This window comes from Thamnophis elegans, chromosome 1, assembly GCF_009769535.1.
Source record: "Thamnophis elegans isolate rThaEle1 chromosome 1, rThaEle1.pri, whole genome shotgun sequence".
NCBI classification, from domain to species: domain Eukaryota; kingdom Metazoa; phylum Chordata; class Lepidosauria; order Squamata; family Colubridae; genus Thamnophis; species Thamnophis elegans.
In genome coordinates, this window is record NC_045541.1 from 51,567,357 (window position 1) to 51,843,810 (window position 276,454).

The 276,454-nt window shown below is 39.2% G+C and overlaps 3 protein-coding genes, 1 non-coding gene and 1 pseudogene across 7 annotated transcripts; 4 read left to right on the plus strand and 1 right to left on the minus strand.

Annotated features, from left to right (window-relative positions):
* Positions 1-9,750: 9,750 nt before the first annotated feature.
* On the plus strand, positions 9,751-56,208 carry ZNF148 (zinc finger protein 148). 4 transcript variants are annotated; one of them, XM_032215870.1, is made up of 7 exons: positions 9,751-10,052; positions 33,893-34,238; positions 36,787-36,912; positions 38,815-38,938; positions 39,418-39,501; positions 48,560-48,678; positions 49,572-56,208. In XM_032215870.1, the coding sequence occupies exons 2-7, from the start codon at positions 33,909-33,911 to the stop codon at positions 51,174-51,176; spliced, it is 2,388 nt and encodes a 795-aa protein (XP_032071761.1). In that variant the 5' UTR covers positions 9,751-10,052; positions 33,893-33,908; the 3' UTR covers positions 51,177-56,208. The 4 variants fall into 4 exon arrangements, with proteins under 4 accessions (XP_032071761.1, XP_032071770.1, XP_032071747.1 ...); XM_032215856.1 differs by having other exon boundaries at positions 9,754-10,052; positions 36,784-36,912; XM_032215861.1 differs by lacking the exon at positions 9,751-10,052 and adding an exon at positions 10,150-10,351 and having other exon boundaries at positions 36,784-36,912.
* A 22,870-nt stretch (positions 56,209-79,078) lies between these two features.
* SLC12A8 (solute carrier family 12 member 8) lies at positions 79,079-148,916 on the plus strand. Its single transcript, XM_032230159.1, is given in 18 exon segments — positions 79,079-79,165; positions 84,990-85,285; positions 86,783-86,929; positions 94,590-94,781; positions 100,613-100,844; positions 118,989-119,102; positions 127,171-127,257; positions 129,481-129,593; positions 136,093-136,239; positions 137,465-137,483; positions 137,486-137,617; positions 137,620-137,705; positions 137,707-138,006; positions 138,008-138,146; positions 139,737-139,834; positions 142,551-142,668; positions 143,876-143,936; positions 147,293-148,916. Coding segments are annotated over 17 exon segments (2,304 nt in total). The 5' UTR covers positions 79,079-79,165; positions 84,990-85,132; the 3' UTR covers positions 147,459-148,916.
* Positions 148,917-155,793: 6,877 nt separating this feature from the next.
* Positions 155,794-229,221, plus strand: LOC116517859 (serine-rich adhesin for platelets-like). The gene is made up of 24 exons (XM_032231035.1): positions 155,794-156,354; positions 187,872-188,210; positions 189,350-189,658; positions 192,832-194,163; positions 195,453-195,548; positions 196,890-197,153; positions 198,439-198,741; positions 201,472-201,786; positions 203,788-204,102; positions 206,223-206,549; positions 207,947-208,270; positions 211,133-211,477; positions 211,900-212,223; positions 212,752-214,107; positions 215,570-215,689; positions 216,754-216,848; positions 217,103-217,161; positions 217,897-218,057; positions 219,365-219,499; positions 223,212-223,254; positions 224,144-224,181; positions 226,036-226,123; positions 226,854-227,028; positions 228,267-229,221. The coding sequence occupies exons 1-24, from the start codon at positions 155,970-155,972 to the stop codon at positions 228,414-228,416; spliced, it is 7,398 nt and encodes a 2,465-aa protein (XP_032086926.1). The 5' UTR covers positions 155,794-155,969; the 3' UTR covers positions 228,417-229,221.
* On the minus strand, positions 162,720-162,826 carry LOC116523779. The gene has a single exon (XR_004257139.1). It is a non-coding gene; the product is annotated as a U6 spliceosomal RNA (small nuclear RNA).
* On the plus strand, positions 227,761-227,941 carry LOC116523749 (annotated as a pseudogene).
* Positions 229,222-276,454: the final 47,233 nt, after the last annotated feature.

Here is a 276,454-nt window from a genome sequence, read left to right on the forward strand (position 1 = left end):
GGTCATAAGTTGAGGACTACTTTCACATACTTATGATGCTGTTGGAAATACAGGAGAAAAAATGATCAGAAGTGTCACGTTCTGAGCATACTCAATAAAGTTTTGTTTAGGCGGGAGATAGTCGACAGCTGATTGGCTTACCATCTGACAGCGCCGAGTATAAAAAGGGAGCTGTCAGATGAGAAGCTGCTGTTCCTGTCTCAAGCCGGTTCCAAACTGTTAGCTTGTTACGTTACAGGGAATAAACTTGTTAGCCTTTATTCCTGTCTCCACCTCAGTCATTCTGGCCATAGCCCATGGTCCTAGTATACAATAAGAAGGAAGTGCAGATGCAGACCATCTGTTGGTTATGTCAAAGTTAAGGTCAAACCAGTGAAAAAGCTGAGAATTTTAGTCCTCTGGTGCAGGTAAGTATGAATTGTATTCTTAGCTCTGGCAATATCAATTAGCTATTGCTGCTCATTAAGTAAACCAATTTTATTCTACAAAATTGTGGAAGAGAAGATGGCAGCAGTAGTGTGCTGCTGAACCCTGGGAGAGAAATTGGTGGAAGAATCCAGACATAAAGATTATGGGCCTGCTAACTTTTGCACCAGTGGTTTAACCATAATTTCCCTGCAATCTAACTTAACTATAGGCTTCCAAACAAATTTGAGAAAAGGTCCAGATGATGTAGGCTTGGGAAAAAGAGTGGTCTCTCTTAGGCCAAGAGGTAAACCAGACACAATTCTGTTCAGTTGCTTCCTGATTTTTCCTAGTCTATGCGAATTTCTGATCTTAGCTTAAAAGCAAATTAAGATGTGATGCTCTAACCACCTAACAATGGCTTATTCCCCATTCTCTGCTTAAATACACTGACCAAACTCTACTTTAAAAGAAAGTACACGTAGGACAGTGGTGGGTTTCAAAATTTTTTAGAACCTATTCTGTAGGTGCGGCCTGCTTTGTGGGAGTGGCTCAGCGGTCATGTGACAAAGTGGGCGTGGCCAACTTGGAAATATAGTGAAACTCACTTAATACTCTTGCTTAGCAACCAAACTTTTGGGCTCAATTGTGGTCATAAGTTCTTTTTCTTTCTTTTCTTTCTCTCCTTTCCTTCATCTCTCTCCCTTTTTCTTTCATCTCTCATATTTTTCTTTCTTCCTTTCTTTCTCTTTCTTTCTCTCTCTGTCTCTCTGTCTGTCTCTGTGTGGCTCTTTGTCTCTCCCTCCCTCTGTTTCGCTGTCATTCTCTCTGTGTGTCTGTCTGTCTCTCTCTTTCTCCTCCCTCCGTGTGTATGTGTGTGTCTGTCTCCCCCTTCCCCTCTCTCTGTGCCTGTCTGTCTGTCTCTCTCACTCACTCACACACACACACAATATAGGCACATACTTTGGTCACCTTTATGGACCCTTTGGGGTTCCAAACGGAACTTGGGGTTATTCCTGATACCCTCGCCCGCAGTCCGGCAGAGACTCTGGTTGCTGCTTGGAACTCGGCAGCGACGGAGTCTCTTAACCGGATTGCGCCTCTACGGCCACTCCGAGGCAGTGGATCCAGGAGGGCTCCTTGGTTTACTGAGGAACTCCGGGAGATGAAGCGCCGAAAGAGACGCCTAGAGCACCATTGGAGATCCAGTAAATCCGAATTGAACCGAGCACTTTTAACATCCTGCATCAGAGAGTACATCCGGGCAATCAGGACGTCAAAAGAACTTACATTGCCACTCTGATTGCTTCCGCTGAGTCGCACCCAGCCGCCCTGTTCAGGATAACCCGTTCCCTCCTAAATAGGAGGGATACGGGTGATCCTTTGGAGGGCAGGGCTGAGGACTATGTCCAGTTCCTCGCGGATAAAGTTGCTCGGTTTCGGGCGGACCTGGACTCCAATCTTGCAGAACCAGCCGAGGCACTAAGGGATAATCTGGTAGGTCATCGCTGGATTGATTTTCAAGCTGTTACCCCTGAGGACGTGGACAAGGCTATGAGAGCTGTAGGTGCCTCCACATGCGTGCTGGACCCGTGCCCCTCCTGGCTGGTTGTTAACAGCAGGGAGGTGACACGGGGCTGGATCCAGGCGGTTGTTGCCGCCTCCCTTCGGGAGGGGGTCTTTCCCCCTGCTTTAAAGGCGGCGGTGGTGAGACCCCTCCTGAAGAAATCATCTTTGGATCCAGCCGTCCTAAACAACTATCGTCCAGTCTCCAACCTCCCCTTTGTGGGGAAGGTTGTTGAGAAGGTGGTGGCCTTTCAGCTCCAGCGGTCCTTGGAGGAAGCCAGTTATCTTGATCCATTCCAGTCTGGCTTCAGGCCTGGCTATAGCACAGAAACCGCTTTGGTCGCATTGACCGATGATCTCTGGAGAGCCAGGGATGGAGGCCACGCCTCCATCCTGGTACTCCTTGACCTCTCTGCGGCTTTTGATACCATCGACCATGGTATCCTTCTGCGACGACTGCGGGAGGTGGGGGTGGGAGGTACTGTTTTACGGTGGTTCTCCTCTTACCTCTCGGACAGGTCGCAGTCGGTGTTAGTTGGAGGGCAGAGATCGACCCCTAGGCCCCTAACATATGGGGTGCCGCAGGGTTCGGTCCTGTCCCCCCTTCTTTTCAACATCTACATGAAACCGCTGGGCGAGATCATTCGACGGCACGGGATAAAATACCACCAGTATGCGGACGATACACAGTTGTATCTGTCCGCCCCGTGCCAACTCAATGAAGCGATGGACGTGATGGGCCAGGGCCCTGAGGCTGTTAGAGACTGGATGGGGGTTAACAAGCTTGTACTCAATCCAGATAAGACTGAGTGGCTGTTGTGCTTCCCTCCCACTAATTGGCCAAGTGTTCCATCTCTCAGGCTGGGGGGTCAAATACTACGCCCCTCAGATAGGGTCCGCAACTTGGGAGTCCTCCTGGACCCACAGCTGACTTTTGAACATCATTTGTCAGCTGTGACCAGGGGGGCATTTGCCCAGGTTCGCCTGGTGCACCAGTTGCGTCCCGACCTGAACCGGGAGGCTCTCACAACAGTCACTCGTGCCCTTGTGACCTCTAGCCTGGAGTACTGCAATGTGCTCTACATGGGGCTGCCCTTGAAGAGTATTCGGCGACTTCAGCTGGTCCAGAATGCAGCCGCGTGAGCGATCATGGGTGCACTTCGTTTCACCCATGTAACACCTATCCTCCGCGAGCTGCACTGGCTGCCTGTTGATCTCCGGGTGCGCTTCAAGGTGCTAGTTGTCACCTACAAAGCCCTTCATGGTATTGGATCTGGGTACTTGAGAGACCGCCTACTGCCAATTACCTCCACTAGGCCAATAAGATCCCATAGATTAGGCCTCCTCCGAATTCCATCAGCCGGTCAATGTCGACTGGCAACTACCCGGGGAGAGCCTTCTCGGTGGCTGCTCCGACCCTATGGAACGAACTCCCGTGGAGATTCGTACCCTCACCACCCTCCAGACCTTCCGCGCAGCCCTTAAAACCTGGCTGTCCCGACAGGCCTGGGGCTAAAGACTTCAACCCCACCCGAATAGTATGACTGTTGTGCTTTTAATGATGTATTGTCTTCATGTGTATAACTTGTTTTGTCCTTCCCTCCCCCTGAATTGTGAGCCGCCCTGAGTCCCCTCAGGGAAAAGGGCATACAAATAAAGTTAAATCCAAATCCAAATCCAAACCTTGTTGAGTGTTCCAATCACATTTGAAACACTCAACAACTGGCCTGTATTTATGGTTTTTTGCAGCATTCTGCAATCACAGGACCAAAATATATGGTTATAAGTACCTGGCAGTGGTGTTTTTCCCTGGGGGGCTCCGCAGAACATCCCAAGACCGATGCCACTACATCTGCCCTTTTTGAGGGCAGGTCCTCTTCAGAAGGACAAGGCCCCGCTGGTCCTCCTCGCGTTCCTCGTCTTCCGGCCACGGCCCCACGCTGTGAAAAAGATAGGCGTGTGCATGCCCTGCGCAAATTACAGGTCTGGAGAATGAAGCCTCTACACAAGCCCGGGTGAGTGAGAACAAGTTACGAAGTCTCCGGGATGAGGGACTGAATCTTCACCGTGGAACAGTAAAGCTACATTTGCCAGAGGCAGCAGGACCAAAGCCCTCTCCCAACTGGCCCTTCCTCCCTCTGAGGGCAAGGAACCCGGCTGCCCCGCTGCCTCTGGCTTCCCTCCAAGAGTCTCTGCTCTCCGGGGCAGTAATTGAGCAGGCTGTGCACGCATGTGCCTATGTTTTCCATGGGGAGTCGTGAATGGGCTCCGGAGTCACTCCACGCCTTGGAAAACATAGGCACTTGTGCATAGCCTGCACAATTACAGCCCTGAAGAGCGGAGACTCTCGGAGGGAAGCCAGAGGCAGCGGGGCAGCCTGGACAAGGGAGTGCGACCCATATGGCATGTACAAACAGCAAAAGGTGGAACAGGAGGAGAGTTTGGCTGTTTGAAAATCCCCGCGTGGAACTCCTATCATGTTCCTTCTTTTGCTGTTTGTACATGCTCCCTTGTCACCCTCCCTTGTCTTTCACAGCCACCTCATTTCAAATTGGGGTGGGGAGCCATGGAGAGGGACGAAAAAGATCGATTTCTTCCCACCCCAATTGGAAACAAGGCGGTTGTGAAAGACAAGGGAGAGTGACCCATGCAACTTGTTCAAACAGCAGAAGAAGGAACAGGAGGGGAGGATTCATTGGACAAATCCATGGGCACGCGCTGCTCTCTTCTCTGACAGCCGCCTTGCTTCCAATGAAGGGGGTGGGGAATCCATGCAATTTCCTCCCTCTGTGATTCCCCACCCTCCCTCTGTGTGTCTGCCAGCCAAAACCTCCCGGAAGGCTTCTACTGGCGGCCGAGAGGGGGGGCAGGCCAGGGCACACTAAATTCTTTCTCCAGTACACACGTACCGGACAGAACCGGCTGAAACCTACCTCTGACGTAAGGGATTTTTTTTTCATGGCTAGCTTGACTTTAAGGTGTCTTGTTAAAGGCATGCCACAAGGGAAACAAACTGAAAATGAACAACACAACTTATTAGAAAAGAGCAGTCTTTTAAATTTCAACAAACTATTTACATATTCTTTACTGCTTTGTTTCCCTTATTCTCTCAAGCAATATGAATCTTCTAAAACTATGACACTGAGCCATTGTGTTGTTCAAGGACATATGGAAAGTGTACTGTATGAAATGGCTGGCTTTGTTCCCTTTTTGCAATGGTCTCATATTTAAGATGGCATCACCTCTGAAAACCTTTTTCTGTCCCCCCCACCCCTTTATTCAGACTCATGAGTGAAGTGAAAAGATCTTTACAGAGTACATGGAAAGCAATCCTTTATTATTATTGAAGATATATTTATCTTTTTGCTTGCATAAGCACTCTGAACAATGCATGCTTTTGCAGAAAGCTAAACTGGTGAGGCTAAAGATGAAGGCCATTATTTTTAGAGAAAACCATTCCCATTTTAGTAAGCCATTTAAAACATTCTTATTATTGCTCCCCCCTGGAGGAAGGTCACTTCAAATAATATCTACAGAAGTTTTTTCTTCTTCTGTACTCAATAGGTATTTATCTCCCTTTTTAAACCTAAGACACTCTGGATCTGCACAAAGTCTACAGATTCACACATCATTAGAGCTTAATGTGGTTTATGTTGGTTTATGTGTTGGGTGAATCTAGTTGTGATTAGTGTATTCCATATGCTGGAAAACAGACCTTCATATTGCAACAATTTCAATTCAATTTCAATTTCATTCAATTAAAAATACCTTTTTAAATAGGCAGGAGTCAAACACAAGTAGTCCTCAACAGTTCATTTAGTGACTTTCAAAGTTACAATGGCACTGAGAAAAGTAACATAACCATTTTTCACAATTACAACCTTTGTAGCATCGTTATGATTGTGTGACTAAAATGTATATGCATGGCAACGGATTCATACTTATGACCATTGCTGTGTTCCAAGGTCATGTGAGCCACCTTTTGATAAGCAAAGTCAATGGGTAAACCAGATTCACTTAACAATCAGATTGCTAACTTATCAATTGCAGTGATTCACTTAGTAACTGTAGCAAGAAATGTCATAAAATGGGAGGAAAATTCACTTAACAGAAATTTTGGGCTCAATTGTGGATGTAAGTCGAGGACTATGTGCGTTTGACTCCTGTCTACCTGTACCTGGTGGGATCCAAGATTATAAGATTGTTAATATCTGATGGATCTTAGGAACTGCGAGGAACTCCAAGAACACATCTAAGATTGTACCAAGGCTTTTGATAATTTAAGGCACAACAAAATGTGAATAGCTTCTTTAAAAATTTGGGCACACCAGGCTGCCTCATCACCCTAATGAAGAATTTTGTACACTGACCAGAAAGCAAATAGGTAGGATGAAACTGCAACTAAATACTCTGGGAGTACCTATTTCTTGAGTTTCTGCTGACCCTTGGCTCGGGCTATGGTAGTTTGGCTATGGGGCAAGTTGTAAGCCTTCTCAAATCAGATGGATTTAGTAGTAGTTCTCTCATCTATGTGAGCTATTTAGGACAACCTTTGAAAAATATCCAGAAGTTGCAAATAGTGCAAAACTAAGCTTTTATTTTGCAAGACAAAAAATATATGTGTCTGTACCAAAAGCTTGCACTGAATGTCAAATGCTTACTGCTTATAACATTTTGGTGTTGAGAATACCTAAGATGAATTGTCTATGGTGATTCTCAGTCATCCAGGTCATGGTTGTCCCAAAGGTGCTTTTTTCAAGAGGCACTAGACTTTCTGGTTATCCTTTGAAGACATTTCGCTTCTCATCATCTTCGTCTTCAAAGAAAAACAGAAAGTCCAGTTGCCTCTTGAAAAAGCACCCTTGGGACTAAAGATGAATTGCTATGGCCAAGCTTTTAATTGTTAATCAATTTTTGTTGCTCCTTACATTGGGAGTTTTAAGCTGTGGTTTTTGTTTTGTGGTTTCCCATATTGAATGCTTGTTTAAATACAAAATTAAATTAAATAATCTTCCAGGTTAAGGCAAGAGTTCTTTCCTGGAATGATGTGTAAAATGGTATGATATATGATATGTAAACACAATGCTCCAACACTGGAAGTTTTTAAGAAGAGATTGGGCAACCATTTGTCTGATATGGTATAGGATTTCCTGCCTGAGCAGGGGGTTAGACTAGAAGACCTCCAAGGTCTCTTCTAACTCTGTTATTCTATTCTATTCTATTCTATTCTATTCTATATTCTATTCTATTCTATTCCATTCTATGACTCCATAAAACCAAAAGGGCTTGTTTGTCTAGTGCCTATATTACAGAGATATTTGTACTCCTGTTTCATCTTATCATTATACATAAATAGTCAGGGCGTACAGGAGAACTTGCTCAAAATTCATTGGATGATGATCTATGCTCAACTTCATAAATTAAAGCTAATGGGTGCTAGTTTGGCATATTAGAGTACTTTATAACAATATATTGATATTGTCTTCCACGTGTTAATTTCTAATGCTCCATTACACCCATCTAATGCTCCCACAATTCCTTGCAGATTCTCACTTTTTATACATATTTTAATTTTTAACTTATAATTTATATATCTTCTAGCTTTTTATAATTTCTTTTAGATTTTCATTTTCACTCTTGGTACATTAAATCATTTATGCTTCTTTTTAATGGTTATATTCCACTACAGTTGGCCATCATAATTAAAATTTGACTATACTTGTCATATAAGTATATGGCAGAAGGCAAAAGGTGTGGTGGTAAGGCATCTATAAAGGAAGTAAGGCAAGTAAAGTGAGTATGCAATAAGAACTCTAATTGTTTTAGATTAATTCACATAAAAAGTTCAAGTCTGCCTTTTCTTCCAGCTATGATGGATAGTCACAATACACTGCATTTGATGTGAATGGAATCTTTTTTGTACTGTATCCAGAATTACATTATTGGAGTTGGGCGACTTTGTCTTTTCAGAGTTACACTGTCCCTGAGGATTTCCAGACTAGCAATTTATGATGTCACCTAATCATTGGTGTGATGATAGATCATTAAATACAGACACATTTGATGTTGCCACAGTGGCAATTTAAAGTGACTAGGGCATACTATCTCTTCTGTGGGTATTTTTATTCAAACAAATAAAATTGCATCCATTTCTGGACATGTGAGATTTTTTGACAAAAAGCATGTCCAGAGGATAAAGATGAAGGGCCAGGAAGGAATAATTGATGAGGAATAGTTAGAGTGAAGGCAATCTGGCTGCTACATGCCTTGTATGCCTATTATTAAAGAATACATACCTGTACTTCTGGTTTTTTGAACATATGTCCTGTAAAAATGATTTGGAAATTGCAAGTGGTTAAAAATGTAGCCGCTAAATGATCATATTGTAAGAGCAAAGCAGTCAGTACATGCTATACTGATAGCCAATTAATTGCCAGCAAATTAAAGTGCCAGTTTAAACCGTTAAACTGCACTTAGTATCTGAAAGACTGCTCGCATCCCTAAGAACAAGACTGCTATTTGAGGCCTTGCTGTCTGGCCAGGACACCAAGAAAAAAAATGATGCTATTAAGAACAGAGCATTTTCAGAGAAAACTCTGCAGCTGTGGTGGATTTTTCTCCTCCCCAAATCCCAGCCCCCTCTTATTGCTTTCAAGTCATCTTTGACAATGCTTTCCTTTTGCAAAACATTTATACACATATAGACTCTGCATCTCTTTACTTCAGTATAGAAATTTGCTTTTTCCCTCTTTTATAAACTATTAGAACTTTTTGAAAATGTTGGTACACAAATGGACTAATGCATACTCTGCCTCTCCCATTCACAAACAAAGGGTGATTATCCCCTTACATATCAAAATGCAAGTGAGAGGTGCTTCCAGATAGATGGATTCTAGTGCTATCAAAAATATATAGTAAGGTTGACTTTCTCCTTCCTAATGGATTGGGTGTGCAGAAGTGCTTGTTTTCCACACAAAAATATAGTGAAGGGTCACAGGTGGGAGACTCCCTTAAATTCTGTCAGTAAGGAACTTTGTTTTTTTTCTGAATCCTCCCCTAGGTTGGAGTGCCTGTCCTATATATTCATGCGATCTCAATTATGGGCCACACAACCGAATTTCTTGTTTGTTTCCCAAGCAACCTGCCCGGTATTAAATGCGGTATTGGCTTTGCTAACCGAAACCGTTGTGTCTAACAGGCGCCGCGGATACTTCCCTACTTGCGCCTGTTCTCCCAACTTTTGGTCTCGGGGGTCTTTTACTTTCTTAAAAACGATGAACGACGCCCAAAAGCTTTGATTTGTGTGGGTGATCTCTATTGCTGTTTATTGGATTAAGGATTAAAGGGAGAACTTTGACAATGTTTATTTATTGGATTTATTCGCGGACCACTCTGAAAGGTCTCGGGGGTGCCCAGGTTCCACGTGCAGGACCGTTGCTCCGTGGGGATACCAGGGCGGCTTCCTTTCACCCTTCCCGCAAGGCATCCTGGAGGGACCCACCTGCTCTCCCCGCCTTTCATTTTTTTCCTTCCCGCCCGGGATTTTCAGTCGTGGTCCGGCCACCGAGGCCAGCGCCGGGGCCGAGAAGGGGGGAGAACAGGCTCGGGCCGCGCAGAAACGAGACCTCCCCGAGATTATAGGGACAGTCCGCGGGCGGGCAGGCGCCCCCGCCCTCCCCGCGCCCTTCTCGTCCCCTCAGCGTTATCTTCCCCTTCCAGGAAGGGCGCGCGGCTCCTGTCGAGCTGGCGGCGGGTTCGGATGCTGCGGCTCTTTCCCAAGCTGCACCGCGGCGGCAGCGGCGGCGCTGCTCTCTGGCTCGGCCCGTCGCTGTCACCGCCAGGAGGAGGCTGCGGCGGCTGCGCTTTCCCGACCGCCTGGTGCCCGACAGCCGCCCGCAGCAGCTTGCAGGAAGAAGCCGCCGCTTCTGCAGTTGCCGCCGCAGCCGCCGCCATCATGGTGCCCGGGGCTGCAGCCCTGCCGGCGGCCTGGGGGCTCTGAGCCCCGCTTCACCTCTTCTTCCTCCTGTCGCCGGTCGTGCCGTCGCCGCCACCGCCCTTCACTCCGCCGTTTTGGGCCGCCGGTAAGGACAACCGCCCCCCCTGCCCCCCGTTCGAGCGAGGGAGCAGGAGCGGGAAGCGGGCCCTGGCGGGGGGCGGCCGCCCCTCTGGCCCGCCTGTGGGGCCTCGGTGGCCCCTGGGTGTCGGGCGGGGTCACCCGCGTCGAGCCCGATGTTCGCTAAGGACTCCGGGATCTCCCTGCTTGGCACTCCAGCTTGTCCGGGGCCTGCAGTTGGCAGAAGGTGAAGTGTGTCTCCGGCCCTAGGCAACCCCAAGCAGGCCTCGCCAGAGCTCTCCGCTTCTTCCTCGGCTCTTCGGTGAGGTAGGCAGGCAAAAGCGAGGAAAGACACACAAACAAAGGAAGGGGGCTCCAGGGGTGGCTGGGTGGGTGGGCAGGCAGGTCTCCTCTGGTAAGCTTCCCCCAACCCACTTTCTTGCTTCGGCCGAGTGGCGGGGGGCTTCTTGGAAACGGGCTGGAGGAAGGACCCTAGCAGACAAAGGGACTTGTTGGAGGGCGGTCCACCCCCTAGGTAGGAAGCATTCCTGTCGCGTTGGCCCATGACGGTTCTTCCCCCTGGTTCTCTGGTCCAGTTTGGAAAGTTAGGGCTACAAAAGGTGGCGGGCAGGTTGCCCTTCGAATGGTGGCCGCTGTCATAGGGTCCTGGCTATCAAGAATGACCCCTGTTCATAACCCCCTTGAATGCAAGATTGACAACTGGTCAAGCCCCAACTCTAGCTGCTTCCTGTTTAGCCAAAGAGTTCCTTCGGATCTTTGATACAGGCTGCTCAACATAACAGACAAAGGGATTGACAGACAGATAGATATATCTGTCAAATATATATATGTATGTGTGTGTGTGTATGTGTGTGTGTGTGTATATATTTATTTATCAGCACAAATACAACATACATACATTCAATATATCATATATATATATTCAAGAATAGCAGTATATGACTTCTTTTTGCTTTTAGTGAGGAATTATAATGTCTTGGAGACAATCAGTAAGAACAGATTGAGGCTGCATGTCTATGCAGGTGTGCATGGAATCAAATCTGCTTAATCTCAGTGGCAATTATTTTTTTAATAAATGTTCATGGGATGCAAAAAGAGTGATCCAGAAATAAATTCGTTCCTATAACTGCCATTTTTTGTCTTTTTTTTCTTGTACCATTAAATTACATTCCTTTTATGATTATATTTTGAAGGTAAGAAACAGTGATAATAATTGAGTCCATCTACTTGGCATCTTTACTTTTAGGGTAGTTATATATCCAAATGATACGACTTCTGTAATTTATTTTTAACTTTATAAGTTGAAGATGATAAAATGTTTGGGAACTTACTTCTAGTAGAAATGCCCAATTCTAAAAACAGCTAAGATGTGATACTCTGTTCATAATTGTTTGTATTTATCTATTTACATGTAGAATTGAAATAACTACTCACCACAATTCAAACAAGCATTTACAGATCCCAGACTATTATTATTCAGAGAAAACTTTGCATGAGTTGAAAGACAGTAGGATGATCCTAGGATAAGGTAGAAAACATCCCTGAAAGATCACATACAGTATAGACATATTTTTAAGCTATAAAACATGTTGAAGCAAATCCTACGCTTAAGATCACCTAAAACATAGGAGCATTTCTAATAAGTGTTATTCCCCCTGGAAGTGCATGTAAAAATATTTCATTGGAGGATATTGAATTGCTTAAACATATTTTTCAGGAAATGTTTATTAGCGTGGTTATAGCTACCTGTTAAATCATGTGTAAAAATCTTAGGAGAACATTTTCAGTGGCATCAAGTTTCCTGTTTACCCACATGGGAATAATCTGAAAGATATCTCCAAAATAAATTGTGATAATGACAAAACTCATTAATATCAAATATTTGCTTTCTACTTTTCTTGTACACTAGATAAGTGTATTCAGACCCAACTTAAGTAGAGATATGCCTAAATATTATTAATGACTTCTAAATCTCTTAATAGATCAATAGCATAGTTACCTATGCTATTGAATGATTATTCTATGCCTTTATGTTAACTCTGGCCACATTCTGATATAAATAGTATATTGGAATAAGATGATTTCAGACTGATACTCTAATAATCAACCAAATTTCATCTTATCTTGATTTTGTTTCATTAAGGAAAAAAAAGGAAAGGAATGTTACAGCAAAATATGATGTTATTTCTGAATATCAGAAAATATTCTTTTTATATATAATAATTTTACTAAAATTTACAATTATAAAGATAAAACTAATACAAACAAAAAAATTCAATAATAAAATAAAAAAATAAAAAGTGCAGAAAAGAAAAAATAAGAGAAGAAAGAAAATAAGAAATAAGATCATAGTAAAGAAAAAAATATGTAAAGGAATGATTTTTCCCTTCAGCATAACAAGAATAAATTTTTTTAATAACTTGTCACTTCTTTTAAATTACAACAAAATATCTCTTCTTCCCATCTCCTTTCTTCTTCGTAAGCAGATCCTTAAAGCCTCATCATCCATTCCTGATCAGCAAAAGTGTATTAGTTACCAGAGACAAAACATATATATTTTAACCTTGATCAAATAAACCAACTTTATATTGACTTTTAATCCATTCAAATAAAATCTTAGAACTTGATTTTTCTTTTCATTTTGTCTTTATCTCTTCTCAGAAGATTCTTTAAAGCTTTAACAAGTCAGTTTTATAAATTGGAGATTGAAAGTTATCCAGGAGACTCTTTTGATTGGTGTTTCTACATCCCTTTTAAATATTAAGACATCTTCTGTTTTCAGTTGTATATCTAGTATGGCATCTTTTCCATATCATTCTTATATATAGCCTGTCATTTTTTAAATCTACTTTCAGATCAGTCTCAACCTTGTCCAGTAAAACTTTGTTCCTTTTCCATCACATATTTAAACTCAGTCTATCTATAGAGACCATATACTCTTAAAATTAACTTCTAGAATCATTGTTAAAAAATACCCTTCAATATATTAACATATTGTATTTGCAAGTCAAATTTAAATCTTTTTCTCCTTTAATAATCTTTAGTTTCTTCTGGTTCCCTCTCCTGTCCAGCCTTCAAAGTTCTATCATATCATTAAAAAAAAATGAGAGTATTTTCCTATGGGAATGATTCTTATAATTAACTCTGAAATCTTATTTCAAATCCATGTGTTTGTAACTTTCCAAAATCAAAGTTCTAATCACCCTTTAGCTGCATTTCAAATTTTTTTTTTTGAAGTCCTTAAACTTGTTTTTAAGTTTTTAAGTTTTTTTCACTAAGAATTGAAGGGAACCCATGTGGTGCTATAAAACTTGTTGTTTCAAAAGCATCTAATAGCTGAAAAGCAGTTAATAAGCAATTTGTGAAAGTGATTAGAAAAGGAAGTATGCAAACCCAGTGTCCTTTGAACAAGAGAAGATGGTTTCCCCTTATCTCCCAGAGCTCTAAATCTGGAGATCTTTGTCTTACGGCTCATCTCATGAGGAACAACTGTCTGGTGGAACATCTGTAGGTGATCACAAGTCCTTTCCTTCTCTGGAGAGAAATTACAAAGAGCCGTCTATTTGTGTTTAGTGGACCTGCTTTCACTTTCATTCTACACATGGGGTAATTTTATAATATAAATCTTATGTAAAAGTACCTTGTGCATGCAAATGGTAGGCCATAATGAGAAAAAAAGTTCATATTATAAGCTTAAATAAAGTTTCAAAATAATTTAGAAAATTATGGAAATGTCAACTCTGTATTTAAGTTTGAGGTTTAGGAGCAATATTTTGTGAATTCTGTCATATTTTCTGATTTTGATGTAATATACTATTGACTCCACTTAAATGTGTTTGTAAACAATGGCTGTATAGATTATTTTATTTCTCTACTTTCCAGTTTACTAGAAATTAAAAAATAGTTTCTATTGTGTAACATGTGTCGGTTGTATTAATTGAATGAATGTACTGTGTAAATCTATTAAAATGAATTAATTTATGCTGAGTTTATTTTTATGTATATCTAACATATAAAGTTGGGTGTCTGTTCCTAGACATTAAGAAAAGTTAAATCTGTAGAAGCATATATATTTTTAAGATATTTTCATGATTATCTTTAAGGTTAAAGTTATAACTTTACATTATTTAATTTTTAAGTAATTCAGAAGAGCTACCTAGAGGCTTTGAATAAAAAAATATGATCTTTGGATTTTCTCTTAATTACTAATTACTTTGCAACAAGTAGATACTGAAGCATCAGTAATGGTTCTGGGAAATTTTTCTTTTTTCAGATTGCAATGTTGAAAATGTACCATTGTTTTCTGGGACTCTGAGTTTACTTCTCTGCCTACTTCTGTGGATTTCTTTGAGACTGGCAGATCAGTAACTTTGGTTAAGATAGTGGTGGGTTTCAAAAATTTTAGAACCTCTTCTGTAAGTGGGCCTGCTTTGTGGGAATGGCTGCTGGCCATGTGACCGGGTGGGAGTGGCTTGCAGCCATGTGACGGGTGGGCATGGCCAACTTGTAAAATGTGGTGAAACTCACTTAATAATGCTCTTCTTTAGCAACCAAAATGTTGGCTCAGAAACTCTGGCATTTGAAGCACGCAAGTCTTAAAGCTGTCAAGTTACAAGACCCTTGCACCCCTAACCCTTTAGGAAAAAAAAACCCACGGGTGTTCAAACTTGACAGCTTTAAGGCTTGTGGACTTCAACTCCTAGAATTCCTCCTCCAGTCATGTTGGCTCAGGAACTCTGGCATTGAAGTGTGCAAGTCTTAAAGCTGTCAAGTTACAAGACCTTACACCCCTAACACTTTAGGAAAAAAAAACCAAGGGTGTTCAAACTTGACAGCTTTAAGACTTGTGGGCTTCAATTCCCAGAATTCCTCCTCTCGCTCTTCATCTTGATGTGTGGACGGGTGGGGGAAGGAGCTGGAACCAGTCTAAACGGCACTGTAGATTTGTGGAATCTCTTCTATAGAAGAGGTTAGAACTGGCAGTCTTTACGTTGATGTAGCTTTCAAAAGGATTAAGGTTGTGACTTTTAAAAAAAGTCTATAATGTTTATCTCAAAGTAATAATTGCTTGGTTTCATGGTTTTTTTAAAAATGAATCTTGCTTTCTCTCTTCTGTCTCTTTGATGGAAGATGGAAGACAGATTCTTTCATATCTTTCATTTTTTCAATTTCCTTGAATTCAACTTCTGATAATTTAATGGACACATCTATATATATTTTGTGGGGAATTATGGGAAAGGTTTGTCAATAATGGGAAATACAATAGCAGAATGTTAATTAGTACTTGAATTTCACAAATAAGGATTGCTCTGAGAATGTTTGTCCTTTTAATTGCATTGACCTCACTGGAATAGATTATATAATGGTAAAGTGACATCCTTGCAGTAAAGAACAACTCTTATAATTTTATAATTAATATCCTGTTCATCAGATGAAATTATTGTTATGCTTTTTACAAATTGACATAAATATTGATTACTTCAGGGAAAAAGCAATCTCTATCATCCCAAATGTATATTAAATGAACATTTCATAATTTAATAATAATGCACATAATTTTCTTTAGCTATTTCCTTATTTTAAAACTCCTGGTCACTTTTTATAGTCTTTCTACTTGCATTTTTTATATTTAAAAAGTTACAATAATACTGAAAATTTGACTCCCACCTTCTAATCTGTTTTTTTTATTCAGTTAAACCAGTAAAGACAAAAAGCAATTATTCAGATTATAATTTCATGCATTCTTTGTTTATGTGTGGATAAGGAAGAGACATGATCTTTATACTGAGAAACCATTGATATAATCACATTGATACATCACAGAATGTAAGAGCAATATTCTTCTGGAGTTACCACAAAAATGTCTTAGTAGAATCACATAAATATTTTTGGTGGTGCAAGACAATGCACAGAAACAAATGAATATTACCAATGCTTTCATTAATACTGCCATTTTGAACTCAATTTACATCTCTGAAATCTTGTAAGAGCATTATTGCTCAGTGTTAAGTCAGTACAGTCTGAAATAGGTCAGATTGGTCAGATTGACCAAAGTTTAGGAAAAACTTGGGCTTTTTTTCCCTTGAGGCTATCATCTAATAGCTAAGATGAGCAATTAGAGATGACTTTTAACATTGACACCATGTTCTTGAAAGGAACCTCTTACCCCAACAAAGTCTGAACAGAAAACAGGATTCTGATATTCAGTGTCTGGATTCAAATCCATACACTGAATATCAGATGTGCACAATTTTCCCCTTATTTTAACTCTGTAAATTTCTAGCTGATAGAACAATGATGGCTAACCTTTTTCTCCTTGCATGCCAAAATTGTTTACATGTGTGTGACAGCACCAACACGCGTGCCCACACCCATAATGCAATGTGCCTCTCCCCCTGTGCATGTACGCATGACACCCCCTACACATGTGTGTGATGCCCTGCACCCCATTTTGGGCCTAGCAGGCCTCACTGCAGCCTCTGAGACCAAAAATGTTGTGTGATCTCCACCACCTTTGCACTTGTGCACATATTTACCACATGTGCGGCAAAGACCCAAAAATTAGCTGGCCAGTGGGAGTTGCGTGCACATGCGTGGTGGAGCTGAGCTGGATGATAGCATGTGTGCCTGCAGAGAGGGCTCCATGTCACCTGTGGCACACGTGCCCTAGGTTCACCCATCACAGTCATAGAACAAACAAATGATGATGTGTTATCAATCAGCACAAATCTTTTGTTCACCTTGACCCTTTTCTAGCCTCCACTCTGCAGCCTAACAACTTTATCCCTTAATTCTAACACTGGCCTTGGTCCATGAAACACGGGGAGCTGGAAGACATGCTTCCCTATATCACTGAGCAAATTCTCACCCAGCTGCAGATCCATATAGGTGAGCTTGACCAGATTTAGGACACCACCACCATCCCGCCCCCAATTCACTCTTACCTTTTTCTTGGAATTAGGGAGAACTGCAATAGAATGTCTGACTGAACATTCCTCTCTTAGTTAGTCTCTAAAGAAGGACATTTTGTACCACCATCACAACAGCTAGTAAGATGGGCGTTTTGGACTATTTAAAACTACTCATCTCCCATTCAATGGCTTTTAGTGACCTTGTTTTCCAGCAGATGCTAAAGGCTATGCCTGGTGTGTTGGACTTTGTTCCAATTCCACAGGGATTTTGAGATAGGGACTTTATTTCCAATCCACCATATGTCAAGAAAGTGGCTGCTGTCTTTTTTCCCCAAGTTTGACCTGATTTCAAAAATGGAGCTGTTTGTTCCCTGTCATGACCTTTCCTTGCCCTCAAAACAATCTTATTTGTTTATTCACCAGATTTTTGGTCATGAAGGCATGCTGTAATGTCTGGTTTCTGGCAGGTAGTTGCAATTCACAGTCTACTTCATAGTTGTTAAACAAATGATACTTTAGCCCAATAATGTTTTTGCTTTGTGAATGATCAACAAAACAATTGGAATGATCTTTTTTCATATACTGCAGCTAAGCTTACCTACAAGAACTGAGTTAATTCTTTACTTGTATGTCACTATTCCAAAACATGTATGGCTAGTAGCTACCATCCATGTCTGTTGCCTGACACTTGTGTTTTGATTTTTTTACCAGAAACTCCAAGCAGTACAATAGGTGTTTCTTCAAAGAACACATGCATCTTGTCAGGGCTTCCTAGAATGTATCACTGACTGACATCACCCCTGGATGGGATTTGAGGGGACAGACTTTTTCAGTTTTAACCAAAACATAAATGGAAGCAGTGGAAGACTACAGGCTCATCTATGAAAAGGGAAGAGAAAGAGGAGGAAATGGTAGGAAGGTGATGAGGTCAGGTTCTGACAAGATCAGAAGCAAATAGTCTGAGATCACATGAATACTTTAGAGCAGGGGTGTCAAACTCAAGGCCCATGGTTATATCTGGCCCACAGGGCTGCTCTGGAAATAGTGAAGGACTGATCCGCAGTGCCTCTGCCAGTGAAAACAGCACTCGGGAGCCTGTTTTCGCTGGCAGAGCGCTTAGGCCCCCACAGGTGTCCCCGACATGAGTGAAGTTGGGCTGGCCATGCCCACCCTGGCCATGCCCACCCTCCCCCCGAGGTCAAACACAACCCTGATGCAGCCCTCAATGAAATTGAGATTGACACCCCTGCTTTCGAGTAACAAGACTCAGGGACCCACTGCTTACCCCTCACTGCATGGGCTAGAAGAAATGATACAGAAGTGAAGTCTGCTTCTGAATAAATAGGACTTCCATTTATGGACAATTTTTGTCCGTAACATTGTTGGACTTATTTTTAATGGCTTAGTTCTTAGGGTAAGCATAATAATCAGAGAGATGTATCCTTCAATCACTGTCTGTAAGGCTTGGAAAAATCTGACACTTCAGCAAAATGGCATGGAAATACCCAACCTGCTGAAACATTAAACAGCATACTAAGCAGATCCCTTCATTGTATACTTCAGCAATACATCACCTTATATGCTACTCCATTTATTTAAAGAAGGAATAGTTGCCATCTCATAATATTTACTCTATGCAGCACACAGAGGGTTAAAATAAAATAAAAAGCCATGAGTTACAAACATGTATCCAGAACATTAATATGGATCTAACCCCCCCCCCCCCCTTTTCCAAGCAGTAAAGGTAAGAACTAGATAAATCAACTACAGGTTGTCTTATTCTTCTTGCCAGAATAAAGTAGAACAATGAGGCCCTGATGGTCTAAATTGTACAGTCTCTCACCATCTGTGCCTTTGAGAGTTGTTGACCCTCACTCATATCTTTTTGATCTGAGGAGACAAGAAAGCAGACTCTGGTGAGAGGTGGGAGTAAGAAGGAGATTAGAAGCTCAGGGACCTGTTTGTAGGATAAATCACAGCCCCCTTTCTTTTTCATAATCTCATCTTGAACACTGCCACTGCACTTTATATCCTCCCTTTGAATTCCACTTCTATGGATTAAATTTTTCCCTTTGGTTAGAGACCCATCTTTTTACCCTTTTCCATAAACGAAAATAGTCCATGTTTTTTAAATCTTTACTTTTGGCTTGAAAAGGTTCTCCCCCTCCCCAATAATCCCTGAATGACTTTTGCTATTACCTTATATATTATTAGCCTTTTGTAGTTTTGGTTCCCAGATTTAAAATAAATTAATGGTTATGAGATAACCTCTCCACCCCATTATCCTAAACTCATCCTTGTACATATGAGGAATACATTCCTTGTATCTCATAGGCAGCATGAGGAAGACCAAAACAGCGAGAATTTGTTACCAGTAGGTAATAGAATTTGGGAGAAACTCACAGCTGCATTATCACACATTATAAAGGTAATTGAGAGGTGAGAGATAATTATCTAATCAAAAGTGAAACCATTCATTATCATCCTGAAGATGAACTACTCTAGTTCATAATCAGAAGCCAAGTGCTTTTAGAACTGTTAATGCCAGATGACATGCACAAAACCCCCAATCCAACTAAATGATGATATCCTTTCTTTTAATTGCTTAGGCAACCAGGTTTCCCAATAACTGTTTACTTGTTTTAAAGGTGTTATTCATTACTTTTATATAAGGATAAAGTATACTATTAGCAACTGTGTGGAAGAAATACATTTATTCTTAAAATAGCAAATGAACTTACAGGGACATTAGTATTTTCTAAAACAGCCATAGATAAAAAATATTCTCTGGCATCCACTCCATCTGTAGTCTGTTGGCTCTTATCCAACAAAAAAAAGTTTAATAAAATGTCTACCTTACCATTTTTTAAAAACTTCTGTAACATTTTTCAGTATGTCTTGCCTTGTTTGTTACCAGAATAGAACAAATTATACTCTCATCCAAATAAAGACTCATCCTAAATTTCTGGGAAATAATGTCTGTTCTTTTAGTCCTCTGGAGCCTTCAGGGACCTTCAGGAGTGCCCTGATGAAATGGCTCCGCGTGCCACCTGTGGCACATGTGCCATAGGTTCACCATCCCGGGTATATGCTGTCTCATGAGGATGATTCTAGCTCCACAACAGCATTTGTTCTAGAAAATATCAATAATTTAACCTTTTCTTTATACTTCCACTTATAAGCTTTTATTGTTTTGGTTAATTTGAAGTGAATATATCATATTGAGCATATTGGATTGCTCAGTTAGCCTTAAAAACTGTTAGGTTCTTCTGAATTCCTGCAGTCTTTAAAATAATGCTCTCTCGTATGTTACCTATTTACTATATTGAAGTCAAAAGGTTAGTAGATATCTCTAAAATATGATACTTGCATTACTGATTTGCTTCTTAAGAAGGTTTAACTATATATTTAAATCTGGTTTTTTTTGGCCTGTATAAAAAACAAGAGCAACTACCGTATTTTTCAGAGTATAAGACGCTCCGAGTATAAGACACTCCTTAGTTTTTGGGGACGAAAATAAGAAGAAAAAAAATTCTGCCTCTGTCTACCAGCATCCATGGTATTCAGCTGACACGTGGTAACAAGGTCAGCCAGTAAATAGGCATAGCAACTAAGTCAGCCAATGAGGGTTATTTGGACTGTGTGAGCAACAAGGAGACAGGAAAGGAGCCTGGCTTAGTGGAGAATTGAAAGTGAAACTGTGTGCGTTTTGCTTGTATTTACTGCTACCTTGGAATACCTGCTTTTGGTAATGTATATTATTATTTTGAATCCTACTGAATCAGTTACTGTGCTTTCTGAATGTGATTGCTGCTGCAAACTCTGACCAGCCAGGTCAGCTTCAGCATTTATTGCAGCCTGATTCAGCACAGCTGATTGGCGGGTGGATCAGAGGGCCAGAATACTCCCAATCAGCTGTTCCAGGCGGCAGGGATTGTCACAGACCATCGCTGCCTCCATGCCTCACTTTTTTGTCCTCTGGTGGGGGGGGGGGCTACATTTGGGTGTATACTATGCACCCAAATTTTCACCCTCTTTTTTGGAGGGGAAAGGTGAATCTTATACTCAGAAAAATATGGTATTTCATATAATGCTTAGTTTTTTCTCTTTATTGTTATCTATCCCAAATATTTGAAAGATGGGTTAGAAATAGATATAAATGTATTAATATTACTAAGGTATAGAAGTATATAGTAAAATAATAATTTTGAAGCAAACCATACAACACTTATCCTATATCATTTATGCACTGAACCCAGACACAATCTGAATCCTTCTTCTCAGGGTTTCATCCGATTTTAAGGATACCTTCAGACTCTACATCTGTCTGCCACACATTCCGCTTAGTTTTTGACAGGACAGGACCTCAATTTTGCCTTCTGTCCTTCTCAAGAGCTGCAGAAATCTGACTAACTTCAATCAGACCTAGGCATTGAGTCAAAATATACTGGGATTTGTCACCTGGACAATATCAATATTTCTGCTTCACAAATTTAAATTCTGCTTTTATGAAATTAGATACAACAGTAAAAATTCGTATCTTTTTTCTGGCTTAAATTGCGAGTACAATATTATTTGTGCAGTTTAGAATTATACCAGTAGATTTTCTTTGGCTAATTGATATTCTTAGCATCTGTAATTTTTAGATAATCTCAACAACTCATAATGTTTAGGAGAAGTAGTAAAACATCTACTGTAGCACTAGATTGCTTTCATTTTGTTCTCCAATTTTTTAAAGAAGATTCTTGATACTTTCAAAACAGACAGGATAATGTTAACTTTTCAGAGGAGTTAATAGGGCCTATTCTACTGAAGGAATACTAGATACGCAAATACTTCTATCAATAATTTATAAACACAACTGTCCATGTCAAGTAATACTTAGTTGACTTTGCTTTCTCTTGAAAAAGCAAAACGTTGCTTAGATGGAAGCCCACCAGGAAATCCCCAAGATATAGACTATAGTGGGGGGGAAATTCCAGAGATAAAAGTAGAAAATTGTAAGCCATTTTCACAAAGTTTAATATGATTAAGGATTAATTATTCCCTCCTTGATATTTCAACAGAAAAAAAGATCAGTTGAACCTTTCATAGTAGAGGCCAGTGTTTAAATTTAGGAATCTCAATGAAAATATTAAAAGTTGTGCAACGCTTTCCTGAATCTGTTATTTTCATGTTTTCTTTGTGTAGGTAATAGCTTTTATTAAATAGTGCAAAGCTTCTTGTGCGTATGCAGCACAAGAGAAGAAGCAGGGTTTAGAAGTTTGCAAGCATTTGAGCCAAAATGCAAGCAACTCTTGACTTCTTTACAAGCAAATGAATAAATCAGCTTTTATTATCCATCCTCCATATAAAAATCTGGCAGTCACATTTTTTTAAAAAAATGGGACTGATGTATACAAATCCCTCATTTATTATATGGCTGCATTAAATGATGGGTGTCAGTCCTGGAGGCCATCTTTAACTTTGGATCTTAAGGGCTGCCACATTCGGTGGATGGGCATGCTGTGGGAAACGGGAGGCGGGGTTGGATGGAGACAGGGTGAGATGTATAGCTCTTTTCCCTGAGAGTCAAGGACGTTCAGCCTGCACCTAGAGAGGCATGACTGGGAAACAACTCCAGTTGGGACAGTGACCTGATTGGTCCATGTGATGGACATGTGGGTGCAGGGGAGGGGTATTTAACTTTACTTTGGGTGGGGAAAACCCGGGGCCTTTCAGATTCGGATTTTTCCAGATATGCCAATATGACATCTCTAATAAAATGGAACTTTGGAGAAAATGCCTGCCTCTGTTTGGGGTGTTACTTGGAACCCTGACAAGGGGTTTGTATATTTGTCTCATTATATGTGCTAATTTTAAGAATACCCAAGGAAGCTGAATATAATTTTGAAAATAGGAACTCTATTTTTTAAAGTATATACTACCACACTGGAGTTTATATGCTCTTAATGTATGAATAATGTGTGTGTGTGTGTCTGTGTGTGTGTGTGTGTGTGTATTTGTGCTGATAAATAAATAAAGGGAGACAAATACAATATATGTTATATTTGTGCTGATAAATAAATAAAGGGAGATTAGTATAGATCTATTTCAAGCTATTTAGCTCTCATCAGCTAGCCATACCCTTACTGGGAATCGAACCTGTGCTGTATTGCATCTTAGGCAGATGTGTTAACCACTAAGCTACAGAGTCAATTAACTAACGGCACTCAGGTTGGTGACTCCTCAGGGATCCTCAGCCAGTCTCGCCTCACCTGGTGTTTAAATGCTTCACATCCAGCCAGATACAGGTCCAGCTTCTGTGCTCTGCTCACACAAACGCAGCTAGGTTTTTTCCTCCCCCATTTATCTATTTGCAATATTGCATGCTTTCGAACTGCTGGGTGGGCAGGAGCTAGGGATTGAGCGATGGGAGCTCACTCTATCTCACAGTCCCAGGCTCATACCATCAGGGTTTGCAGACCATTTCTGGCCAGGAGTTCCAGCGTCATTAAGCTATGCACCATTAGTCCCAACATTATTCCTGCTATATTTATTTCTTGTAAGTGGAAAGTATTATAACAGTGGTTCCCAATCCCTGGTTCTTGGCCCTTTGCTGGGCCGCAGCCTGTTTAGAACTAGGCCGTGAAAGTGTTGAGTGAGTGCATGCATGCACATGCGCTCTTGCTAAGCTGCATTTGTGAGAGCTGCATTTGTGAGAGCAGTGCTTGCATGCGCATGAAACCATCTTCTCTTCTCCCCTCCATCACCGCCTCTGCCAGTCCTTTGAGATGGAAAGTTTGGAGATCACAACAAATATAACATTATTTGTTGGAACTTAAGTTGGTGGATATATGGTTACAGTTGCAAGAAAAAGTATGTGAACCCCTTGGGATTATGTGGAGTTTTGCATGAATTGTTCATAAAATGTGCTCTGAACTTCATCTAAGTCACAACAATAGAAAAACACAGTCTGCTGAAAATAATACTACACAAACATTAGATGTTGCCATGGTTTAATTGCACATAACATGTAAACATTCACAGTGCAGGGAGGAAAAAGTATGTGAACCCTTGGACTTAATAACTGGTTAACCCTCCTTTGGCAGCAATAACCTCAACCAAATGTTTCTTGTAGTTGCATATCAGACCTGCACAACGATCTGGAGTAATTGTGGATCACTCCTCTTCACAAAACTGTTTCAGTATAGCAATATTCTTGGGATGTCTGGCGTAAATCGCTCTCTTAAGGTCATGCCACAGCATTTCAATCGGGTTGAGGTCAGGACTCTGACTGGACCACTCCAGAGGGCGTATTCTGTGCTATTGAAGTCATTTTTGTGTTGACTTACTTTTATGCTTTGGGTCATTGTCCTGTTGCATCACCCATCCCCTGCGGAGCTTCAGTTGGCAGACAGATGGCCGTACGCTTTCCTGCAAAATGTCTTGATAAACTCTGGAATCAATGACAACAATCCGTCTAGGCCCTGAGGCAGCAAAGCAGCCCCAAACCATGATGCTCCCTCCGCCATGTTTTACAGTGGGGATGAGATTTTGATGTTGGTGTGCTGTGCCTTTTTTTCTCCACACATAGTATTGTGTGTTTTCCCCAAACAACTCAATTTTGGTTTCATCTATCCACAGTATATTTTGCCAGTAGTGCTGTGGAACATCCAGGTGCTCTTTTGCAAACTTCAAACGTGCTGCAATATTTTTTTTGGGACAGCAATGGCTTCCTCCGTGGTGTCCTCCCATGTACTCCATTCTTGTTAATGTTTTCCTTATTGTAGATGCGTCAACAAAAATGTTAGCATGTGCCAGAGATTTCTATAAGTCTTTAGCTGACACACTAGGATTCTTCTTTACCTCATGAAGCATTCTGCACTGTGCTCTTGCAGTCATTTTTACAGGACGACCACACCTAGGGAGAGTAGCAAGAGTGCTAAACTTTCTCCATTTGTAGACAGTCTGTCTTACCGTGGACACATGAACATCAAGGCTTTTGGAGATACTTTTGTAACCCTTTCCAGCTTCATGGAAGTCAACAATTCTTGATCGTAGGTCTTCTGAGAGCTCTTTTCTGCGAGGCATGGTTCACATCAGACAGTGCTTCTTGAAACCAATAAACCTACAATAGGTGTGTGTTTTTAAAGGGCAGAACAGCTGTCAGCAACACATCCAATATCATCACACTGATTGGAGTCAAGGTTGGCTCACTCCTGGCTCCAATTGGAGACGTCATTAGGCTAGGGGCTCACATACTTTTTCCTCCCTGCACTGTGAATGTTTACATGTTATGTGCAATTAAACCATGGCAACATCTAATGTTTGTGTAGTATTATTTTCAGCAGACTGTGTTTGTCTATTGTTGTGACTTAGATGAAGTTCAGAGCACATTTTATGAACAATTCATGCAAAACTCCACATAATCCCAAGGGGTTCACATACTTTTTCTTGCAACTGTATATACGTTTAAATCCTTCAAAGAAAGAATTTTCTTTTTCTTCAATTCCATATTGTATGTATTCCTGACTTGATTGTTTCTTACTATCCTGGTTCTGTATATACGTAGATCACTAGTGGAACAGCTGGACCCATTGTGTGAAAGTTGGAAGGAGGTCTTAACTCTCCTCCTCCAGAAATTGTCTGAATTTACATACCCTGACCCACCTTGGTGTACAGGTAGTCCTCAATTTACAACAGTTCATGTAGTGACTGTTCAAATTTACAACAGCATTGAAAAAAGTGACTTATGATTGTTTTTCACACTTACAACCGTTTCAACATCTTTATACTCATGTGATTCGAGTCACCATAACATCAGATGCCAGGCTCTTTGGCTGGGCGCACACAGACAATCTCACTTGACTCAGGGTCGGTGGTCACAGGAGGAGTCAGAGATCAGTATCAACTGGCTGGAACTCAGGGAAGCCCATCTGGCCCTCCGGCAGTTCCAGGACAGGATAATAAGTCAGCACATGCTCTTGTTGACAGATAGCGTAGCCGCAAATGTACATGTGAACCATCAAGGAGCTCTCATGCGTGAGGCAGAAAAGTTAGGCCTATGGGTGGAATGCAATCTCCTCTCCATAAGGGTGGAACACATCTCTGGAACAGCCAATGTCCAAGCAGACTGGCTGAGCAGATCGACCATCGATCACGCAAAATGGTCAATCTGTCAGTGTCACGGACCTGGAGAATTCCTTTGGATATGGTCTCTCTCAGCCAGGGGTCACTGATTCATCCAGATCCCCAGTGTCTCCAGTTGACTGTTTGGCACTTGAGAGGGACATCCTGAGAAGGGGCGAGTTCTCTGGAGGGTCATCCGGACTATCCAGGCCTCCAGACGCCAATCAACCAACCGGATTTACAACATGACCTGGGTTGCCTTCTGCAAGTGGAGTGTCAGGGGACACCTTGACCCATTTTCGGTGTCTATACCGCAGCTCCTGGACTTTCTCCAGGATGGACTGTGTAGGGGTTTAGCACCCAACACCCTTAGACGGTAGGCATCCGCTTTGGCCATAATTTTGACTATTGAGGACAGACATCCCATTTCTCATCACCTGAGGATGCACAGTTTCCTGATGGGACCTTACAGTTGTCCTGCAGGCACTCACCTTGGCACCGTTTCAGATGCTGCATTCTGCCAGCCTCTGGCTACTTTCCCTTAAGGTGGACTTCCTCATCGCTGTGACTTCAGCTAGGCAAATTTCGGAACTGGTGGCCCTGTTGGTTTGGGAGGACCTATGCATTTTTCGGCCCAACACCATCACCTGCATCTAGATCCATCTTTCCTCCCGAAGGTGAAGTCATGCTTTCACAGAGCGTAGGAGATAGTTTTGTCAGATTTTGCCCAAGGGCCACCCACCCACTTGAATGGCAGTGGCATACCTTAGATGTTTGGAGGGTGCTCAGTTGTTATATCAAGAGGACGGTGTCAGTTCATCAGATGAAATCGCTCTTCGTTTCTTCCAGCCGGCCTCCATGGGGAAAAAGGTGTCTCCTTCTACCATCAGACACTGGCTGAGGGCTTACATATTGATGGCTTATGAGCACCTAGCTCATCTCATTCCGAGACATATCACAGCTCATTCAACTTACAACGCAGCTACATCGGTTGTGAATAAATCAGCCAAGTTAACTGTAATAATATGTGGGAAAGGCTTTGGGCGAGGGAGCAAAGAGATGCTGTCTGGGGAACTGTCAGATAAGAGAGAGTATAATCCACAATTGCATAGTGGACTGAGCAAGAATTTAAGAAGGGACTCTTCCTAATTTCTTGGGCTGTAAAGATGATGGCAGAAGAATTTTACTTCCACACTTGCAAGATTCTGTTAATACAGCTTTACAATAAAGTAGAATTAGTTTATCTGGTTGTGTTTCCTGTCTAGTCTAGATTCTTTCATTTGACCATTGTCTAGGCAGCATCACTTCATCCTGCCTCCTAAGATTTTTTCTGTATGCCATTAGTAACACTAATAGTATAAAGACTGAGAAAACATATCAGTTATGCAAAGAAGAGGAGGAACACCTGGTATATAGATGTGAGAAGATTGCACTATTTAAAACATGCAGTAAAGTGGTCTTATTTATTGTTGCTTACCAGCAACCCAATTGCAATGTTGAAGAAGAACACAAAGGTTAGGATCTCATAGGACCTACACATACAAACCAATAAGGATTTATTCCATAATAACCAGTTATGACTGTAGTTGCAAAGAAACAAGTGTGGATAATTGACAGCACAGTAGCTGGTGATAGAAGGATCAATGAAAAACAAAAGGAAGAAAAATATAAAGAGATAGCAAGCAAATGTGTAAAAGAAAGCCGTGGTGCCAATAGTGGTTTGTGTGCTAGGTACCAGACTAAAAGATCTGTAAAAATACTTGGACACAATAGGAATGAGCAGGATCCAAGCAGAACTATCTGGCAGACTGTATGCAGACAACAACACTCTGAAACAATCAAAGCACTCCATGAGCATTTTAAAAAATACATTGAAGGGCAGTTGGACAACACCAAATTATGGTAGAGGTTTAGGAATGGTATATTAAAATCCAAAATAGAACCGTGCTTTGTTATTTGGGCACCAGATGCAGTATCACAAAGACTTTGAAATTGGATTATCTAAATTTGGAACAATTTAAAATAGCCCAACTGCAAATAGGGGAGCTGTGGAATTCATAAATAATTAGGTGCTACCTATGCAGTTCCCAAGTTTGTGGGTAGAGCTCAGATGAAGAATGCATCTGACCAACATTGGTCATGACACATGATTAGTGATATTGGAATTATACAACAATAATAAAATCTCTGTAGATCGTAGCCTTATAACTTTTGGAGTGTTATGACCATGTAAATCTGGCCCCTTTTTTGAGAGTTGAATACCCAATCTACAATTTCAAAATCAATTTTATTAAAAATAAGCGAAAGGAAAATATAAACCTTAATGATTAAATTATAAGTCAAGATTATCATTAAAAATTAATGATAAATGATATTATAGTGCTAACATTATATACTGCTTCTCCAAAGTTCTATAATAGATTCACAGGAAAATTATAATATTCTGCACAAATTCCAGGATAACATGGATGTGTAAAAAAGGAAGGGGGAATTATGTGCACCAAAATCCTCAATTAATCAAACAGCATGAAATTGAATAGAGGCAATGGGTATTGGCCAATAAAGCTGACAAAATACACAGAAACTAAAAATAACCTTAGTATAGTACTAACTACACATCTGTGTTTACCTAAGCAACAAAAGAAACAAAAACTTCTGATTCCATTTTACCTTGTTTTGTTTTCTGGAAATTTCCAGAAGGAAATATACTTTTCATATTTTCCTTTTTTTGATCCCAACATATTCTTTATTGTTTTCTTTTATTTATTATTATCACAGAAGTAAAATAAGGTTTTTGATGAATTTTAAAAAAAAGAAAAACACCCTATGAACTTTGTTTGTATTTCAGATTCATTTTATGACATAAACATCTATCCATTGCTTATGCTTCATGGAATTTTTTTTTAAATCTGAGCAAAAGCATTTGGAGAAAGTGATGAAAGTAATGTAGAAACAAATTTTCTATTTGTCAACATAATAACAAAGAAAAAGTTACTGAGGGAGATATCAATCATTTTAACTACTATATTTTTCCAAATATTACATATCACCAAGTTAATTATTTGGCTGCACCTTTATATGTATAAGAATTAACAGCTTCTATTAAGTTATGAAAAAAAAAGAAAATTCCTAGTCCGACTTAGTAATATAACATACACTATATTGCCAAAAATATTCGCTCACCCATACAAATAATCAGAATCAGGTATTCCAAACACTTCCATGGCCACAGGTGTATAAAATCAAGTACCTAGGCATGCAGATTGTTTTTACAAACATTTGTGAAAGAATGGGTCACTCTCAGGAGTTCAGTGAAGTCCTGCGTGGAACTGTGATAGGATGCCACCTGTGCATCAAATCCAGTCGTGAAATTTCCTCGCTCCTAAATATTCCACAGTCAACTGTCAGCTGTATTATAAGAACGTGGAAGTGTTTGGGAACAACAGCAACACAGTCACGAAGTGATAGGCCACATAAACTGGCGGAGCGGGGTCAGCGGATGCTGAGGCGCATAGTGCGAAGAGGTTGCCAACTTTCTGCAGAGTCAATCGCTACAGACCTCCAAACCTCATGTGGCCTTCAGATTAGCTCAAGAACAGTGCGTAGAGAGATTCATGGAATGGGTTTCCATGGCCGAGCAGCTGCATCCAAGCCATACATCACCAAGTGCAATGCAAAGCGTTAGATGCAGTGGTGTAAAGCACGCCGCCACTGGGCTCTAGAGCAGTGGAAACACGTTCTCTGGAGTGACGAACCGTGCTTCTCCATCTGTCAATCTGATGGATGAGTCTGGGTTTGGCGGTTGCCAGGAGAACGGTACCTGTGTGATTGCATTGTGCCAAGTGTAAAGTTTGGTGGAGGGGGGATTATGGAATGGGGTTGTTTTTCAGGAACTGGGCTTGGCCCCTTAGTTCCAGTGAAAGGAACTCTGAATGCTTCAGCATACCAAGACATTTTGGACAATTCCATGCTCCCAACTTTGTGGGAACAGTTTGGAGCTGGCCCCTTCCTCTTCCAACATGACTGTGCACCAGTGCACAAAGCAAGGTCCATAAAGACATGGATGACAGAGTCTGGTCTGGATGAACTTGACTGGCCTGCACAGAGTCCAGACCTAACCCAATAGAACACCTTTGGGATGAATTAGAGTGGAAACTGAGAGCCAGGCTTTCTCATCCAACATCAGTGTGTGACCTCACAAATGTGCTTCTGGAAGAATGGTCACAAATTCCCATAAACACACTCCTAAACCTTGTAGACAGCCTTTCCAGAAGAGTTGAAGCTGTTATAGCTGCAAAGGGTGGACCGACGTCATATTGAACCCTGTGGATTAGGAATGGAATGTCATGTTCATATGCGAGTAAAGGCAGGTGAACGAATACTTTTGGCAATATAGTGTACATAATGAGGGGTGGTGGTGGATTCTTCTTCATTGTTGGAAAGTTATAATGAAACTTGCTTGAATAAAGTTTCTATTAGTTTCCTCTATCAAGATAATATAAAAATGGTGTTGACCACTTAAAATAAAGTAATTATACAAATTACTGTGTGATTCCTTAATAAACATTCATACTAAAATGTTGACAGCAACTCTGTTATATAGACCAAGGGTCCCAAACCCCCAGGCCCTATCCCACTACCAGGCCTTGAGCCTTTCAGAACCGGGCCATGGAAGTGGCAAGCAAGCGTGTGTGTGCATTCCCACCCGTGGGAGCAGTGGGAAAGCGCATGCACATACTCTCTATTTGTAAGAACAGTGCATAGAACCATTCCCTCTCCTTCCAAAGATTGGAGAACTATGATGTAGCATATTTAGATTTAACAGTAACTCTGTCTTCCTAAAAAGTCAGTTAAATTGAAGGTTTGTTGTACTTTTATTTTAATTCCTGCAGTCTAGATTCATAAAAGGCAAACAAACCATTTATCATTAATCGATATTTTAGGCCCGTGATGGCGAAGCTATGGCATGCGTGCCACAGATAGCACACAGAGCCCTCTGTGCAGGCATGCAGGCTGTCACCCCAGCTCAGCTTCACCATGCATGGGCACGTACTTCCCTCCTGCCAGCAGCTGGTTTTCTGGTTTCTGCATGGATGGGGTTGTGTGTCATACGTGCATGCACAAGGTGCGCACACACATGCATGGGGGTCATGCATGGAAGGCAGGGGGAAGTTGCACACGCATTGCATTTTGGGCATGCGAGTGCGAAAGCGCTTTTGGCACACGACAGCAAAAAGGTTAGCCATCACTGTCTTAGGCATATGTTATTTTAAAAAAAAAAAAGAATTGGCAATAATTTTCTCAATAGGTGAAGAAAGGATTTTTAATATGTAGTAGTTGAAATTTTTGAGTCAAGATTTGGCCAACATGGATTTCCTTCTTTTTTATTTGTTGGATTTATACGAAGACCAGGATCATTACAGATGGGACTATTTCTTTACCTGTCAAGATGTTCGCTGGAAGTCATCAAGTGTGACCTCTGTTCTTATATTTAATTTGACCTCTTTTCTCAGTCAGTTAAAGGATATTCTGGCCATAAAAGTGGCTAGAGTTGAACAAATTATTTTTATATGTTGCAGTGGTGAGTTGCAGGCGGTACGCCCTGGGACGGACGTACTGGGGCCTGCCCGGAGCACCGGGTACTGTTCTGGTATGGTGCTCCGGAGGGGCCACCCGCCTGCTCAAGCTCCTTACCTGTATTTAAACTCTTCAGCGCTTACACACACACGCACGGAGTGCACGACGCCTGCGCAATGCTCTGCCAAGCAACGAGCGTCGCAGTGGTGTTGCAAGAGGTAAGGATGCATGCACACGCGCTGCACACGTTCATGTGGTGGACTCCGGGCCCCGTTGCAAACCTACTGGTTGCAATGGGATCAGGAACCCACCACTAATATGTTGATACTATATTGTGTCTTATTGGAAATTAGGAAAATTTATTTCTGTTATGCCACAGTTTGGTAAATTATTAGGTATTTCAATTAATCGGAATAAGTCTTTAAAATTTGCAGTAGGTTGTGATATGTTTGGGAAAACCAGTGAAAATGGGAGTTTGTTCTTTGAATTCTTGAATTGTTTCAATATTTTGGAATAATTATGTAAGAATAGCTTTTTCATTTCTGGACATAAATATCTCAACTGCTTGTCCCAGATTTACTTTTATATAAACAGATAGAGAAAGATGTATCTTTCCTATTTGTTATAAGGAAAGACAAATGTTGTAATAATTAATATTATTCTGAAATTCTTAGAAAAAAATCCTTTCTAATACTTTTAAGGAACTTGAAGCAGGTTTGGTGAGTTTTGAAGAATGCTTTTAATAAGAAAAACTCCCCTAGTATTTTTTATCGAAATTACGGATGGTAGATTATAACAGGGATTTTAACTTTCCTGATTTTCAATTCTTACCATTGACTATTTTAGCTTCTATTTTGCAATAGAATTCAAATAGGTTAAATAAATAATCCTGGGAACAATTTTAAATTATGTGATCCCACCAATACCATAGCTGAAAATTGTTTCTTTGGGTATTTGTTTTAATTGAGATTCTGCTGCATTTTCAGTTATAAAGGCAGCAAGGTATATAATAAAGATTTGAGGACAGAAATACCCCAGTCATTCTGATTCTTATACGGTAACAGATTTACATTTTGGGATAATCCCAGTCTGAATGTGTTTGCATTTATGGGTTAGTAGAGGAATTGGCATGTTAAATCAGCTTACAAACATCCCAGTTTGGCATTGCGTTGCAGTTTCTCATTTGAGACTGGAGTGCAGTTTGGAGGTCAAAGAGCAGGTTGCAGATATGGCTAGGAGGGCCTTTGCACAGATCCATCTGGTCTGCCAGTTGTGCCTGTTCCCAGATTGGGAGGCCCTTCAGGCAGTCACTCCTGCTCTAATCACTTCACAGTTGGACACTGGAATTCTCTTTTCAAAGAGGCTATCCTTGAAGACCCCTTGGAAGCTATTTTGTGATAGAAAATGCACATTAAGTGGGTAAAATTAAGCATTCCTTTGTCCTTAAAGTATTCCATAATTAAATCATATTGGCATAGGTTACATGCTAGCTAGGTTTCCACTTTGCAAATATACATTCCTGTATTTTTTTATAATGCTGATTTCTAATAGAGCAGTCTTTTACTGTTTTTCCCCTTTGCAAGTAATGGGAGGGAAATTAGGTTTGGTATAAATACATATTCCTATGTTGGGAGTGTCGTTGATCAATAGGAGACCCTTGGATTCCACACATCCAAGGTTTTCCTCAATCTAGTGTGGTCTCAATGTTCCTCATTTTCCTCTTTTCTGATGTTGGAATTTCAGTTAAAAATAATCTGCTGAAGCTTTTAGACCATCTGGGGAGAGGGGAATCCAATGCCAAGAGTCCCCCCCCCCTCAAGAAATCTGAGACTCACCCCATTCTTAGAAGAGGAAATCTTTTGAATGTCCCATGACTCCTTATAACACAGAAATGCACTCTGACATTTTGCAAGAAACTCATTGCCGTAGTGTTGAATCTCTGGGGCAAATACATCATGTTCTGTATTTTTCTAGTAATGTGTATGGTTTTGATTCTATATAATTGCCACGTTTGAAGTTAAGGTTTACCAGAAATATTTTATTTGTTGGGTGGGGGGGATGTATTTCATTTTCTGGGAGGGGATTGACAAATCTCTTGTATTTAGATTTTGTCTCATTAGTAAAATATATTGTGTTCCCTATACTGCACTTAGTCAGGAAATATTCTTTTCAGCAGTGCTGTCAGCAAGACTTGAGGATGTATCTCATATATAGTTTTCAACTCAGTTTATTAATTTCATTCTTATAGGTTACTGCACTTAAGAATGAACATTGAAGATAAGCTGGGAGGATTGTTTCTTAAATGTGGTAGCATAGAACAGATGCAGTCATCAAGGAATATGGTTGGAATGGGTGCCACCTCTGACCAGTCAGCAATTTCTGTGGAACGGCAAGAGGCAGTGCTTCAAGACCGGGCTATGGCACGTCAAGAAATTATTTCTGCAGATGAAGTTTTACAAGAAAGTGAACTCCGACCACAAGAAATGATCCCACATGATGAACTTATGGTTCATGAAGAGACGGTGAAAAATGATGATGACATGGAGGGACAAGACCGACTTCCTCAAGGGCTTCATTACGCAGTTAATGTTCCTGTAAGTATTTTCTTTCCCTAATTTTGCCTGCAGCGATTATGTAGAGATTGCTTCAAAGTGTGACAAAGGGTAATCATGAGAAGAAGGCAGTGATTTACGGATATCTTATTTCATTAATCAGTGATTGATTTGGTTTTAAGTTAAGAGTGGAAAGAAATACATTTTTAAAAGGTTGTTCTAAGATAATTTCATCCAGTTTTTCTAGTTGTGTGCATCTTTGGTACTATGTGTTTGTTACTAAAGGCCTTTATAGCCTCTTCTCTGTGGTCTAAAGAGAGTAATGGTTCTTAAAATTGTTGATGGGATTATGACATTGAAAAAGAGTTTTCCTTTATTAATACTCCCTCCTCCAGAATTTCAGGTTTATTTTATTTTTCATTTTGAAATGAAAAGTTTCTTCTTTTCATTTAGAACAGTTTCAACCTTTAAACAGATAAATAGATGAGTGGGATTGGAGGAGAGTGGGCAGGAAGGCACTGATAAGGACTGAAGGAAGGCAGAAAAGCCAAGAAACATGCAATTAAAGTGAGGGATTGACAATCCAGTGGATGGACAAGGGGTAATGAGCTGCACTGAAAAACCTGCTGGGACACTACATTTTGTGTATATACTGTACAAGATGACTTTGATCCTGAATGAAAGACAAAGATAGCTGATATGAGCATTTTACAAGGACAAATTTGCTTTTAAGTCAAACTATTTGACTAATGTTGATTAAATGTTGTTTTATAATTTAAAAAAGGAACATTTACAAAAATTTTACCATGGTACAATTCTTCATGATTGTGAGTTATTTTTATATCTCCTTTTACAAAAAAAAATTACTGAAGAAGGGAAGGGAAGTAATGTTTGTATATTCATTGGGAAAGAAGGGATTACAAGAAAATAATCAGACACACAATGAGAAATACATATTGAAAAATATGCTTGTGCCAGCTGTTTGCCTAGCATGCTGACTGGTCTTATCATGAGCTACTTAGGAGGCAAACAAAACTCACAGTTGTGAAAATGATTAAAGTCTTGCCAGTTGCAGGCAGCAGCTGTTAAGCCTGCTAATTAACCTTTTAGGCAGCAGTTAACACAGTGAAAAAACTTGGTTCAGGAGCAACTAGCTTGCTTAGACAGTCTCTCCAGTCTGCTGTAAGTGGGGGAGAGAATAAAATGGATCAGGCATAGCGCGGCTTATGCTAACCAATTGTAGTGGCAAACACATAACTGAGAAATAGGGAAAGACGCTGCAAAGGTTTTAAATGTGGCCATGGTTCCAAAATTACTTTTTTAAAATCACAGTTGTAATATCAAACGATCGCTACCCAAAGCAGTTGCTAAGCAAGGTCTGCTTGTATGTTTTAATTCATTATATTATGTTGTCAGATTTTGCCTTGTGATCTTACAATTGAAGGTTCTGCTAAAAATCTTGGGAATGGAAATGAGATATAGAACATAAAACACGAGAATTTTATTATAAACACTTAGGTAGAACAAAGCCATGTGTCTAAATCTTAATGCCAAACCGAACACATTTGCATCTTACTTCTCTGTGGGAAATAACCTGTTTTGACTTTAACACCTACTTCAAATGTAAGTTGTCTTTTCAAGAAAACATTAAAGAATTACAGTAATTGCTATTCTGTAGGAAACATAGCACTAATTTCAGTCAAAGAAATCCTGGAACCTCACATTCTTTTGAGAATTATATAGCAACTCTGAGAAATAGCAATCAAAAATTTAGATTAGAAATACTATGACCTAGGTACCAATTTAATGACTACCTTTTTGAGCAATGAGCCAAGTTTCCACTGCAAAATTGGCATTCCTGCATATTGTGACTAAGACAGTAAATGTCAGATCCTAGTTGACACAATCTGAATTTGAAAAGCTAAACATGGAGTTGGTTAATAGTTGAGAAGTAGACAGACTATCTGGGAGTCCCAAGGCTTCGTAAGACTGAGAAGTAATAAACATGTAGGATAAGGTCTGTAGTAATGACCTCAATATTGTTGCCAAGAAAACAGGATGGATGCGCCCATGTAATCATGTCCATCTGGAAGTTGAGCTTAATTTGAGGGAGAATTTATTTTTGGATTGTCATGAAACAGAAATTTAAAATGGATTATCTGTTTTAAATGTTTAAGTAAACATGTTTTCAGTAAATCTCCAGTTTAACAGACTTTAACGTAATGAATCTCAGATCCAGTGGACAAAAATTTTCATTGTATTTGTGTCATCATAATAATAATATCATTACTGAAATCTGCATAATTTGTGTAGTTATATCACAACTGAGGGCAACTGATTTAATGCAGTTGGCAATAATAGACATGGCCTCTCTCTATTTGTTCCAATAAATCGAAGTTTTATTTGTATGTATTGCACATAATTCAAATAGAACTGCATTTGAAAGTATAACAAGAGGGCAATATCAGTAGAGCATTCAATAAACAATTAAAATTGTGTGTAACCCCCCCCCCCAATACAGCATAATAAAAAAGCACTTGGGTGAATTTGCCATTATTTCTTAGTATATGTGAAATTGCTATTTTAGCAGATCAGTGTGAAACAAGAAATTACATTTACTGATGTGGCTGAGCAACAGAAACGGGACAAAAAGTTAATGCGAGAAGGCATAGATATGCAAAAGAAGAAGAAAAGAAAGCAGCGTTCTCCAGCAAAAGTAAGACAATTAATTAAAGACCTGGTAATTAAAAGGCACGGTGATTTACCATGGAATTCATCTATTTCATTGGAAATACTATCTGCCAATGATAAATTTACCTAGCAACAGTTCTAAAGCAAAGATACTCATGGCATGTTTCTTTGAACTACTTTTCACAGCATAAACCTTTAGTGTACTTTCACATCTCAGGAAAGCTGTTCTCTAAATATTTTTCTATAATTATGCTGTACAAAGACCATTTAGAAATGAATACTTAGATGAATAACACAGCTTTAACAAGGACTTAGTATTGAGGCGAATTAAATAACACTGAATTTTATGAACTTTATTTTTACCCATAAAATGCATTAGTGCTGAAAGTAATCATTGTATGTATCTGAAATGAAATAATTACCTTACAGTGAAAAGGTAATAATCATAGCTGTAATAATTTGAAAGGAATTGTGTTGATCTAAACCTTATTATTTAAGGTTTTACAGCTTGAGTTTCCCTCCATTAACTGAGTCAAAAATGTGTAAGATCTTGGGAATTAAACACATATTTTTAAATTCAGACTCCCTGTTATACTGTGGCCATTTGCAAATGTGAACTCCAATTATTTGTCCTCATTAATTTCCACTCAGCAGTATGTCCTAAGTGGCAAGTTTCATACTGTGAGGTTTAAGCTTGAAAATGTCAAATGTTGTCTCTGTTGAAAATAATCACTGTTGAAAATATTTCCCCTGTTTAATTCAGTTTCTTAACTTTTCATTAACTGTATGCAGAACCAGTTAAACATTTCACATAGCTGTTTCATTCATAATCTGAAAATAGTAAAAGAACTATGTTCTCCGTTTTCATTGCCCAACAGACTTTCTCAGTATTGTATAAACTAGGTTTCAAAATTGCCTACAAAAAGTGGCATCTGAGTGCTACTTAAGAAGTCTTTTTAAACAATGACTTTGAAAATTATAATTTAACCTAATTAGAGCATGACAATTAATATGCCTTCTGCTGTGTTTCATATATACAGTTAGGGATTTAGAGTCCCCAGCTGTATATTTGTGTTTTTAAAACAGCAGATCTAGTGAATTTTCAGGACTTTTAGCTGAAAGTGTATAGCAATGATACTAAAGACAAAATTCATGGTTCACACAGAAGGTTAAAGATAGCATGGACTCTTCTGGGCAGAGAAGCCCAGCTGAAGCTGTCAGGCAAGGTGAATCAGCATACCGCTTATGCATGAGCATGTAATTAAGACTAAAAATGGTGTTCTTAAAATTCAGTGAAATCTTAAAATTTCACTGAAAATCTGCAAGCAAAGGGACCAAATTACACGCTATGATATCACTATCCCAAAAACAAAGTAAAAGGAAAATTTTGCAGTTGGTAGGTATTTGTAAGCAAAAAGTTTATAAGCTATAAGCAAACATCCACCCTCCCCATTTATAGCTTATTTTCTTGATTGTTTTTCTTAGGTCACCCAGAAAGATCATTTAAAATTGTTGCAGGATGCCAGGGTTAAGAGAAACAATTTTTATAGCAGCAATAGTATCAACATGTAGCTGTTCTACTTCATTATTTACATAGAATCATAGGGCTGGAGGGGACCTTGGAGGTCTTCTAAAGCAAGGGTCCTTATACTATCCCAGATTTATGGTTAACCAATTTTTTCTAGAAAACGTCCAACAATGGAACTTCAAGAGGCACGCTGTTCACCTATATTGCAAACACTGAAAAAATAACACTGTCATATCACCGAAGGAAATAATTGCAGTTCACCCACCTTTATAAACTCTCTATTTTGCATTGTGGCTTGATACTAAAGTGCTTAATTTCCCCCTTCTGAGCATGAATTTGCATTGAAATATAATTATTCAGAAATTAATGTGAGACTGAATTTTGCCGTTTTAAAAATAGATCCTTACAATAAATGAGGATGGATCACTTGGTCTGAAAACTACCAAATCTCACATTTGTGAGCATTGTAATGCTGCCTTTAGAACCAACTACCATTTACAAAGACATGTCTTCATTCATACAGGTACTGCTTGAATTTAAATTGTTTCTTTTATTATCAATCTGAAACAACTGACTGAATAATGAATATATTTTAGATTCCGAAGTGCAGGACATCTGGCATCTAAGCTTAGGTATTTCATGCACCAAGGTGTCAAAAAATACCAGAAAGAAGAGTGTCCTTACAGTTAACTTGAGATATATTGTGTTGCTCTTACACAGAGATGCTATGTATTTACAAGCAACCTATTTTGGCTTTTTTTAAAAAATAAAATAGACTCTGGTTTCTTACTTGGCCAATGAAGGTTTTAAATATATATTATGTAGTGTCTCAGGAGCACTATTTTATTCCAGAGAGTTTAGGTGGGCTTTTTAAATTAAAACATTTGGGAGCTCCACTTGGTTGCTGGCTTCCAATAGTTAACTGTTTCATTTCACAAGAGAGTATTTAGAAATGAATGTATGTAGCTTTTAACTTACAGATGTGGAATTATATTGTTTAAGGTGAAAAACCATTTCAGTGCAATCAGTGCGAGATGCGTTTCATACAGAAGTACCTTCTGCAGAGGCATGAGAAGATTCATACTGGTGAGTATAGTGCCTTGAGTATCTTTCCTGATATTTTTAAATTTTGTTCTCCAAATCATGGCCAGGTTTGGGGTGATTTAGGCAGCTTTGTTTTAATACATGAAATAATTTAGGCATTTAATTTAGTTTGGGGGTTTTTTTTTGAAGTGGTAAAGTGTTGATAATTGATAAAAACACTGCTTGCAAAATATTTACTGTTGGGTAAATGATAAAAAGAAATATTCCAAAAGTATTAAAGCCCAAGGGCCTGTTGTATGTTTGCACCTTTCTTTTATAAAATTTAAAACAGAAAATTAAAAATGAGGTAGAGATTTAGCAAAAGATAATAGAAGAAAAAAGATTCAAAATTAGACAATTCTACTGCATTTGTGCCTTTAAAAATCTACTTCAGGAAAATCACATTTTTAAACCACTTTGACATTAGTAGGTTTTTGGCATTTTGGTGCATGCCTTTTCATTGCTTCCATAAATATTTAGGAGTACAGTCCCCTTGGACTTCTAGATGCCAATTTTCAGACTCTTTTTTTCTGAAAAGTAGAACTTGCACATAAGCTAAGTGTTGCTTGGTGAGATATTTCGTATTTGTAAAATTACTAATGCTTAGGTTTTTTTGGTCTATATATAAATCTTGAGAAATGCAATAGCATTTTTTTTTCCACAGTGAACTTGCCTGCACAAATCTTGGAATGCTTGCATTTTAGTTTTAACAGTATTTGGATTTGTGGTTTGACATCTTGACTCCTCTGTTTTTTCCAAAGCTATGCTTAATTTTTATCTTTTCTTCCTGGCTTTCTTCTGCTGCTGTTCTGCAATATTGTTGATATCTACTTAGTTAAACAATTTAGTATAAGTATGTAAACATATAGTTTATTTTCAAAAACTAATTTTCTACTGTAGGGATATGTGAGCATTCTGCACAGTTAATTGAAATGATTAGCATATACAGTATGTTTGGCATAAAAATACTTCTCCAAAAGATTTCCAACATTTATAAAGAGGAAAGAGATTGCCTAAATGTATTCTAGATGTCACTTGCAAAAATACTTCAGGTTCACTCAGATTAATTCTTCAGATTATTTTTAAATATGCATAAACCTGCTTAATTTATGTAGTTCATTAGAATATACATTTTTCTAATTTATGAAGATGTGACACCCAATAAGAAAGCAATATGTTACTTGGAAGAAATGATGATAAGAAAGGAGTAGGATCCAGGTAGAATGGATTTGTAATCTTTTTGTGACAGGGCAATTATCATTGAGAAAGCCTGCTAAGAAATTACAAACAAGCTTCAATAAACCTGTAATTCCATTGTATTAGTCTATATTGGTACATGGCATCTTGAAACTTGCAGTGTTTCTCCTCTAAGATAAATAATAGCTGAGCTATGTATAGCTTTGAACTTGATTTCCAGAACGTGTTTAAGAATGTGTGGGAAAGCAAATATACTAAAAGAGAGCCACCCTTTCCTGGGATTTTGCAGCTGGTCTGGTAGTGAGACAGTAGCAACATTCATGCTTTCATGCACTCCAGAGCATCCTTTGGAAGCAGAATCCAGGGTGCTACCCAGAATGATAATAAAAATTAGCTATAGGAAGCTTCAATCAGAAACGAAGAAGGAAGTGACATTTCCTTTTCCCTGTTAATCATTTTTTTTCCTCCCAAAATAGAATCTTTCAGTATTACTTTTCTTGTAAAGAAGAAAAAAAGCTGGTGATCAGTACCCTTACAGCCCATTTAAATGGCGGAAGATAGATTGGGAAGGATGTTACATTTGAAGCATGTTTTTCTTTCCTGTAGTCCTACTTAAAGCCACCAACAGCTGCTTTTTAAACAAATAAATAAATGCTAAAACCCCGAAGTATGCAATCTGTATAATTGCCGTAGCCATATTAGGACTATCTAAGTACTGTATATAATATCAGATGATCTGTAAACTGTGCAGCAAAAATTCTCTAAATTCTTTTCCGGTGCTTCCTTGCAAATGTGTTGAACTAGGGAGAACTGGAATGTATAAGCTGTAACCTTCTGTGTGTGAAATTCTGCTTCAATATTTTAGTGGCACTTAGTTTAGATTTCAAGGGCCGTGTCACTGAAATTCAACACATAATTAAAATGTATTTTATATTTAGAAATATTTTTGTTCTCTGAAGATGTTTAGATTTTGCTTCTCCATTCATATGCAGGAAATTCACTACAGGTATCCTCGATTTACCCCCATAATTGAGCCCCAAATTTCCATTGCTAAGCAAAGTAGAAGTTAAGTGAATTTTGTCTCCTTTTACGACCTTTCTTGCCAAAGCTGTTAAGTGAATCACTGCAGCTGTTAAGTTAGTAACACGATTGTTAAGTGAAACTGGCTTCTCCATTGACTTTGCTTGTCAGAAGGTCACCCAAGAATCCCAGGACACTGCAACTGTCATAAATACATGCCAGTTGCCAAGCAGCTGAATTTTTACCACATGACATCCCCCCCCCAAGGGATGCTGCAATGGCCATAAGTCACTTTTTTCAGTGCCGTTGTAATTTCAACTGTCACTAAATGAATGGTTGCAAATCAAGGATTACCTGTATTAAATTGTTTTAAAGAAATACTTTTCCAGTTTCATTTTCTTTCCTCTAACAGGTTAACATAGATCCCAAATTTTACCTGCGGTACAAATAGTGTTTCTAATTACCTCAATGATAATATAATGATAGATGAACAGGAATAAGCTATACTGAGTTTCAAGTTTATAAACTCCAGCTGTCCTATATTTTCCCTATAGCAGTGGTCTCCAACATTTTTGGCACCAGGGAATGGTTTTGTGGAGGACAGTTTTTCCATGGACCAGGGGGGATAGTTTTGGTTTTGCTCGCTTGCTTGCTGTTCACCTCCACCTGCAGCCTGGTTCCTAACAGGCCACAGACCATTGGTTCTTGGCCAGGGGGTTGGGATCTCTACCTTGTAGTATAGTTATATTTTGAAGTGCTGTCCCTATATACAAAGTCTCAGTTGTGCATGGAAGATAGGTTTGATAACTGAATTCTTGATCATATGTAGTCTGTGTGTTCAGGTGAGTGACTTTGGCAAGGGATATATTTGAGCTGTGTAGGACTTCATTTGTACCTTTCCCAAGCTAGTGTCATGTGTGATGACCTGGGGCATGGCATGGAGGCAACACAGTCTCACCTGACAGTTCAAACCACCCCTTTATTGCTCCAAATTTTTTCAAATGCTCCCACATTTCTGGCAAATCCCAGAGCAAAGTGATTACACACACACACACACACACACACACACACACACACCACACCACACCTCTGCAGCAGCCTCTGGCTGCAAGTAGTCCAGCACAAAGCTGTGAGCACAATGGCTGCAAAGCAAAAAATCCAGCAGGGCAAGTCAGTGAGTCCAGGGGTAAAGGAACGAGGCAATTACTCCAGGAAGCCAGAAAGAAAGCAAGAAATCCAGAAAACTTCAAACTTCGGCAACAGCAATCAACACTCCATGAATTCAGCATTTGTTCTCAACAAATGTCCCTCCCTACAGCATCTCCTTAAGTCTCAGTCCTCAGGTGTGCCTTGAGAAGAGTCATTGGGTCAGTCTGCGTTGTTCTTGCCTTCTCTCTACTCTCCATGCTCGTGGATCAGGAAGGGGTGGTCCTTGCTCATCTCTTGAGCTCTGTCTCTCAAGTTCATTGCTTAGCTTCTCTTGGTAATCCTACCCCCTCCCCTTCCTCCCTGCCTGCAAGCTGTCCTAATCCTGAAAGGCCCTGGCCTGACTCAGCATATTCTTCCCCGCATTCCTCCAATGCCAACAAAGCCGCCCCCTCGATTTCTGTCCTCTCCAGTTCCAGCTCATCTTCCTCTGCAAATTCAGGCTCCAATAGGGGCATGACATCATGTAATTCCTATTCCAGTTATGTAGAACAGAACCATAGCTACCATCAGTTACTGATAATTTCTCTTGAAGTTCTACATTATAATGTATATATTATAATCGCACATTGTAATAGGTTGCTAAATGAACTGGGCTGCAAAAATCCAGCGAACAACTAGATGTCAGCTGTTAGGGTTTATTATTTCTCTGTGCTGCCATCTAGTGATTGACAAGATTTTGGTGACCTAAATATGGTATGTTTATCCCATTCTGAATTTTTAATGCTTGGGCCAGTGGGACTTTATTAAAGAAAAATGTTGCCATCAAAATTAACAGTAAATCTAACAAAATCTCAGAGGTCTGTGGCAAAGGCAAAGAATCAATCACACGGTTAGAGACCCACCATTCTAGTTGGGCAAGGAAATAATATTTATTTTTATTTATTTATCTCGCCCTTATTATTTTTATAAGTAACTCAAGTGGCAAACACACACCATACTCCTTTCTCCTATTTTCTCCACAACAACGTCCATGTAAAGTGAATTGGGCTAAGAAAGGGTGAGACTAAAAGTGGGACTAGAACTCATATCTCCCAGTTTCTGGCCTGATGCCTTAACCACTAGACCAAACTGGCCTAATTAAAAATTGCTCATTTTCCAAGTACCAAGTTGAAACACGATAGCCGTATTTACATTTCGTATGCTTAGCGGATGGTTTTCTTTTCCACATAATAAGCACCCAGTAGCCTGTCTCTCAGAGCACATTTCCTTTAAATTCATCAACCAGATCCTGCACAGTTCAGCAGCTTTCAGCTGCTCTCCACTTTTTCTTCTGCTTTTGATTTCCAAGCTGAATCACTTTGCAGATCTGTTCCTCATGCTTCATCTTCCTGAGTTCTTAGTTCTATTGCCTGTTTGAGATTTTCATGAAAGTGTTTGGCATGGAATCCAGATTTCTTAACATTATATGACTACACCTCTCCTCCTTTTGGAGGGGAAGACTTGCTCTTTTCCTTCTTTTAGCTTCCTTTAGTCATAAACAACTTCTCTATTGCATATATTTTCTTTCTAAAGCCTTGGCCAGAACCTTTGACTGATCATATTTCTCATTGGCCTTGTAATTACTAAGGCTAATTCCTTGACCAATCCACATGGTTCCTTTAAGGTACATCTTGAAATTGCCGTTTCCTAGCAAGGCAGTTATGGTCTTCTTTCTATAGAAGAATACAATTAGCTCTCTGGCACATTTGGCAATAATATAACCTCACTCCCAAGTGTCTCCCAGAATAAAACACTTGCAGTATACAGACCAGAATAAATACTGTTTTTCTTCATAATCTCTGACTAAGGTTAATGAGTCAGATATACTAATATATCTGAATGGAATGTGGCCTGATTCACATAGCATGTTGAATCTTTTTGTGAACTCAGACGTTATGATTTCTAAACCATGGTTTATGATATTTATAACCTTAATTTTATGTATAAATCTGATTATGCCTCTGGTTGCAGAGGTCACTTTGCCATTGGCAATATAATACAATCCTTAGAATGTTGCGTAGCTGCATCCAGATGTGACTCATTCTATAAACCATGGTTAAAACAGTTTAGGAAAGGGGCACAATCTGAGATTCAAGTGCTGCATATGTTTCCTGAAAACCTTGAATGCAGTGTAACTGAAGGAAGAAATGATCAAATATGCAATTAGGCAGTAATCACATTAATGATGCATAATTTTTATTGCATGTAAACAAAGTAATAGTAGAATCTGAATGGGGATGGCAACAAATAAATATAATTAATAAGTATGTTTTGTTTTTTATCTGAACTTACTCCTTTTTGGTTTGCTGCCCCTGTATGCCAAAAGTATACAAGCAATACTCTAGGACTAAAAAAGATAATTTGCCAAAGAAAGTTGCAGCACAAGTTGACTGAAATCCTCAATTATTTTTAAACCAATGAGACTGAATTGGTTTAATTTCAAATATTTATTACAATGTAGAGGTTTAATTGAAACCAAAATAACACATTTTATGGGAAAGGAAACAATAGATTAAAAAAGGAGATGAAAGGTATTATTGGGGGGGAAGATAGTATTAAGTAGTCCTTTAAGATAACAGGACAAATTATGTTAGGCTTCCTAAATAATTAACTGATGGCAAAATAAAACCCTTGTCTGGCATGTTTTGTAAAGGAGCATATGCAGGGAGAAGCACTTTTCTACAAAAGTCTCCAGTATTGCTAAGACTAAAGGCTAATCAGTAAGATAAAAGGACATGTCTTTTGTTAACAGAATTTTAGCAGTTGTTTAATATTTTTGTTTGTTCTATTATCTGAGTATTGCCACCATTACTTATCTACTAATTTGTTACTGGATTTCTCTTTACAGACATGTTTTCCAAAACCTTTATTCCATGCTATATGAAAAAAAATGAGAATCGTGTTGCAACTTCTTATCATGAATACATTTTATTTTTATAAGTGATTATACCCCAAAACTTCATATGGCTCACCATGTCCCACATATTTAGCAGAGTAATCAGCCCTAGAATTGCAGTAGTATACTTTACTATTTTAACAAATGTTATTCACTGTAAAATAGTATATTGCCTGTAAACATTTAGAAGCTCATGGTCAAGAGTAGCAGTATCAGCCACATGGATGTTTGCATAAAAGATAACTCCATAACATATTCTATAGTTTTACAGTCGATCAGAATGTATACTTTGAGGTAGTTTTTTGTACATGTTGTATTGTGTGATAAAAGGACATGTTTGACATTTCAAAGAACACACATCCGTGAACCTACATTTCAAAATCCAAGATACTATTAATGTCAGATTTGTCACAGTATGATTACTTTTGATATTTGTAACTTGATAACTGATGTACAGATAAGATTTTTATCTAGGACTATAATCCGATTCGTATAATATGCTGCAGTGATCATTTGTTTTTAAAAAGCTCATAACAGCATGTAACCACTTGCATGAAGCAGAATTTGCCTTCTGAAAAATTCTAGAGAAAACCCGCACTTTTCCCCCCGTTTCTTATTTCAAATAATGTGATTTGTCCTCCAAATCCTACCATGGAATAGTCCATCTTTTCCACAAAATGTTTTCTTCCCCTCCCTGAGTTGAATATAAGAGTGAAGATATAAAAACCTTTGAAAGCAAAATCTTGGTTTCAAAGGTTTTCTTCACTATTTTTAAAGTTAAATAATGATTCACCTTAGGCTTTCATACTCAAACAAATATTTTATTTCTTCTGGTCTATGAATTATGTTTGAATATGTGCCATCAAGTCATTTTCCATTCCTAGTGACTGCATAGATTTTCTCCATGATGATCTTTCTTTCACCTGATCAATATAGACTCAACTCTTTCAACAGCATACTCCTCAGCACTGTACCTGAGTCCATCCACCTTGCTGCCAGTCACCCTCTTCTCTTTCCTTCCACATTTCTCTGCCTCAGAGCCTTCTCCAGAGAACTAGGTCCTTCTATAATATGTTCATTAGGATAATTTGAGCTAAGTCCTTTATGCCTCGAGTTGAATAGCAATCTCTTTCTTTGCATTGTGACAGGTTGTCAGTGAAGATTTTGAATTGTGGTTTATTTTACAGCTTATCATATATTACATTTATTGTGCACTTTCGGTTATTAGAAGCAGTATTAGACTAAATGCTAATGCAGATAGTCCTCGACTTACAACCTCAATAGAGCCCAAAACATTTGTTAAGTGAATTTTGCCCCATTTTATGACCTTCCTTACAACAGTTGTTAACTGAATCACTGCAGTTAGTAGTAAGTTAAGTTAAGTTAGTAACAGTTGTTAAGTGAATCTGGCTTCCCCATTGACTTTGATCCCAGGATACGGCAACTGTCATAAATATGAGTCAATTGCAAAGCAATCTGAATTTTGATCACATGACTATGGAGGTGCTGCAATGGTTTTAAGTGTGAAAAACAGTCATAAGTCACTTTTTTCAGTGCTGTTGTAACTTCAAATGGTCACTAAATGAACTAACGTAAGTCGAGGATACCTGTATACATAAATATATAATTTTAAAGATATTTCCAATATCAGATTAGAACTTGAAACTAGAAGAAAATTACAGTTAGTACATTTTTTTTCATTAAGAATTTTTTGATTGAGAGCTGTTAGCTCTGTGAAAAATAGAGAGTAAAGTACACTTAGAGATCAGATTTGACAAGCAGATAGCAGATAATCAAAAATACATTTATGAAAAACTGTTTTTTCACTTAAATGTTTGGTTATCAGTTGTGGTAGTTTTGAAAATACAGAGCCATTGTCACTGTTTAAAGAATTGAAATTAACTAGACCTTATTAACTGTTGTGAATGGTGCACATCTCATTTTCAGACAAAACAAATAAGGGTGTGTTTTATGGGAAAAGATAATTTTTAGCATATATTTGAGGAGTTGGAATGTAGATCCCAGAAAGTTATTTTTAAAAAAGGATTTAAAAACTATAGTTATAGTTTTTATGTTTGTGTACATTTTCAAGAAAATCCATTATATTTCTACAACCCTCAAGGTCTAGGTTTTCTTGATTTGGTATGGAATTACTTTTTTTCTTCAGGAGTAGTTTAAAGAAAGTTCAAAGATAATTTTGATTAATCTAAAATTATACTAAAGATACCGTACAACATTTGTCCGAGGAATTTACTTTCTTTCTATATTGACTAACTAAATAAATGTAGAATTGGGATATTTAATTAGTTAACAAATGACTACAGTATATTCAAAGCTAGTACAGTTACTTGATCTCTTTACAAAAGTCAGAAAACAATTTTTGTACAAACGTTTTACTATTTTTAAATTGCTAGATGGTAAAGAAATATACCACCCACCCACCCCTAACCATCACATAGCTTTTAATGTCAAAAACCTTTTAGGAGAGAATACACATCTACTTGTTTTACATTTCTAGTTCTGAGACACCTGAGTGAAGATATATATATTCACTATATATATTCAATGCTGGTTTTCATTCCAGATTGTATGTTCTGAATATTATGGCATTTTCTTGTCAAGTTTTGTGGTGGTATCTTACTTGTATTTGACAGTAAAAATTACTGCATGTTAGCATGGAAACATACGTATATCTTATTTCTCATTTATTTAACAACACTTTCTCATTTATTTAACAATACTTTCTATTTTTATTCTTAGGTGAGAAACCATTTCGATGTGATGAATGTGGCATGAGATTCATACAGAAGTATCACATGGAAAGACATAAGAGAACTCATAGCGGAGAGAAGCCTTACCAGTGTGAATATTGCTTCCAGGTAATTAAAGAAAGACAAAAGAAAGATACAGTGAATATTGTTAGAACTATTTGATTAATATGACTTCATGTAATTCATCTCCATATTGTATATCAGGGAAATAAATATAAGCAAAATGATGAACTTATACAGGTAGTAGTCCTTGTTTAGTATCCATTCACTGACTGTTCAAAAATGTAATACTGCTGAATGTGGGATATTTAAAAGGGATTCTTGTAGTTGTGGCAATTACAATATCTGGTGGTCATGTAACATTTGTGACCTTCATTGCCAGCTTTCCACAAGCAAAATCAATGAGGAAGCTGTTGGGAAATTTCAAATGGCAATCATGGGACACTGCAATGGCATGGAATTGCCATTGTAAATAGGCGTGGCCACATGTCATCTCTTCTGAATGTGCTGCTTAGTGACAGAGTTCCCAGTCCCAATTACCATTGGTAAGCAAGGACAATCTGTATTATAGTAGGTGATGTTAACGTGTGTCTTTTGGAAGGGGAGCACATTTATTATTATGTTATTTGTAAATTTAATTTTTCAGAACCTTTACTTGAATCTGGTTGAATGATCATTCAACAAGGAAAAACATAAACCCTTAAGGAGCCATGTTTTTAGCTGCAGAAAAAACGAGAGCAGAGAAGCTGAGACAAATCAGTATTGTTAAACCGAATTAAAGGGTTGGATTTTGTAATAACTTAAATTGTTTTAACATAAATTCTGAGCCATATCTTTTGACATGTGGGGTTTCACACTGTAATTTGTCTGTAATTCCTTTCTGGAGTTTTTAAAATTATCAGGTTAGCAAAATGACTTATGAAGACTTCCCCATGTCAAAAAATAAATTGGCCAAAAGCTTGTTTCTTTTTCCTTCTCTAATCCAAACATGTTCCCTGTAGTTCTTCTCAAGGACTGATCGTGTACTGAAACACAAACGCATGTGCCATGAAAACCGTGACAAGAAACCCAATAGAAGTGCCACCAAAGTTGGCCTTTTGGCTCCTGATGATGATCAAGGCTTCCCTATATCTTTGAAAGACTGTTCTTTGCCAAAAAAGAAGAGGCAAAAAACTGAGAAATTGAAATCTTCTGGGATGGATAAAGAAACTGGGACAGACAAATCTGAACATAAGAAAGATAAGAATGATTTCTTGCCATTGTATGCTGGCAGTACTAAAATAAAGGATGAATATATGGTGGCGGAATACGCAGTTGAGATGCCCCATTCTTCTGTCACTGGAGGCCATTTACAGGAAGCAAATTCTGGAGAAATACACCCACCTAAACTAGTGCTCAAAAAAGTTAACAGTAAGAGAACCCTCAAGCAGCCACTAGAGCAGAGTCAGACCATTTCATCCCTAGCTTCTTATGAAGACAGCAAGGTTTCAAAATACGCCTTCGATCTTGTGGATAAACAAGGCTTACTGGATGCTGAAGGCAACGCTGATATTGACCAAGTTGATTCTTTACAGGAAGGTCCCAGTAAACCCGTCCACAGCAGCACAAACTATGACGATGCAATGCAGTTTTTAAAGAAGAGGCGGTATCTCCAAGCGGCTAATAGTAACAGCAGAGAATATGCTTTGAATGTTGGCACTATTGCTTCACAGCCGTCGGTCACCCAAGCAGCTGTTGCAAGCGTGATAGATGAAGGTAGCACAGCGTCGATATTGGACACATCGGCACTGAATGTGGAGATTAAAGGAAACCATGACAAAAGTGTCATTCCAGATGAGGTACTTCAGACTCTTTTAGACCATTATTCCCATAAAGCCAATGGCCAGCATGAAATTGCTTTCAATGTGGCTGATACTGAAGTGACTTCCAGCATATCCATAAATTCTTCTGAAGTCTCAGAGGTTACGCAAGCGGAAAATGTTGGAACAAGTTCTCAAGGCTCCTCCTCTGATAAAGCCAGTATGTTACAGGAATATTCCAAGTTTTTGCAGCAAGCTTTGGACAGGACGAGTCAAAATGATGCCTATTTGAATAACTCAAGCCTTAATTTTGTGAACGACAACCAGACTCTTACGGGGCAACCAGCATTCTCTGCTATTGACAAACAGGTCTATGCATCTATACCTGTTAACAGTTTCCGATCAGGAATGAACTCTCCCCTGAGAACAACTCCAGACAAGTCTCACTTTGGACTTATAGTTGGCGATTCCCAGCACTCTTTTCCCTTTTCAGGTGATGAGCCCAATCACTCTTCAACCTCCTCCACCCAGGACTTCTTGGAACAAGTGACCTCTCAGAAGAAGGCAGAGGCACAGCCTGTCCATCAAGCGTATCAGATAGGCTCATTTGAGCAACCCTTCAGGGCTCAGTATCATGGAACGAGAGCTGGATTATCATCTCAGTTTAATACTGCTAATGGACAAGTGAACCTGCGGGGACCGGGGGCAAATGCTGATTTCCCAGAATTTCCTTTGGTGAATGTAAATGATGCTCGGGCAGGGATGAACTCATCACCTGATGCAACCACAGGCCAAACATTTGGCTAAGAAAACCTGTAGAAATAACATTGGCACTTTACCACAGGTCTGTTGAGAACGAGTGTCTTCTGTATAAAATGGCTTCTATACAGATTGAAGGCCTTGTGTTATAATGAAAAAGTAAGCTGGTACAGCATATTAATAATTACTTTTTAAAAATTAATTGTCATTCTTTTTGAATTGCCTTATAAGTGGATGCCCACTGAAAAGGCAGGTGTCTGTTTCCTTTTTTTGAGATCAGGAATTTGCTGTGTTGAGATTGATTTTAAAAAATGAAGCAAACCAAAAAAAATAATAATCCAGTTAAGATATCTCTCCCTTAATAAATTCCTAGTTTGGTTAACTTTGATTATTTGCGAGAGAATGATCATTATGAAATTATTCATACTGCATTTCCTAATTAGTCTAGTTATTGCACTTCATCAGGGAATATAAATAAGCTGTACAAATCCAAAAGTTTAAATGTCAGGAGATTGTAGCTAGAAGCTACAAAGCATTAGGGGGTGGGGGTCTTATTTTAAAAAAATATCTGTTAAATCCACATAATCACCCTTTTATTGGTTTCCTTTAATACACTTTAATGAAAATAATGATGTTTGCTAGACACATTTTCCTATTTAAGTGTTTGATTAATTAAAAGTTATTTAAAAGCTAAGTCCCTATTATTCATGCATTTAGTTTGTAATTAATTTTACCAATGATGATAGTTAATGAGATGGTTAGATTTTAGCTAAATGCTTTGCAGTCTATGTTCCCAGTTTTGTAATGTTATATAAATGATAAAACTTCAGGATTTACAATTTAACTGTAATTCATCTTACAAATTTGCAATAATTAACATTAGAGCACTTAGATCCTTCCTCATATTTCTCCTTTTAAAAAAAAATTCAAAACTATTTTTGAGATTTAGGCTCATTATCCAGCATTATTTTCACCTTACATTGTAGATTTTTTTTAAAAAAAATTAACAGTGAAAATAAAGGGGATGCCTTAATATCCACAAATTAGATTTGCTTACCCAGAAACCTTCTGCACTTCAACTTGTTAGATACTGTAAACTTTCTCTAAAGCAGTTATCCTTGGCACACCTCTTAATATGGATGAGCAATTTTAGTGAAGTTTTGCCAGTGAGGGCTGGTGAACAGTGTCAGTGACAGAAAGCTATACAGTCCCTATTTTAATATATTTCATACATAATAAAGTGTAAATTTTATCCCTTTCCCATTTTCACTGTAAAATTGTCCTTAGTTAAACAGTGTGCTGCAACAATTCTATATACACTTTTTAAAATGGCATGGTTTTACTTAACATAAAATATTGGGAGAATTTAAAACTTTTTAAAACTGAAAAGATGATTTTTTATTTCAGATTATAATAGAAACATATTTTATTCTTTTCATGAATTCTAATCAATGTATCCATTAATAGAAAACTTTAGGTAATATTACTGAAAGGCTGTGTGTTTCTCTTTCCCAAATAAAAATAATTCAGATAGGTAAGAAGAGGGCACATTATTTTAAAATAAATTCCTTGCTATTGTCTCTCAAAAAACCTAAAAATTTGGTTAAGAAAAAAAATCCAGAGTAATTGTGATTTTTGTTTAAACATAGCTTCCTATCCCATTGGCAGTTTTCCTCCTCCTACTTCTTCAGTAGAAAATCAAGGCCATCATAATATTTACCTGAGAGTTCTGGATGGTAAGGTAATCTCTTTAAATCTATTTGTGAATCTTTGTAGATTCATATTCTCAATATTCATCATGCATTTCTTTCAGTCACAATTAAGCGAATGCACCCCATTTTCCTCTACACAACGCCTACAAATTTAAATACCTGATTAAACAATCCCAATAATGATGCAGTTATACACAAATACTTCTAAAGAATTAATCTTCCTTTTTTCCCCATTTGCTAGTTGTATCTCTGCCCCAATAACATGTTAATTTTAACTAAGCATTTCCAGCACGATATCTCAGTGTTCTCCTATTTATTTAGTTCACATAATCATAGATTATGTTCTAGTGAAGTAATAAGCAAGATTGGCAATTAAAACAATGTAGACATGTTCAGCAGCTGGAATAAAAAGCTAAAAAAACCATTTGCGGATAGCCAAGAAGAACCCAAGATGTTTGCAGCCAGGGTCTTTAAGAAACTATAGGTGTTTACTTCATATGAACATACCCAATATGAATAAATGAATATTGTAAAGGAGGCAGAGAATGAACTCTAGCAGACATCCAAAGTGTCTCATGTGCATGGCTACAAACATCAGAGTGCTTGATTATGATGGCTTCTTGAGATGCATTGAGGGAAATTACTCCATAACATCCTTAAATCTGCAGCATTCCCTAATTGGAGAAGGGGTGCTTTAGCAAGAAATGTTTAACCCCAAAATGGCATAGAAGGATTATACATGAAATACCTCATGTATGAATAGAAGCGTTAACTTTGGTGTTTGTATAAAAATAATGTAAGATCCCAAATTACTTTTTACCTAAAAGCAGCTTTCTAAATTAACTAGGGTGAAATAATTTAACAGGTCTATTTCATACCCACAGTACATTGTGAGATAGTACTACTAAAACTATATTTTGCTAGAATAAAGCTTTATTTCATTTGATTTAGCTTGGACCTTATAGCTGAGGTCCAAAAATCCTGTTAAATTCAACAGTATATTTACAATAAGGTTGACTACCCTTTGGTGTCAGCTTTTAATGGAAGTATACTGCTTAATTTTTAAAATTCTTATTGTCTCAGTCTTCAGTAGATCAGATTTGGATACATGCTGAATCTCAGAGTCTTTCTTTAAAAAAAAATGTAAATGAAGGACTTGGTTTTTGATTTAGAGCTGAAATAGCTACCGTATCATTTTGGGGGCTCAATGACTCAGGCTGATTAATTTACCAAGAATGATTTATTTAAAGAGAAATGTGATGAACTGCAGTGCACTGCATGTTTGAAGAACAGTTAGAAAGATTTGTTTTTCATTTACGTTAGCTCACCTTTTTTGCATTTTCTGAAATTGGTCTAAAACTTTTAATATAGATTCCAAGGTAAAGCAGGTTGCCACAATATTTCAAGAGAACAAGTAATTTGTTGAAACCTAAAATGTTTTTGTAATTTCTGTGGAATATCTGATAATTCCCAAGCTTGTTTTTCCCTTGTTTCTCTTGAGTGGTGTAAAGTCATGTAGTAGAGCTGAAACTATGACTGTAACTTTAGCCAAGCATATGGCAGAGAATTTGTGTAAGTGCTGCAAACAAAGAAACTCTGGACAAAATGAATGAAATACAGTATAATGTCATATGCTTGCTTTTTTCCCTTATTTATTTTGTGATTTTAAAAGGGGAATTCAAATCAATAGTGTGAATTAATTAATTAATTAATTAATTTAATGATAGCTTTTGGATTTTATTTCCATAGTTTTGGGATTATCTTCAGAAATAGATCCACTTGGATACATACAACATATATGTTTATATGTTTATATATATATAAACATATGTTTCCTCAGATTTTTAATGATGTGTGTAATATGTTTCATGAAAATTTGAAGAAGATCCAGAGTGGATCCAAGATTAGCCTGCTTGAATATTTCAGTATTAACTTGCTTTGTATTTGTAAATTTGCAGCCTAAAATTTTGTCGGGTAGAAATTCTTACTCAAGTTGCAGGGAGATATAGATATTAGAATATAGTTCAAAAATTTAGAAAACAGAAATGTGTTTGTGATCTGGGTATTTCATTTGGTAAAACCTCATGTAATTTTTCCAATTGTTGAAATTATTAATAAAAACTATGTTTATATTTTTTAAATTCTGCTCAACAGAAGCCTTGCAACTTTTTGAAATGCTTTTCATTTCTGTTCATGCATGTTTTTAGGTATGCAGGACTTATAACTATTCTTTTTGCGTGCAGGGAGGATGTCCTGAGGAAGTATTACAATGAATGAAAAACAACATTATGTTAAATTTAGCTTCCATTATTTTTCAATTAATTTGTTTCAGGGAAGTTTTCTAATTGGTTTTGCTATACATATAGAAATCATTGTTTTTCTTTTCAATAATAAAAGAGAGAGAGAGAGAAAGAGAGAGTTCTTTTGGTAGTAGACACAAATTGAAGCAAGCAATGTTCTCAGAGTTGTTTCTTGCATTCTTTTACCCCAGTACATGGAAAATAGAAATATGTAAATGTTTATTTTATTTTTTTATGCAATATTGTTCTGTAAATATGAGTTATTAAATAAGGATGTACCTATGATTGAATCTTTTGATTCTGCACAGTTAAGAGTTTATATATAAAATATAAATGTGTCTTGACAATCAAGGACTTACTGTCAGTCTTCCTTTATGATGTTTTATTAATGTTATGCATTCCATTTGTTAGACTTGAGTACCAATGTGGGAATTTGTATTGTCTGTAAAGTATGTAATGTTTTTACAGCTTGTTTTTAAACTAAAAAGGAAAAAAAAGAACCTTGTATATAAACAGATCATAGTACTGCTTTATATCAGAAGGCATATGATGTACTGTATGTAAGCAATAATGCCTAACCATGCTAACTGTACAAGTAGCATAAGGATAGTTCCAAAAACTGTTTGGGGAATTCAATAGTTTTGTTTAAGTTAATGTTTTAATCAATAAATCCAACATTTTGTTCTGTTTGAAGCATAATGTTGTTTACACAGCACAATTGGAGTTGCAGGAAGAACAGAGTTTAGATCTGTATTGCACCTACCACACACATTCATTATGAAACTAATGGCTCAATTGCACTTCTGTAAGAGGATGAAGACTACCCCAATGTCAGTGTCCTGGAAGGAAGAAAAGACTTTTCTCCCACACCATTTCTGTGCCGATTGAAAACATGAATATGCATCTCTATAAATCAGATTTGTGCAATATAAGGAAATAGTTCTGTTCATATTATACACTGCAGTTGAGCATTGAGTCATAGTTTATTTTTATAAAATTGCTTTTTGCTATAGGAATTATCAGCTGATGAGATGAGCTTTATTTAATTCAAGTGAAAGAAATCAAAAAGTCAAACAGAAACTAAGTTTGAACTGTGGTTTCAAGCTGTACAAAATTGAATAACAGCATTAGTTGAAAACTTGTTTCAGTGGGGGAAAAGATTTATAAATGTAAATGACCTACATTTTATAGGAGGAAATGTTTTTAAATGCTAGTCATTTATATAATATGTGCTTTGAAGGATTTGCTAGTTCACTTCTGTCACTTTTAGTACACTGGTATCTTTTTATATGTAATGTATGCTTTTTATTATTGTAGCAAATCATTTCAGTAGAAGGAATTTTTGCAACAGTATTTGGGAAAATTTTGTTGTTGGAAACTATACTGGATTTTGTTTGTGTAGTTTTGTCTTTATTTTAACAGTGTTGAGAAAAGAATCCTGGTATTCAAATAAATCCAACTTTAATTTTAGAGGGCACTCAGTGAACCATGCTGTGTGATCTATAAATGGGTCCAGAAATAGGATAATATTGGAAGAAAACATAAAGTTTTATTGTACAGCCCATTAAAGCATTCTATGCTCGGACTCAAGAAAAGAACAGAATTCTACTGGAATGCATTTTCTGATACAGTATTTGTTTTCCTGAAATCATATGTATCCTTTAACTTTCAATTCATAAAATCCCCTCTAATAATCAATGAGTATCTATTTTAATGTTAACACAGTATTAGCATACAATAACAGATCTGTTTTACTGTTACTTATGATTTCATCAAAACCAATTAAATTCCCAGTTTGAATTTAAAAATATGTATAAATAATAACAGACCATTTTGTATAAACCTTGAATCTATAAATTTGTGTAATTATTTTGTATTTGAAATAAATTGGGTGATGCAGGATTCCTGGAATATCAGGAATTTTGTGATGTTTCTGTGGTGATTGTGCACATATGATAGGTTGCTTTATTGGAAAAATGAAGGTGGTTATAAGAAACAAAAAAAAAATACTAGTGAGCACTCTTGTATAATAATTCAATTTTCCAAAACATATATTGTGCAATTCTTGAAGAAAGTGCCACATTTTCAGGCACTGATAGTTTCCCTCCCCCCCCTCTTATCACTAGAATCATTTCATTCATGTAATTCACTCCTAATGATGTCATGTTTTTAGTTTTTGCTTCATCTATGTTTGCCTTTTCTTTTTTCTTTGTGCTTTAACAAATAAAATAATATGCATATTTTTAAAAATATGATTCCTTAAATACAGCAACTAAAGAAATAAAAAAACTTGTTACTCTTAGAACTGGATAGATATTATAGACAAATACTGTTTTGCTCTTTTTTCCATTAATCTTCCTCTGAGCTCAGATTAAGGTTGTATTACAGCCAAACCTTGTATTGTATTTCCAGTCAATTCCATCCAATAGTAGCAGACTATAATGAACTCTGTAAGTAGAATCCAACAGCAAGTACTTCCTGATAATTTGGCCAGAACTACTAGTAGGAATAGAGAGTTAGTATAAAAATATTTTACTCAAAAATCAAAATGTGAAATATTTTCCTTTACAAATATTATTTTAAAGAAAATGCTTAAGGATTCTGAAATGGGGCATTAATGCTTCACTGCCCCATCATTATGAACATTTTCATTTTTTTTAAATGCTAGAAATTGTTTTCAGGTACATTGTAATAACTGTAGCTTATATGAAACTAGGTTATTTGGCATAAGGGATAAAATGGTTTGAATCGAATATATGTGCAGGCAATAAGTTTAATCATCCTTACTCTCTTACAAGCAGCATTGAAATCATGCAGGTTGCACCTCTCTAAAACAAATACTCATGACAGCCAATATAGTACATTTATACAGGGATATTATTAAGTCAGAATTTTCTGATAATTTGTGGGAGAAGCTGGAAGCTTCCTCAATTGTTCAATGTCTCTTACCTTATTCTAATTCTTGATGAGGGTGCAAAGCTGAAGACAAATGTTACCGCCATGCCAAAGAATGTGTGGGTGAGGTCAAGAGGAGGGTGGGATAAAAGCAGTGTCATGCCATAAACCAGCTATTTCCCCAAGGCAATTTAACATCCATTCTACCAACGAAAAAAGAGAGTTAAACAGGGATGTATATTAGCCCCTTAATCGTTTACATAAATGACTTGGCAGATTACCTAGCCAATTTGGACTTTCATCCTCCTAAATGGAATGAGAAATCTATTATAATGTATACAGGTGATGTAATTATATACGCTACTTCCATGTCGGGAGCACCGAAGCGCTGAAAGGATCAGCCAGTGGCATCACTTTTGGCTGGAGGACGTCTAGTTGGGAGTATCTTTCGTTGCTCACTGAGGTAGTGCCCATCTCTTTACTTGCAGTCACCCATTTTCAAACTGCTGCATCACCAGGAGCTAAAGTGTGTGATGGGAGCTGACTCTTACCCATGGTGGCAACTGGGTCTTCAACGCAGAACTTCCAATTGTCAGTCCATTGTTCTAACTTCATGAGCCACTGTGTACCTATGTGGTTATATTATTTAGGACTAATATAGGTTTCAGTGGCACCACTGTTGCCTGGAGGACACATAGTTGGGAACATCTTTCATTACCCACTGAGGTGGTACCCATCTACTTGCAGTTGCCCACTTTCAAACTGCTGCATCACCAGGACCTAGAGTGTGTGATGGGAGCTGACTCTCGCCCATGGTGGCAACCAGGTCTTCAATGCAGAACTGCCAATTATCAGCCCAGTGTCCTAACATCATGAGCCACTGTGTTCCTATGTGGTTATATTGTTTAGGACTAATATAGGTCTTAGAAGAACATTGAAGGTTCTTACATAATTCTTCAAGAGGATAAATTGAAAATTATCAAATGATCAAAATCCTGATTTTTGCTAGGAGAGCATGTCTAGTGCACAAACAGGCAATTAAGTAGGTAAATAATTCTTTAGTATCTGGGGATGGGTTTTCATATTCCTATATTGCCCGAAATGCTCAAAGGAATGCATTTGCCCTTATAGTCTTGTAAACGAAAAAAGAGTTCTATATTATTTATAGCAAAAACACTGAACAGATGCTCAATAGTGAACAGTTGGGGTTTAGCCCACTAAGCAAATTGAAACTAAATTTTGAAGATCAAATCCAGGTGTCTCATCTTAGTCACTGTATAGTAGAGGCTGGACCATAGATATCTATACTAAATGACTGGCTAAAACTATCATTTTCTCTCTGTTCATCTGTCTTTGGAGGGCAGATTTCCGTCTGTTTGGAAGCGATCCCTGATGATAAAATCAGGTTTCCTAGATCTCTCTCCTATCTGCTGTGCTCTTCCTGCTGTGTTGAAATGATGAATACAGACACAGACCACCAGGCTGTTCTAAATTGGCTTTCAAATCTTACCGTTGACTACAGGAGGTGCATAGTAGTACCTGTGGCACATTTTATGCAATTAGAAGTATTTAGATTTAGAAAAGTTACTAAAACTAGAAGCCCTGACTCTTGCTTAGTGTGATATCCTCCCTTCAACTTTATATTTATCAGACTCTCTGATAACTACAGTATTTGTTGAGCCATCTAAATAAATTTAGCTCTAAAAGTAGCAAAAACTGCTGCATTATGTGTAAACTTCACCCACAAATGGTTACTAATAGTTCTTCTTGTTAGGGGATAGTTCTGAATTGTTTTGTTTTATTGAATGTACTTTTGTTGGTCAATGACCAAAATAAAGTTTATCTCTTTCAGTTTAACTGTTTTAGAGGAAAAATAAAACTTTATGTTTCTGGGACATGGAGGTTCCTGCAATCTGGAGAAGTTAAATTTCCTGAACATGGTTTTCAGTGTTAATTCAGGAGGAAGTATGAAATGCTGCTGTCTCCCCATACAGCTTAAGCCTCTCTTTATTAGGCATAGAGTATGTTTTTTTTAATTGTTTTATTAACATTTATAGGCCCCCCTTTTCCCTAAGGGGACTCAGGGCGGCTTACATTTCATAGGAGGGGGAGTGTGAGACAGGACACAAAAGAAATGTGAATAAAGAAAAAATAATCAGTAAAACACAACATTCATTCAACATTCGGGCGGGGCGAGATTGGGATCTTATCCCCAGGCCTGACGGGATAGCCAGATCTTGAGGGCTTTGCGGAAGGTCTGGATGGTGGTGAGGGTGCGAATCTCCATGGGGAGATCGTTCCAAAGCGTCGGAGCTGCAACCGAGAAGGCTCTCCTCCGCTTAGTCGCCAGTCGGCACTGACTGGCGGATGGAATTCGAAGGAGGCCTACTCTATGCGATCTGATGGGACGAAGGGGGGTAATTGGCAGAAGGCGGTCTCTCAAATAGTCAGATCCACTACCATGAAGGGCTTTATGAATGGTGAGTAGCACCTTGAAGCGCACCCGGAGATCAACAGGTAGCCAGCGCAGCTCACGGAGGATCGGTGTTATGTGGGCGAACCGCGGTGCGCCCATAATCACTCGCACGGCTGCGTTCTGGACTAGCTGAAGTCGCCGGATGCTCTTCAAGGGCAGCCCCATGTAGAGCACATTGCAGTATTCCAGCCTAGAGATCACAAGGGCTCGAGTGACTGTTGTGAGAGCCTCCCGGTTCAGGTAGGGCCGCAACTGGCGTACCAGGCGAACCTGGGCAAATGCCCCCCTGGTCACAGCTGACAAATGGTGGTGATCCCATAACAACATACACAGTTGCTATATTTTGCACTGCAGCATGTATATTCTCCAGGAACTGACTTCCAGCAAAAGATGGTTGCTCAGTGGAAATCATGGTGACAAAAATGATCTAAATTTTAATCTTTCATTGATATCAATATTCACTGTGTTTATATAAATTAATATTTTGATTCATAGAAAGACTGAGTTTAAACATTTAGTTAAGGGCTAGTATGGCCAAGCTTTAGATGCCTAACTATATTTCACAGCTTAGCTTGCGTCTTTTTCATTGTTATATTAATATTTTTAAAAGTATCTTATTTTGTATGTTTTCTTACAAGTAGTCTTAATAATATTTAACAACATCGTGCATTTAATAGTAATGTTAATATTTTAGCTCTTTTTCGTAAGCAATGAAGTTACAAATGATGTTGATCATTTCTTCTTGTTTAGTTTTTGAAAAATTGTAAGATAGAATTTCAAAAACTGTATATTTTATGTATGGAAGATTTATCTTTTTCAATCAACGTTACAAAACAAGGATTGTTTAGAGTAACAGTCGCAAACACAGATGTCCAAAAGACAACTGGATTTTCTTGAGTTTTTCCTTTCAAAACGTTTCATTTCTCATCCTAGAAGCGTCTTCAGTTCTAACTGACTGTGGAGAATAAGTGATGGACCAATGTGGAAGGAGTAGTGGGAATCAGTTAGAACTGATGATGCTTCTTGCATAGAAAATGATATGTTGGTTAATTTTCAAAGAAACAACAACAAAAGTCTAGTTGCCTTTTGGTATGATGATTGAGTATCTCCACAGACATCTAAACAGAGCCTTTATAAATATATGCCAATTTGCAATTACAGCATGAATTACAAATTATAAAGTCACTCGGTTGAATTCAGTTGGGTCCCACCAAGATATCATACAGAAATTCATTGTTGCTGTGCACTGTAGGATAAACTTCCTTTTTTAAAAAAAAGAAAGGTAAATACTATGCTTTTCCCCCTTACAGTCAAATTTTCTAGAATGAAATTTAATGTTTTCTTTAGCTGTAGCTGCAGAAAATCCCATATACCATCACATTAACCAAAATTACTCAATCTCATGTTGTAAACATTATCGAACATTTCAATGTTAATTTAGGATTAACAGCAATAAATTAGAAGAAATGTGTCTCACAGGACTTCATAATTGCTATCATGCATATGTGCTCGTCATATATATTTTTTCTGATAACTCAAATTCATACTAAGTGTTCTATGATAATCATCTGAATCTCTATAGAGGTATGCCATTATGCATAATGTAGACTTGAACCATAAGATGAAGTGGCTGAGTCAGAGACTACTCAGGTATTTGGGCTCTTTTGCACCATTTCAGTTTTATAGAGAATCTCGACAACATTTTTAATCATGTGTTTTGATTTCCCTGGGAATGCAGTTAATCTGAGCAATAAATAAATAAACCGGAAGTATTAATCTAAGTATGTTTCAGAGGGCCTTATTTTTATTGGCTTTAGCATCAGCAATACAGATTATCCACCATATTCTCCATACCCTCATATACAAGTCTGAAAGCACATGAATATTTCATCCATCTGCCATGCTATTTTCATACATTTTGTTTTTAATACTAACAATTAAGAGAGTCTCAAAGTTGTGGAGCTGCAGTTTTAGAAACAGTTTGGTGTTTTGCACTTTTCACATTTGGGAGACATCATCAGCACAGACGTTGGCAATCTATAAGCACTGTATTACATTCTACATTCTGTACTATATTGTACATCATCTGCCATAAACACAAGTTTTCATGATAAATCAGATTCCTGCGCAGAAGGAGTAGTTAATGCAGTAAAATCCAATTGTGAGTACAATAGGAAGGAGTCTTGTTCCTTTCTACATATACTCTCAAAAATGGGCATGGCAGGGCGGGGGGGGGGGGGGAGGTTCATCAGTCCTTCAAAGTAGCTTTTGAGATGTCTGATAGGTTGAAATGATGAGGGAAGAGCTAAGTTTTTATTGCATTAGGAGAGTTTAGCTTGCACAACTGATTGTCATCCGTATTGGCTACTTTATAATACGTTGCTATCTTTTACATTCAGGATGACCAATGACATTCATTGTTTAAATCAAATGAAATGCTAAATATTTACAACAAGTTGGTAAGTTGTGGTTCCATAATTCTATTTTTTTTAAAGTGTAAAATACATTGAATAAAAATAAGTGGATAATACAGCAGCAGTCATGCTTGTGACTATTGTGTTACAAAGGGACAGAACATAAATATTCACTGGAGAGAAGAGAAGTAAATCTGTATGTAGAATTCTACATGCATTTTATCATCCTCATGCATCCCAACTGCAATTTTACCAAGTATTCATGGTTATAGTATTTTCTATTAGATCAGAGATAAGTAACTTTTTGATGGTTGTGGCTATGTGTCACAGTGACAAATATTTTCTTCTATCAACACATGCCACTATTTAAGAAAAAATGTCAGAATGTGCAGTGTGACTATTGTGCGACAACCCAGGAGCAAAATAGTAAACAGAGGATTGTCTTTCAAATAGTGGTTTATATACAAGGAATATATACATACATGTACTAGGCAAAATCAGACAATCTATCATCAACTGTAGCATGGAAGCACATATGAAGAGAGAGATGCACCCTCACAGTGTGTCTCTTATATTATAGCCTCTTAAAGTGGTAGCAGTCAAATAACCCTGCTGACTCATTGCTACCATTGTAGTATTGTTACAGTATACAACATTACAGCAGCCGGTCAGCTATTAAATCATCATTTCCCTGACAAGACAATTGAGCTGCAGTTAGTAGGATGAGAACAACAAGTGGCCCAGGCCACAGCACACATTCAACTGGAATTTACCATTTTCTCCATCAGGAATGAGGGGGGGAAATTACATGTTTATATGAATTAAGCCTATTTTAAGGCTTACACCAGGGGATCCCCGACCTCCGGGTCCTGGCTCACTACCAGGCCATGGCCTGTTCGGAACTGGGACACATAAGTGGCAGGTGAGTGTGCACATTCAGCTCTATTCGCGTGAGTAGCAGGCAGTCACACAAAGCTCTATTTATATAAGCAGTGGGCGCTCCCACGCACACCTGCCGCTCACACAGAGAACTATCCCCTTTCTGCCCTCCCACTAGTCCACCAAGCCAGAAAGGTTGGGGAACCACTACAGCTTTTGTTTCTTTTCAGCCTCAAAATGACAGGAAACTGTGGCTCATTCTGTGCCTAAAAATAGAGAAGTATGATTTGAAGTAGCTGTAGGGGCCACAACTTTAGAATTGTCAGCCTTAATCATAAACCATTGGGATGAAGGGCTTGTCATAGCCATCCTTTTTAAACAGCCGTGTGCCTAAATGATACCATATAAAGTATATAGCAACAAAATGGTAGTAGAGTAACATTCTTTGACCAAATAGTATCATAGTAGAAATACTGTCTTTGGGTTTGTATCTTATACCACCAGAAGAGACTGAAACAATGCTTTCTCCCGCAGTGGTTTTAATAAGATGGTCTATGAAACCGAATGCAAGAATTCAACAATGCTATTCCCCGGGATTTGATTAGGTAGATGTTGAATAGCGGGTTGAATGGAAGAGATAGAGGAAGAGCTGATGTAACACTCTTTTATTAGCAACAAGTAAAATCCAGCAATGAGCCTGTCTGACAGTTCACTTTTTATAGCGAGCTGTCAACCGGCTTAGGCAATCAGAATGAACTATTTTTCCCACCATGATGGTGGACCTGAGTGAAGCCTTTATTCACCAGCTTCACTCCTTATTCAGAATACTTAACAGTAGATGTTACATGACATAGAATGGTGGCTATAAACTGTTGGTATCATTTAATAATTATTTCAGAATCTTCATGAAATATTTATATTGATTATTTCTACTAATGCAAGTCCATTATTATTATTTTCTTCTCTCTCTAAGGAATAGGACTGTCTGGAACAAGTCTGGTGATATCCAATGCAGCATGATAACTTCATTTCCTTTTTTTCCTTTCTCCTCAAGCCCTCAGGAATATATTTGAAGGGCACAGAATGTGTAGTAGAAAGAGGGTAACCTCTTTTGTCAATTGTCTCCAGCAGACAGAGTCAATTGGATTTCACTGACTTTTATTTTAGTACAAATGCTGTATATTTGTTCCAAACTGAAGAAGCTTCTTGGATGAGAAGTGAAATGTTTTCAAAGAAAACACCAAGAACGTCCAGTTGCTTTTTGATAAAAAAGAGGACCTTTGGGACATCTTTGTTTGTTGGTTTCCCACCTATGAAATCTGGACTCTGATAGCATCTTTTCTGACTAACAATATTTGTTAAAGAGATGAGCTTCTGTGATCTGCAGCTCATGTCACACATTAGATGATTTTATTAATTAACTGTTGTAATTTGTTAAAACCCATTGCATTTGTTGAGCTCTCCTGAGATTGCCTGAACATTTGAAGTGTCTTTGTATTCAACAGTTTCTCACTTGATGATGCTGTTAAAGTTCCCATTTTATAAAACAGTCACTATGGGATTTCCTCAGAGGTTGGAATGCTTTGACATTACCTTATCTGATTTTGATGCTAACCTCGTGTCATTCTTTCTTTTGCACAAAATTTCTCCTGTCTATCCTAAGTAGAATCCAGAGGAGAAAATGTTATTGGAGGAGAAACACCTCTAATCCTATAGGCTTGTTGGGGCCTGTGTTGATGCTGTTGTCATAGATGTGGAGACAAAGGAAATGTCTGGGATTTGTTGCGGAGTCTGGTTCCCATGATTGGCATTTTCTCCTGTTGTGTCTTGATGTTTGTGAGAATCTGCTTCAAGTTGAATGCAAGTTTGGGGCCACCACCCAATGTCTGAGACAGTGTAGTGTCATTGCCCAGTATGTTCTATAGCTTATTAATAATGTATTTGAGTGACTTATGCTGTGAGATATGAGTGACTGCTCATGGTGTTTGGTTGTTTAATTCCTGTGTTATATATATATGCCCTCCCTAGTTATTGATCTGGCTCTCTTCATTTTTCTATTGATATTGTTGGGGGTCAGTCAGTTTCCTGACTGTCTGGTTTTAATGTCTGATGGAATTATCCTTCACAAATGAGTCTGCATGTACTGCTATTTTATCCATGATCACATGCAGTTCTTTAGCTGAAAGCAAACCCTTTTAGAATTAAGTTTGTAAGTTAAAAAAAAATCTTTGAGCAAAAGCCCTGTTTTTCAAAAATTTGGAAGGATAAGTTAGGCTTGGAAAACATGGTCAACCACAAAACTTATTTAAAAAATACACAGGCAACAGGAAGTAAAATGGTGATGCCCTTGCAGATTAAATGACCTTTTTGGTTTAGCATGTCATAGAAACATAGCCACAGTTTGCTCATAGGCAAGGAAGAGTTTGTAAGTCATGTTGTGTCTGGTATCCTTCAAGCCCTTCCATGTGCTGGCTGTGTTTCTTTTCTTAAACTGCCAGTTCCAGGATATGTTCTTGGCAGGTTTCTAGAGAAACAAAGAATATTTTTAATGGAACATATTTATGCTCCAATACTTCCATATTCCAATCTCATCTATGTTGTTGACCCGATCTTGGAATCCAGAGGCCATCAACATTTCTGCCATTCATCTTGCTGACTGCTTATCTGCATTCTTCAAGTTTGCAGGCAATAAGAAGGAACACAGCCTCCAATTGCCTTAATCTCTTTTGCCTCAACTTTCATCTGAGCACTGATGTGAACCGACTCTAGAGAAAGGGTGGAAGAAGGAAACAAACTGCCTTGATAAGGCAAGAAGATGAACTAATTTGGAGGAAAAGAATCCACTTGAGCAGACCTAGGCATTTTACTGCCTTCAGGTCACATCCAACCCTTTGGCTGTTCCTGTCCAGCCCACATGAGGTCAATCGGAAATTAGAAATCAAAAGTAAATAAGCGCACCACAGGTGGCAAGAAAAGGGAAGTCAGGTCCAGCTCTGCATAGTTGACCTGGGCTCCTTTAGTTGGCTGGTGTCTGGATGAGGGTGAGGAGAGAAAGCATTTTTGTGCAGTACTTTCCCTTTCCCTGGTGCAGCCTGAGGAGTTGAGGTGATGGAGTTTGAGGACATCAAATCAGGTTACATTGGTTCGGCCCTCCTCAATAATCCCAGTTTGTTATGTGGCCAGTGGTGGGATTAATTTTTTTTACTACCGGTTCTATAGATATGGCTTGGTGGGTGTGGCATAGCTTGGTGGATTTGGCTTAATGGGCGTGGCAGGGGAAGGTTACTGCAAAATCCCCATTCCCTCCTGGTCAACTGGGACTCGGAAGGCAGAGAATAGATGGGGGTGGTGCCAGTAAGAGGTGGTATTTACCAGTTCTCTGAACTACTCAAAATTTTCACTACTGGTTCTCCAGAAATGGTCAGAACCTGCTGAATACCACCTCTGATCTGGCCCCTTGGGAAAATTAATTTCCCACCCCTGCTCTTGAGCCTCCTAAAGTCTCCCTTGAATTCCTGCAATGTTTCGACTCCTATCGATGATGAATACGTACAGTTTTACTTCTTTATTCACATCTACACACCTCTCCCAAGAAAGTATCTCACTGCTATAGTTATTGCAGTGTTAATCTGTATTACTCACTGCTGCTCTGTCCAGTTGTGCCCCAACATTCTAGAGCAGGGGTGTCAAGCTCATGTTTTCACGGCGGCATCACATGATGTATTGGGACTTTTCCCCCTTTGCTAAACCAGGCATGGGCGTGGCCAGTGTGTGACACATCTTGTTCTAGAGTCATCGAGTCCTGTTCTAGAGTCATTGGGCCCTGTTCTAGAGCCATCACTATTTATTTCCTTTTAGAAATTATATCTTCAAAGCAGAATATAGGCAAATTTAGTAGCTGTGTATTTGTCTCTTATATTAAAAAAAAAGCAACTGTCCCTGGATAGTCTATCTCCAGCAAGCTTGCATATTTCTCTTCCTCTCAACATGGTCCATCTGGCGAGATGGACAGCATACAAGTTTAATAAATAAAATACATAAAAATCACTTGCCTGCTGTAGGAGCCAGTGACTTTACTAGAAAGAGTGGGGCTAAATACTCAGGCCATTTTTAAATTGATTTTTTGGATCCAGAATAGGAACAAGAACAATAAACTTCCCCAGAGATATATATTCCCATTCCTTTGCTGTTTCATTTGCTGTTTTTGAACTAAAAATTACATCACTGAGAAATGGCCATTTCCCCACTAAAATCTGGCAGCACAATCTAAGAATGCTTTGGGAGCTACAAATGGATGACTACAAGGGCAAAGGGGATATACATAGGATTAGGTACCAAAGCATCTACCTGTCAGCCTCTGCTTTGCTGTTGCTTTGGCTGCCATTGAAACGGGGAGGGGGGGCATGGTATTTGGGAAGGGAATCATTATGTGCTGGAGGAAGATTCTAGATGCTGGTCTGACCATCTCATTGCGCATGCGGAGGAAGGGAGTTTCCCACCAAGGTTAACTGTCCAGCATTCCATCCTGGTGATGTTTTTTGAAGATATCTCCCACCTGACAGTTGGGTGAATTATAATTGGATTATGGGGTGCCAAGGGGAGGGGATTCAATTATACATGATATTCTTTGCTTTCGCGCCTAATTAACCAGATTCAGCTTCGCTTCGCTACTGTTCATTTGTAATTAGTAAAAGTACATTTAATTTCAATCAAATGGAGTTGAGTGGTTTCTTTCCTGATTATTAAATGAAGTCGCACCTGACACTACCTATATAAAAGACAGAATTACTGGAAAACAATACTTTCAGATGTCTTTCAGAATTATTCTTATCCTCAGGTGACTCTTTCGTCAGAGTCTATTCATAACAAAATCAAATCAATCCAAAATCTGAATTATTTGAAATCTAAGAAACAATGGTCCCTAATGGGTTTTTTAAAAAACCAACAACTTGTTCTTTTGCATATTGTAGTAATTGAAGTCATTTCGATGCTATCAGTAGCTATCTTGAAGCAGAGGTGAAACTTAAGAGAAAAAAAACATTCCGGTCACATTACCCAGGGGGCTTTGGGAGGTGGAAATGAATCCAGCACAGGATGTAATCCTGTGTAAAACAGCTGATGCCATTCCCCTCCTCCTTTGTGCCTTTTTTGACACCTGTTCTTTCTTGTTTGTTCCCCTTTCTTAATTGTTCCCTTTTCTGTATCTCATTCTCTTTCAGATGCCATGATCTATCTCCCAAGCTGCAGACTGGGAGAGGGAAGGGACAGATAGCTTTGGTCAAAGGGCGGATCTAATTGCTTCCAGCGGACTTTTGAAAATGAGCCAAGAATGGCATATGGCCTTAGACCACATGTTTCTCGTTCCTAAAATAAAGGTTGATAGTTTTAAACTGACCAGATATAATGTATCCATTATACAAAAGTTTCAGCGTAGTATTCTCTAGATGCACTGAACACAAATCTCATCACCTACACCAAGCATTGCTAGTTAAGGGCCATTTTGTCTATAGACAATGGAAGTTGTAGCTCAGCACTTCTAGAGAGCACCAAGTTGGAGATGGTCTTTATAAAGTAAACTAAAAATCATGGACTTTCCTTGGATCACTATTTTCTCTTGGAACTATATATTTTTTCTATTTATCATAATTGCTATTTTCTATTTATTATAATTGCTCTTTCTATGCTAATAATTGTTTGGAACAGCTTTCCATCTCTCTTTTTTTGTTCTGTTTTGTTATTTAACATTTGCAAGGTTTTGACTCCCTCCCCCCTTCCATGCCTCCCATTTACAGGATTCAAGGATCCTGTGGTATGCCTACTTTACTGTGAAACTTCTCACTAATTTAGCAAGAAAGACGGGCTGTTGCTGTAGCAACTTGCTGCCCTAAAAATACTGCATTCTGTTAGGGAGTTTCGCTGCAACATTTTGTAGCCATATTTTCTATTCCCCTTTGTCTGCTTGGTACTATTCAATTCAGTACCATACTGTTCAATTCAACCACCATTTTTCTTTGGTCAAGAGCTAGTTATCAGGACATCCAATTTTTGGAAATCAGCTATTCATGATAGAAAGTGAAAAAATTACTTTGGTTATCATAGCTTCCATATGTGAAATTAAGCAGTTTTGAACCCTGGTCGCTGTGCTTTGTCTTCACAGTATGAAACTGACATAGGGGAAGACTACTCCAGATATTATAATAGTATACTCATGTTATTAATAGGTGCCTCAGCTGTGGCAGTATTTGAACTCTTTTGTCTGGGCTCAGAAGAAGGGTAAGCCCTATTTAATGCTCAGATAGAAGAGTCCTGGGGAATGTCATGGGTCGCCCTCAATGTCCAACCATTCTTTTAGTAACTGTTCAAAGTTAAAACAGGACTGAAAAAGTTGGCTGACGATTGGTCCTCACATTTACAATAATTGCAGCATTCCCACAGTTACATGATCAAAATTTGGCTGCTTGGCAAACTGGAATGTATTTTTGACAGTTGCAGCATCCTGAGGTCATGTGGTCACCATTTACGATCTTACTAGGCAGCTTTTGACCAGCAAAATCAATGGGAAAATCTGGATTTGTTTAAGCATCGTATAATTCACTTAACAATTACAATTATTACCTTAACAACCATGACGAAAAAAGGTGGTCAACTCAGCCAAGACTCACTTGCTTAGCAATGAAAATTCTAATTCTAACTGTGGTTGTTAACAAGGACTCCCTGTATAGGTTAGAATGAAAAGCTGAAATCTGGAGGAAGGCAAAACTACCATTTCCTTAAAGTTGCCAGGAAAATGGCATAAATTCATATAGTCACCAGCAGTAGAACTTTATTAATTATATACATATACATATACATATACATACACACACACATACACACACACACAAACACACACACTTGCTGCAGGTTTTATGCACTTTAACTCAGAATTAAGCCTTTTTTCTGGCTATTGTGAGTTTGTGAAAATTGAGGGGATTGAACTATTTCTGACTTTATAAAAGACCCTAAACATTTACATTTAATATTTCTAATCCTTTGTTATTAATACATCCGGTTCTAACAATTTTTTCCCCTGTTTTGACCTGTAAATGACTGAGAGACCTTAGTAGTTGGTTGATTAACAAGATTAATTAACAGACAAAAAATCTGTGATGTTTTAATTTGTAATGTTTTTCCTCCAGAATGTAAATTACAGTGGCAGAAGTTCCAAATCTTGCCTGCTGCTTTATTTTGAAACATAGTTCAAGGTGCTGCAGGTTACTTTAAGGCAGGGCTGTCAAACTCCTGGCCTGCAGGCTGGATGCATCACACATTGGCCACACCCACACATTTAGCGAAGGCGGAGGAAAGTCCTGATACATCACGTGACAGCACTCCTGTGATGACCTGAGTTTGACACCCCTGCCTTAAGGGAATGAGCCAATGGAACCCTTCAGTAAATTAAGGTCTATCAGTAATGAAATTAGATATTGCTAAGAGTTGTCTACCCTTTCTTAGTTGCTGTTATGAAGAGACAGGAAAGTCACAAGGAAACTATGAGTTAAAAGGAGCAAGATGTGTTAGAGAAAATGGCTGGTGGCAGAAAATAACAAGGTTTTCTCCTGACCTTTGCAGTTACAGAATTTCCTCTCCAAGAAACCTCATTCATCCTGATTTTTTTTTCCAGAAGGGGATGATATTTTCACTTGCCAGAAATTTTTATGTTTTCTGATGAATTCTTTTACCATTTTAATGCTTTTAAGCTGGTGTGTGTTGTCTTTCTAGTTACTGCTATTTTGTCATGATTAGAAATACTTGGCAACATGCTCTGAAAATCTGGACTGTAGAGGGGAATATAGGAAAACTGTAATAAATAATGAACACAATAAAATTCTATGCCATCTGGATATCACTATTGTCAAATATTCTGCCATCAAAGTTTCAGATCAACTTGAACTATCACTTAGAACTGTGAATTGCACTCTTCACGATTCTAAAAAAAAATCAAAGTGGGTGTGCCTTATGTTGTCTGTGGTTAGACACACTGATTGTGGTCTTTATTTTTTTCCTACTGCAAACCATCTTAGTATTTCCACAGTTCCTGTTAGACCCTTAAAATGCCTTGGAAGCATTCTTTGCTCCAGGAGACAATTTACAAGAGATCAGGATGTGCTTAAATCAGTTTCCTCAATGCAATAGGGGGGAAAGATTGGACAATCTGTTAGCGCATAAGCTAAACAAACTGCAAAGCTGTTTGAAGAACAAGTAAACTAATTTCCTCAGCAAGATAGCTAATATTTTGTAAAGAGACAAAAAAGAACTATAAATGGCCCGGTAGATGTATTTTCTCCCAAAGGCTTCTAATATAATGTCAAAATACTGTTTTTCTACTTCATTATAGCAAAACAAAGTATTCATTAACAGCATTTGGAAAACATTATGTTAGGAAATATTTGACCAACCATGTCTCTTTCAGATAATATTTGTCTGTGATACACAATATATTTATAAAAGCTAGCATTTGCTGGAAGTCTTATTTTATATATCTTAACTTTGGCAACAGCCTGGATAAATTCATTAAGGGCAAGTTACCAATTCTCCTTTTTCTGTGCTATAAATGAACTATTCCAAAAATTGATGTGAAAATTAAGAATAAAATATAGTGAATTTGCCTCTATCTTTTCATGATTCAGAAAGTTCAAGATTTACAGCTAGTTCACAGCAACAAAAAAGTTGATTAACTAATCAATAAAGTTCTTAAAAGTTTATCACAATAGCCAAGACAGTGTCAAAGTGCGATCCCTTTCTCTATGTTGGTTTTCTGGTGGTTTTTTTGGTTACCTATAATTGAAATGTGAAATCCAGTTTCTATTAAGTGATTTACTAAAAGAAATCTACATAACTGCATATTTTATCTGCTTTGGCCTCCCTTGTCTCCTCCTTTCTTTCCATACACAGCCAGAGCTGTGAAAATATCCCCATACGCACCCTTGAAAACAAAACCAAATTACAGAATCAGATTTGAAAATATTCAATATTCAGTGCCCTTGCTCAGTTGTTAATAATACTTCAATGAACATTATTTGCCACAAAATATTTAATAACAGGATTTATTTATTTATTTAAAGCAAATTAAAGCAGATTTCCAGGATGTTGGCTCTTATTTTGGCTCACTTTCATTTTTTCTTTCTCTTTCCTTCTTTCCTTTCTTAAGTATAAAAAACATTACACATTCTAAAGAACTGTGTTCAAGGGTAACTGTTTGAAATTGGTCTTCTGCACATACAGGTAGTGCTCAACTTACAACCATTTATTTGGTGACCAAAGTTACAACAGCACTGAAAAAAAATGACATGGCTGTTTTTCAGAGTTATGAGTGTTGCAGCATCACCTTGGACATGTGATCAAAATTTGGGCACTTGGCAACAGGCGTGATAGTTGCATTGTCCAGGGTCATGTGATCATCTCTGACAAGCAGTGATTCACTTAATAATTGCTGCAAGAAAGGTCGCAAAATGGAGCAAAATTCAAGATGGAAGGTGTCTTGGAGATCTTCTAGTCCAGTGTTTTTCAACCTTTTTTGTGCAAAGGCACACTTTTTTCATGAAAAAAATCACGAGGCACACCACCATTAGAAAATGGTGCACCCTGGTCAACACTGAGTAAGGAGCCTCCCTGCCAGGCCACAGTGGAAGGCCAGCTCAGTGGTGTGTGTGTGTGTGTGTGTGTTTGTGTGTGTGTGTGTTATTTCAGTCAACCAAGGTTGGGAAGCAAGACTCTTGCAGCAGGGGCTGATTCTTGGTCTGGTGAACTGTCTGCTTGTGTGTGTTTGTGTGTGTGTGTGTGTGTGTGTGTGTGTGTGGTGTGCGTAAAAGAAAGCAGCCCTGGGCTTGGGTTCTCAGTGGACCCCCTGAAGAGCCTTTCCTGTGGCTGGCTGTGGAGGTGGGATCCTCACTCCCATGGTCTCAGAGGGCAGGGGCTGGCTGGGAGGGTCTCTTGGCCTCTGTATGCAGGCCCAGCTCAGACCCCTGCCCAGCATCCCCTTCCACCCAAGCTCACATATTAAGTAAAGCAAAACAACCCTCGCACGGAATAAAAGCTTCGAATTTAAGTCCTCCTCACCTTTCTGAACTTCTCCTTTGCTGGATAAAAGTTTTCATTTCTTTTAAAGCAAAGGGTAAAAAAAAAATGTTACTTTTTGGATCCCTCCACACCAGCAAGCTCATCTCACCAGCCACGCGCGCGGAGGATCCACCGGGGGGGGGGGGGTGAGGAGGAAAGGATGCGCCTTTGGAGCGGTCCGGGGAAAGGGAAGCGGGTGGAGATTCAGGTGATGGGGGAGAGGTGTAACTACGCGCCCCCCCTTCCGCAGCCCGTTCAAATATCACATCCTACCGGCGAAGGGAGCGTGAGGGGTGGCACGGTGATGTCCTCCCCGAGGCCGGCCAGGTGCGGCGCTCGCCCCCTCCCCCTCCTTCCCCCTCCCCGACTGGCGCAGGTGAGGTTGGGCGCGCGGACTTGGCCTCCCGCTGAGCCTGGGCGCGCGGCCGTTTGGTGCAGCCTGTTCCGGGACGGCGCTGGCACTTTTCTCCCCCGGTGGTGGTGGAGGAGGAGGACATACAAAAAGGGAGGCGGAGCCCGAGTTGGCTTGGTTGGGCTCCGCGCTTTCCTCCTGCGACGGGAATCCCACGGGAAAAGCCTCCTCAAAAACCTCGCCTTTTGCGCCCTTCCTTGGAGCAGCTCTTCGCTCTCCTCCATTGCTCCAGGGCCCCGCGTTGGCGGGGGGGGGGAAGTGGGCGGGAGCGGGGCGCGCGTGGCAATGCCGGCGGGTGTTTTTCCCACGGCACACCTTACACTATGTCATGGCACACTAGTGTGCCGCGGCACAGTGGTTGAAAAACACTGTTCTAGTCCAACCCCCTCTCCCCATTTCAGACAAATGATGTCCAGTCTCTTTTTGAAAGCCACCCATGAACCACAACTTCTGAAGGCAAACAATTCCATTGGTTGATTGCTTTCACTGTTAGGAAATTTCTCCTTAACTTTAGGTTGCTTCTCTCATTGGTTAGCTTTAGTGGTGGGATTCAATTTTTTTTACTATCGGTTTGGTGGGCATGCCATGGCTTGGTGGGCGTGGCAGGAAAAGGATACTGTAAAATCTCCATTCCCTTCACACTCTAGGGGAAGGTTAATGCAAAATCCCCATTTCCTCCTGATCAGCTGGGAATCAGGAGGCAGAGAATAGATGGGGGCGGGGCCAGTCAGAGGTGGTATTTAACAGTTCTCCAAACTACTCAAAATTTCTGCTACCAGTTCTCCAGAACTGGTCAGAACCTGCTGAATCTGGTTAGCTTTCATCCATTGTTTATCATCTTTCCTTCTGATGCTGTGGAAAATAGTTTGACCTTCTCCTCCTCTTTGTGGGACACGGCTATCAAGTCTAAGGTGACCAGACATCCCAATTTTGGCAGGACAGTCATGATTTTGCACAATTTGTCCCGCATCCCGGGTGTTCTTAAAAAGTCCCGATTTTTGTGACCGGACCCGGAAGTAAGCCTGCCCCGCCCCCAGCCCTGTGTACCCATCCCAGCCGGCCGGTATTTTGTCCCTTCTGTCTCCCCGTTGCTCAGAAAAGCAACTTCGGGAAGGTCCTTTGCTAGCAGGCAGGTTCTAGGACGCCTGCCGCCACCAAAGGACCTTCCTGGAGTTGCTTTTCTGAGCAACAGGGAGACAGAAGGGATGCAATCTCCTTTCATTCTTCCTCTACTTCATTCACTCGTTCGGGTAGCAGAGAACGAAAGAAAATCGCATAGCCGAGGACAAAGGAGACTGCAGCCTCCTTCATTCAAACGTTCAGGCAGCGGGGATGGGGGGGGGCTTTCTTGTACCCCTTCTTTCTCTGAAGCCACGCTGGATTCATCAGACTGGGCAGCGCGTGCCCTTGGGATTGTGCAACAGCCGAAGAATAGGAGGCGAGAATTCGGGTGCTGCACAAGTCCACGGGCACGCCCTACCCTCTTCTCTCTGATAGCCGCCTGGTTAAAAAGCTCATCCGGGAAGATGAGGAACGCAAGGGGGATCCCTCCCCCCCGCAGATGGGCTCCGAACCAGCGGAACCTCCTCTTCCTTTTTAACCAGGCAGCTATCAGAGAGAAGAGGGCAGTGCGTGCCTGTGGGCTTATGCAGCAGCCGAAGATCGCCTGGTTAAAAAGATTGCCTGGTTAAAAAGGAGGAAGAGGAGGCTACGCTAGTCCGGAGCCCATCCGCGGGGGCAGGGATCCCCCTCGCGTTCCTCGTCTTCCTCGATGGGCTCCTCCTCCTTTTTAACCAGGCGGCTATCAGAGAGAGGAGGGCAGCGCGTGCACGTGGGCAAGAACGGCTTTAATCACGTTGAGCTGCCCAGTCAAAAAAACCTTTTCCTTCTGTAGAAAAAAAAAGGGGGGGGAATTCCAGAGACCCACTGAAGGAGGGAATCCTCAGCCAGGGCACCCTTTGCTCCGCCACAGCAACCTTTTCAAGCAGGATCAGACTAGTTTGAAAGCCTCGCCTTCTACTTCGGTGGGGAAATTCCCTGATGTCCAGGCTCCGTCCCGCAGAAAAAAATCCCCTTCGCCAAAGCTCGAGAGGCAAGCGCTGCCTCCGCCTGCCAGAATCTCTGGAGAGAATTTTGCAACTATCTGAGGAGCAGTGAGCAGCGGACTTGAACCTTTTCACACATTCAGCCAAGGTCCTGCTGAGCCCGCTACTTTGGACGACCTGATGGATTTTACAATGGATGTGCACCCCGGGAGATGTTGAACAAGGACAGGCAGCTCAGCCTGATCCAGGACGACAGGCGCGACAGCGGCTTACAGACAGAGACAGAGACACACACACAGAGTGAGAAACACACACACACAGGGAGGGAGGAGAGACAGAGAGAGAGAGAGAGAGAGAGAGACAGCACAAAGAGAGAATGACAGAGAGAGAGACAGAGGGAGGGAGGGAGATAGAGGCAAAGAGCCACATAGAGAGTGAGAGACAAACAGATACAGAGAGAGAGAGAGAGAGAGAGAGAGGGAGGGAGGGAGAGGGAGGGAGGGAGGGAGGGAGGGAGGGAGAGGGAGAGAGGCTGAAGGGGTATTTATGCACAGAAGGGGGATTTTAAAAACTTCGGAGTGAATCCAGGAAGAGGGAAGAGATGGAGGACTGACTTTTCGCTCCGATTTCTGAGCCCCCAGCTGTTAGTGACGGAGGAGGAGGAGGACGAAGGAAGGGGTTGCATTTTGCCAGGCTGACAGCTCATTCTGTGGTGTTTTTAAAAAGTCCCCCTTTTTTAAGCATAAAAGGAAAAATCTGCAAAAAGTCACGGGGAGCCCCTGGGATTGTTCCTCGCAAAGCATCATGGTCGCAGAGAATGCAAATGAAGGTGCTTATCTCACCGCCTGGCTCCATGTCCTTGTATTCAAATCGGAGTCACGCTGAGTCCCATTCAGAGGGACACTGTGCTTTTTTGTTTTGTTTTACCTATGTTTTCACAACCATGCAAAGGTGGATTTTGTGCTACAAGGATCTTTCTTTCTTTCTTTCCCTGTCTGCGGTTCCGATTGCAGTCATCCTTTCCTTCGGATTAAAGCACCGTTTCTCATTCCTTGCAAAACTGGGGAAACGGCAGGGCTGCCTCCCTGCCCCCTTTCCTTGCAGCACCCTCGGTTGCAAAATGTTCCCCTGATTTGGTTTATAAGTTCGCAGCAATGCGATCCAACAAATAGGAAAGTTTTAATAAGATCTTCTGACTTTATTTGGTCTCTGCTGCCCCCCCATTAGCCCTTGGGTTTTGTCCCCTGCCAAGGAGAGAGTGGGAAGGAGAGGAAGGAGGGAGGGAGGGGGGAAGGAAAAGAATAGCAATAGCAGTTAGACTTATATACCGCTTCATAGGGCTTTCAGCCCTCTCTAAGTGGTTTACAGAGTCAGCATATTGCCCCCAACAACATTCCGGGTCCTCATTTTAGCCACCTCGGAAGGATGGAAGGCTGAGTCAACCCTGAGGCGGTGAGATTTGAACAGCCGAACTGGAGAACTGCAGTCAGCTGAAGTAGCCTGCGGTGCTGCATTTAACCACTGTGCCACCTCGGCTCTTATTAAGAAGAAGGGAGGGGGGGGAGAAGATGGAAGGAGAAAAGATGGAAGGAAGGAGAAAGAATAGGAGGAAGGAGGAAGGAGAAGGAGGAAGATGGAAGAAGAAAGGAAGAAGAAAAAGAAGAAGGGAGGGAGAAAAGAGGGAAGGAGGTAGGAAGAGAAGGTGAAGAGAGGGAAAGAGCAGAAAGACAAAGAGGATGAAGTTGATAGGCAAGAGGAAGGAGGGAGGAAGGAAGAAAGAAAAAGGGAGGGAGAGAGGAAAGAAGAAAAGATGGAACTAGAAAGGAAAGAAGGGAGGGAGGAAAGGGGAAGATGGGAAAGAGCAGAAAGACAGAGAAGGTGAAGGTAGATAGGCAGAAGGAAGAAATAGGAAGGAGGAAAGGTGAAAGGATGGAAGGAGGAAGGAACAGAAGCGAAGGGGAAGAGAGAGATGGAAAGAGCAGAAAGAGAAGGTAGATAGGCAAAAGAAAGGAAGCTGAAAGAATGGAAGGAGGAAGGAAGAGAAAAGGAGGAAGGGAGTGAGTGAGGAAAGAAGAGAGGATGGAAGGAGAAAGGAAGGGAGGGAAAGAGCAGAAGACGGATAAGGTGAAGGTAGATAAGCAAGAGGAATGAAGGAAGGAAGAAGTGAGGTGTCTCAAGGAGGGGGAAACGTTTAGTGACCAAAGTTACAATGGCATTGAAAAAGGTGAGTGATGACTATTTTTCACACTTAGCGACCGTTGCGACCATTTTTCACACTTAGCGACCGTTGCAGCATCCTCATGGTCACGTGATCAAAATTTTGTTTGGCAACAGATTGATGGTTTCAGTGTCCTGGGGTCATTAATTGCCTTTTGTGAGCTTTTGACAAAATACAAAATTTTTAATCACCCCCCCCCCCCCGCCAGGTCAATGGTGTCCCTCTTTACCAATCTGAAAATCTGGTCACCTTAATCAAGTCAGCCCTAGTCTTTCTTTTCCTCAGCAACTCCAGGAACTTGAATATTTCTCCTGGGAAAGAAGGAAAGAGGAGAGGGAAAAGCAGGAAGAAAGAAAGAAAGAAAGAAAGAAAGAAAGAAAGAAAGAAAGAAAGAAAGAAAGAAAGAAAGAAAGAAAGAGGAGGGCCAAAATAAGAGCAAACATCCTGGAAATCGCCCTTCCTGCCCCATAAAGAGCCACCCACAGGTCAACCCACGTGGCAGCCAGGAGGGAGGCAATCCAGACTGCCCAGCAAATGAGGCGAGGAGGCTGCCTCGGGTTTTTCTGCACCCGGCGCAGAAGAAGACAGGTGAGCGCTGGGAACCCCTGATTAGGATGGTTCGGCCGCCGCGATTGCAGGTGGGAGCGGGTCAAGCAAAGGGTCGGCGAGGAAAAGCCGCCTCTCGCGCCCGTCTGAAGTGGGTGGGAAGCCAAGGTCTAAAGGGGACAAGAGCGGGAAAGACTCATGCAAAGCTTCAGAAGAGGCGGGAGGCAGGTTTCCCTCATTTCGGAAAAGGCTCCGAATGGGTCCGTCTGAAACCGGAGGGGAGGGAAGCTGGGCAACCGAGACAGGTGGCTCCCGGATCCAGGAAACCGCCGCCACCGCCGACGTCGTAGCGTGGGTTGGGTCTCTTTCTTGGCAGGCTGCCTCGTCACGGTCGGTAGGAGCCGAGCCCTCCCAAAGTGGCTTCCAACCCACACGGGAAAGGCTACGCTCTCCGCGTCTGCAGCGCGCTGGAGCAAGTTGACTGCGCGAATGAGGACGGGTCATGCGAACCCCTCGGCCGCCTCTTCCCAACCCGCAGTTTAAAAGTCTCCCTTTCAAACGCCCACTTCGAAAATTAGCCGGTATTTTGTTACACTGTGTTTCTCAACCTTGGCAGCTTGAAGATGTGTGGACTTCAACTCCCAGAATTCGCCAGCACAGCACAGCTAGCTGGGGGGATTCTGGGAGTTGAAGTCCACACACCTTCAAGCGGCGAAGGTTAAGAAATGGTGCAGTAACAATGTCTCTGGAAGATTTTATTAAAGGTTTTATTATTTAAGTGCCTTAAAATGAACAAGGCTGCAGGCACCCCTTAAACTGGGAATTTAAGAGATCTATAGAAATTTTTTTGGGGAGGTGTATTGTAAATGTAGTGAGTAGAACATGATTGCCTTTTGTGCACTCACTGTGTCTCTAACAGACATGACCGCTCATCTGTGTGAATGCTTTTGCCTATGATCACATACTACAAGCAAATACAGCACATAAGATTTAGGATTTTTATTTTTTGCCATTTTTTCTTCATTATTTTGGCAACTTTATTGGATAGGGTTTCTAGGTTCTATAACTGGGACAGATCTCTCAGGCTTACGTAGTATTGCCTATGCGGATCATCTCTCCAGACGTTCTTAAAGTTTGACTTCTTTCTATTCCCTTGTGCTTTCATTATTAGTTGAATTCCCATATCACATGGTCACTCCCTCCCAAGGTTTCTGTAATTTCAATCCCTTCTATAATTTTATTTCTGTTACTGAGAATTTTGTTAGCGATAAGTTCAGTATGGCTAATCCTCTCGTTGCCTTCTCTGTATTTTGGGAGACAAAGTTGTTTGCTAGGTTTGTCAGGAATCTGTTTGATCTTCCACTAGAGTTTGTTTCCCAGTTGATGTCAAGGTAGTTAAAGTCCTCCATTATTATTATGGTGTGCTTTGCAAAGGCCTCTTGGAGCTCAAATCAGAAAAGCCACCGATTACTGTATCTTGTTTCTAAAGCCATTTTCTTTTATCACTATATGGATGTGAAACCATTTTCACATTGGAGATTGGCCAGTTTTTTATTAATTAATTTAATTCAGCTTTTATATTACCTGAACTTTTTACTGCACAAGTAGTCTCTAAAATGCATGTTTCTAGAATTGCAAATTTTGGATCCAGTTAGTTGTTTAATATAAATTAAATATTGACAACCTGACTATTTCTGATACAGCTATCCTATTCAGACTCTGCAAAAATCCCTAAGACCATTAGATAGCAGCAGAGAGATACATCTTTCAGGTCAGGTGATACTCCTAGCATCAGGTAATAAATAGGCATACTATTTTTGCTCATGCCTAAACAATAGATAAGGGACGTGGTAACTCAATGACTAAGACGCTGAGCTTGTCAATCAGAAAAGTTGGCAGTTCAGTGGTTCGAATCCCTAGTGCCATGTAATGGAGTGAGCGCCCGTTACATGTCCCAGCTTCTGCTAACCTAGCAGTTCAAAAGCATGTAAAAATGCAAGTAGAAAAATAGGGACTACCTTTGGTGGGAAGGTAACAGCGTTCCGGGTGTCTTTGGAGTTTAGTTATGCTGGCCACATGACCATGGAGACTTCTTCAGACAGCGCTGGCTCTTCAGCTTTGAAATAGAAATGAGCACTGCCTCCTAGAGTCAGGAACGACTAGCACATATGTGCAAGGGGAACTTTTACCTTTACCTTTAAACAATAGATCTAATAACTATATGGACCAGATTATGATAAAATGGCCTATCAAGATTATGCTTGCTTCTCAGCAGTAGAGAAACTAAGACAGACCTACTCTCACTAGGCTACCACTTTGTAAACAGGAAAGAGAAATTAATATAAAGTCCATTGTGGACCAGGTCCTTGAATGGACTCTTAAAGAGCACATTTTATGAGCGCTTGGAGAGTAATGCAACAATTAACAAGCGCCTGCAAGGATTTTGCATAAGCAGTCATGCCATGTAAACCTTATCTTCATTTTTGATTGACATATTATTTTATTAGATTGGGGAAAGTGCTGTGGACAAAGCACATCTTCATTCCTTCAAAGCATTTGACATTAATAAAATGGTAGAATACGGTCCCAATGATAGAACTGTAACGGATTCATAATTGGCTGAATGATTGCACTCAGAAATACTCACAAATGACTTGACATTGGAAAATTCTACTGTGCTGAATGCAACAGGACTCAGCCCTGAGCTCTGTGGTATTCAATGATTTATTAATAACCTGGTGGAAGCAGTTGAATAAATATTTACCAAATATGCAGCTGACATAAAACTAGAAGTGGCCGATGCTTTAGAAGAAAAGGAGAAGATTTTAAAAATTCTAGACAGGTTTGAACAGTGGGCTGAAGCAAACAGGATTAAATTTAACACAGATAAATATAAAATCTTGGATGTGATGAGAAAAAAATAAAGGTACAAGTACAGATGGGGGGGGGGAGAAAAGATCTGGTTTGGCAGTAATGAATAGAATCTGGGTGTTCTAGGAGATCACATGGTAAGCGTGAACCACCAGTGTGATGCACTTGTTTTTTTAGGAGGTATTAATGGAAACAGAATTCAGATCACAAGAAATAATTATGCCACTGTGCTTTGCCTTGATCAGTCCCTTGCGTTCAATTCTGTGTATTGTAGTTCAAAAGGGACAGTGACAAACGGGTGAGTTCAGAGGAGGGATGCAAGATGGTGAGAGGATCAGAAACCAAGTTATTTGAATAACAGTTAAAGAGATAGGTATGTTTAAGCTGTATTCGCAGGAATTGCTTTGACATTCTGAATCTCTTTGATAGACAAACAGAGAAGCTATGGAACAAACTTTAAAAAATTATTAAGGATGAAAATGAAAAGAGATTGCCAAAAATGAAAGTCTGGCCTCTCATTCCCCATCAGTTGCTCAGAGCAATCTGGTCTTTACCAGCTAGTAGTTTGGCTCTGGGACTTTAGAAGAGTATTATAATAAAGCTAAATGCAGATGTGTATATTTTTTTATTTCTATATGTGAATGGAACAGCAGTGATAAATTATCATATGTACATACATATATACATACATAGATACATAGATACATAGATACACACATACACACATACATACATACATACATACATACATACATACATACATACATACATAAAATTGGGGAAAATCCTCTACAAATAAAAATTTCAGCAACATTTCCAAATTGGTGGCTGAACCCACATAAAAGATAAACTAAATAATACAAGATTGAAACAGTTTGAACACAGAAAACAAGTTTTAATACAGCTGTGTAAAACTATTGTCTGATGAAGTCCTGAGAAAAAAGGAACCTTGTGTGAAAAGAGAACATTTGTAAAATATCAGCAATTCAATGAGAGCTCCACAGATGTTTTGAAAGATTTCCAAAAGTTTATTGATAATAAGTAAACACGGTCAAATTCAATTGAATGCACATTCATTTTAGAGGAAGGCTTACTGCATATCACAGTAACCCCTACTGCTTCAGTATAGCAGAACCAGCCATTTATAACTTATTTGTAAGCCATTATTAGCTATAACTCCTTTATTTATATGATTTATAGAACCACCCATCTCACACAAGTGATTCAGGGTAGTTTACAAAATCCACCACACAATATAGCTTAATCTAGCGTAATATGTGAACCATCTCTGAGTTTTATAGGATTTGTATCTAATATATGGAGTCGGGCAGCTAATCTTTCTGAAAAAATCCTGTTTCAGATTAAATTCATATGGACTTCATGTGCATATCCTGTTAAAGAAAGGCTCGGCATCAGAAGACTGCCTCACAGACAATTCTTGCTCCAAGATCAAAAGCCCTTGGCAAGCAATCATGTTACACCTTTAATAACTGTCTTATCTGTTCCCTGGCAGCTAGGAACAGTTGGGAGAGAAAGAGAAAGAAGTCAGATATTAAAGTGAATGTTAAAGGAGAATCCATCACTTTGGACTTCTCAGCCATCCTTTGAAAATTGCTATCAGTTTTTCATATTTTTCAGTATACTAGAATAATTGCTTTCTGTACATGCATTTCTCTTCATGTGTTACTAGACTTCTTTTTCTGAATGCCACATCATTACAGTAAACAAATCCCTTGGGAACATAAAGCATTCAAATGGACGTCCCTAGAAATATTCAATTTAGTTTTGCTTTTTCTTGGAAGCATTTCACCATGCAAAATGAATGTTGGAAAATAACGGTGAAGCTTTTGCAAAATAAAATTTCTACTTGCAGCTTTCTGTTGGATTCTTTTTAAAAGTAGTCTGACATTTTACTTTCCTTACTGATTTGCATAATTTTTTCCCTTTGTGTTGTAAGTTCATCATTCCCTGCTGCTCTCTTCCCTGTGTGAAGCCACAGTAACACTGAAAAAACAGCAAGGGTGGTGGTGGCTGGCAAAGATTCTTTCTTTCCACTGGAGGGGAATAAGCACTGGGAAACCAATGAATCTTAACTGCTTCAATTTGGCTTCATGGGAAGTTTGCACAGAGTGCAGGAATACCTTTAACAATATGTGAGAAGAGCCTGAACTCAGCCAATATGATTTGTGAGCCCAGTTACCCAACACAGTTTAGTGCACTAGGTATACTCAGTGGGAAATATGTAGGAAAGCAGCTATAAGACAGAAAGGATAAGGAAAAATATTGCCCCAATGAGAAGGCAAGGTGGCAAGATTTGAGCTTCAAGTTGATGATCAGATTGTTCCTGAAATGGAGCAATGGATCAACTCCAGATAGCCTGGAGAGGGATATTGGCAGTTCTAGTTAATATCTGGAAATCATAAGCTCCTTTTCCAGGTGTAAAAAAAGAGTAAATGAAAACATTGTTGTTCTACTATAACTATATGCTCAACAAAGTCTGTCCATCTTCTTTCCTAAAATTAAGAATGTTCTATTTTACATTCCTTTTATCTGCTAACTGATGGGCAGTGTTTTTCTTTATCACTCTCTTTTGGGTGTCTCCACATGTAGCAGCTCTTAGCTGACTTTATGTGCGGTTGGAAGCTAAGTAGGGCTAGACCTGGTTAATTCTTGCATAGATCAATTCTCTGGTCTCCCATAGGGAATTCAGAGCTATTGAGAAGTCTGGGAAGTTGAAAAACATCCTGGAAAAAGTGCACATAGCAAACCCACGCTGCTGCCAAGAATGCTTCATGGCTATCAAGCTTGACTTGAAGATCTATTTATTTTTCATGCTGGTGCATTGCAAGGCATTAGGGAAGTAAGTCAGCGCAGTGAGGAGAAGTAAAACCAGATCTAGCATTCAGATACTGTGGGTGCATAAGCCTTAATATTAATGTCTTCTTCAGGCTATCATATAGCACAAACAATTTATATTATGCTATTTTTATTCCAGTTTTATTCCTCCACTTCAGTGACACCTGGTTGTGTCAACATGTGTTGAGGTGACAGTAACCTGTGTTTCTGCCAAGGCTGGCTGCCATAAAGCCATGAAATATCTGCTGGGCACATCTTACTCCTACAGGGATTCATCTGGGCATGATAGTTGACCTGGAACACTCCCTGCAGTGGCTTGTCTTTGTCATGGCAGAACCATCCAATGTGAAAAGTGCCCCATTTCTGCCCCAAATCAGGACCAGCATGAGAAGTGATGGGCATGTGCAAGAACTTTTCCTTGAAGAAGCCAAACAGGTATGTTAAGAAGGCTTATCTTTTATTTATCAACCGAGTTCTGCCTTCTGAGACCTTGCAGGACGAAGGGCATAATGGATTACAGCTAGACCTCGCCATATGACTATAAGAGAGCCTGCTCCTTATGGTCTTTTGCATAACATGTGTCGGTCACATGATTGACTTGATTTTCCAATGGTTGTTACATAAACGCTATGGTTGTCGAGGGAACATCACAGTCGTAAGTGCAAATCCATTGTTCACTAAGAGCACTCGGTTTGCTGTCAACCAGAACTGGCAAAACCGTTGCAAAATGCAATTGTGACTGCAGGATGCTGCAAACAGCCATAAATGTATTTCTGTTGCCAAGTTTCAGACTCTGTCAGCACTTCAGCTATGAGTCATTAAGTCCCCCTTTTCAAATTGGTTGTAACTTTGTTTGCTAAACAACTGGCCATTAAGTCAAGGCCTAACTATAAATATTTTCTCATATCATGTCGTATCAATTTTTTGTATATACTATGAAATTAGCTCATACTAATTTCTAGCTTTTTACAAAATAATTAGATCATCAATTAAGAATATTTGTAAAAAATAGGTTGTCATCAATCACACCCAAAGGATTAATTATACAATATTTTATTTTCCTTGTTTAAGACCAAGAGAGCATTCTGCTTACTCATAGTGTGACAAGTGCAAATGCTGAACAAAATGACCTTCCTCACAAGGAAGTCATCTTGTGTTTGTGACAGAATTCCAGTGCAATAACCATCCATAGAAACTTCCAATATTATTTATCCAAAATTTTTCTTGAAATAGAGTGGATTCACAGGTGGTTCTAGACAGCAGATAGCCCTTGACCTCTGACTGGTTGCTTAGTGATTGAAGTTAAGAAGGGCCTTCTTGGGGGTACTTCCAATGGTTGTCCTCCACCCATGGTCACATGACCACAGTTCAGTGTTTTTGGCAGCTAGGCTATATTGTAGCTGTTTGTAGAATCCCACAGTGACATTACTGCATTTTATAATGGTTTGGCCCAACAGTAGCATTTACTACTGGTTTTTGACAACCCTATTTACAACCATCACAAATTGCGATCATGATGGGCAGGCTTCAATATGGTCATAACTTAAGGACTACCTGCACAATGGTTACATCTAGTACATATTTTGTGACTGAAAGCTGTGCAAAACATTTGTATGAATTGTTTCACATGTGAAAACCATGTAAAAACCAGAGCTGCTTAATGCTTCAAAAAGAGAATGTTCCTCTGTGATTCCATGTATTGCAAATGTCTCATTCAAAGGCTTTGCGGAGACCTAGTATATCTCCAGTCACTATTGGGTGTTCAATAAGCTATGATTAAATCCTAGCTTATGTGCAAACTTAGATATAAAAAGCTTTGATGTGCATTTCTGGTACAAAGTATTTGGCATGCATGGATTTTTCTACTTCTTTGCTGCCACAACTAGGAAGCTGATAAATTAAAAGTAACTTGCAAGTTTTTTTTCTCCTCAGAGTTATCAGACGCCTAACAAACCTTGGTGGAAAATACAACTTTTTGTTTGGGAACCAGTGCTTTTTGGAACATGGGATGGTGTCTTTACTTCCTGTATGATTAACATCTTTGGAGTAGTTCTCTTTCTACGGACAGGCTGGCTGGTTGTAAGTATATGGACTTAAGCAATAACTCATAGTGGTTATTGTGCTGTGCAGTTTCATTTTTGCTGATCTTTTAAAAACAATGCATGCACTTGTCCTTGGCTTACGACCATTAATTTAGCAACCATTACAACACACTTGAAAACAGTAACTTACCAGCAGTTCTTGCACTTATACCAGTTGCAGTAACCCATAATCACGTGATTAAAATTCAGGTGCTTGGAAATTGGTATGCATTTATGCTGGTTGCAGCAACCCACGGTTACATGATTACCATTTGCAACCTTCCTAACTGGCTTCTAACAAGTGAAGCCAATAGGAATAGCCGTATTTGCTTAATGACCACATGATTTGCTTAACAACTGCAGTGATTCACTTAAAAAACACAGCCAAAAAAAAGATCATAAAATTGTGCGCCCCCTGGCTTGGGGGTGGAAATTATGAAGTTAATTATGGTCATGAAAGGGGAGGAGTACTTCTATAAAAATTGCTTCCCTTAAAAAAAATAAAAAAGCAAATTCCAGAACAAGGGGTGTCTTTTCAAGTAAAGGGTTTTTCTCAGACTTTTTTTTAAAAAAAGCATCAAATACATATTGCTCTGCAGAACTATTACCAGCTGCTCCATCTGCAGTTATTGTTAGCTTTTTAAACAGCTTGTTAACCAATGCATAATGAAGAGGAGAGATATATCATTAGAATACTGGCAAACAGCTCATCCTACAACCAAATTAAAAATGCAATGGGGAGAAGACTGTCAAAGCAATGAGCTGTGTGATTAACATTTTTTTTCTTACTGCTTTTGCCTGTAGAATTAGATAATTGTACATCAGTGTGCTGTGAGCATCCAGGTTCTACCCTGGAGGCAAATAGGATTGTGTCCCGTCCCCACAAGAATCCCAGACATAATTTGTGCTCTACATGGCTTTTATTTTATTTACTTAATCTTTGGTTGGACTATACTATAATATAATGTGAATGTCAAGGATTCATATGTTGAAGTAAGTGGAGGAACAATCCCGCTTGTCAATAAGATGCAAGGAATAAAAACCCTTTTGATATATCTCCCATGTAATGAATTGTGCTCATTGTGTTAAAACCAAGAGTGGTTTGCACTGACTTAACTACAACAGCATTTCAGGTGTTGAAAATGGCAAAACTCTATTGTCCCTGAACACCCCAGGCATGATATTACCAAATGTTGAGTTCATTTGGTTAGTAATAACTTTCTAAATTCTCAATATTTAGTAGCAACAAGGGTGATACGTCAGCAGAATATATTTCTACCACTGATACAGCTACAGGTCTGCAACTAAAAAGCTGTTTGATTATTTTCATCTAATTTCCATGTATTTTGGTGTGCTGAAAACAAATAAAATATTGAAAAAACTCCTAGACGTCATGATTTGCCACAACATGCAAAATTGTCTTCAAATGTATCATTTTTTAAAACAAATTGGTATTTTTTTATATTATGGGTTTTTAACCAAATTTAAAGTCCAAATTACTATTAATTAATTCACATATGTGCAATTAAGATATAAAATGCCAAAAAAACCTTAAAGGGTTTGTCCAAATTATGTTAAAAAAATATAGCACTGTAAATCTGATGGTCAGCAATATATACATAAGCTAAGCAAGTTTTAAGTCTGTGCTTCTAATGGTAGAAGGGGTTAATCTTTCCTGAAGAATCCAGTGGGAGGGAGACATAGGGCAGATAGCAGCATCTCTGGTCAGTGCAGGGGGCGTGGCCAGCACTGTGACATCTTGTGTACAGACAAAGAGCTACTCTCTCCTGCATGCCACACTTGTGCACAAATCATCATCAGGTTCTTGGTTCTAGGCTGTTCACACTTTTTCATCGCAATTCATGTTAGCTTGTCATTCTTCAACCGTTACGTTATGGCTCCGCGAAAGTGTATTAATTCACCAGACAGTTTCTGTTTCATTTGTGGTGAATATACAGTGTTGAAGCAACAACAGAATATTACAGACTTTGTGAAAAATATATACCTTGCCTACTTTGGACTAAAAATTGGAGATCAAGATAAAGTTTGGGTGCCTCATAAAGTGTGCAAACAGTGTGTTGAGGACCTCCAAAACTGGTTCAATGGTAAGAAAAATCTTTCCGTTATGGGATTCCTATGGTATGGCGAGAGCAAAAAAACCATAGTGATGACTGTTACTTTTGTTCATGCGATGTGAAAAGGTTTAATTCCAAATGAAAGCATTCCATTTCATTACCCCAATCTTCACTCAGCAATTTGTCCCATCCCCCATGGCACAGATATACCAGTACCCAAGCCCCCTGCTACCTTGGAAGAGATACCTAGCTCCGATGAAGGTGAAGTCATACCTGAACCAGATGATGAATCAAGTTCTGACTTTTAAGATGATACAAGACCAAAATTGTTTTCTCAGGAGGAGATGAATGATTTGGTAAGAGACTTGAATCTTCCCAAAGATGGCGCTGAGTTACTCGGATCAAGGCTAAAAAGCAGGAATTTATTGTTGCTAGGAGTGTCATCTTCATGGTTCAAACATCGTGAAAAGGAATTCGTTCCTTACTTCACCCAGGAAGACAAGTTGGTTTATTGCATCGATGTCGAAGGTCTGATGGGTCAATTTAAAATCCAATATGATTCAGAGCAATGGCATCTTTTTATAGATTCTTCAAAAAGAAGCCTCAAAGTAGTTTTACACCACAATGGTTTTTACGCTTCCATACCTGTAAGTCATTCTGTACACTTGAAGGAAACCTATGAGAACTTGGAATTGGTTCTCCGTAAACTTAAATATGAAGACCATGGTTGGCAAGTGTGTGGGGACTTGAACGTCTTGTGCATGCTGCTTGGGCAACAAGTTGGGTATACCAAATACCCTTGTTTTCTGTGTGTATGGGACAGTTGAGAACCAACAAAATCACTGGACCAAGAAGAGTTGGCAGCCGAGGGTGATAACAGTCAGTGAAAAAAATGTCCTCCGAGAAACTTTGTACCTTTCCATAAAGTTCTTCTACCACCTCTCCACATAAAATTGGGATTGATGAAGCAATTTGTAAGATCACTTCCAAGAGATGGAGAATGCTTCAAATACTTGGTCACCAAATTTCCATGCCTGTTGGAGGCAGAATTGAAGGAAGGTGTGTTCATCGGACCAGACATTACAAGGCTTATAGTTGATCAAGAGTTTGTCAATACCATGAAGGATCCTCAAAAAGAAGGGTGGATTGCATTTAAAGAAGTCGTACAGAAATTTTTAGGCAATAACAAAGATCCTCACTACAAAAAGATTGTCAGAAGAATGCTGAAAGCATTTCAAGCTTTAGGTTGCCTGATGAGTTTGAAAGTGCATTTCCTCCAGTCCCATCTTGACTACTTTCCTGAAAATTTGGGAGCCCGAGGAACAAGGTGAACGATTCCATCAAGACATTAAAGAGATGGAAAGGAGATACCAGGGAAAATGGAGCATTACAGTGATGGCAGACTACTGTTGGATGCTTTAGAGAGACATTCCAGATGCTACTCACAAATGTAAATGCACCAAGAGGAGCCTCACAAGGAAGAAGAATTGAGTTTAGTGTTTGTAGGTGAGCTTATTTCAGTTAAAAAAAGGATTTTCATGAAAATATTGTAATAAAACTTTAATTTTATAAGTCTATTTCAATTTATTTTGAAGTATTGCCTTATTTAATATAGTTACCTAAATTGTCAGGAAACTTGATGTCCTATGACAAAATGGAGGTCATTTTTGGATTCAGCGCACCAAAAAACATAAAGATTATGTGGAATAACCAAAACAGCTCTGGAATTTTTTTTTTGCAGACCTGTAGTTGTGGAAAACAAAATGGCTTTTGCCTGGTATGTCAGAAAATAATTCTTAATGCTACCATTCGAATAACCAACCAACAAGAGAACCAGTCAGCTGCTATGAATTTAAATATAGCTCTAAACAAACAACCAGCCACACGACCAACTGACCAAACTGGTACACAAGACATTTATAAGCTAAGAAGAATAGAACAAGAAAATCCTGCTGATGATGTTACCTAGTCTGGTAACAAAAAGTTCAGAAACTAAATCAAAACATGATTGGAGAGCAAAAAACTGCCAAGATCAGAAAACAGAGTATGGTATGGTATCCTTCTTTTAGTTCTTTACCAGGTTTTCTTAAAAAAATCAATCTTGCTGCAATAATTCAAAACTAGTTCAGAATAAGCTGCATAATATTGTGGCTCCAATATTCATTTTCAAAACTTTATAGATAAAAGTGAAATGTACATTTTTCTCAATAATTAAACACTCACAATTAAGATACGATAGAGTTTTTATAGCTGTGTTAATATTTTGTTTTCTTCTCTGTTTTTCTATGAATGTAAAAATAGCAATAAAGTGTCTTGGATTAGTTATAATGAAGCTGATTAAAAATAACTGTTCAGGTGAAACATGTTACCATAGTGATATATTCTCCCAAACATTAAGGAATTATCTTATCATCTCAGGTAACAGCTGTAAAACAGTAATCCTACTCTTTTTTTAAATCAAATATATTTCTTTTGCAACATTTTCCCTGATTTTATTAAATATGTTGCCAGAATTATTGAGACGCATGGGTTACATTCAAAAGTTGAAACATTCATATGAGTTTGATACAGGGGTGAAATTCAAATTTCTTCCCTACCAGTTATGTGGGCATGGCTTGGTGGTGATGGTGGGTTCTGTGACTGAGTGGGCATGACTAACTCGATGTCACTCATGGCCATGCTCACTCACTTACATGACCCACCCCCCCAAGCCATGCCCGCGGAACCCAGTAGGAAAAAATGTTTGTATGAGAGCGAGAAGGGCTCATAGTGAATGCTGTGGCAGACAGAAGCCGAACTTTTTTCCCTTCATTCACAGCGGAGCTGCTGCTCCCTTTATGTTTCCCCCCTGGCCTCCTCCCTCCCAGGGGTCAAAGTACCTTAGAGGGACAGACTGCAAGAGCTCCGCTGTGAAAGGAGGGAGAAATGTTCAGATTGGGTGGGTGGGTCAAGTGGCTGGAATGGCTGAGCGAGTGGCTAGAAAGGTGAGCAATGACTGGGCGACTGAGTGGGTGACCAGGCAGGCATGGGCGGGGCCAATCAAGGGTGTTTTTTACCAGTTTGGCAAACTGATTCAAATCATCCCTACTGGTTCATCTGAACTGGTCTGAAACCGGTCAAATTTCACCCCTGGTTTGATAGGTAGGCCAATCTGCTGAAATTAATGGATGCAATGCAACCCTGAATAAAGTAGGGTTTGTGTTAATAGAGCACTGTTGTTGATGGTGGAAATTGAATTTTCAAAATTCTACTAATAATTGGCTGCTATGCAAAATAAATGTAAAGAAATAGATAAACACATATAAGACTCCTATTTCCAAGAACATGTGAGTTTATACATTGGACTCTATGAAAAGATCACACATTTTTCACTGCAAGTGGCAGAAGCTGAGATGTAGTGGACTCATCCTTAATTGAAATATTTCCAGCTTGGATGGTTTTATTATTTTTTCTACCTATTGCGTCCAGTGTTTTCTAAATCCAACTAATTGTGGTTTTCCCCATGAACCATAGTTAAGCAACCATTACTTAGCAAATGCATGGGCCCAATTATATTCTTTCATTATAAAAGTCATTTTTCTGATTTTCTGATAAGCCTCCATTCAACGTTATTACTTATTCTGTTGCTGAATCCCATCTTATTTTTCTGTATCTTTTTTGCCAACCAATATCTACTCAGAATGCAGCTGCATTCATGAAATTCTATTTCAATTTCTTGCCGTGCTGTGTTCGATGACAGCTGTAGAAGATCAAACTGGAGCCAGGACTCAGCATGTTCACATCTGCTGGTATCTAGTCCTTTTATACTCCCTCCCTAAAGGGCTATTTTTGAAAAGGAATGCATTGTTGCAGCTTGCATCATGTTTTTTTTTAAGTTATGTGTACTAGATATATATTTCAAATGGGCAATGAACCTAGAGTGCTACTTAAATATGTTGATGGTATAAGTATAGTCTAATATACTCTGTACAAAGCAACAATTAGCCAAAAAGCTTAAAATCACTTCCCCTTCTGGAGAGCTGCTACAGGAAGGAACACCACGCCTGCTGGATAAGAGCAACACAGAGAGTGCTTTGAAGAAGAGCTGAAGGAAGCAAAAGGCTTGGATTTGTTCACAATAAGGATCTCTAAAGCTCAGAGGAAAAGTTTAAGAGATGACTTTGTTATTTACATCTACATGCTGGCAATACTTGGAAGTCTTTTTGCTTGCTTGCTTTTTGTCGTCTTGTTAAATACATTTGGTTATTTCTTGTGCTTCTCAGATTGCAGTTAGAATTTTTAATCAGTCTTGATTATCATTATGCTCTGTACAGGATTTAGTCCTAAATGGTAGATTACAGAAAGGATGCCCAGAGGATTGCACCAAGTTCTTTTTAAGTTGGTTCAGAACCCCTCCAAGCAGGTATGATGCACCTGGAATGTACATAACTTATAAGTTCAAGGAGTTTGAGCCTCAGTTTAATTTGGCTGAAGAATGGAAAATTATGAAAAAAGAACTGATTTCTTCTACTGCTGCAACTATTACTGCTATGATTTGGCTATGATAGTTAAAAGCATTCTCTTAAAAAAATAATTCTGAGAAGTATCCTTAAACCAGAAACTAAGAACGCCACATGCATTGTAAACTGAAACTAAGCAAAAGAATAAGTAAGAAATACAATAGAACAAAGCAAGAACATCCTTATGCAACCTTTACATTTTTGAAAACTGGCAATATAGCACCACCAAAAGTGACTGACTGTGTTAAAGATTTCTAGTGTGTTAAGCCACTGTAAACAAGAAGATGCTTATGATGCTTTTCACATAATTTCATGGACTAAATAGCCTTTTAATTTGCCTTTGATCAGGATGTAGGCAGTGATTAGTTGACTGATTGTCTAAAATTTCATTTTTTAAAACATGAGATTCTATTGTAATTCATAGATCTGTTCTTCCTCCCATTCAAAGTATTCTTTTTCTACTGTTCCTAAACTACATGCTGGCAATACTTGGAAGTCCCTCTGAGGATACAAATGTGGAAATATAAGAACACAGGAACTTGTTCCTTTCCTTATCCAAAGATCACGATGTAAAACTCTATCTTTGCCGTGCCAAATTTTATAAGTAGATGTCTGTGAAAGATGCACATGTAGGGAGAGTCTTATCTGATTATTTCTGAAAAACTAGGCATTTGTTTTGGTCATGAGAATGGTTTTCAGGAGAATTAAATGTTGCATGTTAGAAACCCTTCATGCTTAACCTTTCTTACTTTGCTCAAGAAAGCTAATTTTTATGGATAGTTGCGGCAAAGGACATGTTTTTCAATTAGTCTTAAAAGAATCCCTACCACTTTGGATATCCTGATTCATTATGAAAGTACAATTCAGTACAGGGAGAAGTGGCATGGGATCAGTGTGCAAACTAATCTTGGGCATTAATTCATTGATAACAAACAGTAGTCTTTCTCTTTGAAGTAACTTCAGTGAATTCACTTATGGATTATATATCAGCCATCTTCCCCCAGTGGTTTGCTCCTAGTGTACTGTAGTTATTAACTTATACATCGTATTCTTTTTTTGCTTCAACCCTCCCCTTCCATTTCAGGGGAACACTGGAATTCTAATGGGCATGTTTTTGGTGTCCTTTGTCATCATGATCGCCTTAGTAACCGTCTTGTCTGGCATTGGAGTTTGCGAACGATGTAGCATTGGAAATGGAGGAGTCTATTCAATGATTTCCACTGTCCTTGGAGGTCAGGTTGGAGGGACTATTGGCCTACTTTATATTTTTGGTCAGGTAAGAATGCTATTTTCTGAATATATGTATATTAATGTAATTCCCCCCCCATTAATTTTTCCTTTCAGGGCAATAATATCCAAACGTTTTGTGTTAATTGAAAAGATACCCATCCCCCCCAAAAAAGAGAGAGAGAGTTCTGATTTGAAAACTCTGGGGTGTGATGAAAGTCAATCTTGCTTAATTGTGACTTTCTAAAATACAGTTTTTCTTTATTGGAAAACTTGATGCAATATGAATCGAATGCTACCTGCCCTTTGAAAGCCTGGAAAGTAAAGTGGGGATTTGCATATGATCTATGCATGGGATGTCTTTTAATTTAAGATTATTCTTACTCCAAGCCTTGGATACCAGGTATTGTTCGAAGAAATGTCCCGAAAGAACATTTGAAAAACTTTAAAGAATATTACATTATTTACTAAATCCCAAAGTTTTCACAAAATGAAATTTAAGTAAATGTAAACATTAAAACTCAAATGAAATGAAGCACATCCAAATTACCATGTTTAACAATTACACTGTATCCCCATAACTTGTAATTTTTCACCTGAGAATTCTAATCGTTGGTGATCTGCTTAAAAACGGAATCTATTTAGTCAACATTCTTATTTAGTACACTGTTATTTAATATATAATATATTGTTTGTGGACATTTTCATTGGCAGTTCCAGCTTCTTTCTACTTTGATATTTTTTTAAAAAATATTCAATTAAAGAAAAATAGGAAGTTAGCATGTTGCAAAATGTTAACCTTCAGTCTAATTTTTATTTACTTGAATGCCTCACATCTAATTTTTTAAAAATAAAAACAGTGAGCAGCTATAATTCAATATTCATTGGTAATGTACAGTATATCCAGGGCTTAAAGAAATAATCTGTGGCAACCCCAAAATCAGGTTCCCAGCAAGATTCTTAAGAAGCTACTGAGTATGATGATGAATTCCATGTCAGCCCAATTCAGAAGAAGCTCCAAATTTCTACACTGACTCACCTGATGTGCATGTTTCTCAGATGTCAGATAGAACCAGGGGCTCTTTATCAAGCAAAGGATGACACTTCCAGCCTTCTAATCCTTTAATTACATGTTGGGAATGTATGGAACAACTGCTTTTACCTAGCTTTTAACTTCCTGCAGTGAGCTCTCCAGGGTCCTGGCCATGCTTTGTTGTTCTTACAGCTTGTTGATGTCCTTTCTCTGTGAATACACTACCAGTCATTAGCTAGCTTCATCTGAGTGCTCGGTCAAGCTAGGACATAGTCCCACTAGTATGCCTTTTGGTAAATTTTTAATGTTGTAACATCATAGCAGCCTTTTTGAGGAGAAGCAATCCTTACATGGTAGCCATTGCCATACCATACTGTTAAAACTCCAAATGTAACCACCCACTCAAAAAAATTGTGGTAGACAGTCTCATAGTAGTCTAATACTTCATCTTTCTTCTATCAAAAAACCTAGATGAGGATACATTTTTACTCTGGTTTCCCATTCATACCACAGATGAGACCCATACTTGTTTAGTTTCAGCCAGTTTAGTCTATTTATTCTGAGGCCTTAATTTTGATCAGCACCGAGCATGAAATTAATACTCATCATAATATTTAAATGCAGAAACAGTTCTTATTAGTGCCACCCATTGATTACTATATGATTAACAATTTAAAAGATGACAAAAGTTTATGCAAGATGTGACTCTTTACTAGAATATTTTTCACATGTATGCTGCTGTATTTATCTTTAAAAACACCATTGGCATAACTTTGGAAGTAGATTTATAGAGTTTAAGAATTTTAGGAAAATATTTTAGTGCCATAATTTAAATGTACTGCAGTCACCAGAAGAAGAGTTGTCCATAGCATCATAATGTTTTATGTATAGATATAATTAAAATATTCTGAAAACCATTCTACTTTATTAATTGGTACTTCCTAGTTTTACAAGTTCAGTTCAGTTGTTCAGTTGAGTTTATTTATAGGCCGCCCTTTTCCCTGAGGGGACTCAGGGCGGCTAACAACTTGTATGGGAGGGGAAGATATACAATAACATAAAAACACAATATATAATTAAAACCAAGCAACATTCATACAACATTCGGGTGGGGGCGGACTATGGTCTTACCCCAAGGCCTGGCGGGATATCCAGATCTTGAGGGCTGTGCGGAAGGTCTGAAGGGTGGTGAGGGTACGAATCTCCACGGGGAGATCGTTCCAGAGGGTCGGAGCTGCTACTGAAAAGGCTCTCCTCCGCGTAGTTGCCAGCCGGCACTGGCTGGCAGATGGCACTCGGAGGAGGCCTAATCTGTGAGATCTTATGGGTCGAGAGGAGGTGATTGGCAGGAGGCGGTCTCCCAAGTACGCAGATCCACTACCATGAAGGGCTTTGTAGGTAGTAAGAAGCACCTTGAAGCGCACACGGAGATCAACAGGTAGCCAGTGCAGCTCGCGGAGGATAGGTGTTATGTGGGCGAACCGAGATGCACCCACAATCACTCGCGCGACCGCATTCTGGACTAGCTGAAGCCGCCGGATGCTCTTCAAGGGCAGCCCCATGTAGAGCACATTGCAGTATTCCAGCCTAGAGGTCACGAGGGCGCGAGTGACTGTTGTGAGAGCCTCCCGGTTCAGGTAGGGTCGCAACTGGCGCACCAGGCGAACCTGGGCAAATGCCCCCCTGGTCACAGCCGACAGGTGGTAATCAAAGGTCAGCTGTGGATCCAGGAGGACTCCCAAGTTGCGAACCCTGTCTGAGGGGTGTAAAATTTGGCCCCCCAGCCTGAGCGATGGAACACCAACCAAATTTTTGGGAGGGAAACACAACAGCCACTCGGTCTTTTCTGGGTTGAGTACAAGCTTGTTAGCCCTCATCCAGTCCCTAACAGCTTCAAGTCCCTGGTTCATCACGTCCACCGCTTCATTGAGTTGGCACGGGGCGGACAGATACAGCTGCGTATCGTCCGCATATTGGTGGTATCTTATCCCGTGCCTCCGAATGATCTCGCCCAGCGGTTTCATGTAGATGTTAAATAGTACGGGGGACAGGACCGACCCCTGCGGCACCCCATATGTTAGGGGCCTCATGGTCGATCTCTGTCCCCCGACCAACACCGACTGCGACCTGTCCGAGAGGTAGGAGGAGAACCACTGCAAAACAGTGCCTCCCACCCCCACCTCCCGCAGTCGTCGCAGAAGGATACCATGGTCGATGGTATCGAAAGCCGCCGAGAGGTCAAGGAGAACCAAGATGGAGGCGTGGCCTCCATCCCTGGCTCTCCAGAGATCATCGGTCAATGCGACCAAAGCGGTTTCTGTGCTGTAACCAGGTCTGAAGCCGGACTGGAAGGGGTCCAGGTAGTCGGCTTCCTCCAAGGACCGCTGGAGCTGGTAGGCCACCACCTTCTCAACAACCTTCCCAATAAAGGGGAGGTTGGAGACTGGACGATAGTTGTTAAGTACGGCTGGATCCAAAGATGGTTTCTTCAGGAGGGGTCTCACCACCGCTGTTTTAAGCGCAGCGGGGAAGTGCCCCTCCCGAAGCGAGGCGGTAATAACCGCTTGGATCCAGCCCCGTGTCACCTCCCTGCTGTTAGCAACCAGCCAGGAGGGACACGGGTCCAGTACACAGGTGGAGGCACTCACAGCCCTCATGGCCTTGTCCACGTCCCCGGGGGTAACATCCTGAAACTCAACCCAGCGATGGTCTACCAAATCGTCCTCTCGTGTCTCGGCTGGCTCTGCAAAGGTGGAGTCCAAATCCGACCGAAACCGAGCAACTTTGTCCGCCAAGAACTGGGCATAGTCTTCAGCCCTACCCTGCAAGGGGTCCCCCGTATCCCTCTTATTTAAGAGGGAACGGGTTATCCTAAACAGGGCAGCTGGACGGGACTCGGCGGACGCAACCAAGGTGGCAATATAAGATCTCTTTGCTGCCCTAAGTGCCCTGATGTAATCCTTGGTGCAGGTTGTTAAGAGTGCTCGGTTCGATTCGGATTTATCGGACCTCCACTGGTGCTCTAGGCGTCTCCTCCGGCGCTTCCTCTCCCGGAGCTCCTCGGTGAACCAAGGAGGCCTCCGGGATCCGCCGCCTCGGAGGGGCCGTAGTGGTGCAATCCTGTCGAGGATCTCCGATGCTGCCGAATGCCAGGCAGCAACCAGAGTCTCTACCGGACTGTGGGCGAGAGTATCAGGAATAACCCCAAGCTCCGTCTGGAACCTCAAAGGGTCCATAAGTTGCCTGGGGCGGAACCACTTGGTCGGTTCCTCCTCCCTACAGTGGGGGTTTGGTCTTCGGAAGTCAAGCCTCAGTAGGCAGTGGTCTGACCACGACAGGGGTATGATCTCATTACCCCTCAGACCAAGATCACAAATCCACTGCTCCGAAAGAAATACGAGGTCGAGCGTGTGACCCGCAGAGTGAGTTGGGCCCCGAATTATCTGGGTCAAGCCCATGGCTGTCATGGAAGCCATGAACTCCTGCGCCCCATCAGAGTGTTCACCGATCGTAGGCAAATTGAAATCCCCCAGGACCATAAGCCTGGGGAACTCAATTGCCAGTTCGGCTACCGACTCGAGGAGCGAGGGGAGGGCTGCTGCAACGCTGTTGGGAGGCAGGTACGTTAGCAGCAGGCCCACTTGACCCTTGAGGTCCAGCTTCACCAGTAGGGACTCACACCCGACAAGCTCCGGAGCAGGGATCCTACGAGGTACTAAAGACTCCCGAATAACAATAGCCACACCCCCACCCCTTCCCTGAGCTCTCGGCTGATGAAGCACCTGAAATCCTTCTGGGCACATCTCTACGAGGGGGACTCCTCCCTCCGGGCCCAGCCAGGTTTCAGTAATACATGCCAGGTCTGCCCCCTCGTCTAAAATTAAGTCCTGGACGAGGGGAGCCTTGTGAACAACAGACCTGGCATTTAGCAACATCTGTGAATCAACCTGACTCATCAACATCTTTCAAATATTACTACACCTAGGAGGTTATCAAGGAATGGGTTTTTCAGATTTTTGTTTATTTAAAATAAGTTTCTGATTAGCCTTGGATAGTTCATCCCCACTAAATGCCTTTGTTTACAGCACGGGTGTCAAACTTGATCGCGTCATGTGACGTATCATAACATATTGTGACATTTTTTGCCTTTGCGGAACTGGAGTGGGTGTGACCTGTGTGTGTGATGCATCCGGCCCCTGGGCTGCCAGTTTGACATCCCTGGTTTACAACATTCAATGTTGCGAGTGATATTCAGTGAGATAAATATTTTCTCAGTTTGTTTCAGTGTTTAGCCAGAGTCAACTTTCAGACTATATATACTATGTTCTCCAAGAGTATCGCTTAAAAAAAACCCTTCTATATGCCAAATGATTATTATTAAGAACTATCAGTACTTACTGTTTGCTTCCTCTTCTTCCTACTGTACAAACAATATTTTGGATATTCCATTTGGGGATGAGGGTAGAAATCAACTTGTCCATGGGTTATGTAAGTTGATAGAGGGATATAATTGAGTCAGAATCTGGAATTAACTTTTGTAATTGTTATTAATGGCCAAAACACAAATCTCTTTCCTAAATGAAAAAAAAATACAGAAAATCAGATTTAGTTGACTTATCTTGTTAACATTCTAGTTTTTATATTTTCTCAGTGTTGTTATTAATAGAACCCACATTAGACCTTTGACCTCCCTGAGAATCTTGTATCCTCTTCTGAGTTTTCTCTTCCTATTGAAGCCTGAGTGGCAGAGCTTCCAAATAATGTTTTTTTAGATAAAAATAAATAACATATTCATTATCCTCCAGTTCAAACAGTTTAGACTCTTCACAGATAAAAATGTTATTCAGTGTGTTGCAGGTGCTATGTATATTACTGGATTTGCTGAATCCATCTCTGGCCTCCTGAACTTCACTAACATTTGGGCAATCAGAGGCATCTCCCTTGTAGTTCTGCTGGCCTTGCTTGGAATTAACCTGGCTGGGGTGAAATGGATAATACGACTTCAGCTGCTACTTCTCTTTCTCCTGGCTGTTTCCACACTGGATTTTGTCATTGGATCTTTCACACACCTCAGTCCAGGTAACCTTTTTCTGACTCTTCCAAATCAAGATAACCATCTTAACGTATGAATGAAATAAGTGTTTATCTATTTATCTGTTGATTAAATATACTAATATGAAAAAATATTTCTAAAGTCACAGTCTGTCTTTCTTTAAGTTTACACAAGACATATATTTTTATGGTCTCTCTCTCTCACACACACAGAGGAAGAGAGGGTGGGAGGGAGGGAGGGAGGGAGGGAGGGAGAGGGAAAGAGAGATTGGTTTATGGTCTCCCTCTCACAATCACAAAGGAACACCTTTACAATAGACGTTTTCCTATGCATTAGGTACACATGTTTATTATTTATTAAGTAATAATAAATAGTGTATTAGGTAAATATGTTTACCATCTTCAGGTTTTTTTAAATAACTGATTGAAAGTGATTTTTTAAAAATGTGCTGGGCAATTAATAAATATATTTTTTGTAATCTTTAAAGTATTTTACAATTCAGTCTGACGTATTACTATACAGAAAGGAACCAAAATCAATTCACTTGAATTGAAGTGGCCATGCAATTAAGTAATGGAAGAAAATAACCAATGAAGACTACCCCCCTCCTAGCAATTTTGGATGAAATGATTATGTCTAAATACTTAGAGTAAATTATTATGAGTTTCATTGGGTGCTTGAGAAATTTAGAGCTGAAGAAAATTATAAAACAGAATGACTCAGAAGGTTATTTAAACAGATACACCCATCCACAGCTGTTTTGGCCTAATGAAACTCAGGGCTGGATCTATCCAGACACTTCATCTGGTCAACCTATTAACTGCTTCACTTGCAAATTGTACCTGCTCCATATTGCATAAGAGCCAAGGTGGCGCAGTGGTTAAATGCAGCACTGCAGGCTACTGCTAGATCAGCAGTTCAGCGGTTCAAATCTCACCGCCTCAGGGTTGACTCAGCCTTCCATCCTTCCGAGGTGGGTAAAATGAGGACCCAGATTGTTGGGGGCAACATGCTGACTCTCTGTAAACCGCTTAGAGAGGGCTGAAAGCCCTATGAAGCGGTATATAAGTCTACTGCTATTGCGATTGCTATTGCTATTGCAACTTGTCTTCTTGGCTCTATTTTCTCCCCAAAAGTCACTTCCCAATTGGTTTTTTTCCCCATAGCCTTTCCAAGCATTGTTGAGCACTGTATGTTTCAGAATCATAATGTTATAAATTCTACTTATGAAAAACTAAAGGAAGCTGCATAGTACTTTTGTTGGCTGGGAATATGAGGCTGAGGAATTTTGTATAAGAAAAATAAAGTTGACAGTGTAAATATGATTGTTTGATAAGATCAAGTCCACAAGTATTAGAGAAGGATATGTGGCTTCTAAAAGATCACAGAATAGTAATTGATTGCAAACTGAATATGAGGTAGCAATATGTGACTGTAAAGAATGGAAATATGATTTGGAAATGCATCAACTAAAGTGTAGATAGTTCTCACTTAATGATTTAAAAGAGACAATAAAAAAACTAAGAAGAAACAAAATGACTTGAACACATGCTCTCCAGCATCCTACACCCAAATAAACAGGGATTAACATCAGATAAATAATCAAGCAGAAAACAATAATCAAGGAACTACATTCACCAAGAAAAAACACTGCCAGGGCAAGCTACAATATATAGACAGCAAGCAAATCTTACACTCATTAGCATTAATGATGTTACCTAGTCAGATAGTGCAAGCAATCAAACAGATTCACAGGGTACTGAGGACTCTAAAATTCAATCCTGAGTCCACATATTATCTTATATTGGAATGTAAAATATATCACTTTTGATGCAATATATCAGATCTAGACTGACATTGTTTCTAGGCTCAACTTAGGCTGTTCTGGGAGTTAGCATTTGACTTAGTAGATCTAAAGCTGGCTATTTCTCACTATACAAAAAGCAGAGCATTAGTTTTCAGCCTTAGTTAAGCTGCTGCAAATGAGGTTATCATACATGGCAGTGTTTACCAACTTGAAAATCTGTTGTCCAGATTCAGAGAACTTCTTCCTAGGTAAATCCCCAACAATAGGATTTAATCCTCAGTAAATGTATATAGATTGGTTGCTTAGTATCAGATTCACTGCTACAAATCTGTTTATGCTTAAGTGGCAATTTATTATTTATTCTAATCATACCAGTTCCATTTATGCAATTGGAATTTATTTCTTTATCATGGTCAAGCAAAATGAAGAGGGAGCATTTGTATATTTAAAGAGGCATATTCTGTAAAACATATTACAATTATATATACAGTTTTTAGTTATTAAATTCAAACATGTAAAAGTAGATGTAGTTACACAACTAAACAGAAGGTGTCACTTTATCTTCAAATTCTTTTACCTCAGCTTTTAACAGTGAAATGTTCTTTCTTTCTTGGCTTTGCATTCATTTATTATCTACACTGATATAAAAATCTAAAAACTAGGACAGGACGATGAGTCACTTGCAAATATTCTAATCTCTTTATCTGGAGAGAATTTTTAACAATGCATATGTCGTGAGTCAACTCAGAAGAAAATCTCAATGGCATTGTAGCCAGGAACACATAGTTTAGAATTACCTAACACTTGTTTACATTTTTTAAAAGGCAGCTGAGGTATTTGCTTCCTTAGGTAGTAACCTTAATCATTTTTAATGAATAAGGCCCACTGAGCACAGTTAGACTTATTTTTGGATAAATAAAGATTATGTTCTCCTATGAGAGCATAACTGAAATTTCTTTGCCAATGTAAGGTCACTTAATATTGACTACATATCCCCCTAAGATCATTTATTGCTCAATTTACCGAATTTCAACTCAGAATACATATCTGTAACTAATTTTCATCCTAGAATTTTTGAAAGTAGCTCTGAGACCAAAAATGCTGCAGTGTGTTCCCACAAGATCCATTTTCTTTTTGCTTGCTTGCTTTTCGTCGTCTTATTAATACATTTGGTTACTTCTTGTGCTTCTCAGATTGCAGTTAGAATTTTTAATCAGTCTTGATTATCATTATGCTCTGTACAGGATTTAGTCCTAAATGGTATATTACAGAAAGGATGCCCAGAGGATTGCACCAAGTTCTTTTAAGTTGGTTCAGAACCCCTCCAGCAGGTATGATGTACCTGGAATGTACATAACTTATAAGTTCAAGGAGTTTGAGCCTCAGTTTCATTGGCTGAAGAATGGAAAATTATGAAAAAAGAACTGATTTCTTCTACTGCTGCAACTATTACTGCTATGATTTGGCTATGATAGTTAAAAACATTCTCTTAAAAAAATAATTCTGAGAAGCATCCTTAAACCAGAAACTAAGAATGCCACAGGCATTGTAAACTGAAACTAAGCCAAAGAATATGTAAGTAATACAATAGAACAAAGCAAGAACATCCTTATGCAACCTTTACATTTTTGAAAACTGGCAATATAGCACCACCAAAAGTGACTGACTGTGTTAAAGATTTCTAGTGTGTTAAGCCACTGTAAACAAGAAGATGCTTATGATGCTTTTCACATAATTTCATGGACTAAATAGCCTTTAATTTGCCTTTGATCAGGATGTAGGCAGTGATTAGTTGGCCGATTGTCTAAAATTTCATTTTTTAAAACATGAGATTCTATTGTAATTCATAGATCCCTTCTTCCTCCCATTCAAAGTATTCTTTCTCTACTGTTCCTTAACTATGATTTGGGAAGTCCTGAAATACCAGAAACATCCTCTATGTGGTATCTAAGTATTGATTTTCAGATACCTCATATAAATGCTCTTCATGGGTATTTGAAAACATTCTTAAGAAATTGGAGTTACGTACATATTAATGAAAGGGTGACCTTACCTTTTCTCTCTATGTCATTTGAATGTCAAAGGTATTAAACATATATAGACTTTTTAGAAAAAGATCTTGATCAAATGTGCAAGAAATGTTAAAAATATCAGAAACCAATGCGAGAGAAAAGTTTGTGATATACAGCTTGAGTGATTGCTATAACACAGTAAAATTTTGTCCTCTCTCCCCATGTTGTTATTCTTGGCTTTAATTATTTGCAGTAGTTTTCTATTGCTTGTTTTAGAAAAAAAATGCATTATGGCTTATGTGGTAATATTAATAAAAAGTATTAAAGGTGGTTAAGAAGTGTTTAAATAAATAAATAAATAAATAAATAAATAAATAAATAAATAAATAAATAAATAAATAAATAAATTGTGGTGTTCTTTAGAAAGAAAAAACCCTGTATAGCTGTAACTGATAATCAGGTTATATCTAAGGCACAAAGAAATGTGGTAGATTAAAATTAATCACCCTAAAACAATCATGTTGTAGTACTCCCTTTAGTCTTCATATGTCAAAAAGCACACAAACTTGTACACATCCCCTTTATAGATCTCAAATGAAATTTGCTACGTGATTAGGCTTGGGTGGAGTTTCCTAGCTGTATCACTCCCATTTCCCCAAACACAACACACACACACAGACACACACACATCAATATTATCCCAGATTCAGTCACTTCCTTCCCTTTGCTGATTTTATTTTTAGAAGTTGAAGTCAAGCACATATTTTTCATTGTAGGATTATTCTCTGATGGGGTCTCCCTGGCTCCCTATAAAAGTTCCTCAGTCTCAAAACTTGTAGCTTTAGAGATCTAGAATTAAATGATTCTCGTTTTAAGGCATGTTAGAGTAAATACAGATCTCCACACAGCTACCTTCTTAGTCCATTTCAAAACAAAACATCTACTGAGTTGGCTTTAATGTTCATTTAGCATGATAGATGAACCCAATAGTTGTGGATTGTAAGCCATGATTTGCTGTTTAGTAATAGGTCTGACTCGGATTGCTATATCTTGAAACGATGGCATGGCTATTCCATAGAATAAATAGGAAAGAATCAAGATCATGTCTTGGGATATGTACATTTTTCCACATATTGTATGTGAAAAGTACTGGTAATTCCTCCAGATCTTGTTGGAAAACATTTTTCAGGAGGAAGACTTTGTGTCCCAGGCTTTAAATGTTAACATTTTTCACTCATTGTTACTTCTTTTTTCAGTGGGTTCAGAATTGGAGGAGCATAAGAACACAAGTCCACCCCTGAATGAGTGGTGCAACAACCCTTAGGAGACAGTTCTTTATTATCTTCCTGCAGACCATTTTGAACTTTTATACATAATACATAACTTTATGATCCTTACTTTCAATATGTTATAATAGCAGTTAGACTTATATACCGCTTCATAGGGCTTTCAGCCCTCTCTAAGCGGTTTACAGAGTCAGCATATTGCCCCCAACAATCCGGGTCCTCATTTTACCCACCTCGGAAGGATGGAAGGCTGAGTCAACCCTGAGCCGGTGAGATTTGAACAGCCGAACTGCAGAACTGCAGTCAGCTGAAGTAGCCTGCAGTGCTGCATTTAACCACTGCGCCACCTCGGCTCTTAATATGTTATAAGCCTCTCTGAAACATTTAGTCATCAAACGTTCATCCTTGGTGCATTGAGTAGTTGTGACGTGCTCACAAGAGATTTTGTTGGTTTTGCTGTTTGTATTTTGTGTCAGCTTCTGTGATTGCTAGACTGGCTGTGCTTAGGTGCAGACTCTGTTATTGGTTGCTGCACACTTTAACAACTTTCCTCATGTTTTAGCTGTAAGGTAGTCTGGTATTGGAAAAGCAGCAGCTAGAAGTGGGACAAAAATAAAAATAAATGGAAAAACTTAAATATTCTCCTGAATAAGGGTTGGACCCGGGAAGGCAAATTTTGAAAGTTCCAGGGCTTTCTTTTCCAGCAGTGGTTATGACCTTATAATAGCTACCAGCAGCAGCAAAAATCAAGCCCATTCCCCAGATTAAGTGAACGTCTGGAGAATATTGAATTTGTGCAAACAGCAAGTGTAGGATATTTGTTTCAACAGTACTTCAGTTAAGCTGTTTGAAGGTTACACTTGAAAAGGAAGACGGAGAAAAAGTAGAAAAGCTTCTGCAGAAAACAGCACGGTGAATTTGAGCCAGGTTCCTTATAAAGCTAGATAGGGTAGAGTCTGCCTGTTAAAAGAGGATTGCCTCTTCTGTGTTCATCAGGTAGCTCACATCTACCCACAAATCACCTGTGTAACTCTGATCCCAAACTGGCCTCTTCCTCTAGGTCATGGGTGTCAAACCCGTGGTGTCACGTTGCTGTCACATGACATTTCATTATGTTTTTTCCCTTCATGGAGCTGGGGTGGACGTGTCTTGTATGTGATGCATCTCGCCTGCAGGCCACCAGTTTAACACCCCTGCAGAGTCTAGCTTAAGCCCCAAGTTAACCAGAGCTATCAAATGGTTTATTCCCCACTGGCTAATATTAATGGAGAGGCAACAAACGCAGGAGAATTCACCTTACAGTATCTTGTCCTGCATTAAAACTACTGATACTGTGGCAGAAAAGAGATCGATAATCAGGGCCACAAATTTTATTCCAGCATATTTTTGTATTGTTTTAAGGATTAGTAGATTGCATGTTAACACCCATCTGGATGTATTCAGCAGTTCATAACTGGAGCTACATTAATATCTCCTTGTTGGTCTAAATGTATCTGGTTTACCATTGTGAGAATTCATACTATGATCGCTTATTTGTGTCTCAGTACATTGGGTGAAAATTAAATATTCTGAATGGTCACTTGGAAAGTATGATTAACTTATATAAAGTCAGCAAATTGTAATTAATTCAGTTAACTGCGATAAAAATCACAGACATAGTGTGACATGTGAATCCAGTCACTGGCCAAGTGATTGGAAGGACATTTTTGAAACTCTGAGTAATAATTGGCCGAATGTCCTTGTGTCTGAAAGTGGCATGTTGAACTGACCCCCAAAGGCTCAAATATTGTCCTGGGAATCAACACGTAAAAGTTAAGTTCTAGTGGTAGGAAGAAGAAAAGGAGAGCTGGTATAACGAGTGTTCTACAGCAATGAAGAAAATAACATTAAGAGATGGAAATAAGTTTTGGGAAGTTTATGGTTATAAGAAAGCCATCTTAAGGATACAAAGAAATGAGACAATTTTATGTTTGCATAGGTCAATTTGAAATAATCAGGGGACTCTTTTATTCTAAACTTATTATGAGGTTTTCTAAAAGCTGATAATTATTTGTCATAATGAGCAGCTGTCTGCAAGGAATATAATCCTTCTATTCCCCACCATCCAGTCAGAGCTGAAGAAGCTTCTTGGATGAGAAGTGAAACGCCTTCAAAGAAAACCCAGAATTCCCAGTTGCCTCTTTAAAAAGCACCTTTGGGACAACCATGACCTGGATGACTGAGAATCTCCATAGACAGCCATGGGGCAAAATACGCTAACATTGTAAACTGCTCAGAGAATGCCGTAAACCACTATTGAGCAACATATAATTCTAAGTGCTATTGCTATTCTGCTTAAATGCATCTGGAAATGGGTGCTACAAAAATTATCGACTCCAACCAGCAGCAGAATTTCCACCCAACGACTGTATAAAGTAGACACTATGGTGAAACAGATCAGGAGATTGCTAATGTGATCTTTTATTTATGAAAACCCACCCTGCTTGCTCCACCCACATTTTTCCAATTATAGTGCATTGAATTGATGTGACATCACTCTTGACCATAGGCCAGTCTATTCAACAGTCTGGCTAAGAATTTATTAACTGGTTATCTGCCAATAGGTCTGGAGTCCGATTTGTAATGCAGACTATTCTTTTTTTTAAATGATAACATTGTTGGGGGGGCTTACAACAACGGGCCTAGGAAAACCTGCAGAATGTCTGGAGTAGATAGTTCAAAGAAACATTTAAAAAAAAACCTGATTACCTATTTATGAAGTAGCAGGGATGAAAGTGGAGAATTAATGAGTGTAATTTACCAGTCATCATAATACTGTATCTTTGGCTGGCCAAAATATTAAAATGTGATGTATCATTCTCATTACTACTACTGATTAGCCTTGTCTATCATTTTGCTTTTTGATCTTGTTACAGTAGTTGTAATCAAAAGCAAAAATGGGAATTGCAGCGTCTGTAAAATTTCATCGGCTGCTAATTGGAAATCAAGGCAAATCATAATTCACAAAATTTGCCGGATTAAAACTAGTGCTGCTAAGTGAACTTCTACTGGTTAAGTTGAATGTATAATAGACCTTTAAATTATCTACCCAAGCTTGTGCAAATGGCCATAATGTTTTTCTGCTTGGCAGCTGTGGAGTGCTATTATCCAGTGAGTGCTGGAGCCAGCAGAAAATAAACTAGAAGCAAAGTTGCTATCTGCACAAGAAGAGAGGTGGGGAATGGAGAAGATGGGGAGGGGATCTTCTGTGGTGCCTGCAGGTCTTCTGCTGATGCTTCTCCATGGATAGGAGAACTAGAACCAAAGAAGCCATTCTCTAGCACATCTTTCAACATTCCTCCTCTCTTCATTAGATGAGACTTCCCTCTTCCTTCTAGCTTCTGTTGCCATGAATGACAAGGAAGTGAGTTTCCTGCTAAGAGTGCTTTGATAGATCAGAAAATTGGCACCAGCGTCCCCGTCTACCACAAAACTACACTTACATCTTATCTTACTAACTGTTGTCCTCAACCTTCATCACAACTGCTTTTCTCCATCTGTCTTTTTTTCTTCAGATCTCTCTTAAGGGTCCTCAACCTTTGTGTAACTGGAATAGTGGTGAAAGAGAATTCTATAACCCAGGACACAAATTCTGAAATGTATGACATATGGAATAGAGCAACATGTGAACCCTCTTCACATGTTGCTACATTCTATATGTATACATTCTTTCATTCAGAACGAAAGAAACTTCACAGTGATTGATTGATTGATTGTGTTGAACAAAAGGATTGTGCCAGATAGGAGCTGGGACAGGTAGTGGAAACGGGTAACCATAGTCTTTAAATGCTAGTATCAAAAACTTAAATTGGGCTCTGGACTTAATAGGGAGCCAGGTTAATTCTTTCTGAAGTAAAGAACTTCAGGAAAATAAGGGACGTCCAGAGAAACATATACTGCAAAGTACCAGACCAAGGTCAGATGGACAAGGGATGGCATGCTTCTTTCCCTGTCTCTATTTTTCTTACCACCAATAGGTTAGGCAAGAGAACTAAATGACTTTTTGTGCATTGGGAGAGACCTGACTTGCTCACCCACAAAATGGTCCTGAAAATCAGAGGCCACTAACAGGAAAGAGGAATGTCTGCCTACCTGCAGCAATATCAGATGCCCAATAGAGCAGGTTGAGCCCCATATGTACCCTCATCTTTATATGATGTACTTTAGACTGACAAGTTGATATAGCTTGTGCTGGAAGACATTGGAAAACTGTTCAGAAAAGGACAACTAGTGAGTAAGACAACATTATGTTGTCCATGTCTTCTAAATTCATTTTCTGAAGTCTCACCAATCCATGGTTAGCTGGTCTCTGGAAACAACAGTCTTGTTTCTGTTTTTGTTGGATTTTGCTTTTACTTTTTGTATGATTTTTGGGGTTTGTATTATTTTTTGTGAGCTGTCAGAGTTATCGCTCAAGGATGGGAGGCCATACAAGTCTTTTAAATGACTCAAGAAATAATGTACCTGTAACTTTCCTATCTTCCTTTGGGACCAGGTTCAGAGGATTCTGCTTTTGATCAATCATAGTTTATTATATCACCCAGTCACAGATCTGTGGTTAATCTTGAACATACAGTATTCCACAATGCTGTGCCTGTGGGCCTAGGGAGTGCTCTGATTTCAAATATGCTTATGAAGTTATTTTGAGGGGAACACTTCAGAGTGATGTTGCTATATGCCAAGGGACATCTTGAAAAAAATGAAGTGTGGACCAAAGCTCACTGAGAAGACAATGAAATAACAAGAAGGATGTTCAAGGATCAGGATGAGTTTTAGTAAAAGTTTGTGTAGCCTACAAAATGTCCCTGTAGTTTGAACTCTGTAGAAAGAATTGAACCAGGGCCTGATGGATCTGCCCAAGGAGATGGTAAAAGAGATGATGCTACAGTAATCTCCTTTTCTGGAAAGGGAATATGGGAATGGAACATAAATGAAGGGCGGTAGACTTTCGTGCAGTGTGTAGAGTTTCCCTTGAATGTCCTGGAGGAATTACTAAAACAGATTAGGATACAACAGATGAATCCCATTGCTGCATCATTCTTTAGTACAATGCTTGTATAATTACTGTATAAATATATGAGAAATATATGTATAATAACTTGCCATACCTCCTCATTGAAAGATGTGTCTAAGAATCACATCATTGACTCAGTACAATATGTTTAAATTTCTATGTTTCCCTTTGTAAATCATACTGAAGAAATACATTTCATGTAGAAATGGGATTTGACTTGATGGAAATATGGGAACTCAATGTCCTCTCTTAGAGAAGAATTTGGGAGGTTCAAAGGATGTGGAATAAGATAGCTAAGTCTATTAGGGGGAAAAAAGACTTTGGTCATAGGATGGGAGTTGTCCAGTTAACTAAGCTGGGCAAACAATATCTTAAAGCTCCTTATCGTTCTCAAGCTATGACCTTCTACATCATGCTGATCAAATAGCTGGCATTTAAGTCTTCTTTCATTTTGTTTTGATTAAACTTTTAATCTCTTTCTGTATTTGTGAAATTTTCATCTGTACTGCCCTGTGATTAGACTTTGAAAAGTTTGTTCCTTTCCGGTTTACTTCTTTGCACTTTTTTTATTACTACATTTCCTCATCAACTTTTCCCCTCCTCCAAATTCAGTACTACAACTCCACATTTTTTTTCAATGCAATCCCCTCCCCTTTTGCAATTTCACAAAAAGAAAACACAAATCTGTGTATAGCATGCTATTCTAGAATCCATCGAGTAGCTACATTTTATGTCCAAATGTAATGAACTTCCCGTGACGCAGTCAAGGAAATATGTGGACAAATCTAGAGGCATGAAATCTTATTTCATAACTTATTTCAATTCTCTTTGCGGTATGATACTGGTTGTGGTGGCTCATGCCTCCCGCCATGGGAATAGCAGACCAGTTGGCAAATGCAGTGTTCTGTGCAACAAAATTGTGACTGGATTTCTCTAATTTAAGAGAGCAGGCATGACACAAACAGTACAATCTAGTAGCGATGTGGAAACATTTAGTTCCTTAACTCTTGTCCATCATAGGTGTAATGTGCTATTGACTCCATGCTTCCACCATATTTACAACTCAAAGTAATACTACTGCCCCCGCTTCTGTGTGTCTAATAGTTTTTTATATATAGCAACAACAGGAAGGCAGAGTGGTTTCAAGGGGTCTGGCAGATATTGTAGGAAAGGCGGAACAGTCCAGACACAGCATGTGGATCATGAGCAGATTTGCCCACAAACTCTCTTCAGCTTTTCTAAAAGCTTTATTATCCTGGAAACCTATGGTATAATGCACAGATATTGTCATAGCTTAGTGATAGCAACAACAATATGCCTTCAAACAAAACTCAACTCCTCTTTATAGTTTCATCTGTCTCTTAGTTGATGATTACTTGGCATGGAACATACTAAATGCCTCCTCTTGTGTTCTCAATACTTTAATTTGTTTGCTGCTCATCTCACCATTCAAAACACTCAATAATGGAAAGATTGCCTCTTTCACTCTATCGATGGTGTTTTCATCTATCTTTCCCCTTTACAAGTCACTACAATGATATGAACTGAGGGTTGGAAAACAGTTGAATGAAAGGACTTATTACATATTTAAAAAGAAACGAACTAAGACAATGAGAAATGTAAATGTGTTGCCCTTGCTAGCAGCCATACATTTTATGTAATATTTAGTTGGATAAGCCAATAAATAAATGAAATATTCTTAATTGCTGATACCAAATTCAGACTGTGAAATACTGAATTCTGTAACTCATAACATGTATAATCACATCCATTCTACTCCAGCCAAACATAAGTTGGATTCACACAATGCTACCTTGTAATGTGGCTTGGTGCTTTTGGTTTAGTATGATCTAGCCATTGTGGTTTGTAAAAGTCCGTTTGATGACTTAAGGCAATATATTGAACAGTAACTGAGTTAGCAATAGCATAGCAGTTAGACATATACCGCTTCATAGGGCTTTCAGCCTCTCTAAGTGGTTTACAGAGTCAGCATATCGCGCCCCCCCCCCCCCACAGTCTGGGTCCTCATTTCACCCACCTCGGACGGATGGAAGGCTGAGTCAACCTTGAGCCGGTGAGATTAGAACCGCTGAGCTGCAGATAACAGTCAGCTGAAGTGGCCTGCAGTACTGCACCCTAACCACTGCGCCACCTTGGCTCTTGCACAGAAACAAGATTGTGACCCCAATCTCCATCAACTGTTAGTAGCTCTTGAGAACTTAGATGTCTTCCTGCCTTGCCTGAAGACATATGCATAGGATTTAGCTTGGGTGCTTTTGCAGGGAAGCACATGCTCTCTCAATGAAAGATGTCCCTTCTCCTAAGGGTTAACTTTGCTTTCTTTTAATGGAATCCATAATTGGAGCTCTATCCTTGTCTGCCTAAAGTGAATATAGGATTGCAGTCTGATATTATTGGGATGCTTTAGTTTTGTGCTCAGCCTAGTTTTTGTGCTTGTGAAAAACAATCATTAACAAGTGGAGGGCACATCCACAACATTGCATGTACTAAATTAAGATGCAGCAACATTGTGTTTCATTTTTACTCTACTGGGATTGTGTACAGTACAGAGATTGTTTTCCCTTTGAACTGCAAGCCGTAGATGCTCCTGGAAAAGGCTGCAAATAATTGCCTCTCTGGATATAAATAATGCAGGAACAACCTCCAAAGCCAACTGTATCCCATTTTCTTCCACACTGACAGAAACTGAGATAGCCATGAAGTATCTTCCCCCTGAAATGCAGCTTTAGGGATTCTGGGGGTGTATTTTTTGCTGGGGGCTGGGGAGGTTGGCTTTAAATGGGAAGACTTGGGAGATCCAGTCAGAATCAGCAAACAGTAACTTGGAAGGAAAAAATAGTCAGTACTTCAGAAGGGTGGAGATTTCCTTTTAGGTAAACACATCATTCATCTGAGGGAGCACATTCTTTTCATCAATAGATGAGGGCGGCTGAATTGCTATTCTCACGGCTCGGCCTTGTTAGATTGTAATAAGCCATTTAGCTAAACTCTACGCATTTCTTTTGCTCGGCTTGGCCTCTGGAATTCAAAATCAATACTGTACTAATTGAATAATTCACTGCTGTACAGAAGTGAACAATAAGAGAAGCCTTCATTCTGCACTCTCTTTCAAATTCTGCCTCTTACGACAAATTAATTATAGTGCTGTATCTGTGCACAGAACTGGCAATCTTGCATTCTTGTCAATGGGGTTTTTGTATTTAATGTGCCATGTTGTAATAATCATTCTGCTTATAAGCACCCCCAGAAACATCTGGTTGAAGATGTAGAACAGGAAAAAAGTATAAGATGAGCCTTGGTTTGACCCATTGATTGTGATTTTATGAACAGTATTATCTTTGTATCATCTTTTCCCTGGAGATTTGTCCAAAACCATAAAAGTAGCACAGTACAATGATTTGCAGACTGTGGGGTTAAAATTATAATACTTCACTATGAAACTTGTTTCCAAATACATATGCTAATTAATATATAAGAGCCCAGGATCCATTACAGAAATATGGAAATTCCACCACTCATTTAGGATCTCAAAAGATTTGAAAACCATAATAAAAAACCCTTTGCTTGCCCTCAAAAGTATAACAAAATACTCAGTTATAGAGACATGAGCATCATACATAGGTATACTTCTATTTACCAATATCTTATGTATTGTGGAGCTGCTTTGTAAAGAGTTGAAATTATACTGCTGAATAGCACAAAATAAATCCAATATGATGCATACTGAATGCCAATTTTAATTGAAATCCCTTCATCCTAGCATCTGAAAACATTTAAAGCTTGAGTCAGGTATTTATCCTTCAGTCTCTGGAATTTTGATTTAAGCTCCTATACAGCCCCCCTTTTGGTTTTAACATTTTCCCACCCCACAAGCACCCATTATAAGAACAGCTTGGCATGGTGATAATCCTTTCAGAATATTTTCAGTGTTGTGTTATTAGGTTTCGCACTATAGCCCCAGTGCCAAGATTTGCAAAGCTTTAACTTTTGAACTGACTTTATCTTGAATTCAACCCAAAACTTGAGTACTGTATATACTCGAGTATAAGCCTAGTTTTCAGCCCACTTTTTGGGCTGAAAATAGCCGCCTCGGCTTATACTCGAGTCAGTGAAAAATTTGCCCGAAATGGAGGAGAAAAAGGGGCGGGGCCATGCCGCTGGGTGACACTCGTGAATGGCCCAGTGCCCCTGTGAGTTTCCCCTCCCTCTGTGTCAGTTTGCCGCGCAGCGCGCACCGCACCATCCCCCCTCCTCACGTTCTAATGTAATGCAGGGCTGTCTTACGATTCCCCTTCCTCCCCCTCCTGCCGCTCTGCAACGATGTCCCACCTCCTCCTTGTTATGGCAAGCAGCCACATAGCGATGTCCCACCTCCTCTGGTACAGTGATCCAATGATAGGAATCACTGTGCCGTGTGTCATAGGAGGCGGGACATCGCTCCCGCGGCTGCACGGGACATCATCATCACAGCGGGACATCAGCATCATGAGGTGAGTGAAGTATTTCATTGAATACACCGCTAGTTTACTGTTTTTTCTTTGAAATAAATATTCAAAAACATTATTGGTATCTATTTTTATTTTTGAAATTTACCGGTAGCTGCTGCATTTCCCACCCTAGGCTTATACTCGAGTCAATAACTTTTCCAGTTTTTTTGTGGTAAAATTAGGTGCCTCGGCTTATATTCGGGTCGGCCTATACTCGAGTATATACGGTAATCTGTGATGAAGTCCAGCTTTCACAGAACTTACCATGGTGGATATCTTTGTTCCAGTTACATAACACCTCTCCCCATATAACCATTGCTCAATGCCAGCGATTTCACCTCTTGAGTATTTTCCAAGTTCTCAAATCAGTAGACAGAAATCTCATACTTTTCCAAAGTTTGGAGATCTGACTTATTCTGCAAAATGCTAACTTTTCTAAAATTTTAAAACACAACATTCCTCCCCCTCACATATGGCCTCTTAAATATGTGCAAAAACAAATCTTACCTCCAGTAAGATTTAGAGAACGAATAGGAAGTTCCTCTATTTACTTAGGAAAGCTAGTGGGAATTATGGATGTTTATTTCTCGTTGCTTGTGTTCTTTTTAATGAAACCCATCATGCTTTTGATTTGGGATGTGATGACATCTGTGGGATAAAATATAGTTGTTCTGCATATTTATCAAGAGGAGGTATGATCCTAATAATTTTGCCCAGGGAGCTAAAAATAAAGTTTTACTGTGTTTCCCTTCTTCAAACTTCACAAATGAATAATAGTCACTATGCCTCAGGTTCCATGACTCAGTAATCATTATTTAAGACAATAGGAACAATTTTGGTGGTTTTTTTGCAATGTCTAACAATGGAGATAGAAATGACCCCTGTGATTCTCTTGACCTCTGCCAGATATCAACAGGCCCAGACAACTGAGGCCAACTTTACTTGGATAGGAAAGTGATGGTATCACCCAAACATCTTTGCCATTAGAGGAACGTTCCCTAAGGTGATAAAGATTGGAAATTCTATTTCAGCAGTATCTGAACTCCAGAATCTCCACTTCCCGTTTCTAAATATATAATTTTACTGCTATGTTTCATTTAAATGTTGTGTTAAATATCTCTGGCATAGTACATGTGGGTTTCTTTTCAACTGTTTCATCTAATCACACAGTTCAAAAAGATTTAAACATCATTTGGTCCAACCCTCTGCTCAGTGTAGAATCTGCTAAAGCATCTTGGGCAAATAAATATCCAGCCTGTATTTGAGGTTTTCCAGTGAATATATCATTTCAAGGAACAATCTGTTCCTCTAGTTGATACAATAGCTCCTGTCATTTGGCAACTGCTCCTAATATCTAACCTGACTCTATTTCCCTGCGTTTCACAGGAGCTTGATCATACCTTCCAGAACAAGGGAGAATGAGTTCACTCTCCTCCTATGTGACAATCCTTTAGCTTTCTGAAGACTATTAATAATTATTCCATCAATCTCTTCTTTTGCAAGTGAAACATTGATTAACTATGTATTTTCAAGTCATTTTCAACCCGAGCAACCAAATAGATCCCCCCCCAAAGCTAAACATATCAGTTTATTCATTGTTCCCCAAAATGCCTGGCTTCTGGTCCTCTCACCAACTCAGTATATCTCCTCTTAGCTCATTCCAGTTTATTGATGCTGTTTTTAAACTACAGAAATGATGTAATAATATTCCATAAAGGCAGAATTGAATGGAACAAGAATTTCTGCTGATGTGGAGTCTATGGCCTTGCTATTACATGCCAAATTGCGTTTGCCTGCTCAAGAGTCACATTGCACTCTTGCCTCATGTTTAACGTTGTCATCAACTAGAACTGGGGTTTGAAACTTTCAACCAGCAAATGAAACTAGATCTTTTGATTAGTAGGAGTGGGGTTTTGAACATCAGTTGACAAGCTTTATCCTTTCCATTGTATCATAGGTTTTAAATTAGAAAGGTTAGAAACTTTTCAAGAGATTAAGGGAGGGAAAAAAACCCTCTACACAGGATTTCTCCTCCCTCTCCATTCTTATTCCCTTGCAATAAGTTTGTTTTGGTTCCCCATAACTCTGAAGAAACTATTCCAGTCCTTGAGGAAACCCAGCTGAAGGAACCCTACACTAGAACAATCACACTATTTTCCATATACCACAACATACCCCATCCCCGCACCATTCAATAAATGTACCTTTCCTTCCCCTACTTCCAAATCTGGGACTTGACATTTCTCCCAGTTAAAATTCATCCTGTTTTTTCAGTCCATCATTCAAGCCTGTTTAAAATGTATTGAATCTTCTCATTCTTTTCTGAAGAACCTGTTCTATTCCTCCTAGTTTCTCGGCAGCTGCAGGTTGGCTAAATATTCCCTCAGTCTTTTCAGGCAGGTCACTAACAAAAAAGTTAAATAACATATCTCTGTGACATCAGCTGAGTGCTATTTTCCAAGGCAATGGGGAGCTATTTGTTAATAACCACTGGAGGTGTTTGTTCAGCCAATTAGACAGTTTTGTTATTACTCTAAAACATTCTGTTCCAGAAGCCTGATAGATGTCCTATAATTCAGTGTAAGACCTAATGTTCCTTGAAGATTAGGAATGATGCTGTTGACTTCAAGTGAGCTTATGGAAAATGGGCCATTTTCAAAGACGTGTAAAGACTAAAAATAAGAACAGGCGTAGGGAATGAAGAGAGTAGAGATAAAACTGCAATGTGCATCTCTTTTGTGCTGAACAAGCTAGAATTTATATATCGTCACATTGTGTTATACAGTTAAAATACCTATATCTAAACCAGGTTATTTAACAATAGAACATGGAGAAAGAAGTGTATGTACAATCTGAATTTCTAAATAGTTCACCAAGTTTTCAAGTTATAGAAAAATGAATTTTTTGGAGTGTTTTATATATAGGTAGTCCTTAACCTAAGACCACAGTTGGGACCAGAATTTCTATTTCTAAGCAACATGATTGTTAAATGACTCTTGACAAATTTTACAATTTTTCTCCCATGATAGTTAAGCAAATCATTGCTGTTGTTAAGTGAAACAAATGGTCATTAAGAGAATCCAACTTTCCCAATGATTTCGCTTGTTGGAAGTGGCTGGGAAGTCATAAAGGATGATCATGTGACCCCAGAACATGACAACCATTGTAAATACATGGTGGTTGCTAAGCACCCAAATTTTGATCAAGTGATGGTGGAGATGCTGTGATGGTCATAAGTATGAAGACCAATAATAAGTCACCCTTTTCATTGTTGTTTTAACTTTAAATAGTTGGTAAATGAGTGATTATAAATTGACAGAAAACCTTATCTTTCAGTGAACTCTTAATAACTTTTTTCAATCTTCTAAGTACAGAATATCCTATTAATTTCCAAACTACTAGTGTATAACAATCGTTTCCTTTTGAATGTGCTTTTAGGAGAATTAAAAAATTAGAACAGCTTGTGATGCTAATGTTGTGCTCACCTCCATTTTCATACCCAAGAATATGGCTTCATTGGCTATTCAGAGGAGCTTCTATTGAACAACACACTGCCAGACTACAACCCAGGGGAATCTTTCTTCACTGTGTTTGGTGTCTTCCTTCCAGTTGCCACAGGTACCATGTAATTTGATGGGAGTTTTAGAGGATGTACTGCAAAATTTTTGAAAGAACCTGAACTTGGCCATCTAGTTTAGCATTCATTATCCTACACTGAGCAAAGAATAATTTAGGAAATTCTCAAAGGTGCTGAGGAGAATAACTGTGTTTGTACAATACCTATTTCTCCAAGAACAGAATATTCTAGAGGAAGCTGAAATGTTCTGCCCTTCGTCTGGACTGCAACAGTCCAGTTGTCCAACCATTCCAGAGGTGGTCCAGCAGCTAAGAGAGAATAAGTAGGAGGCTAAACCCACAATCTTCTTTTCTACTTTCTGGGGCCGGAATAATTGAAAATCTTCCAACAAACTCTAAACAGATAATCCCACTACAACCTACTCGATTCTGTAATAACATCCTACCTAATTTGAGGCAGAATAAAACGTTTCCACCACATTTATTAAATAGGTGTATATTTAGTGTGTACTTTAATTGGTGTTTGATTGTACTTTCCTCAAGATTTACTACACCTCTACTGTAACCATTTGATTCAATGTCCAGATTCATCAGCAAATAGTGGGCATTACAGTTTCCCATAACCACATAGGACTATTGGAAGCCCTAGAATTTTTGCTACTTGCCATATGCTAAACAAATTTTCCATATGCTAAATTTGCCATATGCTAAACAAACAAAGTGCTCCTTCTTATCTTACGGTTTGGCAAGGGCTTCAATAGAATTGGAATGCATTAAACCTGGAAAATCTCCAGAGCATTCAAGAATGCCTTAGATCCAGAATGGTGAACCTATGGCACACATGCCAGAAATGGCACGCAGAGTCCTCTCTGTGGGCATGCGCGCCATCGCCAGCTGCTCTTCTAGTTTCTGGCGCACATATTATCTGGTCTTCGTGGGCGCTGGAGTGCCCAAAAAACAGGCATATGCATGCCGGCCAGCTGGTCTTTGGGTTATGGCACTCCAGCGTGCGCAAATACATGCACATGTGTTCTGGGTTGGGCACTCGGTGCTGAAAAGATTCACCATCACTGTCTCAGATGCTGTAAGTTTCAAACCATCCTTTCATCCTTGCAGGATAGATCAGCCCTGGCCCTTTTCAGGAAATGGGATTGTATATCTTCTCTAACTAGTGTAAGCCAATTAACAAGAGATGGGAAATGCAGTGTTCCTACCTTTTATCAGCTGATACATGAGATTCCCAGTGATGCTAACACTCCCAGTCCAGCCTTGAATGATATCAGCCAAGTTGCTAGCAGGATTCATATAGTACACCAAACATTAGTTTACTTAAGTGTGATTTATAAACAATTTGAATGTGGTTGGATTTGCCAAATATACTAGATTAAACAAAATAAGCCATAATTATACCTTGATGCAAATACCTAAACCCTCTCACTTTTTTCTACAATAGGCATTTTATTGGCTTACACACTTTTAGAGGGCTGCTTTGGTACTTCTTGAAACAAAGCATCCTTTTAGTTGCTTCATGAAACAGCACAGCTCCCTGCTTCTAAAAGAATGATATGAAAGTGCTTTGTGGTTTGTATCATGTTGTTCCCCTTAAATATATTTTTATTTTGTTCAAAACAAGATTAAAATACAAAATACAGACCTTAAAAAATATCTAAAAGAAAGAAAGACAAAAAACACAAAACAAATTTAAAAATGCATCAAACCACCCATCCCCAACACATACACACATAATATCCCCTAATCAGCTGAATACTGATCTATAGATCACTAAAACATAGTTCCCACCCCTTACAAAACAGGCACTCCCAAAAATTTTAATCTACTAAATCTATTTATAAATTGTTGGCCTGTCCTTCTATAAGTTCATGTTGTTCCCACGGCCTTTCCAGAAATCCAGGAGCCAGAAGAGACTTCAGTGTGAAATGGTGTAAGAATATCTAAAGCATGTGTGGAGAAACTGTGCTGTTTACTGGACATTCAGAGGAGGCTTCACCATCATGCAGAATGCTTCAGATGTAGGCCTAGTGCCATTAAAACAAGCTCACTTTACAAGGTTGCCAGAAAGATTTACCTCTGAAAATATTTGCATTCAAACACTGTGATACACGAATATCCAGCTTCCTAAGCATGAATTCCTATTCTGAACCACATTGAAAATGGTAATGGAAGATTCTACCCTCTGGTTTGTGTGTTTAGTACCCATAGGTTCTGTCCCCCCCCCTTGTTGTTTAATATCAGCAAGAATCAGTGAATTATCTGGAGGCTGAGGGCCAGACTAGAAACAGTCTTCACATGTAGGCATCCATACTAGCCACAATGACCAAAAAGTGACAACATTTGAAAAATAAATTTGTAATCCCAATTACTCAGCGGATTGAACATCTCATAGTTCTTGCGACTTATAAACAAGTTGTTTACAGACATAGAGTGAGGTTGTGTGGTCACTTAGTTTTTAGAAGTAGACACAAAAAGGATCACTTACTTAAAAAAGTAGCATGGCAGGAATGTTTCCCATGAATCTCTTTGTGCAAGCCTCATGTATTGCTCAGAAGTCATTTTTTAAAAAATATTATTTATCCTCTTTTAAATTTGGAAGCAGAAAATTTTCTCCAGTTGTTAAGAAGAGGGGATAAAGCATGTACTGTTTCTCTAGGTATGGAAGATACAATTTGCCAAATGCAGGTTAAACCTTTGCTCTCTGGAGGCTGACAAGAATATTAAAAACTGTTAGGTCTGTCTAAGCATCACAATGTCAATCAGATGAGAGCTAAGAAAGTGCCTTTTTCCAAGGGAATAGTATCAGTTTCATTGAACACTCTCTTCTCAGTGCTGTTCATAGATGTATTATTTTGCCATACTCTTTTCAGGTGTTCAGATGTGTCTTGTAAGCCAGCTCCTTTGGGCAAAGTTCCTGAACACTGAGCCTCACATATAGGTATACGTATGTAATATTCCATCATAGTACAGCCAGCCCTTGTTAGTAATCAGAATTGGGACTGATGATTGATTGTTAAAAGAAGTAGTCATTAAGTGAAACTGTGATTGTGTTTACAATCCTATCTCAGTTTTCCTTTGCTTTGCAGACCTGTGAAGGACATAAACACAAGGACTGGTGTAGAGTTACTTTGTTATCACTATTACAACTCCAAACAGTCACTGTCTGGTTGTCACTAAATGAGGACTACCTGTATTTAACTTAATATGCCTCTCATTCATTCATTATATGCAGGTTGAACCCATGAAGTTTTTTTAAAAAACAACTTCCTGTTGAGTCTCTGTGATGCGGCATGTAAAAAAAATTCTAAAAGAGATAGGAGTGTTAAAACTATCATTAAATTGATTATAAACTGATAGGCTCTGGATACTTCTGAATTCTGTGGAAAACTGGGGGAAATAATGAAAGTTAAAAATGAAGTCAAATAAAATGATCTTACATTAACCTCTCAGCTTAAGCCTCACTTAACCAACAAAAGATACCCACCAAGCCTTGTGGCCCTCTTATTTATAATCCCAACTTTATCAGAAATAAAGTTATCCAGTCTAATACAAAAGGATTCTTGCATTCCCTTCTCATACACATAATGTTGGTTTCCACCTGGCTCTTTTTGATTAATAAGAAAACAAAAGAAGCTTGCTAAATCAGACCACTGATCCATCTAGTCTAGCATTCTGTGTCATGCAAGGGACAACTAAAGGAATTTGATAAACTTGCAAATCTAGATTGTACTATTGTTCTCTGCAATTAATACTTAAGACAGGCAGGCAGCTAAGATTCAGCATCTAGGCATACCCAGCACTTCTATAAATTATCCAATGTCCTTTTAAAAGTATCCAAATTACCTTTTATCACTTTGACTGTTAACCGAAATTCTGCAACTTAATCTTGAACTACGTAAGAAATATTTTCTTTTCTAACTCTTTTAATCTCCTGTGTGTATTTCTCCACAAGCTCTTTCCTTCTCTTAGATTCCGTTTCCTATTCTAGATCCAGCATATTCCTTTTGGACTGCTAGTAGAAAGTCCAGTTTCCTCCTCTAGTGTTTGTGCTATCTTTTGTTGTATACAGATTATCTCTGTATATTGATTTTGGCACCTGTAACCATGTTAGAATTGCAGGTCCATTCTGGTAGAGAGATGTTCCTAAGGATGAGTTCCTGGAATGAGTCTAAATGCTTGGAAGACTAAACCCCTAGTCCTTTCACGCTTATGGAGCATGTAAAACATGTTCTGATTTATCCTCTTACCTTATTTTTTCTCTAGAATATTTTTTTCTAGCTGCTTTTGAGAATAAATGATTCATGGCTTTCTTGCACCATTTTGTTGAAAATATTTCAGACATATGGCCTTGTGTAGTTTTTCTTACAGGATTATCTTAAAAAAAACTGAGTGCAAATAAAATAGTTTGTTTATCCCCATGCACATTACAATGCATTAGTAGATATCAAGATAGGTATTTATGCAGTGGTTAAAGTCAGAAGACACTGAAAACTGATTAGAAGTGTTAGAAAATCAATTTGGCTATAAACTGGAAGACCATGAGTTCTAGCTTTGCCTTTGGCCAAATCCAGCTGAGTCACCTTGGCCCAGTCCTGTTTCTCTCAGCGCAGGAAAGAGGAAACAAGGACAAACCACTTTGAAAACTTCAGGGACTTGTTCAGTGCAGTTTGCCAGGAATAAATACTGACTCAAAGGTACAATAATGATAATAGAGGGAGTAAGGCTGGGGTTATCAGAATCTAAAGAATATGCAGTGGCTAAAAAGAGAGCAAATGTTTTGATTTGTGCATCCACCAGATAACTGGTCGTCAGCAAATTATTCCATTTTTAAAAAGCTCTATAATGAATTTAAAAGATGCAATGGATGAAAGTTACTTCGTGTTCATATGCACAGGGAGAAAACGTGTGTGTCTGTGTCGGTGTCTGTGTCTGTCTGTCTGTCTGTCTGTATATGAGAGGTGGGTTCCTATAGGTTCGCACCAGTTCGGTAGAACCAGTTTGTCAAATCTATCGAACCAGTTAGAAGAGGTTCCACCAGTGGACCAGAAAGCAGGCCACACCTACAGAAGAGGTTCCAAAATTTTTGAAACCCACAAAAGTGTCAGGAGCCACACTGCATTGGTATTATTTTTAGCACCCACCTTCTGCTGACACAGTTCTATAAATCTGTGCTTGCTGATCAGAAAAAGCTTTTTTGGGGTGTGGATTCTGTTCCTGTAGTTTGCTGCCTGCTTCATCGCTTTTCATTTTAGAAAAAAAGAGGAAAAACTTAAATTTGCTCTTATGCCCTGGAAGGGAGTATACAGCACGAGTAATGTAGGTAAGAGAGCCACTCTATAAAAGTGGATGAGAATTTAACTAAATTAGATGGTGTGACAGAAACCATTTGATCTCTGGCTGCACAGGCCAAGCTCTCTCTAGTTCTCATTGCACCATACCAGAATTCAAGGTCATGATTCGTCTCATTGATGCTAATCCATAGTGCTGAACTAGTTACTCTTTGCTCCAGTGGTGTTAAACTAGGCTTGGAATTCCTTGGCAGGAAATAATTGGACTATTATGAAGTGTTCTGTTATTTTTTTTTTTCCTGAATACCTTTGTACTTTGTTTGTATGTTTGCTTGCCATGTGCCCAGGGGTGGGTTTCTCGCCCCGTTCCAACCGGTTTGGTTGGAACAGGGCGGCAGCGTCCTCGTGCACGCGCGCAATGCACACATGCATACTAGCATCTGCGCGATGCTCCAGCTGCTCCTGGACGATCGCGCAGGCGCTGTATGCGTCCTGCACATGCGTGGAAGCGCACAACTCTTCAAACCGGGTAAGGACCGCGGGCGGGCGGGCGCGCCCTTCGCCGTTCCCGGAAGTTACTTACGGGTTCGGCGACCAACCGGTTCGCAGGGACCGCCGCGGACCGGTTGAAAACCCACCCCTGCTGTGCCCCAGTGACACATGGATAATGATTTAATATTATTATATAGTTACATAAGCAAAACTGTCACACAAAACAGCTCATTCTTAGAAATTGGTACTTGGTACTTAAAGCATTTCAGAGAAAACCTCTGGCTTTCTTCCCAAATACTTTGTCATGTGATAATTAAGTACTGACTTTTTAAAACAAATAAAACTGTTAAATGAGTTGTATGCAAATTTGTAGGTCTGGGATATGTTAATTTTTCAGTTAGATCAGTCACAACCATAGTGATTTTTTAAAATACCGTTAAGCTGTTTTGGATGTATACAAATATTTACCATGTACTTATTCAGTGAACTGGAATATGTTCCTCTGTCTGATGATTTTGACTGACGTATTTTGCTTGTGTAACAATCCTTAGCTTAATTACTCAGAAATAAGGCCTACTGAAGTTCAGTGATCTGTATAAATATGATTAGTACTGTGAAGGCTTATGTATTAATAAAAGACTCATAAACTTATAGTTGATAGTCTTATTCCAGGGGTGGGCTACTGGGGGTTCACACGGGTTCAGCCTATCCTCTAGCTGGGATTCTGCCCAGTTTCAGTGAACCCCCAAATGCCATCCCTGGCTGTCCCTGCCCATTCCTCCCCTCCCACCCCATCCTGCCCCTCCCAGGAGTCTTCACACTTCATGCCAGATAAGTGCAGGCCCAGTGGAGGCTGGGGGAGGGCGAAAAACGGGCCTACTGGAAATTCTGGAAGTCTAGAAACAGCCCTTTGGAGGCCCTATGGAGCCCGAGGAAGCAATTTTCGCACTGCCAGAGACTTGAGAAAAGCCTCTGGAGCCCGGGGAGGGTGAAAAACGCCCCCCCCCCCGGTGGTGCAGGAGGCTGACTAGGCCACGCCCACCCAGCAACGGTTGCAGCGAACCCGTTGCTGCAATTTTTGAAGCCCCCCCCTGCAATATTCCAATGGAGGTCTTAATTGCTTCAACAGAGAGTCAATGTAGAAAGCATCAAACTATATTTAATACGTCAAAGATTGTGGATTATCTCCTGGTTGGAACTAGTTTGAATTTAAAACAAAGGAAAAGCACTATTTGAGCAAAGACATATCTAACTGATTGATGGCTCTTAAGTAAATGGTGGATATTGATCCTATAATGACTTTGGGCTGCAAGTATGTCTTTTAATGAATAGATAAATTGTATTAGAGTTGCTGAATAATTATTTCCGTTTCCTATAAATGTGTGAGTATGACTTCACAAATACGGGTAGTCGTCAACTTACAACAGTTCATTTAGTGACCGTTCAAAGTTACAGCGGCACAGAAAAAGTGACATGACCGTCTTTCACATGACCATTGTAGCATTCCTGTGGTCACCTGATCTAAATTCATATGCTTAACAACTGACTCATATTTATGACAGTTGCAGTCCCCTGGGGTTATGTGGCCACATTTGGGACCTTCTGAGAAGCAGAGTCAATGGGGAAGCCAGATTCCACTTAACAACCAATGTGACTAACCTTAATAACTGCAGTGATTCAATTGACACTGTGGCAAGAAAAGTCAAAATGGGGCAAAATTCAATTAACTGCCTCCCTTAGCAACAGACAATTTTGAGTTCCATTGTGGTCGTAAGCTGAAGACTATTCAATTCAATTTAATACTTTTTAAAAATTTAGTTATTTGCATAAGAGCCACCTGATCCGAAAGGTAAGGCGTGGGCAACAGTCCACAAACATTAACAATCTGAAGGCTTATTGTTTTTTTAAAAAAAACAGGGAACAAAAGTTTCCTGTGAAAGTGTCAGAATATGTCATGTATATGGAGATAATCACTCATGTAATGGGGAGCCTAGCTAAAAGGTCTGCCAAGTTCAGTGTTAGCAGGCATTTGGAAAGGGACTGTTTTCAAGTGATAGTTTTCAGATAAGCTGTTTTTGTCTAAATCCGGTGCCTTTTTTCTAGTACATTGTCCAATTTAGAACAAAGAATCTCTTTGTGGGTATGTGGTTAGCATCCTGTTGCCAGTGGATACCTAGTTGCTTAATCACGAAGCTGTATACATGGCACCCGATATCAGTATGTGCACCGGGTTTGGGATTTTTTTTCCCCTAAAAAAAAAGGTCATCGTCTTACAGACCACTAACTCTGTTGTGTTTATTTTTGTGCTCAAATTGCAGGAGTGATGGCTGGGTTTAATATGAGTGGAGATCTCAGGAAACCTGCAACGAATATCCCTCTAGGATCTTTATCTGCATGGGCATTTCGTAAGTGCTTATAAATAAAGAGGAACACTCCTTGGGAAAAAAAATGTTTCTGCTCGGACCTAACTTTCTGCTCACCTCTGTTCTGCAATCAGTCCATTTCCTATTATAATAACTTTTCCTTTCTCTCTCTTTTGTATCAAAGTTGGCAGGATTCAGCTGTTATCCCTGATCACTTTCTGTCCCGGACACATTACTAAAGAGATAAATGAGTTAATATCCTTCCATCTTTTTCACTTTTCCAAATTTAGTGACATAAAACCTTTTCAGAATAATTATAGGACTGATAAATAAATAATAAATAAATAATCAGCTTTCCTTCCTAGTAGGAAATATCCTATGAGCAACATGTAAGGTATGAGCTGCCTTTCCTTATGCTCCCTACAAATTCCTAGATATGTTTTACAGCACACTGATTTTTAGGAAGAATTTAGGAGAATTCTTAAATAAAGCAGGCCCATTACCTGTGGCTTCATTATTAACTCATTAAAATTTTTTGCTGCCAATCTCGCCACAAAGTAAATGGGATACCTTGATATTTATATGATGTCTCATTTTCATTTACAGGTGAATGATTCAGTCGTAGTCAGAGAATGTGGGACAGGAGTTAAATATTTGATTACATTCCTTGCTGGATAGTTACTTCCTAACACAGTAGTTAAACATCAGGATCTAATATTTGTAGGCTTAGAGAAGTTAGATCCAACTGCTGAATGGTATGCTATTTGTGAGCATGGGAAGAAGATTATCAGCCTTAATCATATTATATTCGTAAGCCAGAGCATGTTTCAGGAAGAAAAAAGAAAACAAACTCGTAGGAAACTCCCCTGCCTCATTATATGGCGTCACCTCTCTCCTTTAAACTACCTTTTAGCTATTCACATTTTAATAAAGATATGACTCTTTATAATCATTTACAGTTCCTTGCAAACTGTGTAATATTAGCCTGAATACATTCCAATAAAGAAGAATATTTGTAGCACCTTCTTACTGTTTTCTCATTCATGTTCTTTTTCCCTTCCTCATTTTTTTTTAGTATTGTTTTCAATTCTCCAGCTTTTATATTGCATCTTTGAGTGGGCTTATCCTGTCTTTTTGTTTAGGCTGCTCAATTCAGCTCCTGGTACATGCATGATGGCAATGATTTATCTCTTTCACAATAATCGGAATAAAATATAAATACAAATAGCTTCCTTACCTTTCTGACTCTGATTAATTGTTTTGAGGAATATCGTTGTTTTGAAAAATCCATTTAATTTGAATTCAGTTCCTAGGCATCATTTTTGTTAGTCATGAAAATCTATAATAAACCTAATTCATAAAAATTATGAAATGTTTTAGCAATGTATCCTTAGTCCTAAGCAAATAGATCCAGACTGGTAAATTGAGGATCTATTCTAGGAGTTAGATTGGATAATAGAGGAACAATTGATATTCCTACATCTGCCCATTAAAAGGTAGATTGGGCTCTTTTCCTCAATGGAACTACGTTGACAAGTGGTACCTCGGTACTCATCATTAATTGGTTCTGGGAGGAGCAACCGAGTACTAAAATGACAAGGGCCAAATAAATCATGTGACTTACCACATAACCCTTTGTTTCAGCCAGAAAAGACTTCCTGTCTGTTCCTTTTCTATGTCAGCAACCTTCCCAACATGGGCAATTTCCTGTCTGCCCTCTGTGGCCATCCCCCACTTTCTTTTGCAGCAACCTATCCAGCATAGGCAACTTCCTGTCTGTTCTCTGGACACCCCCTTTCCTATCGCAGCAAATATCAAACAAACGAGTACCAGGACAATATTTTCACGTCAAAATGCATCGAGAACCAAATTCGACATGCTATAAAATAGTCAAGTACCAATGTACCACTGTAGAATTCCAACTTTGGATCTGCTATTTCATAGTTGGACCCTTCCTTTCCATTCTTGCAGAGTGAGATTGAAATCATGTTCCTCTAGCATTTGCATTCAAACTTATATATATTCAGTTCCATCCACAAACACACTGTGTTTCTCAACCTTGCCCACTTTAAGATGTTTAGACTTCAATTCCCAGAATTCACCAGCTGCCTGGTGAATTTTGGGAGTTGAAGTCCACACATCTTAAGGCAGCTAAGGATGAGAAACACTATGTACCTTAAATGATTAAAACATTTCAGAGCAAAGGAAACCTACTGCTTACTGAATTAACTTATGCTATTAAGGACATTATTTTTTTAAAAAAAGCTGTGATTTGTTTTATTTCTTTGCAGTGGTTTTTATACATTGTTTTTGTTTTTTTACTGGGAGCTATTTGTACCCGGGACTCACTCCGCTCTAATTTTATGATAGCAGAAAAGGTAACTTTGAATACATAAGGCAAATCTTTTAATACTGAATTATGTGGTTTCTTGATAGTATGTCTTTATTGTCACTGTACAAATAAATACAACAAAATTGGTTATGATGAAGAACAATGATGTTTACCTATTGACCAAATTGCTTCTCAGAATCAACTGTAAGTCCTTTTCCTATAGCCCCTTGGAAATGCTCCAAATTTGTTCCCATGGTTAGGGGAGAACCTCTAGGGTATATTTTGTGACTAAAAGAGCCGGAAAGAGAGAAGGACACAAAAAGAACCAGTTACAGAATACAATACTGAATTTCACTCTGAGTCTGGAGCATATCATCATGATTTTATTCTATAGTTTGTGAATAAATTTTCCCTGCTTTTGGTCTCTTTCCTGGTTACGGCACTGAAACTGCTTTGGTCGCGCTGATTGATGATATCTGGCGGGCCAGGGATAGAGGACATTCCTCTATCCTAGTCCTTCTTGACCTCTCAGTGGCCTTTGATACCATTGACCATGGTATTCTTCTGCGGCGGTTACGGGAGGTTGGAGTGGGAGGCACCAGTTTATTTCTCGGATAGGTCGCAGTCGGTGTTGGTTGGAGGACAGAGATCGACCCCTAGGCCCCTCAAATATGAGGTGGTCGCAGGGTTCGGTCCTGTCCCCCTCCTATTCAATATCTACATGAAGCCGCTGGGTGAGATCATACACCGGCATGGGATCAAATATCAATATGCGGACAATACTCAATTGTATCTGTCCGCCCCATGCCAACTCAGTGAAGGAGTGGAAGTGATGTGCCAGTGCCTGGAGGCTGTCAGGGTCTGGATGGGACCCGAACAAGCTTGCACTCAACCCAGACAAGACCGAGTGGCTATTGATGCTGCCTCCCAAGGACAGTCCAGACATTCCACCTCTTAGCCTGAGGGGTGAAATTATACACCCCTCAGAGAGGGCCCACAATTTGGGTGTCCTCCTGGACCTACAGCTGACGTTAGAAACACCATCTGTCAACTGTGACCAAGGGGGCTTTTGCCCAGGTTCGCCTGGTGCACCAGTTGCGGCCCTATCTGGACCGGGAGGCACTTCGAATGGTCACTCACGCCCTCATCACCTCAAGACTGGATTACTGTAATGTGCTCTACATGGGGCTGGCCCTGAAGAGTGTTCGAAGACTGCAGTTGGTCCAGAATGCAGCCTTGCGAGCGATATTGGGTGTACCTAGATACACCCATGTTACACCCATCCTCCGCAAGCTGCACTGGCTCCCTATTGGTCTCCGAATGCGCTTCAAGGTGCTAGTCGTTACTTTTAAAGCCCTACGTGGTTTAGGACCTGGCTACCTGAGAGACCGCCTCCTGCCACATATCTCCCAACGACCAACTAGATCTCACAGGTTGGGACTCTGGGTGCCGTCAACCAGACAATGCCGGCTGGCGACTCCCCGGGGGAGAGCCATCTCTGTAGCTGCACCGGCCCTGTGGAACGATCTACTCATAGAGATCCGGACCCTTACCACTCTCCCGGCCTTCCGTAAAGCCACCAAGATCTGGCTGTTCCGGCAGGCCTGGGGCTGTTGATCAGTGTCCAGCCCCACCTACACTGAATGGATGATGTGTAATTTTAATTATGTACCTTTATTTTTAAATTTTTAAATGTTTTTATCTGTCTGTAAGCTGCCCAGAGTCCCTAGGGAGTGGGCGGCATACAAGTTTTATTAAATTGAAAAATTGGAAACTTTCACATCTTAGTTTTCTTTAAGCATACAATAATCTTTGCTGCCTTTATAATCTATAAAAACAAAATTCCATGACTTTTTTCAAATGTTTGTCCATCAATCCCTGGTATTTTATCTAAACTTAGAGTCAGAAACTAAAAGACCTTAATTGCCAAAGCAAGGCCTGCTAAGCAAAAAGCCACTGGATAGGTGGGAAGTACTTTAAAAGCATTTACTACTTGGAGAGATGCTCCAAACTAATGTTCAACATAGCTGGCAAGCACCTTGAGTGACAGCCTGCCACAGAATTGATTGTGTGCATTCCAGGGCATTTTCTGCTTCGTGATTCTGTGGTATCACAGTAATGGGTGAAGAGATTATTCTTACCACCTAAGAATCAACTTTTGTTCTTTCCCAAAATGAAATTTCTTTACTCTTTCTTTTAAAAAAAACATAGTATACTCAGTTGTCTTAATATTTATTTATTTTATTTATTTATTAATAAAATTTATAGGCTGTCCAATCCCGAAGGACTATGCATACAGTATGTGTATATGACATGAATTGCTAAGTTGGCAGAAGCTGGGACAAGGAACAGGAGCTCATTCCATTATGCGGCGCTAGGGATTCGAAATGCCAAAAAATAGGGACCACCTTTTGTGGGAAGGTAACAGCATCCTGTGCACCTTGGCATTTAGTCATGCCGACCATATGACTACGGAGACTTCTTCGGACAGCATTAGCTCTTTGGCTTTGAAACAGAGATGAGCACCGCCCCCTAGAGTCAGGAACGACTAACACATATGTGTGAGGGGAACCTTTAGCTTTATATGACATGAGGCCTTTTTACTTTCTTACCACTGTATTAACTGAGCTTTGCACCTTATTTTTCACTGTAGCCTTAAATAAGATTTTATAACATTAAACTGGAACACAGAGAGAGAGGTTGCTTAATATGAAACATTCTTTCTCATACAGACAACAACAACAAAAAAATTAATTTCAAATCATAGGTTATTAATCTGTGGCTCGTGGACTCTATAACAGCCTGTCAAATTCTCAAATACACATTTGAGAATACCAGATTGTGCCCTGGGCATCTGCATGTATCTGATAGGCTTTTAAAAATCTTTTGACGGAAAGATTCATCTCCTCAGCCATTGCCATGAGCTGCAAATCTGCCTTTCTTGCCAGTGTTTCAGAACAAGAAGAGTGGAGTTGTTTCATTTTTGTCTTAAACAAATTAACAAATTAAGCTGACAAAAAATGACTGACTCACCCAATAAATTGCATCGCTAACCAGGAAATGCATCACATTGTGTGCTTAGGTAGTCCTGCATTCAGTTTATAGGCAGAAGCTACTCTTGATGGATTTCTCTTGCTTTATATGGAGAGACTATGTTCTCTGTCCTAGTTGAGAATTTAGCACCTATTATACTGTGTGTTAGCTAATCTTGTTGTAAGAATGTGTATTTAACCAATATATAAGACATATGCATAGATGTTACTTCAAATAAATAAACAGAGGGAATACAGACAACCTGGAAGGTCGGTCTACACTCTTCTTTTGGAGAAAGCAAATATTTAACAATTTCTTTCAATAGAATTCTTGCATCCATCTTTGTGCATCATGAAACAAAATGAGAAACAGGAGTTTTATTTCCATTTTGTGCAGAACAAACTGCTTTAATGTGACAAGGGGATTAAACTAAAATTTGCTTCCGGCAGAATTAGATTTCACCATGAGTAGGAGAATTTCAATTTCTACACATCGATAGGATATGTATGTCATTATTTTTAGGGAGCGTTTTATTTTTAAATGCAATTTGGATATTTATTTATTTATATTTCTTTATTAATCCCATTTCTACCCTACTACAATTGGCAACTTACAGGCAGTATAAAACCAGATAAAATCAATACAATTATAAACAGTGAAACAACCTCCCCCAAAAACAAAAATTACAGCCCATAAAAAAAGAATATAAATAGCTTGACAAAACCAGGAGAAAGCTGTCCATAATAACTTGGTCTTTAAATTTTTTTGAAATATTATCAAGGGGAAGCAAGCCTGACCTTAATGAGGAAACTGTTCTACAGAATAGAAAACTAGCACCTCTCCAGATATCTCCAAAATATGGGATCAATAGTAGCTTCCCTTCACTTGGTCGAATTAGTCAAGTAAAGTACTGATAACAATACTGTAGGAAGAAAAACAAAACAAGATAGCTTTTTAAATTGTACTTGAAAAACCAATTGACAGCCAATACAGAAAGCAGTGCTATTTGCTCCCAACAGTGATAGCTAGGAGTTCGTGACTTGCTGCATTTTGGACCAACTGTAGTTTTCTAATTGTCTTTAATGATAGAGCCAAGAAGTTTATTATAGTACAATAGTACAACCAGATAGTGTTAAATAATTACTATAGCGTTCCAGGTAGTTTTTAACTGATGCACCAAGAAGAGCTGGTGATAGGGTCCTCTGGCCAAGTTTTTACCTGCTCTTCCAGCAAGAGCCATAAATCTAGAAGGACCCCTCCTCTTCATGAACCTACCCCTTGATGGACTTATTGGTTAGGGGAAAACTCTTTTGGCAGCATAAGTATCCACGCCAACTCAGTTTCAGGGTTTACCTTCAGCCTGATCCAGAGAAAAAAAGGAATATGATTAAGCTGCAACAGTGAAAAATGTGTCAGTACTATATGTTAGGCGTTGCACCTGCAAATATACTTTTGACTGTCTCGATGCAAAAGCCGTTTTCCCCAATAAGTGTGAGTGGAATGTCATGACACTTTGAATGAGGCCATTTCAGTTACGAACAAAGCATAATCTGGTCATAGTATTTTTGAGTGCACCAAAAAAGTACTATTATTACTCAACAATGCCATTTTCAAATTATTCAATTATTTTATTTGATTATTTTCCATATATTCCCCACCAATTGCCACATCTTCTCTGTACTTTGTATGAGTTAGTGGCACACTTTTTATTTTTTTAAAAAATAAATTTGGCTTGGTTTGGTGGGACTTGATGAATTCTGACCTCTTAAATTAGTTCCAGTACTCCTTCGGTGCATTGTAGACTGCTGCCCTAATCAGAAACAAAATTTAGCTATAATACTTATCAACTAAGTCCTGTAGAGCACAGTGATAATTACCTCTGAGTAAAGCTTCAGAGGATGTGTTATAATATATCCCATAATTTTCAGTTACTGTTTGGCATTCCTAATTATGGTTGTTGTAATTATTTGCAGTACAAATTTGTAGCTAGGGACTGAAGGCAAATTTATCATCCCTGAAAAATAGGGCAAATATGATTGGAGTTAGCTATTTTAAACTAACAGACATTCCATATAACCTACTTTCCTTTGCATCAGGATTTGTGGCTTTACTGTCTAGGAGGAAAAATTAAACATGCAGAATAGGATGCCAAGGTGACGCCTTCAGTTATGATCTGAAAAAAGAGAATAGGAGGAGAAAAAAGGAATAGTATATTAGGCTTTATTTGTTAACATGCACAAATTACCTAGAGAGATTATAATCAAAGATTTCAAGAATTGGAAACAATATCTTGATAACACTTCCAACTTGTGCACTTAGCATTAACACCCAATGAATTCAATATGACTTACAACCAGTTAAAAGTATAGGGCTGTAAAATTTTGTAGATTTAAATTAGGAAAGTAAGGGCAAAAATTCAATTATTCAATTTGCCTGCCCCACTAAAGTAACCCAGAAGTAACTGCCTCTTTAGATTGCCATCCAAAATTATTTGCTGGAAGATCTCATTTGAAACATGTCATAGAAAAAAACCATGTTATTTAATTAAAGTATATTATCTGAATTTAGTCTATGTGAAATTACATAAATACATTTTCCTGGACTGCAACTCTGTTCTAGTATGTAAATGGTATAAAATATCTGTTACTCCCTTCATTTTCTGTAAGATGTGCATGCTTCTTCTGAAATTGCTGCTAAATTAAGCTTTTCCCAGTGGATTGCTTTACTCTGGGCAAAGCAAACTGAAGTATATTCCTTTCTGCTGTTAATTAGGGACAGAATACCAACAGAATGCCAATCTTATAGCAAAGTGCTTTTCACTGGTTTGTGGCTGATTAGGACATTTTTTAAACACAGTTTTGTACATGCATTATCTTAACAATTTTTATGCCAGCATTGTAAAATATGCTGTCACTCCCCTATTTCTGATGGGGGATGAGACTGAGATAAATCTACTAAGGAAGGAGCTCTAGTTCAGTGTTCGTGCATTTAGACTATAAAAATAAATGAAGCTCGAGGCTGAACTGAGGAGTCCTTGAAGTTGTCTGAGCCCGGTTGTTTGCGTACAGATGTTTTATTACCCAATTAGGTAACATCATCAATGCTAGTGAGTATGGGGTTTGCTTCCTGTTCAGACTATCTCATTATCTCCAGATAGGACTGGGAACACATTCAGACTAAAACTCTAGGAAATCAACCAATCATCAATGTAGACAGTACTGTATTAAACTAGATGGACTGATGGTTTAATTTGATATAAGAATATTATGCTTCTACTAATGGCTAATGAGATATGGGCATCAGATTATCTTATTCATGTTCTTAATCATTGTATTATATCAATAGTTCATTAAGCCACAGTGATTTTTTTATCAAATGTGCCTTCCAAATATTAATCAAGAAAAACTGTTTCTCTCTCTCTCTCTCTCTCTCTCTCTCTCTCTCTCTCTCTCTCTCTCTCTCTCTCTCTCTCTCTCTCTCCTCTCTCCTCTCTCTGTCTCTTTTTTCCTTAGGTATCCTTGGTGGGCTTCTTATTCTTACTTGGTTTGTACATTTCATCCTTAGCATCTTGCATGGGAGGTCTCTATGGAGCACCCCGAATCCTTCAATGCATTGCTCAAGAGAAAGTGATACCTCTTCTTGCATTTCTTGGACATGGGGTTAGTAAACAAGGAAGGCATTTTCTGTTTATTTTCCATGTATAGATTCTGTCATCCATGATAGATTTCCTAGGCAGCTGTCTGATAAGCATTATTTAGACCTTTGGCCGTTCTGAATAAGAAAGGCTGTGATATTATACTGAAAAAACACTTCCAATCATGAAGTTTATTTAGAATGGACTTTCATTCCACACTGCTAATACCATTCAACATATCTCTGTTTAATTTTTAAAACAAACAATCTACTGTAATGCCATACACAGTCCTCTTTGTGTAATATTTTCCCAGGGTCTTTTACTGAATGTCATTGCTTTGCTTTGCTTCTCTCTAGAACTTTTGGTCTTCAAATATAAGTTAAAGAGATTGTTTAAAGTGTATGGTATCAATACACATTATTAATACCTTACATAAAAACATGTTTAATGTGGCTCAATTTAGTTCATGTTGTAAATGGCAACTATAGTTTCTCATTAACAGAAGTAGATATAATGACTCTTAGACTTGCAAGCACTCCTCTCTCATCTCCTTTCCACACTAAGCCTTCTAACAATTCTGCCCTATTTTAGGTGACCAATAAACTTCAGACTATTAATTTTGAGCCATTGACTGAGATGGATGGCTATAGAAATTGAATGGATGGATGAACGGATGGATGAACAAACAAACATGAATAAATATTCAAATAAGGTTGAATTATCAAATTATTCACCATTGATTTGGCACAACAGAAATGTTCAAGATACAACCCAAAATTCATTATATTCTGGTGAAGTAATAGTAGGAAGTTCAAAGGATATAGTAAAAAGTTATGATCAAAGCAATTGTAAAGGTCACTTGTGCAGAACATTTTTACCAAATTTACGTTCATGGCTCAATGGATACAAGATGAACTTGTTGCTGAGAGCTATTAATTTTCTTCTAAAACCAACAGTACTAATTATCCTGAAACAAAATGCAGGCTATTCAGGAATGTCATAAATATTATAATCTAGATTCAAAGAGTCAAAGGTAGTGACAGTCACTGCTACTGTTATTCTATTCAGTACATGGGTCTTCAGGATGTCAATCAGCAACCTTATTTGTTGTTCTTCCTTAGATGACGATTCATCTGAGGATGCCCCAGTCAAGTAGATTTATATATGATTTAAATATTATCCTGATATACTTTATGACAGATTATTTTCCTTATGTAACATATGTGATTAGCCCTTTGTTCTTAATGCAGAAAGGACCAAACAAAACTCCATGGCTGCAATCTGCTTAACAAGCCTCATCACCATGGCTTTCATTTTCGTTGGCCAAGTGAATGTTCTTGCTCCAATAGTTACAATCAACTTCATGCTTACATATATTGTTGTGGATTATTCCTATTTCTCAGTCTCATGAGCTACAATCTTAAGCAGAACTCCAAAAGGATGGGGCAAGAGGATGCCAGGGCTGGGCTAAGTTGCTCTCAACCTTTAATGCCTCAGCAAATCGACTTGTTATGGATCAAATGGAACAGATCAGAGTAGGTCAGATGGAACTTTGCTGGAATTCACAAAAGATATGAGCCATCTTTTTAAGCCTGTCAGTCAAGATCCAGGAATTGATCTTGAACTAAAAGAAAATAATGGGGATGCCATTCAAGTGATCAAGCAGAGAAAGCAAAAGAAGGCAGCCAAGCAAACATTAGAAGAAAGCTTTTGTTTGGCTCCTGACAACAACATTGCTCATATTCAGGAGCCTTGCAATGATTCCCTAAGATCCAGTGTTGAAAATGTGCAACAATTTTTCACAGCCAAATTGCCAAGACGTGGATGGAAATGATGCATCTCCATCTGTTACTAGAAAAAACAATCAGAAGGAAGAAGATGAAGACCAACATTTGGATGAAATGCGAAAAGCCTCCAGTCCACAAATGGAGGGTAAGAAGATTGGAGCGCATTAAATTATTATGCATTTGAAAATGAAGAATGCTCATTTGTTTTCTAAGTAAGGGAAGTGATCATTTATATGTGTTCAGGCTGTTATCCCTTGTGACAAACTGTTGGTTGTTTTTTTTTTTACAACTGAGTACAGAGACTGTTCTAATTTAATTTGCCAATGGAAAAGTAGCCCAGTGTTAATTCACTACGAGATAATTTATTGCTTACTGTCTCTTTTCCAGTGCTCTACAGATGCATCTCTCATCCATACAGCAATGTGAGATGCATTTATTTTTATCTTTACATGGGTGGCAATACATTCCAAATGTTAAAACTCGGAACATTAATTCAAAGTGTGTAAGAACAAATGGCTGTGGTATTCTACACCAAAGAATTCTGTGTTAAAAATGGAATTTATTATATTGCATAGCTGGATATTTTTTATTCTATATTTGAAATGTGCATAGAATTGTATAAAAAGAATCTGAGGCCTGCAGCATTCTCTGGGTGAAATCCAGTTAGGGTATTTCCATTGCTAGAAGTTCTTTCATTAGTAGAGCTAGTAGAGGTCCCCTATATTCCTTCAAAATATGCTCCAAATTTCCTTCTCTGTCTGAAGTTGATTATCAAGGGGGATGGAAAGAGAGGAAATACTGCATAGGCAGAAGTTTGCTTTCAGAACACAGAATTCCACCCAGTAACTATATTAAAGTGAAATATCTCCTAATCTCCTAACACCGAGCTAGAAGAGTTCTGCAAGGAAGAGTGGGAATAAATTCTAAACACAAGAACGGAGAGACTCATAGCTGACTACAGGAAACATTTGGAAATATTTCCAAAGGGAGGATTACAAAGTAATATGCATCTCAATATGTAGAAAGATGTCACATTTAATTTCATATTAAGCCATGAGCCATGGTGGTGCAGCAGTTAGAGTGCAGTACTGCAGGCTACTTCTGCTGACTGCTGGTTGCCTGCAATTTGGCAGTTCAAATCTCACCAGGCTCCAGGTTGACTCAGCCTTCCATCCTTCCAAGGTGGGTAAAATGAGGACCCAGATTGTTGGGGGCAATGTGTTGACTCTGTCAACTGCTTAGGGCTGTAAAGCACCGTAAAGAGGTATATAAGTCTAAGTGGTATTGCTATATTGTGGAATGTTGTATCTCTTTTTTTACTGAGGAAACTAATTTGTGCCTAAATGTTTGCTTGCAGCTATAGAACACTACTCTGCCAAAGCCACCTCCCTAAATCTTCATGAACCTGTATCTTTTAAAGCAGAATACGTGACACACAGATTTTTTCCAATTAGAAAAGGGAGAAAGTCAGATCTGCAGGATTTTCTGAAAAAGATACGAGGGTTGGGTGACTTGGAACTAGGAGTTTTAGGACTTCAACTCTTAATTTTTGAAAGGGAATTGAAGGTAAATTTGTGCCGAATTACAAGTAGAATTGATTTTTGTTGTTGTTGATTCAGGAAAATTATTCAGTCCATAATGGATTTTGATTTGTTTTAGAAGAATGCAAATGATGCTTTTGAATGTATCCATCTTATAATTTTTTGAAACCTTTCTTTTCTCTCTTGTTCTGCAGATTTAAATGTAAAACAACAAAATCAAGAATTAGAAATTCAAAAAATACCAGTTTCTTTCTATTCCAAGCTTTGTGATCATCGGGTTTCCTTTTTTGGTGTGAGTCACCTTCTAATATTTCAAACCTCTTTGTAACACGGTAGGCAAGAAATGATAAATATTACTATTCATCCAGTAGTAGACTTCAAATCATTATACATAGAATCAATCAGGGAGTCAAACTATTTTCCAAGGCACCTGAGGGTAGAACAAGAAGCAATGGGTGGAAACTAATCAAGGAGAGAAGCAACTTAGAACTGAGGAGAAATTTCCTGACAGTTAGAACAATTAATCAGTGGAACAGCTTGCTTCCAGAAGTTGTGAATGCTCCAACACTGGAAGTCTTTAAGAAGATGTTGGATAGCCATTTGTCTGAAGTGGTGTAGGGTTTCCTGCCTAGGCAGGGGGTTGGACTGAAGACCTCAAAGGTCCCTTCCAACTCTGCTATTGTATTGTATTGTATAGAATACTAGGACTTTGCAGCTCTTTGGATTCAAAGACAAAAGGATGCTTCAGAGCAATTTTTCAAATCAAACCAAAACGAAGACATATTTTCTGAGGATTGTGTAACAACTATGGAGAGAGCTATGTGATTACAAGAATCTTCTTTAGGGACTTACAGACAGGTGCTAAATATGCAATCCAACATGCTTCAAAACATATTTTTGCCTCTGAATCCAAAGTAGTATAAAACAACAACAACAACAACAACTTGGTTATGGTTAACAACAGGTACAGTAAAGAAAGAAACAGAGTCACTAATCCTGGCTGTGCAAGGACAAGCTATCCGCACAAATGCCATTAAGGCCAAAATCGAAAAATCCTCTGATGATGTCAAATGCAGACTTTGCAAAGAAGCTGATGAAACTGTTGATCACATACTCAGCTGCTGCAAAAAAATCATGCAGACTGATTATAAATTGCAGCACAATTCAGTAGCACAAATGATCCATTGGAATTTGTGCAAAAATTATAATATTAAAACAGCAACAAACTGATGGGAACATAAGAATGAAAAAGTCACCGAAAATCAGATGGTCAAGATCTTGTGGGATTTTCGCATACAAACGGACAAAATACTGGCGCATAATACACCAGACATCACATTGGTTGAGAAAAATAAGGTTACAATCATAGACATCACAATACCAGGTGATAGCAGGGTCGACAAGAAAGAATATGAAAAAATCATGAAATACCAGGATTTAAAAGTCGAAATTCAACGATTATGGCACAAACCAGCATGGTAATTCCAGTGGTAATCGGCACACTGGGTGCTATTCCAAAAGCACTGGAATTACATTTAAAACAGTTAAAAATTGACAAAATCATCATCAGTTAAATGCAAAAAGCCGCACTGCTTGGATCCACACGTATATTACGAAAATACGTTACGACGTCCTAGGCCCCTGGGTGAGGCCCGACTAGTAACCAATGCCAAACAGTGAAACAACTGGCCGCTGTGATACAATTGTATAATAACAACAACAAGAAAGTGGTTTTCTAGATACAAACATGCTTTTTCAAGAGCCAACTGGACTTTCTGTTTTTTCTTTGAAGATGTTTTGCTTCTCATCCAAGAAGCTTCTTCAGCTCTGATCTTGAAAGAAAAACCAGAAAGTCCAGTTGCCTCTTGAAAAAGCATCTTTGGTACAAACATGACTTGGATGATTGAGAATCTCCATAGATATTCAGGGTTTCTAGATAGGAGGCACGTAGCTGAAAAAAATGGGAGCAGTTTGCTTTCCTAACCTAATTTTTTAAAAAGCATGGGGGATGGGGGAAACTAGAATTAGGATAAATCACAACATGGTGCAATGCTTCAGATCAGCAAGCTGATGTAATTTAGATGGTTAATTTAAACTAGAAAATTAACATAAATTGCCTGTCCTAGATCTCTCTAATTTTATGTTGCCTGCATATGTGGGACTGCAACATACATGATTCCAGATAGTGTGGCTAACTAAACATATCATGATAAGAAGTCTATCCATTGATTGGATGAGATGCAGCATGATTGAGTATAAAGGTCAAGATGAAAAGGTTCATACGTATAACCACAGATTGTGGGTAACTTGATTAATTTTCTTGGCATTGACTATGCCTATCACTTGAGATATCTTAACATTTAGAATTCTAATACTTAAAATGATTATTGTACTGTATATAAATAATGGGGGACTCTGTCAATAGCATTTCACTTTTAATAACTACCTTGACATTTTATTTTTAGAAACATTCTGCATTTAAATACTAACTGCTAGGAGAGACAGCTAATATCTTCATACCTGGCTGGATAAATTTCCTAGAAGCATATGTTGGTCAGTTCTAGAATCAGATGGATTAAATGCACCTTTAATCTGTTGCAACATTGTTCGCTTCGTATCTTTACATTCCTGTCCACTAAACAAAACAGATTAAATTTGAGAGCTGATTCTGCCTTTTCCATATGGTTCAACTTTGGAAATTCAGTCTAATAACAAGTTCAAATTCACAGGAATTGGCTCTAAAAGTTATATAGCGTTTGATGTTAAAGATTTCATGACCCCAAGGCTTACTTACCCAATCACTTAAATAATTTTTAAATTAATTTACTTGTAGCAAAATTCTTTGAAACTTGCCAATAATGAGACAAGAAGTAGAAGATACTAAAACATCTTATCTGCAATTGAATGTAAAGTTCTTACCTTTTCCCCACAGAAATTATCATTCTAATAAGAAAAACAGCAAAATTTAATTGATCACAGCTTAATCATAAATATCATCTTTCCTACAGGCAATAGTTTCATTAGTCTTTATGTTCATTATTCAGTGGATTTATACCCTTGTTAATTTGGGACTAGCAATTATTTTGTATTTCTACATTGGCAAAGCAAGTCCAGGACTACCACCCGGTAAATATATTTTTTCTTCCCCCCCTCCCCAACTCCTTCCTCTTCTTCCTAAGGGAGATACAAAGTTATGGCTTTTGCCTCTCCATCTTCTTCTGAGTCTGCCTCATGTTCTTTGACCTTCTCCTCATCTCACTTGCTAGATAAATTTAAGTCCTTTAAAGTCTTTACTTCCACTTATAAATTAGTTTTATTCTGAGTTATTGAAAATGGTAAAAATTAAAGCTACAATACTCAATGAATGTGGAATAACGTTTGAGGATATGAAAATGAAGTTGCTTATTCTTAATTGTCAATTTGGTTTTAGGACAATAACCTATTTTTAAATATGATGTTATTGTCAAAACCTAAGATAGGAAGTAAAGAAAATTAAATATTTCTAGAACACTTTTTATATTACTGGAAATTAATTATTGCACTGCAGATTAGAAAAAGTACCATGCATTCAAAATATAATAACAGCAGATTGGAATATCACATTTGATCTGAAAAGATTGTGGATCTTTTCCACTTTCCCAGTTATAACCTCAGTGGCTGTCTTTTATAAAAACTGACACAGGTCCTGAAGAATCACAGAACTAAAGCTATCAGTCTTAATTTGGTCCTCCTCCAGTGGTGTGAACAGAAATGTTGACAATACTTCCATTTTTCAGCTTCAGGTAGCTTGCAAATAATATTTGACAGCAGAATCTTTAAAGGCTTTAAAAAATATTTGGGAGCAACTAATTTATTTTTTGCTGCTTTCTATGCAGGTATAATGAATTATACTAAACATTTATTCCAGCTGTTGAACGTTGCAGTTCAAAATAAAGGTTAAGCTTTTCTCAACTTTAGGAACTTAGCATTGCATTATGGAGAAAACGTTAGAAAGTCTCCCAATATAGGTAATATTTAGAGCCTGCATTGCTTAATTAAATTTAGTTTAAGAAGAACATTGGATAACTATATTTCTCTTATGGTTACATGTTTAAACTTGCTCAAACTAACTTTAATTGTTAAGGCTTAAGAAACGACTCTTAAGGACTCTTTGTAACTCTTCCCTTCGGAGACTTCCTTTTGGACAAAACAGGTGTTCAAATTCTCTAAACTATACAGCTGCTTTAATACTTTGAAGAGAGAAACTTCCCTTGTGCTAACATGTTTTGCCTAGCACCATTCTTTAACATTTTGCCCAGTTGTAACCATCTGCATTTGTTTCTTGTTCCTACAGGTGTGGCAGCTAATTTCAGCCTTTTCAAGTGGATTAAACTCCTTTTGCTTAATGCCTGCAGGTTGGTCTTGGTGACTAAGAAAAACTGAGAAGCAATTGACATTGAGTCTAATGGAATTTAGGATCGGTCACTGATAATCATGATTTTAAATAGCCATAAATGATTTTGTCATGAAATATAAAATCCCTGTAGTTTAAAGCCCTTGTGTAAAAAATACCCCATTTAGCGCATTACAGGACTCACTTTCAATTATGAAATAATAAATTTGAGCTAAAAGTTTTGGAACATTACTTAATAAGAAGCCAAAATTAAATGTGTGATTGATTATGGTACAAAACCCTATTACTAAGCACTACTAAAATATTGAACACTGAATATTAACTGTTCCTAGCTCTAAAAATCCTTTAAAGGAATTAGAAAAAAATCATAAGATTTCTTCAAAATGGCAGTGCCTTTAGAGTCATTCTGGCATTGGAGCAGGGCTTCAGCTGTTAATGTCAAAAGAGAAATGAAGTAATATTAGTAAAATCTGGTTTCTCAACAGCTCAGCTATATATGATTTAGGCAGGGGTAGGAAACCGACAGCTTTTGACTGTCCCTGGACCATCTTACTGAAATTCAGCACTGTGGCTTTTTCTCTTGCCTTCTGGACCTATTAAGTGAAGCCTTACTTAACAGTGAAAGCCATTTCTGAACTAACTAAATACATGCTAATACCTATTGGAAGCACCTTGCCCCTATTGAGAATCTCCACAACTCCATTTCTTTTCTCTGTGAATTTTGTAAATTTTAAACTTAAAAAACCCAGTAACTTGTGGCTCCTGATTTAAAGGACTGAACATTACATAGAGCTCAGAAGTCTAGTGCAAGACAGTACTTGTTGCAGGTAGTTCTCAACGTATGACCACAATTGAGCCTAAAAATTTCCATAGCTAAGCAAGAAAGTTGTTAAGTGAATTTTGCCCATTTTAAGACCTTCCTTGCCACAGTTGTTAAGTGAATCACTGCAATTGTTAAACTGGTAACACAGTTATTAAGTCAATCTGGCTTGTCAGAAGCCCACAAAAGATGATTATATCACCCCGGGACAGGGCAATTGTCATAAATACAGGCCAGTAGCCAAGCATCTACATTTTTATCATGTGACCGTGGGGATGCTGCATCAATTGTAAGTGTGAAAAACAGTCACACTTTTTTTCAGTGCTGTTCTAACTTTGAATGGTCACTAAATGGAATGGTTGTATGTTGAGGACTACCAGTAGTGCAATAGTGGTGCTCATGTTCTGATTGCTGTAATCCTACCAAATAATCAGACTGCCATATCAGTTGAAGTTCCAAATCATTTTTAAAGACAATGCCACAATAGAATAGTTTGGTCTGGGTTATAGAAATGGAGGATAACTGAACCAAAAATTAAAAAGCACTCTAAGCTTCTGGTACCCCTTGAGAGCTGTCCATTAACCTAGAATTCAAAAGAACTCTTAAACTGCATACTTATTTTGTAGGTCAATCTAAGCCAACTCTGAGCAATTACAACGTTCCATCATTATTCTTTCTCATGCAGCACAAACTTTACTTCACAGGAAAGTTGTGTGGTTTCCCAAGGCAAGTAAATGTGAAAGGACAGAGAAATCATCCGCATATGGATAACCATTTGGCTCAGAGCTTTATATTATTTCTTCTAGTAGCTTTATAGAGATATTTAAAAAGTTTTGGACACATCTGCCAATTCACTTATCTCCTCACATGTTAAAAGTGTTATTTTCTAGTGCCTCTAATCATCCTACTAATTTTGTGTTTCTATGTATGTCTGGAAACTATATTTTAAGGCATTTGTAATCAATACTTGTTTACAAAGAATGAATAAGAAGTTTCTTATTAATTACCCAAGAGTCACAAGAAATTGAACCAATATATAAATAAAAATTTAGATATCTCCCCTTTCAGAAATTGTATCTATGTGGGAGGTAGCAATAGCATTTAGACTTATATCTTAGTGCTTTACAGCTCTCTAAGCAGTTTACAGAGTCAGCATATTGCCCTCAACAATCTGGGTACTCATTAGACTGTATTGTGTCTATAAAAATATAGTTCTTAGCTATAGAGCAGCAGAAAATGTTTCCTGGACAATCATTGCCTGAATATGAACTCAGGACATTGATAACAGACAACTTAACCTACCTTACTCACCCCCAATTTCACTCATATGTGCTTGCATTGGATCAGAGTCTATTTATTTATTTACTTATAAAATGTGTGTACAAATTTCCATTAAAAAAGAAAACAAAATGGAAGCACCTTACCACTGAATGTTAACTCAAAGCAAACTGTAAAAAAGATGCTGGTTAATTTGGTTTCCACAGTTAGTTTTCAGACATCACATTGAGTTTTTAATTGGAGTGCTTTGTTCACTCAAGATGGAGCCATGGGTGACCATGGCTGGTGATCTGGGAACACCCAGGAATACATTACTATCTTGCTACATCTATCTTGCTATGACACTATTTGGGGAAAATGGCAAGTGAAAGAAGCTCTCTAGCAGCTGTGTTTGTTCAAAATTATTAAAGCAAATTGTCTAAGGATTGCATATGAATGTATGTCATTTTAAACTTTTGAAAAAGACCTTAATGGCTAATTACAGCTCTCTTTTTTTACACTCTATCAAGTGATATATAGTAAGGTAAAATCTGTTTTACTATTAGACATATGTGAATGTAACTGAACATTATGCTAAGGTTCTTTTAAAAAAATAGTTTAATAAAGAATTAACAAAACTATTTTAAAAGAACAGAAAAGTTAAACAAAAGACCAACCTATTAAGGAGCAAAAGTCAAATTAAAAACAATATAGACTTTGAAAATTAAAGAGAAATATGAAAGTCTAAACGTGTATCTCCAACATTTCTATTCAAAAGAGGATTTGTATTACAGTAGATGGAGGACATTGTGTGGATTGTACGCAATAAGTTTTCTAAGCATTTTCCTCCTCCCACTTTTTTCTCAGGACAGTTGTCTGCTAACAAGGAATGTTTGGAAGCGGTAGGCATCATGTTAAGAGATTGGTCCTTTGCCATAAAGCGTACATTGTAACAGGAACAAACCTCCATCTTCTAATTGCATGGATCAGAGCAGCTAAAGTACTTGGGAAAAAATAAGAAGAAGCAAAATATGTGTTCAAAAGAAAAAGTTTTGACTTGCATTTTCTTTTAGAATAGCTGTTACATAAGAAAGAATTCCAGCCAAATGCTAGAGCCATAAGAAAAAGCTGGCATTCCTTTCTGGAATGAAGTTTTGGGGTGTTTTGCAGAATGCATTCTTCTTCTTTCTTTGTTTTATTTACACAGCTCAGAGGGCAGCTGCAGATCTATTGGGAAACAATGGGGCATCTGAAGGTTTTTGTGTTCTTTTGTTTTGTAGGGGAAGGCCATCCCCGGAGGAGCGATTTGTTGTGACACCGACCTTTGCAACAGTTGGCATGGAGACCACTCAACTCACTGAAGAGAATACAGATTTTGCTTCCCGAGATCGTTACCATCATTCCTCTCTCATCACCCGAGAAGAGTTGGTCCATCAGTTCCAATGAGAGAGTTATGTGCCATTCACTTTACCAGCCAATTAAAGACTGACTACAGACTACCACCTGATTAAAAGGCTTGCCCTTTTCACAACTGATCTTAATGAATGCTGAAACTTCCAATTAAGGGTAGTCAGGGAGAAGGAGTGGCAGGCAAATTCAAAACCTGCTTTTAAAAAAAGAGGATTTGGGTTTTCATTCCAGGGCATCAGATATTTTTGTGCAATAACTATCAATCTAAAATAGAACATGGTTTTGTAGCACTTACCTGTATTTTTTAGAGAACAAATTCATTTCCACAGGCAGGTCCTTCTGAAATCTAGAATTACCCCAGGCTTCTCCAAAGTGGTTGGTATTGACCACCAAAGATCAATTACCGATTGGTTTTGTTGTTAATATTATTATTTGTAGTACTATTAATTAGTGTTTGTTAAATTATTTTCATATAATAAATGTTTGGGGGTTGATGAGCAATCTGAAATTTAATGAAGAGGTCAATGAATAGAAGAAGAATTTAGGGACCTCCTGAGTTACAGGATATAAAGAGAGAAAAGATGTTACAGACAATCAATGCAAGTATGGGTGGAACAGAGAAGTTTTTTAATACCTTCTCTGGGATTGGATCAAACTCTTCTGAATCTTGCAGTTGTCCTGAACAATACATTAAACTCATACTGACTCTTCCTTATTTTTATATTTCAAAAGTTAGGCACGAATAATTAACTGTGACATAGAACTTAAATTGCACTTTAGTTTTCAGACTTCCATGCCTTCTAGGTCTTGCCCAGGATGCCGTAGAGGTAGTCACAATCACAATTGAGCCCAATGGATGAGAAGCGAAAAGTCTTCTTCCTCAGGGGGAAAAAAAATCAGTCCAGTTGCCTTTTGAAAAAGCACCTTTGAGACAAGAATTTATGGGCTTGGTAAAGCGACTTGGAATCTGATGCCAGTAAGGTAACATTGCCAAATTGGATTTCTAAGTAATTGGAAACACTATGGAAACATGTTTTATCCTGTAGTAAGGGTCCTCAAGATTAATAAATTGTCATATTATACAAAGATTAAAAGCTACTTATTCATTTCCTTCCCTTACAATTTGAGAAACTGTGATAAAGTCAATAATTCTAATGTTAAGTATAATATATCTACGAGTTTTACATACAAGGTTTTCAAAAATTACTATTATCTATTTCCTCCTTTTTGTTTTGGTTGTCTTGATCTTTTTCCATTATTTTCCTCCTTTATTTTATTTGATGAATAATAAGTGTTGTTGTTAAACAAATACTAAATGGCACTTCTTATTTGACTGCATAGTGCGGCCTAAGAGAACTGTGCTTTAGTTTTATGTTCTATGAAAAAAGAGATGTACTGCTAATCCTTTTCAAATTTTTAACGTAAATGAAATAAATCTGCTTTTATTTTACGCTGGAAAAATACAAAACCTTGCCAATTTAATTTTTTTTAAAGTCTGAAAATATTTCTACAATTTGTTCTACAATTAAAGTTCAGTTTTTAATTTCTTAAATTTCATTTTCTGAATGTTACATTTTATTTACTGAATTAATTTCTTAAGTTTTTTTATTGAAAATTTTGAAAAAAAAAACTTTTAAAAATGTTTACTCTCCTCCCCCTCCCCTCCCCACCCAACTCCCTCCAACCTCCACCCCTCCGACTTCCAGAACAGGGTATAAATCTTTAATAAAAATATTCTAAAATAACTTTAAAAAAAGTTAGTATCATCTTTCATTTGAGCTTTAACTCCTCTTTGCTAGGCTAGCTCTAAACAGATTAGGTCATTCCTTGTTTCTTCAATCATAAGCTATCTGGAATTTCTTAGTTCCATATTTATTTTGAGTATAGTCAATCCATCTTCTCCACTCCAATTTATATCTCTCATTGGAATGGTCCTTGAGATATGCTGATATTTTAGCCATCTCAGCTAGGTTTGTTACTTTTAATGTCCATTCTTGAATAGTAGGCAAATCTTCCTTCTTCCAATATTGCGCCACCAGCAGTCTTGCTGCAGTTATTAAATGCAAAATCAGGTTAGTCTCTATAACTGTACAATAAGTAATTATACCTAACAAGAATAACTGAGGGGTAAACTTTATCCTTTTTTAAAGAACATTTTGCATAATCCACCATATTTTTATCCAAAATGCTTTAACCTTTTTACAAGTCCACCATATATGATAGTATGTAGCATCAGCACAATCACATCTCCAGCATTTAGGTTGTAAATTCGGATACATATATATATCCCTGACACCAAAAGAGGATCAAGATCTTAGTCATCCAAAAAATTGCAGACCTATATCATTACTTAATATAGATTATAATTTTTTTACTAAAATAGTAGCAAATAGGTTAATGTTGGTTATTCAGCAATTGATTCATAATGCTCAAACAGGCTTTATACAAGGGAGACAAATGAGAAGTAATGTAAGACAAATTGTTAATATATTGGAATATTTGGGAAAGAATAACTAAATCCCTGCTGCGCTTATATTTCTAGATGCCGAGAAAGCCTTTGATCGAGTGAATTGGCAATTTTTATTGAAAATAATGCAAAAAATGCAAATAGGAGAGCATTTTTTACAATCAATTAAAGCAATATATCAGGAACAAACAGCTCAAATCATAGTCAATGGAAGCTTAACAGATCCATTTAAAATCGAGAAAGGTACATGGCAGGGTTGTCCCCTATCCCCATTACTGTTTATCATAACTTTGGAATCATTGTTGAACAAAATACGGGGATCAGATGATTTACAGGGAATCAAGATTAGGCATCAAGAATATAGAGTACGTGCTTTCGCGGATGATTTGGTTATAACATTAACCCAACCACAGGAATCTAGTAAGGTTTTAATGAATATGATTAATCAATATAGCCAAGTGTCCGGATTTAACATAAATTTAGGGAAAACAAAGATGCTAGTTAAAAATTTGAACACTAAACAAAAGGAAGAATTAGAAGGAATGACAGGATGTGAAATAGTTAAAAAGGTTAAATATTTAGGAGTCTATATTTCAACCTCAAATGGGAAACTATATAAGTATAATTATGACCCATTATGGTGCAGCATACAGACAGAGATGAAAAATTGGGAAAAATTACAATTATCTTTGTTGGGAAGAATAACAGCAGTGAAAATGAATGTTCTGCCTAAATTTTTATTTCCTTTTCAAATGATACCAATACTTAAAAAAGATGCAAATTTGCTAGAATGGCAGGAGGGCGTTAATAAATTTGTATGGGCAGGGAAGAAGCCGAAAATAAAACTAAAAATAATGCAAGATGTGTGTGAGAGAGGAGGTTTGAAATTACCAAATTTAAAACTATATTATGAAGCAGTAGTTTTATCGGTAATTAGTGACTGGATTAATTTAACAGATGATAGAATACTTAATATCGAAGGGCATGATTTGGTATATGGTTGGCATGCTTACTTGCTATATGACAAAAAGGTAGATAAGAACTTTAAAAGTCATATTTTAAGGAATGCTCTACTGCGGGTCTGGAAAAAATATCAATACAAACTAAATGATAAGATACCCATGTGGGCAATTCATAGACACGCAATAGAAAACATAAATATAGTACAAAAACAGGATGTAATTACATACAGACAGCTTCTTACCTTAGAAAGAGATGTATTACAATTAAAACCCTTGAATGTACTAAAAGAGGAAAAGGCAATTCAAACATGATTTTAGTATGGGCAGTTACAGGCCAGATGGAAAAAAGATAAAAAAAATCGGTTTTATGCAAGACGAGGATAATTTACTTAAACAAATTAGAGATCAAAGTCCAATGCATATAAAGAGACTATATAATGCATTAATAGAAATGGATTCGGAAACAGAATTAGTTAAAGACTGTATGATAAAGTGGGCACAAAATTTTGAAGAACCAATAATGTTGGATACATGGGAAAAGATTTGGGTAAGAAATGTAAAATTTACACAAAATTTGAGAGAAAACTTATAAGATGTTTTATAGATGGCATTTAGATCCTAAAAAACTGGCCTTATGTATCCAAATTTCTTGTTTTTTTAAAAAAAATTGTGTTAAATAAATTAATCATTGGGTAAATCCATTATATGTGAGTACTTCAGATTAGAATGTGTCTACCGCACACATTCTACTGCCGCATACATGGGCTACTGATTGTAATGGGGCTTACTATGCCAATGAAAAATCAGGAAAAAAATAGCTTATAATGTTCCTGTTTTGTTGTTTACATACTAATGCTTAAAGTGTGCAAAACAAATAAGCTAAACTACTTCTCAACAATAAAAATCAGTGTGGAATGGAAGTGGAATCAATTACTTTCAGAAGTATATTCCATTTCTCTAGATGTGATCAAGCAGAGGCTTGATAACCCATTGTGAGGAATGCCTAATTTAGATTTGTACAGCAAACAGAGGGTTGAGTGGTGATGGTCTAAATAGTTCCTTTGAACTACTTGGTTTGATGATCTGTTATTCCATATTTGGATAAATGGGTAATTGTATAATTAAAAGCATTTGAAGCTTGTTAATCACCAAAACTAGGTTATGCATGTTTCTGTGACCGAGAAAGAAGAAATATGTGATTTTTATTTTGAAATAAAATGTTTATGACAGAAGGAAGGCATGCCATACCTAAATTTTATGTCAGAATTACCCAGCTAATTCAAGTGTGATGAGTACATGCTTTAGAATATTAGATTTAAGGCATTCAGGGTATCCTACTTGTGCAAAGAACTGAAAGAAATGAGAACATCAAATATAGGACAAGATATAAAAAGGAAAGAAAAAAATGCAGAAAAGTCAAAGCACTTTTTCATTGCTGGCTCCTTCATTTCCTTTCATTGAAAATATGATTGCTTGTGTCAGATTCTACCTGTGAAAAATAAACTTAAGAACAGTTGATTTTATTCCATAACTGGGATCTTGGATTTGACAGCTACATGGTCCATAATACATAGCCAACATCATGATATGATGAGCCTGGGAGACAATTGATTATCCAGTCTCGAAAGCTATCTTATATCTCAGTACAGGTACTCCTCGATTTACAACAGTTCATTTAGTGACCATTTGAAGTTACAAAAGCTCTGAAAAAAGTGACAATCGGTTTTCATACTTATGATCATTGCAGCATCTCCATGATCACGTGATTTACATTCAGATGATTGGCAACTGGAGTGTCTTGGATCTTTTGCAACGTTCTGACAAGCAGTCATTTGGGAAGCCAGATTCATGTAACAACTGTGTTACTTATTTTAATAACTGCAGTGATTCAGTTAACAAATGTGGCAAGAAAAGTTGTAAAATGTGGCAAAACTCACTTAACAAATTTCTCACTTAGCAACATAAATTCTGGGCTCAATTGAGGACTACCTGTATATATCTCACTGTATAAGTCCATCATAAGGATAAAATTAAGGGAAATAAAATTCTGGAGGTAAAAGGAGAGGGATGGAAATGGTGTAAGCCAACAGTAGCACAACTGAACACAATTGTTACTGTTAGTGTGGAATTGTATTAAATTCATGCAGAAATTACAACTGCATAAGGAATCACAGATAATTCTTATACTGTTGGTGGTTTACATTTTATACAGATGTAATGAATGAATAAATAAACCTCTTTAAAGCTGGAAAATAAGGATATGTGTGGTAATTTCTGTAGCAGTAAGGAGAATAATAGTGGAAAAAAACTAAAAAAAAAATATTCCAGCCTCCTAACTATCCACAAAGAACATTTTCAGTAGTAAACATTAGTGTAATATTTTGAGGATAATGCAGTGGTACTTTATCTTCTCCAAAAAACTGCAAATAGCAATCATTTATGCCTGTGGGCTTTTTTTTCTTTGCAAGTGATTATCTTTAATGTTATATCAGATTGCTGTTGCAATGAGTTTAAATTCATGATTCAGCAGCACATTAATGCTTCTAAGTAGGAATTCACATTGCAAGGATGGAAGATGGATGTGATAAGTGGAAAGCAAATGGAAGGTGAAGGTTTTGACTATCTTCTGCAACATAATTTTAATTTTGAGAAAAAATTATATTAATGCAGATTGCTTTATCTTAATGTGGCATCAATCAGTTCTGATCTAGAGGCATCATTATACAATCTTACGTAATAGTCCTAGTGCTGAATCATTGGTAATTTCCATTTACGAATCTTGCAAGATATGAGTGTTTTTCATCGCATGAGATTCCAGATTTATTCTCATCCTACTTTTGTTATGGTGAATATCATTTTAGGGATCATGGATTCATGAATGCTTGTAGGTATTATTTTGCTGACCACTTAGGAGAAACTTCAAGGTACTCATAAAATTAAAAATGAAGCCATTGTTCTCTGGCTTTCTTGACAATCCTCCCACTTCTGCCTTCAAACCAAGCTGATATCCAGGTTTCTAATGATTTACTTTTTATTAAAGGTGGAAAAATAAAATATTACACAGCTACAATATCTACATATTAGTAGAAAATAGCAGTGACCTGCAATAGTGACTACTACTGTAATTATATTATCATTAGACGATCATATTCTAAACAGTATGGACTCATAGGGGTAATATTGTAATTTCAATTAATAAATGCTTTCTATCTTTGTTGCTAATTTTTATTTTGGTTCCATGACATTTGAAAAAATAGGAACTGCATTCCACTTAATGCTAACATTTTTTCCATAGTTAATTGGCTTGTTTAATTCACAGGTTCATTTTCCAAATCATTGATTTTCATTAATTTTCACTACTGATTGATCATTGTTTTTTTGCTAAAATGGTTATCTTGCAGTTTACTTTTTAAAAATTATTTTCTGCATTAATTTATTCATAATTAATACATCCACTCCCTTACTCCTTTCTTCCCTTGCACCTGGCATGAATACCACACACGCCCTTCCCCTCTGTTTTCTCTGCTTAAATCTTTAAGTCACAGTTTTGTGAATATTAGGCAGTAAATAGAACAATGTTGAAGTATAGTTTAGAAAAAAGCAGACAATAAATAACTGTTCAGAGAAATAAATATGATTTATTATTCCTGGATTAAGGGGTGTAGATTTGATGAAGATCAGACCAATATTTTAAAACTTTTCCAAAAACTCTCTAACTCGCTTTTATGCAAGTGCTGCAGTTTGTAAATGCATTGATTTTTTGTTGTTGTTGTTTCTGGGATTTTGAATATAATAGTAGATAGTCATCACATCTCTGAAAAAATGTGTTTGTTCAGCTAGAAATACTTTTGAGGTTTTTGTTACAGGATAGTCAGTTACCTCAATAAAAACCATCAAAATGCCTTTTTTATGATTTTCATATCACTTCGTAGTACTTTCACCATTGCTTGAAAATAAATTGCATGAAACATACTTTTGAATTACAGAGAAAGGAAATGAAAAAAAAATGCATTGATATGCTTGAAAATATCCAAAGAGATGTGTGTAGGTAGGGAAGTGTGTGTCTGGAAGTCCACATCAGGACATCCACATTTCTGACAGCTCCACTCCACATTTGGAGCCAAATTCTCTGCTCTGATTTAAGAATCCCCACAGCCCACAAGTCACAATTTGGCTGCCTCGGTCTATGTATAGGAGATAAGGGAAAGAACAAAAATCCATTGGTGGGCATTAGCTCATCGGAATGAAGCAAAGTACCACCAGGTTTCTAGTCCTCAAGGATTAAGAGCCAAGGTGGCGCAGTGGTTAAATGCAGCACTGCAGGCTACTGTTAGATCAGCAGGTCAGCAGTTCAAATCTCACCCTGAGTCAGGTTGACTCAGCCTTCCATCCTTCCGAGGTGGGTAAAATGAGGACCCAGATTGTTGGGGGCAATATGCTGACTCTCTGTAAACCGCTTAGAGAGGCCTGAAAGGCCTATGAAGCGGTATATAAGTCTACTGCTATTGCTATTCTTCTTCAGCTGAGATCCGCGATGTGGGAATGAGTGCATACACACACACACACGCATACAGACAGACAGTTTTCTGGCTTTCTGAGTCGGCCAGCAAACTTCACGCTTGACTTCTTCCCTCCCGGCCTTTCAAACAGGCGCGTCAGGGTCTCCGTCGTGCTTCGTGTCTCCATTCGCGCCTTTGGGGTTTCTCATACGCGTCTCTCCTACCCCCACTTTCTGTACCCGACGGCCCGTTCCCAGCCCCTCCCCAGATAGGACCGGGTCCCAACTGGGGGATGCCCCGAGGAGTAGCCTGCGGGGGCGGAGGGGAGCGGGATGGCCGCTTGAGGGGAAAGAGAGCAGCCTCGGCAGGGTGTGATGTCAGCGGCCGCGAGGAGGAGCCTGCCCTTGCGGGCGCTTTTACTTTCAGGCTCCGCGCCTCCGCGAGCGGCCACTGCCGGAGCTGCGTCCGCCCCGCTCGACCATGCAGTCCCGGGGGCCGGCCGCCAACGCCGCCGCCTCGCCGCTGACCCGGGGAACTTTGGGCGCGTCCGCGGCTCTGCTCCTCTGAAGCGCCCGCTCCCTTCCCTCCTGCCGGGCATGGCGCTGCCTGCAACTGCTTCATGATGATGGTGGTGGTGATGATGTTTGGAGTGGTTGTTATGATTACTGCTCTGCATCAACGCCGGGCATGTGAAATCCCAAGCATCATGCCAGCAACGCGCCTGTTTCTGCTCCGTCCCTTCAACCTCCTCCTGCTGCTGCTGGGGCCGCATCTCTTTGTGGGATCTTTCTCCCTGGGCTCTGCCTCCTCTCCTTCGCCCGCCGAGCGTCCCTCCGTCGCTACGGCGGGGTCTCGGGCAGCGGCGACCATTCAGGGGGCGTCCGATTTTCTTGCGGCTTCCTCCTCGCTACTTCCGAGGGAGAAAGGAAGCCCGCAGCCTTTCGCCGCATCTGTCAGCGTTTGGGATCGGACGGCAGATCGAGACGGCGGCAGCGACAGCCCGGGTGAGTGAAAGGGTAGGAAGGGGGAAAGGGCGGGGAGGAGGGAAACTCTTGTGCTTGTGTCGGTGCTTGCGTGTGTGTGCGTGTGTGCGTGGAGTGCACAGACAACAGCAGCTGCTGGAGAATGCTCTGCTTCATCCTTCCATCCATCCGTCCACCGGTGCAGCATATTTTATCCCATTTTGGACTGGGAATTCCTTGCAGGTTGTCAAAAGGAACGGCTATAGAGCTCTCCTTTTCTCCGTCAGTTTCCCCACAATAGAAAGTCCCTCTCTCTCTCTCCTTCCTCTCTCCCTTTCCCTCCCTTTTCCAGTTTCCCCACAATAGAAAGTCTCTCTCCCTCCCCTCCTTCTCTCCCTCCCTCTCCCTCCTTCCGCCCCCCAACCTGTAAATCTGCCCAGTAAGGCTTGTGCTTAGAAGAAAGCTGATAATATTAAGCACATCTCTACTGACTGTATATATACACACAAATACAAACACACACACACACACCAAATATGTATATATAGTTTATCACACACATCATTTGAAATATTAACTCCCCCTCTCCCTCTTCAGTAGGTTTTAGGAAAGAAGACAATGTAAAGGGGATTTTCCCCTTAGAGATTATTGGGAATATGTCATTTTCTTAGCATCAATTGTCTACTGCAAAGTATTCAGAGAGGAACATAGGGGAGATAGGATGAGGGAGGGCGACTAACTCCAGATTAGTGCCATTATGCACTTGGCAAAATGATTTGAGGGGATTTGTTTACAGGACCTGAAGAGTCAGTCCACCAGCAGATTCCCAGTAGAAACTGATTTTAGTTTGGTTAATAAGTTTTGGTTAATTAGGATCAAGTGCCCAAACAAGCTGACTTCTTCATGTCACTATTACATCAAACAAATCATTTTGTTTCCAGTAAAATAATCACTTTCCATATGGCTTACAAAGGCAAAATGGTGTTTGTTGAATTTCTAGATGTGTTCTTGATAGATGATTAAATAACATTCAGTGTATGAACATTCTTGGGGAGAATATGTCCAACTCTATTGCTAATGTGAAATCTGAAGAACTAAATCTACTCATACAGCAACTTGCTCAAGTTTATTTGTACCCTTCACTTGGAGAAAATGCCACAGTCCTTGGTAAAACTTTGCTTCTGAGTAAATCTACCTAACATTTTGTAGGAATCATTTTTTCTATCACTGAATTAGACTACATTTCTCTCTCTTCTTCTCCTTCTTCCCCCTCTCCTTCCCTCCTTCTCCCTCCCCCCTCTCATTAATACCTCTGCAATTAAGTGAATGGAAATTGATGCTGGCAATGGAATGAAAACAATTTTGCTACATATTTTGCTTGCCAAAATGGCAATTTATAAACTGTTGGAACAGCTTTATTAATTATTGTTCCAATCTTTATATCTTTACAATAACCAAAGTATTTTCAACAAAAAAATTTTTTTAAGCATTTGTGATATACAAATATACCAAAATATGGCAAGCAAATAGACATATCATTTCCAGATTCTTGCTCTGTGCTTAGATACAGCCAAACTAGAGGATGGATCATGAAAAACAAAAACTAAGGTCAATGCCCATTTTGGCAGAGCAAGCTGACATCTACCCATCATGGAATACTTGGATTTGTAGTTTGAACCTCTGGGCTTCCACTACAGTCCTACATTGGCCGAACTCAGATAATATTCTTTTGAATTACAATAGATGAGGCATATCTGGTAGGCATCAATATATTTGACTGAGGGAGTCAAATCCAATCGATTAAGTGAGACTTACTTCTGACTAATTCTTTGGGTTCCAAGCTAAAATCAGCAGACAAGTGTGGACTAGACGAAGGCTATGAAATCAATTTGTTTTTATTTTCTTTAATTTGCCAAGATTATGGCTCTGAAAGAATGATTTTTCTGTATGTAGTAAATGATCTCTAACTCAGAACCAAAAATTACCTAAATGTAGAAAGAGCAGAAGGGTAGAGTATGATTTTGCTAGAAAAGGATAGTGTATGTCTCTGTGGTACAGGATGGGACCCGTGGATAGAATCAGGACACTTAATTTGAATTTTGCTCGAATTTGCATTCCATCGATTTGAATAACAGTGACTTAAAAGAAAATTTATAAGTTTGCAGCACAAGCTTTCTCTACTCACAGCCTCTTCTACTCACTTTTAGGTATCAGAATGTAGAAAGTGGCAACAAACTCTATAGGAGGACTGGAGGTCTTCTGAGTGGAACAATATTAAATTGGAATTAGTGCAGGACTACTTATGAAAAGTTGGTCCTTAGGTTTCCATTAAATTAATGAAAAAGACCATCCAGGTAATGTTCTTACTTTGAAAAAGTTATATTAGGAAAGCAGCAGCCAACAGAAAGAGAAAGGAAAAAAAAACTGATTACCAAATGTAAGTTTTAAAGGTAGTGTTCAACCTTCACCACTTAAAATAATATTGGTCAATATTTCCATTATGTCAAAAACAATTTATAAGCAGAGAGCAAAAAGACAAGATCAGTCAGAGACTCTTAAAATGGGGATGGCACCATCTTTCCATCACAACAGGATGATCTTTTGTTACCCCTGGACCATGCTTAATAAATCCACCTTCTTCACACAGTAATTCATTACATTTTTAATGTACAGTATTGTTCAATATATTTAACTCCATTTCTCTAAACTTTATTAAGAAGTGTATGGATATCATAACAGAATGGGACAACGATGGGACAAACCTTTCCAGTGTAATTCATCTGATCTTGGAGACTTAAGTTCATTTAAAATGATATTTCCTTGTCTCTTCTAAGATGCAGTTCCCTCTTTTCCAGTGATATTATAATAAGCAGCTAGTGCTCCGTTACAGAATTAACTTCTTAAGATAAGAAGATCTCTTCTCATTATAATCTACTATCAACTCACCATCAGCCATCATTCATTAATTTTACCTTACCATGGGCCTGCACCTTCTTTGATTTTCTTTTTTTATTCCCAGCGTACCCTTAAAAATAGGATTTTCTTTTGTTATTTTGGTTTTATTTTCAAGCCATAGCATTAGCCTTTCTGTCCCAGTTCCCATAATTTCTGAGCATAACCTTGTATTTTTCTTTGATTTTGTTTCCTCCATTTTATTTCCTATACCCATTTGGCTCCCCCCCACTCTTCAGCTTGTTAGAAAGCCCTTTATGTGTCCATGTTTTCCTTTTAAACTTCATCATTCCTTATTGTAAGATTTGCTTGCAATTATGCCGTCAATATCTCAAAGGATTCCTGAGTCCTCATGGATAATTTCCTCCTTAAGCATTTGAAACTACTGAGTCCAATCTACTTTCCCTTAGAATTTATCAAAATCTTCTGAAGTCCGGTATGCAGATCTTTTCAGTTCTTCCTTCAGTGGATATCACAAAATCAAGAACAACATGAATACTATACACCAAGGTTTCAGTCACCTTCACTTCTTCAATTAATTCCATCCTATTGCTTAGGATTGGGGCCAGGAGAGCATATTCTTTGTTTTTCTTCTGCCTGCTGACACATGGAGTTATCAACAAGAGAATAGAAAAGAAAACTATTCTGCCAATAGAATGAATGATGTCACGAAATGAATTTTTCTCATTATTACTGTTGTATTTAACACAGAAAGTTTTATTTGCATCTTCTGCCTACCAAGTGTCAGCAATATCACTTACCCAGATTCTTTCAACAGGATTTCCATGCCTGATTCCCGAATTCCTGATTATTTTTTATACACTATAAATCTCATCCTTTCTGTTGAGTCTGTTTCTTCTGAATAAGGTGTAACCTTCCAGTGCTATGTATCATCCCTCTATTGGGATGATTATATCATGTAAGTTTTTAATGTAAACAAGTGTCAAAACTAGAAAGCTATTGTAACCTTTTTCTTTCTAATTTGTCTTATGGCATTTAATGCTGGAAATACAATTTTGACTAAAATGCAAATTTAAACACTTGAATTCCATAAAGAAATAATAGTAAAACTACAATTAAGCTGAAAATCAGAAGAATTAAATTCCCCATCACCATATGAAAAATGTAGCTTAGATATATAAATTCTGGGATCATTCCATACAAACCTTCTTAATAATTTATCAATATGTTTAAAACACCTTAAAATATTCATATAGGAATCCATATCAGTACTAATATTTCACCAATACTAATATTCATATTTTATTCATTTTTCTTCATATAAGAAAATCAGTATTTTTCTTCATTTTTTTATATCAGTATGACAAGTAATTTGAAATACTAACATCCACAAATGAAGATATACTTAAATGCATTCAAACATTTGAAAATGTCCCTGAGCACATAGCCCACAGAAAGTATATGAAAATATTATTAATTGAATAACCTGGGAATCTACTAAAGTATTATACTATATCATTAAATGGTAATTTACTGATCTAAACATCCATAATGATCAAGAAGTCATAATTCATTTGTCAGCACATAAAAATAATTTGTTTCTAACATTATTTCTTAAGCACATTTAGTAGATATGTTCCATTGAACATTAAAGGAATTATTCTTTTGTACTCTAACATATCACAAATTGCATACATCAAGTACACAACCAGCTCTTAACTATGTTTAAGATTCACAGAACATTTCTGTATGATGATCAGGATGGAACTGGATGTTGGCTGCAACTGTTTTAGGAATATTTGTAGCTTATTGGAATACTTGACTGTGAGTCAATCAATGTCAGTCAGGTGACCATTATTAATACTTTTCATATTAAGTGACTGAATTGACCAAAAACTTACAATGCCTGATAAAACAAGTCATGATTGAATGAAGAATCAAACAGAATGCAGTGGCTCAGTGGCTCAGAGCTTGTTGATCAGAAGGTCAGCAGTTTGAATCCCTAGTGCCGCATAATGGAGTGAGCTCCTGTTACTTGTCCCAGCTTCTGCCAACCTAGCAGTTTGAAAGCACGTAAAAAATGCAAGTAGAAAAATAGGAACCATCTTTGGTGGAAGGTAACAGTGTACCGTGTGCCTTCAGCGTTTAGTCATGCCGGCCACATTACCACGGAGACTTCTTTGGACAGCGCTGGCTCTTCGGCTTTGAAATGGAAATGAGCACCGTCCCCTAGAGTTGGGAACGACTAGCACATATGTGCGAGTGGAACCTTTACCTTTACCTTTAAATGGCTTTCCCACACACTGTTTCTATTTATAAGTATGGTTCATTCACTTTAATCAACATGTGTTAGTCTCCATGTATAAAGGATGGAAAAGATGTTTAAGAGAAATTGTAATCAAGTGTGACTTACTGAATATGCATCCCAGTTCAAAGTTGAAAGAAAGTAGGTGCCAACATTAAGACATGATGGTGGACCAAATGCTCTTACCCTCTACGTGCCACGTGTTTCAAGATTAAATATAATGAATTAAATAAAAAAGAACAAAACATGGTTATATTACTAGCAACTGTTCTATTGACCAGCAAGGATTCTGTAGATCCAGTTTAGTCTCAGACTTTAGCAGACTCTTCCAGCTTCTGTACTTTGAGATTCAGAAATGAATGAATGAGTTTAATGTATATGTTAGCATTATCTTCTGTTGCTCTTTCAATAAGAAGGAAAAATAGACTACCCGTAATATTCTTCAAGACATATTTAAGCCACGGTTTTAGTTTCATGAGTAGGAAAATCTTTATGCAATATTATATAATATCCATCAGGAGATGAGCTTTTTGTGCAAAAACTCTGCAGGAAAAGATTTATCTTCTTCCTCCAACAGGAAAAGTCACTCTGCACATGGACTTGGTAAATCAATCCGAGGTTTAGGGTGTTGTGAACCTGACTACAGGTAATCCTCAAATTACATTCACAATTCAGTCCAAAAATTCTGTTGTTAAGAGAGAGACTTGTTAAGTGAATTTTGCCCCACTATACAGTTTCATGCCATAGTTGTTAAGTGAATCACTTCAGTTGTTAAGTTAGTAACTACATGGTTGTTAAATGAATCTGGCTTCCTCATTGACTTTGCTGGTCAGAAGGTCACAAGAAGTGATCATATGACCTGGGACACTGCAATTGTCATAAATACAGGGAAGTTGCCAAGCGTCCAAATTTTGATCATGGGGATGCTGCAGCAGTCATTATAAGTCACTTTTTTTTTCAAAACCTTTGTAACTTTGAATGGTCACTAAACAACTGTTGTAAGTGGAGGACTACCTGTATTATAGTTTGTTTGGCAAATAAAGGATGAAATCTGGGTCCTCATTTTACCACCTCGGAAGGATAGAAGGCTGAGTTAACCTTGAGCCTAGTGAGATTTGATCTGCTGAAGTGCAGCTAGTAGTCAGCCTGCAGTACTGCACTCCAACCACTGCACCCCCTCGGCTCTTATAAAAATATGGAACACTTCACGAATTTGTGTGTCATCCTTCCACAAAGGCCATGCTAACCTTCTCTGTATCACTCCAACTTTAGTATATGTGCTGCTGAAGCAAGCACAATATGTGAAGCTAGCAGAGTTTGAAGAATTCCTGGTTAGAATGTGAAATTTTACTCTTTGTCCATCAAAAACGCTAGGATTGAACTGAGAATACCGGTAGGATGAATTGGTACTTTTCATCTGCCCAAATAACACTGCTCCCTCCACCACTGTCTCACATCAGGAAGAAAAAGTCATTGCCGCCAAGTACTTCTTCACTCATATTTATCAAATCCTAATATTATATAGAGGAAGAAGGAAAGACTTGAGAGCAGAGAGTGCTTAAGGTCTCTGTTTTCTCACATGTTGTGTCTCTCTGTTCCACATGAGAGAGACATAGCAGAAGGAACAGGAGCCAAGGCATGTTGGCCAGGAGTGGCCTTCTTGATGGGGAATAGCTGACCCCCCCATATGACCACCAATTTATGCTTGCCCAGCAATATTGCAGTCTTGTGGAGAGCTAAAGCGCACTGGCTCTTCTTTTTAAGGATTAGTCCAATGGTTCTTAAGCTGTTTGACCCAATTACTCCTTTCAGCAGTCTCGAATAGTGTCATTACCTCCACAAAAAAACTCCAGACTCTGTTGTTTTACAGAAATGTCTCACCATCGACAGTGTCACACTGGATCATCGAGTTGCAAACAAGTAATTACAAATTGCTTTATTTCTCCAGGATATGCCCAATTTACCTTTTGGGGGATAATTACCTCCAGTTTAAGAACCCCACCTGACTAGTCTCTATCACAGCAATGATCACACAGGCTCAACTAATTGTGTTTAATTTTTATGGATAATGTTGCATTACCAGAATAAAAAATTAAGAATCTGGTTTCTGATGCCCATAAGACTGGTGATGTTTCACTGAAGTATGTTGGGTAATTTATTTATTATTTTTTAGTAACAATTTGTGGTTTCTCCCTGGGTTTGTACATTCTTTATTTGCATTGAATCTTATCATCCAGAATGATGCCAGCACTTTCCCCTTCCTTCCTTTGGAAAATTTTACTTTGGATGTTTGTGTGATATAGTATAATACATGTGATTTGTTTTATTATTTACATACTTGATACGTCTTCTTGAAGAAAGGATATGAGCATTAAATGCAGCAGAGTTTTCTGCCCATAACTTTCTAATCAGAACAGAGCAAAAGTTAGAGAATTCTGGAGTTGTGACCCATGTAAAATCTTGTTTACAACCACGGGTTGTGAATGGGGCAGATCCTCAGGCAAAGGTCTGTGGATAGACAAATTGTGAAAATGCATACAAAACGAAAATGCATACAAACTGCATACAAAACGACCCTGCATGTATGATTACAACTTTAATGCTGTATCACAGTGTCCTCTTATTTGAAACAACTCCTAGGTAGCAGCATGTCTTGTTGGAATGTCTAATTTAGCTGTTCAGGCTGAAATTAGAATTAGAGTCCCTTAATAAGAAGAAAAACTTTCCCACCCAAAAGGGAAATGGGAGGCTGTAGTCTTGAGGCAGTCAGCCCAAGAAATAATATAATCCTAGAAGAATGCATCTCCCGTGAGGAAGTTCTCAAGCTATAGCATTCCACTTCGACATTAAAATAGCTGTTGCTTGTTTGGCTGCCATCTGTCTTCAGATCCAGGCTTCTGAAATGTCATAGGGCTTGCTTGCTCAGTATTAAAACAGAAAACAAAGCCTTGTTGTAAACTTCCAAGTCCAAGTTTTGTCAGGTGAGGGTGTAAGCATCTTTCACATCCTGCAGTTTATAATTGGAATTTGTTTCATGATTTTAAGGTGGATTCTCACCTGTCCCAAACATCATTAGAGCCACATAGCTCCCATTTTTCTGAGGCACCTTGGCTAAGGAAAAGGACAGATCTCAGTCCTTTAGCTACCTGAATCACAGGGGTTTTTGATCATCATTTTGATCAGTTCCGTTGTTAAAAACCTGGCCATGATATTACTCCAAAAGCAGCAAGCAGCAGTAACAGCGCTTGAAGCAACTGTTCAAGCAAGCAGAAGTAACTGTGAAGCCCTTCTCCTCAATGTCATAGTGCATCATCTGTGAGTTATTTTGCCATTGGGGCAGAAAATCCCAGAAACACTTTTTTCTGCACAAGAGTCATAATGCATGGATGTTTTAATTTGGTGCTTTAATTAGAGGGCTTGATTTTACAGCATTTTTTTTGTGGTAATTGTGAAGAGGATTACACCAGTTGAGCAAATCCGTGGTTGCTTAGTAAATACCAATGGTTTAAACCCACTCTTCTAAGTGTGTGCTTTTGGCTGGAAATTCTTTGACAAAACAGATGCAAATATTGTTCATGTGACTATGAGATGCTGCAACCAGTAAATAAGGTGAACCAATTGCCAATATCTCAAACATGATAATCACAGGATACTAAATAAGCAATCAACATACATCATAATGGAATACTAATAAAAGCAATCAACATAATTCATAAGATACAGAAAACAGAGTTATAGTCATAAGAAAGTAGGAAATAAGTAATAGGAAAGATGAGAAGGATAATAGTAATACAGCCCTACTAGGTGGTTTGACAACCCAGGGCATAAGAAAGTGTCTGTTTAGCAGAGTGATGGCATTGGAGAAAATATTGTCTTTATGTCTAGTTTAGGTGACCAGACGTCCCGATTTTGGCAGGACAATCACGAATTTGCACAATTTGTCCCGCGTCCCGGGGTGTTCTTAAAAAGTCCCGATTTTTGTGACCGGACCTGGAAGTAAGCCTGCCCCGCCCCCAGTCCTGTGTACCCATCCCAGCCAGCCGGTATTTTGTCCCTTCTGTCTCCCTGTTGCTCAGAAAAGCAACTTCGGGAAGGTCCTTTGCTAGCAGGCAGGTTCTAGGATGCCTGCCGCCACCAAAGGACCTTCCCAGAGTTGCTTATCTGAGCAACGGGGAGACAGAAGGGACACAATCTCCTTTCATTCTCCCTCTGCTTCATTCACTCGTTCGAGCAGCAGAGAACGAAAGAAAATCGCATAGCCGAGGACAAAGGAGCCTGCAGCCTCCTTCATTCAAACGTTCAGGCAGCGGGGATGGGGGGGGGCTTTCTCGCATGCCTTCTTTCTCTGAAGCCGTGCCGGATTCAGCAAACCGGACAGCGCGTGCCCTTGGGATTGTGCAACAGCCGAAGAACAGGAGGCGAGAATTCGGGTGCTGCACAAGCCCACGGGCACGCCCTACCCTCTTCTCTCTGATAGCCGCCTGGTTAAAAAGGTGGAGGCGGCTCTGCTGGTCCGGAGCCCATCCGGGAAGATGAGGAATGCAAGGGGGATCCCTCCCCCCACAGATGGGCTCCAGACCAGCGGAACCTCCTCCTCCTTTTTAACTAGGCAGCTATCAGAGAGAAGAGGGCAGCGTGTGCCCGTGGGCTTATGCAGCAGCCGAAGATCGCCTGGTTAAAAACATCGCCTGGTTAAAAAGGAGGAAGAGGAGGCAAAACTGGGGAAACGGCAGGGCTGCCTCCCTCCCCCCTTTCCTTGCAGCACCTTCGGTTGCAAAATGTTCCCCTGATTTGGTTTATAAGTTCGCAGCAATGCGATCCAACAAATAGGAAAGTTTTAATAAGATCTTCTGACTTTATTTGGTCTCTGCTGCCCCCCCACCCCCATTAGCCCTTGGGTTTTGTCCCCTCCCAAGGAGAGAGTGGGAAGGAGAGGAAGGAAGGAGGGAGGGGGGAAGGAAAAGAAGAAGGGAGGGGGGAGAAGATGGAAGGAGAAAAAATGGAAGGAAAGAGAAAGAATAGAAGGAAGAAGGATGAAGGAGAAGGAGGAAGATGGAAGAAGAAAGGAAGGAAGAAAAAGAAGAAGGGAGGGAGAAAAGAGGGAAGGAGGTAGGAAGAAAAGGGGAAGAGAGGGAAAGAGCAGAAAAACAAAGAGGATGAAGTTGATAGGCAAGAGGAAGGAGGAAGGAAGGAAGAAAGAAAGAAAAATGGAGGGAGAGAGAAAAGAAGAAAAGATGGAACTAGAAAGAAAAGAAGGGAGGGAGAAAAGGGGAAGACAGGGAAAGAGCATAAAGACAGAGAAGGTGAAGCTAGATAGGCAGAAGGAAGGAAGAAGGAAGAAATAGGAAGGAGGGAAGGTGAAAGGATGGAAGGAGGAAGGAACAGAAGCGAAGGGGAAGAGAGGGATGGAAAGAGCAGAAAGAAAGAGAAGGTAGATAGGCAAAAGAAAGGAAGCTGAAAGAATGGAAGGAGGAAGGAAGAGAAAAGGAGGAAGGGAGTGAGTGAGGAAAGAAGAGAGGATGGAAGGAGAAAGGAAGGAAGAGAGGGAAAGAGCAGAAGACGGATAAGGTGAAGGTAGATAAGCAAGAGGAATGAAGGAAGGAAGAAGTGAGGTGTCTCGAGGAGGGGGAAAACGTTTAGCGACCAAAGTTACAATGGCATTGAAAAAAGTGACTGATGACCATTTTTCACACTTAGCGACTGTTGCGACCATTTTTCACACTTAGCGACCGTTGCAGCATCCCCATGGTCACGTGATCAAAATTTTGTTTGGCAACAGATTCGTATTTATGATGGTTTCAGTGTCCTGGGGTAATTAATCGCCTTTTGTGAGCTTTTGACAAAATACAAAATTTTTAATCAAGCCCCCCCCCCCCCCCCGGTCAATAGTGTCCCTCTTTACCAATCTGAAAATCTGGTCACCTTAGTCTAGTTGTTTTGACATGCAATGCTCTATACCATCATTACAAGTTGATTGGTTTACAGAGCAATTTGAGACTTTATGAATGACTTTAAAGGTGATAGCCAGCACCTTGAATTTCACTAGGAAGCTGATAATTAGTGTAGTTTGCACTGCATTATATTAAATTTATATCAGTATAATAGAATGCAACACTCCTTACACTATGTTACTGCTTTCTGGATCAGCTGTAGTGTCCAGAGGATCTTTAAGGATAGTTCCATGTAAAGCACATTGTGGTATTTCAACAGTGAAGAGACCAGGACATATATGATTGTTGAAGAGTCTCCCAGTCCAGGAAATCGTATAAGTGGCACAGTACACTTACCTGTGCACAGGTTCTCCTGCCCTCCTAAAGCAGGATTTCAAGAAGTCCCCCAGATCGAGATTGTGTACCAATCTCCAACAGGGAAGTACAATCTCACTGAGAGTTAATGGTGCACCATTTTGTAGCAGTTTTCCTTTCTCTGTGGGCACTTTCAATCTGTTATAATGGAACCAGGTGGACCAAATAAGTACAGCCATTTGGTCCTGTCAGGAAAGAGACTGAGTCTCTTCTTGCCCATTCAGACCTGCATAGTTCCAGTCCCTAGGCTAGGATATTGACAGTGTTGGTTGACCAGCCCAAGGGTTGAGATGTATATATATTAGTATATACTAATCAGCATACTAATAATATATGTCTGATATTTGAGGTAAACCAAACTAGGAATTCAAAATGAGGCAGGCTAATAAAATATTATTTTTATTATAAGATTATAGTAACAATATCTGAAAAGTCTGAATATGCTTCCCTGGTCTCTTATCTTTGTTAAAACTAGGAATTTGTCTGAGATGTTTTCTTGGGTTATAATTCTGTTCTGGATTCAAGTTTCTTTCATTTGGCCATTGCCTTGGTAGCCATTCTTCCTTCTGACTTTCCAGATCATTTCTTAACATACCCATTAAAATATGTGACCCCAAACTGATAGATGACCTCACCCAATGGTTCATGTAGTTGTTAAACAGAAGGGGAAAAGCATCAAATCTTGCAATACCTCCAAAGTAAGGAGCTAGGATTATGATATCTCCACAATTGTCAACATTGAAACTACTCATAGAGAAAAGCCAACCACACAAAATGGTACATCCCATCTCCAAACCTTAATGTCAGTCCTAAGGCATATAATGGTGTTAAAAAGTGTTAAAAGCTGCAGATATCTAAGAGCACCAAGGTGGATGCGCTGCTCCTATCCACGCTATGCCACAAATCATCAACAAACATGCTCAATGATGTCTCCGTACTAAACCCTGGCCTGAAACCTGATTGAAACAGGTCCAGATAATCTTCTTTCTTCAGGTTCTATAGAGCTGAAGCTCAACTGTCTTCTTTATTGCCTTCCCTTCCCTTCCTTCAATGGCCAAGGAAGCACCACCTTACTCTAGGAAGGTGATACAACTACAGGTCACTGTGTCCAAGGCCACCAAAGATTTAATAGCCTGTGTTCCCTCTGTCTATCATCCTGTTTCCAGCTTGACTTCTCATCTGCCCACATCCCTCTTTGATCCCTTGCTCATCTCTTCCAGGCCAACAGGTTCTTTCACCGCACTCATCCACCAATTACCCAAGAAATACATTTATCAGAAACAACACAGACATGCAACCATATACACAGGACCTTACCACAGGTTCACACAGCAACCCTCCACCCTTGCCCTAGGCTGCACCTGTGCTCAGGCACTTGCCAGCCAAAGGTGAAGGACAGGCTATTGTTGACAGCTTCATCATTCACCCTGCCAACCCCAGCCCACCCACCCCCAACCTGCTCAGTAGAATGAGAACCAGATTATAAGGTGCCTTTTAAATTTCATCGTTTTTTGTTCCCAGCTTAAATGGCTAAATTCTGGTCCTTGGTGATACAATCTCTTCATTTATCCAGTGTGGGATGTGATATGGAGCTAAATTGGCAGATAACAAAGGGTCTTTTCAGCCACTGATTTGAAAAGCAGCAACATGATCTCAGCTTGAAATAGCTGTGAAGAAAAATGGGAAATGTAAACTAGTAAAGCGGTGAATGATTAGAAGCTGCTCTTTTTTTTTAATTGTACATTTTTTCCAGTGGAATGTAGCAGCTGAAACAGATACTTTTTCATAGTTATTGACTTTCATTTAGTTATGCATCAAAGCTGATATTCATGATCTCTGAGATTTTTTTCAGTAATTAAATAAAAATCTTTATTACAGTCACAGACCAGCCTAGAAGTAATTAAAATTAATATCTATGGGTTAGTAATATGACTTCTGTAAAAGAAACCTAGAAATTAGCCACTTTGCACATCTGGATGAGTAAGCAGAATGTCAGTTGGTCTTACCTGAACTGCATGTCTCAAGGGTGGGCGTGGGAGCGGTCACTGTATGGGTATTGTTAAGGCCCAATTGCCTGGAGACTGAGGTAAATCTGAGGACACTCCCTCTGTTCCTCCTGGTGACTCTCCAGATTAACCGATGATTCGGAAGAAGGACCTGGAAGGGAAGAGAAGAAAAACAAAACCAATGGCAGCTTCTCTTCCTGAAATGTGAATGGTTTGTGATTGACTACTCAGGTGCCTGACGGGTGGGAAGTGACTGCTCCCATGCCCACCCTTGAGACATGCAGTTCAGGTAGGACCAACTGACAGTCTCCAAGGTGGGGCGTGGGAGGAGTCACTGTATGGGACATACGCAAGCTAGATGTCCATGGGAGGAATTATTGGGCCTGAGTTTCCTGAGTGTCCAGGACACCCTGAAGAACCCGCCTCCCGAAGGATGCCTCAGCCGAGGCATAGGTATCTAGCCAGTAATGTTTGATGAATGGTGAAGGCTGCAGCTCTGCAGATGTCCTCGGGTAGCCCAGGCCGCTGAGGTGGCTGCACTCCTGGTGGAGTGTGCAGTAATGCCCTGTGGCACGGGCAGCCCTCGGGCCTCGTAGGCCTTGGATATGGCCAACCTAATCCACCTGCTGATGGTGGTAGGTGAGACCTTGGCTCCTTTGGCAGACGTATGGTAGGAGACAAAGAGTTCCTCCGACCGTCTGAAGGGGGCTGTGCGCTTGAGGTAAATGCGCAGGGCCCTTCTTACATGTAGGCGGTGCCAGGACTTTTCCCTCTCGGAGGAAGGGTGAGGGCAGAAGTCCGGGAGAATGATCTCTTGTCCCCTGTGGAAGGGAATTGACCTTGGGCATGAAAGCCGGGTCGAGTCTGAGGACGACTCTGTTATTGTGGAAGGTACAGAGGCTGGCCCTAGAGGAAAGAGTGTTAAGCTTGGAAACCCTCCTGGCTGTGGTGATTGCCACAAGGAAGACAACCTTGAGGGTGTTGAAGGGTAACCTCCCTAAGGGGTTCAAAGGCTGGCTCTAGGAGTGCCTGGAGAATCGTGGGAAGGTCCCAGGAGAGAAACCGGTGGATCACCGGAGGCCGGAGGTTGGCTGCCCCCTTGAGAAATCTTTTGATGACTGGGATTTGGGAGTGGGACTGGGAACCCTCCCCTTGGAGTATGGTGGCTAGAGCCGATACCTGTCTGCGTAGGATGTTGTGAGCCAAACCTTTATCCAGGCCATCCTGGAGGGACGGAGGCTGATGACGGCTCTACCTGCCTGGGTTGCCACCAGTTGGCAAAGACGGTCCATGTCACGTTGTAAATGCGGGTAGTGGATCTCCTTCTAGAAGCCTCCAGGGTGCTGATGACTCTGGAAGAGATCTGGGACACCCTCAATTGCTCCCGCTCAAGCGCCAGGTGGTTAGATTGAGCCACTCTGGGTCTGGGTGGATCAGACTCCCCTGGCACAGCTCTACCCTCTCCTGTGGCATACGCCAAGGAGGGAGGACTGACAACTCCACCAGATCCGCGAACCAGGGTCGCCGTGGCAAGTGAGGGGCTACTAGGATGATCTCTGCCCTCTCTGCCACTAGCTTCCTCATGACCCCTGGTATGAGGGGGAGAGGGGGGAAGGCATACAGGAGGCCTGCCGGCCACATGCAACGTAGTGAGTCGGTGTCCACCGCCTCCCATGTGGGAAACCGGGATATGAACTTTGGAACTTGTGCGTTCGATGGAGTGGCGAAGAGGTCCACCGTCAGATGACTGAACCTCTGGCTGATCTGGGCGAGGATGCTGGGATGAAGTTGCCACTCCCCGTGGTCCACCATCTCCCTGCTGAGCCAGTCTGCCTGTTGGTTGTCCACTCCAGAGATGTGCTTCGAATCATTCTGCTCCGCTCCGCCCAGCACCCCAGGTGCTTTGCGTCATCGCAAAGAGCCACGGAGTGAGTGCCCCCATGTTTGTTGATGTGAGCCTTTGCCGCCACGTTGTCCATGAGAACCAGGATGTGATTCCCGGCGACCGTCTGTTTGAACCGGCGAAGGGCTAGGTGGATTGCCCTTAGCTCCAGCCAGTTGATGTTCTTCCGCAGGTCTGTCGGCGTCCACCGGCCCTGGGCCAGCTCAGACTGCAGGTGGGCTCCCCAGCCAAACAGACTTGCATCCGTGGTGAAGACCAGCCTGTCCAGTTCCTTGAAAAGAGACCCCTTCACCAGGGAGGAAGACCTCCACCAGCGGAGGGAGAGCACTACCTGTGGGGTCACTAGGACCTTGAAGCTGGCGTCGGATGTTCCATTCCTCTGGTGGGGAAGGAGGAACCACTGCAGGTCTCTGGTGTGGAGCCGAGCCCAGAGGACGATCCCGATGCAGGATATGAGCTTCCCGAGGAGCCTGGAGAGAAGTGCTACAGGAACAGATTGGAGCCTGCGAATCTCCTGAACCAATTCCACGATGCTGTCCCTATGCTCCTGGGATAGGAAGACCCTACCCTCCACTGAATCTATAATGGTTCCCAGATATTGGAGCCTGGTGGAGGGAGTTAGGTGGCTTTTCTCGAAATTAATTGAGAACCCCAGGGATGACAAGGTACTGATGGTGGTAGCTAAATCCCTCTCTGCGCGGGGAGCTGAGGGGGCTAGGACGAAGATGTCATCTAAATAACAGTGTAATCAGACCGGAAAGGAATGGAGGTAGGCCGCGGCCACGGCCATTACCTTAGTGAAGGTTCTGGGAGCAGAGGCCAGACCGAAGGGAAGGGCCCTATATTGGTAATGGTCTCCCTGGTAGGAGAATCTGAGAAACCTGCGATGGTCAGGGGCGATCATGATGTGCAGGTAGGCCTCCGTGAGGTCGATGGAGGCTAGGAAATCCCCTTCCCTGTCCCCCTCCAAGATGGATTTGAGGGAGGCCATCTTGAACTTCTGGTAGACTATTCTGGAGTTCAAGAGGTTAAGGTCTAAGATGACTCTCCATCCCCCTGAACCTTTGGGAACTAGGAAAAGGTGTGAGTAGAATCCTGATCCCTTCTCCTCCTCCGGGACCAGCTGTATGTCACTAATGTCCAGGAGGTGGCTGATGGCTTCGTGCATGAGAGCGCGCTTAGCTGGGTTCTTGGAGGAGGGAAAGGTGCGGAATCTACTGGGTGGAAGGGAGCGGAACTCCAGATGGAGCCCTGACCTGATGGTTTGGAGGACCCAGGCATCTGAGGTGATGCCTTCTCAGCGAGCTGTGAAAAAGGAAAGGGGACTGCCGATGGGTAGATTCGATCCCAAATCACTTACCCCTGCAGAAGGAGCGGCACCCCCTCCTCAAAAGGGCCGCTTGCCGGCCTGTTGGTGTCTGAACCTTTCCCTGGAAAACTGCCTGTCCCCCTGTCTGGAGTACCTGGGTGCAGAGTACCTGTGTGTATGGTTGTCCTGTTCTGGCGGTCAGTATGACGCCCTTCTGGCATATGGCGCCGCTCGGTGGTCTTCTTCTTCTTCTTCTTGTCCTTGTCCTTGTCCTTCTCCTTCTCCTTCTTCTTCTCCCCACTAGTGCTAGGGGTGGGGTTCTGGCTAGTAGCTGGAAGAGGATCCAGATCTGCTGTGGCCTTAGCCTTGCGCAGGAGGGAACTGAATAACGAGGGAACAATCCTGCAATGGAGGGAGCTTCTGGGGCTGAGGAGTCCTCATCTTCTGAAAACCCCAAATCCTTCTGCTCCTCACCCCCTGACTCTGATCCCTCGCTGGCAGTGGAAGGTGATGAGGCTCGGGAGTCCCTGGGGGGTGGAGAGTCTGGCCTGGCTGTGTGATCCCGTGGAGCCCCACGGGCAGACTGGGGCCTGGCTTCCTGAAATTGGTGCTGCATGCCTGAGGCAATGCCATCTGCAATCGCCCTGGCCAGCACATTCTGGAAGCCCTCTGGCAGTTCTGGGTAGGCAGGGGAAAGGGTAGGAGGTCCCCTGTTGTCCCTGCACTCTGGGGCCTGCGGGGCCAAAAGGTGCCTGAGAGAGCCCACTGCCCTGCACCCAAAAGGATCCCCCCTTGCCCCTGGAGAGTGGGAAGGAGATAGAGTGGGGGGGACAAGGGACTGCGTTCCCTTGAGTGCCTCACTGGACCTGAGGATCCAGGTTCCTGGGAGAGGGAAGGGAGCCTGCAGGGAGAGCGAGATCTATCTGGGGAGGGGCTGATGCAATCCCTAGCCCTCCTGCTGGTCACCCTGGTAGATGGGGCCTCCTGCCTAGGTCTCTCCCTTCTAGAAGATTTGGAAGAACACTTCCTGGGAAGTGATCTCCCCCTGGGCCTGGGTAAGGTACATATTATGTATAAACAAAGAGTTGTTGGTGGAAAGAATCGGGGGGATTTTGGAAGTCAGGGGAGCTTATTGTTCTGCTTAACAAGTCTGATAAATGTGCACATTATAAATAAACCACCAATCAGTGACAGTGCAAGAGTGATCCTGATGATGTTGAGCAGCTTGTGGTTCCCAGAAGCTTCTGGAATTGTATTACCAAGTCAGAGGTGGGTTGCTCCCAGTTTGGCCTGGATTGGGTGAACCAGTAGTGGCGGTGGTGGGAGGCTCCACCCACCTGCCTGAATGCTTCTGCTCATGCACAGAAGCTTCTGTGCATGCGCAGAAGCATCATGTGTGCATGCAAGCATGCACACAAGTGTGCAAGCACAAGCAAACCAGTAGCACCAGAATTTGCAACCCCCCTCTGTACCAAGTGTACTGTATTAGAGAGCCAGCTTGATGTAGTGATGGAGGCATCAGGCTAGAAACCTGTAGACCGTGAATTCAATTGTTGCCTTAGGAATAAAACCTGGATGATCCTGAGCCAGTCATTTTCCCTCAGCCCCAGGAAGTGGCAAACTAGTTCCAACATCTTGCCTAGAAAACTACAGGAATTTGCCCAGTCAGTTGCCAGGAGTAAAAAAAGTGACATAACTTTCCATTGCTTTGGAGAGAAAATATCAAACAAGTACTGGATGGCTCTCTTGGCTTGAAAATCTTAAATCCATGTTCCCAAAACATCTGGAGTCTGCCTGGGTATGGACAGCTGCCTTAATTTTTGTTTTTAAGCTTCTGTTCATTGTAATGGTAGATTTGCTTTGTTTTTTTCCCGGGCTGTCTTATTGATATACGTATTATTAACTAGTCTGGATATCAATTCATGGAAGAAAAGCAGTACCATAAAATAAATATACAAGCTTTTAAAATGACCAAGAAGAAACAGAACACAAGCGCAGATCCACAATCTTTGGAGGAAATGGTTATCTTCAAAGCAGACGAGGACCAATAATGACGCACATGGGGGAAAGGTGGCGCTTGGCAGGAGGACAGCATCTCGGACCATCCTTGGGCCTCCTTGATAATGACCAAATTCTTCCACTTGCTTCCCAGTTCCATAACAAGAGAAAGAAACAAATCAACTTTGTTACTGTATTGCCACTTAGTGGAGACAGTTATTTCCCCAGTGTTTGAATTGTGTTTGTATGCTTTCTAATCTGAATTTCATTTTCTTATTGTAAAACTCTCTCAAAGGGATAAGATAGAGAGTAAGGCTGGGATGAGAAAGAAAATGAAGTATTCTGGACAATGGTATGATTTCCCAGGATCCTGAATAGGAGTTTGCCCAATTCCAACCTAAATGAGGACCTCACTCTCACCAAGTATGGTGACACAGAGATCTCTGATCAAAATTATGAATCTCTCATCATGCCAAATGTGAGCGCTGAAATACCCAATTTTGGAATACCTTGGCATGCCATCTGGTTGATCCTGGAGCCCCTCGCAAGGTTTTGCTCCCTGTTATTGTTCAGATCTGTTCCTGTTTAATGACAGTCTTCCTGCCAATCACAGATTATGAGAATGTAGACATTTCCTGAGCAGACTCTCAGGCTCAGTGTAGTATGATATGATTGGAATTTGGATGACAGTGGAAATCTTCATCTGTGGAAAATCATCTAACAGCCCTTAGGCTTCCCTGCATGCCTCCAAAAGACATCTCCTCATGGCAAAGAACATGTTAGGCAGATGTCTACTGCAGGTAGTCCTTGACTTATAACCACAACTGAATTTATGTTGCTACTGGTAAGTGAGAAATCAGTTAAGTAAGTGAGTTTTGCCCCATTTTGCGACTTTGCTTGCCGCATTTGTTAAGAGAATCAATGCAATTATTAAATTACTAACCCAGTTGTTAAGTGAATCTGTCTTTCCCATTGACTTTGCTTGTCAGAAGGTCACAAAAAGTGATCACAGGACCCTGGGACACTGTAACCGTCACAAATATGAGCCCGTTGCCAAGAATCGGGATGTAAATCATGTGACTATGGGGCTGCTGCAATGGTCACGAGTGTAAAAAATGGTCCTAAGTCACTTTTTTCAGTGCTGTTGTAACTTTGAATGTTCACTAAATGAACTGTTGTAAGTTGAGGAGTACCTGTATTCCTTTATTGTTATCCCAGTCAGACAGGGTACAAATTAGCCTTGCAAGATCACTTGTAAGGCTAATTTGTACCCTGTCAATGTTCTAGTGTACTCAGGCCTGAAGGTATTCTCATTCCAGTCAACCTGTTCCCTGCACACTCAAGGAACTATATTGATTTTTAACTCAGAATAGAGCTAGAAGGGACCTTGGAGGTCTTCTAGTCCAACCCCCTGCTCAAGTGGGAGACCCTATAAAAGTGATGGCTAACCATTTCCGGACAGAGTGCCCAAAGCTCGCTGAACCCCCAAAATGCAATGCCTATGTGGCCCCCATGCATGCACCCCACCCCTTGTGAATGCATGTGGCCCCACATGTGCCCCACCCTCCACACATGCGCAGACGGTCCCTGCACATACCCATCCCCGTGCATGCACATGCGCCCACACACACCACACATGCATGTGTGGCAGAGGCCCGAAGACGAGGTGGCCAGTGGGAGGTGCGGGCGAATGTGCGGTGTAGCTGAACTGGGGAGACGCTGCAACGGGTGCTGCGTGACTCCTCTGGCACATATGCCATAGCTTCGCCATCCCAGCCCTATACCATTTCAGACAAGTGACTGTCCCATCTCTTCTTAAAAACCTCCAGTGATGAAGCACCCATCAAAGCACCAACACACATGCAGATATACATGCATACACATCCACAGTTATAATTTCGGCTGGTCTATGTTGCAGCCAGGATGTTTTTTTTCTTGCCTTTTTATTGTTCCAGTGACCTAGCAACTCTGCACCAGTGGAATCTGACTTCCTCTCCAAGCCGTCTGACAGACTCCAACCAGGCTGCCATCAGGAGAGAGCAGGAATTGAGGCTGGGACAAAATAGGGTCTCTCCCTTTCAAGAGCCATTTCCACCCAGCCACACCCATATCAGCACTGGGTCTTTTTTCTTTTAGCCCAAATTACCAGTTTTCCTTTTTTTCCAAGAAGGGAAAGATTTACACAAAACTTCCAAAAAGGAGTAATAAATCAGTGGGTAAGACTTCAAACAAATGTGAAACTATATTTACCAACATGATTATTTTTTTCCCCCTGTTTGTTTTCAGATAGCCTTTGCCACTAATTTTGGGCTGTCCAGATATGATATACAGTATAAGGACTTGCAACTCCCATTCTCAAGGTTCCCCGGGCAAACTGGGAATTGGGAGAGATCAAAGAATTCCTTATCAAATTATCTTGAAAGCACTAGTTTGAAAAATGCTACTTGATCACCCACTCAGTATTCATCCCTTACGTTTTATCCCGTATTATAAAGTTGCTACTGCAATGTCTAAATAATTGTTGAAATGGGATTTCTGATAGCAAAGCAAGAAAGTTGGAACTCATGTTTCTCTTTGCAGGAACAGCAGATGTGTGGGGGAAGATTTCAGTAGGGACCATGAGGAGGGGCAAAATTAAGCCCTTTCCCCAGGTTGCAGGAAAAGTTGACTCTTTTTCACTCTTCAAGGTTCAAGGTTTATTACATTTATATGCCGCCCTATTCCCGGAGGGACTCTTTAGGGAGGGCAGACAATTTTTATGTAAGCTTTCTCCTCCAGGACACAAACCTGGCTACCACATATGCAGTCGCAAAATTCTGTGTTGCTGCAATGTCCATAAGAAAAAAATTGGTTACAGAATTATAGTTGCCGTCTTGCACCAATTATTTGGTTATATTTCTAACAATTTCTGGATCATTGTATTTACTCCCATATTTATTGGCTTTTCATCCACGTAAACCAGGGAGTGACCCAAACAGTTTGAGAACATGTATGTTATCCACCTTTAATGTCAATACTTTTTAAATATATTTTAATGCCAGTACTTTTTTAATATATTGTAAAAAGTAATGTGTATCGCTGGTCTTTGACTGTAATAAAGATTTATACCTTATCACTCTTTAATTATTTAAAAAAGAGTTAAAAGCACAACTAAATTCATAACTGGCTTGGATGATTTTGTGAGATGGGTGTGGAACAAAGAAAGAAGGTATTGATTCAAGTGAGAGCATAATACCTCTCTGTCCTTTTAAAATCAAATGAAAGCTGCAAAGAAGCAGTGAAAGATTGACTACCATGGCAGTTTTTAATGTATTCAGTTGCGGGGGATATTCAAAGTCACTAGATAAAGCAACAAAATATTGTGATTTGCAAACCAAGGTGGAAAGATTGTAGAGGGGAGGGGGGGAAATCAGTTGTTACAGTATATTCATCGTAATTGGAATTCTTGATGCAATACCAAAAGGATTCACCAAATATTTAGAAATTTTAAATTTCCTGGATTCATCACTACTAATTATTGCAAAAGACTTCTTTTCTTGGAACAACATACATTTTGCGATAGTGCCTTTATGACTTTTAGCTCCTTGGACAAGGCACAAGGCACCGGAGTCAACGTCCAGTTTGTGACACAGTATTCATTTGTGTGGCAATGGCAATAGCAATAGCATTACCTTGAGCTTTATCCTAGATTGGCAACTACTACAAAATAACTATGTTGTGTTTATAAGTGTGCAAGCCAGATATGAGACCACATTTGGAAGCTTCCATACACATAAAAATACTTGTATATAGCCTATCTATCTTCTAATTAGGTTTTGCCCAGCTAAAAATGTTGTTGATTTGGCAAAAACAGAGGGATTAATTCTATTTTCTGGTTTCTAATGAATACAATGGATTATAAACCACATGTTGACAGTCAAATAGAATTGCTTTTCTGCTCTGAGGGGTTCCTCCCCCCCCCCCCCTTCTCAGAGCTGCTCTTTTCAGGGAAAGAACAAGGAAGGAAACTGAAGCAGTCCAGATTTAGGACTGAAGTTTTTGTTCGGATAAACTCCCTTGGCTCCCAAACAGCCTCCACCCATAATCATTACATCCGCAACAATGTTTGAAAAACACAGCTCAGAAACGCTTCCCTAGTAGCTGATAAAGGAGCCGGCTGACTATGCCCTCTCCGTGAGGCAGGATAGGCTGAGCCTTTTTGTTATTCTTCTTTCTCAGCCTCAATCTTACTCCTAAAGACTTCCTGAACAGACTCAGGAATGAGGGAGTTGAGATTTCCCTCTAGCACTGGGTCTCTCAGGGGCTGAACACTGGAGCTGATTTTCCAGATTGCAAATGCTCTGGGCAGCATCAGGTTTTCATTGGTTTTCCTCTTGAGATTTTATCTTCTTCTTCCCAGATTGGAGCAAAGCTTTTCATTGAACCAGATTTATTTTAGTGACTCATATGTTTGTTCTAAAGCAGGGGTGTTATACTAAATTTAATTGAGGACCACATCAGAGTTATGTTTGACCTCGGGGGGGGGGCGACAGGACTGGGTGGACGTGGCCTGGGTGGGTGTGGCCAGGTCAACGTCATTCATTGAGGCTCCGTTTCAGGTCATGACAGCCTCCTGCAGCCGTCTGCCTGTGAAAACAGGGCTTTTCACTGGCAGAGGGCTGCAGGAGGCTGTCGTAGCCAGAAATGGAGCCCAAGATGCATGCGTGTGACCCTCCTGAGCTCAGTTTTCACTGGCAGAAGGCTGCAGGAGGCCATCATGGCCGAAAATGGAGCCCAGGATCCATGCATGTGACCCTCCCGAGCTCCGTTTTCACTGGCAGAGGGCTGCAGAAGGCGGTCGTGGCCAGAAATGGAGCCCAGGATGCATTCACGTAACCTTCCCGAGCTCCAATTTCACTGGCAGAGGGCTGCAGGAGGCCATTGTGTCTGGAAATGGAGCCCAGGACATATGTGCGTGGCCCTCTTGAGCTCCGTTTTCACTGGCAGAGAGGTGCAGGAAGCCGATGTGGCCAGAAATGGAGCCCAGGATGCACGCATGTGGCCCTCCTGAGCTTCATTTTCACTGGCAGAAGCATCATGGGCCCATCCTTCACTGTTTCCAGGGTGGACCCATGGGCCAGATCCAAGCACCCTGTGGGACGGATATAGCCCACAGGCCTTGAGTTTGACATCCTTGTTCTAAAGGATGACATCTGTTTACTGAGAAAGTATTTATTAAATTTGTTTGCTGCCCATCTCAATGCGAGGAAACTCTGGGCAGCTTACAACATTAAAAGCATTCTTTTCAAAGAATCCGATTGAAAGATGCAGGCAACAATTTTACAGTATTGCAGGAACTGCATTAAACCCTACACACTTTCCTCTTTTAGAATCTAGTAGGGTAAAGAAGTCTGTTCGATGGGGAAGGTGGAAAGTGACTTCTCCAAGCTCTCCTCCCTTCCTGCTCTACCTCCACCCCCATCCCCAGGAGTCTCCTCTTCTAAAGATGGGGAGAGCACTTAAAGAGTATTTGCATTGATCACATGGGGCTGAGAAGGTAGGAGGGGTGGCAGAGGAAATGCCTGTAAATAATAGCTAAATTTGATATAATGTGGTTAGGCTTCCTGGTTTTATTTTTGGTCATTGTACAGATTTTATTTAAGACTAACAAGAACTGTGCTACTATTCTATTGTAATTTATGCTCCTCTGGGAGAAACCGTGGGATAGAAATGAAATGGATTTTTAAAAAAGAAAGAACAACTGCAACAGCCCTGAATATGTTCGAATAGAGAACAGAAAACCATCTATCTTGCCTGGAACACTTTAATTTGGATTCTTGCAGTGAAAAAAATGCCAGCTTGAGCAGGCAAATAGCTCTTTACAATTCAGTGATTCTCTGACAGGTTGAGTAATGTGCCTTCTCATTATTTAAATGTATCTTCCTGTTGGAAATGAGGTGTCAATATTTCTTAATTTTTATCTAACATGGCAATTCTTTTGATAGATATTTTTAAGGCCTAAGAATTTCAGACTCAGCTATAGTCAGTAGTGAGATTCAGCCAGTTTGCGCCACTTTGGGAGAACCAGTTGTTAACTTTCTGAGCAGTTTGGTGAACTGGTTGTTGGAAAAAATCATTAGGGCAGAGAATCGGTTGTTAAATTATTTGAATCCCACCACTGGCTGTAGTGTAGTGCATGCTTTTTCAGGTTCCAGGTCATGAAGCAGTTGCCTGCCTAAATATATATTACATATTAAAAATTAAATATGGATCTTTTGACTACAAAATATGAAGATCTTTTTGGATTTTAGAAAGGTTGTACCATTTCTGAGTTTATTGAGGGCTATACAGGGGTGAAATCCAGCAGATTCTGACAGGTTCTGGAGAACCGGTAGCGGAAATTTTGAGTAGTTCAGAGAACTGGTAAATACCACCTCTGGCTGGCCCCAGAGAGGGGTGGGAATGGAGATTTTGCAATATACTTCCCCCTGGAGTGGGGAGGGAATGGGGATTTTGCAGTATCCTTTCCCTGCAGTGGAAAGGGAATGGGGATTTTGCAGTATCCATCCCTTGCCACGCCCAACAAGCCACACTGACAGTTTTCGTGCCGCGGTTTTGTCTGCAAGTTTTTGTCGTGCATGCATTTGTCGGGTCACGTGGAGGTTCACTGACAAAAGGGCGCCCGACAAAAGCGTGCCCGATGAAACCGCGCTCTAAACCGTGAGTTCTAAAACGCGCCGACGAATGAGCACTGAAGGGCACCGACAACAGCGCACCGACAGAAGTGCGCTCTAACCCTAACCCTAACCCTAAATCGTGGATCCAGAGGATAGAACAGGCCATTCTAATGGCGTCTCCCACACAACTAGATGTTGTCTTAATGGCAAACATAACACCCTTCTATAAAATACACCCCACACCACTTTTCTTTCTTCTTATGTTCTATCATTTTGTAATCCAATAGTCGACATCTGTGTGGTAATTTAAGTGAGAAATTGGCTACATAAAAGGATTCAGATAAATCATTTTGTATTTTAAAGGCAAAACGTCACATAGGTTTTCTTCATTCTCAGTACCAAAACTCGTACCCACCACGTCCCAGCTAATACCATTCAGTAGACATTTGCAGTTGTCTTCCACTGATACCAAAATGCAAAAATAGAGAGCAATTAGGAAGGTTGGTTCAAGTTTTTCCCTTTCATGGAAATGATCATATATTCATGAACGGCTCTTCCGAAGACCTCTGTTAACAGTTCTCTCTTCTGTAGATTTTCTCAGAATTCCTAATCTTCTAGAAACATGTTCTGATTTTGCCTATTTTTTTGGCTGAAGTTAAGCTTGTGAAAATGGTTGTTCTAGCTTGGGTTGTTTTGTTTACTTCATATGAATTTGATCTCTTAATACGCATTTAAAAATATTTTTAAAATAAAAGTATTTTAAAATATTTTAAATGCATCTTGTACTTTCAATGGGACAGACATCTAGATAAGCAAATAAGTCTGCTGAAATTGTATTATCCTTGTGTTAATGTAATTCCATAAAATAATAGATGGGTGGGAGGTTGGTGCTTTGTTCTTTGACCCTATAATTCTGCCTTTTCGCCAAATGAATTGCTACATGCAAAAATGTATAATGGTATCATAACAGTTTTGCTTTTATTTATTTTTTTCTAGAATGGAAAGTAGTTATGAAAGGACAAGGAGGTGGAAAGGGTTCTTGCTGTTTCACCAGCCATAAGCCCTCCTATACCCTTTAAAAAAAAACCTGATAAGGAATGTACTCAATTTGGATTCTATGTTGTCCTTAAATGCTTACCTGGGAAGTTCATTGTTAATGGATAGGTGCTGAAGATAATTAGCTTATACAAACTTTAAAGATTGTGACTATATATGCAGTTATTTATTTTAGCTAAAATCGCATGGGTTGTCTTTCCTAATACCTTGTTCCATATTGAATTTCATATTTTAGTTTAATAAAAATTGTTTCATGTTTTGGTCTTTGTAACAAATATTTTTTTTTTAAAAAGACAATATTCTAACAGTAAAAGAAACACTTTATGTAACACATTTATTATTTATCTTCAAAAACTCTAGGGCAACTCAGCAGTGTACACGAGCAAAGCAAAAACAAAAACAGAGAAGCTCAGCAATTTTATCATATATCAGAAAGCAACACACAAGAAACTTTGCAGCAGGGATGATCTGTAAATAGGAGTAATAAATAAAAATAAAAAGAATAAGAAAATATTTTATGGTTTGGACAAAAGGCAGGCAGGTGATAGGTCCACAGACGCCAGAAAGGAGTTTGAAAATAATGCTGCTAGGTTTGCAAAACTAAAGAGCAGTTTACTCATAACGAGATACTTGCATCTCTGCGGTTTAAAAAAAAAAGCCACCTTTAAAAAAAAAGTAGGGTTGAACGTTCTTCAAATATTTGTGATGTTTCTGTTTAACAACTGCTGCATTCCATTGCCTCCATTCAGTAATCCCACTCTGGGGAATGTTGCTTATTAAAGTTAATTTGAGCTTTTCCAACAGATTAACGAGGAACAGGATCCAGAATTTGAGTCCATTTATTTCTCTATGAGGGTTAAGTAGGGGATCAGGCTTGAACAGTTTTTGTAGCTGAAATAATGTTGAAGAATCCTATGTCCTGATTTGGAATTAAGCCTGATATCACGAGTGGGTTTTTCTTCTCTTGGAGAAAGATCTTTTTTGGGTGGATATCTACTTTGCTAGCATGCCAGTAGAGGTGAAGAAATGTTGTTTTGCAAAGTTGTTGGTGGCATGCTCAGGAAAGGGTTTGGAAGCCCGCAGAGTGGCAATTTCTTCTTCTTTGTCTTTAAATAATCCCTATGTTTTATTGTTAAAATATTGATGTACGAAGAAAGTAAGAAAAAGCAAGATAAAGCAAAAATGAAAAAACCCAACTACATTTACGTTTTTAAAAGCATAAAATAAGAGAAAATAAATTGCATTCTAGGGCTATGTCCTCCCTTTCATTTGTATTCCTAACCACTAGCCACAGTTTAAACATTTCAACTTTGCATCAAACAGTAATTGTTGTTGGTTTCTATTTAAATCCTAAAGACCATATTCCAGATGTCTAAATCTGACCTGCTCTGTGATAATTGTATACAACGGGAGCCCTTCCTGCTTGAATTTGGTAAAACTTCTAGAATATGTACTTTCAATTTTGCCACTGTAGCACATTCTCCAGTTTCAGCTTCCTGATCTGATATGGTGGGCCACGTATCTCTTTTCCGATGAAAGTGGCACCATCAGGAAGGAAATGTAACCTGTGAGTTGAGCATCCCTGAATTAAGACTAAAATCTCCCAGCACTAACCTCAGGGTATGCATCATTGAACTCATGTGGAATTTGCTTTGGCAAAATGCAAAATAATTGGCCCACACTGAATCTTACAATTCTCCCATTGGTTTAGCTGCACACATAAAAGTCATTAATCCAAAGATAAGGAAAACTAATACTAATAAAATGGAGTTGTATAGGTTACAGTTCTTATGCTTGGAAAGAGAGAGACGCACATAAAACATGTATGTATAAACCTGAAATACATTTGCAAACCAAATTGGACTATGCAGCAACATACTGCCCTATGGAATGCTTCTGTTCGGGATTTTTGTCGATCAGCCATGCCCTTTTTTTAAGGACAGTCCATTTCATATCCTTTTTAAAAATTCCCTACTGTTCTTTCACAACATTTAGTCAGCATTATGCGGCTATTGAGCACATACCAACTTCCCTGGGTAGTGGTGGTTGTGATGGTGGTTGGGACTTCCTTTCTTTTGACACCTTCTACCCTAGGTTGTTTTTATACTTCTGAAAAAACGGGGACTTCCTCAGCTACCTTTAAAGGTAAAGGTTCCTCCTCACATGTGTGCTAGTCATTTCTAGGGGTGGTGCTGATCTCTGTTTCTAAGCCAATGAGCCAGCGCTATCCAAAGACATCTCCATGGTCATGTGGCCAGTATGACTAAACGCCAAAGGCACAGGGAGTGCTGTTACCTTCCCACCAAACTGGTCCCTATTTTTCTATTTGCATTTGTCACATGCTTTCAAACTGCTAAGTTGGGAGAAGCTGGGACAAGGAAAGGGAGCTCACTCCATTATGTGGCACTAGGGATTCAAACTGCTGAACTGCTGACCTTCTGATTGACAAGCTCAGCATCTTAGCCACTGAGCCACTGCATTCCAGCTACCTTTACCCTTCTCTTTTTTGTGAAATATAAGGTTTTACACTACAAAATAATCTAGTGATAGATATGTAGATTTGCTGGTGTGTATATAATATCATTAGCATTCCGGAGCCTTGCCAAAATACTGAATTAGATGTACCCTCCCCTAGAACTGCATAAAAACCACTTAGATGGTTGTAATTGATGAAATGAAATGAATGAAACCATACTATTAAGACTTGATGGAACAAGGCATTCTGGATGTTGCCAGTAGGCAGACTGAGATCAAGGTTCTTTCTCAAAACGAAGGGAGATGGGTCAGTGGTAAAATGCAATATTTTTTATGCCGGTTCTGTGGGCGTGGCTTTGTGAGCGTGGCAGGGAAGGATATTGCAAAATCTCCATTCCCACCCCACTCCGGGGAAGGATACTGCAAAATCCCCATTCCTTTCTGATCAGCTGGGACTCAGGAGGCAGAGAATAGATGGGGGTGGGGCCAGCCAGAGGTGGTATTTGCTGGTTCTCCGAACTACTCAAAATTTCTGCTACCGGGTCTCTAGAACCTGTCAGAACCTGCTGAATTTCACCCCTGAGAAGGGTTTGTATGTTTTGTCTTTGCATGTGCCCATATAGCCACTTGATTCTGCTTGAGTGCAGATAGGACCAGTGGTTTTCTCTGCACATCAGATACTGAGCTCCAGATTCAGGTATCAGGCAAATTGCTGAGTGTTCAAGATGGCCCCAACCAGTGTTTGTTAAGTGGGGATGTGTTTTATTTTTCAATTATTTATTTAATAGTATTTATAACTCACCCAAATCCAGATGGATTCTGGGTTGAGTAAAGGAGAATATTTGTTCTGAGGGTTGAAATGAGACGTCCTTGTTGCTCTCTCTGAGCTTGGTTGTTTTCTTGAAGAGATTTTGTTGCCCCAACTAGGTAACATCATCAGTGCTAGCAGTACTAGGATTCTGGGTTAGCTATAGTAAAGACAAAGAACTCCAAGAAAAATAAAATAAAACGTCATCCCTCATCATTGATAATATGTCAGGTGCTTTTAAAACTAAACTTATTTAATCTAAGGACCAGGCATGCAGTGGAATAAAACTACTTTGTCATTTTTGCAGAATGTCGACTTAGAGGAGCAAGGAGATCATTTTTGTGTGTTCCTCTCCTTCTGAAAGGAGGATGGAAATCCATAACACCAAGTTGGCCAGATGGAAATTTACCTTGACTTCAAACACCGAGGCAGGAAGACACACATTCAAACAACATATTCCCAGAGTTGCACATTTGTGACTCTGAGAATATGTTGCTTGGATGCTCATCTTCCTGCCTCTGTGTTTGAAGTCAAGGCAGTTTTCCATACAGATAACCTTTAATTCTCAGTATTGCCAAAGCATGCCCATTTCTGGTGACTGCCTCAAGTGGTCTTTAACCACCCTTCTGTAGGGATGGGAAAATATTTAAAGATTAAGTGTGTGTGTGTGTGTGTGTGTGTGAGAGAGAGAGAGAGAGAGAGAGAGAGAGAGAGAGAGAGAGGGAGAGAGAGATTAGAAAACCAAGATAAATTCCAAAGTCCTGTCATTCATGAATTGTTAGGTTCTCACAGAATGCAGAAGATACAAAAACAAAGGATCTGGTGATGTTGGGGTATGTATTTATTGGATTGGGGGGGGGGAAGGGACATGCTGGTATGTTATGAAAAAAACAACTTAATTAAAGCCCAGTATGTTCTGCTTGTTTAATCCAATGGATGTTCTAGAAATGAGAAATATGAAACAAACAGGAACTTACAATCATTTATATTGTTCATATAATCTGGTTTAAGTGGCTTAGTAGGTCAGCCAGCACTCAGCTGCAAAAGAACCAGAACATGGAGAAAAATGGGGTAATAAGAAGGTGCTTGAGCATAACCAAAGTCAAGATTTAGGAGATCATAGTAACAGAAGCAGAGCCAAAAAAAGAAAGCCCAAGAAACTCTACAAATATCAATCTGCTACCTAAGTGAACTTTAGAAACTCTTTCCATAAATGGGAGACTTTTGTAAACTGAACTTCACACTCAAAGGGCTAAGGCAGGGAAGGCATAAGATGGGACTTAGTAGATCCTATGCCACCAACATGCATATAGCCAACATGGATCTTACATTTTTTAGCATTCATGAGCATATATGCAAACTATTATCCAAACGTAGCCCTTTATACACAGGCATACAGCTACACTTATGTCAATCGGAATAGAGCTGGAAGGTACCTTAGAGGTCTTCTAGTCCAATCCCCTGCTCAAGCAGGAGACCCTATACCATTTCAGACAAGTAATTTTCCAGTCTTTTCTTAAAAACTTAGAATAATGAAGCACCTACAACTTCTGAAATTAAACTATTCTACTGGTTAATTGTCCTTACTGTCAGGAAAATTTTCCTTAATTACAGGTTACTTCTTTCCTTGATTAGTTTCCATCCATCCTTGATAAGTCTCCATCCAGGTTTTTCCGTCAAACTTCCTTTGGCGCAGTCATATATTAGGCTTCAAATGCAGATGTGCTCAATATCTACCATCCAACAATAAACATATACTTGCTTAGACTCATTAGATTTCACCTCAACCTTGTTTCTGTTCTCTTTTTCTTCATTTTATCTTCAGACGTTTTGACTAGACAAAAGAATGTAGAAAGTCCAAACACTGAAGCAAAGATTTCCACTTCTTATATACGGAATCTAGATGCAACCAGTACATCTGGAAATAATAAAGTAAGGACGATGTGGACCAACTTAGCTTCAGCATCTGTAGCTGCAACAGGAAGTACCACATCTTACACCAAAATAATCAGATCTGTGACACCACAGTTATCTCAAATAATACAAACCAAACGAGCAAGTGCCTCACAAAATATGGCAGATATTGCCGAATCTGAATCAGTGACTTTGAGGAAGTATTTTTCCAAGACTGCAAATTTTCCATTTTTGGAGGGAAAAAAATCAGGTGAGTTGGGGGAAAGACACTGAAACAATATAATGTTTTACATGATTAGGCAACCATAGAGGGCAGATGAGAGTTTTGAAAATGTGTTTATGGATATTTTCATAATATCAATACCACAACTGGACACGCTTTTTTAAAAATAAAATGGCTACTTATTAAGCATAGCAGGACACAAAATAATTTATTTATTTATTTGTATGCCATGATGCCAGAAGGTACATGGTACCGAATTATCAGAATCTCGCCCCCCCCCAAAGAAAAATCCACCCACAAAATAAATCAAATACAAAATATAAACAAATCTGTCAAAACTGTGTGTGCACCAAATTCAGATTTCCAGTTCCAACATGTCCCCTCCTTGCATTTAACATAATAATCAGGATTTAAATGTTTTCCTGAATCCCAAATGGAAAGAAACAGACCAGATCTCCATTCTTGTATGCATGTGTTTAGACTCTTATACTCTAGGCCAGGTGTCACAAAACTTGGCAACTTTTAAGACTTGTGGGCTTCAACTTCCAGAATTCTTCAGTCATCAATTCTGGGAACCAAAGTCCACAAATCTTAAAGTTGCGAAGCTTGGATACCCTTGCTCTAGGCATTGGCATGGATAAAAACTTTAAAAATGTTGCTTCATTCAAAAAACTGATTTTGATGACATAATCATAAGATAGAGGCTTCATTTATGAGTGGAGACATGATGGTGAGAAGCAAAGAATTAAGTAACACTATCTTTTGTATTCTTTTTTTTTTTTTTTTTTTGCTTATAGTCTTCTACTCAAACAATGGCAAGGTATTTATCCAGGATTAAAGTTTATTAATGTTTTTTCCATTTAATGCTTTTCATTAAAAAACAATAAGTAAAATAGAAAGTTCATATGCTTTTATTGTACTACTATTATATTTACATTTAAGAGATTTCCTTTCCTTGGAATAACTGTCTTTTATTACAGATTTCAATGCATTCATGCATCATTTCAAAAATTATTATTTATGTATTTAAATTCATTGGCCATCAAATTCCACTAGGCTCTGAGTGGCACAGAAAAGTAGTTAACTGATAAGTGGCCAGCTCTAGAAATTTAAATCATAAACCAATGAAGAAGGAGATAATGAAACAACCCTGTTTCTTATTTCAGCTATTGGGAGCAACTACCATACAGCTAATACCTGGGATGAAGACAGCACAATGTCCAGTTTCCATATTCCAGACATGGACAGTTCAGCAACACTCAGTCAGAGTTCAGAAAGGACTTCCCGCTTTCTTAGAGAGAACTTCACTGGAAAAGAGCCAGCTACTCAAAAACAACTTGCTACATCTTCTGGTCAGATCCAATGGTCATCTCATGTAACATTTCCAATACTCCAAAGTAGGACATCAAATGCCAAACAGCCTGATTCTTTAACAAGGATTATGCTTACTCGGTCTTATACTTCTCCACAAACAAGTATGTATTTTTCCATATTTTCTATTCCTTACTGTCAGAAAAAGCAGGTGATGCTATAGAGCAGGGTGGGCAAACTTTTGGTGGCCTCGAGTTTACATTTTATATTTCATGGCAATCTTGGATTGCAAGAATAGCAACATACAAATGGATAGAGGTGCGACACCAATTTTGGGGCAAGATTTCCCCCCCCCCACTTTTCTTTAACTATTTTTCCGTAATTCATATAAAGGTTTCTTTGGGTTATCTGCCTTAAAACAATGGTAGACTACCACCTATAATTGACAGCATGGTTAAAAAAAGACTATAAATAATAGGGCTGGGTACTTATCAAAATTCTGCTCTAGAACGTAACTCTAATTTGGTACAGATAGTCCTTGAGGTATGACCACAATTAAGCCCAAAATTTATGTTGTTAAGTGAGACATTTGTTAAGTGAGTTTTGCCCCATTTTACAACCTTTCTTGCCACAGTTAGTGACAGGTGAATCATTGCAATTAATAAGTTAGTAACCTGGTTGTTAAGTGAATCTGGCTTCCCCATTGACTTTGCCTGTCAAAAGATGTCACATGGCCTTGGGACACAGCAGTGGTCATAAGTGTGAACCAGTTGCCAAGTATCTGAATGTTGATCACATGCTATAAAAGTTGTAGCTGCGAAAAATGGTCATGTCACTTTTTCAGTGCCTTTGTAGCTTTGAGTTGTCGTTAAATGGACTGTTGTAAATTGAGGACTATCTGTAATGGATTGGATGAAAGTGAACAGGATGACATTAAATCTGGACAAGACAAATGTGTTGTTGTTCAGTAGGCAATCAGAGATTCAATATGTACTAGTTGGGTCTGCATTTCCTCTTCAAGAGTAAACTCACAGTTTAAAATGCTCAATCCTCCATGTTGCAATTGGTGGTGTGAAACACTTTTCACTATTGATATGACACATCCAGCCTGCAGGCTGTGAGTTTGACACCCCTGATATTGGATGTAAGGCAGGGGTGGGTTTCTCACCGGCGCCGGCGGCGTCCTCGTGCACGCGCGCGGTGCACGCATGTGTACTAGCGTCTGTGCGATGCTCCAGCTGCTCCTGGAGGATCGCGCAGGCGCTGTATGCGTCCTGCGCATGCGTGGAAGCGCAAAACTCGTCAAAACCGGGTAAGGAGCGCGGGCGGGCGGGTCGGCCCTTCGCCGTTCCCGGAAGTTACTTACTTCCGGGTTCGCCGACCAACCGGTTCGCAGGGACCGCCGCGAACCGGTTGAAACCCACCCCTGATGTAAGGTCCCAGATCTGAAAATCTTCACTGGGAATAATAACAATAAGAAGAACAACAACATTTAATATATATACCTCAGATCTGCTCCCTTTCCTTAGCTCTTCTTGCTGTCTCTTTTATTCTTTTCAAAATGGAGCATGAAATTATCAGGTATAAGTCTGCCAAGTAACACAGTTTGGCAAGTATCGTATCTTTTTAAATTTGCGTTCTACAGCTGCTCTTTCCTCTGGAATAGTTGCTTTTTCTTTTATCTGTTTTCCACTGTTTGTGTGAGAGAAATTCTTTCAGGACTTGAAGAGGCCTTCAACAAAGTATTTTGAAGTTTTTTCTGCTAGCAGTTACTCCACATAGTTGTCAAATAATTCAAATCCATTTCTCTCGCATTTTTAGAGTTGTAGCTTGGCAACCTTCACTGTAAAAGTCTGAGTGCGCAGCTTGCTGAATTCAGAGAAATAGTTTCTTTGGACATACATGAAGTCCACAAATAAACAAATGATTTCTGCTAGGGCATTGCATCCCATTAAATGAGATCATTAAGACAATGCAGGTGGCGCAGTGGTTAAATGCAGCACTGCAGGCTACTGCTAGATCAGCGGGTCAGCGGTTCAAATCTCAACGGCTCAGGGTTGACTCAGCCTTCCATCCTTCCGAGGTGGGTAAAATGAGGACCCAGATTGTTGGGGGCAATATGCTGACTCTCTGTAAACCGCTTAGAGAGGCCTGAAAGGCCTATGAAGCGGTATATAAGTCTACTGCTATTGCTATTGCTATATTAGTCTTGCACTGACTCGCCTTTACAACTTAAAATGGATAACGTTATAATAACAATGCCAGCTTTGTTCACTGCATGAGAATGTTTTTTGCCAGCACTTCTTGGCACAAATCTGACTTGTGGGGCAGAGCTAATGTAAAGGTGTGTTGCTCTGGGTTTATTAATTTCTACTGGCTTTCTTTAAGTTGATTTGTTGAATATTTCAATTTCTGCATTTAAAAGAAGAAAAGCAAGTGATATAAAAAGTCATACTGGAGTCTGCAACACAATGTCCCCTCAACCCCAACACTGGCTGGATGTCTGTTTCAATGAGAGATCATTGAAATCATTTGAGATTTGAAGATTTGGGTTGGGCATTTGGACCCTTGAGTGATTGCATAGAATTGTTCCAGAAAAGCTAACTGAGAATTACCCTAAAACATGGGTGTCAAATTGGCGGCATTACGTGACATTTCGTGACCTTTTCTCCATTCGTGGAGCTGGGGTGGGCATGGCCTGTGCGTGATGCATCCAGCTCATGGACTAAAATATAGAAAGAAAAACCACTATGATTTTATTCTTAGGGTGATGTTACACATCATACTGAGCCATAACAAACATGATGTGTGAAGCAGACTGTGGATCTTATTCTGCCTGATATCCTGATTTTAACTTAATTTATGTGTGGTTTGTACTCAACTCATAGATTATGTGAAACTTTAATTCAGCAAAAAAATCCTAAAATGTGTAGCATGCAGGAGTTTACTCAAACCTTAATCTCACTTGTGTTTGATGCATCAATTTGTTGAAGCAGAGCAATAAGAATGTTCTGATGTTAATTACAACATGGACAAGGGACAATGTGTTTGGGTCTTCCTCTCATTCCCTCTGCATTCCTATGCTACTACATTTGGGATATTTCATAGCAATGTTTTATTTGCACCTGTTTCAAGGTTAAAGTTTTTTATTAACACTCTGAACCATTGCTTCTTTCCCAGATGTTTCTAATTCTTGTCAGATCAGAAGCCTGGGAAATTAACTAGCCTTCTATTATATTTGCAGAAATATAATTACTATATGAATGAATTTGAAAGATTCTGCCCAATATGTAGGTTGCATATCTAATTTCGTTTTGCTATGTTTCATTTATGAAAGATACTCATCAGTTAAGCAGAAACTCCAACACAGAAAAAATAATTTCTAATTCTGATATGGAGTATATGACAATTCTGAACATATCCAACAGAAGTGAGGAGAAGATATTTCAAACTATAAGAGACTTCAGCTCTCAACCTTCACATTCTACATCTGCAAACTCTAACCTTGAAATGTCCACCAATGGGGGGAAGATACTCCGAACTCTCGGAGACAGCAGCAGTTCTCAAGGTCCACATTCCACATCTGCTGTCTCAAAACTTGAAATATCCACCAGTGGGGAGAAGATACTACAAACTGTCAGAATGAGTGGCAATTCTCAAGGTCCACATTCTATATCTGCTGTCTCAAACCTTGAAATTTCCACCAATGGGGGGAAGATACTCCGAACACTCAGAGACATCAGCCGTTCTCAAGGTCCACATTCCACACCTGCTATCTCAAACCTTGAAATGTCCACCAATGGGGAGAAGATACTCCGAACTCTCAGAGACATCAGCCGTTCTCAAGGTCCACATTCCACATCTGCTATCTCAAACCTTGAAATGTCCACCAATGGGGAGAAGATACTACAAACTCTCAGAGACATCAGCCGTTCTCAAGGTCCACAGTCCACATCTGCTGTCTCAAACCTTGAAATATCCACCAGTGGGGAGAAGATACTACAAACTGTCAGAATGAGCGGCAATTCTCAAGGTCCACATTCTATATCTGCTGTCTCAAACCTTGAAATTTCCACCAATGGGGGGAAGATAGTACGAACACTCAGAGACATCAGCCGTTCTCAAGGTCCACATTCCACATCTGCTGTCCCAAATTTTGAAATGTCCACCAATGGGGAGAAGTTACTCCGAACTCTCGGAGACATCAGCCGTTCTCAAGGTCCACATTCCACATCTGCTGTCCCAAATTTTGAAATGTCCACCAATGGGGAGAAGATACTACGAACTCTCAGAGACATCAGCCGTTCTCAAGGTCCACAGTCCACATCTGCTGTCTCAAACCTTGAAATATCCACCAGTGGGGAGAAGATACTACAAACTGTCAGAATGAGCGGCAATTCTCAAGGTCCATATTCTACATCTTCAGTCTCTAATTCTGAAATGTACACCAATGGGGAGAAGGTGCTACGAACTGTCAGAGAGAGCAGTTCTCAAAATCCACGTTCTGTATCCACAATCTCTAGCCTTGAAATGCCTGGCACTTCAGACCCCAGTGCTTCTTCTTATATGATAGTGCCTGCAGATTCCCAACAAATGGATCTGTCAACCCAAAACACTGATGAAACTAAAGCAACAGATAGACATTCTCAGTCACCTTCAGCAACTACAGGTAAAGAAGAAGGATCTTGCATTTGATCAAGATTTACAAGTAGTCTTTTATTCATGTCGGGATAAAGCCAGGTGTTCTTGGTGAATACAAAAAAAAAGTAAAGAGAAAATGGAAAATAAGTTATCCTTAGGGAAACAAGTTATTTTGGGAAAAAAGCAGCAGAATTTATATATGACTGTTTTAATTAAATCTTCATTTCAAACACTGAGGAAGGGTAAAGATGTTGCAGAAGGTTGCATCTTTATTGAGTGATGTTAACACTAAAGATAATTTGGATGCGAAAATTATCTTCCTTTTATCCTATTGGATTTAAATAAATCATATTAATATTAGGTGGAATCTCTTAAGAAAATTAGATATGTCCAACACTGGCTTTATCTTAATGCAGGGAAGGTAATACTGAGAAATTATAAGAACTACATTCCAACATAAAATTGATATAATGGAATGATGATCATGTTCGTAATTACAATAATCCGTTTCATTTGTATGGCACCCTTTCTCATGATGAAGTCCAGAGTCTAAATAATGAAGAAATCTAGAACATTGTTGTAAACAGCACATTTTAAAAGTATAAGAAATCTCTTCAAAGACCTGGTACAAGTGAACTCCATGCAAGCAGTTGCTGATGTTTCCTTAGTAACATTATTATACAAAATATATAGCAGATGTCCCAAACAATTTTAAAACTATTTTCTTTAATTTAATTATGCTTACGATTTTTATTTTCCATGCAATTAAGACTAAAATGAATAGTTATTAGCAACTCTCCATGGGTTATGTATTTTCTTTTCAATCTTAAAGAGATATTTACATTTCTAATCCTTGAAATATATTTCTAATCTTTGGTCAAGTTGAATATATCATCTACAATAACTGTTAAATTCATTGTTTATAATATAATCTATTGAAAAACAATTTGTTGAAATTAGCAAGGTTCAAACTTTAGAACAAAATTCACACGAACTAATCGAGAAGCTATGGCTATGAATAGCTTTGTAGAAAAAGCACCTTTTCATTAAAATGGATACTAAAAATGTTTTCAGATTTTAACTGTACACTGAAGTACAGAGAGCTGCTAGTATGCAGGAAAGAGTTAGCTTTTTCTAGACCACATTACCATCATCTAGTGGTTTCTGGATGTTTGCAGTTAAGATATGGAAGATCTATACTGCATTATGTTGAATAAAATAACTAAATGTCAGAGTCCAGGTTGTGAGAAATGGTACTGTGAAAAGTGTATGAAATGAAAGAAGTTGCATACATTCTGTATTCTTATCCTTTTTCAGTGACCAATCAGATGTCCACGGAAAGCCCACATACTAGAGAGAAGTGCAAAACACCTTTCTGCTCATGTTCTCAAGCAACTGAGTCTTATGCCAGAGGTAATACATAGCATTCATGATGGGGAGCCATCAATAGATTGACTGGCCCTGAATTCTCACTACTCTTTTAAAGGCATCCAAATTACGGTAATGGCCAACACCACATCACAATACTGAATTCTGTGTTCTGTCGTTTAATTATGATCATAAAGTGGTATACTAGGTTTCAATTTTAGCTTGACCTTACAGGTAGTCCTCAATTTATGACCACAATTGAGTCCAAAATTTCTGTTGTTAAGTGAGATTTTGTTAAGTGAGTTTGGGCCTATTTTGCGACCTTTCTTGCCACAATTGTTAAGTGAATCACTGCAGTTGTTGAATTAGTAACACGGTTGTTAAGTGAAGCTGGCTTCCCCCTTGACTTTGTTTGGAAGAAGGTTGCAAAAGGTGATCACATGACCCCAGGACATTGCAACCGTCATAATTATGAGTCAATTGCCAATAATTTTAGTCACTTGACTACAGGGATGCTGCAACGGTTGTAACTGTGAAAAACAATCAAAAGTCATTTTTTTCAGTTGAACTGTTACTAAATGAACTGTTATAAGTTGAGGACTACCTGTATTGATTTGTATAAACTCAGCTGATGTGATTTACTAAACAAACCTTTATGGATATTATTGAACCCAACCCGGCTTATTCAACAAATGATTAAGCAATTGATTTAGCACTAAGTAAAGTATGTAAGCCAGACCTGTGTGCTATGCATATACTATATGTTCCATATACTATATTTTATCTACCTTAGCTAATTTTAAATTCTAATATGATCAGAAATAGAAGAAACTTTCTCCCCCCATTTTAATTTAAGAAATGTTAATATTCATCAGAGATAAGTTGAGTTGGTCTATATGATAAAAATTGATTATATCAGATAATAAACACAAGCAAAATCTCCAAACATTAAATGACGTATTAAAATCTGGAATAACTTTTCTTGAAAAGACATGTATGTTCCATTTGATGTGGGGGGAAAAACCACAAGAGATTTAAATGCAAATAAATATTTTGGTAAGTTGTGACAATAGCTTGGCATAGAATTGGATTGGTTTCTTTATGTATGTATATTCCTCATCTATTTGTTTCTATATTTTTCACAGATTAATATGCTGCTCCAATAATCAATTGATTCTGAAAAGCTTATGTAGAGGAAAATTTAATTGTCATCATTATAACTTTTACATCTAAGTTCTCATTGATCTTTTATATAACAATAAAACTCCTATTCCCAACAGAACTAATGTTTTCTACTAAATATATATGAATATCCATTAGGGAAAAAGCATGATGTTAATTCAGCCTGGAGGAGATTCATCTCATCTTTTCATTGATATATTTCAGCCATGGAAGACACTAAACACATGAACAGCAGATCAAACACAGGGAGCAAAATATCCAGTTCTCACTTGGACAGTGTAACTGTTTCAAGAGTATTAGTCAGAGATGAAGAGAAGTCCAAGAATGTAACACAAACATTCACCACTGCTAACACTTCCAACTTTTCAAGGCTTTCATCCAGATCAGAAAAGACGGAACAAATGGATTTGTTGCACAGGGATTTTGTTGTCACTAAAGAAGCATTTACAATTTCTCAGGCCCCTACAGGTAAATAAGGAAAATCCTCTTGTTTCTTCTGGATTTCAAGCTTTGCTAAGGCTATCTGGGATAAAAATAAAATGAAAATATTTGGGGTGGCTATTAAACAGGAAAACAAGATAAAAAAACAAGCATTTTATTTAGAAAGATGCAATAAATGGAAGTCACTAGGAGACGAAGATGAATTAAATAATTGCATCTTCTTTAATGGGACAACAAAATCTAGTTTGAAATTGGCTCTAGTCAAAAATAATATGTATGACAAAGTTTAAAGCACTGGGACAGACTGAATTATTATCCTGTAAAACATTAAAGATAATACTAATGCATACATTAGATTTCCTATTACAAGTTTTAATTAGAAAGTGATGGCATTGATTATTTGGAAAACTTCTGAAAAACTGTGGATAAAAACTATACTAATTGACAGTAGGAAAACAAAGTCCTGTTTATAAGGTTAGAGAAAAACATTTCACCTGTAATAAAAGATCAGAGTACTGTACTAATAATATTGATAGTTGTTTGTAAGAAAATTATCCATTCATTAATTCTTCTCAATAAATATGTTTATAGGTAAATCATGAAAGACGTTTTAAATCTTAAATTGGCTTAAAAGATACATGTTTTTACCTTGTCAAATTCTCCTGTAACATTGATTATTAAAATAGCAGCGTTCACTAAAAATAGCTATTCTGGGGAAAAAAAGAGAGACTGTATAATGTAAATGTTATGCTTTAACTGTTGCTAGTACTGTTGATATAGTGAAATTAAGATCAAAACAATTGGCACTAATTTACCATACCCAACAGTAATTATTTTCAGATTAGAATCTTGTTCTATTTTTTTATACATATTTTTAAAAATATTGATAGGTTTCCTAAGCTATTCTATCTATTCTCTAGTTTGGCAACCATACAATTTACATGCATTTGAAAAAGATAAATGTGATCATTCTGATAGCCACTCTTTAAAGTATGGTGGAAATCTCACTTCCACCAATCATAAAACAGCATATATTTACCAGACCAGTGCATTAGAGACAGAGATACCAAAGAACCTAACAAGAGATTGGCAGTAAGATGAACCATTGAGCAGGTAATATTTGTATGAGAAGGTATTCTATCCCTCTTTGATTTTGTTATATATCATATAACTACGGTACCTTTAAGATCTTAAATTGTTTCTTTATGTGGATTTTAATGAGTGGCATTATTGTGAGCTATCCGAAATGTAAATTAAAAATTTCTTGGTTCTTTGCAACTGTATGGGTTAATTTTCTATTGTTGCATTTCAGAACAGAACAGTCAGCCACTGAGCAGCTCAGATAGCAAGAGCATTGCTTCTAATTTGTACACAGAGAACAGATCTGACAGAAGTGGGAACAGGATAATACAAACTCTGGGGCACACCAGTAGTTCTTACCATCCAGAGTCAATATCCACAGCTTCTGAGAGTGAAATACCCAGCAGTTCAGCTCTTACTGATTCTTTTTCTGTGTTGACTCCAGTTCGAACCAGACAAAAGAATTTATCACCTGGGTTCACCAATGTCATAGAAGCAGAAAGTACACATCCTTGGGATTCCTCACAAGCAACAGGTAAAGAATTTTTTTTCCTGAGCTTTAGAACCTTGTCTGGTATCAAGATAAAAACAAAATGTCATGATTAAACATTAAACGAGAATAAAGGGTTGGGATGGGTAAATGGAAAAAACAAACTGCTAAGACATTTGAAGGTGAAGTTTATTAAAAATAGGCTGATTTCGTATTATTATTATTTGCAATTTCAATTTATTTGGCCACCCATCTCAAATTCATTATTCTGACCAGCCAACAAGAGTTAAAAACACCATAAAGCATATCACAGTAATAAAAACATACATGTAATTAATAGCTGAGGCAAAAAAAATTAAAATGACCATCATTAACAGATGGCATTCCTTAATGAAGGGGATCCAGAGCAGTCCTCTCCTGACAGTCCAAATGGAATGGGTAGACATCTTCAGGAAGAGGCAGTTCCTTAAATAACCTGGCCTCATGCGACGAAGGAATGTAAAGGTCACTCCCAGCCTCTTGAATATATTTTTATTTATTATTGATTTTATGTAGCCACCCATTTCACATTTGTGACTCTAGGTCACAAATGTGAAATGGGTGGCTACATAAAATCAATAATACATTGTTTGGCAAAACATTTAAAACCATAAAAACAAATAGCTATGAATATAAATAAAGATGCAGGAAAGTGCATTCAAAATCCTACATACCAGTGGTGGGTTATGGCCAGTGCGCCCCGGTACGGATGTACCGGTGCCTGTTGGGAGCGTCAGATACCGGTATGGTGCTTCGGAGGGCCAACCCACCTGCCGTCCGTCCTTACCTGTATTTGACCCATCTGGATCATTTGCACATGCGCACGGAGCGTATAGTGCCTGTGCGACGCTCCGCTGAGCAGCTGGAGCATCGCAGGTGGTAAGTACGCATGCACATACAGCACGAGTGCACATGGTGGACGCCTGTTGCAGCGTACCGGTTGTGATGGCATCCGGAACCCAACACTGCTACATACCATACAACCAGTTGATCCTGGAAGCATACAGGCACCCAATATAGTTCACAGAGCAGAGGTGTAACATGTTCTGATGGTGAGGTATACATGATTGCTTGCAGCACTGCATTCTGTACCAGCTGCAGCTTCCAGATGCTCTTCAAGGGCAGCTCCAGGTAAACTGCATTGCAGTAGTCCAATAGTCCATCAGTCTGATTCCCAAATGATTCTAGGATACATAGAGAAACTCATACATATATGGTATCACTATATCTATCTATCTATCTATCTATCTATCTATCTATCTATCTATCTATCTATCTATCTATCTATCTATCTATCTATCTATCTATCTATCACCTACCTACCTACCTACCATAGACCTGAAGATAAATAACTAGAAGAGATGAAAGAAAACATATATCCCAAATAGATTTCATTGTATCTGAAATAATTTTAATTTAGACTGGGAGATCTAGATGATTGCCATTTTCCTTATATGATGTTGTAATGTATCTTCTATGTACCATATTCTATACTTCATTGACTCCAGTTCTTGTGAGGAATCATAGAATCATAGGACTGGAAACTAAAGTGGGTTATAGGAATCAGCGAAATCAGGTACCTTGGAGACCAGAGATCTCTAGCATGATCCACAGCTAAATTTAACTCCATCTGTTGCAGAAAATTAGGATCAAGCACACTTGTAATTCAATCGATCATGCTGTTTTTCCTGACATTCTAGCATTGGAATGTTTTTATCTTATACTCTATTAATTTAGATTCTTCTCCTTTCCTTGTCATGGAATAATTGCTGATGGTTTCTTATTATACCCACTTTATGAATAAAATATAATTCCAAAGAAAGTCTAAACTGATTTTTTAATGTCAAAGTGTACTGTTTTTTCTTTCTTTCTCTCTATGGCGAAATAAGGGCTAAAATGAATGATACTATTAATCTTCTTGACAGTTTTCTCTTTAAAACTAGTTTGAACTGATACAGTAATCTTAAAACATTTTAAGATACTTATATCTAATCATTTAAGCTTGGTATAAGATTAGTAAGAACATTAGGGTTTTTAGAATGTGAGTCTGAACATAGAATAAATTGAATTAAAATGTTAATAAAGTTCTGAGTGCTTGCAAATATGTGTGGAAATAGGACGTCTCATCATTATATTTTGTACAATTATTTGAGTTTAATTATAATTAAAATAAATTTCTGAGGTAAAAAGTTGCATATGAATATGCCCATTTTCTGCAACCAGTGGATCAGATCCTCTTCATCACTATACCACAATCCACAAATTTCTTCTAGAAGGTTAGGAACTCACACAATAAGTTACCAGAGGCATCCAGTTCTGCTGATGGACTGAAATTAATTTGCATAATGTTATATAGAGCCCAGTGATCTAAACTTGAAGACTACAGCATATTGTCCAGTTCTTCAGGACAAGAAAAATTTACAGTTATTGAGAAAATGATTTGTGGGAAAAACACTTTCCCCCCCAAAATTAATAATTTGCATATTATGAAATAAAATAAGACCTGAATTCATTTATTGACTTTCTACTTATCTAATGAAAAAGTGGTCTAAAACCTTACAACAGATATATACATATAGACATATATGTACATAGTCATTTATTTGTCATAATAATTTTTAAAATTTATTTTTCAGGCTAAAGATATTCTCCCAGTTGAAATTAGTTTTTACCAATAGGTTATTCATTCTTCATGCTGGCAGCTGGTGTATCTAAATATTTACTGTTGTTATTCAGATGCAGAAGATAGCCACTTGAGAAGCAGTTCTTATAAAGAGAACATTCCCAATTTTCAGAGAGATGGTGTATCTGTTTCAAGCCTATCAAAAAGAAATGAAGGTAGTACACTACGAACCGCAAGGGATGTCAGCAGTTTTGAAAGTGACACACGAACATCTGCTGTTGCCAATACTACCATCTCCAGCAATTCAGATTTTGCTCATTCTTTTCATATGAAAACTCCAGAAGAGATTGGCCCAGATTTGTCACCTGAAGACACTGATTTTACTGAAGGAATGCTTACACCTTCTCAGGCTCCTTCAAAAACAACAGGTAAAGGATAAAGTTTTCAGAGGACTGAATTTAGGTTTATTATTTTGAATAGCCAGTTTGATGTATTGGTTGAGTTCTAGTCCAGCTTAGACATGAAGCCAGCTAGATGACATTGGACCTGGCCCTCCCTCTCAGTCCTAGAAAACAGATAAGGGCAAAACACTTCCAAAAACAAACTTTGCCAAGAAAACTGCAGGATTTGCCCAGCTGGTTGCCAGCAGTCAAGAATAACTCAATGGCAATTCCTCCCCCTCCCAATTGTTTGTTTTGGGTTTGTGTAAAAGATAATACAAAAGTGATAGGATAAGATAAAACTCTCACAGAAACAGCAATTGCTGAGATTTCTATGCATTTTGAGATCTTACAGGTTCATATATTTTTTGTTGATCTACGGACCATAAGAAAGATGGATTTGTTTAATTCCTATAATTAATATGTGAAAGAAATTAAAAAACACTTTCTAATGATGAATTTGTTTAGATTACGGTGTAAGTATTAAAGTAGTTTTATTTTTAGCGAATTCCGTATTTCCTCAGCAGGAGAATATCACTGCTTGGTACATTTTTTGGGTGGAGGGGGAACAATGGAATGACCACAGGTGGGCAAAAAAGCAGGAGGAGTGGGAGCAACCTCTGACTTCCTGCCAACTTCCACTTTGATTTTGTTCATGGGAACTTGGCAGGGATCTTTTGGCTCCCATCTTCCTTTGTACCATGCAATCTACTGGGAAATATAGTTGAAAGGCACAGTGGTACTGCAGCAGTCACATGTTTCCAAATTTCATTCCCACAGAAATTATGGATCTTGTAAATTAATCCATTTGAGTTATCTTGGTTATCTTGTTAACTCAATACCTTCCAGTTTTGCCCAATTGAAGGTAACAAACCAGCACAAGAGTTTTAGTGGTATATAGATAGATGCTGCTGTTTTTTATAGAACAGTCCTCAAGTATAGGGCAATTAAGATGAAAATGAATGGTGCTAACTTTCTTGGCAATAAGTGTGATTGCTTACAGATTTGGACACATATTGGTCTGTTGTGAGAAAATACTATTTAATTATGGTGATAGAGTTTATCATAAGCAATCCAGTGATGCCAGAAATTGAGAGCCAATTAATGCTGATGTCAGTGGAAGTTCGTTAGGAACTTAAACAGTCCAATGCAAATTAAGAACAAAGCAAAATATTATGTCCCTAGAAACTGAGAGAATAGCAACTTGAAACTTACTGTGTGCATGGAAATACCTTCCAATCCTTTTTGACATGGAATGATGTATAACAAGGACATGTATTCATCCTACAATTCTACACCATTTTTATGTTTATTTATTTGTAACCCACCTTAATTATTATTACAAACAACTGAAGGAGATTAACATATCCAACATAGCTTCGTCTTCCTGTTTTCCCCACAACAACAATCCTGAGTTGGGCTGAGAGACAATGACTTTCATGGCTAAGGCAGGACTTGAACTCACAGTCTTCCTCTTTCTAGCCTGGTATCTTAACCACTAGATCTGGGGTCCCTAACTCCCAGGCTGCAGCCCACTATGGGCTGTGGCCTATTTGGAACTGGGCAGCGCGAGCAGCAGGCTGGCGCATACGAACGTGTCCTTAGAATCCACATCTTGCCATGAAAGCTAAATAAAAAATAATTTATATGCTACCTGACTCCCAGCATCTCTGGTTAGGTTCAATTTTTTTACCTGAATAAGAATCCAGAACCCTTTTCTTTAAAACAGACGCAGCAGCAGCTGGTTCAGTATTCCCAAACACATGTGGAATAAACATAATTGCAAGGGAAGTTGAGAGCAATTTTTAACCAATTTTGTTGTATTTGTTTTGTACAATGACAATAAAGGCTATACTATAAACTTATTGATTTAAATATTCCAAAGGAAATTAAGAGCAAGTTTTTAATATGAAAATTGATAGAAAGTTTTCATGTACATATTTATGAGAAAATTAGGACTAAAATTAATTCGTTCCTATTCTGTTTCAGTTGAAGAGAATGGTCAGTTGCACAGCAGCAGCTCAAGTACAGAAGGCATTTTCTCCACTTATTACCTGAACAGCTTTTCCACTTCAGTTCTATCTGGCTTAGATGGGGAGAGGACATTACGAACCCCGAGAGATGTCAGTAATGCTCACGATGTAACGCAAGGATCCATAGCCTGGCACAATGAAATCTCTAGTTCGTCAGGCCTTACTGGCTCTTCTTACCTGTTAACTCCGGTAGAAACAGATTTAACTCCTCAGATCACTGATTTCACTGAAGGAGCAAGCGCTCATTTTCAAGCTTCTTCAGAAAAAATAGGTAAGAATGAAAGACATTTGGTTTCAGTTTTCATTACACTACAGGAAATCCTTGACTTAGGACCACAATTGAGCCCTAAGTTCCTGTTGCTAAGTGAGATAGTTGATAAGTGAATTTTGCTCGATTTTATGACCTTTCTTGCCATCGTTGTTAAGTGAGTCACTGCAGTTGTTAAGTTAATAACATGGCTGCTAAGTGAATCTGGCTTCCCCATTGACTTTGCTTGTCAAAAAAAAGTCACAAAGGATGATCACATAATTCTGGGGCACTGCAGCCATCATAAATATGAACCAGTTGCCAATCATTTGGATTTTGATCATGTGACCATGGGGATGTTACAAAAACTGTCACAAATCACTTTTTTCAGTGCTGTTGTAACTTCTAACTGTCACTAAATGAACTTGTAAGTCGAGGACCATCTGCATTATTGCTTGGCACTTGCAGACAGAGTCTTGCCTGGTCTTCTCCATGCAGCTAGAATTAATATTGTATATTCATATGATTTGCCACTGTTTTGAATCTTTTTTCCTAGGAAGAAAGAGCCACATAGAAAATCCTCTTACTTCTCCTAAATTCTCTTACTTCTCCCTTCCTTGTCCACATACTAATTACATAACATTTAGGGATAAGCCTTCTTGCTGCTTCTAGAAAACAAACCAGTAGCAAACTGGGAAGCCACAGTCAAAGTCATTAGCCTTGTAAAGGAGCTCTATTGGTTGGGCTCTTGCTGGTCACATGATCTGCCATGGATTCCTTCCTTGATGTTGCTACATTATTAGTGCCCATCAATCTCATCTCTTATCACAGCCTCTCCCCAAACATACTGTAGTTTTTTTCCAAAATTTGACTCTGGACCATTCATTTGGTTTTGCAATATTAAAGGAAATGTCAAATGTATATTCCTTCTTTCATCCTGCCATTGTAAGCTTAATATAGCAATGGGTAGGAAAGAAATCATGGCTAAAGGGCACTAGGAATTCAAGGTGAGAAAAAAAAGCTCGCCTATTTTCCCTAGTATTGAGGTAGATTTCATTCCACTTGTTTTAATGGAGCATGTATTGGAGTCTATATCAGAATCTCCTTTCTTTGTAGTTTAATAGGCAAGTGTTTTTATCCTCTATCGGTTGTATATGGTAAAATACAATAGATGTAGCAGTTCCAAAATTACAATGTAGTTCTATTTAAGTGAAGCTAAGATAAAAATGAGTCATGGTTATAATTCCTTTGGGTTCAAATAATTTAAAAATTATCATTATCATTAATTATCATTATTTTGAGAGATAACTATGTGGAAATATGTTATCTAATACATAGGAGAATCCTCAGGGCATACGGTAGGGTGGGAATATCATAGAAATGTGGGCTGATTTCTAGATTTGGATTATAGTAGATGGATAAAAATATGGCTATGGATATTTGTGAAAAGTTGGGATACTAGTTTCTTTAAATATGATATGTGTACAATTGTTTTAATGCATTTTTTATTTCTTGTGCAGAAAATTCCCAAGTTATATTTCACAGCTCAATTAGTAAAGTCAATTTATTAAAAAAAAGAGAACCATTTAATTTATAAAAAGCAGCTCCAGTTCTAGACCATATCAATAAAGTTCTTGAAAGTTGTTAGTTAGTAATAACATTTTCTTGGGGCATTAGTCCACATTTAGATAAAGTATATTCCAGAAGACTTTTCTCTTATGATGCAATTACAGTATTTGAGTAGTTCTGAAGAGATCTTCAGTAGTAAAAGATCTCACCCAGAAAAATATGGAGAAGTTGTTTTAAAAAAGATGACCTCAAATAAAAGATAAAGTGAAAACTTTTATTTTTTTGGGGGGGGGGGAATATAATCCTTTAAATTAATTTCAGTAAGATTAAAGTAACAGAGTTGAAGTCTTACATTCTGCCATATGATAGCGGAACATAAAAATGAGCTCTAAATGAAAAAAAAAACTTGCTTTAGTTATAGTGTTCTAACTTGATTGTTCATTTCTTCGATAACATAGTAGTTATTCCCTGAAAAATCTATGTTTTCTGTTAGAGCTGCAATTGTGGAAGCTTATCTGTGGTGTTCCTTTAGCATACGAACACAATGCCTTTAATATTTGACTATTATATTTCAGATGTAGGAAGCAGTGATCCACCAAGGAGCAGCTCAAATATAAAGACCAGATTTTCCCATTCTGATCAGGACAGTGCATCTGTTTCAGGCTCATCAGACAGAGATGATGAGATCACACTATCAACTTCAAGACAAGTCAAGAATGTTTTTAATATAACCCAAATATCCAGTTCTAAGAATGATAACATCACTAGCTCATTCAGTGTTGCTGATTCTTCTTATACAATGACACCAAAAGACGCCACAGAAATGAATTCATCATCATCTGGGAATAATGATTTCACTGAAGAAGCACTTACATATTCTGAGGCTCCATCAGAAACAACAGGTAAAAGAGAGGAATATCTCGTTATGCCAGATTTCACAGTAATTTTTAAGTTGGTTGATGTAAACCAGATTCTTGTGGGAAAAAGAATTAAAATAACAGCTTCTTTTCTAAGAATCCAATAATGGGGTTGTTATTAAAACATTTTAATAATGGGGACTTTGTAATTTATTTAATTCATAAACTAATTTATGAATGAAAATGCTTTGGCCTTTTTCTTACATTCTCTTTTCCAAATTTTACATTCTCTATTCTGATTGTTTTCTAGCATACGTTCAAGGCAATGTCAAATGTTACAACAATTTTACAGAACAATTTTTCCTAATCTGATAATATCCAGATATTTTAGAATATTTTAAATACATTTATAGAATATTATATATATTAGAACAATCATTTATCAGAATGTCACAAGGATGTTTTCTGCCCTTACATTCATGAGAAGTAGGACATGAAGGTCTTTAATGTGATGAGATCTAAAATTGAAACTATTATTAGAAAATTAATTAGTTTAATTATGACATGTTGTCTGTGTAAAGTAGCCAGATTTAATATGAAATGCAATAGTAGAGCTTTCAATTATTTGGTAAACAGTAATACAGAAATGAAAATGAAATATTAATTTTTCAATTTTAAACAGTCCATAGAGTTGTGTAGGATGTCACAACATCCCTAACATCACGTGATCAATATTTGAGTAGCAGCAGTGTGTGTGTGTGTGTGTGTGTGTGTGTGTGTGTGTGTGTGTGTGTGGAGAGAGAGAGAGAGAGAGGGAGAGAGATCCCTGGTGATTTCCAACAAAGTCAGCATGGGAAGCTGGACTCACATAATGATCACGTGATTCACTTAACTGCCATGATTCATTTAACAACTATGGCAAAAATGTTGTAAAATGAGGCACAACTCACTTAACAACTGTCTTCTTAGCAATGGAAATTCTGGCCCCAATGGTGATTATAACTTGAAGACCACCTGCACATCCAGATGAATCCAGTAGTGCTCCTTAACATTTATTTATTTTTTTTAAGTTGTATTTGAATGGAGACTGACATGACAACTGTATTGAAAAGTGTAGTAATAATATAAATAAAATTAGGCTACAATATAAACACACATACAAACAAGTAGTATACTCCCTTGAATGCACTGGAACTTCTCAACAAACAATGATTCTTATGCTAACATATACATTATATATTCCAGTAGTCTGAAATTCTAAAGCACGGGTGTCAAACTTGCAGCATTACGTTGCTGTTTTGTGACATTTCACAATGTTTTTTCCCTTTGCGGAGCTGGGGTGAGCATCACCTGTGCGTGATGCATCTCAGCCTGCGGGCCGCCAGTTTGACACCCCTGCTCTAATGCATAGAAATATCTAATAATTGCCTTTTCTTTTGCAGACACCAAAAGTAGGCCACATGCCTTGAGTAACTTCGATATAGAAAAGAAGGCCACTCAGACTGAGAGTACGTTCTCTTCTACTGTGATCCAAGATGAGACCTTTGGATCTTTAACTAATCAGAGCAGATACATAGACACAACGGAATTGTCAAGGTTTGATCTGAAAAATGCTAGTTCTTCTGTGATCATCCAGACATTGTCTGCCACATTGCAAACTAGAAAAGAAAATCCCCCCTCTACTGAAACGGATTTCACAGAAACCCTAAAACAGTCTACTTCATCAAAAGCTTCAAGTTATCCATCTTCTACAAAAGATTTTTCAAGTGAGGTTTTTTTCATTCTTCTTATGGCCATGGTTATAAATCCACTAGAGACCAGTTTGTTAATTCATTCCCTGTAGGCTTTCCAAATTGCTCTTTTCTTTTCTTTTCTCTTCCTATTTACATTTTTTTAAAGTCTACTTTCACTGATGTATACTACTGCAGACATGAAGCTTTCAAATGATAAGGTCTCATGCTTTTATCTGACAAAAATGTTCACATATGCTTTATTTATTATAGCAGTTTTATTGCCCATTGAAATTATATAATAATTGTATTTATTTCACACAAATACAAGCTCTTATAAATATATGGAAAACAAGATTGTGCTGTAAAATGATGTATTTAGAAGCAGCACATGCTGCTGATTAAAGATAAGGCCTTTTTTCAGCTGGGAAAGCATATGCCTTCCTTGTGTACCTCTTCGAATAGTCATTCATTGAAATGATTTAAGATGAAAATATATAATGCAGATAGTCCTTGACTTACAGCCTGTCACTTAATGACCATTCGAAGCTACAACAGGCCCCAAAAAGGGAACTTAGGACCCAGATCTGAAGTTATGGTGGTTGGCTGTTCCCCCAGTCATGTGACTGGACTTTTGGGCAGTTGGAAAGATGGCTACATTTACATTGGTTGGCAGCATCCCATAGTCACGTGACTGCATTGTATGATGGTTTTTGGAACACAATAACATATGTAACAAACCATTGGCTCATTTAATGACCATGACATTTGTATAACAGTGATTTCCTTAACAAATGGTTGTTAAGGAAACATAAAATCGGGTGAGTCACATGACTGATTTTACAACCATTATACCTTATGAATGTAATGGGCAGTCTCCATTAAGGTTGTAACTCGAGGACTTTCAATTCAGAATAAACTGGAAGGGACCTTAGAGATCTGCTAGTCCAACCCCCTGCTCAAGCAGTAGACCTTATACCATTTCAGACATGTGGCTGTCCAGCCTCCTCTTAAAAACTTCCAGTCATGAAGTACCCACAACTTTTGTTCAACTGATTGATTGTTCTCATAGTTAGGAAGTTTCTTCTCAATTCCAGGTTGCTTCTTTCCTTGATTAGTTTCCATCCATTGTTTCTTGTCCTTCCCTCTGGTATTTTGGGGAATAAATTGACCCCCTCTTATCTGTGGCAGCCCCTCAAATACTGGAATACAGTTATCATGTCAACCCTGGTCTTTCTTTTCTCTAGACTAGCCATATCCAAATCCTGCAACTCTTCTTATGTTTCCATTTTGTCTCAGGCCCTTAATCATCTTAGTTGCTCTTCTCTGCATTTTTTCCCAAAGTCTCAACATCTTTTTTATAATGTGACCAAAACTGGATGTAATATTCCAGGTGTGGCCTTACTAAGGTTTTATAAAGTGATACTGATATTTCAGCTTATAGTATAGGTACCTATAGCAGTGATGGCTAACCTTTTTGTTATCACGTGCTGAAAGTGCGCGTACGACAGTACACACATGCGTGCCCATACCCATAATGCAATGCATGTGCGATACCCCCCCCATGTATGCCCAGCCGCCCTGCGCATGTGTGGGTGACCCCCCCCCCTGCTCCCCCTGCCTCTCATTTTGGGCCTATTGGGTCTTCCTGCAGCCTCCTGGGACCAAAAACAGGCTGCGGGGGGCCTGCACCAATCCACGCTGCCCCTGCCCCCCCGCGGAACCTCCCGCACATACACGGCAGAGACCTGAAAATCAGCTGGCTGGTGGGAGACGCACGCACATGCGGAGCTGAGCTGGGGCAATGGCTTGCATGCCCACAAAGTGCCATAAGTTCATCACCACGGATCTATAGTATAAAATGTTATTAGCTGTGATAAGTGACACTTGAATTTTTTCTGATTTTATGATAATACTGGAAAAAATTCAAATACTTAGTTATTGGTAACTATATTCTCTATAAGATTCCATTTTTTTTTAAAAATGTGTCTCTTTATATGCAACTATAAACTAATTGAAAATAGTGATAGCAATGAAAAGCAAAAGTAACTTTGTGATGCACTCAGAGAGTTTAGAGTAGTGTTTAAAGTACTGGACCAAAAATCAGGTTACTGTGAGTTCTAGTCCTACTTGAGGCACAAAGGTAAATGGATGGCCTTGGGCCTGTCACTCTCTCTCTCAGCCCTAGGAAGCATGTAAGGTTAAAACACTTCCAAAAATATTCAAGGGCTAGTCCAGATAGTCAACAATGCCTTGAAACCACACATACAAAATATCCACCCAGAGAAGTTATTGGATGAATCAGATACCCTGTTTCCTTGAAAATAGGACCTCCCCGAATAATAAGCCCAATTGGGCTTTTGAACGCATGCGTTAAAATAAGCCTTTCCCCGAAAATAAGCCCTGAAAATATTGCAACACAGCAGCAGCCATGAAGTGACCATGCTCACCACCTCCTGCACCTGAAAAATAATAAGACCTCCCCAAAAATAAGGCCAAGTCTTGTTTCAGAGGTCAAAAGAAAATAAGACCCTGTCTTATTTTCAGGGAAACACGATACTACATAAACACAAACCTCTCTTTATAACCATTATCTAGTAAAATACAGATGAACTAAACCTCACCTTTTTTACTAAGCTGTAATAAGATTAGCACAAAGTCACAATAAAAAATAGTTTTTAAAAAAAATCAAAGTGTATATAACAAGGATATAGGGATTATGCCTAGAAGTTTAATTCACAGCATGTCTCTCTGGACAGAGAATAATCATGCTGTGTTGAGTGAACTTCAAATCGCTGAGAGTCAGTTCTTTTATTATGCCCCTTAATTTGACTTATAGTGTTGGAACACATTGCACAAGTGGCGCTTATGAAATCTGAATTCTTAATCTTATTTAAGGCTCTACAGACCCTTTTCAAACCATTAAGGGATCCGAGGTGGGAAGAAGGTTTTCGATGGCTGCAACAGACAGTATCTATCTATCAACCACATTTGTTCATGGGGCAGAAAGGACTTTACGATCCCTGCCGGATAACAGCACGTCTGATGATGCAGCAAATAGCAACCCTTACAATCCCCAAACTTCCAAATCTTCAGGGGAAAGCTTGACTTTGTCTTCACAGCTTGAAACAGAAACGCATAATGTCTCACTAAGCAAAGTGCAATCTATTGGGCCTTCAACTGAGCATTCACTGGAATATTCCTCTGGAGTTACTACAGCCCTGTCACCAAATAATTCAGCAAGTAAGTTTGCTATATGGCTAAGAACAAAGGAAAAATGTAGATTGTAATCAATATGGTTTGTATTGTGCATGTCCAACATTGTAAATATGTGTACATACAACATATTGTACATACATTCAGCATATACTGTATAAATTGGCATGCATGTCTATTTCTATAGACATATCCAGTATGCAGAATCAAAATACTTACATTTGTGATGAACTATATCATTTGTTTGGATTTAGTTTGTGCAGAAGTAAATGTGTATGATAAGGGCAACCACAATACATTCTGAACCAATCAAATATAATTACTTTCAGTACAGTATTCCATTTCAAAATGAAAGGCTACAATTCTATTTCACTGTGCTTAATATTATAAATAACATGACGTACGATACTATTCCATTTTAAACATATGTGTTGAAATTACTATTTCAGCTACTGGAAGCACTGATAATTCAACTAGTGGGCCAAGAGTTCTGCCTTTTCACACGATCAGTACTGGTAGTTCAGCCCCATTCAGTGAAGGTGGAGAGCAAACTACACCACCTACAATTAACACTACAGTGATGGAAGAGACTGAAAGTGTCTCATCATATATGGAAACTTTTGACAGCACAAGATCAAAACCTTCCTTGTCCAAGACATACTCTAGAATGACACATTTCTCTCTAAAAGATTTGGATGTCTCTCGATCTTCAACTGAGGCTTTCCAAATACTTAGCTCATCAACTGATTCTTCTTCCAAAAGTGAACTTTCAGGTTAGTTTTCTATTATATTCTTTTGCCAGCATCAAAGCCAATTCCTATCTGGTTTCCCCCCCCTTAATATGTAAATGAACTGTGCTTTTCTTGGAGAATATTTTATTTGATGTATCTAAAAGTGAATCAATAAAGCACCTGAATATATTTATGATTTTTTTTTACTTTCAGATATAACATTACTTGATGATGACATGTATTATTCCATTAGTAATTGACAGGGATAATAGGCACTGAGTTCCATATTGGTTATGTATATAATATTTAATACTTCTTTATGTTCTAGTTTGTGAATCCTTATCTTGAATTCTCTATAGTAAAATTCACATCGTCATGGCAGTGTCACATGACGTATCAGGACTTTTTCACCTTTCATTAAACTGGGCATGGGCGTGACCAGAGTGTTTACGCATTCAGCCCGCGGGCCGGAAGTTTGACAGCCCTGCCTTAGACCATCGTCTCTTTCATTTTTATTTTATGAATAGAAAGTTTATCTCAATAGTTAATTGTGCTTTGTTTCTTTTTCAGACGCTGGAACAGAATACCAGCCAATGAGTGGGACTGACTTTGGGACAGAAACCTCTGTTTCTCATACTGACAGCACATACACCTTAACTACCTTTGCCAAGGGTGGAGAAAGGACATTGCTGTCTCTTCCAAACAACAGCACATCATCTGACTTCTCAGGAAGTTCCACTTTCTCTGCGGAGATATCCAGCGCTTCCGAATTAGTTCAGTCTTTCTTTCCAAGTGACATGAATTTTTCTGAAAATTCAACAGAACCTTTGGCAGTTCATTCCCTGAAAACACCAGAGTATTCGTCTACAGTGAGTGAACCACACACAACTCAGTATTACTTAGAATCAGAATCTACATCTACTGACAGCTTGTCATTTTCATCTTCCTCTACAACAAGGCTGTCAGAGCAGGATTCACTTCCACCAGTTCACCCATCCACTTTGTTTTCCTCAGCCAAGTCTTCTGTCCCATCCTCTTTTTCTACATTCCCATTACCATTATCATCATCTCCACCCACATCTCTAATGACATTTTCGCCCATGTCTCCATCCACAAAACCACCCACATCGCCTTTCTTTCCCTCTGTGTTGCCTTCACTTTCTTCAAAACCTTCATTGTTACAGCCTAGTGAAAGTCTTGAAACCAGTGTTTCTATGACTGAGCCTGAAGGAACAACTGGAGCAGAACTACACACGACAAGAAGTTCCCATGATGAAGACAACCATCTGACTACGGTGTATCCATTGGCGAACAACACTATTCTGATGGCAACTGGGACTTCTCTTCTGACTGAAATTACTGAACAGCCTGCCAACCATTCTTTGCCAAGAACCACTTCCCAAGAGGAAACTAAGGGACAGACACTTACTCTCCCAGGAATCAGTATTGAGAATGAATCCATTACAACTACCTCCTCACCCTATTTCCAAGAAGTGACTGCTACTTCTGAGCCAGCAAAAGCAACTACAGCTATACTGTTGCATACAATCCCTCAAAAGAATACTTTCCCTTCATCAACAGTAACCATGGGCAGAAGAACTACAGAAATAACACACACACCTGGAAGATTGCCTACTTCAGCATCAACCATGAATTATTTGTTCACTACAAAGCTTCAGAAAGTTCTGTTGCCCTCTCCTACTGATATATCTTCTTCCCCTGGAATTCCCACAAAAATGGTGGAAAAAAGTAGTATAACTACTGTGAAAACCACAGTGCCCAGGATTGTTATTACTTCTCCTCCTTACACCTTAACTTCTCAAAAAACCACCATTCAGTCTTTTCCTGCTTCACTGATTCCTTCCAGACCAGCCACAACTGTGAATCTAGTAAACACAAAGATATCTCCAACTGTCTATGGAAAAGGTATTTTTGTTTGCAAATGTTGGAAACAACATTGGCCTGAAAAATGAATTTAACTTGTGATAGATAATTGCATACTGCAATGGGAGCACTTTGCATAGATTAAAAAAAGTATTTGAATTTCATGGAGATCAGGGTAAGACATAAAGATGCCATATAGAATTAAAAGTTATTTGAAAATGGGGAAGGAAAATCTTTAAGCTATGAAAAGGCTAGACAAAAAATATGTGTAGGTCAATTTCTTAAAAACAATAGCAGCAAATATGCAAAGAAACACTTAAACATAATGATATGTAATGGTGGAAATGTTGATTCTCTTCTATAATCACAAAGACATATGCAATTTAATTAAGTGGAAGAAGGTGAAAAGAAATCTCAAAGTATATTATTTACCATAGAGCAGCACAGTGGCTCAGCAGTTAAGAAGCTGTTAGGTTAGCAGGAGCTGAGGCGAGGAGCCAACATTCCAGGTTTGAGACCCAAGCACAGCATGACGGGGTGAGCTCCCATCCTCGCCTCAGCTCCTGCTAACCTAACAGCTTGCAAATATGAGTAGATAAATAGGTACCACTACAGTGGGAAGCACTCTGGGACATCATACTGGCCATATGACTATGGAAACATCTTCAGACAATGCTGGCTCAATGGTCTTAAATGGAGATGAGCACTACCCCCTATAGTCAGCAACAACCAGCAGAGTAAAATCCACAGGGACACCTTTTCAAAATTATCTATCATTCCTGAAAATAATTTTATTGTGCAAGTGCTCAAGTCTCCTAATAAATGTTTGCAATAGGCATTTGCAATTACAGAATTCACGTAATCACTAGGTAATCTGAAATCACAATTTTGAGTACTTGAGGGCTATTTCAAGTCAATTGTTTGAGAAGAGAACCTTTGTCTTTAACATCAAGTCACCAATAATATTACTAGATATCATAGACTAACTTCCAGACAATAAATGCCTATGATACCAAGTACAACTTGTGGTATCCCAATATTGGAGAAGCTGAAAGTAGTGCCACAACTAGCAAGGAAATCATTTGATAATTGTGCAAGGCTGCAAACAGGCCCAGCCCTTTCTTCTATAAATGATGTTAACTTTATCAGCTGTGGTCTATTGGCATAAAGATTTTTTTTGCTAAAGTGATTAATCCCTCTAAAGTTTTTTTTTCTATCTGGAGCTGGAAGAAGGCTAAGTCCTAAGCTGGCCTTTTGCTAGTTCTAAGGTAAGTAACCTATATCTCATTAGGTTCTGCCAGTCTCAATCCCTTAGATTGTGCCACAGAAATTCAGTGTCCTCTATACCATGAGTTTCTGGATGGCTGTATGTATGGTCCAGTCATTCACTTTGTCATAATTCAGCTGTTTCTCTGTCAACCCTGGAACAGAGTGCTTTCTATTGAAGACATAGATGGTCATTCTGCAATGGCCATTTCACTCCTTTTTCTATCTTCTGTTTCAGATGTAGATGAATGCCTGCCGAATCCTTGTCCATCTATGTCTACGTGCACTCATGTGCAAGGTTCATTCCAATGCATTTGTCCCTTAGGCTATCAGATGGAAAAGGGGAAATGTAACTTGGGTAAGAGCCAAGGAGCAAAATAATATTAACTAAAATATTGTCATTGTAAAAAAAATTTTTTTAACCAAAAATGTATTTAGCCCTAACCCTAACTTCATTTTGCTGATTAGTGACCTTAATTTGACCCTCTATTTCCTATTACATTACCATATATATTAGACTTCTGATATTGTCAGTTTGATTATATAATAGTCAGGAGAATTCTTGGCAGTCCAATTGACTTTGAACTTCAGAAAGGGGATAAGAGTCTTCTTAGTCAATCTAAGAAGGGAATGCAAACGATCATGGCCATAGACTACGGACTTCGATTCTTTGCTGATTCTAGACCTCTCCATGTATTTATAGCAAAATCATTCTATCTCAAAAACCTTTTATCCACACAATTCTTAACCAAGTTTTTTTTCTAGTTTCCCTTCATTCCTTACCCCATAGATTATCACCTCCCCCTCCCCACCCCAATGCCGATAGTCTGTCCAACCTTAATTATTTGGCCTCTCTAGTAGCCTTCTCACACTAAAGCACCCTCCCAGAATTTTAATTCCTAGACTTTGGGGGAATTTGGACAATTGAAATCCACATCCTCGTAGGTCACCCAGGTTGCATCAGGCTGCTCTTGCCTTAATGTCCTTCCACCAGTCCAGGGAATATTTAAAAAAAAATCCATACTAGTGGCTTTTTTTTTCTTGTGGCTGTGAAAAGTATCTTTTTTTGCTGTTGGGAGAGCAGCTGGGAATTTTGCAAGGGGGAAAATACCATTAGAAGGAAAAGGTAGTAACTGCCAGGAGTGCCCAATGGGCCATAAGGCAGTTTAGAAGTCAAAATAATGAGGATGATATCCACTCTTGGTTGTATCCTTCTATAGATGATTTCTATGTCTTTGCATCTTTTTTACAAATGCAGCTTAGCCCATAAATTCAAAACTCTGACTTGTATATCAAAAGTCATGTTTCTACCTTATTTTGCAAAGAAAAGGCATAAGAGTGAATATGTCTGTATGCATGAGGGAAAGAGAGGTGGGGGGTCTAGTCTTAGTCTTAGCTAACAAGTTGTTCTCTCATCCACAGTAAGGACATTTGTTGGTCACTTTCCACTAACATTTAACACAACTGGAGGGACATATGCAGAACTACATCAAATTGAAGGAGTTATCATAAACCTGGTAAGTGTAATAATCCTCCTTTAAATATTTTTTTTCATAATGACAACTGGTGAGGCTACTTTTGGAAATTTTAATAAAATATCCTGATGCTCTCAGTCTTCAGAGAGAAAGGCAAGAAATGGGCAAACTATAAGAGGGCAACTTTATGCCATTGCCAGTTGGGTGGCTGCATGATATCCTGGGTAAGTCTTGGGTTCAAGGCATAATTGCCGAACTTAGAATTCTTGGTTGAACATTTTTCCCTTTGTTTTCAGCTGAATGAATCCCTTTCAGCATTTCCTGGTTATTATACTTCAACTGTTAAAGCCTCAAGGTAAGGAGCATATCACAGTGAAAGAACTGGGGTATAATTTTATATCTTTCTCCCTTCCTTCTTGATACGGCTGGTGTTTGTGTGTATGTGCGCATGCACACACATTAGGGCTTATTTTCCTATTAGGTCTTAATTTTGGGAACACATGGTACTAAATGCATCTGTCTGTCTGACTAACTTAATTGGGGCTTATTTTGGGAATGGGCTTATATTACAAGCATTCTGAAAAATGCTAGGGCTTATTTTCCAGTTGGGTCTTATTTTGGGGAAAACATGGTATATATCATATATATGTGATATATGTGTGTGTGAGCATGTGTGTTTATGTATGTGTATACACACAGACACACACACATAGACACACTTTATTGCCAAAAGTATTCGCTCACCCATCCACATAATCAGAAGTAGTTGTGAGCGAATACTTTTGGCAATATAGTGTATGTGCTTTCTTTCTTTATCTATCTATCTATCTATCTATCTATCTATCTATCTATCTATCTATCTATCTATCTATCTATCTATCTATCTATCTATCTATCTACTTTCTGGAATGTTGTGCCTATAGAAAAAACGTCTCCCATTCTTGGGAAGCCCAGAAATAGGACACTTCCCAAGAAATGGACACTTTTTTCTGTGGGCACAACATTCCAATGGTCCGACTTAAAATTCTGTGTTATGTTTCCACAATTGGAGGAAGAGCAGGTAACTTTAAATGGCTCACTCTCTTTTCAGGCAGGAAGGTACTGTCCAAATATCTATCCTGAGCACCTTTTCCATGGCTTCCAACATCACCTTTTCTGAAGTAATTGGCACAGTGCAAAGCCGGATCCAAGCCTGCAAAGCTCCCACCCTACCTTGCCAATTCATCTCTAACTTGACCCAACTCTATAGAGGTAAATATTGCAGAGTTTCTAAGAAAAGAAAAGTGTTTTGAAATGAGTTTATTTACAACAAACAAAAACATTTTCTTCATAGCTGTCTTGGTTGAAGTTGGAAATGTCTCAAAACCTCTGCAGTGTTTCTCAACCTTGACATCTTTAAGATGGTTGAACTTCACTTCCCAGACCTCCCCAGCCTAGTATAATCTTAACCCGTGCTGGCTGTGAATTCTGGGAGTTGAAATCCACTCGTCTTGAAGTTTGCAAGGTTGAGAACCATTGCTCTAGAGGCTGGAATGCAAAAATTGAGTCTGTTCTGACATGTGTAATTTGTCTCATTATAAAAAAAATACTCTATACATGGGAAGACTTTTTATCTCAGAGATACAACATTTGAGCTGGTCCAAATGACCTGAGTACAGTTCTGAGAATCAAATAACAGGAGGATGCATTTAAAACAAAAACAAAAAGATAGCAGTTATAAAGACATTGTGATTAGTTAATTTTTCAAGAGTGTTAATCTATTGGTGGAGATCCACAGTCTATTAAAACACTACTGTAATCACACAATTGCCCTTGAGATACTTTATGAAAAGGATTAGTCTGCTTGGCACCTCATGAAAGGCATGCAGAAAAAACACACAAGTCAGAAAAAAACAAAAACCCCAAATACCAATGTAGAAAATTGCCAAGGTAGATAGCTGAAAATCCCACATCTTTAGCAAGAGTTTTTCCTCATGGGGTGTATATAATATAATAATAAAAATTAAAAGCAGAGAGGCTTAACATTTCCATTCTCTAAAAGTAACCAAATTGGCATTGTGTGCTAAATTTTACCCCGAAATTCAGCAACTCTACGAAGAGCGAAGAACTCAGAAAAAGTGTTAATGGAGAACAAGTTCATTTCAGTTAAGCTCCTTATTTAAATGCCTATTTTGCTTGGCAGCAGAGTCAGTATATTCTTACAGTTGCTTTTATTTGGATAGGACTCTTAGTCGCATACAGTTTAGATGAAGACAAGAAGGCACTTTGGGACATCAAAAATACTGCCCTTCCAGCTGTGATTTTAGCTTTATTGGTATAACCCGAAAGAAAACAAGATGATTTTTATTTTAATTTTTTTCTTTGAGAGATGAAGAAGTATAATTTTTCTTGGTCCTTTACCTTGACATCTCAGAAGGGAAGCTAAGTACAGAAACAAGTAAAAGTTGTAATTTGCAAGGCAGGAATCCAGTAAAGGTGCCTTTTTCCCCCCTTCCCAAGCAAAGTGATAACACTGTAAATGTATTATTCCCTCCCCCTCTCTCTTTCTCTCTTTTTAGTTGGTGGTCTATGTAAACATAAAGATCCGGAATGTGACAAAGGGACTTCTGTGTGTGTAGACTTGGATGGCATTGCTGTTTGCCAGTGCAAACTTGGATATTTCAAATATAACAAACTGGATCATTCATGCAGAGGTATTGTGCTTTACACAGCTAGGTGGCTGGGACTGGTCTTTTTAATCTTTTGGTTCCAGTTCAAAGGATTTTATGCAGATCAACACAATTCCTTGCCTTTCTATGCATGCTAAGGAACTCTGCTCTCTGAAAAAGTATTAAGAGCTTACTGGGTTTCTCGGTCTTTTATTTAACTAGAGTGGAGATATTGGGAATATTGTCTTCTGCCCACTCTCTGTGAAGCAATCATACATATTATCTTTTTGCACAGCCAGAAAAAGAAATAAAATAAAAGGAAGCAGGCCAGGGAGGAGTCCACTACACCCGTAATTAAAATTAAAATTTTAGATAGTACATTGTGCAGTTATTTCTGGCTTTGTTTTGTCTGATTTCCTAGGGAAGTAAAAAAAAAAGTTAATTGATCTTCATTCTCAGGTCTTTATGTTGTCTGAAAAGTATGAAGAGAAGAGAATTCTTTATTGGACAAGTGTGATTGGACACACAAGGAATTTGTCTTTGGTGCATATACTCTCACAGACAAATCTCTTGTTTGTCCAATCATTGTTTCTGGGCCCCAAACAAAGTGGATAATCCATAAGTGGAGGCAATGCCATTTACTGAAGCTCCTATTAGGATAAGTTCCATTTGCTGCAAAACAACATTTTACGCTCGGTGCATCTTCAGGGACATTCAATTCTATGCTGACTGAACCATAATATAGATAAATTTTCAAATGTTATCTAGATTTCAGTAATGTGACCCCATTCTTTATTTGCAATTGTAGCCATAGCAATCTCTTCTATTAATCTGAATTTCAAACAAAAACAGAAAATCAGGAAAAATGCATATTTGTGAGATATTGCAATGAAATTGGATCTAATCCAGACTGTTAGGGAAGACATTTTTGTGGGCTCCATAAAAAATATTTTTATGGGCTCTAAGAATACTTCGTAGAACTCATTGATTACTCATATAAACACTCACAGAAATACAGTCTAAAATAAATATTCCAGATCAGTGTTTCTCAAGCTTGGTAACTTTAAGATGTGTGGACTTTAACTCCCAGAATTCCCTAGGCAGCCTCCATGCTAGCCAAGAAATTCTGGGAGTTGGAGTCCACACATCTTAAAGTTACCAAGCTTGAGAAACACTGATCTAGATTATAGATTTTGATTGGGTGTACAAATCAAGCAAAGCCAGGTTTTTGTAAGTCTGATTTGTTAAATAAACTATAATTGAGTTTGGATATTATATGAGTGTAATCTACAGTTAGATTCACAGTCCAAGACTGGTGGAAACTTCATAATTCAAGTCCTGATCCAGGATCTAAAAATTATTGAGGTAGTTTCTGAGAATATAGGCAGTTCCAAGCAGGGTAGGATTTTGTTTTGTTCTGGTTTTTTGGGAAAAATCAGGGTATTCATGTCTGAAAAATTCAATATTTCCAGATATCAATGTAGTCTTTAAAGTAGTGAACCTCTGAGGCTCCAATCACAATTGGTATAACAATAGATTTCATTTTCTATACATGTTCAACTTTGATGTGCAAGTCCTAGTATTTTTTTAAAAACTTTCCAATCCTTAATCCTTGCATGGGGGAGTATAGCAACATCAATACACTAGATTTTCTTCTTTCCAATGACTGTTCTACAAGGCATATTATGAACAAGATGCCTGTGTGTTCGGATCTTAGATTCACATAAGACCTTAACCCACTCATTTTCCAAAACCTTCTCAACTTAGCAATAGCAATAGCAATAGCAGTTAGACTTATATACCGCTTCATAGGGCTTTCAGCTCTCTCTAAGCGGTTTACAGAGTCAGCATATTGCCCCCACAGTCTGGGTCCTCATTTCACCCACCTCGGAAGGATGGAAGGCTGAGTCAACCTTGAGCCGGTGAGATTTGAACTGCCGAACTGCAGATAGCAGTCAGTTGAAGTGGCCTGCAGTACTGTACTCTAACCACTGCGCCACCTCGGCTCTTGATGGTCCCAGTAGGTTTTACTATATTCAAATCCAAACCTCTGGCAAAGTTTCCAATGAATAATTCTGGCAACTTGGTCATGATGCTGTAGATAGGATTTTGCAAATATCATTAAAGAGCGTGAGCTTTTGTGAGCTGTAGGAAGCAGAAAGGCTAGATAAAGTTGTTAGTTTGAAAGGGTGCTACCAGAGTCCTCTTAATTGATCTATTATGATAGACTAATTTGAGTCTCTTACTCCAGTGGTTTGTGGTAATTTCTCCAACGAATGACTCTACTGTACAAAATTCATTTAGGAACTAAATGAATTTTGCCATCAGTGCAGTGATGGGTTCCACCGGTCCAGACCGGTTCGGACAAACAGGTAGTGTTTTGGCGGCCTGGGTCGCTGGAACCGGGAGCAACTCAGGCCTGCCACGCCCCCGAACCGGTTCTCTGGGCGGCGCCATAGGCACCGCCATCTTGTTTTTCACTTCTGCGCATGCGCAGAACAATTTTTATTGCACTGCGCATGCATACGCAGCGCACACCAAGCGTGAGTGTGTGCACAGCATGCCCACCAGCAAACTAGCAGTAGTGCCTGCCGGAACCCATCCCTGCATCAGTGCCAATAGAAGAAAACAATCTGTAGCTCATAGCTGAACTGTGGAGTCCCTGATGCTCTCTGAGCTTGTTTTTTTTGCTTGCACACATTTCATTACCCAATTTCACCATCAATGTTCAGAATGATCAGAAGAAAAAACAAATGAAATGGAAAGCATCTGTTTAGTCACATAGTGCTGAGAATATCTGTAGGTCAGGGTTGAAATGAGGGATCTTTGGTGCTTGGCTGTTTTTCTTGCACATGTTTCATTATCCAAACTAAGTAACATCATCAGTGCATCATTAATGAAATGTGTACCAGAAAGCAACCAAGCTGAGGGAGCACCAAAGGCCACATAGTCATAACTGTACTTAGCTACTTAATTGGGAAATGTAATAATTATCTGATTAGATTCTGTTCTTCTCATTGATTTATTTCAGTCTGCCTTAGTGCTTCCAGATTTCCTTGTCAAATGTTGGCCATTCTGATAGGTGCCTATATCTCAAATGACATTTTTACCATTGAAAAACTGAGCAAAGATATGAGTCTGGGCCATGTATCTATTTTAGCTATGTTTATTTCCTACATATAATTTATCTATGTTTATTTCCTACGTATAATTATCCAAACTGCTTTTCTCCCTGCAAAGGAAAAAAATAGAGGTTTTATGTCTTCAAACCTCTTTCTCCCTCCCCTCATATGAAGTTTGGAGTTGAGCTGAACTCCTGTTGACTTTGTAATATATTTTTCTCTACTGAGTCTTCAATCACAGCCACTATGTGGAACAATACTGACCTCTACTGGTCAGTTGGTTTAAATACATTTAACTACCAACTGACCTTTATTTACATATATAAAAGTCCATCACCTTTTTACCTTCTTAATGATCTTAAACCATCCTTACATTGTATTCTCTAAGAGCCACTGTTGGGAATTAAAAGATTGACACTGTTGTTTTTATGGAACCCATACAAAAAAAATCTAATATTGTCTTGTAGCAAATACAATTTGAAACTGGAGAATTGTATTTGCAATTGGAGAAAGTATTGTACAAGATATTGCAGCTTCTTAAAAAGAAAGCCTTTATATTAAAGCCTTTCTACAGTTAAAGTAATTTTTCATCCATTGGCACTTTATTCATCAACATTCTTTCTCTTGATTTTTAGCATGTGAAGATGGGTATAAACTCGAAAATGACACCTGTGTGAGGTATGAAAAATAAGGAGCTATTTTGCTCCCCAGTACGCTGTTATGAATGTAAGCCCAGATGTCCTCAGCTGCCCATGTCCATTGCGTGGGGGAGAGAGGTCAGAAAGGAAATGAGGTGGTTATCTTCCACTTTGGTCTAGTTCAGTGATGGCTAACCTTTTTCTAAAGGTGTGCCAAAACTGTGCCCACTCACCTGTGCATGTGTGAGCGATCCCCCAACTGTGCATGCATGAGAGACCCCCACCAACATGCATGCACAAGCGACCACAGTGTGTGGGGGGGGATTTTCACCCTCTCCAGGCTCCAGAGACTTTCCTGAAGCCTGGGGAAAGCGAAAACGGTCTCCCCTGTCTACCCGGAAGGCCAAAAAACAGTTGGCCGGTGTGCCAGAGCTGAGGGCTGCCATGCCAGCAAATATGGCTCCATGTGCCACCTGTGGCACGTGTGCCATAAGTTCGCCATCACGGTTCTAGATAAGGATCAGGCTAGAAATTCAAGCTAGAAGTCCAGCTGGGTGACCTTGAGACAGTCAAGCTTTCTCAACTCAACTCACCTCACAAGGTTGGGGAAAATGGAGGAAGGAGGAAAGTGTGTTGGATATGCTCGTCGTTCTGAATTATTTGTGAAAATAATAACAGTGGGATACAAATAAATCCATTTTAAAAAGCATACAATGTTTGTTGCTCCTAGAGGAATGACCCAGGGTCCCAGGGTGGTAATGGTTCTTAGATGAATCAGTCCACGGGGGGAGGCAGAGTGTTAGCATTAGAATTCAGAAGAGAGGGATCCTTTTTTACTTCATTCATTGTGGGTGAATGGATTCAGACTGAAGAAGTTGTGGGTTCATACATAAGAGACTAAAACTATATCTCCACTGTTTTCTTTTCAGTTGTCCATTTGGATTGGGGGGATTCAACTGCAGGAATCGTACGTATCCAGTCCAATGTTCTTACCTATTCCATCTAGTTTTATTTGCATTCCTTAATTTTAAGATTTCCTTTCATTTTAGATTATCACTGATAAGCATATCTGTGATAAATCACCTATAATTATATGAAACCAATCAATTTAAAAAATATTTACCTCAAAAGTATCTTAACCTAAGTATCTTAAATATCTTAAATCACTCTTTAATATAGTATATGTTAATACACTTTAATATACAGATAGTCTTGAACTTATGACCACAGTCATAAGTCCAAAATTTTTGTTGCTAAGTGAGATATTTGTTAAATGAGTTTTCCCCATTTTACAACCTCTCTTGCCAAAGTTGTTAAGTGAATCACTGCAGTTGCTAAGTTTAAAGCACAATTGTTAAGTGAATATGGCTTCCTCATTGACTTTGATTGTCGGAAAGTCCCCAAAAGTGATCATAATACCCTGAGTCACTGCAACCATCACAAATATAAGTCAGTTGCCAGGCATCTGCCAATTTTGATCACATGACCATGGGGAAGCTGCAGCAGTCATAAGTGTGAAAAATGGTCATAAGTCTCTTTTTTCTTTTTTGCTATTGTAACAGTCACTAAATGAACTGTTGTAAATCAAGGACTACTTGTATACTATATTGTGTTTAATATAATATATTTATAATATAGAATCTATCTTCCTTTCTGCATTTATTTATTTGCTCATTCAGTTTGGATCTACCTGACTCCAACTGACTCAGGGATCTGGATTTTTTCATTTTGTGAAAGGCTTATGCAAAAGGTTTATTTGACACAAAATTCACACTCACTTCTAATTGGAGGACTGGTGCCATCCTTTCAGTGTGGTGGAGAAAATAAGCTTAAGTACAAATGCAGAATTCCTTCAAGTTGAAGCAAAATGCTTTGTTGAGGGATATGTTAGTGAGACCATTATTTCCAAATTTCTCAACTGAAGTGGAGCCTGGCAGTTATTGAATTCACAGTTTTAAAAAAATAAATTCAGCAGAACTCTAGAAAGATGGTAGAACATAATATGGGATTCTAATCCAATGTCGTTTCAAAATCCTTTCTTTAGTGCTCCCTAAATTAAATGATAGCTTCAAGGATATCTTAAATTGGAGGAATAAGATAGATTGACGATTATGGTCCCTCCTGCCTCATATTCTAAAATATAACCCAAACATTTATTTGCGATCAGAGATTGATGTCTGCCTTTGCAGGACTTTTGAAATAATTTGACTCCCAAATCTTATTGCCTTACAGCCTTTGGAACTAGCTAAAGTTTTGGACTGTCCTGAAGAGAAGTTTGCAAAGACAACAATATAATAATCTAATATTTTAATTAGTTTTTTTTTTAATTAACATCTCCTAAAGCTTCAGCGATGTGAACATTACCTCATAAGCTGATTTTTGTTCAGTTCCCTCCAAGATCTGGATTGGTTGAATCTTTCCTTCTGATATTGGATGGAGATAAACTGACTGTAACATAGGTCAGATGTCTGTGGAGATTCTCAGTCATCCAGGTTGTCCCAAGTCCCAGGTTGCTTTTTCAAGAGGCAATTGGACTTTCTGGTTTTTCTTTGAAGATGTTTTGCTTCTCATCCAAGAGGCTTCTTTAAGCTTCGTCGCAAACTGAAGAAGCTTCTTGGATGAAAAGCGAAATAACTTCAAAGAAAAACCAGAAAGTCCAGTTGACTCTTGAAAAAGCACCTTTGGGACAACATAAGTCAGAGTTTCCAGCTAAGATACTTTTTGCAGAGAATAGGAAGCTGACAGCCACTTGTTGCTAATCATTCTAGGGGGGGGGGGGGGGGGAGGAACAGTGCTTAAAATGGCCTGTTTTTTGTTTTAGCATACCAGCTTATCACCATCGTGATTGCAGGAGCTGGAGGGGGACTTCTGCTCATTATGGGAATAGCTCTCATAGTCACATGCTGCCAGTAAGTACCATAAATGTCTCATACTTTGATGTTTTTAAACTATTTAAATAATAATGAGAAATAAAAGTAGTTTTAAATTTTTGAAAAGGTTCCTATGGATTATATTTTTATTGATCAATTTGCTTTGCCTATTTAAACAATAGTTAACTTTTCAAACATCAGAAAGGTCCAAGCTGACAGAAAACAGTTTCAACTATATCATGAAGCTTGTGCTGGCTATAATAAGCAGATGTTCCAATACTGACTAGAGGAAATGATTTTTTTGAGAATAATTATTACATGTTGTTAAAGAAGAGAGCTGGATATTCTTGTTTTCCTGCCTTCTGTCCAAACAATGTATTATATCCTAGCCACAATTCCATGATTGGTAGATTAGGCTAAGAGAAAATAACTTTTTATCATCCTCTAGCAAAAGACTTAGACTTATATACCACTTCACAGTGCTTTACAGCCCTCCCTAAGCAGTTTACAGAGTCAGCATATTTTCCCCAACAATCTGGGTCCTCATTTTACCGACCTCAGAAGGGTGGAAGGCTGAGTCAACCTTGAGCCGGTCAGGATCGAACTGCTGGCAGTTGGCAGAATTAGCCTGCAGTACTGCATTCTAACCACTGTACCACCACAGCTGTACTCAATGTATATTTAAATGGGCACTTTCGAATCCACGTTTTCCACTTCACACTATTTAGCCTGCAGTATAATATACAAAATACATGTATTTTTTTTTCAGAAAGAATAAAAATGATATAAGCAAACTCATCTTCAAAAGCGGTGACTTCCAAATGTCACCGTATGCAGAATATCCCAAAAACCCTCGTGTTCAGGACTGGAGCAGAGAAACCATTGAAATGCAAGAGAACGGGAGTACTAAAAACCTATTACAGATGACGGATGTTTACTATATGGTATTTATTCCTACATTGAATGAATGTCTGAAAGATAGGCACTTTGCAATCATTCAGAGATGCGTAAGAATAAAAAAGCAGGATTCTCTTATCAATTGTTTAACCCAAAATGAAAATACAGTAAACAGTCACTGAGAAATGAACAAAATAAAGGTTATGAGATTGTTCATATGATAGTATTTCATACCGACTTGAACGGGCGACTATGGCAGCTTCTTCAATATACAGGTTGTCCTCGACTTAACATTCATTTAGCGTCCATTTACAACAGGACTGAAAAAAGTGACTTATAAGTGGTATACCCCCTTAAGACTGTTGCAGCATCCCCATGGTCATGTGATCAACATTTGGGTGCTTGGCAACGGGGGTATATTTATGACAGTTGCACTCTCCCAGGGGTCACGTGATCACCATTTATAAACTTCCCAGCCAACTTCTGACAAGGAAAATCAATGGGGGAAGCCCGGTTTGCTTAATGACTGCATGACTCACTTAACAAATGGAACAATTCACTTAACAACTATGCCAAAAAAAAATATCATACAATGCGGCAAAACTCACCTGCCTTGCTTAGCAATGGAAATTTTGGTCTCAATGAAGGTCGTAAATCGAGGACTACCTGTATTGCAGGTTGTAGGAAGCCACTGCTTCTGTCTAAAATCTATTAGAATTCATTTCTTCCTATGAAAATACTAGAAGAAAATACTTCTTTTAAAATATTTTGTTTAAAGTATCGCTTCTCGGCCTTTTGGCTAAGATCGAGTGTAGTATCTTTTAAACGAGTTGCCAGGTTGTTGATAATTGGTCAGGAATGTATTTCCTTTGCATTATTGAATTCCCAAAGGTGTTCCCCTAAGTTAGATAATAATGAAAAGAATACTGTTGCATTGATTTCATATGGATTTATCCTGTTTCTTTAACCACTTTTCCCTCTTTTGTTTTGGAAACTATGATATTTTCCTCTTACTGTATATATTAATATTTAAATCCCATGGGATTGGAATGCAATCTTCAATATTATTGAATGGCTTCCAATAGAAGAACGGTGAAGAGGCATAATCCCCTCTGTTTCTAGCAGTATACGAAGCTGAAAGATAAGGAAAGGCTTGGGGAGAAAAGTGCCTTCCAGAGACACTCCCATTTGTGCAATATTTAGCTCTGTCCGTGTAAAAAAACAACAAACTGGCAAGTGTTGAATGATTCTTTCCTTCTTTTCTGTGTAAATCTCTCTCCTTTAGCCAACTAATCTAAGGAATCCTGAACTAGAAAGAAATGGGATCTATCCGCCTTACACAGGTCTTCCAGGATCTCGACACTCCTGTATATACCCTGGACAATATAACCCAACCTTCATTAGTGATGACACCAGAAGAAGAGATTATTTTTAATGCAGGTGAAAAAAGGCAGTTGGGTGGCAAATGAACCTTTGGGTGCAGCGTGTTCCCGAGTATGCAGTCGTCAGACAACAACTCAGTCACAACTCTGTACAGAAGGGGACTTTGAACCTGTGGAAAATCTCGGAAGGAGCTGCACACAAGGAGCCACCTCCAGCTGAGCAAAAAGAAGACAGGTGCGAAAAGCAAGTCCCATCATACGTCTGGTTGTCAGAAAGACACGGAAGAAGCTCATTCTGCATATGTTCCTCACCACTAACCATGTCACATAATGTGAACCTAATAATAGATCATGAAAGCAAAACTAACAAGCACTGTGGCTGACACGCTAAATCTGATGCCATTAGGGTGTGTTGTGTTTACAGATAGCTTCTAGTGTGCTAGGTTTGTGTTGCCCACCTTTTTTTTTAATGCAAAGCTGGCTTGAATGAATGTTATGGAGCAAATCCTTGCCCCTTGGTGTCTACTAGGAGGTACTCACAGCATGTTGCTTACCGAGTGGTGGAGATGGGTACGGGAATATGGCCTAGAGATATGGGATCCTCATGCAGAATCCAAGGTGGGGTTTTATCCCTCTCCAAAAAGGCAAAAAAAAAGTGATGCCCCCCCATGTCCCATTATTTAGTTATGGCCTAAGTTTGTAGCAGTGCTGCTTAACTCATTGGCCTTATTCATTCTTCCCTATGCACTCCAGGCCAGATGCAAAAAAGTTACGTTTAGTTATGTTCTGTGGATTTTCTTCCTCTTCTCTATCTAATGAGGGTGTAGGTCTGTCTATGGAGATTCTCAATCATCTGGGTCCCAAAGGTGCTTTTTTTCCCAAAAGGCAACTAGACCTTCCTTAGTTTTTTTTTTCTTTGAAAACCTTTCACTTCTCATGCAAGAAGCTTCTTCAGTTCTAACTGAAGCAGTTCTAAGTTCAGTTAGAACTGAAGAAGCTTCTTGGATGAGAAGCGAAACCCAAAGAGATGGTTAGTACTGCCATGAGCTAGCAACACTGCCTGTACTATCTACTTGATAGCTCCACAAACAACATGGCAGGTCAAAGTGTCTCAACCTCTTCAAAGAAAAAAAAAGCCAAGAAAGTGCAGTTGCTTTTGGGGGAAAAAGGCATCTTTGGGATGAGGTTGTAGGTCATCTGCATGTAATGCAATCTTCTCTAATAGATTACATTGTCCAGATCCTGGCCAAAGTTTTCCAGGTATGTGAAGTTGCTCCTACATCATTTGACAATAGTAAATGCACAAAATGTACAAAGAGAAATAACGCAAGACAGCTTAATCTCATATTGTATATTACTTAATTGCTCATAGACTTCTTTATAACATTTCCTGATTTTTTTTAAAAAAAAACCACCTTTGGGGAAGTTTGATCTTTGTTCTAAACAAGTGGTATTCTGAAAAGTGATCTTTGTCAAGGTGTGGCAAGTTGATAGGTATGGTTGAGTGGAACTTGAGCTTAATCATAAAAGTTCATGAATGGCAAAGGACCAGATGTGCAGATTGTTGATTTGTATTAGAAGAGTACAGGATGTGAGCAAATTTAACAGAAGATCATGTGATCAACTTTGGCCCTTCAGAGTCACAATGGAGTAGACTGTGCTTACCTTGTGCGGTAGTTCCTTATCTGTAACACTGCACAAAATGGTACAGAAAGATATGCCATGATCAGAAGAAAACAGGCACAATAGAGGCTGCCCCATCCAGTTTGCCTCCAGGATTGGCTATTCAAAATCGAATAAACTTTGAAGTGCCTGGAACTATGATTAGGCCTAATTCTGTAATCAGAGGAATAGACAGTTTAGCACTGTTGATATTTCGGGGCATACTACTATGGCACCCATGAAATAGCAAGTGCCTAGTAATAAAATACTCATTTAGATGAAAGACAAGGCAATGAGGTACATCCATTCACCAATTCTTTTATTAAGAATGCCTCTGGCGTATGATGCATTTTCCAAAATGTAAGTTGTTTTGTAAGGTGCTACTTTGCTTTAGAGCAGACTAGCTTCACATTCATTGTTTCAAATTAAAATCCAGAAGAAAAATAAAAATAGGGAAGAAAAACCTTGTGGGCATCAAAAAGCACAATGTTATCCTTGGCCATAATGTTGGATGTCCAGAAATTATAATAATTGTCCAAGGTATTTATGGGGAAATTGATTGTTTCAAGAGGCTAAGATAAAACTAAAGCAGCCACATCTGGACTTCTAAGCATATATTGGTCCTCTTCTATTTATAGACTAGGCAGGAATGGGAAAAGTGGAAGGAAAGAGAAGAGGGCAACCTATAGCAAGGTAGATGGAGTCAGTAATGGGTGCACCACTGGAAGACTTGAAGGACCAAGTTAGGGACAAATCGTCTTGCAGAAACTCTACATGGTCACTAAGGATTGGCACTTGACTTGATAGCATATATGCAATCAAAGTAGATGAAGTAGTTTCCCCACAACCTATGCAGAGACTATAACAGGAGGTTATTTTCTTAAAACACCTGGAACACACCAGGTTGGGAAAAACTGTACTAAGCAGTCTCTTCCATTTTGTTTCAATCTGTAACTTCTCCATTTATGAAATGATGTAGGAACAACATGTTAACAATTGTTAACAATATTTAACTGTGTGCTATTCAGATTGCTGTCTTCTATATTGGGATTTTCTGAGGGATGAACTTAACACTGTGGAAAGTCCTCCATTATGTGAAGATTCCCCCCCCCCCCAAAGCTGATTGGACTAGAAGACCTACATGGTCCCTTCCAACTCTGTTATTCTGATCCTGCTTGATAGGGAATATAAAAGAAGTGTAAATGTGAATTCCTGGATCCAACACAAAATAACTTGGGGCCAAAAGGATGGGATCAGGAGAGCCTTCCAGCATGCAGCCAAATTGTATTTGTGCTGCATCAGGATTGCACATATACACTCAAAGAGAGGGTCAGTACTACCATGAGCTAGCAACACTGCCCGTACTAACCATCTACTTCATAGCTCCACAAACAACATAGTGGGTCAAAGTGTTTCAAGCAGGACTTTGTTTTTAAACAGCAAAAAAACAAAGGGGGTCTATGGTCTACGCTCACTTTACAAGAAATGTATCATTCCCTTAATTTAAACAACCAAATGGTTTCTTACGCCATCAATTTATACCACAGGTTTAAACAAAATATATAATTCCTTAATTTAATGTCAATTCAGAGGTGGGTTTCTGCCGGTTCAGCCCGGATCAGGTGAACTGGTGGTGGTGGTGGCGGGAGGCTCCACCCATCTGGCTGGATACTTCTGCGCATGTGCAGAAGCTTCTGCGCAGGTGCAAAAGCAGCAAGTGCACACGCATGCACAAGCAAAACAGTAGTAAAATAAATTAAAACCCACCACTGTGTCAATTACATCGCTCAAGCTATTGAATGAATCCTGCCATTAGATATCATGGAGAATGAGGTTTTGTACTAGATGGACAGATTTCATATGGTGAATTCTTTTGGCCAACCCATCATTCTCAGTATTTCCTTGGGGACAACCATAACAATTTCTTAACTTGTCATAAATAGGCATACATTTCCACTGCAGATGCATCCTTCAAAGATGATATCCGTGAAAGCTCTGTGGAATTTAATTTTGTTGCCAAGCAACAAAAAAACCATTCCCTGCATAAAGGGGCGCCAAAGTAGTTATTAATTTATTTAGCTGAAATAATTGGATTTTTCCAGGTGATTGTCTTGAATCATCGTTTAATATCAGTGTGCTGAAACTGATATTTAAAAAAACCTTAATTGGGTTTTATTTATTTACTTTTTACAAAGGGCAAGCTTGACTATTTTGAGAAAATATTTAAGGTTATGAATATATGTACTTATGTGAAATAAGTTCTATCACACCATTTTTTTTCCCTTGGAGGCCTGGCCTTCCAATAATAACATAATTATCTATAAATATGGACACATTAATTCAGGGGTGATCAACTATGCTGACCCTCTTCATTTCAGTTGCATTAAAAACTGCCCAGTCCTGCTTTTCTTTGTGAAATATATAAATTAGATATTTTTGCAAGAAAATAATAAGCACTGATTTCTATGAAATTAGTTTGCTTCACAGAAAGTTCTCCAGAGAAGCATGTAATATCTTATATCACTTGTTAACATTTTAATTTGAGAGTATGTGAAAAGTTTGAACCTAGTGTTAATTTTACATGAAATCTTCTCTCTCTTTTTGTTTTGTTATAAAATTTACATTTGTCACTTATTAGGCTATTCTCAAAGCTGCATATGATACCTTCAAAGATAAATCATGCCTTGTGTTTTTCTCCATGATGACCCTGGATTACTTACCATCAATGGCTTGTAATTATTGTATTGTACATTGTTCAGCTTTGCATATTTTTGAACACATCTTCTGATTTGTTTTGGTTATTTTAATTTTCCTACACAGTGTTATTTAAAATCGTACCTTATTTGCAACCTTCACTAATTATACAGTAATGTAGTTTCTAAAATATAATTTCTAAAAATTGGATTATTTTTATACCAGCCTGCAACATATCTGAACTCTGGCGTTCTAGTCAGTATGTTTTTAAAAGGCTACAATAAAAGTATTAATAATATTCTCAACATGCGTTTTTATTGGAACAATTGGTATTAATCAAAGCTACCCTTCCATATAGGAGAATTAAGTAGACATAGGCAAATAACTATGGCTATGGATTTTGAGATCACATGTATAAAAGTAACAACTGTCCCAGAATTCTAGAATCCTGGGACAGTTGAGGAATCTCAGCAGATACATTGAAATGGGCGCATTTATTGAATTTGTACACAATGGCCTTCATTTGAATTTGAAAACACCATAAAGGCAGCATGAGGCAGACTTTCCTAGGAGTTGTTCAATAGCTGGAATATCTATGGAGATTCTCAGTTGTCCCAAAGGTGTTTTTTCAAGAGGCAACTGGACTTTCTGGTTATTTTTTGAAGATATTTCACTTCTCATCCAAAAAACTTCTTCAGCTCTGGTCTTCAAAAAAAAATCAGAAAGTCCAGTTTCTCTTGAAAAAGCATCTTTGGGACAATAACTGGAATACCATTACCATAAAGATTTTCTCCTAAGCGGCAACATTACCGATGGGAGTAAAGCAAAATATTGGAGGTTCTTCTCAAGAATATATAGAATGTATATATGGAAGTATGGTAGCTTATGATGTAACCTTGTGCCAAGTTGTTTAATATTTAAAAGAAGGAATGGACTGGCAAGCCAATTATGCAAGCCAGTTTACGAAGGATAAACATGTAGGTGAGGCCAGGACTTTGTCTCTCCCTTTCTGTACATATAATTAAGTCTATTTTAGGGTTCATGCTATATTTTATGCTTTCCCAATACAAAGGGGAGGGAAGAAAAAACTGCACCAACACTCTGCCAATATTTAATAGCATGGTCCAAGCAAGACAGGACTAGGGCTTTAGGTCATTCATTTCTGATTTAAAGTTAAAATTAGCACAAAATTGTGTCCGTAATATATCAAATGTAATTTCAGTTATTTAAATCTAGGTTTAATAAACACACAATGAATGAATAACATTTCTTTTTATGTACATGCATGGGCTTTGGGAGTGTGCATTTACATCTATATAGTATATGTTTACTATATACGGTATATGATAAAGGCTTCTTCAAACTGAGCTTGACCTTGGACATCCCAGTCTAGCTAACATCCTTGCTATTTCTTAGATATCTCTCATCTAAGTGCTAACCAAGCTGACCCTGCTTAACCTTTCTGACCATCCAAGATCAACCAGGTGCTGTTACCTTCAGTGACAAGCTTAGTCAGAGTCAGTAATGTTTTAGAACAGTGGTTCCCAAACTTGGCAACTTTAAGACTTGTGGACTTCAACTCCCAGAGTTCTCCAGCCAGAAGAGCTAGCTGGAGAATTCTGGGAGTTGAAGTCCACAAGTCTTAAAGTTGCCAAGTTTGGGAACCACTGTTTTAGAACAATTTTTAAAGACAGTCTCTTCTACTCTGCATTGCAATAGCTAAGTAGGAGATTACCATAGGATGGGTAGATGCAGTCAAGCTACATCTGTCCAGGTAAGGTGTAGTTGATATGGATCTAGGACAACTCGCTGCGGCCAACTCAACATGGACTACTCAACATGGCCAACGCTGTGGGACAACTCACCATGGGACAATTAAACATATTAATCTTTTCATTCAGTTACTTCTATTTTTGGTGACCACATTTTGGTTGAAATTATTATAACTCTTGCATTTCTGGACTGGCTTTATTTTATTAATATTGGCTACAGTTTTATTGAAATTAATTAAACTTTTGTATTTGTTGAACTGTCCTATAGTGAGTTCTCTCACAGTCATTTGACTGTGGCAAGTTGTCCCACTGAGTTGGCCATGGTGAGATGGCTGAAATGAATTGGCCATGGCAAGGTATCCCTTTCTAAGGTGATATAATAGCCACATCAATCGTAAAAAATAAACAGAGGTTTTGAGGGACAAAGCCTCCTTTCTCATCCTGTGAGTCAACTGTAGTCTCTACATCAGTTTGAGGAAAGTGAAAATACAGGTAGTCCTCAATTTTCAACAGTTCATTTAGCAATCAAAGTTACAATGGCACTGAAAAAACATGACAAATTTTCACAGTTATGACCTTTGCAGCATCCCAAGATGCTGCAATCAAAATTCAAAATTGATGATCAAAATTCAGAGGCTTGGTACTTGATTCATACTTATGACCATTGCACATGTCCCAAGATCATGTGATCCCTTTTACAACCTGACAAGCAAAGTGAATGGAAAAGGCAGATTCACTTAACAACCATGTTACTAACTTATCAACTGCAGTGATTCTTTTTAACAACTGTGGCAAGAAAGGTTGCAAAATGGGGCAAAACTCACTTAACAGATGTCTCACATAGCAACAGAAATATTGACTCAACTATGATCATAGGTCGAGGACTACCTGTAATGCCATCTCAGGATTGAACATAAATACTTACTGTGCAATTCTTTAATTTATCCCTGGTCTAGAACAAGCTGGAAATCATTTAGCAAAATAGACCTATCATAGATCAACATTGATTTCATCTTGTCTAGAGACTTTGGAGTAAGGTTTGGTTTGCTTGATTCCATAAGTTCATTTTTGCACCAAAGTACTGAATTTTAGGAGTTGTCCAGAGAATCCTGTTCAGCTTGGTGCATCTGGAGAAGACTTCATTCCATACAGGCTATTAAGGCCAAAGCCTGATTCCACACTGTATATAATCTGTTCATAACCAGTAAACGTCTAACTTTTTTTTAATGGTTGCATGTGATTATGTTCTAAATATAAGTTCATCACTTTGAATCCATGGAAACTGGTAATGGACAAATGTGTAGAGGTCAAGCAAACGTAATTCTACGTTTGTACAGCAGAAGCAAAAATAGGCTTTGAGATCCTAAGTTAACTTGGTCTATATTTTCCTTTAGGCAAGAATAACTTTATGTTATTTATTCATTAAATTTGTATGCTGCCTATCCCACCAAGAGGAGGCTCTAGGTAGCTTACAACCAAGTAAAGACAAGATAAAACCTTAAAATATTAAAATAGTATTAACATTAAAATTGACTGAAAATCATCGAAGTTGGGAAGGAAGGGAGCAAAATGCACATGGGGTGGAGCTCTCAGTCCATTAACTATCACCAGACCCTTCAAAGGCTTTGGATCCAAAACTTCTCGTACCCTGCCCTTGCCCCACAAAGCAAACCTCTCAGGGGTGTGTGTGTGTGTGTGTGTGTGTGTGTGTGTGTTTGTGGCATCTGAAAAAAAGAAGAAGTTGTGAATGCTGTGAAGGAAGGAAAGAAGAAAAAGAATCTGTTATGAATTTCTCCTTAAGGTTGAAACATTTCCTCTCAATCCTAAAGGGAAAATCCAAACAACTCTATATTAAGAAAGTGGATAACAAGCTTACTATGGTCATTTGACCTGTACTAATAACATACCCATTGTATTAAAAATATTCCATAGATATTTACTTCAAAAGACAATCCAACACTCAATTAAAATTACTTATCTCCAGTGGGGGACAATACAAGCAATAGCAAATTAATTCTTTTTCTGTCTCTCCCTCCCTCCCTCCCTCCCTCTGTCCGTCCGTCCCCCCCTCCATCCCCCCCTCTCATCAATCTACCTACCTATCTATCTCTATCTATCTATGAATCTATCATTATCTATCTCATCTATCAGCTATTTACGGTATCTATGAATGTATCTATCATCTATCTATCTATCTATCTATCTATCTATCTATCTATATATATATATATATATATATATATATCATCTATCTCTATCATATATCTAAATCTTACTAATCAAAGCGACTCTGGTCAGCTCTATAATCTAAAATATTTAAGAGTATAAGCTCAGGTCTATTACATTTATGACAGTAATGTCAATGAACTCGAACACCTGTTTACAATAATCCATAAAGTCCAAGGTCCTAACTAAAGTAGACTTCAATTCATCATCCATTAGTGGCTTAAAATAGTACAGCTCGTAATAAAAGTTGCAACAGATTGTGAAATATCGTTCCGGAAATAGATAAATTGAATGTTAAGACAAGGAATTAATTTTTATATACGTGTGTTTTGTGTGTGTGTGTGTGTGTGTGTGTGTGTGTGTGTACGTATGTACGTACATACATACATACATACATACATACATACATACATACATGTTAGTATAGTTTGTTTTTATACCATGCATACCCAGTGTAACCATTCTGAGTTTGAACCAGATGAATCATACTTGGAGTAAACCACTGAAATCAGTGAGGGCTCAATTAGTTATAATGAACATAATAATCAAAAGGAAACTGTATTTTAGGTATACCTTAGATATGGATATCTAAATACTTCTTAAGGTATACCTACATATGGAACTGAGTTCCCTCTTAATTATTAAATATGTTTCAGATTTACACAGCATTTCTTTGAAATCTGATTATTTCTATGCATTTTCAATCATCTTCTGGCTTTTTTCAACATATGGCCTCAGCTTGAGTCCACCCAACTGAACATCTGGAGTGTGCATCTACTATTTCATCTGTTTTAAAGAACTTCATATACAGATGTGCTGCTTTTTATTTTACTGAAATTCATGATAGACGGTGTGCAAATTAATGAGCAACAAACTCCAAGGAATTTGTTTGACAATAAGGCAGACAGGTTGAAAAACCTGTTTCTTTTAAAGACCAGCTCTGTTACGTAACTGAGCATCATTTTCCCACAAATCCAACTTTTATGTAGAGAATTAATGATCGAATCTTCAGATCTCACTTTCTCTGAATGTATGTGTCAGATATTTCTACTTATTATTAACCATCTAGAATCTTGGTAAAAACAGTGCTTCGTAATTCAAACAATGAGTTTAGCTGAAGGAGGTTGAAGGATTAATTGGTTTATGCTCTTTTTTCACCTTTGTTTCCCACAAATCATCCAAGATCATTTCACTTCTGATAATGATTTATACTGGGATCATGGACTCAGCTGAACAAATGTTTATCACAAGTAATTGTGTAGGATCTAATCTGGGTCAGTTACCAGGACCAGAGGTTTCATCTTCCAATCTTTGGACTTGTGCTGGAGCCCAGCCTCAGGAAATTCTCCCTATCAGAATGAGAAGTTAGAGTACTAGAGAGATGTTCCCTGAAGATGGCCTCCAGAATGAGTCCAACTTTTATTGTTCCAACTTTCCCCCAAACACCCAGGTTTATGGCAAGTTTTGGAGCAAAGTACTCAGAGACGCTTCAAGGGAAGAAGTCCAGTGGGGCAAGGGAACAAGGCAATGAGTCAATGAAGCAAAGGAACAAGGCAATTATAAGGCAAGAAGTCCAGCGAATTCCAGATGTCGGCAGTGGCACATAAAATTCCATGGATTCAGCTCTTGTTCCCAATAAACGCCTCTCCCCACAGCATCTCCTTAAGTCTCAGTCCCCTGAGTGCAAGAGGGGTGGGGCGCTCTCCTCCCGAGTTGTTGGGTCAGCCTGCTCTGTTCCCGCCTTCTCTCCACTCTCCATGCTTGGGGATCTGGAGGGGAAGCCCTTGCTCATGCTTGAGCGCCGTCGCTCGTCATCTCCACTGCCTGTCCTCTCTTCCCCCCTTTCTTGATCCTCCTGCCTCTATTATTACCTGCTGGCAAGCCGTCCCAAGCCCAATGGGCCCAGGGCTGCCTTGTCCTGCTTCCCCCAGCGTTCCTCCGAAACCAATGAGGCTGCCCCCTCAACCTTCCTGGCCTCACCTCTTGCTCATCCTCCTCTATAGATTAATCTCCGATGGGACCATGACAGCTTGAAAGACTAAAACTCTGATCTCAGTGACCGACCCAGAATCTTATCTTACTTGGTTAAAGGCCAAGAAACAATGGGAAAATTGGTGAGATCAAAGCATAAACAGAATAAAATCGCCTTCCAAAAAATTCATAAGTTCATCCCTCAGTTAAAAAGGCATAGAGATGCACAAACACTCCATAATTATATTAATATGAATAATATGTATTTTAAAATAACAGTTCATGATATCCATCAAATGAAATTGCCACATAAAAGTAAATAAGATCATATAACAAGGGAATTAAAAACACCCCACTAGACTTCAATCTAATTGTCCTGGGGAGGAAGTCCCAGGGATAGGGGAAGTTTCAGAGTTCTCTTTTTTGGAACTGAAGAAAAAGCTTTTGAGTTCTGAACAGGTCAATCTAACAGAATTTTCCCTCTCCGTACCTATAAATACTTCTCTGTTTTTCCCTTTTTATCATCAGAAATTGAATATGGAGAGCTAAAAAAGAGTGAACTGAGAATAAGTGTCTGTGGATGGTGGGGGGAAATCATGGAAATCATGGTTTATTCATAGTTTATGCCTGCAATACAGGAAAAATATTAGACAATTATCAGTGCGGATCCAAATTCTTATCCATTTTTTTAAAAAATGCAGCCAAGAGGATAGGCACAATCTATTTTATGTCAAAAAGTTTTCTAATGTCATAAGATTTTTTTATTTGAATTTCCAAAATCTAATAGTATCTCTAACATTGGATATCCTATAAATCAGAAAATAAGTATTGACCTTTAAAATAACACTTTAAATCTATTTCAGTAATTAATGGAGTACACCCACTGGTGCATTCAGTCACCACTATTTTTCCTTTCTTCAAATTGAGGTAGGAATAAAGAAAATTAATCCAGTCCTCTTTTCACATACTTTTTTCTATAAATAATGGGAAGAGAAAGAAAGAGAAACAAGTAGCTTAAGTAATACAGTAGAACCCCTGGTCACAACCATAATTCGTTCCATAACTTTGGTCGCAAACCGATTTGGTCGTGACCCAAACCTAATTTTGGAAATTTGGTGCTTACAAAAAAAATGGTGTGGAAGGAGAAATCAGCCGTGGAGAAAAATTGTGAATTTTTTTGATCAGAACCCGATTTGATCATGGTCAGAAGCATTCATGATTGGAGGTTCTACTGTATTCGCAAAATCTAAACCATTCTAAGAGAGCAATCCAAGGAGGACAGCAAGAAGAAGCAGTAAAAGTAGAGAAAGACTTGAGTCCAGAGACTGTTCATATTGGGTAAAAGGAAGAAAATAGGGTGGTATTTAATACAGCAGTGAAACAATAAAACATTGGAGGGCTTTGGAACACTCTACTCTGTTACTGAAATGCCAACCTTCACTATTTCCAGACAGATTTTATTATGAAGGTCCAAGTTGTTGAGTGAACTTTTCAGCAGCATCTGGAAGAAGACTTCTAGTAGAGAACATCTTTTTTCAAGGATCGATCCACCTGAAGAAAGGAAAACTTGCAAAAAAAAGAGAGAAAACTATGCCTCTTGGCAACAATAAAAATAAGCTGTGTCATCTTTTAGATGGCATTCAGAGTCCTTTCAGAATTCTCCAATGAACAAGAAAGCAATCTCACAAAACATGTAAAAAGTACTCATTCTCTACATTGTATTTGAAAAAATTAATCAGAAGTAACTCCTGTGGTGTTTTCCTTAATTCATGGAAACTTAATGACTGCTTAACTGAATGTTTGATGGTTGTAGTTGCTTAGAGTAGAGAAAAAGACTCTGGTTAGATATGTTTTGATTGCTAAAATCCAGACTTATACAGCTAGAACAGGGGTGTCAAACTCATGGAATCACATTGTCATCATGTGACATAGTGTGACTCCCCCCCCCTTTGCTAAACCGAGGTGTGTGTGGCCAGTGCGTGACACATCTGGCCTGCGGGCCATGAGTTTGACACCCCTGATCTAGAAGGATGTGAAGTTTTGTGACTTTTGGGCTTCTGGAACCACCTCAGCCCCTTTGAAGCAAAAGTTGGACTAGAAACAATTCCCATTTCACAAATTAAATTATACTCCTTAACTGACATTCTTGTATTTAGAATTATCTATTGAAGCACCTGCTTGGATCAAATCAATAAATATATTAAGTATCTACTGTACTTCACAGTTTAGGTTGGCTTCTTTGGCCATACATTAACTGCTATGATCCACCTGTAGCTCTGACGTCAATTTAAATGTGAACTCTGTCCTCAGTCTAGTGATCTAAAAGACGCTAATTGAAGGGGGTGAAGCATTTCCTTGTAGGATTAGCAAGGGGACACTGCAGCTATGAAAAGCTTCATATTTTTCGGTGTGCTATGGCTCGCCCTTGGTAAGTGGCAACCTTTTCTGGAAATTCTGATTAATATCCTTCACTTCATTTATAAAAGCTAAACTAAAACTATATTATTAGTCAAATGATTCAATATAGAGAGATCCACATCTGACTAGCCATTGATCTACAGATATCATGATCTCCAATAAGTGGTGAATACTCTCCAATAATGTTGAACTGCTCCTGTTTCATCTTGCTTCTTTTATCAGCATTATGGCTGAACCAGGATCACTTCTCGGATAGCAATATAAAATAGGAGTCAAGGTTTGTTGCTTGGTTTCTGATGTATGCCTTATTTGGGAGTGGCAAAACAAAGATCCTGGTATGCACAACCAGTGGCAAACAGACCATGGACAGGACTTTCCAGATAGTTTAAACCATGGGTGGACCACATTTTTGACAGTTGAAAAGTTTAAAGTTATTTTCTCGGCAAGCAGAGCCTATGGAGATGAAACTGAGAAGTCATCTAAGTGCTTGTGATTAGATTTTTCTGAGTTTTCTTTCCAGGATTTCATGATGTCAGAGATTTCGTTTAAATTGTTTTCCACAAGCCTAAAGCCTAAATCCACAAGCCTAAAGCCTAAATCCATGTAGGAGGGAAAGGGAAAAATTGTCTCTGTGCTATTTAGAAATTTATTACTGAATTTTGATGGCACAACCTTCAGAAATTCTGAAAAGGAAGCTGCATGGACACCCCCCCCCCCCACCATTTTTCTACTCTCAGCAGCAGGAGAAACTATGGAATAACAACTAATTGAATATAGCTGCAAATCTTCTTGTACATAACAAGCCAACCATCTTTAGTTGGCTTAGTGTTAGTTAAAAAAAACACGATTCTCTTGTTTTTCAAACAAGCCTATCTTTCCCTTAGGAAAATACTTTCCAGAACAAGAAAAACATCCTTTTTCTCATTAAAAGAATCCAAAACAATGGAAAGGGCATCTTTGGATCCAACCTGAACTAAGCTTAACCTTTTAACTCAGATCAAGTGTAAACTTAGATTTTTTCCAGCTTGACATTGTCAAATTCTAATTTTTGTTCAAATATTTTCTATTAGACAATTTATTTATAAATTAGATAATTTATCTAAATCACAATATTTTTTAATCCCACAATAGTTGATGGACCAAATACTTTCTTACATTTGATAGTGTTAGTGTTTGTATGGGGTATAATTCCATTTCAAAAACATTTTTCACAACAGCAAATCAAAAGGTTTTAGCTTGAGAAGATTTTCATTACTTGTCTGAGTAAGATAACAGTGGATGATTTTGAAGTAATTGAAATCTATTTGCTAATTGCTTTTCAATAGTTGAAGGGGGAGATTTGGAAATATTTTTCAAACTTTTTAGAGAAATTGCCCAGTCTTGAAAAAAACATGTTGTTTTAATCATATAGGTAGTTCCAGTGTGCATAGACAGCTCTCTTGAGAATATCAAAATTTCAAACTCGGTAATACCATAGGTAATGTCCCCTTTCCTAAGACCTGTATTAAATCTCTTGAAAATATTCAAAGTGCAACTAAGATATCTCATATTAAACCACTTTGCAAACGAGATCATCGGTTGCCTAGTAATACTTTACTAGATGTATAATTCATAATTTGATAATCTGTACAATGCTATACCATCACTTTTTATACCAACATTCTTATCTCGGCCATTTTGAATGCAATAGTTTTCCACCAAGACATTAATAAATATGGCAGAAAATAAACATAAAAGAGTTTGAATTAAACTATTTTAATGGCTCTATTCTGTTAAATAGAAACTACAAAATATGTGAATATTACCAAGAGCTAGTTATCCACAAAATATATTTAAGCTACAAATTGGTATTTTTATGTATTCAAATTTATATCTGTTGCCAATTGCAGGTGTATGTAAACCATAGCCATATTCAACAATACCCTATAATCACAATAAAATATGCTAGAAATACATAACATTAAAATTCCTAAAATGAAATCAAGTAATATACCAATAATGTGGCTCCTGGGGTAAGTATGGCAAACTGAAGATGGCTCTGAGAATTTTTTCTGAGAATATTCTTTTCCTACTGGATTTATAAATGAGGCTTATAAAAGCCTCGAAGAACCTGTGTGATTGAATAAAGAAGAAATGAAGAGAAATAAAATCCTACAGCAATATTTGAATAAACTAAAGATTAAGAATGTTAGAAGTAAAAGGAAGGTTTATAAAGTTAGTTTATTTGATCAATGTTAAAATAAGTATGTCGTTACTTCTGGCTACCCATTTTGGATATTCTGTTGACATAAGGATGAAAAGATTTTTTTTTAATGAATTTGTTCATAGATAAGAGATGGGAGATGGGATGAAGAGATGTTTGTACACTTAAAGATGGCAAAGACTCACTGAATTTATTTATACCTATTGTAATGAAGGTTTGAAGTCAGGGCTTTAGGTATTTCTTTTCTCTTTCTTCTTTTTCTTTCTTGGGGAAGCCAGATTCACTTAACAGCCATATTATTCACTTAACAAATGCAGCAATTCGGTTAACAACTATGGCAAAAAAGGTCGTAAAATGGGGCAAAGCTAATTATTCTTAATTGGTGCTAAGCAATGTGGTTGTTAAGTGGGTCACACCCAATTTTATGGCCCTTTTTCCATGGTCATTAAAAAAACAACCACAGAATCTGGCTTGCCCCATTGAAGCCAGCTGGGAAAGTCATTTAAAGTTATCAAGGGATCTGGGATGCTGCAACCCTCATAAATATATCTCACTTGCCCAGCGCTTGAATCATAATCACATGCCCACGGGCACTGCAATTGTCAGAGGTGTGAAGGTTGGTCATAAGTCACTTTTTTAATGCCATTGCAACTTTGCCTTGTCATAAGTAAACAGTTGTAAATCAAGGACTAGCTATACACAAAAGCAGCCATATCATAGGCCAGTGGTGGTGAACCTATGGCAGGTGTGTCAGAGGTGACACTCAGAGCCCTTTTTGTGGGCACATGAGCCGTCGCCACAGCCAATTCCATCGTGTTTCTCCCCTGGTGGGGGGAAAGAGAGAGGGATGGAGGGAGGGAGGGAAAGATCGGGAGGGAGGGAAAGAGGGGGAGGGAGGGAAAGAGAGAGGAAGGGAGGGAGAGAAAGAGAAAAAGAGAGAAAGGGAGAAAGGGAGGGAAAGAGAGGGAGAGAGGGAAAGAGAAAGAGAGAGGAAGGGAGGGAGAGAAAGAGAAAAAGAGGGAGGGAGGGAAAGAGAGAGAGAAAGAGAGAGGAAGGGAGGGAGAGAAAGAGAAAAAGAGGGAGGGAGGGAGGGAAAGAGAGAGAGAGGAAGGGAGGGAGAGAAGGAGAAAAAGAGAGATAGAGAGAGGGAGGAAAAGCGAGAGAGAGAAAGGGGGAAGGGAGAAATGATAGTACACAAGTTTTTCTTTTTTATTGTTGCTAAACAATAAAAGCAGAAAAAAAATGAAAGGGCATAAAAGTGTATTTCTCACGTTTTTCTTAGAACAATTAGCTGAACTCTGCCTTATTTGTCATTATTTTATTATCATTAATCCTATTATCATTAATAATGAGGTAAAACCTCATTATTCAGGTTAAATTTGCCATGTTGGCACTTTGCAATCAATAAGTGGGTTTTGGGTTGCAGTTTGGGCACTTGGTCCCTAAAAGTTTTGCCATTAACAAATTAACAAAGATGGAACCCACAGGAAACGGAAGAGCTACTCAGAGAAGGGAAGGGAAGAGAAGGAAAGAGGAAGCAAAACACAGAGGAGATGAGCCAGCAAACAGAGATAATTACAGAGAAAAGACAATTACGTTTTGGTGTTAGGAAAGAGTTAAATTCACTAGCCCCCTTCTTAAGTTTTTTTGCTGCCATTTGCAAGGAGATTAAAATCCTAAAGGAAGTCAACCCTGACTGTCCCTTGGAAGGACAGATACTAAAGCTATAGCTGAAATACTTTGGACACTTAATAAGTGGAGACAACTCCTTGGAAAAAACCCTGATGTTGGGAAAGACGGAAAGCAAAAGGAAAAGGGGACAGCAGAGTGATGAGATGGTTAGACAGTATCATCAATGCAACGAACATGAATTTGGGCATGTCCAGGACGGGGTCACAAAAAAGTTGGATATGACTTAGCGACTGAACAAAAACAACAGTACTTATTCTTTTCTTTGTTTTCAACACTCTTCTTATCCGAAACATATCTATACCTTATGTTTTCTTATCAGGGTATATAAGGCCATCCTCCCAAACCATGACTGACTATTTGACATACAACACCGAGCTTAGTGCTGGTAAGTAAGAGTTATTTATCTGGGGCCTGCATAGTTATGTTGTCTACTGAATGAATCTACTATCTATAAAATTGCTTTCCCCCCTTCTCCCCAAAAACATTCATTGTCAAATAGATTTGCATAATTCAGGGGGGATTACCAAAAGTGCACTTGTTCTCCCTTTTGAGAATTTACTTTTCATTATAATGTTTAATAGCCTTTAACATAGACTGCCATGTATTTAGTGAAGGCAAGTGAATTCTTAGCTGATAGCTGAAGAAGTATAGCCCAACGTTTGGATACGATATTTGAAATTAGAACTGGACTTAGTATGAACACAATGTGCAGGTTTTATGTGAGAGAACAGGAGAGGATCAAAAAATGCCCTGCATCTTCTTTATTTCCCAAAACCTGACTGCAGCTTAAAAGAGTAAAATCATTGCATACCACTTTGGTTGTTAGTTTGCCAAGTGCTTTAGAGGACAAAAATGTAAAATGAAGTCCCAGAGCGTATCTCTAGTTTAGAGAGGGAGGTGGAGTGAAAGCTGGAGGCAGGAATAAGGAGGAAATAAAATGAAAGAAATAAAATAAGCAGCAAAAGTCAGCATGCAGACATGATGGTTGCTTAAGCAAAGCTAATTCGAATAGAATAGAATAAAATAGTACAGAAATTTTTCGAGAATTTGTACAGCAAAGAAAATATATTACAAGACAATATCGAACAATACTTAAATACAAGGAATCTACATGAAATGGAAGAAGAGAGAAGAGAAACAATAAACAAAAAAATCACAGTAATAGAATTAAAGAAAGCTTTGAAGAGACAAAAAAATAATAAAGCACCAGACCCAGACAGTATACCTGTAGAATTTTATAAAGCCATGCAAGAGCAGACAGAAACAGTGATTTTAGACTTATTTAATGAAGCACTCAATAATGGCAGAGTGAATTAAAAAATATTAAATGAAATTATCCACACAGATCAAAACGGCTTCTTACCAAAACGTCAATTAAAAAACAACATGAGGATAATTATAAATACACCAGAATATTATGAAGAGAATCCAGGAAAACAAGTTGCACTGGTCTTATTAGACACTCAGAAGGCCTTTGATAACTTGAATTGGCATTTCATAACCACACAGTTAAAAATGATGAGATTTGGAGAAAAATTTATAAAAAGGATAGAAACAATTAATTTGGCCCAGACAGCAAAAATAACAATAAATTGTGACACTACAGAAGACGTTAAGATATAGAAAGGAGTGAGACAGGGTTCCCTTATCACCTTTATTATTTATCCTCTCACTGGAAGTTCTACTAGCAGAAATTAGAAACAATCAAGAAATAAAGGGATTAACAATTAAAAAAGAGGAATATAAATCACAGGCATTTGCAGACGATATGGTATTCATATTAGAGGATCCATTAAAATCAGGAATTAAATTAATCCAAAAAATAGAGGAATTCGGTAAGGTAGCGGGCCTTAAAATGAATAAGAACAAAACAAAGATCATTAAGAAGAATTTTAGTAAAAAACAAGAGCAAGAATTAGAGGAAAACATGGGAATGCAAATAGCAAAAAAAGTAAAGTATCTAGGAATTTGGCTGACAGGGAAATGCTCAACGATTAAAAAAGATAATTATGTTAAAACGATTCAGAAAATTGAGAAAGATCTGGAAAATTGGAGGAAACTACAAATATCCTTAATGGGAAGAATTGCCATCATTAAAATGAATATACTACCAATTTTTTTTATTTTTATTTCAAGTGGTGCCGATTAGCCTAGGGAATTTTTTCCCCATAGATTTAAATAAATTAATTGCACAGTTTATTTGGTCAGGGAAAAAGCCATGAATTAAATTAAAATTGTTACAAGGCAGTAGAGAAAGAGGAGTATTCGGACTTCCCGATTGGGAGCTTTATTACCAAGCAGCAGCTCTCACCTGGATAAAAGACTGGATCAATTTAAAAAACAGAAGATTATTAACAATAGAAGGTTATAATTTGGAATTGGGTTGGCACGCCTTTATCTGGGATGGGAAAGACAAGATTCATAGCTATTTCCAAAAACATTTAATTAGAAAAGCTCTACTACAAACATGGTTAAAAATCAAAACAAAACATTATAATAAAATCCCAACCTGGCTATCCACCATGGAAGCTCTGATATACCCGAACATATTGGACATAAACAAGTTAATAAGATATAAAGACATCTTAGACAACCAAGAAAGGCTAAAACAAGGCAAGAATTGAAAGACAAGGGAATAGATATTGGCTGGTGGCCCTATTTAAAAATACAGGCAAGGTATAAAAAAGACAGGGAAAGAGACGGATTCTATAAGGAGCCGCAAGAGCTGGATAAAATTTTACCGGTAACTGAAGAAAAATTGATTAAAAATATATCACTACTTATTAAAATTTAAAATGGAAGAAGAAACTGTGAAAGTAACGATGATAACATGGGTGATAAATTTTGGGTATAGCATAGAATTGGTGGAATGGGAAAAATTTGGGAAATAAACTACAAATTAACTATGGCAACGGCTTATAGAGAGAACATGTACAAGATGTTCTACAGATGGCACCTTCCACCAGCGAGAATTGCAAAAATGTTTCTGGAGTGTTCATCTATTTGCTGGAAATGCAACAAACAACATGGAACATATGTGGTGGACGTGCACAGCCACGAAAAAGTATTGGAAAAAAATAAAAGATTGGCTAGAGGAGATTACTACACATCAAATCGCACTAAAACCCAAATTATTTTTGTTAGGGATTATAAAAGGAAATTATGAAAAAAATATTAGATACTTAATTTTACACATCTTTACAGCAGCGAGAATTATATTTGCACAAAACTGGAAAAATAATTATATACCAACAGAAGAAAATGTAATTAAAAAAATATTGGAATGTGCGGAGATGGATAGGCTCACGAAAGAACTAAAAGAGGAAGACGAATCTGAATACTACTCCAAATGGGATTTATTGTACAATTGGCTAGAGGAAAGGAGGGGAAAAGCAGGAAAGCAAAAAAGAAAGGAAGAAAGATCAACAAAACAATAGACAACTACAAAACCTGAAAAGGATTAAAAGACTGAAATATGAAATAGACTATAGCAAATAAATATTACACAAAATGACGTAAATGTAGTAAAAACTGTTACACATAGAATATATAGAATATTACATATAGAATGAAAAAAAGTATGAAATACTGTAAATGCACAAATATATAAAGTCATAGTTAAAAAGAGTTAATATATTATATACTTTACAAAATGACATAAATGTAGTAAAAACTACTATACATAGAACATATAGAATATTATATATAGAATGAAAAAAATGTATGAAATATTGTAAATGCACAAATATATGAAGTCATAGTTAAAAAGTCATAGTTAAAAAAGATTTATTGGTATAGATAAAACAGACACAAACAGGTAAAAAAATGTAATGTGTTGCAAAGATGTGAAGTTTGTACAAACAAAATAAAATTTATTAAAAATTTAAAAAAAGAATAGAATAGAACAGACATAATAGAATTCTTTATTGGCCAAGTGTGATTGGACACACAAGGAATTTGTCTTTGGTGCATATGCTCAGTTTCATAAAAAGACAAGATACATTTGTCAAGAATCATAAGATACAGCTCTTAATGATAGTCATAGGGTACAAATAAGCAATCAGGAAACAATCAATATCAATATAAATTGTAAGGATACAGGCAACAAAGTTACAGTCCTGCAGTCATAAGTGGAAGAAGATGGGCGATAGGAATGATGAGAAGACTAATAGTAATAGTAATGCAACCTTAGTGAATAGTTTGACAGTGTTGAGGGAATTATATGTTTAGCAGAGTGATGGAGTTTGGGAATAAACTGTTCTTGTATCTAGCTGTCTTGGTGTGCAGCACTCTAAGTGAAACTTTTGGTTCTTGCTCCCCAGGAGAAGCTCTAGTGATTCCTCTGTTCAGCAGAGTCAGCACAAAGCCTAAGAAAACCAACCCGTCCAGGCAAATGATGATGAACCTTATTAATACATTTATTTTATTTTTGTTTTTCCTTTAGAATCCTATTGTGATCAGAACTCTACCTATGGTACTACATGTCTCCAGCTCTACAGCAAGATTATCTACCAGTGTCCTTATGGGTTCTACTATAAATCAGCTTGCAGGCTAGGTGAGTAGTGATCATAAGTTTGAAAAATGGTCCCAAGTCACTTTTTTTCAGTGCCATTATCATTTTAGATGGTCACTAAACAAAATGTTGTAAGTCAAGGACTACCAATATAGGGTTAGCATATGGAATCTTGGAAAGTTAATAAACCAAAACTTTAACCATTATTAGTAAATGTCAGGAAGCTTGCTTTTAGAATGGCAGGCCAAGAACAAAATAATATTTCTCTAGATAAGACTGACCTGGAATATCCATCTGCCCATCATTAATAATAGTTTCAAATGTTTCCCATTTCTTTCCTAGCTCCAGAGATCTCTTTTATACTTTGGGATAATATTCAATTTTAGTCAAGGCCAATAGTATGGAAGCCTTTCTGGTGGAGGAGATATCTAGCCCTAATCTGTCAGCAGTAAACCCACACCCCACCCCTAATTCCTAACTCCTAATCCTAATCTTTCAGCAGTAAACTCTAACCCCAACACTAGTTCCTAACCCTAATCTGACAGCAGTAAGGGCTGTAAGAACACAGGCCTACTGTCAGCGTTCCAAATTTCATCCAAAATTAAATCAGAGTCCAAGGCAGAACTTCCCTCAAACTTCCAATTTATTAAGAGAGACATGTTGGCACATCTGTGGAAAACCCAAATTTGAAAGCTTCCTGGGTTTTCCACCCAGTTGAAAGTTCATGATCTTGCCCCCATACCAGGGGTGGGTTTCAACCGGTTCGCGGCGGTCCCTGCGATCCGGTTGGTCGCCGAACCCGGAAGTAAGTAACTTCCGGGAACGGCAAAGCCCCCCCCCCCGTGCCCGCGTGCGCCCGCACGCCCGCACCTGCTCCTTACCCGGTTTTGATGAATTCTACGCTTCCACGCATGCGCAGGACGCATACAGCGCCTGCGCAATCCTCCAGGAGCAGCTGGAGCATCGCACAGATGCTAGTATGCACGCGCGCACCGCGCGCGTGCGTGAGGACGCCGCACACGTGCGTGAGGACGCCGCCAGCCTCGTTCCAACCGAACCGGTTGGAACGGGGAGAGAAACCCACCCCTGCCCCATACCTACAAGTCCATCACATGGTCCAATCTTCCACTGCCACGCTGGCAGTTCCACCCATCCAGTTCCGGTCAGGCTCAGAGGTGCAGAGACAAAAGATGACCTTGGGCTTCTAGAAAGGAATTTTTTATTTTGACAACAACACTCCTTACTATTCTACTCCTTACTATTCCCCCTCCCAAGTGCCAACTAATGAAAAAGCATAGTAAACTAATAGAGTGTGGCAGGACAAAGATCCTAAAAGGAACCAGCTGCAGGCCTGACACCTACTCTAAGAGACTGATTTCTTTGATTATGTATGTGAACCCATGACAAAATAGTCATTCATATTACCATCAAAGCTGAATTCTTCATTAAGATTCCATATAACTGAGTCATTCAAAATGCATTTGACTATCACAGGGGTCCCCAACTCCTGGTCCATGAGCCAGTATTGGGCCACGACCCGTTGGGAACTGGGCCGCACAAGCAGTAGGCAAAGCTGCATTTGTGCAAGCGGTGTTCACACAGAAAACATCCACACTCCCCACCTTTCCAGTCCCCCCCCACTGCCACTATTGCTGCCGCCACCAGTCGACAAAGCTGGAAAGGTTGGGGACCACTGGACTATCACATCTGGCATAAAGGGTCACACCCACTGTTCCCTCTAAGGTGCGTGGCTGCGCGGCCGCGCACATGGCAAGAAAACCCTGCGCAGCAGTTTCTAACTGCCGCGCAGAGATTTCTTTCAAAGCAAACGTGGGGAAGTCCTTTGCAGGCGGCTAGAACTGGCTGCCCGCAAAGGACCTCCCCAGAGGAATCTCATGTCCTGCAGCCCAAACTTTCTCCTCCCAGCAACTTGGCCTGTTGGATACAGTGGTGGCGGGGGAAGAATGGGCTGGGTGGGCTGGCTGGCTGGGGAGGGGGGAGCCCTTTAAAGCCCTGCTGCCGCGTCTTCCCAGCAAGACTTCCTTTTGGCTCGCGGTTTCCCTTGCCTGCCTTAACCAAAGCTTGGCGCCCCGCCTCTGCTTTCGCTCTCCCTCCCTCAGCTGTGCAGCAGCAGCAGCAGCAGCTCTCAGCCTACGGCGGCAGCGTCACACAGGCTGTGGAAGGAGGGGGAGGAGGAGGGAACCAAAGAGAGGCTTTTACCGGGCGTGCGCCCCACAGCCAGGACCGTCCTTGTGCCTCAAGCCGCGTTTGTTCCTGCAAAGCCCTTCGGGCGTCAGGCGGAACTGTCGTGTTGCAATGTTACATTGCTCCTAATGACAAAATTAGAGCTGTGTTAAGCCTATGAAAAAAGACCCCCAAATCCCAAATGAATAAAATCATTATTAAGACCCAATGAAAAAATTACAAAAATTATGCATAAACTTTCATGTTCCCCAAATTTCCAATCCAAAACTTAACCCAGATTCTTCAGACATAGATTTGTAATTCAGAGTCAGACTCGATTATTAGAATGAATGCATTAATCAGGGGTGAATAATGTTGGTGAAATCTCATCTACCCTTCCATAATAATAACATACATACACAAATAGCTGACAGCCACATCTCTGAAACACTATTAAATCTGAACTAAATGTTTATCTAGAACTCAAATAAATAGCTGCTTTTTGGTTTTATTTTTTTTAATATTTATCAGTCTCTCTTTTATTCCATACTTCTGCTTGAAAGACTATTCTATGTCATGCTAAACAAATGCATATTCTAGTGGCGGTGGGGGCTCGTTGGCATCTTCAGCAGCAGCCCTGCCTCCTGTGAAAAAAACCGAAGATGGAGCAGATCCACGCAGATGACGTTGCTGCAACATGACTGGAGGAGGAATTCTGGGAGTTGAAGTCAGCAAGGCTTAAAGCTGTCAGGTTTGAAGACCCCTGGGTTTTTTTTCCCTAAAGGGTTAGGGGTGCAAGGGTCTTGTAACTTGACAGCTTTAAGACTTGCGTGCTTCAATGCCAGAGTTTCTGAGCCAACATTTTGGTTGCTAAGCAGGACCGTTGTTAAGTGATACTGATATTATATAACACTTTTAATTAAGCGGGTACCTTGAATAAACATAACTTTGAGTTTCAAATAACACTGATTTCGTTGTTGTCTTAGGTGACATCTCTGAAAAAAATTCAGGTGCTCAGGCATGAAAATATGCCGCTCAAACACTATACTTTTCTGCTCACACTGAAAAAAAATTAGAGGGAACATTGGTCACACCCCATAGTTAACAGCCTCGTTTTCAGACTGTTGAACCTAGAGTGAAGTGTAAGAACATAATTCAACATTTTAAACAGTGAGAAAGCTGGGATTGGGTGTGTCTTGCTGCAAAGAAGGAATCACCTCTGCCTGATGGCCAAGAAATGTCAATGTGCCTTTTGGATGACATCTACTGTAAACCATAGAATAACTTCATTTTAAAAAAAAACCTGAAAAGATGTCTTTAATTCAGGCTTGATCTATTGTGGTTTTAAATTGTAAATCCTAATTTGAACTCTAGCAATCCAATGCTGTTTCTAGGGAATCCCAGAAGCCCTGAATTTGTACATTTTGCTTTTTTCCATTTCTTGTCCACTGCTGGGAAAAACAAAGCATATGGTTATATAATGATTTCTTTACTTTTAGCATCTGATTGTCCTGATATTGTATAGCTATCTGTAATTCCTACTGTAATTTCAGGGAAAGTATTCCCAGGAGAGATGATTCTGCGGATCCCATATAATGAGTCTATAGAAAACACAAGAAGTGAAAGTTATGAAATATTATATGATAATCTCACAACTTTTGTAAGTTTACTTTTTCTGACTTCTCTTTTACTCTCAATATAGATGCAGATACAGTGTGTGTATGTGTGTGTCTGTCTGTCTGTCTGTCTGTCTGTCTCTATTTCTATCTCTATCAATCTATCGCTCTATCTATCTATCTATCTATCTATCTATCTATCTATCTATCTATCTAATTATCTATCATCTATCTATCATCTATCTATCCATCCATCCATCCATCCATCCATCCATCCATCCATCCATCCATCCATCCATCTATCTATCTTGCGCCCATTCATAGCTACCTCTGAATAATACAGAGGAAAAAATGTTCTGATTATGGCGTTTGTCATATTCATTATACTCAGAGTTGCCATTTTAACATCTTGATTAATTGATATTTAGCTTTCCTATGATATTAAACACTTGAGATTGATCCCATATCATCAAAAGTTTATTTAACACATACTGTTGAGTCCGGCCGGAATCAGCCGACAGCCGCAGCCAGAGCCGAAAGAAGATCCAATTGGCTCTGGCGCGGCTGCCGGCTGGCAGGAGGAATGCAGCCACCCGATTGGTTCCCCGCCTGACAGCTGTCAGTATAAATAGCTGTCAGGCGGGCATTGTTCTGTTCTTCTTCGCGTTCTGAAGTGTCCTGTTAATAATAATAAAGACTGTTGATTGAACCTCTCCTCAGTGCCTGAATACGTAAAACATACAACATTCAAAAACTGATATAAACATTGTTATAATATAAAAATAACACATATTAAATTTGTAAAGTAATAATACATTTCTGTATAATATAAATAGTTTTCAAACATTTTAGAATGCAGTTAAAGCAAGCAATTATCTAGAGCTAGATAATGGACTGATCTATGTGAAAAGGAAAACCTCCAGAAATATTACTATTACTTCATGCCAGAGAAGCTAGACCTGGTATAAAAATTATTCAGAAGAGGACCAATTCAGAGCTTTGTGAAAATGCCTCCATGTCTGTTTGTCTGTCTGTCTGTCTGTCTGTCTCTCTCTCTCTCTCTCTCTCATCTCACTCTCTCTATCATCTATCTATCATCTGTCTATCTATCTATCTATCCATCCATCCCTGCCTGCCTCCCTCCCTCCCTCTCTCATCATCCATCTATCTCTATCTGTCTATCTATTCACATATTTTAGTTGGAAACATTTTAAAATGGATTATTCTTTTAGATCAATTGTTTTATATCTTGGAATAATCCAGTTTTGCCAGACTAAATTCTAGTGTTATGCAGACAACATCTTACAGGTAGTCTTTGATTTATGACCACAATTGAGCCCAAAATTTAGGTCGTTAAGTGAAACATTTGTTAAGTGTGTTTTCCCCATTTTATGACCTTTCTTGCCATAGTTGTTAAGTGAATCTGGCTTCCCCATTGAGTTTAGTGGTCAGAAGATTGTAAAAGGTGGTCACATAACCCTGGGACACTGCAACTGTCATAAATATGAATCAGTTGCCCAATGTCTGAATTTTGATCGTGTGACCAAGGGGATGCTGTAACTGTCGTAAGTGTGAAAAACAGTCATAAGTCACATTTTTCAGTGCCTTTGTAACTTTGTAACTGTTGTAAGTTGAGGACTGCTTGTATTAGCTTTGGCCTCCATGCTTTCTCTCTCCTCTAATGCTTTGGAAGAATTGCAAAGGCAATCCGAAACATCTTATGTCCAAATCTTAGACTATGGTTACTCTTAAATATGGATAGTAGAACTAAACCAATTGCACAAGTCATAGTTTAAAGTTAGGTCCAGTAATCCTGGTTTGGCTAGATTTGAACATCATGAGAAGCTGTGGCAGGACTACAACAGAGCAGAACTCCTCTCTAGAGGGTAACTTTTCCTCTTAATGTTAAACCTTGTTTTAGTTTAAGTGTTGCATCCAAACTCATATCCATGTTTATACACATCTCCTTTGTTAAAGTACTGTAATTCACCTTTGTATCTGTATCTGTTGAGGTGTTCCCATCCCCATTCATTTTTTAAAAATAAATCCCGATTTTCAGTTTGATTCTTACTTGTGTTGTTTTAAACTTTTACAGTTTCAACAGACATTTAAAGTGGAGTCTCGGAACATAAGCGTAAGCATTCGTATCGTGAAGTAAGTGTGATGGCTTTGTTGATATGTATACCTTATACATTTTAATACATATTCCAGAGGTGGTATTCAGCAGGTTCTGACCAGTTCTGGAGAACCAGTAGTGGAAATTTTGAGTAGTTTGGACAACCGGTAGATACAACTTCTGACTGGCCCTGCCCCCATCTATTCTTTGCCTCCAAAATCCCAGCTGATCAGGATTTTGCAGTAACCTTCCCCTGGAGTGGGGAGGGAATGGAGATTTTACAGTATCCTTCCCCTGCCATGCCCACCAAACCACACCCATCAAGCCACACCCACAGAACTGGTAGTTTAAAATGTTGAATCTCACCACCGATACATTCTTGGCATCTTTGTTGATATGTATACCTTATACATTTTAATACATATTCTCTGTGTGTGTCTGTCTGTGTGTATGCATTCTTAGCGTGAAGTAAATGTGATGGCTTTGTTGATATGTATACTATATATATATTTTAATACTCTCTCTCTCTCTCTTTGTGTGTGTGTGTGTGTGTGTGTGTGTGTGTGTGTGTGTGTGTGTGTAAAAAAGCTGAATTCTTAAGGACAAGTAGTGCTGACTTACCCACTGGAATTAGGACTGGCATCTCCATCAGTAAGGGATGGAGTTGTAAAGTGAAATACAACATGACTGTGCCTGACTCAGGGTAGCAGTTTGTCAGTTCCAGTTTCCTTGTTAAGGGAATCATGCGACTGTGACTTAAGATTTTCTGCCAGTTTCCCCATTGACTTTGCTTGCCAGGAGCTGGCTGGGAAGGTTGCAAATGGTAATCATGTGGTGCTACTTTGCCACTGGAACTCTGCATTGGTTGCCGAATTGAGATCACATTACTGCAGCAATAGTGCAATAGCTGCAAAGGGCTGGCCGTAAGTCTCATTATTCAGAGCTAAGAGAACTTGAATGGTCACTGAACAAGTGGCCAGTAAATGAGGACTACCTGTAAAAGATCTCTGTGAAGAGTTGCAGCCTGTCATTTCTCCGGATGTTCCTTCCAAAGCTCCAATCAATTTGTATTCTCAGTTAGCATCCCAATCGTTATTAGTCTTGGTTTGAAAGCTTCCCTTCAGTTATATTTTATAAATATGTCTTATAAATAGTCTCCAGCTTTAGCAGGAGGCTGGACTAGAAGACCTCTAAGGTCCTTTCCAAGTCTGCTATTCTGTTCCATCTTTATTTCCCTTTGCAACTCAGCTCTTTCTGGTTGGGTGCCAAAGTTTGCAGATTTTCTTTGTAATGGCTGCTTTGGTTTTAACCATAATAAACTTAAAATACTGGAATCCATCAGGGACGTGCAGTCACTAGAGGCAGGGGAGGCAGGGCCTCACCAGTCTCCTAAGGGAAAAGAAAGAATTTTAAATAATTTTTTTTAAATAATTAAAGCCAGGGTAGTTGCTACCAGATTCAAAGTCACAGTGGCTTGGTGTCTGCTCTCAGTGTTAACTATGGGAGGAGGCCAGAGAACTCGTGGCCTCTTTTGCCTAAGGAATTGTTCGCCTTTTAAAAGTTAAGGCGAAGTTAACAAGCGAACACTTTCATATGCAAAAGAGGCACTGATTCTCCCGCCTCCTGATCGGGGAGCAGCGAATCATGCCTTAGGAGCACGCTTACGTTAAGCACGCTTACGTTGGGCGGACAAGAGGAGAGTTGAGAGAGTTTCCACAGCTGGAAAAGGTGGATCGGACGGAGGGAGGGGGGGATTCAAATTTATTGTAATTTAATTTGTAATTTTTTTATTGTGAGGTGTGTGTGTGTGTGTGTGTGTGTTTCTTCACAGTGGTGGGGTCGGAGGAGGCAGGGGGGGCGAGGCGGCGGAGCGCGGAGGCGGCAGGGACATTCTCGCTGCTGTGTCCCAACAGGCCAGGTGTTTCGCATTTATGTCCGCCATAAACATGAGATGCCTGGCCTGTTGGACACAGTGGTGACGGGGGAGGAATGGGCTGGGTGGACTGGCTGGCTGGGGAGGGGGGAGCCCTCTAAAGCCCTGCTGCCGCGCCTTCCCAGCAAGACTTCCTTTCGGCTCGCGGTTTCCCTTGCCTGCCTTAACCAAAGCTTGGCGCCCTGCCTCTGCTTTCGCGCTCTCCCTCTCTCATCAGCTCCGCCTGATGCCCAAAGGGCTTTGCAGGAAGAAACGCGGCTTGAGGGGCAATGACGGGCGCATGCCCGTTAAACGCCTCTCTTGGTTTCCTCCTCCTTCTCCTTCCACAGCCTGCGCGATGTTGCTGCTGTAGGCCGAGAGCTGCCGCCAAAGCTGCTGCACAGCTGAGAGAGGGAGAGCGCGAAAGCAGAGGCAGGGCGCCAAGCTTTGGTTAAGGCAGGCAAGGGAAACCGCGAGCCAAAAGGAAGTCTTGCTGGGAAGGCGTGGCAGCAGGGCTTTAAAGGGCTCCCCCCTCCCCAGCCAGCCAGCCCACCCAGCCCATTCCTCCCCCGCCACCACGCTTGCCTCACTGGCCATGAAGTTCACCGCACGTCACTGGAATCCATAGCCAACTTTCTTAACATACAAGTGCCCTTGTGAAATTACTTTTTCAGATTATCTCCAGAAACTTCAAAAAGCGTGAATAAGGTAGAAAACAAAAATGGAACTACAGTTACAAATCAGACTAAAGTTACGCTCATCACTACATTTGATGAAAAGGCAAATATGACAGTTATGGAATGGCAAAAAGCTGTAAATAGTTCTACCTTTTTGGATGAATTCAATATCATATCATTTAAAGGTATGTATATATTAAAAGGTTGATTCAATCCAGTCCATTTAAAACTATTATAGATTCCCCAAGTTGCTGACTCTCCAAATGTGTGGGATTACACACGTCACTATATCCAGCTGACATGTCAACCAACCAGTCACAGATATTTTTACTTTGAAGACATTATTCTGACCAATCAGACTATCACTTGGTTCATATGCCCCAAAGAAGAGAGGAGTCAACCTATTCTTCAAAACACCTGAAGGCAGGAAAAGAAGGAACTAATTAAAGAAAGAAGCCACCTAGAACTAAGGAGAAATTTCCTGACAGAACAATTAATCAATAGAATGGCTAGCCTTTAGACATTCTGGTTGAGCAAGGGATTGGATTAGAAGCCCTCCCTTCCCTTCCAATTATGTTACTCTATTATTCTGTTATATACAGGTTTAAGCCATTATTTTAACAACTATATCACATAACCACAATCAACTGACTGCACCTATACATCTTCAGATAACTTAGCACAACTGAGCTTGGGATCATCTAAGTTCAGTTCTTTTATCTACTAGGTAGGGCACCAAAAAGCAGTAGTCAGCTGGCATAACTCCATTACTTTTTCCCCCCTCCAAATTCAAAGGTTGCTTCACACATCAAGCTAAGCCACAACATATTTTTGGTTTCACATGAAATGCGAATCCAGATCATTGTGGTGTGTAATCCAATTGTGGGGCTTGGGGCTGTGTGTGTGTGTACGTACGCCAAGCTATGTTCAACAAAACATAGATAAACAATGACATCTTAATGTAATTTATATCCAGCTCTATCTATTGAGTGAGTGTGATGCAGATTAGGTTTTTTAATATTGCACATTGCTGCATTTCCTGGTTCTTGCTTAAAACAGGTAGCAGATGTAACTGAATTGTTGCAGGTTAGGGTTAGGCAAAAGTCAGAGGTCAATTGGTATAATTATTAATGAAATAGAGATCAGTCACCATATCAGGTAGATACAATGTCTAGAATGGAAGCAATAAGCTTCCACAGATATGTGTGTATGGAGATTATCAGTCATCCAGATCATGGTTATCCCAAAGATATGTTTTTTTTTTCAAGAAACAACTGGACTTTCTTATTTTTCTTTGAAGACATCTCACTTCTAATCCAAGAAGCTTCTTCAGTTCTTACTGGATGGTGGGGAATGGAAGGATTTATACTGCAAGAATATGTCTGAAAGGAGTATAAATCCGTCAATTCCCCACCATCCAGTCAGAGTTGAAGAAGCTTCTTGGATGAGAAGTGAGATGTCTTCAAAGGAAAACAAGAAAGTCCAGTTGCCTCTTGAAAAAAGCATCTTTGAGATTTCCACAGTTACAGATTTGGAAGAATTACAGTTCAAAGACCTGGAAATGTATGACTTAAAGTCTGCATTCGTGAGGCTTTTATTTATTTAAATAAAATAAATGCCACTGTATAACTTAATCATTACTACTTGGCTGTACAGGAGTGTGTGTCTAAGGTTTGAGGTTTGAGGTTTATTAACATTTATAGGCCGCCCTTTTCCCTGAGGGGACTCAGGGCGGCTTACATAGGATCAGGGGAGGGAAATACAAACAGTGACGTAGACAGACATAGAGTAAAATAATGAGCAACATTCATTCATCATTCGGGAGGGGCAATTATCTTTGTCCCCAGGCCTGACGGGCTAGCCAGGTCTTAAGGGCTATGCGGAAGGCCTGGACGGTGGTGAGGGTACGAATCTCCACGGGGAGCTTGTTCCAAAGGGTCGGAGCTACTACCGAAAAGGCTCTCCTCCTTGTAGTTGCCAGCCGGCACTGGCTGGCAGATGGAATTCGGAGGAGGCCCAATCTATGAGATCTAATTGGTCGCAGGGAGGTAATTGGCAGAAGGCGGTCTCTCAAGTACGCAGATCCACTACCATGAAGGGCTTTATGGGTGACTAGTAGCACCTTGAAGTGCACCCGGAGACCGACAGGTAGCCAGCGCAGCTCGCGGAGGATAGGTGTTATGTGGGTGAACCGAGGTGCACCCACGATCACTCGCGTGGCCGCGTTCTGGACTAGCTGAAGTCGCCGGATGCTCTTCAAGGGCAGCCCCATGTAGAGCACATTGCAGTATTCCAGCCTAGAGGTCACAAGGGCCCGAGTGACTGTTGTGAGAGCCTCCCGATTCAGGTAGGGTCGCAACTGGCGCACCAGGCGAACCTGGGCAAATGCCCCCCTGGTCACAGCCATCAGGTGGTGATCAAAGGATAGCTGTGGGTCCAGGAGGACTCCCAAGTTGCGAACCCTCTCTGAGGGGTGTAGAATTTGACCCCCCAGCCTGAGTGATGGAATACTGGTCGAATTGTTGGGAGGGAAGCACAACAGCCACTCGGTCTTTTCCGGGTTGAGTACAAGCTTGTTAGCCCTCATCCAGTCCATAACGGCCTCAAGGCCTCGGTTCATCACGTCCGCCGCTTCATTGAGTTGGCACGGGGCGGACAGATACAACTGGGTATCGTCCGCATATTGATGGTATCTTATCCCGTGCCTGCGAATGATCTCTCCCAGCGGTTTCATGTAGATGTTGAATAGTAGGGGGGATAAGACCGAACCCTGAGGCACCCCATATGTTAGGGGCCTAGGGGTCGATCTCTGCCCCCCCACTAACACCGACTGTGACCTGTCCGAGAGGTAGGAGGAGAACCACCGCAGCACGGTGCCTCCCACTCCCACCTCCCGCAGTCGTCGCAGAAGGATACCATGGTCGATGGTATCGAAAGCCGCTGAGAGGTCAAGGAGAACCAGGATGGAGGGATGTCCTCCATCTCTGGCTCTCCAAAGATCATCGGTCAATGCGACCAAAGTGGTTTCTGTGCTGTAACCGGGTCTGAAGCCTGACTGGAAGGGGTCAAGATAGTTTGCTTCCTCCAAGGACCGCTGGAGCTGGAAGGCCACCACCTTCTCAACAACCTTCCCAAGAAAGGGAAGGTTGGAGACTGGACGATAGTTATTAAGAATAGCTGGATCCAAGGATGGCTTCTTCAGGAGGGGTCTCACCACCGCCGCTTTTAGCGCGGCGGGGAAGTTCCCCTCCCGAAGAGAGGCGGTAACAACCGCCTGGATCCAGCCTCGTGTCACCTCACTGCTGTTAGTAACCAGCCATGAGGGACACGGGTCCAGTACACAGGTGGAGGCACTTACAGCCCTCATGGCCTTGTCCACATCCCCAGGGGCAACATCCTGAAACTCAACCCAGAGGTGGTCTACTTCATCCTCTTGTGCCTCGGCTGGAACTGCAGAGATGGAGTCCAAGTCCGACCGAAACCGAGCAATTTTGTCCGCTAAGAATTGGGCATAATCCTCAGCTCTGCCCTGCAGGGGTTCCCCCGTTTCCCTCCTATTCAGTAGGGAGCGGGTTATCCTAAACAGGGCGGCTGGGCGGGACTCAGCGGATGCAACCAAGGTGGCTATATAAGATCTTTTCGCTGCCCTAAGAGCCCTGGTGTATTCCTTGGTGCTGGTGGTTAGCATTGCTCGGTTCGATTCGGACTTATCGGACCTCCATAGGTGCTCTAGGTGCTCTAGGTGCTCCATAGGTGCTCTAGATCTAAGGATCACAACTCAATAGGAATTTATATATTTCAATATTTAACCACTGTATCAGATTTTGAGACATTCATTTGCAACCTGCTGGCATTTTAAATAATCAAATTTCCCAGGCAATGACATTACTATTAATTTCAGAAGACATAGAGAGAAAAAACACATTCCTTCCAAAAACCTCCCCTTGTGTCATTAGAAACTGAACCCAAATCCTGTTACAATCCAGTCACACTCACTGGCACCAATTTCCTAAGATTTTATTATTTTTCCAGCCATATCTGGAGATGCCAGGGACAGAACCTGAGGCCTTCTCCACGCAGAATCATGGACTCTACCACTGAGTAGAAGTCCTTGAATGTCTACTATTGAGAGATGTACAGTGGAACTTTGGGTAATGATTGCTTCTGACCATGACCAAATCGGGTCCAGACCAAAAAATCCACTAAATTTTTCACTCTGGTCGAGAACATATACTTGGGTGGCAATCACAGCCTCAGTGATTTCCCCTGCTGTAGCAATTTTCCCTTCAGCATTTTGTGTGTGGGGGTATGTGTGCATGTGCAGTCAGTCTTGCTTCCCGTCACGACCAAATTGGATGCCGACCGAAGCCCTGGAATGGGTTACGGTCATGACCCGAGGTTCCACTGTATTGCTTCCTCTCCAGCTACTTATCCACACTGTTCTACTTTTTATTAGGTATATCAGGTTGTGATATACAATTTTTCAATTGTGATAAAAACACTACAAACTGCACGGATGTTGACGGTGGTATTCCAAAATGTGAATGTATAAATGGCCTGGATAAGGTGAACTCAGAAGACAAAGCTTGTCGAGGTAAGACTTTGAAGGCAATTTTCTGAGATAAATCTGTGGTTAGCTGTCTAGCACAAACCAGAGTTTCTTATTAAATATGATTTTGGGAATCCATAACCTTTTATAGCCAGAGGGCATATCTAATTTTTTAAAAATTAAGATGATACCAGTTACTGAATTCACTCTGTAGGTGCACGCGCACACATATATGCATGTATGTTGCATGTAAGAAACATTATTGCTGCATCCAGGCTACACTCTGGTCCGTGCCTGATGCAGAGCCGCTGAGCCCTGATTGGCTGAAGCAAAACTGGCGCTAATATATAAGGAGCTGTCAAAAGTGCTGACAGCCGCTGCTCCTGTTAGCCAAGAAGCCGCACCAGCTGTTAAACTAGCGCTCACAATTAGCTTTAATTGTTAGAAATAAACACTGTTAGCTTTTACAAAATGTCTCGCCTCAATCTGTAAGTCCCCTCGCACTGGGACATAACAATTATTTTAGAGTAAGCCATTAATAAAATACTAAGAGTCACAAATGGAATCCTAAATTTTGGAGCTTCCCGCTGTAACTCTGGGAAACTGGGAGTTGTCTACATACGTATAGTTCCCACAGAGCCCAGTACTTCTTATTTCTGAGAAATGCTTGAGAAAGTACATTTAAAATTAGGTTCTAAGAAATACATCTAACCGAAGAAAGTTCTAATTTATGAAATGATTTGAAGTAAGAATATCATCAGTGAATCTCTACTCAGTTCATTTATGCAACGTATCCTCAAAGGGTGCATACAGGTAGTCCTTGAGTTACAAATGGAATGGAACCTGCCCATTCCATTCATAACCCAAGGATTCGTGGAAGTGAATCTCATACCTTGAATGCGATCCCTCCCTCCTTTCGCCCATGCATTTGCTAATCAAATGCAAGGCTCGTTTAGTGCACCTGTGGTATTTCAGGGTGGGGAAGGCCATGGGGTGTGTGTGTCTTGTAATGATAAGGCCACCTGCTTAAGACCAACCAAGGCCGCCCCAACCCACTGAAATACCTCATGCTCCCCACAATTGCTTTCCCCCCACAACCTGCCGAGCTGGGTCACTTACCTTGTGAAGGTCTAGCAAGCAGTCTCCTCTCCAGCCTATCAGCCACAAGCACCCCTCTACAGTTCCGTTTGAGTCTCCACAGGCCTTGCCTGACAGGTTGCTGGCCGAAATGGAACTTCCGAGGGACGACTCTGGCCCTTCAATGCTCCATTCAGCCCTCTGCAGGCCTCCCTTGCCCTGTTCCAGGCTGAAATGGAGCATCCGGGGATCTCCCCGGCCTGTTCCAGGCCAAAATGGAGCCTCTGGGGGCTGGGTCTAAATATTGAAAGGAACCACTGGACTGCCATTGCCTCGCTTTGATATGACCTATCTTCAGTCAATCCTAAATAATAATCCTAAATTATTATCTCTTCCTCCCCTCCCGAGTGCAGTTTGTCACCAAAGCTGTTCTGCAGAAAACAATAGATTCTGTCTCATAAAAGCAAATCTCATCCCTGGTTGCCGATGTCTGCCAAATTTCAAGGAAAAGGATGGAGAATGTAAAGAGTAAGTACGTGATTAAGAAAGCTGCCCTCCTCCAATGTTATCTTCATTTCTGTGAATGGGTGGACCTGCCCATGTTGTTTTTGTAAAAACAAAATGGAAGCAGTTTGTTGTTGCCCTTTCCCCCTGACTTCCTTTGGTTTTATTCCCCTTTTGGCCTCCAGGTGAGAGAAAGATTTAGCCTTCTTTGTTCCCCAAGAATGACCAAGGTTGGCTATCTGCTGCCTCTTGTACTGACCAGAGTTTGATTGCTGTGCCAAACTGATATGATTGCATGGGATGATTTGTGGTCTTAAGTCTTTCCTAAGCAGACATTAGCTGCATAGAGAGATGTGGGGAGCCAGTTTAATCATATCATGATAATAATATGTATTATAAGAAAAAAAAAGAAGCTCATCTAAGATATAAAAAACATAGTGCTCCTAAGTTACACACAATATGTTCTCCCACTGTAAATAAAACGATCGTTCTACAGGTAGTCCTTGACTTACAACCATAATGGAGCCTGGAATTTCCACTGTATGTCTCGATGCTCATAACTCAAAGCACCCACATGTCTGATCCAATTTTACAACACTTTTTGTAACAGTTGGTTACGTGAAAATGGGGGTTGTAAATGGCATGGTGTGACCACAGGGATGGGCAGCTGTGGATTCTGAGCCCCAAGTACCTATGTAAGGGTCCATCATAACTTGTGAGTGGTCACAAAATAACCAGTTGTAAGTCAAGGGCTATCTGCACAGGAGGAATCTTGGTACATCATTGGTATATTTTATTCGATCACTCACAATGATACTTTGTGTTTACTTTTAGGTGCGACATTGGGTTTTCTGGAGAAGACTGCCAAGACAGTATGTATTACAAGGAGAATGTTTTATTTAAAACTGGAAACTATTTCTGGGAGGAAATGTATATGGTAGACCATCTATAATATAAATTGTATCAAAAAAGCCCAGAAATGCAATTTCTATTATTTGAGAAAACATAAGGAGAAATATCACACACAGTACAGACATACATATAGAACCATTTCTGGACCAGATCCACACTGAAAACTGCCATTTTTAAGATTATATTTGCCATAAGCATCATTTGCAATGGATGTGAGTTTAGGGGAGTGCATTGTAGGAGCCTTGTGATGCCATATTCATGTACAAAAGAGGCACACACCTTGCAGCACAATATTACTGCTTCTTATCTTTCTAATGAAAGCAGCAAGCTTCTGTGGACACCTCTATGTTGCACTGTACCTGAGGTGGGTTGCCAATTTTTCAACTACTGGTTCAGGTGCGCTCCCGCGCATGCTCCCACACACGTTCCTGTGTACATGGCACTTCTGTGCATGCGCAGAAGAGTCTGGGAGGGTGGGTGGAGCCTCCTGCCACCACTACTACTAGTTCCCCCAATCCGGGCCGAACCGGGAGCAGCCCACCTCTGCACTGTACCATTTCAAGTATTTTGTTGCAATGCCACATAAATATATATTATGAAGAACTTCAAAGAAGTAGTCACCATTTATGATTTGCTCAGGACCAAATAAATTCTTTGAACATACCCAATTGCCACAGCTGAAATTTAGCACAGGGACTTGGGATATTCTAAGCTTTCCAAAAAAGAATCCTGCTACCAAAATGTAATAATGTATTTTGTGTTTCCTAAGATGATCATAACACGGAAGCTCTTTCCACAAAACAACGCCCCCCCCCCCCCCGGATAAATATTTGTTTATTTCTTGTTTTAATTTTGTTTTAAAATTCCTTGTTTCCCTCACAGAGTTGGGGACAGGAAGTGTTATTTTGAAATAAACAGAATATGATTTCACTTCAGCATGGTGAATGTATGTTATAAAAATTATATTATAGAACACAGTTAATTGTATGTGATCAGGTTCGGTGGCAGAATTTGGCACTCACACTTTACACTTTAACACAAGGCTCTGCTTTTCCCCACTTTCGTTGACACTTTACATTTGGTTCACTTTCAATTAAATTCCTACCCTCCCGTGGCTCTTGCTTTCTTTCTCCCCCCAAACTCCCTGATTCCCAAGAAGCTACTACTTGCTAATTAAATAAGGCCTCCAGGAAATCCTTCTATGAAGATATCTAGGTTTATGCCTATCAGCATGGTAAAATATTTGAATTTCGTCCTCCTTCCATTCGTCTTCAAATCGTGGTGGTCCCCCCCCCCACTTATATTGTATCTCAAGAGATGATTTATTTCTTCATTTCTTTCCCATTCACTTTTTCCAAAAGAAAAAGAAGAACCAAAAATTCCTACGGATGAGGAGCAAGAGGTGGTATTCAACCAGTTTGGACCAGTTCACATGAACTGGTAGTGGAAATCGTGGGTAGGCCCGCCCCCGCCCATCCGCCCCAGCTCTTTGTTCCTATTTAGGCATGTTTTTGAGGCTGGGTGAATGCGCAGAAGGCACGTGTGCGAGCAAAGAACATGCGTGGAAGGCAAGGCGCATGCACAGCAAACCAGTGGTAACAAAACATGAAACCCACCACTGGCAGCTATTAAATCAATTCGGATGAAATCAAGCAATCAATCACCCTTCATTGTCTCCCTGTCAAGATGTAATTCGATAAACATAGAGGAATCTCTGATACTTTTTCCCTATTCCATCCAAAGTAAGAAACCTCTCTATACAGAGACAATCTAGAATGAAAACAAGGATAACTAAAAAAAGAAATAGATAATAGGGGAGAGTTTAGAAAAAACAAAACAAGATATAATAGCCCTGTAGGTGACAGGGAAAATTAAATTCTATTCTCCTTTTATTTGCAACCATGCAAAATAAGGGTATGTAGAGGACCTCATAAAAGACATGATATCCATGGTAATTTTGAAATCTCTTCTCAGGTTACATGGCCATCATCATAGGAGTATCTACCTTCTGCGGCGTTCTTCTGGTGGCTTTAATTGGTGTTACAACTTACGTCTTAGTCAGGTACAAATGACTTTTGGGGGTGTATGAACAGATGGCATTAAAAAAATTGTGACATGAGATAAGTTTGAATTTCATAGTTTAATTTGGAGATCAAAGGTCAGGGGTCGGAAATCTTAAACACTTAAAGAGCCATTTACCCGTTTCCCACAGAAAAGAAAACACAGGGAGCAACAATACCCTTCCCATGCCTGACTATTTCTTGAGCAGCCACAGAACTAGCATATGTAGTTGAATTAAACATTCTGTTTTCTTCTGAAACTTTTCTTGGATTTATCCATGGCTGGCCTACCGGGGGTCAAAAAGCTCAATAAATTGCATGCCGGCAGGTATCACACATGTGGTGGTTGTGACACATATTTTGAGTGACAGGGAGCCGCAACAGAGGGATGAAAGAGCCACATGCAGCTCCAGAGCCACATGCAGCTCCAGTGCCACATGCGGCTCCAGAGCCACAGATTGCTGACCTCTGCTTTAGGTGATGCATGAATGGACCAATTGATTAAATGTGTATATCAATCTTGTCACAGCTTCAGCTTTAGTGTGAATACAGGTAGTCCTCAACTTACCATCATTCATTTAGTGACCATCCAAAGTTATTTTTAAAAAGTCAATTATGACTGTTTTTTACACTTATGACCGTTGTCGCACCCCATGATCCTATGATCAAAATTTGGGTGCTTTGCAACTGGCATGTACTTATGACAGTTGTACTGTCCTGGGGTCACGTGATCACCATTTGTAATCTTCCCAGCCGGCTTCTGACCAACAAAGTTAATGGAGGAAGCCAGATTCATTTAGTGACCATATGATTCACTTAAGAACTGCAGTGGTTCATTTTAACTACTGTGGCAAAATAGTGGTAAAATGGGATACAATTCATTTAACTGGGTCACTTAGTGGAGGAAATCTGGGGCTCAATTGCGGTCGCATGTCAAGGACTACCTGTATCTTACTCTTGTTACATATGCATGGGAGACACCCAGGTCCTTTCAAACAAATTAAGCAATAGTCAATATTAAGATCAAAATAACCTTAACACACCGATTTTAAGCCTTACTGTGAAAAGGAACAAAATATTGTGACACTCAAAATAACCATTTCAGGACCTGCTTTAGTGGGACACTTGCGGAGAAGTGTTCATGAGTCACAAAAATGGGAGAGGTGTTCATTGTCCACTTGGATTAAAGCATAACACAAAGAAACTATCACATAAACAGGGCTCTCCAAACTTGACAACTTTAAGACTTGTAGGACTTCAACTGCCAGAATTCCTCAGCCAGCCAAGACTTCTGGGAATTGAAGTCCACAAGCCTTAAAGTTGCCAAGTTTGGAGACCCCTGGCATAAAATATAGAAAACATGCAAAATTAGTTATAGCCAGTGGTGGGATTCAAATAATTTAACAACCGGTTCTCTGCCCTAATGATTTCTTCCAACAACCAGTTCACCAAACTGCTCAGAAACTTAACAACCGGTTCTCTCAAAGTGGTTATAGCTAGCATTTTAGAATTTTCCCCGAGTTTCCACTAGTTGTCAAATTACTCTTTCCAACATTCCCAGTTGTACAGTACAGTAATCGTGGGATAAGAAAAGACGTTTTTCTATTGAACGGTTACTGATGAAAAATTTAAAAAGCAGATTAAAAACAGTCATTTCTTCCATGGAAAGGATGAAACCAGAGGGCTCTTCCAGGACTCTTAATTGGGACTAATCCTTCTCAATTGTTCAGAAAAGGAGTTAGAGCTGAGCAGTAAAGTTGCCAGATTTGCCAACCGCATTCAACTGCAAGAGTGTCTACAGACAAAAAAGGATAACAAAGAGAAACAAAAGGATTGTCCAAATTGAAAGAGAATGAGCATCAAAATGGCAAGTTAAGTTCAACAGCATACACTGAAGTACATTGCCACAAACATTTGTAACCACAGACACGCTAAAACTTCTGGTGATTGAATAGAAACTAGACTGTGGTAGGCAAGGCTCTGTAAGGGAGTGCAGAGCGGTTGTGAAAAAGTGAGTTTCAAACTGGGGATCATTAGGAAAGGTCCCCCTCATTATTTAGAGTAAAAAGAGCTTAAGTGTGTTTTCCTTTTATCATAGAAATGTCTTGTGTACTTCAAGGCTGATATGAAGAGAAATAATAATGAAATAATCAATGATACCATTGTACCAACTAGCATCTTAATGAACTTAGGAATCTGGTGACCTTGACTCAAAAAGAATATTGCAGAGTTTGAAAATGAGTTTAAAATGGCAATCAAAAATGATCAGAACTAACATGACGACTTGGGTTTATGAAATTTCCTTTACTAACATGATTGAAACCCTAAATGTCCTTTTACAGGGCACATATTTGTAAAGTCAAATTGATATGAATGGTTAGCTTTGTCACCTCTTGTCACAAAACTCCTGGGGCCTTTGTTAAGAAGATAAAGCCAAGATGAGCACAAAAAGTGAAGACAGATTTTGAATGTCATTGTGATCACCCTTTCTTTTTATATAAAAGAAAACAGGACCCTAAACATCGAGAATTGATAAGCAATGAGTATTCAACCCTGGACAATCCTTTTGGAGATCCTCCTGCCACAAACTTAGCTGAAAGTGGGATAATCTTCCCTAGAATCCGAGCTACGAATGGGGCACAATGGAGCAGAGCCACTGCTGAGAACCCAACCAATTTCTATGAAGGAGGAGCTGCAAATAGAGGCTACTTTCCTGAGCAAGAACATAGCAATGATAACGTGAGTGGCTGTTTCCAGTGAACTTTAAACATTAATGTGGCTGAAATAAAATGAACATATACTGTATTTTTTGAAGTATAAGACGCACCTTTTTCCCTCACAAAAGAGGGTAAAAATCTGGGTGCGTCTTATACACTGAATACAGCATTTTTTGCCTCCCAAAACCCTGCCCCCCTTCACCAAAATGGCTGTGCATAGCCTTTAGAAGGCTTCCAGAGTGCTTCTGGGGGCTGGGGAGGGCAGAAATGAGTAAAAACAGATTGTTTTTTTGCTCGTTTGTGCCTCCCCCCAGATCCCAGGCGCAATCTATAAGCCTCCTAAAGACTATGCATGCCCTTTTTTTGGACGAAAAACAAGCCGTTTTTGGGAGTTCTGCAGAGTGCAAAAACTTTTTTAAATTTGGCTCTTCAAAATCTTGGTGCGTCTTGTACTCCAAAAAATACGGTAGGTGGCTTCAATTTTTTTTTTCTCAGACAGGTAGAATTTTCAAAAAGTCTGGTTCCTATCTTTGCAGTGATATGAAAATCTGCACGGTGAGATAACGCAGATTCCAACCTTTCCAATAAATGGAAAGTATGTTTATTTTAGAAGATAGCCACTTTGGCCATTCTTCCTGCACATTCTGTTTGTCACACATGCTTGTGTCCTTGCTCTGTTGAGCTACCACTGACAGGGCAATCCCCAGATTCTGAGCAGTAACTAAAAACCCTCACTTTGGATTTATTTTGTGCTCAGTGACTAGAAAGCATCCTGAAACTTCTCTGAATGCCTGGAACAGGGACACTAGCTGTACCTGGAAATCAACATCCGAGATGTTGTTTTCTAAAGTGTGCCAAAACTGTGTGCCCATCCACCTGCGCATGCACAAGCGACCCCCACCTGCGCATGCGTGAGAGGAACCCCCCACCGTGCATGCGTGAGTGACCCCCATGTGTGTGGGGGATTTTCACCCTCTCCAGGCTCCGGAGGCTTTCCCAAACTTCTAGTTGGACAGTTGGGCCTGTTTTTCATCCTCTCTAGTCTCCGGAGGTTTTCCTGAAGCTTGGGGAGGGTGAAAATGGCCTCCTCTGGCCCTCCAGAAGACTGAAAATGAGCTGGCTGGTGCACGTGCGCACCAGAGTTGAGGGCTGCTGAGGGCTGCCGGGCCGGCAAATATGGCTTCATGCGCCACCTGTGGCATCCGTGCCATAGGTTTGTCATCATGGTCCTAGATGCTAAATGTCTGATTTCCTTGTACTGCAAATTTTCTGGTTGACTTATTGTATTGCAGAGATGCACAGCCTGAGACCTTTGGCCTGCAGGAGGTCTTAGTTCTCATCCCACAAATCTACAAATAGGAATTGTAATTAAATAACGGGGGACTATTTATTCTATTGCTAGAATCATTGAATATATAACTTGAAGAAAAAAACCCCATGAAGATCCTGTCACAACCATTTGGCTGAGGAATTCTGGGAGTTGAAGTACACACATGTTAAAACCATCATGGCTGAGAAGCACTGCTCTAGTCCAACCCCCTTGTCAATCATAGGAAACCATGACCACCATAATAGTTTTATTTTAAATTAACTACATTATTTTAATTGTGATACAACTAAATTAAATCAAAATGTAATTTTTTGTCCAGGGCTGCTTACTTGTTCAATGTGGGTCCTGAAATCAGCTCTGAGTTTTCCTTTTTCTTTGCAAAAATAGGTAGCTCTATTAGAATACTTCCTCAGGAGCTATAGCTAGTCTTGACAGGGAATATTTATTCCTGAAATTTAGAGAACCAGCAGCACTGGATTGTGAAATTTGGATGATAAAGTAGTTTTTAAATAACATTGCATATTATTTTGCATAATTCTGTCTAAAATTTATTTGTCTGGAAGAGTCTGATAATTCAGTTTAGTGAATTATTTTCAAAGGACTAAGATATATGATTTTTGGGGGCTGGGGAGTCAAGAGTTTGTAGTAGTAATAATAATTTTAAAAGGTTGGCACATGTTCTCTTGGCTAAATTATATTTCCCTTGTTTTATTGTTCATTTCTAAATAATCAGTGGCTAGAAATGCCTTCCAAATACTGAGTCCAGCTGAAGAGCAAGGAAAAGTAAGAACGTCTGTCAACATGGGCCGTGCTATGGAATCAACAACAATGCTTCTGAATTCTCCAATCACTTTTCCACTAAGAGAGCAAACATCTCAGAAGGACTTACAGCTATCTATGGTATACGACTCTAGATCTGCTGGTTTGATGGAGCTTCAGCTCTACTTCCTGTCTTCCTTTAATGAGTGGGAGGGAAATTGCTGCAACCTTGTAAATTGTCATGGTTTTAGCATGACTTCTATCACCTATGTCCGTGTTGGCGAATCTATGGAACGAATGCTGGAAATGGCGCACAGGCCGTCCAACATGGGATGCATGGCCTCACTGGCTCCTTTCCCACATTCCTGTGGCTGCATACGCATTGGCCAGCTGGCTTTTGCACATTCTCCCGAACGGGTAGTGCTGCCTTCAAACAGAGAGCGAACCGGTTCTCTGTTTTTGTTAAAAGAGGTGCCCACGGTGCCTCTTCCAGCAGAAACAGAGCTCGAGTTCCATTTTCCCTGGCAGAGGGTTGCAGGGGGCCGTCACAGCTGAAAACGGAGCTTGGGAGGCCATTTTCTCTGGCAGAGAGCTTGGGCTGCCACAGGTGCCCCAACATGAGTGATGTCGAGCTGGCCATGCCCACCCTTCACACACACACACACACACACACACACAAGGTCAAATACAACCCTCAATGAAATAGTTTGACACCCCTGTGTTAAATCAACATGGTTTTGAAAAAACTGTTAGTCATGTTGTATCCACAAGATGGTGCTCCATCACGCAGCTACAATTCTACAATTCTAGCCTACAGACTAAAACTGTGTTTCCCTGATTTATAAAGTCTCTTACATAGGTGTGTTCGGTTTTGTATGAAATAAATAATTCCTAAGATACAAATACCGAAAAAGATCTTACAATTTCTGCAATCCAATTCTTTAAACTGAATCACGATTTCACTCAGCTTGCTTTATTTAGGGTTGGCTGATATCAATATGGACTATATCAAGGTGTTTGTGCTGGTTTTATTTGATTCATTATACTACTTCAGCTTAATTGGCCTGTGGCTTTTGATCATTTGTGTCATTACAAGGCATCACCATGTCCTCTTTTCACATTTCTTTCTACCTGATTCTGGAATCCTACTGTATATTACTTTTTGAGGTGCCCATCTATTTGTAAGAGCTGTCAGAGTCTGTTCTCTATTTCTAATTCATTCCAGGCAGTGGTGAAATTCATGGGTTTTTTTACTACTGGTTCTGTGGGCGTGTCTTGGTGGGTCTTGGTGGGCGTGGTTTGGTGGGTATGGCAGGGGGAGGATACTGCAAAATCTCCATTCCCTCCCCACTCTGTGGTCAGCCAGAGGTGGCATTTGCCAATTCTCCAAACTACTCGAAATTTACACTACTGGTTCTCCAGAACCTGTCAGAACCTGCTGGATTTCACCCCTGATTCCAGGACATCATTTAAAGGGAGAAATGAATAGGAGGCATATTTTTAAACTTTTATTAGAAAGAAGTGCTTTATACAATAACATTTCAGTTTCTTTGAAAAGTCCATATGCTCTGTCTCAGGAATAAGACAAGCTTTTAGGTCAATGGGCATGGTCAGCCACATGCACCTTCACAAAGTGACCATCACAGAGAGGCACAGAAGGGCACAAATCACTATGGCCACTTCAACATGGCCAACCTGATGAGACCATCTCACCCCAACCAATTTATAACAGGACAACATTCAGTGGCCAACTCACCATGGGACAATTCCATATGGGATAACTCAATAAAATAAATGTTATCTGCCACTCTTTCTTTGGCATTGTTTTCATTGTTAAAAATGGAAATAATGTCAAAGAAACAGTGGTGGATAACTTTTAATGTCCCATAGCATGTTGTCCTGTGGCAAGTTTGCTCAATGACATGGCCACAACAAGATGGCCATGGTGAGATGGCCGCGGCAAGTTGGCCATAGCAAGTTGTCCTAGACCTGAGATGTGTATGCTTATTCATAAAGCAACTGCCTCACAGGTTCAGTTTGTGCCAAAAGATCCATTTACCCTATGGCCAATTGGGAAGATTGTTGCAGTGGATCTAGAGATTGTCCTCTTCTAGGGGGAGAATTATTGGATCCAGATTCAGAGGGGCACTCCTGAGTTTCATTTCCCTCTTCCCCCAAGCTTAAGGTGACCAGATTTTAAGATTGGTAAAGAGGGACACCTCTGACCGGGGGGGGGAGGGGGGGCTTGATTAAAAATTTTATACGGAGCAACAAATATTTTCATACAACGCAAAAATAGTATTGTAATATTTTTTTTACTTCAACATAACTACAATTTACAAATATAAATTGTAACTGTTGCCAAACATCAAAATTTTGATCACGTGACCATGAGGATGCTGCAACGGTCGCTAAGTGTGAAAATGGTTGCTAAGTGTGAAAAATGGTCATCAGTCACTTTTTTCAATGCCATTGTAACTTTGGTCTCTAAGCCCATTATACCATCTTTCTTGCGACAGTTCTTAAGTGAATAACTGCAGCTGATAAGTTAGTAACATAAGTGAATCTGGTTTCCCCATTTGACTTTGTCAAAAGGTGATTATATGACCCCAGGACACTGAAACCATCATAAATACGAATCTGTTGCCAAACATCAAAATTTTGATCGCATGACCATGAGGATGCTGCAACGGTCTCTAAGTGTGAAAATGGTCGCTAAGTGTGAAAAATAGTCATCAGTCACTTTTTTCAATGCCATTGTAACTTTGGTCACTATACCACCTTTCTTGCCACAGTTCTTAAGTGAATAACTGCAGCTGGTATTTTGTATTTTGGATAGAATCTTTTTTTAAATAGTCTAAGACAATTTAAAAAAAGAATCCACACAGAATAAGTTGAAGTAAAACATTTCAAAGTATTGTACATTGAATTTTTAAAAATGGTTTCACTTCAATTTATTTTGGATAGAATCTTTTTTTAAATAATCTAAGACAATTTAAAAAAAGAATCCACACAGAATAAAACTATTTTAAAAAATCCTATGCAAAATAAATAAAATATTATTTTAAAATACATTAAAAAAATAAAAGAAAAAAACCCAGCTCACTTACCAGCAGGCACAAGTGAGCACTCCAGAATGATATAGATGTTAATACAAAGAACTGAGCAAATTAAAATGGTGAAATTAGTCAGGGAAATATTTTTCAAAGAAACTTTGCCACCATTTTTTCCACACAAGCTGACCTCCAACCTCCGTGCCCCTCCCCTCCGGAAAATCCAGGAAGGAACACTCACTACCTCTCTAGCCAAGTATTTCCTGGAGCTCTATGATACTGGGTCATCTTTTCTTATAAAAGTGAGTAAAAGGGGCGGGGGGGGTCCGTTTTCTTGCTTTAAAGTTTTAATATATTTAATGAAAGTACTGAGACAGAGAGAGAGAGGTTAGACAGAGTGTCTTTTGTCTTGCCCCCGTTAGAATTTCTTAAGCAAATCCACTGGGCTTTCAACATGAAGCCAGAAAATCGGGACTTTTTAAAAAAGCGCCGGGACACGGGACAAATTGTTATAAATCGTGACTGTCCTGCTGAAATTGGGACATCTGGTCACCTTACCCAAGCTGGAGAGAGATGTGGTTCCTAAAAATAGCAAAGGCACAGTTTCCCGATTGGGCCGGAAACTTAGACCTTGTGCCCCAATGCCATGGAAAAGTAAAATGTAGTCTAAAACTGGAAAACAACACCCAGAGTTTCAGAGGCATTTTATTTCTTTTACATGCTGCTTTGCTAAATTGCAGGCCTTCCAATTTTCTGTCTCCTTCTTTGGGTTATCTGCTAGCAGGTACATACGTACACACACACACACACGTGTGTGTGTGTGTGTGTGTGTGTGTGTTGCATTTGTGCTGATAAATAAATAAAGGGAGACTAGTATAGATCTATTTCAAGCTATTTAGCTCTCATCAGCTAGCCATACCCTTACTGGGATTTGAACCTGTGCTGTATTACATATTAAGCAGTTGTGTTAACTACTAAGCCACAAGGTTCTCCTCCTTTATCAGCTGAGCCAAGGAAATAGGTATGTATTTAGTGTCACAACCCCTGGTATGCCCAAATATGGGAGGAAGCATACTGCTTCCATTTTCTGTCTATCGGCTCATCACAAGAGGCCATCATGACAGAAAGCCATTATGCACCACCGCGTTCATGTGGAGGACACCAGGCCTGGAACCCACCACTGATATATACACACTTGAGGACTTGGACTAACATCATGTTCTTCAAAGCTGCTTAGGCTTAGTAGCCAGGGGTGGTATTCACTTACTTTCCCTTCTAGTTCACAAATGTGAGCAGGCATGTCCATGCATGCTCTCAGCTTTCTGTGCATGCACTTTGACCACATGTGCGACTTGCACGCAGGTGCACGGCTTGAAAACGTGCCTAAATAGGACAACATAGAGCAGGCCTACCTGTGATTTCCACTACCAGTTCGGGTAAACTGGTCCGAACCAGCTTAATACCACCTCTGTTA

Excerpts from the sequence above, each read along its gene's own strand:
- ZNF148 (XM_032215856.1), top strand. The coding sequence starts at position 33,909 with ATGAACATTGAAGATAAGCTGGGAGGATTGTTTCTTAAATGTGGTAGC. Across the intron at positions 34,239-36,783 it reads ATTACGCAGTTAATGTTCCT|CAGATCAGTGTGAAACAAGA; the intron begins GTAAGTATTTTC and ends TTGCTATTTTAG. Across the intron at positions 38,939-39,417 it reads ACATGTCTTCATTCATACAG|GTGAAAAACCATTTCAGTGC; the intron begins GTACTGCTTGAA and ends ATATTGTTTAAG.
- LOC116517859 (XM_032231035.1), top strand. The coding sequence starts at position 155,970 with ATGATGATGGTGGTGGTGATGATGTTTGGAGTGGTTGTTATGATTACT. Across the intron at positions 215,690-216,753 it reads AAAGGGGAAATGTAACTTGG|TAAGGACATTTGTTGGTCAC; the intron begins GTAAGAGCCAAG and ends TCTCATCCACAG. Across the intron at positions 217,162-217,896 it reads TCAACTGTTAAAGCCTCAAG|GCAGGAAGGTACTGTCCAAA; the intron begins GTAAGGAGCATA and ends CTCTCTTTTCAG.